The sequence below is a fragment of the Larimichthys crocea genome, chromosome VII (genome assembly GCF_000972845.2).
Source record: "Larimichthys crocea isolate SSNF chromosome VII, L_crocea_2.0, whole genome shotgun sequence".
Lineage (NCBI taxonomy): Eukaryota > Metazoa > Chordata > Actinopteri > Sciaenidae > Larimichthys > Larimichthys crocea.
Window position 1 is genome coordinate 17342045 of NC_040017.1, and position 288358 is coordinate 17630402.

Sequence of the window (288358 nt, forward strand, 5' to 3'; positions counted from 1 at the left end):
AACGCAGTGTTAAATAGCTGATGTTGTGGAATTTTAAATTTTGTTTGTGGTGCGAGCAGGATAGAAGAAGAACACGACAACTGACTGACACGACAACGACTGACACGACAACGAGTTTTGCCTTGCTTTGTAAATGACATCGTCCCACAGAGGTTTTCTCCAGGTGCTCTGGTTTGTCCTCCAAATGTCCAATAGACTTAAAAAAAAAAAAACATCAGCTTTGCAGCCAAACATCCAGCAAAGTCAAAATCATAAGACCCAACCCACAGAGGTTTTCTCCAGGTGCTCTGGTTTCTCCTCCAAATGTCCAAAAGACATAAAAAAAATAACATTTAGATTTACAGATTACCTGATTGAATAAATAAACAAAAAGAAAAACTGCATGTTTGTATACTATGTTTTATTGTAATACTGTTCAAAAATACCCAACTGTTCTTTATATTCCTCTTCAAATTCATGAAGTTATAGATTTATCTTAAGAAGTAATAGAATTTTCTCAACACTTGAAGGAACACTTCATGTGTAATCTGAAAATGAACTTGAGCTGTCAAATAAATGTAGTAGAGTATTAAATTGCACAAAATGGAAATTCAAGGTACTTGTACTTTACTTGGGTATTTTCAGTTAGTACTTGTTGACGTTGTGCTGCTGAATTTGAATACTTCTTCCAGTGCTGCAGCTCCTCGCAGTGTGAACATTTCCAGGAACAGCTGAAGGAATGATTCCTAAATGTAACTCATTTATTTTATGGTTGCCCGTGTAGTAGTACATTTTTACATTTTAGAAAGAACTTGAGAACTGTGAGCAGTGAGGGAAAAAACATTATTACTAATTTTGAATACAAAAAAAAAACATGTATTATTGTCAACCTAAATATTTTATTAGGGAAATTTCACATCCATAAATGTAAATTTCAAGATTCTTCACCATTATTCAAGCTATTTTTGATTGAAGTTGATTATTATTTTAAGTCTCTTAAGTTAATTACTAATAAGAAATGTCTATCTATAATGAATATTCATGCTGATATTTTTAACCAATAACCTGTCACAGCAGTTATAACTAAAGTTTTATATTTTTGCTTTTCTGTTTTCATGCTCTTTCCTTTTGATCCTTATTATACTATCATGTAACTATGCTGGTGCTATGTTACTATTGTACAATGTGAACTAGTATGACTGAATTCTTTTATCTGTTTGTTTGTTCTTTCAATAAAGTTTGGAAGAAAAAAAACATGATGGATGCCGTGCAGCGCTGCTGTCTGTGACAAGGCTGATGAAACAGCATGAAAACACTGCTTTGTCACACACCTGTTACTTTATTTTAAAAAAGAAAGCTTTCTCAAAACCATATAGCGGTTATTAAATAGCTGTAGGATTTCCACTATATGCTGCTGGGAATAAAAAAAGATTTTATCATTGCACAAAGTACACACATAAAGCAGTTTAGCATCTAACCAGAAGTGCAAAAAGCAGCAGAGTGCAGAGTAACGTATAGTATAGGGATATATAAACAACAGCGCACATGGATAAAAATAAAACACAGAATGGGACAAGGACACTTAAAAAATACAAGATAATAGGTAGATAAGGTGGTACCCTCTTTTAAACAATAGGGATGTGGACAGAGCTTTCCCAAACCTGATGTTAATTTATTAATAATACGGATTAAATTGACGAAACGTTTGCTTGTTTGTAATTGTAAAAGTTACTGTATTGTATTTGCAAGTCTAAGTTTTCAAGTGTTGCTGTGAATTTATCTTATCGTAGAGTACATAATGTGATACTTTAAAAAGCAAAAAATAGGATAAAACAATAAGCGATTATTATTTTTATAATGAGAAGGAAATAATAAGAAAAAGAAACAATGAGAAACTAGCTAGTTCATACATCTCAATTTTATTATTTACTTATGTATATTGGGGAAAAACATGATTTCTCATAGCATAGATCAAATATAAATAAATCAGTTCACAAACATATCAAAAAGACTATCCAGGAGTCTTGCTATTCGTTGTCCTATCTTGTTCTCCAATAAGGAGTGGACGGCAGTGAGCTCATCAAGGCATGGCATGTTGTCTTTTCTGTGTACAGACAGATCACAAAACAAACAAACTCTGTATGGCATGATGAAAAATGGCTCTTCTCTTCTCCAAGGAAGGAAGGAAGGAAAAAAATGATGAAAGGAAGGACCTGAGACAACTGGAGCAGTTTGCGCAGGAGGAGTGGGCCAAAATACCTACTGAGAGGTGTAAAAGTCTCATTGACAGTTACAGAAATCGTTTGATTGCAGCGATTGCCTCAAAAGGTCAAAAGGTTGTGCAACAAAATATTAAGTTTATGGGGTACTATCATTTTTGTCCAGACCTGTTTCATGAGTTTATGTTTTTAAATAATTCTGTTGAAGCATGGTTGAAAAGCAATGTCTGACTTTCATTGGTTAAATTTCATAGAATTTTTACTTTTTACTGACTGAAGTTATTTCTGTGACCATTGTGAGTTTTTCTTTCATTAAACGAAGGGTACCAACAATTTTGTCCACGTGTGTAAACTTGGCTGGTAACGGTGTGCTGAAGAGCATCAGCGTCCGCGTGGTCCATTGTGGCTAGATCTTTCTGTGACGCCAGGTGGTAAATTGGACCAAACAGACGGACGCTGAGTTCACAAGTGGTGATGTGTTTATTCAGGGAGACACAAAAAAGGGGGGAGAGGACGACGGTGGGGTAAGATCTGAGCCTCAGGTGTGTGCTGCATCAGCTGCCTGTGTCAGGGACCCCCCCTAGGAGGGAGGGAGAAACACAAGGAGAGGAGGAGACAACTGGGCAGCACAGACATGAATGTAACAATGATACCCAAACCAAGGACTGACACACTTGCACGGTGCACAACCCAGGTAATGAGGAGGAAGAAAAGGACCTGGAAGAGACAATGAAGATGGTCGTGTCCATTGTCCAGAACTACAAAGAGAAGGCAGGAGTGGGCTAGGATGAAGAAAGAACAGCAAAGAATGAGGAATGAAGAGAACATGATGAAGACTTACCGGTCTGTTGTACAGGAGTGGACCAGCAGAAAGTAGCAATTCTTTTTGCTACTTTCTACTGGTCCACCCCTGTACGATAGACTGGTAAGGGAAGGTGGATGATCAGGAGGAGAAACAGTCTGCTGTCCAGGCGTAAAACAAGAGTCAAGTGGAGAGAGGAAAAAGGCAGAAAAGAGACGCAAGGGGCAAACGAGTCAGAAAACTAGCAGAGGGAGGAGAAGAATGAACGAGAGAAACAGAAGACTTAAAAGAAAAAGGGGAATGGGGAGAGGAAAGACAGAGCAAACCAGGAAAAAGAAGCTCCAAATGTCGACTGGCTTTCAAAGCTCAACACATGGTGGAGCAGGAGTTTCTGTAAGTGAAGCCATTCAGCGAGGATGAGGTCAGAGGTACAGAGGTAGGCTGCAACTTATCTAATGTCCTCGTGTAAAATGACCGAACTGATGAAAAACAAAATTGAGTGATATGCCTCATGTTACTGCACGGTGACAGAGTTGTTGCACACTGTGCCTGCTCACAATGTCGACAAGGTCAAGTAATCGTGACTGTCCCTGCCTTAGGTTGTCCCAAAGTTTTCAGGGGGATCTTACCCGTCATTGGTGAATCAGCCTTCCATACTTGACCCTTTTCTGAGAGTGATTGAGAAGTTTAGTGATATGACTCGATTTTGCCTCAGTTAAACGATTGTCTGTGTGTACTGGTAGCATGACAGAGTTGTTGGCAACACTGTGCCTGCTCACAGTGTCAACAAGGCCAAGTAATCGTGACGTGCCCTGCCTTAGGTTGTCCAAAGTTTTCGAAAGGTGGGGATTTACGTCATTGGTGAATCACCTTATACTTGACCTTTTCATTTAGAGTAATATACACACTGTTTTTGTTGTTTTTCAGTTAACATCTATGTGTTTCTCTGTCTTTGTATCTCCCGTCCTAACTGTGGCTTTGTTACTGCAACGGTGACAGAGTTATGTCCGTCACTGTTCCTACTCACAGTGGGTCGACAAGGTCAAGTAATCGTGACGGTCCCTGCTAGGTTGTCCTCAAATGTATTTCCAGGGGGATCTTACATCGTCTTGGTTAATCAGCCTTCCATACTTGCCTTTTCTATTTGAAGTCGATAGGTTTTATATGACTTTTTGCTTTTCGAGTTAAACCATGTTTGTCTTGTCTTGTGTACTCCGTCACATACAGTGTGTGTATCGCACGTCAGCCTGTGCCATGCCTGCTCAATGTCGACAAGGTACGAAAGAATCAGTACTGTGTCCAAGCCTTAGGTTGTTCCCGAAAGTTTTCAGGGGACGTGTACCGTCATTGGTGTAATCCCCGCTTCCATACTTGACCTTTATTTATTTTTAGAGTCAGTATCACTGTTTTTGTTCTTTTTTTGTTTTTTCTTTATCATCTATTTGTTTCCCTGTCTTTGTATCTTCCCCCTCACAACATGTGCGTGTGTTATCGGCACATTTGACGAAGTGGTCGCGCACTTGCCTGCTCACAGTGTCCTGAGCAAGGATCAAGTAATCGTAACTGTCCGCCTACGCTTATTGTCCCAAAGTTTTCAGGGGGGATCATTAACCCGTCATTGTGTGATCAGCCTTCCATAACTTACCTTTTAATTTTAGAGTCCCATATCACTTTTTAGGTGTTTGTATTTCTTTTCAGTGTACATCTTTTGTTTTCGTCTGTCTGTAACATCCATCACGATCTACCCAGGGCTTGCGGTGACTGAACAGTGACAGGTGCGCACTGCCTGCTCAAGTGTCGACAAGTCAAGTATCCGTGACTTTCCCTGGCCTTAGATGTCCCAAAGTTTTCAGGGGATACTTACCCAGTCATTGGTGAATCGCATCGCTCCATACTAGACCTTTTAATTTTATGAGTCATATCACTGTGGTTTTGCTTTTGGTTTTTTCAGTTAACATCTAATGTGTTTTCTCTGTCGCTTGTGTATCTCCCGTCACAACATAGTGGCTGTTTACTGCACGGTGACGAGGTTTGTTCGCACACTGTGCTGCCTCACACAGTGTCGACAAGGTCAAGTAATCGTTGACTGGCTATCCCTGCCTTAGGTTGTCCCAAAGGTTTCAGGGGATCCTTACCCCTACATGTGGTTGAACAGCCTTCCATACTTGACCTTGTATCTTGATGAGTGATGATGTTATTTTTTTAGTGATTGTTATTCCTAGTTAACATTCGTACTGTTCGTGCAGGTTCACGTCCTGTCCAGTTCGGATCAAGTATCGTCCTCGTCCCACCTAGGTTTCCTCAATGTAGGGGTATCTGTACCGTTCATTGTTTCCCTTCCATGCTGACCTTTCATTTTTAAGATGTATAAGTCATGTTTCTGTTTTTACCAGTATAACATCCATAGTGATTGTCCGGTCTGTACTTACAAATTGCTTAGTAATTCATAACTGCACTAGCGTGACAGAGTTGTCGCACACTGGCCTGACTCACATGTGCCGACAGGGCAAGTAATCGTAACTGTCCCTGCCTTAGGTTGTCCCAAAGTGTTTCAGGGGGGATCTTACCCGTCATTGGTGAATCAGCCTTCCATATCTTGACCTTTAAAGTTTATTAGAGTCATATCACTGCTGTTTTTTTTTTGTTTTTTTTCAGTTACATCTAGTTGTTCTCTGTCTTTGTATCTCCGTCACAACATGTGCTGTGTTGACGTGCACGGGACTGAGTTGTGTCGCACACTTGTGCCCTGCTCACAGTGGTCAACAAGGTCAGTAATCGTGACTGGTCCCGGCCTTAGGTTGTCCCAAAGGTTTTTTCAGGGGTCTTATCCCGTCATGGTGAATCACCTTCCATACCTGAACCGTTTGACGATCGATTGTAAGTTTAGAGATATATCACATGTTTTGCTCTGTTAGGTCTGTCGTTTAACTTGTGTTTTCTTTACCCTCCACCCGTAAAGCGGTGTTAAACGGAGAGTTGTGCAGTCGTGTAACTGTACATGCGAGTTGTCGCACCTGTGCCTGCTCACAGTGTCGACAAGGTCAAGTAATCGTGACGGTCCCTGCCTTAGGTTGTCCCAAAGTTTTCAGGGGATCTTACCGTCATTGGTGAATCATCCTTCCATACTTGACCTTTAATTTAGAGTCATATACTGTTTTTGTTTTTTGCAGTAACATCTATTAGTTTCACTGTCTTTGTGATCCTCCCCGTCACAAACATGTGCTGTAGACTGACACCGGTGCAGAGTTTTGTCGCAGCACGTTGCCTGCTCACAGTGTCGACAAGGTCAAGTAACGTGACTGTCCCCGCCTTAGGTTGTCCCAATTTTTCAGGGGGACTTACCCGGCATTGGTGAATCAGACTTCCAACTTGACCTTTTTAATTTAGAGTCATATTCACTTGTTTTTGTTTTTTTCAGTTAACATCTATTTGTTCTTCTCTGTCTTGTATTCCCGTCAACAACATGTGCTGTGTTACTGGCACTGTGTGACAGAGTTGTCGCGCACTGTGCCTGCTCACAGTGTCGACAAGGTCAAGTAATCGTGACTGTCCTGCCTTAGGTTGTCCACAAGTTTTCACAGGGGGATCTTACCCGTCATTGGTGAATCAGCCTTCCATACTTGACCTTTTTATTTTAGAGTCAATCACTGTTTGTTTTGTTTTTTTTTCAGTTAACCTATTTGTTTCTCTGTCTTGTTATCTCCCAGTCACAACAGGTGCTGTGTTCTGCACGTGACGGAGTTGTCGCACACTGTGCCTGCCTCTACAGTGTCGACAGAGTCAAGTATCGGTGACTGTCCCTGCCTTAGGTTGTCCCAAAGTTTTCAGGTGATCTAACCCGTCATTGGTGAACAGCCCTTCCATACTTACCCTTTTAATTAGAGTGAATATAACGTTTTTTTTTTTTTTGTTCAGTTAACATATGTGTTTGTCTCTGTCTTTGATCCCGTCACAAATGTGCGGTGTACTGCAGGTGACAGAGTTGTGCACATGTGCACTGCTCACAGTGTCAACAAGTAGGTAATCGGGACTGTCCTGCCGTAGGTTGTCCCAAAGTTTTCAGGGGGATCTTTACCCGTCATTGGTGATCAGCCTTCCATACTTGACCTTTTAATTTTAGAGTCATATCACTGTTTTTTTTTTTTTTTTTTTTCAGTTAACATCTATTTGTTTCTCTGTCGTGATCTCCGTCACAACATGTGCTGGTGTTCTGCACGGTGACAGAGTTGTCGCGACAAGTGCCTGCTCACAGTGTCAGACAAGGTCAGTAATCGTGACTCCCTGCCTTAGGTTGTCCCAAAGTTTTCAGGGGATCTTACCCGTCATTGGTGAATCAGCCTTCCATACTTGACCTTTTATTTTGAGTCAGTATCACTGTTTTTTTTTTTTTTTCAGTTAACATCTATTTGTTTCTCTGTCTTTGTATCTCACCGTCACAACATGTGCTGTGTCACTGCACGGTGACGTTGTTTCTCCTTTTTCTTTTAAATGATTAAGTCAGTTTACTGTGTTCCAGGAAATAGTGATAGTCTCGTACTTTTGCTTATAAATTCTTCACTTACAGTGAAGGTTGTCGCACACTGGCCGCTCACAGTGTGCAACAGGTCAAGTAATCGTGACTGTCCGCCTTAGGTTGTCCCAAAGTTTTCAGGGGGATCTTACCGTCATTGGATCAGCCTTCCATACTGACCTTTTAATTTTAGAGTTCATACACTGTTTTTTTTGTTTTTTTCAGTTAACATCTATTTGTTTCTCTGTTCTTTGTATCTCCGTCACACAAGTGCTGTGTACTGCACGGTGACAGAGTTTGTCGCACACTGTGCCTGCTCACAGTGTCGACAAGGTCAAGTAATCGTGACTGTCCCGCCTTAGGTTGTCCAAAGTTTTCAGGGGGATCTTACCCGTCATTGGTGAATACCTTCAATTCTTGACCTTTTATATTTAGAGTCTATCACTGTCTTTTTTTTTTTTTTTTTTCAGTTCAACACTCTATTTGTTTTTTCTGTCTTTTGTATCGCCGCTCCCCTCTCCCGTCACAACATGTGCTGTGTTAACTGCACACGTGTGGGACGTGGTTCTCCTCGGTTTTCTTTTAATGATTTAAGTCATTTTAACTGTTTTACTCACAGGAGTAGTGGGTATGCTACGAAAAAGTTGACTTACATTGTTAGAATAATATTCGCACATCTAGCTTAAAGCTGAAGGCTTGTCCGCACACTGTGCCTGCTCACGTGTGCAACCAGGTCAGTATCGTGACTGTCCCTGCCTTAGGTTTGCCCAAGTTTTCGGGGGATCTTACGCCTCATTGTTAAGCATCCTTCCATAACTATGACCCTTTCTTATTAACATAAACGCTATTTTGGTTTTTTCATCAGTTGTGGGCTTTTACATGAGGACATTAGATAATGCAGCCTACCTTGTAATCGTGATCTCTACCTCGTCCTCCCGCTGAATGCTTCACTCAGTAACTCCCTTCTCACCATGGGTTTTGAACTTTGAAGCCCACTGACATTGGAGCTTCTTTTTCCTGGGTTTGCTCTGTCTGCCCTCCCCATTCCCCCTTTTTCTTTTAAGTCTTCTTTTTCTCCTCGTTCATTTAGTATCCTCCCTCTGCTATCTTTCTGCGGCATCGTTGCGCCCTTGCGTCTCTTCTTCTGTCTCTGGCACTTTTTCCTCCCTCTCTCCAATTAACTCTTGTTTTATACCCTGGACAGCAGACGTTCTCCTCACTGATCATCCACCTCCCTTCCTAAGTCTTCGTACACGGGGTAGGACGAGCAGAAAGTAGCAAGAGATTGCTACTTTCCTGCTGGTCCAGCTCCTGTATCAACGACCGGTAGATTCTTCATCGTCATCACTGTTCTCTTCTTCCTCATTCTTTGCTTTCTTCTTCTTCATTCTCGCTGCCACTCCGCCTTCTTCTGTTGTAGTTCTGGACAAATGGACACGACCATCTTCATTGTACTCTTCCCAGGTCCTTTTCTCCCTCATCATTACCTGGGTTGTGCACCGTGCAAGGGTGTCCAGTCCGTTGGTTTGGGTATCATTGTGTGGGCGCAGTTGCAACGCAAAAGACTACCACCTCCGCTTAATTGGAAATGTAACCGCTAAAGTATATTTAGCTAGAGAGCAGGTGTGCTCTTCCTCCTCCAACACGATACACAATAACAATAACACATACAGTACAGGAATAAGTGCTAAGGCTTCAGTCATATTCCAGCAAGTTAACATTTGAAATAATCTTTTCCTTCTCACTGTTCTTTGAAAGAGCTGAGAACCAAAGAGCAAATGACTCGCAAATGCTTTTTACCTCACATGAAAGCACCTGTCTTTGTAAAAGAAGATGTTGAATACGTACAGTTTAGCACATGTGGAGTGAGTGGGCAAAGTCTTAAACATAGGCAATCACTTTTTGCAGTTGCAACCTAACTTCTTATTTAAAAATGTAAACCTGTGAAAGTTACTTAGCTTTAAAACCGATGCAGGAAAAACAAACGCGTGCTCCTTCTCCAAGACGATGGCATTGTTCAAAAAGTAGACTGAAGAAACGACTTGTTTAAAAACCAGCTACAGGGCATCCTTCCTCTCAAATCAAAAGTCATCCGGGAATGAGTGCTGATCTCTCTCTTTCTCCTCTCTTATTGCAAATATCTTCAGACACCGAAACATTTTCATTCTGAAAAGAACTGGACCTGGAACTCTCATTTGCATACATTAATATTCAAGCAAATCAAATGTACATAACCCTGCTGAACAGATCTGATCTTTAAAATCCCCCCAATAAATGTAAGGGGGAGTAGTTACCCTAATTATTATTTTCCATAACAGCCATCAGGCCCTCCCATCACACTTAACCGATATAAACACAGCTAACAGCTATTTATTAGATAGCAAACTGCGTTAGAAACAACGTTATTATTTGTCTGCAGACAAATCATTTTAATGACATTTCTTCACGGTACCTCCGTCTTTCTATGTTGTTTTTCTCTCTCTTCTCTTTTCCCATCTCCGGACACTGACCGCAGAGTTTTGGTCATTTTTCTATTATTATACTATACACATCATCTAATAATTATTATTAAATAATATTTATAATCATTATAAATTAACTAGAGCCTCTGTGCCTTCACTATCATTTAGGACATAATGTTCCTTCCTTGTCAATGTGAAGTCATTATTAATATAGTTGTAGGTCAAAATCAAACACAAATTTGCTCAGAGGGTTTTACATCCTCAACAATTAGACCCTTTAAAAAGATGGAAACCTCCCAAAAGGAGAGATAAATCAACACAATCGGATACATTTGGTACTGGCAAATCGTTTTTATTATTATTATGCATTACCCTTTGGCACATAGTAACACCAGCACCTTAGAGACTAACAGTTGTGTTTTTTAAAAGAAAGAAAAGAAAACAGAACACTACATTTCTGTATGTGTGTAATGACATTTCAAGAAAACCACAAAAATAATGAATTACATTTCTTTTGTAAACTTAAAGGATGACAGAACATGTTCTGAACCGGTAACATAAATCAAAGTATAATAAGGCATTACGTTCACTGTAAAAACGCTGAGTGTTGATTATAAGGGAGAGAGAGAGAGGCAGTTAACTGGAGTAGAAACTGATGTAGCTGTTCACTGTCATGATGATTCAGAGTCTGTACCTGTAGCGACGGGAGTGGCAAAACATAAAAACATAACGTTGCAGTTTTTGCTGTTCCTTTTGTTTTGAAATATTTAATTATCAACCAGGTATCAATTGTAATTAAAAATATACATCTAGTGGTACACGTAAATCTTATAGATACATTTTGTGCTTACCTACAATGGGATGAGACAGAGTTTAACACTCCACTAAATGACCCATTACTTAAAACACCCAGCTACTACAGGATGATTGAAGGACATGTATATTAGGGTAAAATATAACATATGTACAACTGTATGAAATTCAATGTGTATCATGCTTATATAGAACAGCTGGAATTAATAAAAATACTTATTTAATAATTTTTCTATTTTATAACATTTGGTTTTTGAATTCTTCGAGATACACCCAAAGACTTGAATGAATGAATCTGCATCCAGCTCAACAATTTTGTTGGGTCTACCAGAGCTACAAATCTTCACCATTTCATCATTTTCCAGTTTATACACTCTATAAATATCTGATTTATGGATGGATTTTGTCATATTTGTACACAGGAGAGCTCAGTTTAAACTAAGCAGATGAATTACATTTGATCAATCCCATTTCAATTAAAAATAAGATGATAATTTCAAGTTTTAAACTTGAAACATGCTGTTTTTTATTTCAGTGTTTCAATATAAGCAGGACAGAATCAAATGCAGACAATTAAATGTTTAACATGAGGAATTCAGTCACAGAAAAATAAAAAGGGGAATTACATCTTAGATTCACATGGAAACCAAAAATGGGACGTTTACGTACAAACATACGAACAAAATGAAATTTAAGGAATTTAAAGTTGTTTAGAAAGGAAATATCTACCCTCACCTACTTTCACACTCTTATCTCAGGCATTGTTCACCCCTACATAGACAGCAATAAAGAGGAAAAGGTGAGGGTGGTGCCCGTGACTTGAAATACCACTAACAGAAGTGCTGCACTAGTGTTTGTGAGGATTTAGTTTTTTTTTACTCTGAATTTCGTGTTTGTCAATAGTGGGAGTTTGACCATTATGCACAGATTTAAGTTTATGGCTTGACCAATTTAACTTAATTGTATATGTATATGTATATGTATGCAATGTCCTGTTAGCCGGGAATAGAAGGTACAATTACACCTTTCTATTTTAGTGTCAAAGTAATTTAGGGGGGATTTTTCCTTCAACAGACAGCTGTCCAATCTTTGGACCACCAATCAGCAACTTACAGTCTTATAAAAATGCTAAGACTGCTGTTAACTATTAACAGTTATATACAATCATACAAACCTAACGAGGAGAGATGTAATTATCTGAACTGTCATCAGACTTTTCGATCCCATCTTGAAAAAGCGTGGGAGCAACGAATACAAGTAAATCGGCTAAATTAAACTCAACAGAAGTGCATGAGGTGAAGGACTACACATTAACCTTCATTATGCTTCCTTAGGTGCAACAAATCGCTCTCCTTTATCAAACTATGTTGGTGTGAGCTCCTCTTGTGATTATAATCATGTCCAGCACACCCAACAGATGTACTCCCTCTGACATTCACCTCTATCAGGTTGCTCTGGTGTTACTGAGAGAGAACTTAAACCTAGAAGAACTTTAAACGCCGCTCTTTGGATCATGCCTTCCAGAAAAGCAAAACAAAACATTTTATTTGTTACAATAACAATGACTCTCCGTCATCTCTGGTTGGTGAATGGATGAACAGCTTGAGGTTGGCGCTCAAATTTCAGGGCAGAAAACGTTTCCTTTGTTACAGTTGTAACAGTCCTACATCTCGTCTAAACCGTAATCCTCCTCTGGAAAGTCTCCCACAATCACACTCAGGGGCTTCACAAATCCACCATATTTGTTCTCACATTCAAAGTATTGCTTCCCTTCAACACTGTGGAGACACAATTTATGAAAAAAAAAAGACAGTCAAATGCAAAAACAGGATAAACAAAATTGTGCATCACTAAAAGAAAAGAGAAGACAGTGCTCTTACGTTCCATTGTGCTTTCCCAGGGGCTCGTCATACTTCACACCAACCCAATGGCCCGTCTTGAAATCTGTTGTACCTGCAATGAACGTAACAACAATGTTCCTTACACCAAATGGTCATAAGTTCTCAGCTTACAATAACAGAGTTTATTGATTAGTTCTGAGTATTCTCCATATTAACACGTGAGATCACAGATTACTATGCCATAAATCTGGGCATATACACAGACATGCAAGAAGTAAATAGACACTTTTAATTGGAATTTGAATGAAGGTGTCTATTTACTTCTTGCATGTCTGTGTACAAGCCACCTTATTGGTCTTAGAGCAAGCAACAACAAAATGTTAAGATGCTTAAGTGTACCACATGACACAATGAATTACTTACAGTGAGACATTGTTTGGGGTCAGCACTCAAGCTAATCTGATTTAGACTGATTTTAAAATCACATTAAATGAAATGTGAAAGATCTCCAAATGAAACAGACAAATCAAAACACACCAGTACAGGAAAAACTTCAGCAGCCAAACCAGCAGTTACGTTTGGTCTCCTAAAACTAGCAGAGCAACGTATAAAAAGTGCTACGACTACTCCTAAATTTCTTGATTGTGTACTAGGCTGCCACTATTTATAACAAAGTCTGCTCTGTTGGAGAGAAAATCCTCAGTCTCACAGGATTCATTAGTTCAGTGTCTTAAAGAAAGTAAGTTTTATCCACACTTACCAACATACATAACTGTGCCAAGCTTTGAGGGTTGCCCTGGAACCTGAACTTTGCATCTGTTGCCAACAGATATCGCATTAGCAGCAGCCTTCTGTTCCTCCTCCCGAGCAGCAACTTCAGCTTTCTTCTTGGCCACTTCCTCCTCGTTGTAGTGACATAAACGATTTTTCTTCATGAATGACCTCACTGTATCTGAAGGAAAGAAAGGTGGATTGTACTAAACAAAACAGGCAGAATAGCATGTCTTGTATCGAATAATATAATTCCACTACCACATTTACAAAATAAATCATAACCAGCTCAGACTTTGTGTGGTGCTGGGATTGTAATTTTTTTTGTCTGTAACTGCAACTAACAATTGATATTTAATAGCCAGATTTGGATTAGCTTATTTATTTAATACCAAAAGCACAAAGAAAAATCAGGTTATGAGAATTACAAATTGGAGAGAAGTACAAGAAGTATCGAGTATGTCAGGCTGTACCTGTTCTCTTATTATATTCTTCATCTGGGAGTTCAAACTTCTCCACTTTGGAAACATCTGTGAACTCGCCCAGCTGACCTCCACTTCTGTCAATAACCTGTAATTCAGGATGAGACACAGAAACTGAATAAATCTCCGGGGTCCATTTACAGAATATGGCAGAAATACAGTATGTATCATTATGTTCTCATGAGTATAACCAGAAAACAAGAATCGCTGTGTTTTTGTTACTTTAGAATGAGTGTTTTATATCTACAAGCGCCACAGGTTCTCTTCCACCAAGTAAAATGGATAATTATGTTATAAGCCTTTAACCACTACATAGCTGCATTCTCATTTTTAAAACAGTTTGCAAATGTTTTACTGCATAGTAAGGACAAAAAACAGATATGTCTTGAAGAAACGTATCGAAAACTGATCTGAAAACCTGTATTTTGCTATAATATGACAGTGATCTGAGCCATATATATTAAAAGTGTCCAATCTGAGCGGCTACATACATGTATTCTGCAGTTGTCATCCACGGGATAGGAACCCAACAAAGCTTCGTTGTCATCCATTTTCTGCATGAACTTGTCAGAGACACTGTACAGCTCCAGGTCCATGCAGGATGGAGATACGCCCACAACCATCTCCAACCTTCCCTAATAAGAAAAAACAAAGTAAAGATATTGTTGGATCTCTGAAAGCACTAAATACATCTCAATATGAGGTGGAGGTCAGGTGTTGTATAATAAATGACGTGTGGTAGGATGAGTCTTACCTTCAGGTTTGCTAAAGTGATCCCTCTGTTTAACTTCTGCTGCACCTCAAAGGAGGAGATGGTGCTCGTGAGGCGCACATTCACAGTGGGATTGGTCACTACTGTCAGTCCACTGTCCATTATGGCCACACAGCTGATACAGGCGAAATACTGAAAAAAAAAAACCACACAAACAAAAAGGGGACACAATGGCCAAATTAATACACAATCTCACAGCTGTAAACAACTCATTTCACTGCGTCCTGACAATAAGTTTCCTTTCAGATGAAATAGTCTATGAAGACTCACTAAGTCATCTGTCCCCCTAACCTCACTGATAACAAACTCTGACGTTGTTGCTACGCACCTCTAAGCATTCAAACGAATGTTTACCCTTCTTTAGGTAAACAACAACCCTCCTCTCTCGTGTTTACACACACTATAAACTCTGATAGTTTAAGTTTCACGTGACATTTTCTCATTTCATCCAGCCAGTTTAGATTAGCTCCTTACAGCTAGCCACACTGTGTCTGGGCGGCTAGCAGCAGAGTCATGCTGTTGGATACAGCCTCGCTTTAGACAGCCAGGTTGCCATAGTTACTTACGAGCACGTTTGTTTCCTAGCGTTGTTACAGTCGAAGCAGACCACGCACAGATCACGCACAGACCACCGACACAGCAGCTTTCTAGTACAAGTACCGCAGCGAGATGTTTCGATGCGTTGCTGCGCCACGCCAAAAAACACGTGACTACGGCCCCACCCCGATACGTCACGGTCGTATAAGGGAGCTAGCTGTCGCGCGAGTTTTGAACAAGAGGGGGGGACGTAGTCTACGCACATTACGTAGTTTGTTACGTAAGGTTTGTGTAACAAAATAACAACAAAAGAAGGAGTAAACCCACTTCAGTGCGTCAGATTAAACACAGAAAATACAGTGTTGTAACCAGCGCCATTTTGGCTCCGGTTGTGCCACATTATAACGTTAAATCCGGCTACTACTAGTGGTGTGTCGTTCACTTTATACGAATCTCTTAAATGACTCGGGACTAATGAGTGATTCGTTCATTTTTATGCAGTACGTTCGCTCGCCACATGACAGCTGCATAAGCTCAGTCAGGACAGGAAACAGAAATGATAAGTTCACGATTCAACAACCTGTCCTCAAGTTTGATTCTCTCTCGTTCATTTGTCACATGACAGGCAGCTCAGCCACAGGCATGTGTGACGAGCAGTGTTCGTTCATACAGATCGTCTTTCATTCATTTGTCCATACTGCCATATAGCCATACATATACATATATTTATATTTATACTGATAATTCTGTTACCCACGGACACCTTACAATAAATAAAAGTAGACAGCAAATAACAAAAACAAACAAAATAACCATAAAAGTATACCAAATTACAAGAACACAACATTACAAACAGGTTAAAATATGACAATGCAATTAAATCAAATGGAAAAGACTAATTTAAACAGGTGGGTTAGGGTTAGTACAGACTTAAATTGTGAAAGTGACAAAAAGTTTACATCTTTTACTTATATTTTATATGTCATGTTTATGCTGTTTGCACAGGATAAGAGGGAAACGAAATTCCAATACTCTGTATGTCCTGTACATCAGCAGCATTGGCAATAAAGTTGACTTGACTTAATTTGTCACGTTTACATCACCCACAAGAGGGCTACAGCACTGCACTAGTGAATGAACGAAATTGAAGAAAACGACTAAAAAAAAAGATTCTTTCAATTTACCATCCGAGATTAAGTGATCCGATTCCGTAAAACGACTCCTAACTTCCCACCACTAGCTGCTACACCCACGCCCAGCTCTGGAACTTTCTACCCGCCCCCACAGTTTAACCACCAATCACACAGAGGAGAAAATACTTTCAACCAATAGCGTTACGATGGCTTTGGCACCGCCTACTTATAAGCAGATTGACACGACCGAGAACCAATCAGGGCACAGGAGTGTATCAGACCGTTGAAATGACCACACAGCGGCGCCATCGTCTAGTATGAACTGTCTGAAGTTTCTTTGTGTGGGGACAAATTTAACCAAACATTGAGCCTATTGTTTGTAAGTTAAGTAATAAGAACACACGGGCCAGTATTGTATGTTACAACTAATACTGAAGAATCAATCATGTTTGGGATCCATCTCTAACAAAGCTCCATTATAACTTTGGAGTAAATCTGCATTACAATAACTGATTTTGCACATGACATTAACGTAATAAATATACTGTGTTTTCTAGATATGAACTCATACTGCTGTCACAAGAAGGAAACAGTGTCCCTGCCAGAAAGACAAGCCTTTTTAAAAAAACAAACAAAAAAAACATGTTAACAGTGAACCAGAGTAGCCCTCCAACACAGATAACAAACTAGAGCATGTATGGGCAGAAAAAAAGTAGATCAAAGAAAACAGAGTCTCAGCCTAACCCCAGGCAGGCACAGGGGAGTATAGGGGGGCTGAGACAAGCCCACAGTCCCACAGAGAAGATTTACATTCCTATGGTTGTTGATAGAGATAGAGGTCTGCAAACCTGCCTGGCCTCATTCACCCCTCATCTGCAGGTCACTGATATGTGGCAGATAGATCGTATCATAAAGAATATACTCTTTTCTGTCTTATATCGTTATCTATTAGAGTCTGGGGTCTGTACATGAATATAAGCTTTCAGTTTTCCAAAAAAGAAAAAGTGTCATAAATGTCTATTATGCCTGCTGTGTTTGTGTACACTTAATTGAGTGTGTTTGCACTGACAGTATTTACACTGGGAAACCACCAGACACACGAAAGGATCATAGGATCCGGTTGGAGAACTGAGAGGAGACTGGAAACAAGTCTGTCCAAACCAAATGCTGTTATGCATAACAAATGTTATTCTTCTTGGGATTTTCTTCTCTTGGAAGTTCTCAATTTATTCAGTGATTTAATGTTAACACATGCATGATATAAAGTCTGAATTAACTGTCCATGACACACTTACTATGCTACTGAAGAGTACACTTTTTGTACAGTGGTATGTATTTTACAGTATCAAGATGATCATGAAGGACCAGTCTGTCTGGCTACACATAAAATCTGTTAGGGATGCTATTAAAAATATATAAAAGTCATATACATTTTTCCACCAATCTAGATTTGCTCAGATATGAGCACTGTAGTAGAAATGAGACAATTAGGCAATAAGTTAAATTCATTCATATTGAACTGACAGAAAAAAAATAATTAAATAAATAAATAAGAATTATTAAATGCCACCGTTTACCGATTTTCTTAGTATTGCATGGTAATTAGCTAAACATCTTCTGAACATCAATAATAATCAGCAGATCAATCAATGTTAAAGAATAGTTGGCTACATTAATTAGTAGTTATTACTCGCCCACTGAACAGTGACCCAGACATGGTCTGCAGTGAAGGAAATAAATAATTTTCTTTTTTTCCCCTGTTCTAATGTATTTTGAGTGTAATTTATTTGCCAAGAAAAACACAATAAAAACGAATTTGAATTACTCATTTCAGGCCTATTTTATTTGTAGTATATACTTTATATGCTATATTTATATGCTTTACACTCTACTGTATTTCACTGTACATTTTTATAGCTTCCACTCCACCAGACATTCTGCATCAGTAATAAACGAATAATATAACAACCTGACAGGGGCCACGCTGATATGTAATTAGTACTTATATATTATAATAATCTTAATTAATTCACATTTATTTGAAATGATTATAAATGCTGATGAAAAAATAAAAAATTGCTTCTTGATTGTGTATTTTAATTCAGTCATGAATGCATAACTTTTAATATTGATGCTTTAAACTCAAGTGAAATGCATGGACCACATTAGTCAGACATTAATATGTTAATGCATGAATAATATCCCGGCACATGAAGGCTGGCCTCGCAGTAAGTTTGAACAAAGGCACCACATTAGGTTATAAAAAGGGGCGTGACTGCTGCTTGTCTGCAGGCACATTCATGATTTGGAGTTGGAGAGAGCCGCGCTGCAGAGGGAGGGAGGGAGGGAGAGAGGAGGAGGAACTACTGGAGGAAAAAAAAGTTAAAGTAAAAATGGCTTCCTTGTCTTTGGAGTCTACAGAACAATCTGAGAACAGCCCAGAGGAGCCAACGGGAACGGATCCCAAAGAAGAGGACGATCCGATCCAAGTTTCGGAACAATTGCTCCAAAGTTTCCAAAAGTCGGCTCTGAGTTTTTCCACTGACCAAGTATCATGTCTGTGCGAGGCCCTTCTGCAGGCGGGCAATGTGGATCGCCTGTGGAGATTTCTATCCACCATACCTCCTTCGTCCGAGCTGCTACGTGGCAACGAGACCCTGTTGAAGGCCCAGGCACTGGTGGCTTTCCACAGGGAAGAATTCAAGGAGCTGTACGCAATCCTGGAGAGCTACGTCTTCCACCCGTCTAACCATGGGTTCCTGCAGGACCTGTACCTGAAAGCCCGCTACAAGGAGGCGGAGAGGTCCCGGGGCCGCAGCCTGGGCGCAGTGGACAAGTACCGGCTCAGGAAGAAGTTCCCTTTGCCCAAAACTATTTGGGACGGAGAGGAGACCGTGTACTGCTTCAAGGAGAAGTCAAGAAATGCGTTGAAAGAGTGCTATAAGAGCAACAGGTACCCCACTCCGGATGAGAAGAAAAACCTGGCTAAAGTCACCGGACTGTCCCTCACACAGGTCAGCAACTGGTTCAAGAACCGCAGGCAGAGGGACAGGACCCCGTCCGGGACCCACAGCAAAAGGCAAGACAACAGCTCTACACACACACATGTGCTGCATTTATCTTTATGGACTGAGCTTGGTGATATAAAAAGGGTCATTAAATAAGCCACAGCTGTCCTGAACTGATCTGACAGAGGCTTGTTACTTTATGTTTTGTGACAGCAGTTATCAGAGTAGTGCATGAAACTACAAGACCAGACCTTAATGGTAAACAAAGACCTGCAGGCCTACACAGAGGGACATAAAGAGTATGTGCAAAAAATAAAAATAAAACTAAACTAAAACATTCAATCAAGTTAAGAAGATTGACAGAGGAGCTGACTTTTGACAGCAGTAAGGACACACAGGTCTGAGACCAGGAGCATGTTGCTTTGTTATGAAATGTGAGATCCAGGCGCCCACAATGGCTCAAGTTTCCTGAAACCCTGCACCAGCTGCCTAGGGCCTGCAGGGTGACTGAGGTTAGCGTAAACTAGAGGAGGTGGGGGGGTGGTAAACAAGAAAGAAAGTTGATTTGACACAGGTTGAAATCTCAGAGTTTTACAGCAGAGGGGAAAAGGAGATAAGAGCGAATACTGCAGACTTATCTTATCAGACGTGAGGGTTTGTGGTGGTCTGGCAGACACGTAATCTGTATGGTTGACCAGGCTGCTATGATTTGTAACCAAGTACAGGCCCTAGAAGAGTTTCTAGGAATGTGAGTGCACTGATCCACTGCAGGAGAGGGTCGGTTTGTAGATAAGAAGGTGAAAGTGATTAATAATAATAATAATAATAGTACTGAATGGTAGATATCTTTGCCAGCATATTTAATTTTATATAAACATACAAAAACATCTTTATTTCTAAACCAAAATAGATTAAATAAAATGGTTCCAGCTCATTAAATGTCAGCTTTTACTAATCACTAAATTACAACATGAAAATATCTTAATTCTTAGTGCACTTTCCCCAGATTTTGCACTTGAAAATATCTTAATTCTTAGTGCACTTTCCCCAGATTTTGCACTTGAAACATCCTAAATAGCTGACTTTAATAATAACCTCATAAAATGCATTTATTTAATTACCACAGACAGCTCATAATTGTAAACAATGCACACGTGTCTGAGCAGGTTAAACAACTTTTGACAAATATTCACCCTGAAGTAGTATTTAAAAAATCGTATAATAGTAATCGTAATAGTAGAATTAGAGTGAAGGAGCACCTACAGTATCATTACTCCTTATTTCTCTTATATTGTTGTTGTTATTACTGCTGGTATTATTATTATTACTTGTTAAGTGTGTAGAATTTAGTGGATCTAAAGAATCTAAGTTCAGATTGCAACCAACTGAACACTGCACGCCTCACTCTCTCGTCTCAAGCATGGAGAAACTACAGTGGCCTGAAAAACTCACGAAAAACTCAAAAGTCCTATATAGAGCCAGTGTTCGCGCCTTCTGCAGATATAAAAGTCTAATTTTAAGATAGCAAGAACATAGCAGTTCTTTTTAAAGGTGATTACAACATAATCATAATTTACATAAGTATCATTATGATATTATCTTGTACTCACACTACTTCCATAATAACAATTATTGTTATGTTTACCATTCTTATCACTTTCCTATTTTAAACTTTTTTTGATCGAACAAATTGTAGGGGTTTATAAAAACACATTATTTGTTTAATTATGTTTGACATCTGATTTGTTTCTGGACTTTTTTTGTCCCCCAGATGACACGATAATGTTAAATGTTAATAAGTGTCCGACTGACGGCGGGTGTGTGAATTTGAACCCTCCTACAAATTACAGCAATCAAAGTCTGCTACTGTGACTGTAAATACAATCTCAGACGACAGTTAAAATTATTGTTGAACAACCAAAACACCATCATGCAAGATGAAGCCTTTTTTTTCTGGTTGTTCTTCAGATTCTATCAGCACTGGTGGGTAAGATTTAGCAGCTTCTGTTTACAGAAAATGGCAGAAATGGAATATAATATTCATAATATAGTATAGTATTTTTGATTCTGATAACTATGTGTGTGTAATCACCTGAAAATAGGAATCATTATGTTTTTGTAACCCTCAAACAAGCCTTTCATATCTACAGACACTGTGGGTCCTCTTCCTCCATGTTGAACCTCCAGTGTTTGGTTTGTAACAAATGAACCAAAGACTGTCGGTAGATGGGACTTTCAGCATTTTTAGCACCCCCTCTATAGTTTCTCCTACATGCTTGGAAGGAGAGGCAGAAGCAAAGGGTTGCAACCAGTAGCGACACAGATAGATGCCACTAGATCCTACACAATGATGCTTTTAATCCTGTCCGTTAATGACATTAAAAAAATCAATATAATATCTAACAATGCATATTCCATTAAGACAGAAATCACAGGAAGTTTTGAGACATGCTGTGATGGTCTATTTGTGCAAGGATAAGCTCAAAACATTTGTTTTAGCAGAGCGCTGCAAAACATTAAGCAACAATAAAACTGGCTCCACCAGTTGTCATAAACTCAAAGCATTTAAAGGATTAGAAAGTTATGAAGGGAATCATTAGCTTGTGTTTCTAAGCTGAGCTCTGATAAAGCCACACACATTTCCCTTTTTGACCCGTTTATTTTGCCTCTGTTGCAGTGAGTCTGATGGAAACCACAGCACGGAGGACGAGGCGAGCCCCATGGACGACACCCCTGACAAACCGGAGGATGCTGCTGGCTCCACGGAGTCCATCATCTCCCTGTCTGCTGTCCCCTGTAGCACAGGAGGCCAGCTCATCCTCAACGGGTCTGGTGGCTTCCTCACAGCCTCCCAGTCTTTACTTCTTAATGGAAACTCCCTGATCTCCGGTACTGGTGCTGGTGTCATAATTAACGGGCTAAGCTTGGGCGATTGCCAGACAGTCACACTGAGTCCTGTACCAACCAACTCTCCTTTGATACTGAACGGGGCTCAGGTAATAACCAAACCTAGTATCAGCGTGCAGCAGCAGGCAGTTTCTGTGGCAGAGCCGGTGGTTTCAGCCATGGAGGCCAAGCAAAGCAGCATCCCAGCAGTTGTTCTGAGCACTAACACCACACCGGTCTCAAACCCTCCATCCATCATCTCTGTTCCTCTGCAAATCAAGACAGAAACAAGCAATACAATGGATTTCATCAATGTCCAAGATTCAGAGGGAAACAGCCAGACAGTATCTTCCTCTTCTTCATCTTTATCACCATCCTCACCAACTCTGTCTTCCCCTACCAGTATCCCCTCACTAGTCTTAACACAAAACACCCAACACCAGGAGTCCCTCACCCTCCCGGCCTCTTTGTCGTCTGCAGGCATGGTCATCTCCAGTTCTGCCGTGTCTCTCTCCAATCAGCAAGCGGAGTATGTTGTCTTTGCCACTGCCGGCTCCCAGTTAAACCCATGTAGCTCTGTGGTTTCCACCAGCAACTCCACCCCTCAGGTCTTCTCTCTGCCCCAGGTTGTGCCTTCCATCCAGGGTATACCAGTATCCCAGCTAGTCCAGCAGTCCTCAGGAGCCCATGTGTCCCAGTGCCCTCAGTTGGTCCCAGTATCCCCACTCACCTCACAAGCTCCTCACTTCCAAAGCCAGACAATGAACACAGGCAACAGACTGTTGCACCAGCAGCACGATGCTTCAACTAGTTTGCCTGAAGGTGCCACGACCATCGTCTCCATCTCACAGCTGAACAACAGTCAGCTCCCTCAGCGAACGGCACACCACCAACTGGGGGACCAAAACACAAACTCCACACCCAGCAAAATCCAGGTCCCACAGGTTATCTCCATCTCTTCCCCAACACAAGTAGTCCCAGTCCCCCAAGCTAAAGGCACCACACCAGCACAGTTAGTCCCCCTCTCCATGCCTCAGCTGGTCCCAGTCTCCCCCATCCAAACTTCGTCCACCATCTCTTTCCCCCAGGTGGTACCGGCCAGTCCTTCTCTCTCCATCCCCTCAGCTGGCGTGCCTTTACAGATCCTGACATCAGCTCCTGCACCTGCAGGGGTCGCACAGGGTGCTCTCAGGATAAACCAGCTGAGGCCCATTCAGAGTGTGGGTCCCCCAACCAGCGTGGCGCCTGGTGTGCAGCTCCTCAACTCTGGGATCATTCAGCTGCCTTCTGCTGCTCCAGGTACACTGAAATCATTATACATATAGTAAGCGGCTAGGCAACTGTTTTGATAATTGATAAAGCAGTTTTTATTGTCATATATGATATTAAACTCATTATCTCTGGGCATTTTGACTATTGGTCAGACTAAAATGTGAAGGCCTGAACTGAAATTACTGTATAATGGGCATTTTTTAATACAATACAAGAATAATCAGTTGGGTAACGACAATAGAAATAATAGTTGCATGCAGCCATAATAGTGAATTTATGTATTCCAATTATTTATTTGGAAAAGAACAAGATTTTCACTTGTTATATGAAAATGTTTCATTGTTTGACTTCATGTTTTACACTACATTGTTCAGAACCAATCAAAGTACTTAATTACATGGATTAACTGATGCAGAGTTACTTGATACAAGTGATTATTTAATTACCGGTAGTTATAGAAATGGTACACAATGAGATTAAATATTTCATGACTGAAACTAACAATAGAAGGTGTTTCATTCAAATTTAATGTGGTGATTATTTTGTTGCTAGTAAAGAGTTGTATTGGTGCTGATAATGATGCTATATCTCACTTACTGATCTTGTGTTTTATCACCGCTGTAGGTAACCTCCTCCTCGGTGGAAGCCCTTACCTGAGCGTCCAGCAAGGCAAGCTGATTCTGACCATCCCAGCAGGCATTCAACTCACCAGTCTGCCCATGAAACCAGTCCCAGAGGCATCACCCATCTCTGCTAATGGGTTGAGTCCCGTTCTCGCTCCTTCCACCCCTCCTGTAGCATCCCAACCTTCAACCACCTCAGGCCCGACCCCCATCGGCCTCACATCGTCTCCCCTAAACTTCATCAACTCGTCTCCACTGTACTGTGCTCCAGAGATTGGCACACCCGCCATCTCCTCGCCTCATACTCTGGACCATTCAGTCACTGCCACGACGCCAAACACTCTTACTCCAGAAAGTATGCTTACCCTCAGCCCCATGTACAGCGGAGTGACACCCAACACCCACTTGTCTCAACCAGCCTGGAGCCCTGTGCCCCTCTCCACTTCAGCTAGTCTAACTTTGTTTGATGTCCGCGGCAAGGACCTGCCCGTAGACCCGGCTTTGTTGGGCCTACCTGGAGGAGAGTCGCTGCTTCTGGGAAGCCCTTCGCCAGAGCAGGATGTGGAAACCAACTCAGCACTGGGTAATCCAGAGGAGATGGACGGGGACTCCAAGATTCTTACTCAGCTCCAGTCTGTCCCTGTGGATGACGAGCTGGGTTTGTAGTCTGTTTACGTTGCCGGTTGGCAACCTCATGTCTCTAAAAACAAAAAAACGCTGAAACATACAGTAGGTTACAGACTCAATCCTCTAAGACCCAAATGTCTTTTACAATATGTTTATGTACAACAACGATGATGCTCTCTTATTAGGGCCTGATAACATCATGGTCTTAGCTGGCACTTTTTAGATGACCCCTCTGCAGCTCTGTTTCACGTGGACGGGCAGGGTTACATGTGATCACAATATTCCTTTGGGTTTTGAATCTGACAGTTTCTTTTTTTTTTTACTAAAATCCGTACGTGCCTTTTCTGGTTTATCAGATCCAGACAGAAGAACTAACACAGATTAGTCTGCTTGGCCCGGTTACACAAGGCATTGTGGCTTTTCCTATTCTTGCCGATCTTCTTTGTAGTTTTGTGGACTGCAGACCGAGTTCAGCTGTACTTGGAAAAGATGTCTGTGGTTTTTCCTGGCAGTAGAAGTAGTCTGTTGTGGATCCATCGCAGTAACTATAAACAGGAATATCTGGCAAAGACATAAGAGTACTGCCTGCCTGTCCAGAACTCATTCACAGCCTGAATATATTATTCTACCAACACTCCAGGAATATAGTGAAGATTATATTCTTCACAAACAGAACTGAGTTTTATGTGAAATGTGTTTTTCTTCAGCCATAATTACATCATTGCTCCAAGGGGGGGTTAAAACAGTATTTTATTACTACAAGTTACTGAAGTCTGGGTTGAAACATGCAGCCGAACGTGAGAACGCTGTCCTCGATTCGTACAAACGTAACACAGGAAACAAAAAAGGGTCTAATACTCTATGCAATGCATGTTTAGTTCTTTATAGGACACTATGTGGCACAATGGCTGAGTTGAAAAGCCAGTACACTTGGGAGATGGGAGAAAATGAAGCATGACGGTGCATTACACTAAAACATTTGCTGTGATCCCACGTAGTGATATTTTTGTTTGTCATCTAAAATCATGTTTGTTGATGTCGATAAGTGCCTTATTTTAAAGCTTACAGATCCAACCCTTTTATTGCTATATACCCAACCAAATTTTGGTTTTCACATTTCCTTGTCTTGTTTGTTTTCCATTAAAAAAATAATGTGACAGTTTTGGTTGCATAGTCACAGCTCCTCTCTCCTCTATTTGTATATTTTGCACCTTTCATTCACACAATGTTTACGCTGTGCTGCCGTGTTGTCATGACAGTGTTTGGACTCTCTTAATTAGACTTTCTTAATTGGACCTGACAGGATAGCTAAAGCGGTAAATCAGAAAACAGGAGACGGGTTTCCTGACGAAATCTGTTGTAAATCGATAGAAAGGTTCCTTTCCACTGTCATAACACAGGTAGTGGTCGAATTTTGGCCAATCATGGTACACAAAAACACACTTCAGTGTCACATCTAGTTACACTTATGGCCTTTGTGTTTTTTTTTTATAATATGTTTGTTCTTTGTCTTTTATTTTTGTACATTTAATCTATTTAAAGCATGTATCAGTCGGTTTCTAGTTTTAACTGAAAGACAAATGAGTCCTTGTGGAAAAACGCAGATAGGAAACGATAGTCGTTTTCCCTCGGACGGTCACATTCTTGTTTTACAATCTTAGACTACAGATATGAAATCAGATTTGAGGTCATTTTAAAATACAGTAGGTCACCCCCTGTTAATTAATTTTAAGGTAGTCTTTAGATAGATTATTAAATTGCTTGGACAAATCAATTTTAGTTGAAATTTAGCCGAACATTCAAAATGATTAGGGGTTAAAGGGAATTGTGTCCTGTATGTAATATATGGTAGCCTGCATTTGTTTATATGAGCCATTTCTTACCAAAGTATGTAGACATTAAAGCCTCTTTGGGCTTGTGCACATTTGTAGCCGTGTTTGTTTGTTTGTAGCCTGGGATTTGTTTTTACTCTCTCCTACCTGACACATAATGCATACGAGTCCAGATGTAACCAAAGATAATGTATTTTGATCGACTTTTTTTGACAGTTTTGAAAGGGATCATTTGTGTGTCTGTCATTCAAGGTCCTTGTTTTATCTTTTTTTTTTGTATTCAAATGTATTCTATTTTTTATATTACATAATATTGTAATAAACTACATTTACAAAAAAAAAAGGTGTGGCTTATGCGTTGCATTATAGTTAGCACTTACACCATTAGTCAGATTTTGCTTCTGATTTGGCAAGAAAATTTTATTCAAATGTACTTTCTGCACAGCGGAAGCATCCATCCCTCTCTCTCTCTCTGTCTGTGTGTGTGTGTGTGAATGCCAATACAATAGCAAAGGTCCAAAATGTGTGTGAGAGTGAGCATGCATGTGTTTGTACAAGAGGAGGAGGGATGCATGGTGTGTTGTTATAACCCTGATGCTATCAGATTACCTGCGATTCGATTCCTCCAGGCATGATGAGTCATGATAAACACTCATGCATCGTTCACAATGCTCCGCAGAAGCTTCAGCTCTTTCCTGTTCAAACTTAAGAGAGGTTGTTAGATGGTATTTTAACAAAGGCTTTGGTTAAGCTTACATCTCAGGACTTTGCGGATCACCATCCTGCCTCCACAGCGATGATCTTCACAGCAGAGCAGGTGGCTTGCGTGTGCGAGGTCCTCCTGCAGAGCGGTTGCATGGATCGTCTTGCTGGCTTCCTCCGCACTCTTCCTCCTCCTTCCCTCTCCTCCTCCTCCTCCTCCTCCTCCTCTTCTTCTCCTTGCCCTGGGGAGCTGGAGAGTGTGCTGAAGGCTAAAGCCGCAGTGGCCTTTCACCAGGGTCGCTTCACCGACCTCTACACCCTGCTGGAGGGCTTCCACTTCTCACCACGCAGCCAACCACTCCTGCAGCAGCTCTGGCTCAGAGCCCACTACACAGAGGCCGAGAGGCAGAAGGGCCGACCCCTGGGAGCTGTGGGGAAGTATCGTGTAAGGAGAAAGTTTCCTCTACCACACACTATCTGGGACGGAGAGGAGACCAGCTATTGTTTCAAGGTAAACAAAATCTTATGTTATCTTATCCGGATGGATTTTTGAATAGATATCAGTGACCAGTGGTATAAAGTAAAGTTTTACAGTACTTTAGTATACTTCTAGCACACGTCAGGGGGAAATATTACTTTTACACCACACAATCTGACATCTATAATTAAGACTACATGGAGAATCATACTTTACACTAAAGATAATTTGATCCTCCTCTGAAATATGACTATTTATTACAAATGAACACACTCTAAAGCAGGCCTATATAAAGTATTTCAACTTTGCTCCACATTGAGCAGCTACAACTGTAAAATGCTGGTGTTATTATCAATAATAATAATTAAAAAGGAGTTGTTTACCTTACTTTTGATACTCAAGTATATTTTCTTAATGATACCTGTTGACTTTTACCTGTATTTTCACCTTTTTACATCTGATTTGAACACTTTTACTTGAAGGGCTTGATTAAGTAATTATTAATTAATTATGAATAAATGTTACATTTAAGAAGATGCTTCCAAAGTGTACTAGTTTTTTTAATGATAGCATGACACACACCCCTCTAGATACACCTAAGCTGCGGACTAGTATTGAAAGAGCAGTTTTAAATGTTTGTATATCTCTGTTTTAACAACGTTAAGTCAAGTTTAACTTCTTTAAATTAAACTAAACAGGAAAAATCAAGGAGTATACTCCGGCAGTGGTACCACCAGAAACCTTATCCCTGTACCCGGGAGAAGCGGGAGCTCGCTGCAGCCACCGGCCTGACACCGACTCAGGTCAGCAACTGGTTCAAGAACCGCAGGCAGAGGGACCGAACCACGGACGGTACCGGGTCAGTAGGTCTCCTTTAAAAAATAAATAAATAACTAATAAGAAAGAATAATTTAATGACTCTTATGTGCAAACAACAAGTTTAATTTGCTTTTTAATTTAACAAGATAAGTAATTAAAAGTACTTGCCCCACACTACAGAGAGGCGGAATGTACGGTGCCAACTAACCGTTAGCGGCATAACAAACACACTTAATTCATTTAAATAATTAACTCATATATGCTTTCACTAATACTTTTTAAAAGAGTATCGCCTTTTTTTTCACACAAAAAGGCACAAAGTTTACATTTGACTGATTACATTTTTGATAAAATCTCAAAGGATCGTTGACCGCGGACTGATACGTTGAGCGGTTCAGATCTCATTATCAGACGTTACAATCGAAGGAGTAGTGATGGGAATTTCGGCTCTTTTTGGAGAGCCGGTTCTTTTGGCTCTGCATACTATAAGGAGCCGGCTCTTTCGGCTCCCAAACGGCTCCTCACGTTTTGTTAATTGGTTTTATTAATTATTTTTCATTATTATTGCTGTTATTATTATTTTATTTTTTTAAATGTTATTATATTTTATTTTTGACATTGTAAAGCACTTTGGTCAGTGCATTCGGTGTAAAAACGTGCTATATAAATAAAACTTACTAACTATTTAATTAATTTATCAACCAAAATAATGGAATAAACGGCTCCTTAAATCGGCTCACAACGAGGATCCGGCTCCCGTCGTTCACTTCAAAGAGCCGGCTCTTAGAACCGGATCGTTCGCGACCGACACATCACTACGAAGGAGAGCGACCGTTTGTTCTTCCAACCGCCGGGAGAGATAACGTCTTTCATTTTAAACTCATTTAAATATTAATAATAATACAACAATGATTGTTTTTATTAGAGTATAATAATTAAATATAAAGTGTCAAGCTGTCAACTGTTATTTTGCCATGGTTTTATTGTTGTTTTAAAGTAATCCAGACGGTGATAGATGCCTGTTTGTCTGATTGTAATAGAACAACAGCGTCCTCTTGTGGTTAAATATAATAAATAAATTTAACAGAGTAATGTCTCCTCATCTCCTCATCCAGTTTCCAGACACCTCGCTCTGGAGGAACCTCAGGAGAAGTCTACCCTTCCTCCGACAACGACTGTTCACCTCCAGGCAGCCCACATCTCCTCCACCACCACCACCGCCGCTGCTGCTCACCTCCACCTCTCTCTCACCCTCCTCCACCTCCACCTCCTCCTCTAGGTCACATCATTTGAGAGCGTGCCCTTTCAAAAAAATGTTTCATTTGTGACAATTTTTCGTTTTGTTTTGGTTCAACGGGGATGATAAGATGCGGGAACTGTGCTGGTTAAAATGTATCTGAGCAAAATCAGAATAAAACCATTTTAACTTTATTGCAGACATTTCACTACACCGTTTACATGGTGTAACATAAACATCATTTCACTGACACAAAAAAATAGTAGGTAGCAGTTAATAACAGCAGGTTGTAAGGCCAAGAGGATCCTCATTCAAAAGTGCCAGTTATTCACAGATATGACCTGGCTGTCGTTCGCCGTGTGTCGCTGTATGAACAGCGTTCACAGCAGCTTCGGGGAGCCTGTCTCAAATTCTGTCTTTCAAGAAGACATTAGTGCATCTCGATCGTATGAACGGAGTAAATAAAATGCTACAGCTACAAATTCACAGACTTCCCCTCCAGTACCACGATCCCAGTATTATAATCACTCCAATTAAGACTCGCTTGTCCACATCACATGTGCAGACTTTTAGATATGCGTCTCCAGCATGTTATTCAAATGAAACCAGGGAGACTGGTCCATCCAGCAGGGCCGAGTCTTTGGTAAAGTTTTAGCTGGTATCCCCGTAAACTTCTTTTCTGCATTTTAGGTTCAAGTCATGCTGGTCGTTTAAGCAATTCTCTGTCATTAGTGTGACAAACAGCACTAGTGCTTCAGTGAAACGTCTTTGGCTGTGTTTTCAGAAGCCCAGATACTCTGCCAGAAACACAGCCATGATCTTGGTCAGGTTCACCACGGTGGGACGATGCATGTTCTCCTCCGTGTCATCCAGCGTGTGCCAGAACTGTGGGAAGGGAGTGGCGATGACGTGTAGCACGGGGACGCCTGTGTGTGTGGAGAGAGGGGAAGATGGTGACGATGACGCCGTTGACACGAACTCTGTGGTGCGGTTTCACTCACCTTTATGAAGGAAGGGGATGTGGTCATCCTGTACAGGACCAAGGTACACATCCTTCCTAAAATATGTCTGCTCTGAGGGGTGGGATGTCAACAGACCCTGTCGGTGGAGTCTCTTCTCTGCAGCAATAAGCCGGTCGAACCAGCGTGCCGTGTTGTCAAAGTGATTCGCAATCAGTGGATCGGGGCTGCCAAGCAGGTCTAGTAGCACAAAGAGGTCCTAAAAGAGAGAAAACGTCAAAGACACGACAGACCTGCTGCTATTGTTGAGATTAAAATAGACCCGTTTCTGCTAAATTCAGTCTGGTTGTACATAATTTAGAGTGTGTGTCTGGATCAGGATGTGTTTCCTCACCACCGCCTGAAGCATGGTGTGTGCTGAGCCCGCGGGGTGAGGCGTGTTGGCCATGCGCTCGGCCAGGTGACGTGAGCCGTACAGCGAATCTGTGGCGGTCCACTCTTCAAATGACTCCTCTCCGTCGAAAAACACCAGCTGAAGAGACACTGGAAGTTTCTGTGAGGAAATCAAATTAAGTTTAAATTAAAATTCACATCACAGCCTCCCTTCCTGCAGTGTGTGTACTACAGTAACTACATAAATCACAGCCTCTGGGGAGATACTGCTATATACGGAGGACTGCTGCAAAGAAAGTAAGGGGCTGATGTCAGCATTTCTATCCTACACTGCAGGCGCAGGGAAAAAAAAGAGAGAAACTACTCTTGTCAGCATCTCGGGCCTTTTTGTCATAGGAAGCAACACAGGAAAGTCTAAAACAAATAGGAAACTAATCCATCACCATCTGCTCCGTTTATATCTCAAGTGCCAGAGCCAAAGATGTCAAACAACAACTGAGCACATACCTGCTGTTTGAATGATCTAAGCTGGGCGTCCAGAGACGTGGCGAGCTCCAGGATCATAGCACAGGGCACGGCCGAGTCACTCGCCCCCAGAAATACCTTCTCTGGGGCACGGGGGTCCGGAGGCAAAGCCTTGGAGTCGTAGTGGCAGGCCAGGAGCAGCCTGCGAGGGGCAGAAGGGTCCAGAGTGGCAACAATGTTGGTGAACGTGACCTGGCCTCGGGGAGTTGAAGACTGGAAGGAGTCTAAATCGATGGCCCAGCCGGCAGACAGCAAAGACAGAGTGGAGGTGATGTGCTGGAGCAGAGCAGAGAGAGAGAGAAAGAGAGAGAGGGGATTAAAGGTGAAATTTAGATAGGAGGAGGAGGAGGAGGAGGAGGAGAGGTGGAAACTATAAATATTTAAACACACCTGCTGTACAGCCAGGTTGCCTTGTGTCCCTGGGAGCCTCTCTATTAGGATGGGCCTCAGGTGAGTCTCCCACAGGCGAGTGCCATCCACCTGAGAGGCCAGGCGGCGGATTTGAGCAGGAGAGCACTTACTGGGTTTGTGGGACAACTGGATGGACAGGAGTTAGGATTAATGATTAAAAAAGGAGGGAGGAGGAAAAACTATGAACAAAGAGTTAGCACCAAACACGAAACTCTTTCCAGGTCGCTGTAGTACGGAGGTTTAGTGGTCCTTGTGTTTGCACTTTATTTACTCCCCACTGTTATTCTGTTTCTCCATATTAAGACACACATATATATATAGTATCTTCTGCATTCTGGTGGAGGGATTGCTCCTGGATTTTAGTCATAATCTTTCCTTTAAAGTTTATTTTTTGTGCATCATGTGTCTGAATTAAGGATCTAAAGTTATAGAAGGTGGCATATGTTGAGCCCTTTGAGGCAAATTTGTGATTTGGGACTGCTATATATGAATAAAAATGACTCGGCTTGAGTGAAAAGTATTGGTTAACTGTGAAGAGGAAGATGAACTACATCGAAATCAAACAATTACTTTTATTGTTGATTAATCTGCTGATCCTCACAACGTCTAAGATGCTTGTTTTGTCTGACTAAACACTTCATTCTCCAACCAAAGATATATTTTGTGTTGAACACAGTTCGGCACGAGAAAGCGGTTTTCACATTCAGCTGCTGAAGGGTGAAAGTTTAGTGAGAGTTTAATAGTTATAAGTAGGATTTTGTGACTTCACAACCTGTTTTGAAGGCGAAACTTGAAACTGGGAGTTTATTTTTTTAGTAACGTAGGAAACGTCTTGTGTCCAGTAGTCAAACATTTGAAAAATGTTATTTATTATTATTATTGTTGTTGTTGTTGTTGTTGTTGTTGTTGTTGTTATTAATAATTATTATTTATAGGTGATGGATTCTTCTATGTGGGAAGATGCTAAAATTATTGATTTAATTATTTTTAATGCAGAAATATATCAGAAAGAAATGATCATTCAAAGCAGGTCAGTGTTCAAACGTGTGCCGAGGTGATCTTTAAACACATTCACACATGAGACAACAAACAGCTGCAAAACATCTCAGCTGGAAGCAGATAATAATTAGAAAAATAACTTATTTTCTGATGACTGACATATAAACTGTGAGGTTCAAGTTTTTAAATACACATTGTCAGTGATCTACCCTGGCCCTTTATTGTCCCCAACACAAAACAAAGGGTAAAAACATAGTGCTGTTGGGGAGGAAATGTTGATATAGTGAGACAAACATGAGACCAAACCTCAGTTCAGCTCAGTGCAGACAATGCAACACCATCTGCTGTGCATATTATATTTCAGTGACAATTAACACTTGGAGCACCGAGCTAGTCCCACAGCACATACAAGTTACACAGAGTCATGCATCTGTCATTACTCTTACCCTGTCTTTGGTCAGATCTACGGCCGGCATGCGGTTCACATGTCCAGCGGTGGTGTCGTTTGACAGGTAGACTCCCAGCACCACCGCCAGCACCAGGAACCCGAGCAGACAGATGAGCAGTACCCGGGCCCGGGGCATCCGCACCCGGTCACAGCCGGGGAAAGAGCCGCTGCCGTTGCTCTGCTGCAGAGGCTTGTACCTCCGACTAGACCTGGACATGACTGTGTGAGAAAGAGACAAGGGTGTGTGTGTGTGTGTGTGTGTGTGAGGACGTAAGAGCTACGTGTCCAAACAGACTTGTGGAGCGAGTAGGAGGGAAATCCACACAGGAAGTCGAGGCTGGCTCTTAGAAAGCTGTCTGCACAGTCTGTGGTTCAACATAATGATGCATCCTCTGCTCCATAAAGTCTGTAATCCGTGCTCCCGAGCTCCGATCCGACTCCTGCAGCACAGCTCTGCAAAGGCATGCTTGACTTCATAGCCACTTTAATCCAAGTTAATCCAGAAATCATGATAATTTGCACAAAAAACACAGTGAGTGTTTCTCATCTGATTGCAGCTTAGCGAGCAACAACTGCTGCTGGACTCATTTTTATCCGCTAACAGAGACCAGCGACAGATCGAGCAAGTAAAGCCCTGACTTGTTGTCATGTGTCGGAGTGATAAATATAAATATAAACACAGTTTACGCCTCCTCCGTGCGGGACGTCTCGGTGGTCTGCAGGGTAAATGGCCTGACTTCTTCGAGGTGTTTATGGCGGCTGGCAAACAGCAGTGTGGTGCGCTACCGACACCCACCGGACGGATGACAACCAGAGACACTATTATCAATTATTGGCAGCATGACACAGCAAAAAAATCTTTAAGTTTTACACATACAAAGAATTTGTTCTGGTGTCGTTAGTGCATAAGAAAGATAAAGAAAATCATCAAATATGCCACCTTCTAACTTTAGATCCTTAATTTAGACACATGATGCACAAAAAAGAAACTTTAAAGGAAAGATTATGACTAAAATCCAGGAGTGATCCCTCCACCAGCATGCAGATGTTGTAATATTACTAGTTTTACTAGTTAGTAATATTACAAAACAATGAAGTCCAAGCTAAGTTGTGGATGTATGTAGAGACAGAGGTGGAGTGTGAAAGATGAAGAAACTCCAGTTAACATATCTTTACAAATATAATATAAATAAATAGTAAAAATAGAATAATTGTGCATGTAGTTAGATTTTATGTTATTTTATAGTTATACTGCACTCTTTATTTGACAATTACTTTGCAGATTTAGATTACTGTCTACATGTATCCACTATACTGAATCATGATATATTATGTTACACAGTAGTGTATAAGGTAACTCTTGCAAAACAGTGTTTAACAGGCCCTCAGTCATTTTATTAAACTAATAAGCTTCAGGCTAATACTCATATAAATCTTGTTAGATGAGTACATTTACTTTTTACATTACATTACATTACATTTAGCAGACGCTTTTATCCAAAGCGACTTACAGAGGAGGACATAAGCTGAGAAAGGTGTAAAGGAGCACAGAGTAGTTGTTAGTTTTGTTAGTTATTCAGGACTTTTACTCCGTAGTATTGCTGTTGTTACTCATCATCTCTGACTTCTACCACCATGATTAATGGTTAAATACACAGAGGTCACTGTGTTTTTTAAATAGAAATAAGAAATAGAACTACAAATACTTCTACTCTACCAATATACTTTTAGTACTTGCTAAAATTTTGAATGCACGACCTTTAGAGTATTCATGCACAGTGGTATGATACTTTTACATGTCACATTATAGCACAAAATGCCTATATTCTCTCAGTGTAAATCAAATGTAATCTGTATTTTTCACAGTCATGCACTAACTTATGGAGCTCAGAAAGACAAGAGAGGCTTCGCTGGGTATTTTTTGTATCTAAATCTTTAATCTATACATACCAATTTTCTTAAATCACTTCCATGGTGGCAAATATTAGAGAACAAATCACTTCAGTACATGAAACAGTGCATATCAAAACACAAAGAGGTCTCAGATAAACTAATACAAAGCAAACGGCAGCATCTTTACTTGTGTAACCTGTGTGTGATAAACATCCAGTGCAGTAGTAGTACACTATATTTTACATAAACTTCCTTTTCTCCTACACACTCATTCAAATAACTGCATCATTCTCCTGTTTTTATACCTTTACTTGCTTTATTTTGAAGGAATATTTGATTTTAACGCGGTTATTTGTAGGAAAAGATGGACACAGTGTGTAAGAACACAGTCTGAACACATTCTTGTGTCTTATATGAAGCATAATTTGTAACCTTGCGTCAGGTCTGAACCAAACAAAGCATGTTATGACACACTGAAAGTCCCGCCAGATTTTCGCTCGGGAAACCAAACGTTCTAAACGGCTGTGATTGGCCAACAGGCGTTAAGCCCCGCGTTCTCTCGCTGCTGATTGGTCGACACGCCTGTCCGTCTCCTCCTGCGGCGGTCACGCCTTCCGTACAAATACGACGTACGCGGGAGTTTGAGGAGTTATTCGCGCGTTTCTCCTCCTCGAGTCTGGTCTGGACTTCAAACTCGACTCAATCCCAGCCGAACATTTGGACACCGAGGAGAAGATCAGACTTGTAGCTGCTGCTGCTGTTTTCTCTCTGGGGGACGAGCGACATCACACTCCGCCGGCATGCATGTGATCAAGCGAGGTGAGCTGTCTGTCTGTTGTTGTGGCTCAGTGTAAAGCAGGCCTCTAGCTTCAGTGCTAACACTGTCAACAACGTGGATCTGCCAGTTTATCATGAAATAAAACGCTCAGGTCACATCACACAACTGAAACTTTGACCATGAAGCTGCTTCATCGCTTAATTTGACACATCAGCCTTTTTATTAAGATAATCAGCTGATGGTTTAGGTCAGGCAGTCTGTACACCAGCTGATCATACACGTGAATATTTAACAGGTAAAATAAAATAAAAAAATTGAGCTCTTAAGTTTGTGTTTATGGTCCCTAAATCCATAAAAGCCTTTGTCATAAGTTGGCGCCAAAAGGTGATGTAAGTTTTAATTGTCCAAGCTAACTTCCTGAGTAAAACATGCACCAACAAACAGATCAGACAATGTTTCTACAGTGTTAGGGAAATAACAATGCTATCTTTATAAATATTCATTGGCATAAAGCCTGGCTTGTTCCTTTTTAAATTCTGTGTCACAAATAAAATCAGAGAATTACATTAAAAAATGCTACATAACATATACCCATCTAAAGCATATATATCACAATTCTTCGACATTGATAACAAGTGTACCTTTTGTAAAACCGAACCTGAAAATGTAACTCATTTATTTGGAAAGAGCTTGAGAACTATATACTGTGTAAAACAAAACATAAAATCAGCATTGAGGGAAAAACATTATTACTTATTTTGAATACAAAGAAAATAAACTGTATTATTGTCAACCTCAATATTTTATTAGGGAATAAATATAAATCATCCATAAATGTAAATTTTCAAGTTTCATCACCATTATTTAAGCTATTTTTAATTGAAGTTAATTATTATTTTAAGTCTCTTAAGTTAATTACTAATAAAAAAAAATGTCTGTCTATAATGAATATTCATGCAGATATTTTCAACCAACCATTTTTCATGGTTTTCCCTTTTGATCCTTATTATACAATCATGTAATTATACTGGTGCTGTGTTACTATTGAACTAGTATGACTGAATTCTTTATTTGTTCTTTCAATAAAGTTTGAAAAAAAAAAATCCTGAGAGTGTTGGTGATTCAGACTGGATAGTAGTTAGTAGTATTATAGTTATACTGCACTCTTTATTTGACAATTACTTTGCAGATTTAGATTACTGTCTACATGTATCCACTATACTAAATTATGATAGTATGTTACACAGTAGTGTATAAGGCAACTCTTGCAAAACAGTGTTTAACAGGCCCTCAGTCATTTTTTTTTTTTTTTTTAAATCAACTAATAAGCTTCAGGCTGACGACATAACTCTTGTTAGATGAGTACATTTACTTACTTATTCAGGACTCTTACTTATTTTTACTCCGTAGTATTGCTGCTTTTACTTATCATCTTTGAGTTCTACCACCACAGACTAACAGTTAAATACAGAGATCACTTTGTTTAAAAAAACAAAACTGATGTTAATATTTGATTTTTAATTATTTATAATTATTTGATAAAATTTCTAAGCATTAATATATAATTTAGTTAAGATTGATGATAAGATACAAAAAACAGAGTGAACGAACAATGTTTATTTATATGAAGGGATGCGTTTCAGTTTTTACTATTGATACTAATTGATGCATGTAGTTTCATCTTTACTGTTAATAGATTGTATAATTTCGCTGACTGACAACTTTAGAAAGTGATGATTGAGTTAACTGACGTGTATTTATTTATTTTTTTTCAGATGGACGCCAGGAGCGCGTCATGTTCGATAAAATCACCTCCCGCATCCAGAAGCTGTGCTACGGGCTGAACTCTGACTTTGTGGATCCGGCCCAGATTACGATGAAGGTGATTCAGGGTTTGTACAGCGGCGTCACCACCGTGGAGCTCGACACGCTGGCGGCTGAGATCGCCGCCACTCTCACAACCAAACACCCCGACTATGCAATCCTTGCCGCTCGGATCGCCGTCTCAAACCTGCACAAAGAGACCAAGAAGGTGTTCAGCGAAGTGATGGAGGACCTGTACAACTACGTCAACCCCTTGAACAAACGCCACTCTCCCATGATCTCCAAGGAGACGCTCGACATTGTCCAGGAGAACAAAGACCGCCTCAACTCCGCCATCATTTTCGACCGCGACTTCTCCTACAACTTCTTTGGCTTCAAGACTCTGGAGCGGTCCTACCTGCTGAAGATCAACGGCAAAGTGGCCGAACGTCCCCAGCACATGCTCATGAGGGTTTCCGTTGGCATCCACAGAACGGACATCGACGCAGCCATTGAGACCTACAACCTGCTGTCGGAGAAGTGGTTCACCCACGCCTCGCCTACTCTCTTCAATGCCGGTACCAACAGGCCTCAGCTGTCCAGCTGCTTCCTGCTCGCCATGAAGGACGACAGCATCGAAGGCATCTACGACACTCTGAAGCAGTGTGCCCTCATCTCAAAGTCGGCTGGAGGAATCGGCGTGGCGGTCAGCTGCATCAGATCAACGGGGAGCTACATTGCCGGCACAAACGGCAACTCAAACGGGTTAGTCCCCATGCTGAGAGTTTACAACAACACGGCACGTTATGTCGACCAGGGCGGCAACAAAAGACCCGGAGCCTTCGCCATGTACCTGGAGCCGTGGCACTTTGACGTGTTTGACTTCCTGGAGCTGAAGAAGAACACAGGAAAGGAGGAGCAGAGGGCCAGAGACCTTTTCTACGCCCTGTGGATCCCCGACTTGTTCATGAAGAGAGTGGAAAGCAACCAAGACTGGTCTCTGATGTGTCCCAATGAGTGTCCCGGGCTGGACGAGTGTTGGGGTGAGGAGTTTGAGAAGCTCTACACTTCATATGAGAAGGAGGGGAGGGTGAAGCGTGTGGTGAAGGCTCAGCAGGTGTGGCACGCCATTATCGAGTCCCAGACAGAAACCGGCACGCCGTACATGCTGTACAAAGACGCCTGCAACCGAAAGAGCAACCAGCAGAATCTGGGCACAATCAAAAGCAGCAACCTCTGCACAGAAATCGTTGAATACACCAGCGACGACGAGGTAGCGGTCTGTAATCTGGCCTCCATCGCCCTCAACATGTACGTCACCCCTGAGCGGACTTTTGACTTTAAAAAACTAGCATCCGTGACCAAAGTCATCGTCAAAAACTTGAACAAGATCATCGAGATTAACTTCTATCCAGTGCCCGAAGCGGAGAAGTCCAACAAGCGCCACAGGCCGATAGGAATTGGCGTTCAAGGTTTGGCGGATGCCTTCATCCTGATGCGTTACCCGTTTGAAAGCCCCGAGGCGCAGCTGCTGAACATCCAAATCTTTGAGACCATCTACTACGCCGCCCTGGAGGCGAGCTGCGAGCTGGCCGCTGAGCTCGGCCCCTACGAGACGTACGAAGGCTCTCCGGTCAGCAAGGGCATCCTCCAGTACGACATGTGGGAGAAGACGCCCACAGATCTGTTGGACTGGAAGCTGCTGAAGGAGAAGATCGCCAAACACGGCGTGAGGAACAGCCTGCTGCTGGCCCCGATGCCCACGGCCTCCACCGCGCAGATCCTGGGCAACAACGAGTCTATCGAAGCCTACACCAGCAACATCTACACCCGCAGAGTCCTCTCTGGAGAGTTTCAGATCGTGAATCCTCATCTGCTCAAAGACCTGACGGAGCAGGGGCTGTGGAGCGAAGAGATGAAGAACAAGCTCATCGGCAACAACGGATCCATTCAGGTAACTTACAGTCCGTCAGGTTAATTATTATTTTATCAGCGTTGGCCGTGTCTGAACTTCTTTTGTTTGTTTTCAAAAGGACATTGAAGGAATCCCAGACGATCTGAAGCAGCTGTATAAAACCGTGTGGGAGATCTCCCAGAAGACCGTGCTCAAGATGGCAGCCGACCGCGGCGCCTTCATCGACCAGAGCCAGTCCCTGAACATCCACATCGCGGAGCCGAACTACGGCAAACTGACCAGCATGCACTTCTACGGCTGGAAACAAGTAAGTGAGACGTGAAGAACAAATCGGAGAGCAGACCGCTATAGAAACAACACGCTTAACTCGCTCCGTTCTCTCACCAGGGTCTGAAGACGGGTATGTACTATCTGAGGACGAAGCCCGCCGCTAACCCCATCCAGTTCACCCTGAACAAGGAGAAGCTGAAGGAGCAGGAGCCGGTTCAAGCCACAAAGGAGGAGATCAAAGAGCGTAACCTGGCCGCCATGGTGTGTTCGCTGGAGAACCGAGACGAGTGCCTCATGTGTGGATCTTAAACACGACCTCCTCCGTAACACTGACACCTGGGATGGCTTGATGTTATGAAAGTGTCCGTAGCAACTAAAAACACTTTTTCACTGATCACACTTGGGATGTATAGAATAATTTTTTAAGTGTTCTGTCAACTCTCTTATGTCAATGCAAGTACTTACTACAAAATGTATTTTATGTTTAAAGCTATGTAACAGAATAAAAAAGATTTTTACATGCAAGTTGTTTCATCATGTTTGTGTGAGCTGTGGAGATGTTATGAGACAAAGACAAGTGCTGCAGAGCTGCAGCTAATATTTAATATCAGTTAATCGTTTAATAGATGAAACTGAGATGTGTTTACACCAAAGTGTAAAATCCTGATCATAATATCCTAGAGCCTGAGCAGTCAGGAGGTTTGTTTTTTTTAGATGTTCATGACTCCAGATATTGAATTAACTGACTGGCCACTTCATTAGGTATGCTCATAATATTTCGTTTACTATGGAGGTTGTAGTCTGCAGTAGTGTTCCACTGTTCACATGAGGGTCACAGTATTAGAAACCCCTTTAAATATAATCAAAACAAACATGAAGTTGAATTATTACCTTTCCACAGTTACCTGAATCAGTCATGCAATTCATTTCCTTCGTTTTTCACAAGGTTATTTGTCATTACCTCAAAATAAAAAGATAACAGGTAATTTTCTCAAGATCTTGAAATAAGATTTCCCTGTGATAACGATCGAGATAATTATCCAAATGTGATAGGCCTGACCTAGAACAACTTAGTTAAATAAAATAAACTTAATATTCTGAGTTTGAGTTACTTCACTATCACACTTAACTCAAGGGATGAGGGGGAAAAGACAGTTTAACAGTACAAAAACAATCAACACATAAAGTTCTGATAGTTGTTTTTAATATATTTTTTATAAAATAATGAAAACATAATTTACACTTTTAAATGTACAAGTTATTACAACCCAAAGGAAACATCATTTTTATATCTGTGCGTCACGTTCCCCTGCCACATGCAGAAAGCACCGACACACAAAGAGGAAAAGACGACGCCAGAAAATAGAAAAACAATGAGGAATCAGTTTTGTACAGAGATCAGAGAAAAAACAGAATACACAAATAAAAACACAGTACCCTCTTATCTTCACTATTGTCTGCAACAGTGGGAATGTGTTAAAAAATAAATTATCAAAATATTTAAACATCTAAAAAAAACAAACCTAATTATACAATATTACCATTAACCATAATGCAGTATTGATTTGTTCAACAGGGATCGTTGTGTAATGCTATAAATAGCTTACAATTATACATAACATGAACAAAATTTATATAAAAAGAAAGAAACCTTGCCCCCTTTTACACAAGCAAACTAATGACACTAAAATCACAGCTACACCTGCGAAGCTGCATGAAGGATTTCCCTAAAAGGAGGAATAACTGGAGTGTGTCATGTGAAGTAAAAACGTCCGAACGTGGAATAAAAGTCGGAGAATATGAACTCCATCATAACCTAGACTTTGTTTATGACAGTTCTAGTAAAAGTAGTACATCTGAACCCGGACAAACAGGTCCATATAGGCTTAGGTATAAATGTGAATGACGACAGCCTGACTTGAAACTGTATAAATGCTGACTGAAATGGCAGTTTTCTGTCCAGCTCAGAGTCTACAACACTTGTTCCCGCTTGCGTCAGTGAAAGAAAAGTATATTTAACAGTAGGAGTGGGCGATACGGACCAACTTTATGGAAAATGTATTGAGAAACTGTATTGTCTGTTTTAGGCTAATACAGCTTATAAATCACGGTATTAAACCATATAAATTCAGTATTAGCTGACCTCTAAACACCCATGAGTATTAAAGGGATAACTAAAATGGTTATAGACAGTATTGTGTCAGGCTACAGTGCATCAAATCGCCCACCCCATCTGGTGGTTCAGGGTTTTTTTTAACAGCACCTTGAGGAACCTGAGTGAGTCGGGATTGAAAACAGCTCCAGTCAGACCAGGGAAGAAGTATTTGTAGTGGCTCCACAGGGCAGAGCAGATGATAATTTACCACAATTTTATCAGCGATATCTCTACTGACAGGAAGATTAAGACTGTATTGTCTGTTCAGTACCAGCATCCAAAACAAAAAAACAACAACCCACAAACGGACACATTATTTCGGTATGAAAAATAGATATAGTAGACAATATCGTTAAGCAAGCTAGCAGTATAAATAGTGTCTTTTGTGTTCATTTGGGTTATCACAGAAGACGGGAACAGATCCTCTCACGCACACAGACAGACTGGTTTCTGATATAAAGGAGCTTCAGTGTTGTTGAGTTTCATGTACAGTAAATGTTTTCCATAAGCACATATTACTGATGACAGCTTCGCCTCGATTAGTACGCAGAGATTAGAGGAACAGGTTGACGTTTTGTGTGAGTTGTGATCACTCACTTTAGAGTTTTGTCTGTTAAATATGAAGCTACAGCCAACAGACGGTTAAGCTTAGCATGATGACTGGAAACAAGTGGCCACTGGCTTGGTGTCTGTCTCATCAGCACCTTAATATCACTAACCTACACGTTATACTATGAGGAAACCATGTTAGGTACCAGCTGTCAAAGCCAAGTATGTGATAAAGTGTGTTTGTTTTGAAAACAAACAAAACCCGTTAATAGCGGTTAGCTTAAATTACTAATCAGGTCACACAATTTACCGTAACACCAGTTGCTAGGTAACCACCAGAGACTCCCGGAAAGATCACACATTTACACGTTAAATGTTGTTTGTTTTAATCTATCTAACCGCTAGATACTATGAGAGCACCATGTTTTGTACCAGCTATCAAATCCAAGTATTGCGATGAGGAATTTTGTTTGTTTCTAAAACACAATTTTAATCGCGGTTAGCTTAAATTACTAATCAGTTCACACAATTTATCGTAACACCAGTTGCTAGGTAACCAGCGAAGACTCCCGAAAGTTCCTGCTGTTAGCCAGACCACTAATATACATGTTTAAATTACATTACGTCATATATCGTTTGTTTGTATATATCTTATAGCTAAATGCTACAAGGGCAACAGGTTAGTTACCAGCTATCAAAGTAGTGAGAAAGTGTGTGATAAAACAAAATTTAAAAAACAAACAAACAAAACCTGTTAATAGCGGTTAGCTGAAACTGCTAATCAGGTCACAGAATTTATCGTAACACCAGTTGAGAGGCAACCAAGCAGAGACTCCCGGAAAAATCAGAAATTTACACGTTAAATGTCGTTTTAATATCTAACAGCTAGATACTATGAGAGCACCATTTGTTTGTACCAGTTATCAAATCAAAGTATGCGATAACGGTTTTTGTTTTGTTTCTAAACACAATTTTAATCGCGGTTAGCTGAAACTGCTGAATCAGGTCACAGAATTGAGTGTAACACCAGTTGCTAGGTAACCAGCGGACAAATTTCTCCTCCGTTAGCCAAAAAAGAAATGCCCGTAAATTGGCAAAATTGTCCTTTTTCCCCAATTAGGTTCTGTTTATGATTAGACAAATGAGCTATAACGTGTTAATTAGTGCGCTTTAGCGGTGCTGGGAGGTGGATTTTGTCGCATCCAGTCTGACTTTCCTCTTGTTTTCAGTCTCTATGCTAAGCTAATGACGGTTTTCTGGCTGTAGCTTGCAGAGAGTGTGAAGCAGATATTTCCCCAACATGTCAAACTGTTGCTTTAAATATTAGATAACAACATGTACTGTGATAACAAGGTTAAAATAATTATCCAGTACATTTAGATCTGAGATGATACGGCACTGCTGAAAACAATTCAAAAATTAAATTCAAAACAATGCACTACATTAGAGATATGATACTTATTATTATTATTATTATTATTATTATAATCACTGAGCTTCATGACATCAACCATTTACACTTGCTCAACACGCCGATGGCTTGTTTCACATCTAAAAAGGGCCACGCTTCATCCATGTAAACGGAGGAAAGAAAAAGAGTATCGTGGCCTGCAAGTTTCATTATTACAGTAAACTAGTTTGTTCATCACTCAAACGTCCTATAACAGACATTCAACCTCACACACACACACACACACAATAAAATGCATCCTGCCTCGAGCACAAACACTGTTGTGCCATAATCTGAGTATTCACTGTACCATCAGTCACCCACACACACACACACACACACACACACACACACCTCTTTAGTACAACCGTTATACAATATCAGTACAATATAGATAATATTGATACATGAGAATTGTACCACACAGGCATCTATCTACAGTACTATGTCTGTAGAGCCTCAATTACTTCTAGTGCATTCTGGGAGATGCAGTCTGTAATGAGTCAATTATTTTTTGTTTTTGTTTTGGCTGATTCGCTGCAGGAACAGTATTAGGCCTCTCCAGGTGATGTAGTGTTCACTTAAAACAGTCATGTTCTTCTCTCCTACTCGCTCCTCTGGCATAGTAGCATTTGTGTTTCTATATAAGACAAAGTATATAAGACTTCAGTTTATAAAAATAAACTCGGGCTCAGAGAATAGAGAGGGAGCCGCTCTGCTCTGGGAGTGTTGAAGTCCTTTTTTTTTTTTTCTTGCTCTCTCTACGGTTTAAGGCAGTTCAGTGGCAGCTGAGTGTGGTGAGACCTCTGCCGCCCCTGTGTGTGCAAGGATTTCTCTCAGTCGCCGTCCCTCTGTGGCCTAAATCTCACCCTCTTCTTCTGCTGCTGCTGCTGATATCACTCCCTCTTTGAGTCAGTTTCGTGTGTTAAGGAGTTACCCTCGTGGTCACTCTCCGTCTTGTCGAGGTTGGTAAAAAGCCGGCTAAACTTGCGCAGCTGCTCGCTCGCTGTTAGGCTCTCCTCCTGCAGGCGCTGGTTGTTCTGTCTCAGGTTGGCCATCTCTGCGAGCAGAACGACTTTATCCTTCTTCTCCTGGTGGTGGAGAGACGGAGAGGAAGACAAATGATGAGTCAACCACTCTCATATCTGTCCACTACAACATGATGCTTAGTTTAGCTGGGCATCCTAATGGATGCATGCAACATTACCATCACGTTCTGGGTTCAAATCTGTTTAATGAGGTCAAAAATGTGAAAAACAAAAGCGTCTCACCCTCTCCAGATCATTGTTTAGCTGTTTTAACATTACTTCCAGGTGGTAGAGCCGACCAGACAGATCATTGGGCACCTCGTCACTGTAAACAAATGCAGTACACATTACGTGAGACAAATACACCCCCACTGCTATTCAGGTTACTAGGTGGTTAAGGAGGACAGGTTTTACTGGTGTGTGCACATTCATTCCTGTGTGGGAGTGTTTGAACTGAAGCTTCAATAACACTGTACTCTCGCTGCTCACTGGTAGAAAAAAAATAATAGAAACTGGTACTATAGCTACGACTGTTTATTGTTTACTACAGTGAGAATACACAGAGGAGTGAGCAACGTGGGGGTTTAGTGCAAGTCATGTAAACAACCACAAGGTGGCAGTAGTGACACAGGCCTGAAGACACAAACATGAACATTCAGAGGAGTTTAGTGCACTACTTTACGACAAATACTGTTTGTTTTGAGTGTAACCGCAAGGTTGACCTACCCGCTGAAGGTCGGTGTGGTCCGAGGTGTCTGAGGAGTGTTAAACTGGACAGGGCTGGCGACTGGTCTCAGGTCCAGACCTCCAACCTGTGGCTCCGTCAGTGAGAAGAGGGAAACGGCTCTTTGTGCTGCAACAGAGACACATAATCGTTCTAACAGCTCCACAGAATGAGTCTTTTTTTTTTTTTACCTCAAGTGTCCCTTGAGATGTGTGACACAATCACACCTCAGCGTAGGACGCCCTGGCTGCAGGTAAGGTTATGGATCAAGTGTTGACTTGAGTCTAAAGTGTTTGATTGTCTTTTGTGGTCAAAGTGGACACAAGGGACGGCAGAGAGACCCAGAAAAGAAACTGTGGCTGGGAAGCTCGAATGAGAGGTGAGAGATGAACACACAGATCTCCTGTTTCTTTCCCAGGAGTGTTGAGTGACAGCAGACAAGGTGAAACCGTTCAACTGCAAACCTCCAGACAATGTCTCACATCCACCAGGGATTTGAGACTTTACACTGGTTAATTACATTTAATGACATAACAAAAAGATTTACAGCACCCCACGCCAGAGTTGAACAAACCTAATCTTGAAGTGTCTCCATCCTCACCTTCGTAGGCTTTAGCGGCGTTGACCAGGCTGGACCACTCCAGTCCACAGGCTGTGTCAGGAAGAGGCATCAGCCCCGGGTCGAGCCTCCTCAGAGGGGGGACTTTGTCTCTAACTTCGGTGAGAGACAACTCAGAGGCTGACAGAGGCACTGAAGGACGACAGGTGCAATAAGTAAACAAAGTGTTTTGTCCACCTGCTTGAAAACAAAATAAAAACAGATGCTGCAGTTTAAACTCACCCTTCTTGCCCTGAATGTGGTTGGAGGAGGCGGCGTGTCTGCGCGTGGGCAGCGTGCAGGTGAACAGTACGTCAGTGGGGGTCGACTGGTTCTCAGAGTTGGCGAAGCTGGCCTCTCTGCGCCCGCTGCACAGCGACTCATCTGAGAAGGTGCGCTGCAAAGTTCGTCTGGGAGACTACGGGGACAAACAGTGACAGTGATTAGATGAAGGAACACTAAAACCTGGTATAGAGGTCGGCGAGTGATGGTGTGTCCCTCACTGGATCTCTTGGTGGAGTCTCTCCCGGGTTGTCCATGATGATCAGTTTCTTCAGGTCGTCTTCGATGGTGCTTTTGTACGTCCGCCGCGGAGAGCGCAGGTCTCTCAGTGACGCTCGGAGCCGAGGTTGTCCAAACACGTTCTTTGAATTTGTATCCACCTGCCTGGAGACACAAGACATGAGCACCATGAACACAAAGGATGTTGACCCAAAATATTTACACCTCTAGCACATTCACAGGTCAGGCCCAGAGTCTTCTCAGACACTCATGAGTTTTATATTAATGTCTTGACCTGAGCTGAGCGAGATGAGTTTCCTCTCAATTCTGCTGCAAATCTTTGTTTTCTGTCTGTTCTGTCCTTGACTGTCTCCTTCGAGGCAGACATTGCTTTGTTTTAAGCGGTAACAAGCCAAAAATAGTTGAGAATCTCTAATTTATACTAATATTTAATAGATAATATTAGCTCATATTTTACATAAGAAGGAGATGGATTTTTCCTTGTGTGCAAATGTGTGCTTATCGTGCTCAGTAAACTTAATTATACTTAAACGTGTTCCAGGAACAAAATGTTCTGCTGGGATCATTTCGAGCTCTCAGCCACTCAACGTACTTCTTGCTGCTGTTGCTGTCGGAGCTGGATGTCGTGGTGGCGTTTGAAGGTGACGGGCTGGTTTCTTCAGTCTGCCATCCGGTTTGTCTGCTCTTCCCGTATAAGGCCTTTGGGGCAGAGCTGGACAGAGGGATGGAGCTCAGCTGAGATGAAGTCGGTGTCGTCGTGGCGGCTCGGACAGGACGTGCTTTCTCAGCTGTCGGAGTCTTGTAACCCTGCGGCGTGTAGGCCCTGAGAGGACGGACGAAACACACAGACATACACGTGATTAATGCTTCAAAAGCAACAGCGATGTAGTAAAACATGGAAAACTGTCTTGAACGCACATCTGGCCACAAGTACCAAGTGTAATACAAAAGAAAAAAGGTTGTTAGAGGCTCAACTATGAGTTCACTGAATATTTGTTAGAGGATGGGTAACATCGGCTTATCTGCCCTTATTTTCATGGGACAACATTAGTACTTTCTGTACTCAAAAACTGCATTTTACATTTTGTGTTATTTTAATATTTTATGTCACAATGAGCAGCCAGTTATAGCATACTGACACAGGACAATGCACAGCCTACCTAGGTGCTGGTAGGTGATTTTTTTTAGATTTGGACAGAGCCAGGCTTGCTGTTTCCCCTTGTTTCTAAGCTTAGCTGTAGTCTTAACAGACAGATGAGTGGTATTGAGCTCTCGACAAAACGTCAAACTTTCCTTTAAGAATCATCTTGTTCACATGACTGAATGACAATCACGTTGTTTAGCTCTCAGTGGGTAAACAGGGTTTCTTTTACTGCTCTTTCTATGTGTGTTGTCTGTCCACTTTCCACATCAGCATAATATATTCTCGCAGCGTTTCCTCCTCGTCATTGAGTGGAGAATGAAGACAGAGTGTGCAATTAAAGTCCAGGTAGTGCTGTTTGTTAGCAACAGTGTCACATTGCAGATACTATGCTACTGACTGCTAATACAACACTGACAGCAGAAGACTTATGAACTACAACTACCATCATCTATCAGGCGACCTGAATGTCCTTAAACCACCAAATCAAGTCGTCAACACTGCAAAACGAGGTAGCTAACGGCACGTTTTAAACCGAATAAACAGACATTTTAATTTAAACGATACCTGTGATGAATCATCTGACAGCCTTCTGTTTTAATCTCATATCTATATTATGTTCACGGTCCAACACATCCCAGGCACAGACAGCGACTGTTTTAATCCAACACAGAGTGGTCGAACACTGTGTATGTTCAGTGTTTTATGCCTGTATGTGTGTGTGATGTGGGGGTGGAAGTGATGAGTCCAGCAGCAGAAGAGATCACATGATGATCTGCATGTTTCGGGAGGATTAGTCTGCTTTAATCCTTAATGTAGAGACAGTTTGATGTCATACTTTAGTTAAAACAGGATCTGGTGGTTGCTGCTTGGTGCATCATTCCCCAAAGATTCCTCTAAACTTGTTAAAAGTCTCACGTTATTATCGAGTACATACATTGGTCCATTAAGCTGAGCAGCATTAAACTGAGAGATTTATGAATGTAACTCTCTCCGTACGATAAAAGCCGGCACATATCTGATCTAAATCTGCCAGTTACTTAATATCAGCTTCATAAAATGTGCCATAAAAGATGCATCTCATCAGCGAGCTGCTCTCTTACCTGGGTTTGAAAGCATCCATTTTATCAGCGCTGGAGCCAGGAGGCGGGAATGTCCTCGTCCGGTATCCTTTGTTCTGATTGGCTGTGGCCGGTATGATTGGCGAAGATTCTCGTCTCCTCGCCTCCCTCTCACCGCTGCTCCTTCCCACGGACAGCTCCTGGATGCCGCCGTAAGTGGCGAAGCAGTGCATGGGCTTGTGGGGCTGGTTGTTGGTCATATTTCCGTGGCGAGCGTTGTTGTAGTGGGTCGAGGCGTCGATGCCGCTGTCATTGGACCCCCCCTTGTTGAGAAGGTCGGGGTCAGGGTCGGCTGGGTCGCCAAGGCAAACCCCACCTCCTCGCTCTCCTCCAGGTCCTCCGTCGAACCAGCGCTCGTCGCTGTGGCTGCTGGAGGCGTTACTGGAGAGGGTGTTACTGCTGGAGTGGCTGGAGTACTGAGTCTCACCCTGCGGAGGACAAGAGAGCAACATTCAGACAGGCTCGGCGGAGAGAGGTGAACAAACGAGACGGGGTGATGACGAGTCTGACCTTCGAGTGTCTGTTTGGAGAGTCTTTCCCCGGGACATCCTGTCTGGGTATTCTCCTCTGGCCCCCTCCTCCACCCGGTCCCCGAGACACTGGGACATGCCAGAGGGGCTCTAGACAGAAAACACACATAGACACTCGCAGGATTAAAGCAAATTACACTGAACCTCCATGGTTGGCAAAGAGGATTAAATACTTATAGCACATTTAAACACTAACCTCCACCCACCAACGCACAAAATCAAACTATCATCTTTACTCCACCATGCAGCACACACTCTGAAGACAACATCGCTAAAGACAAGTCTGATTTATGATATTTTGGTGAAGAACCATTCATTTTTAAGTTGATATGGTGAACGTCTTTGCTAAGAGTTGACAATTTACACACTCAACAACATCATCATCATCATTCAGTTGGTGTGACCCACTGATTAAAGCAGATTCAAACTTGCAGGGTGATGTACCTGTTTTGCAGCGCTCCATGGTGCTCTCCTGACTGGTGAAGCCCGAGGAAGACTCTCCACTGGAGTTGATGTCCACGCTGAGGTGGGGCTCGTAGGGCAGCAGGGGGCGCTGTCCTGTTCCATATCTACACAGACAGATAGTTGCGGGGAGGGTGATTAACAAACACATTCACGCCACTGACAGTAACATATCACACCAGACGGGCACTAAGAGAGTTCAGACCTCCTCCAAGTCTGCAAGCAACCACTTACGATTATGACCGACTTATCTTGAACTGTTTATGAAAATAAACAGTTTCTTCTTTGGCCTGTCCAGAGGCTTTTACCATGTCGGGCTGTCACAGTATCAGATTTTCATGATTTATCGCAGCCAAGAGAATTCAAGATAACAATGTTATTGCAATATTTATAGAAAATCTTTAACTTTTAAATCTGTTTTCTCTTTTTTTGGGGGGGCAAATTAATTTGAGTATATATGACAAATTCTTCAGAACAAAGCACTTCATATATGTAGCATGCTTAACTGAGTCTGGTACCTTTGTTTATGTGCAAACTATTGCTCTGCCTGTGTTACAGGCAGTGATTTAAGAGGTGCTGGAATATTTACACAATATCATCATATGCATATTATTTATTTCAATAAAAGTATATCGTGATGCCTCAACTATCGAGTTACATGAAAATCAGGCTGGCTGTTTTCCCTGTAATTCTGTTGACAAAAAAAAACAAACACTCCTTGGTGAAGCTAATAACAGAAGATTAAGCCGACTTAAACAAACAAATAAACGAGCTGAGGAGAATTTCAGTTTCTGTTTTGCATCCCGATGGCGGTTGAATAAAACACATTTTTCTGGTTGGGCGAGATGTTATCAACCTCCACACTGTGAGGAAGAGCCACCCACACAACAGATCCTTCCTCGAGGAGACATTGTGTTCGTACACGTCTAACTGCAAGCCTGAGTGAGACACATTATGCAGCCTCGTCTTAGGAGCAGATATAATCCGACTCTAACACGCTAAACAGTTATGATTAACATTGGACATGATTAATATTGAGATCAAAGGAGTGACGACAAAACATCACACACCTGTCAGGTGAGGGTTTGTAGCGTACAAAGGGGCCCGGTGTGATTCCAGGCGGCCCCATAGCGGAGAGGCCGACCAGGCCTGAGGAGGGCGAGGAGAAGCTGGCTGAGGGGTTCCTGTAGGGCAGCACTCTGTCGCCTCCTGCAGGAGAAAGGGTGTAGTGGTTCTCTGGGTAGCTCACTGGCCTGGAGGACACACAAAAGAGAATGATGGTTAACCGAGGGACAAACAAACAGGCCGACCACAGAGGCGTGAGGAGTATGAGTAAGGCTGCTACAGGAAAGAAACCATTTATCTAAATTAGCGAGAAACGCTGCAAAACAAAGAATCAGTTCGAAGCTGCCAGGATGTGATTGTGGTTGTTAACTTTGGGAGTCAGCAGCGTGACACCAGCACCAAGTAACGTCTGTGTGGTTAGCAACGGAGAACAGAAAGGAGTAAATAAAAAGTAAATAAAGATATACACACTTATCCCTTCAGAAGACTACCCTAAAGTACTGTAAGGTCATTTAAACGTATGTAGCCTTGATGAACTGAAATGTTTAGTTTAGCAGAGGAGGATTCAAGCAGAATAAAAAGCAAATGCAATCGAGGGTTGGAAGGCTTATAAAGAGTACAATAAGGAACGTGAATTTGCCTCAAGTAAGGTCACCATTACAGGCATGAAGGCTGCCTCTACTAAAGAGTTTAAGACCTTCAAAAGAAACCAGTTGATGGATTCAAGCAACACTTAAACAATTTTATTGTTATGATGTCTCCACATGAACCGTTACAGGAGCCCGACTGAACTGCTGTTTCATCTGACATGTCCGGGATTTGTTTTGTTTTGATAAACACAATCACTGGTGACTGTGTATATCAAAATAAACTGAGTATCTATCTGACGTCACTTTTAGTCAATATTTATTCATTTTATTTTTCAAGTGTTTTGAAAGGAGACCTGGTCAAGACATTATATAACATGGTACAACTAAAAACAACAGTCTCACAAACTAAACAAAATAAGATGAAATGACATCGATGTTGGCGGTGATTCAGAAGTCCATTAATATGTAAAGAATCAATTATTTGTTTATTGTCTAATTTTTTGTGAATCAAACATCATCTGTCACAGCAAGGTCGAGTTACAGGGAGTTACCGTATCATTGCTAATATTGATGCTATAAATAACCCTATCTTGTCTTGCCTGTACGCTAATGGGACTATGAGTGAATCCAGCTCACCTCTTAGAGTTGAGGTGCTGAGGCTCCCTGTAGGGAACGGGCATCAGGGTCTTGTGTGAGCGAGGCAGTGGAGGAGGTGGGGGACCCATGGGGGCCCAGCGCTGTGGGGTGGGTGCACTGTGGAGTCCTGGAGGAATGGGCGGACTGTCCCATCGCCACGTCGGGCGAGGGGAGGGTCGGTAGCCTGCCGCCAGAGGCTCAGGTTCTGGCTTCTGCTCCATGGTCTTCATCTCGTACTCCTCTGTGCAGCCCCTGAAGAGACAGAGAGACAAAGTTAGTTATCTTCAATCAACTCAGGATATAAACACCACACTCAGCCTGAAGCTCGACATCCAGCACATATCTTTATCATCATTATTTCATTCACACAGCTTATTACAGGAGGACAGGAGGCATCAAATATGCAGATGACAGACTATCTATTCAAGACGAGACAAATGCCGAGAGGAAGAGATGAGAGCGGGGTGACAATGGCGGTGGGAAAATGGTGTCAAAGCGAAGAGTTAAATTCACAGGGAGGTGAAACAAAGGGAGGAGTGGGACAAAAAAAGAATTTAAAGAGAAACAAACACAATGCAGCAAAGACTGAAACAAGAGAGACAAGGACACACACAGTGTGATGTGTCCCCTGAAAGGGCTGGTTCGTTTTGAATTAGGGCAGCAACAATTATTTTTATTATAAAATCAATCTGCAGAATGTTATGTCCCAGTCTGAGGTGACATCTTTAAAAGTATTGTTTGTCAACAGTTTGAAACCCAAATATACTGATTTACTGTCATAGAAGATGAGCAAATAGTTCATATTTAGGCTGAAACCTGCTGGTTTTCTGGCATCTTTGCTTACACTAAACTCATTAACAATTAATTTGGTTTATTTAAAGCCTTTGTTTAATGCTTGATTCTGACTGGTCAATTACAGTCTGTTATTTCTGTTTAGGAGACTGTTACTATGGACACAGTTCTGGTCGTAGACTCTGGAGGACCACAGAGGACGCAATAAAGTCAATTTCAAATCAATATTTTGTGTTTTGATTTCTTTAGAAAGCTGCCGTGTAATAAGCAGAATAATGCATCACCCTGTCAGGGTTTATTTCCCAATAATGACCAGCTCACTGTACATTATACCTAACAGTTTGACTTGTAAATGGTAAACACTTGTATTGTGGTGGACAGTGACAAATAAAACCTACAACCTGTAAATAAATAAATAAATATAGAATAAATAAATATAAATACAACCAAACTACTTGCAGTAGATACCAGTACTTATATGTAGTTTCATTTAATAATTGTTGAACCAGGATTCACACTAGAGCCTGGTCACACAAGAGGATAAAAAACATTAAAAGAAACAATGATAGACAAGTATATATATATAGAAAATATGAATGCTAAAAGAAAATGCATTTAACAATAGCAGAAAATCACACATTTAGAAACACTATCAATCGCTGAACATGAACACGTGGTCAGATCAATCAAAGAATAACTCGATCAATATCCACACAGTTACATAACAGTAGCACAAACCTTAGAGCGAGCAGAGCCTACATATGTTGGTATGCAGTGCTTTTTCCATCACACCGGCCGAGGTGACACAGCTGGAGCGCCCCGACACACACACACACACACACACACCGTCAAACACACTACAGCATCACACCTTTCCTCCGCTGTATCCGTCCATCATGCATGTGTACGACGGAGTCAGAGCAGCAAAAAAAAAAAAGAAACACTTCCAGCTCTCGTCTCTCTCTCTCTCCTCCACCCACTTCTCTCACTCTCGGTGGTGTTGAAACACGTCCTCCTTACCGAGCATGTCTCTCCAACTCAATGCACTCAACCCTGCCTCTCTCTCTCTCTTTCTCTCTCTCTGTGTCCCTCCCTCTTTTCCGTCCTTTTCATTCGCACAGGGCATGCATTTTTAATTAATCACTTCCACTCATTTATTTATTTATTTTATGTTCTCTCTCTCTCTTTTTTTACCCCCCTGCAGATTCCAGGCCTTAATCTCATGCAATCTGCTTGCCTGGCACACAAACGAGTCAGAGAGAGAGAGAGAGAAAAGGGGGGAGAGTGAAATACAAGACTCTAATTATCAGCTGCTACTTGAGTGTGTGTGTGTGTTTGTGCATGTGTGTGCATGTCAAAGGGATTTAACTTGGTGTAATTAAACTGCCTCCAACGTTAAAGAAATCTAACCGCCGTGCGATCACACAACCAGCCACAATTACTGTATTTAGGAGCCTCAGTCAGAAACACACACACTCTCCGTAACCGTTCTGTAACACCACATCAGCGTCTCACAAGGCCTCGTTATTCTGCTCTTTGTCAAGGCCGTATGTGTAGATAAAAGGCTGGGAAAAGAAATAGATTGTGGGGGTGTTGTTTAGCTCAGACGGTAGAGCAGCCGCCCCATGTACAAAGACTCAGTCCTTTCCGCAGCAGCCCAGGGTTTGAATCCGACCTGTGGCTCTTTCCCGCATGTCATTCCCCATCTCTCTCTCTCCCCACATTTCCTGTCGCTCTTCTGCTGTCTCTATACAATAAAGCTAAAAAAAAAAAAAGATTGTAGGAGGAGGGGGAACAAGACAACGTTACGCTGAGCGAGATGACTAGATACGAAGGATGGAGAGACAAAGAACGGCAAAGAATGGTTGTTAATCCACATTGAAACGCTTCTTTCTTTATGTCTCTGTACCTCATTTCAAGTGTTTCCTCTCGAACCACACATCGTTCTTTCTCTCTTTTTGCTCGCTTCCTCTTTTCACACACTCCCACACAAAATCCTCTCAGAACATTGGAGTCTAGCCACTATCTCACCCATGCTTTGTGTGTTTGGGTGAAGCTCACTCTTTTCCTTCCACTACTGCCTGCTAACACTTGGCACCCTCCTGTGCAGTCACCTAACATCTGATTAAAAATGAATCACTCTCATTAGTTCAGCTTCAAAGTTTAAACACACCTGCGAGGCCCGCCCTCTTCGTATGGGGGAATGATGACCACTTTGACCGTGACCGACGTCCTCAGCAGGTCGATCATCTGTTCGTGAGTCAGCGTCACCGCGGCCACCTTGCAGATCTCCACCAGTCGACTTCCCTGTCTCAGTCCTGCCTGCCAGGCAAAGCCGTACTCCTCCACCTGCACAACAACACCACAGAAAAAGTCTTCAAACAAGCCGGTTACGTGCAGCCAACAATCTTCATAGATGAGTATTTCAGCAGATCTGGTGTGGCAGATGGTCGTCTGATGGTACCTCAGCCACAGTGCCGTCCAGGCGAACATGGAAGCCCAGTTGTCCCAGTCCGTTTCTTCTCAGAGTCATATCCACAGTCTCACATCCCACCGTCAGCGACTGGCAAGGAGAGGACATGATGTGAATACAAAGAGATTTACAGTATTTAGAAAAACAGTCTCCAGGTGTCCAGCACAGGAGGAAACATAATGAAACAGCCAGAAAGAGGCTGATCCTGATTCTGGAAAATGCATCACTCCCTAATATGCATTTATTTTGTATTTTTAGAAAGATTAACTAATTTTCTAAAACATTTAGTTTTCTCTTGGATTAACACAAAGCTCACTGGAGACCAGGAAATCTCCTTTTCACAGCATTTAATTCATCAGATTTTCCACAGATCATCACCGTATGAAATGCCTCTTATCAGCCAGGGCATGTTGCACAACAGTGAGTTATAGGGTCTCATAGAGTACCTGTATGCTGTATTATGTGTGCTCATATATTAATATGAATCTTATAGATTTGTATTATAGTTCTTTCCAGGTCTTCCAAGATACTTGGGAAAAATTTCATACATCTCCTCGTTTGGAAATCTACTCATCTTAATGCTTCAATGACAGAACAAGAGGTGTAACACTGAATGTAAATATAACTTTGTTTATCTCCACAGGGAACCCTTTAAGCCCTGATCATCCTACTACACGCTATGTAAGGTGCCTCAAAGGCCACAGAGATTTATTTTCTGCTCTGCTGATCACTCTCACCTTTAATCTCTGCACCACCTCCCTGATGTCCTGCGCGCAGCCCTCTGGTACCCTCACCGCGATGTAGTCTCCTCTGCCGTAGAAGATCTTCAGCGCCAGACGCTCTGGCGTCCAGCCGATCACGTCCGCACAGAAACAGTTAAACACCACCTCTTTGGTGGAGCAGTCTGTCAGAAGGACGTATTCAGCCGACAAACCCAAGGCACAGGGGAGCTCCATCCCTCCTCCGCTGAAGTCCTGGGCTAGGACCCTCCAGGCGACAGCCCCCGCTGCACCCAGCTCCGCTCCCTCTCTCGCCTTGGAGCGCTCGCGTTTCTTGGATGCGAGGGAGATGAGGTTGTTGAGCTTGCCGGCTGAGTCGAGCGGCGTGCTGCTGACGTAGTTCTCAGCCAGGTCGCGCAGGTACTCCTGCCGCGTTCGCGTCGCCATCGTGTGGAACTTCTCAGACTTGTGCGCTGCATTTTCTGCATTGATAACTTTGGCTAGCAGGAAGTTACGAAAGGTTTCCGGGTCACGGAAGGTGACACCGCTGGGGATGGGAGGGCCGAAGGGAGGCACATCCTTCATCCTTGTCACAGCAACACTGAAAGAAAAGGCGAGATGGGCAGGGTGTGAGTGTGAGACACTATTTTCACATGTGCACATGAACATGTGCTTGTTGTGTTTTAAACATTTACCTGTAGCAGGTGCTTTCAGAGCAGGGGTTGTGCACACGGACGATTACAAAGACATGCTGGAAGTGTGAGCGAATATTCTGAGGGGTGAAAGGCAACGCTCCCGGCTCCTGAAAGATTATGGTGACAATGTCGTTCCCTATGTGCCTCTTTCTCAAGAGCTGAAAGAGAGGAGACAAGAGAGGAGATGAAAAATGACAAATTAATAAAATGAGCTAACATAACTGGCACTGACACAATTGACTCAGTCAACGATAGAGAAAGTCTGACAGGGGAAATGAGACGCTCGCCACCAGACACCAAACAACAGCTCTTTATGTAATTTGTTTTTCAAAAATCCGTGTGGGCTATTTGTGTCTGTGTATGTGCCGGTTTGTCTGTCTATCTGTGCTTGTGTAGGAGAGACGTGGCACAGTCCAGGCTGTGTCTGCAGCACAGTGCTTGCCAATCCTCTCTTCATCTGCAGAGGGAAGTGTGAAAGTACCGATTATGTAATCCAGCCCACTGTTTGGGCACACGTACCCTCCAGCATCGTTCACTCACACTGCAGACTGCAGTTTTAAATACTGTGCTAACGTAGTGGTTACAAACATCAGTTATAATTGCTGGAATTGATCGTTTGGAGAAGATAAGTGAGTTTTATTTTAGATTTGGGATCTTTTTATTAACATTTTGACTGTTTTCTATTAACTGCTGGAAGGGTGTGCAGGGCTAGTAGTGCTTTCCTCTCCCTCTCCCTCTCTCTTAAATACGAGCCTTCACACACTCTCCTTCTTCCTCTCCATCCACTGCAGCTTATTTTTAATGTTGGATGCTGCCATCTAGAGGTTAATCTGATTAAGCACACCTCCTTGCTGCTGCAGTCTTTAAACCTCTGGATGGAGTTATTGCCCCATTTATAAAAAAATACACTTTTGGATTTCAAGAGTTGATAATAAGAACTGTTTAAATATCACACTTAAAAAGGTGCGATCATCACATTTATTGTTTACAAGATGACGTAACTGTGAAAAAAAAAACTTGTTTACATTAAATAAACTATTGGTATGGTAATAAAAGTTCTCCATTTAACAAGGTTAATTCATGTTTGTGGGAAAACAGATGGCTTCTCTGTCGCCTGCACTGTTCTGCAGCGATGCGCTGACACATTACAAAATGTGTACACAAATCCTGAGCAGCCACAGGGCCTGTCTGAGCACACGTGTTCACCTGGGGCGAGCCTGTCACGCAAACACTTATGCAAACTATTAAAAATACCCACCCGCACAAAACGCTATCTTACACACAGGTCACTAACACAAAGCCCACGCTGCAAACACACACAGTGCCCGGGAGGACGTGTAGGAAGGCAGTTTTATTTAAAGAAGTGGAAAAAAAAGGAGGGAGAAAGTCTCACGACTGAACCCCACCCAGCTCGGATCCAGTGAAAGAATGAGAGGCAGAGAGAGGGCAAAAGAGCCAAGACACAGAGAACAAAGACTATAAAAACACGACAGGCTGAATAAAAGAGGAAAGAGACTCCAAATGAAGAGGGCGACACAAGTCATGAGTTTCCACTTGATGAATTCTTGCTGTGGTTTACGACCCGGAAAAAACAGCAGAGGCTTTAACTAACAACCACAGGCAGACTTTGAAAGGCTTTGGGTGACAAGAAAGGATAGACATGGATGTCTTTCTCAGCTGTGCACACCAAAACCTGGCCTGAGAAAACAGGCCCATGTGTAGGGTTTAGGTCGGGGTGCTCATAAGGTCTTACCTGCTGGGGGTTGTTGGGCATGTATGGCAGCATGGTGGACACGTGGAACATGACTTCGTAGCCTTGGTAGGTGGTGTACAGGGAGTGTGTGCCCGTAGAGTCCGCTGGAGAAAGATATTCAGAAGTTATTAACTATCGACGGCACTGTGATGCTGAAACTTTCTGGTTCAAGCTGCAGCTGGAGTTATGACACTTGAAGTGTTTATTAATTCACACTTTTCAGACAGAGAAAACATTTCTGTTAAAGTAATATATATTTGTCATTCAGTCATACTGTAAGTGTCTTTTCCTTCAGCTTGAGGCCTCATTCAGACAGGATCAGGTGTGTGTGTGGAGGTGAGGTGCTGTATCTATTTGTGCTGAATGTTGGTTGACCACATAGATGTGCTCATTCACATTGTTTCGTAACATAGTGCTGCTGCAGCCATCTGCACGTGTGCCAAGAATTCATTCCTAGGTTTGACCAATGTTGACTTTTATGTCGAGTATCCAACACATTTATGGAGCGTGGTGCAGTGAAAGGGGCTCTTGTGAAGACTCACTCTTTGTGTCGAGCTGCGCAGCGTATTTGGTGAATCCTTTGAGGAGCACCTGCTCCCCCAGCAGCTCCAGGAAGGCAGAGAAGGCGGGTGATGCCTCCTCGTTGTTGTACATCTCCTCCTCTGTGCTCTGGCCCGCACGGCACAGCAGAACACCCACCTTGTGCTTCTGACTTAACTACGAGGCAACGGAGAGATAACATAAACGTTACACAAACAGTCTAAAAACGTGTGCTCCTGATGCAATTTAATGTCAGAGTTGATGTTACAGATAAGAGTATTTCAGCGTTGAATAAACCACCTACACAAACAAATACAAGCCTACGGCTGGCACAACTCTTCTGCCTTACATTTCACCCTCCATTAAACAAAAAGGCAAGATAATATGGCTAAACATTAAAGCTTTTATGGGTACACACTCATGTACCACACCCTTCTTCACCCAGCATTCAGCTCAGGTCAGTCTAATTCTGTACTTTGCACCGACACTAAATCAGTTATACGTTTATACACACTATCTGAGCACACCACATGTCACCGTGTTTCTTTATCAGTTCATATTTTAGCCAGCCTGACTTCACAGTGTGTTTATTTTGCATCTTTGCGGCCGGGATCAACTATCAGATTTCAGCTTTTATTACGCAGATGCAAATACAGACAGACATGTAACTCACCCCCTGTTCATCCAGTTTGAGGAGCTGCTCAGTGACTTTGGACGTGCTGAGCGCCAGTCGCAAACAGGACACGTTGAGCTCGGGAACGACCTGTTCCAGGACCTCCTTGAGCGGCAGACCACGCACCGTGCCGTGCCTCCCCGTGGACGCCACGGCATCCTCTAAAATGGAGCCTCGCAGGGTCACAAGCTAAACATGGAGAAACAAGAGAAAGCGATGCATTATCGGATTTTAAGACTACACATTTAAAAATGTCAAGAAATTTATCTTTTATCGATCACTTTTATCAGACTTATTATTGCTATCACCTTAATATTTATCTCTTTACCTCTTGGCTATCTTGGGAACAGAATACATGCTGATATTTTAAGACCAACTTATTGAATAGTGTTTACTGGTTTCTTGTATGAACCTCGGCTGAGGTCTTTCTGTGTGGAGTTTGCATGTTCTCCCCGTGTCTGTGTGGGTTCTCTCCGGGTACTCCGGCTTCCTCCCACAGTCCAAAGACATGCGCTTAACAGGTGAACTGGTGACTCTAAATTGTCCGTAGATGTGAATGTGAGTGTGAACGGTTTTGTCTCTATGTGGCCCGTGATGAACTGCCGACTTGTCAGGGTGATGGACACTCCTCTATGACAGTAAGCTGAATATCTTTAAGTTGTGGACATTTGAGGACGTCACCTTCAGCCCCGGGAAACATTCACCATTTTATGAACCAAACAACTCATCAATTATTCCAGAAAATGGTTGGTGGATTAAACAATAATGAAAATATCGTTAGTTGCAGCCCTGTATAACTGTCTTGTATATTCTTATTACGGTAGAGCTTTTTCTGTATTCTACTTGTGAAGAACACAATAAAAATACAGGTACAGCTGACTGGGATCGAGCCTGGACTGACACACTACGTAGTAATCCTGTTGAAACTGGGATAAATGTATTGAAAGAGGTCAGAGGTCAGGCTCAGCTATGGTGCAGTACAGTCTGGAAATGGAGAGATGGATGATTGGTAGCCCTGGAGCTTTGACGTGGGTCCATCAGATGAGGGATGGATTTCACTACTCATAATGCCCTGCTGCCCTGAAGGCACGCACACGTCACAAACACACACACACACACACACACACACACACACACACACACACACACTCTACTCTGTGTGGAAGATTTTAAGTCGAGCTGTATTGTGAATTAATATTCTGCTCAGTGTTGCTCCCTGGTGAGGGGAAATTGACCTGCTTCAAAACAGTGAGACTATAATAACCTCAGATACAGTTGGGAAGAGTGGGCTGCTCCTTCTAGCTGCGCACGCACACACACACATACATACTCATAGACACACTCACACACAAAAAGGCGGCTTCATTAAAAATGCATGGCAGACTCTGGCAGGCGCTGGCTGGGGCCGGAGAGACAGTTGAACCTCAGAGACTCGGGTGTGTGCTGCAGAGAAATGAAACCTGATTGACACACAGCTAAAGTTACGGAGCTGTCGTCTCAACTCGTGCGACGGCGTGAGTGAGTGACTGCGACGCGCTGCGTAGGAATGTCAGAGGGAGGTGTGTGCGTGGAGGTGCGATGGAGGGAGGAAGAAGGAGGAAGTCTCTCCACCTTGCTGTGTCAGCAGCACTGCTGCACAGAATTAAATGACAGACTTTAGGGGGATGGATATTTGAGAGCAGCTGCGGCTTGAGTGGGAGAGAATAAAGTCTGCAATCAATCTCTTTCTGTGTGGGAACAGTAGGCCTGGGCGTGCTGGTTGTGTCTGTTAGCTGAGCTCTGTGTACTTAGATGGCGGAGAGGCTTCATTGTTCTACCAGAGCTAAGGTGATGAGGCCAGGCAGCCATGTAATCCAGCTAAAAACAACACAGCCGCACAGACACGAAGACACTACATGAGCACGATGATCAGGAGCAAACATTTCTGTTTGTTTGTCTAACCTGGATAATGTTACAAAGCTGTTAATAAAATATTATAATATAATAAACTATTCATGGAGACCTCAGACCTCTCTAACACAACCCATGAGAAGAAGAAAAACACTATATTTGTAAAACACCACAGATTAATGTGCCAGATTGATTTTCCGCACTTTGTCTGAAAAAATGCAGATGACAGCTTCGCAGAGAGGTGATATCTTGTTTTGCTCAACCATCAGTCCAAAGTCTGAATATATTCAGTTTAATATCACACAAAGGCAAGAAAAGCTTCACATGAGAAGCTGGAACAAGTGAATAACTAGAATATTTGCTTGAAAAGTAACTCAAATGAATAACTGTGCTCTAGAATACAATATAACTCCCATTTTAAAGTCTTTGCATTAGTTTTAGAATTGATTTAAATTTCTCTTATTAGTTTTTAAATCCCTGAATGGCACCAACCTATCTTTTAGATATGCTACATAGGTATGTACTGAGCAGATCCTCTGCAGCTGGATACCTCGTTATACCAAGAACCTCCACAAGAACACACAGGGGAGTCTGCCTCCTGTGGACGTGAGGGACTGGACCTCTGTAGACATCTTTAAAAAGCTTAAAGTCATCATGTCTTTTATTTAATGTGCCTCATCATTCACTGCCAAACTTTTAAGTCTTGATCATCCCCTCTTATACTTTTCATCCCTGAATAATAGGTTTTAATTTACATTTTAATTCGAATACTTTTAGTTTTTTGTTTTTAAAATTGACACGTGAAAAAAAAGAAGAAAAAAAGACACAGGTACAGGTCGTCGTTGAAGGGTTTTAGAAAGAGTCTACATGGTTATAACAATCCCATTTTCCCCAGTATTTATCCTCCTTCTCTATTTGTAGTCGAAGAGTGAAAGTCATTTTCTCCATAATGTGAATAGAGTTGATAGGATGGGTAATGGTAGGAGGGTTCTCTGGAGCATTTTGTATTTTGCATTTTAATCTTCATGAAGTATGAGTCACTCATACTGAGATATTTCTGAGCTACATTGAGGTAAAAGAGAAGCCAGCAATGGTCCAGCTTTTAATCTACTCTGAACTATTGTTGTAGTTTTTATGTCTAGCTGAATTTGTACTTGATTTCTATGCAACTGTTCTACTTTTTATTTGCTCTGTGGAGAACTTTGGGCTGCATGTTTGCATGAAAGGTGCTTTATAAATAAATAAAGTCTGAGTTTTAGAAGAAGAGTATCTGAAAGTAAACAACCTGTTTGATCAGATCTGAGGGATACCGCAGACGATTCAGGTCTCCATGATCAGCAGCCCATCATATAATACATTAAGAGTCTTTGATCTATCAAAGTGGAAAAGTGGTTGGGTGTGCTCCCTCTGAGAGGAGGCCAAACACTTTGGCCAGAGTAGTCAGTGTTTGGTTTGGCTTTGCTGTGCTGAGACAGAGCAGGTGGAATTTTCCACTGGCAGAGAGGAGTGAGGGGGTGAGGACAGGTTAAAATCAGGGCAGCGAGGATGAGGGGAATCACAGTTTGTAAAAAAGAAGGTAAGTAATTAACTTCAGCATGACTCATCACTGTGTCATCATTTAGAAATCCCCAAACAAACACACACAATCAGCAGATCTGTGCGTTACCTCGCTGGTTCTGACGATGAGGCGGTACTGGTACTGGTCTTTCAGGTCTTTGGTGTCGTCCAGTTTCTCCCTGCGGATGCTCACGGCCACAGCGCCCATCTTATCGTCTGTCCCGAAGTAGTTTGAGTGCTCTGGTGACAGACAAAGAGAGATCAGTGAGGTTTGTGCTAAAGTTCATTCATTATGTCTGAATACATCAACAAATGACGGGAGCAGGTTGATCCTGTTCATGATATGATACCAGAAAGGTTTAGTCGATCAACAGGAAAGTAATTAGCTATAATTCTAATCACTGATGAATGAGTTCAACTTTATTTAGCTACTTACTAAAATGTGAATATTCACTTGTTTTCTCAGTCTCCTGTGATAAATAATCTTAGTTGGTCGAACAAAACAAAACAGCTTATGCTCCGGTAAATTGTTTTAGAGAACAACATTTTATAGACGGTTATCAACCTTTTATAGACCAAACTAATTATCATGAAAATCATAATTACTGATAGCGAAGGTTATCAGTTGGTTGCAGTCATTTCTTTGAGCAAAAGGGCAAACACTCACAGCTTCCAGATTCTCAAGTGTGAAGATTTACTGAGTTTTTTTGTCTTCTATGGTAGTAAAGTTCTTTTTTTTTTTAAGGTTTTGTGCAGTTGATCATCATGTTTTGGACCAAAACATTTAATCCTGAAAGCACTATATGTGTAGCAAGCAGGAGCATCAAGTCAAGGACAGGACAACAACATGTCATCTAGTAATCAATGCTCACGTGATTACAAAATCAATTTAGCTAACGCAATGCATAACCTAGAGAAAATGATCGCCACTTAAGGAAGGTGAGGATTTAAGGATTAAATAGTTGTGTGGTCGCAGAGATGCTGAAAATGTTCCTGACGTTGTGTGTAGGAGCTGAAATACAATTAAGACTATAAAAGGATGTCCTCACTCTCGTAAATCCAGTAAATCAACAAAATGTGGTGTCATAAGTTGCCAATTAACATTCTTGCTAACAGCGTTGGCACACAACACAATCAACACACTTCACAGGCATCTTCCACGTCCTCTCCTAAAGCTCCTCGGCTGAGCCGTGGTAATGCCAACACCACAGGCAGCATGGGAGTCGAAACACAAATTCTCGAGACGCTCTGGGAGGAAACTGGCTTGACAAGTATTCCTCCTCCATCTCCTGTCCGACTGGAATGAACCGGGACGACGTTAGGAGACTCTGCGGTGTCCTGTGGTGAAAATGTCAGCTTTTTGATGAGGCTTTCCGACGTGCACACGGGGCACATCACAGCACACATACAGTTGCGTTGTGGGGGGACAGCTAAGCTGGAAACGAGTCAGCAGATGAACATATTTTTGGAATGATAACCTTTATCTGCAAGGCTGCAGGCCTGTCTCACACACACACACACACACACACACACACACACGCTTGCTTGCACACATGTGCTCCTAACAGCATCTGTCACTAATTAGGGTGCAGCCAGATGATGCTTGCCAGGGGCCAGTTTCATCCACAGTGTCTGAAGAGGTGATGTTGACAAGAAATGCCCACATGCACATGTAGAGACAGGCACACGTCACACACTCCTCTCTGAAGTTAGGCGTTACTTCTGACACTGAAAACCAGATGTAAGACGACGCTGCACTGACGGACTGTGTTAAGTGGTACTTGCGGTCGTGCATCAGCCCAGTTTGCCAACAGGCCAGTGGCAGGTACATGTGTAATAAAGACTCTGGGAGGGTTGCCAGCTCGGCCCACTCTGCTCCGCTCAGGACCAGCTGGATATTAACAGCCGCAGGATGAGATGTGGGGAAGGACACTGGACAAACTCCAGAAGATCTAACACTGCCTGATTCACATGGACGAATGACAGTGACGGGTCCACATCTGAATATAAAATGAGATCTGCATGCTATTTTCCATCTTCACACCTCTAGTCCAGAACTTGGCATATCGAGATATACCTGTACTGATGATTATATTATGTAAATAACACACACAACGCACTTCAGTTTCTTTTTCACACTAGGAAGGAGAGGGTGTAGTGAAAATCTGATTTTGTGACAGTCCTGTTCGGAACGCAAAGTTTAGAATTACATTTTACAATTAAATACTTAGAATGATATAAAAGCAGAGAAAAGCAGCCCGTCATCACATTTGAGAAGCTGGAAACATGAGTCACGTAAGACTATAGAAAATTATATTTTTCATAATCTTATGGTTTTTTATAGATACCTTTTTACATTTAATTGATTGATGATATAATCGACAGTTATTTTAAAAAGCATAAATACAGTTTAAGCATCTATAAATTAGATGAAATAAAATGTATATCTATTATCAGTTTTTCTTCACATTCGATCCATATTTGATGTTTAAAGTGTGATTATCTGTCTCACAGTGAATGTGTCTCACCTTTTCCATGGAAGTAGTCTCTGTAGTACCTGGCCCCGAGGTCTACGTGCTCTATGCTGTACAGTTTCAGTCGGTCCAGTCTCGTAACCTGCTGTTCAATGGGCACCTCCAGCACTGAGACGCTGGCGTTACTCCTCCTCAGCCAACCCCTCACTCCATCTCCTCTGTCTCCACCTTGCTCTGCTGACGAGCTGAGGAAGCTGATGTTGCGCTCCCCGTGGCCCCCGGTCTCATTGAGGAAGTGAGGGCAGCAGAGCAGCAGCTGGCTCGAGCTGTGGGCTCCGGGAGGCCCGTCCAGGGGATCCATGCCCAGCGTGGGTGTTGTGGAGCCCGGGTCGAGGCTCAAGGTCAGATCCTCAATGCTGGAGTAAACTGGGTCGTTCACAGCAGAGGATCTGGAGACGGACAGGGACACTGAAGCAGCTGATGCCCCTGTAGCGGTGTTCCTCCTCTGGGCGGCGTAGCCTCGCTGAGCTGCAGCCTCGTGGAGGTCAAACAGGATGCTCTGGGCATCGAAGTGGACAAAACTCTTTGGGCACACCCAGGGTTTGTAGTCTCCTGGACCCCGCCCTCCCCCGTCCTCGTTAGTCTCTCCTTTCCCTCCGTCCAGCTCGCCACGACTCGAGCTTCTAAGTTTCCTGAACAACGAGGAAGTGCCCAGTGACGACTCTGTACCTCCGCTTTTCTTCCTCACCCTCTCAGATCCGTCTTTTCTTCCTGTCCCTCTGTCATCCCCAGTTGCGGGACCAGGTGAGGGAGCAGAGGGGAGGGGTGCGCTTGGTGGTGAGTCTGGAGCACGCAGCAGCTCTCTGAGCCGTATGGGTGCTGAGCTGCGCTGGTCAGGCCTCTCCTGGTGGAACTGGCTGAGCATGTCAAAGAAGCTCTGCTCGGGAATGCCCTGGATGTCGATGGAGGAGGTACTGCCATATTCTCTGAACAGGGACCCCATCCCGCCACCTCCACGTACCTCCACCTTGAAGCAGAAAGGGGAGAGAATATTCAGATTGTGATGAAGTTTGAATGTTTTCTCGTCTAAACTTCATGTTTAATCCTCTTCAGGATCAGGTTTATATAATACACAAAGACTCACCTCATTTTCATCCTGTTCGCTCAGCGTCACCTCGCTGTTTGAGCGCTGTCTCAGTGGAGGGAACACTCTCAGGCTCAACGGTGAACCTCTTTCACGACAAAACCCTCCCCCCCTGAACTCTACATCCTTGGTCCGCCGCTGAGGCAACCTAGCGACTCCTCCCCGCACCAGCCCGATGTCAGATGACAAAACTGATGAGGAAATCGAAGCGGAGCAGTCGTCTCCGTGGCGATTGGTGCCAATTTGGCCATTTTCAAGCAGCGACTCTCTAGACTGCGCACGGCGTGGCGGCCATTCTGCAATCCGCGCCCGGACACCCATTTTGGGCACGGAGATGCGTGGTTGGCTGGCCGGGTCTGCGAGACCAGGAGCCGGGTGGCCATTTGGGGTGTGGCGAAACGGAGTGTGCTGGGGCAACCCTCCTCCTCCTCCATCCAGGAGGTCCGAGGAGGTGCAAGTGACCCCTCTGTCTCGGTAGCTGTTCATGGCACCCCGGATGAGCTCAGGGCAGGGAGGCAGGGGGCTGGCATCCCATGTTAGGAGGGGTGCTGGGAAAGAGGGACAGGAGGGGCCCCACACACACTCGGCTGACGGTGCTACGGCCTCCAGCTCCCAAAAACATCGCTTTTAACTGGCAGGTTGGGAGAGATTTCACTGGTCCATCGAGGACCAAGTCAGGACTGGTCTTCTTTCTCTCGGGTGATTTTCAGTCGAATGCAGATCTGAAGAAAGAAAGAAGAACAACAATCATTCCAACAATTCAGCACAAATTAGATCAAAAATACTTTGATGTTTTTGAAATCACACAGCTTGTATGACCCAAATTTTTCCCCACCGGCACAAAGTAAAGCTGAGCACTGAATTCAGAAAAGAGCCACTCACTCAACTGGACTGATAAGACAGAGAGAGAGAGAGAGAGAAAGGTGCGGGGAGATGACAGAGGATTTCTCCCGTTGAGGATAATCTTCAGGAGGCTGACAAGGGATATTATTATCTCACATTCGAGTGCATGTGCGTGCACATGTAAACATTCATATACCCACAGGGCATGAAGGCTGCAGCCGCTCTGCTGCAGATTAAAACCACTTCCGCTAATATCAGACTAGAACATAACACAGATCCAAACAGGCGATTTAAACACTTCAGCTCTGTAGCATATTCACTACTCACGCTGTGTCTCTCCTTTCAAAGCTTATGTGTGTGTTGGTGACTGATTTTGTCATCCTGTGGGCAGTGATCTGCCCATGGCTGACACGCAGACGCTGCTCTATTATACTCTGAGCGAAGCCAAACAACAAACAACTCCAACTTTGAGACGGAGACGTGAATAGGGACTTCAAGAGAGACAGAAAAGGGCACAAAGTGACTCAGTAGCTGGAGGGTTGTTGAGGCAGGGCAAATCCAGAAATAGAGTGATTGGATAAGGAGTCAAGAAAGAGCAATGAGGAGAGCGGGACATTGCTCAGTGAACCACAGCGGTGTGCTTTAATATGACAGTCACGCTGCATCAAGTCTTAAAAATCCACCGGCATTGTAAAGACTCTTGTTTACTCAGAAGCATCTGATGTCTTTCCTGTCATGATTTTACACAATGACGTGTACAGGAAAGGTCACACTCTATTGTGTACGTAATGTTTGCCACGCAAGTATACATTTAGGTTTTTAGATCTTCACTCATTGTGAAGTTCCCACCAGATTGAATCGTTTGGTCATCATCGGTCAAAAATCAGACAAAAACGCTCAGCTCATGGTCATACTTTCTGGGCTGTGAATGTTGTGGTTGTTCACAGTGACCGGTCTGGAATTCATATCCGACCATATTACGATGTGGTTATGACTCCCATGACTGGATGACCATCATAACACAGTGAGCGAAGACAATGTGCTGGCAGTGATATCTTAAACAACAAACTCACTGTATTCTCGTGAAATCTGCAGTACGTGTTTGTCTCTATCGGGAATTAAATTTAAGACTTTTAATGTGACAATTTAATATCTGACAATCACACTGACCAAAGTATGAAAGGATGATGAAAAACCAGCAGGGATGATTGGTCTGGAATTATTAATGATCATATCGTATTCTTTTAATCCTTGTGAGCAGCTTATATTAATTTATTATGATATAATTCATAAAATCAATGCGACCTGGATAAGTGGCAGAAAATGGATGAATGCATGGATGGATTAACCAATTAGGAAAGATTAATTTATCTGAATTCATTGAGGGGTTGTTTTTTTTTTACATTATAAGACAATAAGCAAAATCACTTCCAGATAGAGATAACCACTGACAGTACAAGGAATGAACATCGTATCCATGAAGTCATCCGTAGGTTTGTGAAGAGCTGTTTTGAAACTCAAAATCTCCGGCCGCCGCCAGATTGGTAGTCCTGGCTAACCTGACTGTCAATCAAAGCTCTTAATTATGCACAACTTTAAGCCTTAATATAATTTGAACTGGTGACTTAAATAAAAATTCACCCTCAGTACAGGTGTCATGATTGTGGAAATTAGCTATAGAGACCAAAACTGTTTTTTGTACCATGTGTAAACATGTTTATTTCTGCTGTGAAGTGACTCGTTCTGTAGCCAGCCTCAAGTGGACGTTTGAGGAACTGCAGTTTTTGGCATTTCTGGCTTCACCTCACAGTCACAAAGTTTGCCGCTTGATAATAACACATGACAATAACAATAATGCTCAATCCATCCATCTCTGGTGAAGTCAAACTGCTCTTGCTTCCACTTCACATTCAGGTGTAATCTCATTTTCTATTTCTGGTTTTAAGCTCCTTTAAGCTCCAGAAGATCTGCCTTCAAAGTTATTCAAATATCTACACTAAATTTGCTCAGATAGCAAACACACATCATCTGCATATCTACCTTTTAAAAAGGGCTCTTGTTCTTCATATTCCACACTGTGGATCTATGAAATTTTCCTGTCATTTTTTTCCCACACCGCAACATGTGATTCATCACACACTACTTATTAAAGCAGTTTCTACATCAGTATGTTCAGCTTTTACTCAGACAGCCATTGACCTCTTTTCCATGAATAATCAGACAGCAGCAGTCAAAGTTTCTCTCCTCGGACAAAAAGCTTTGAGGAATCGAATCAAATGATTCAACCACAAGCAGAAATCACACATACACAAAACTTGACTGTTTTACACGGTCTACAATCTAACCAAATTAAAATTTAAATACTTTCACTGATACTGCTGATCCACGTGGGTTTAAAAATCAGAGGAGTGAAGAGCAGTGAAACATTTGCTTGTTTAAGTTGAACAGCCTGCAGAAAACGTACATTAGGAACAATTCTGTTGCGAGAACAAATCTGTGCTTGTGTCTCTCCAGCTGCCTCGGTTTTTGTGAATCCTACAAATGTCGACTATCCTGTAACAAAGTCAGATTTGCATAACGTTGAGCTTTCATTGTGTCAAGGCAGCTCAGCGTGGTTTGTGTGCGTTTTATGACACACAACGCCTTTTATGAGTCCTCGCTGAATTCATTTTTGGCCCTTAGACTGCATTACTCACTGCATTCACTCATACACGCACACCATCAACAGGACTCATTCACAGCAAACAAATTCCCCCTATAGTCATACAGCCGTGCAAATGTATCATGTCTTTGTTTTAGGAGGACCACAGGCACTTCCGGGCCAAAGGCTCCCACTCTGATCATGCTTTCTGACAGTGTCTCTCCTCATCCGGAGGGCTGTCCTGTGATCCACTATCAGGCCCAATCCCAGATTATCCAAGGCCCAGCTGCAGGAGCTGCAGAATGGCTTCATTATGTGTCTAAGGTGCCTGGTGAGAGAGAGGCAGTGGAGAGAGAGAGAGTGGTTTGATCTTTACTAGTGACCTCTGTTAGAGTGTCTGCAGCCCACAGCTGTCAGCGAGAGGGATGGTGGCGTTTATATCTACATCAATTCAACAAGATGAAGAGTGTACGGCCACGCTACCAGCTCTGTGTGACAACACTATGCCAACATGCTTATGCTCATCTTAGTTAGTATGCTAACATTTGTTAAACACAGAGTACAGCTGAGGACGATGGGAATATCAAACCAAAGTATTCAACTAATTCACATTTTGACCTGATGATAGCGTTCGATGGAAAGTCAGGGGATCACCAAACTTCATCCTCCCACATACGCCTGTACAAAATGTGGAGCGAATCCACCCAACAGTTGCTAGAGCATATTTCAGTCTGCACCTCTTCCTTTTACTAAGTTTACTGTTTACAATCTGTCTCTCAGACACCAAGATAAGAACTGGTTGTGTCATTCATAACTTGTGACCCAGTAATAAATCAAATACTTTATACTCCCCTTAGGTGTCTGTTTTAAATACCAGAGTTACACCCATGGCTTATAGTACAAGGGAGAGAGAGAGCATATTTACTATGATCACACGTTTACAAAATGAATTTTAACATGAGCCCATGTGTGAAAACTGAAGGTCCAAGTCTGACCTTTCAACAACATCACAAGGAAACATCTGCACCTCTAATCTTCTTTAATCAGTACCTGTGAGGCAGGGCACAAAATTAGAAACATGCCCCAGCCAAATGCTGATAAAAAAAAATGAGTGTGGGTGGTAGATTTGCTTAACTCAGGAGCCATAAAAACAACAGTAATCTACTGGCAACATTTAAACATTCATTAGCCATTTTACCAACATGTGCACCGTGCTGCGAGGTACAAATAGTCATACTGTAAGTGTACAAATATTATCAGAAATAAAAGAGCCAGAGCTGCACTCACCCTGCACAGAAGAGGGGAAAGAGGTCGGTAAAGTGTACACATGAAAACCACATATTAACCGAAAAGTGTACTCTACTGGTGAGGTGGAAGAGCGAGGAGTTAGGCGTTTCTTTTAAAAAATCAAATCAAATCAACAGTAACACCATCTACAAGTCTCATGTCTGCCTCATGAAATAGATGTGCACTACAAAAGATGAACTACAAAGATAAAGAAAGAATAAATCCCTGTCAAATGCGGTAAGAATTGAGCAGACACATGTAGCCTTGGCCAAGACTTCAGAAGATAAAGTGCAGACGTTTAATGCCTTATAATTACTCACATATAGTAATTAGTTAGCTCTGGGATATACCTCCCCTGTTTTGACTCTCCCCATTCATGCCCTTTCCCTCCACACCCGCTCCGACTTGCTCTGCAGCCTTGGCTCGTGCACCACAAACACACACCGAGGCTGGTAATTACACTGGTTAGATGGTAGTAATGACAGAGTTAGCAGAGGAGTACAGCTTCCAGAGGAGTGAGTGTACCCTCTGTGGAGGAGGTGCCGCTGAAGCTGCCGCTTGCTGGTATGTCATACTCGTATGGGCTGACCTGAGATCAGCGGGGAGAGCTTGTCACAAATGTAAAAGGATCGGAGATGAGGAGAGATAGACCTGCCATGTGTTTCTGTCTGTCGTTGCCAAAACAGAGAGCAGTGTAATTATATCTGAGACTGAAACAGGGCTGTGAAACACCAAGCAAAAGACCAAAGCCTTCTCAAAATTGACAATAACCATCTAAATGATAAAAGAAACATGAACTGGCACGGCAGATCAGGGAGGTTTTAAAACAGGTTTTTCAAAATCCCGTAGAAAAAAAACAAACTCCAGAGACATAAAACATCAACGGCAGTTACTGTAAGTGTTTAAATTAAGCAAACGATGCCAGAGTGCACGCTAGATTATGGGCTGGTTTGAAGAACAGATGGTGGTACATATGACTGGCAGATGGCAGACAGGAGCAGGAATAGAGCACGACACTGTAATACAACACAATACAGTGCTGGCAGTGACAGCACATCCAGCATTCGTGCCACCACGGCCTCTGGAGGAGCGGACAGGCCAGGAGGTGCCATCAGATCCGCACTGACCCTGAACTCAACCTGAACGCCCTCGAATCAACGAGAAGGAAAAAGTTGTCGAGTGAATATAAAATTAACCTCAGGGCTTGTTTGAAAGTTGTGTACTATTGGCAAGACAGAAACTAATTTCTGTTTAATCAGCCAAAGAAAATAAAAAGTAAAACTGCAGAGTTGAGATTTAGACTGCCTCCCAACATACAAGTTAAAGGTCCAGTGTGTCAGATTTAGGACTCCCTATTTACAGAATATGGCAGAAATTGAATATAATATGCAGAACTATGTTTTCGTGGAAATAATCACCTGGAAAATAAGAATCATTATGTTTTTGTTAAAGCAGCCAGGGTGAGGAGGGTGTTCGGTTTGGGAATCTCAGGATTGCATCCCTCAAGGCCTTCAGCATGAACTGGGGTGATATTTGCAGCCAAGTGTGAAGTCTGAGGCCCAAGCAAAGGAGTGCAAGTATCTTGGGGTCTTGTTCACGAGTGATGGGAAAATAGAGCGTGAGATGGTCATGAGGCTTTGGGTAGTGACCGAAAGAATGAGATTGCGGATACAAGCGGCCGAAATGAGCTTCCACCATCAGGTGGCTTAGCCTTAGAGATAGGCTGCTCCTTCGCGTCGGAAAGGCCCAGCTGTGTGTGCCTCTCTTTCGAGGTGTTCCAGGGGTGTCCAACTGGGAGGAGACCCCGGGACAAACCCAGAACCTGCTGGAGGGACTACATAGCCCATCTCCTCCCAGGAGGAGCTGGAATGCCTTGCTAAACCTGCTGCTCCCACGACCAGACCCGGATAGGAAAACGGATGGATGTTTTTGTTATTTTAGAATAAGACCTTCATATCTACAGATGCCACAGGTCCTTTTCCACAGTCTGCCATGTTGCTAAACACTAGCTCTAGAGACGGCCACTGTAGTGGGTGAAGGGGTTGCACACACTGGTCCTTTAAATATGATGGGTATGGTCTTCACTAAAGAAAGCAAAATACTATTATACCTAATAAAAGCTTTTGGCACAAAGGGATTTTTCAATGTACATGTGATGTTAAAGTATGGTATCCAAACATATCCTTTGATGGTCACCTTTCAGACACCTGAAAGATTTCATGACTAAGTAAAAGTAAAGTAGCAGGTCTATGTCAAAGTCTAAAACTAAAACCCTTCAGTGCTGAAAGGTTTGTGTCTTTAAAAGGAAGTGGTAGACATGAAGAGTCTGGGACCTCGAGTAATGTTCATCTGCCCCAGATGTCATTCATTGTGCTGTGGAGTGGAGCAGCATGATGAGAGGTCACAGGATGACCACCGGTGTCTGCATCTGTGTTTTCCTGATGTGATTTTAGAGGAAACCTGTTTGCCTGCCGACGATAACAGATTTGATAAACAAATTTGAGCTTCTGTACGTGCCAAATGCAGCTACAGGGCTCTGCTTCGGTCCAGAGGACGGCATTTTCACCTGACCTAAAATACTAAAAGTACTAGCACAAATTCTGGCAATCCTGGAAGTCTGACACTCGAGTCTCAGGCACAAAATATGTCCAGTTGCATCCATCAGAAACAAAACTCTACAGGAAACACTGGAAACAACACTGACATTCAGAACATTGGGCCGGAAGGAAATAAACAGCCGAAGCCTCTGATTCTGGTCTATATCGGGCTTGTAAGTCTGTTTCACTTATCTGTAGGAGACATCTCTCCCTCTCAGACCGGAGCTTTGGTACGCTACAGCTCTTTGATTTCCTTTCCACTCACTTTCCTCAAGTCTCTCGCGACCCTGCTGTCATTGTCTCCACTGATTTCCGTCTACATTGTTATGCTGAATCCCGCTCATGTCGCTAGTGTCACTTCCATCTGCCTGTCTGTCCATCAGGCTGTTGTCCCATGACACTGAGACAGCTCGTGAGGTTGAGGAAGACAAGGGTTGGGGGTGATACACACTCACACTCACACTCACACTCAGACATCCACATAACAAGTTGAATCATTTGGATCCAGTTGGGGGATCTCGAATCACAGCCCACAGTCACCATTCATCCATCATAGTTCACTGGAACAGATGGATGGTGGTGAGAAAGCAAGGAGGAGTAGTAGAGGTGGAGAGGAGTATGTAAATATTCAGATAGCGCTTGTCTAAGACTCTTTAATCTGTCTAAGGAGTTTCCAAAATAATCAAACTCATCCCAGGTTAGAGGTCAGCATCATCAAGGAAGAGACATCAAGAGTTTATGTACCTCAGGTGCAGGATGCCGTTTCTAACTGAACTGTACTGAATATTATGAACATAATCTCCAAATGTTCACTTTTCTATGTCGTTTCATGATGAAGTAATTTTTTCTATATGTTTGACACTTATCAATCGAGTGGTTGGCTATAGTCGAGGCAGCAGTCCGTTTTCTGGGAAATGCTTTGAGAAAAGAGAAAAAGATACAATAACAGGACAGAGACAAGTGGTTTCAGTAATCCAGTGACAAATTAAGATACTTCATCAAACTGATTAAAAAGTCAAATCCAGTACAGTTATAAATCGGTCCTTGATTTGCAGCACTGCCCACAGTAAACTAATACACCCACAGATATTAATGAAGTTGCTGCCACAGTATAAGATTTATATTACATTATACATACTCCACATCATTTTCCTCTTATTTATATATTTTCTCAGCTAAACCGACTGCAGTTTTCTAAATATTTAATACATTACTTCCTGATGCTGTGTAAGAGCAGTGCAAGTTATTCAGCTTTTGTAGTGAACACCTTAGAGTGACAGACAGACAGTTCAGAGGCAGACAGACAGCTCTCCTTCATAGCAGACAGACATATATATCAGGTACTCTGTTTTTAATTATCCGTACTAAATGCAGATGATGAAGATGTTTGAGCAGACAGCTCATCCCACTGCAGAAAAACTCCTCGGTCATCAAGTCATCAGCCTTTAAAGTCTTTGAGTGTCACAAACACTCTGCACGTGAAGTGAATTAATCTATAAGTATCACGATGGTGACAAAATAAGTTTGTTAGAAGATTAAATACTTGAACACACAGCATGTTCATACCACATACACACAAATCAGAACCAGAAAGCCTGGCAACGACAAACAAACACAATAACGTGCAGATTACAATGATTAGAAGAGAAATAAATGCTTGCATTTAAAGTTTCATACACATGCCCCCAAAAACAAATGTTTGGTTTTAAGTCAGCTAAATGCTACAGCCTGCCAAGTGCAGATATCTAAACCTCAGATTAAAACAAACAAAATACACATTTCTGCTCGATGATTACACACATATGTGCAGCATCAGATGTACTGTATGTTTTCTGACCTTGTTCTGCCTTCAGCTGTGCAGTATGCAGGTGAAGCAGGTGTGCTGAGGTTTGACGTCACAGTGCGGGAGGGGGAAGGCTCGGTATCTTACTCTGCAGGAAGAAATGACATCTTGTTAAACAACAGTTCACCTCTAAAAGCTAATTTTTGTTTATAATGCAGAAAAGGTGAACACAATTTATGGAGTCAATATCATTTATAAATAACGTTAACCTGCACACATTTGCCACATTGTGATGTGATGTTTTTAACCTTCACATCGTCTGTAGTAGAGGGTGTGTGTTCGTGTTCTTGCAGAGCAGCTGTAATCAGTTCCACGCTCATCAGGTCACCCACACAGCATGCCTATTGTTTATGAGGAGTCTGAACAAAGATGCCCGAGGTGGTCTATCTGTACTGTAAACACGTTTGCATAGGCGCAAACTGGCTTGCACACAAACAAGAGTTTAAAAATACCATGTAGTGTAGGAACTGATGTTTGATATTAGCTCAAATACTAAGACAACAATTAATGTGGAGTGCCTCAGTGTTCCAGCAGTGAAGGAGGCTGTGCATTTTTAGATTAGAGGTCGAGGGGGCTCAGAAAAGACGGGGGGGCAGGGCTCTTCAAATACAAGTGGGACATAAAGAGCAGGGTGAAGTGGGGCCAGAGGAGGGGGCGGAATCAGCAAACATAACGTCCTGAGGCCCATTACTGTCTGACAAATACATTCCTAATCAATACTGATCAATCAGCGCCCACTTATCCTGCCACAGCAAGCATAATAACACTGTTCTTAGCAGAGAGGGAGGGCGGGGGTCAGCGATTGTGTGTGTCTGTTTCCATACAGCAAAACATCTCTTCCTAAAGTCCGTAGCGTCAGCATGGATTTAAAGCTCAGGCTTCACTCGGGCTGACCCGAAAATGAAATTAAACTGCGAGTGAAAACTTGTGAACCCTGGCGGACTTTGCGCAGCCTCAAAGTGATTATACTACAGCGTGTGTAAGGTGCTGCATGCAGCCATTATCACACACACTCAAGGACTAAACATTGCATTAGTGAAATAAAAGAAAAAGCTCATACTAAAACAGACAGACATTCGGAGCAAACTAATAAAAACACCTGATGGAAACTGAATCAACTGCATTTATATTAAAATATTAATAGCAGGGTTTAGTATACAGAAGAGTTCATGCGTCCAGTTACAAGTGAAGCTATAAATAGTTTTCCTTGAAGCTCTGAGGAAATGTCAGCTCCTGTAATAAAATCTACTTTGCATAGCCGTCGTTCTGAAGTGCTTCTGCTTTTTTTTTTTTTTTTTTGCAAGTTATTACACTTGTTTTCTGCCTAAAGTCAAGTTTTCTACACATCAAGATGCATCCATTGTGTGGCACAGGTAATTTTGTAAGCTTATTTTGGTATTGACAGTTTACCACAGAGGCCAACCGACACCTGACTCACAAGTCACAGCGATAAACGTCATTAGGAAAGTGGTCAGAAGCTCAATAACAGGAGTTAAAAGGACTCATACAGCATATAGCTGGTAACCCACAAACACAAACAAGACTACAACCTCACAAACAGCCACAGGGTTGAATCAGCACCTCTGTGTCACGGGCTCAGCTTAAATTTGTTTGGAGTGAGGATCGGGAAGGTGGCATCCGTGGCATTGCTGCTATTCCCGTAGTACACGCAGCGGTTCATTCAGCCGTTTTCTTTCATGTCAGCAAAACATGTATGTGACAGGTGATTGATGTGTAACAGCGTGAGGTCCGCTCGGTGTAATGTTTGCCTGGTATCACAGTAAAAGGTCCCAAGACACACTACAGAACCTCCTGGAAATGAACACTGTCTTCATGAACACTGGGATGAAGACGGATGACCTCTGTGGTCACTGAAACATCACTGAACCTTCGCGAGGAGCAGTCGAGTGCAGAGAGCAGAGCTGAATTCAAAAGCACACGTGTCTGGTGGAAAGTCGATTTGTGTGTCTGAGACTCTGGTAAAGTCTCAAGTCTGCTGTATATTTAGTCGTGGAGTCACCCTCTGTGGCTCTGAATCCTGCCAGACAGAATAACTGTCACACATCCAGAACACAGTTGGCGTACTCCTTGGGCATCTGTGTACATACAGTATGTTTTCAGGGTATTAGTACTATGAGCATAAATAATTCAATAAATAAATACATTCGTCTGATGGGGGGAGTTTCAGAAAAGACGTGCAAATCAAAAACAACAAACCACTGATGGGATAAAAAGAGAGTCGGTATACATGTCTGCAGGCGTGTCTGTGCCTTCGCCATCGTTGGCTTTATTTTCTGATTAAGATAGGATTACTGTCACAACTGTGATGCATGAATATTTCAGCGCATTTGCTGTGTCAGTACTCCTCCACAGTTCAGCCTACTCAAGTTTTTACTCATACTGCGAGCTGGAAAAGAGCAAGCCGAAAGGCTGTCACAGTATCTGCGCAACACATAATAAATGTTTGTTTGTCTTCAGCTCTGGGATTAATGCATGTTGTGATACGGTATAGTGGATTAAAAACAGCTCAAGTTAACTTATTTTACAAGCTTTATTAGTACTGCTAGCTTGTCAGTGAATTTCTAGATGAGAGAGGACGATGTCTGCAGAAATAAATCAGACTAGAGCTCAAATAAGCAGTAATAGACCTTTTTCACAGCAGCCATTTTGACATGAAGTAGCAGAGTCAGTGCAGTTGTTTGTGTTTATTTGTGATTATTTTGAGTCATTTTATGAGTTAAAGTGAGGATTTTCAGACTGTTGGTGAGACATAAGTCATTGAAAGATGTTGCTTTGGACATATTTTATTCATCAACAATGGTTTGTTGCAGCCTTATTTTAAATATTCACGTGATAGTAAGCTGCATAGGTAATGCTCCAAGATGAAGTCATTGTTGGTGGTGTCACCTTATTAAAAAATACAAAACGTTTAACTTTTCTGTAACTTTCTTATCTTAAATAAACCAGCTGCATTGTCCCCTGTGTATTATGTCAGGGTTTGCATGTTCTTTATGTATTATGCTATAGTCTGGAGTGGGTAATGAGTGTGTATACGCTGCAGGAGAGGGAGGGAGCCCCCTGCAGAGAGGGGTGGGCAGCCCCATTCACAATCCAACACTGGGGAGGTGGGGACTGCCACACTTTCATCCCTTTCACATCTCCGCTCCTCTGCACGCCCCTCTCTAGTCTTCCCCCGTGATTGTCGCCACATCATCTTATTCGAATTGAAATGGAGCAGTGGGGATGTTTTAAAAGGGGAAAAAAACCTTGCTTTGCTGCTTCCTTCCTCTGTGAGTCACACAAGTGACACGTGGCTCTGTCCCGCTGTGAAGATCTTCATTAAGATGAAATCAGGATAGAGTGGGAGTGTCGCATGAGAGCAAACCAGACTGTGTGCACTTAAAGTATCCCTGTGGACACTGTAGATGAATCAAAGCGAGGGTTGCTCTGATCGATCAAAAGCTGATCAATAAGACTAAAGATTTACTCTAAATATGAGATTAATGACAGGCCTTTCTATCGCATAGTAAGCATGCTCAGTTTATGTTGTCTGATACACATCAGCTGCATATTATTTTTCTCTTGTAGCCAACACCATGTTTACTGCCATCCATCAAACTGTTTTAGGCTGTAATTATCGACTCAGAGAGCATTTTTGGAAACGGCTCCTAAACTGGCTGTGAGTGTGTGGGTGTTTGTTCCTATGATAATTTATTACGACTCATATTTTTAATTATTACTTGCTCAGAAATTGATGATTACACCATGTTAATAATCCGAGCTTCAGCGAAACAAACAAAAAAAATAACACAGGATTAGACATTTATGTTTCATAGAGTGATTTTCACTGGCTGTGTGCTTTAACTCTGGGCAACGTATGAGGAAAATACAGTGATGAAGTCATATGCACATATTACACAGACCTCCTTTCACCCCAAAAAAAAAAAGAACACACACACACTTGGAAATGCTGCTGTAGCTGTTTGATCGCTATGCTGGTGCTGGTTGCCATAGGAACGGGAAGGTGCACCAGCAAAAAAAAAAAAAAAAGACGTATGATGTAGGCGGCAGACCACAGGCAATCAGGACACGCAAACCTGCGAGAGAGCGAAGCGGTGAATAATAAAGACACAACGCGGGTATCCACATAACACGACCATCACCAGTTGGTCACTTTGCAGTCTGCTGTGTGCATGTCGTTGTAGCAGACTGCAGCAAAGCGCTCACACACACACACATAAACACACACACCGCATGTGCTTTACTGTAAAACTGAACAAACTTTACTCGCTCAAGGTGCTGCAGTGGATCTTCCTTTAATTTTACCTCTCAGATCTGTTTCCCCCTTTTGTGGTTTAATCAGCCTGTCCGTGTCCCCTCACTGACCACGCGAGCATCAAAGCGTGTTCGAATGGCCTCTTCAAAACACATGAGAAAGCTTAGGGCTGTAAAAGTGCACTCATCAGCAGGCAACCAGCATCTGTTACTTGTTTTTGTTTCCATAGCATAATCCAGTCAGTCAGATTCCTTGCATTTTTTATAGATTGTTGTTAATGCTATCTATGGTGAATTAACCAGCCGTATGCTGAGCTCCAGAGCCAGCTGTATGGACAGGCTTTTCAATTACATCTGCAAAGCTTGAACCTGGTGACAGAGTAAGTAAGGAGGGTTAGCCGAGGAGTTGAAAGGGGAAACTTTACTGTATGGCTGGAAGTTTACAGGTTAAGCAACCACAAACTGCCCTCTGCCCCTCCTAAATACAGGCTGAGTATCTAATAAAAGGCTTTAACTCAGACAAGAGTGCAAACAATGCATACATTTGCGTTTTTGTGACTTCTTAGAGAGCTCCAGTCTGCATATTTGGTATATAACGCATACATTTTCTCAACACACAGCCATTCTCCTGTCTCAGCAAAGCATATCACCTGGCGTCAGATGGCTGTCGGCACAGAGCGACGATTACCATCTAGATTTCGCAGGAGGCCGGGCCTGCATTTTATCTGTCTGTCTTACAAAGTGCCAGACACATTCCTGTGTGGTGATGTGCAGGTTAGACAGAAGACCAGCTGACTTCTTTCACAGATTCTTTGAGCCAAACTCAGGCCAAACAGGTCAGATCCAAACAAACCATACAGACATAAAGACACTTGGCTGACTGCTCACAATGCAGAAGCATATGGACGAGAGAGAATAAGGAAGCCGAGCTACAAACCCTCAGCGCTGCTCTTGGCCTCGACCTCTATCCCCACGGGTGTGCGGTGAGACTGGGTGTGTGTGTGTGTGTGTGTGTGTGTGTGTGTGTGTGTGTGGCTGTAAAGACGGGTCCTCGGGGTGACTACACCGTCACAGCTGTTGCAGCTCCCACAGAGATGTCTCAGGGGAGGACAGCGGGCTACTGCTGCTCCACACTGATTAACCCGATGGCGTGCACACGAACCATTGAGGAAAACACACACACACACACTTTACTACTGCACTTAAGATATTACAGTACAGCTGACATTAACGTTAAATAATTCAGTAATATTCATCTTTTACAACAAGAGACAATGGTCTTAGGATTTCTTTTTATGTGTTTTTACGCTTGCATTTTATGTTTGAATAATTTATTACCAATATAAATAATTTATTAGCTTTGTCTTATTACTTTATCTTAATTACTGAACTAAAGTTTAATCCAGTTACCAGTCGTAACACAATAGAAGATTTACCTGAGGGAAACTTATGCTGTGTTTAACAATGTCCTTCAGTTCTCCTGTGTGTTTTTCAAATGAATGTGTGTCTGCTGCCTTTATGTTTGTGTATCAGCGGGAGCTAACAGACTATAGGGCAGAGATAAAAGATTTTATCTCACTATTGTGGTTCACAACAATCCAGTGACTGTTTGTTTGTGTTTGAGTCACTGAACTGTTTTGTTTTTACAATATTTGCTGTCATAGCCAAACTACTATAAAATGTAATACTGAAGTTGTTAGGGATATATCACTGATGTAATGCAGTGTATGTAAAACTAATACATGCAAATGACCTACATTACACCTCATACATCATCATGAATATGAAGAATTCAATTGAATGTGTTAAAAACAATTATTATATAATTGAATTACTCTATTATATGCGTATTTCTAACTCAGTTAAAGAACAATAAAGCCTTTTAATTATGGCTATTCACCGCATTCTTGGAGAACACAGACGTCACCTCTGTGATTAATCATTACAAACAGAACTATGTAAAAATTATTATGCTTTGTCAAGACACAGCTGGGTAACAACGCCTGCCAGAGCTCTGTATCAGTAACACATGCTTTTATAATTGGGAATAATGTTAAATTCATGTTTGCTCACCTGTCAAGAAGCTGACAGCTCTGAAGGAAGATCGTGAGAGCAATTCAGCTACAGTAAATACATCTGTCATCTCCAATCTGTCGAGCACAATGGTGATTAGCTTGCGTTTCTCCCCCTCGTACCCAATAAGTGCAGCTTGGCGGAGCAGGAACAGCCAGAGAGCTGCTGCTGTGGCGGCAACAACAGATTAGCAATTTGTGCTCCCGTTTCCAAAGACTCTCGCCGCTAAGTAAGAGAACTGGACGGCTCTGAGATTCTCTCAAATTAACCAGAGATCTTGACCGTTTATAAAGCTGTGCACTGTAATTTGATTGCGCTCCGAGGTCAAGCTACAATACTTCCACGAAAATCAGACAGATGATTGTGATTATGGGGAGGTTAATCATTCGTCTATTACCATAATCTCACACAAATCCTATAAACACACACACACACACACACACACACACACACACACACATACACACACACACACATGAAAAGTGATCAGAGCAGCAAAGAGCTCTGCTTAGGATTTTCATTTTAGTGCCTGCAGGTAACAAACCATGGACTCTTTTCAACTCAAGATCAAGACGTTGACATGGCGGACTAGCAGACATGTTAGCAGCTGCTGTGTTTTGCACATTACTTTGTCGATCTTTACTCTGACTTTGGGGTTTAGTTTGAAATCCACCATGAACATTTAGAGTTGGTTCAGAACCCAAAAAACAAAATGTATCTGTAGACCAAAGCTTGAGCTTAAGAGGATTCCGCCTTTGGAAAGAGTCAGGCTAGCTGTTTCCCGCTCTTTCCCACCTAGGCTGGCTGCTCGCTGTAGCTTCATGTAGCTCAGACATGAGTATGAAAAGCAAATAAGCATATTGCCCAAAATGTTGAACTATTCCTTTAAACACAGAGAGCTGGCATCAAATATCTGTTCTCCTTTTATCTTGTTTACCTTCTCTTTGATTGGATTCATCTAAATTTAGTCTCTAAACACGCTTCATTTAAGAGGCTCATCTTATCTTGTTAAATATAAAAAGAGGATATTGTATTAAAGAATGTTTATACTTTATACTTAACGCAAGATATCAAACGATTCTCAGATATGTTCCTACAATAGCGCTCACGTGGAGGAAGCAGAGGCAGTAGTGTGTCGACATACGAGTGTGTGAGCCTGTACGGCGGGTTATTTCAAGGTTCTTCCTGTAACCGAATCAGAGCAGTGACAGACTAATGAGGCTAAATGATGATGAGGCTTCAAGAAGAGAAGGCCTCCAGCAGGGAGAGGAGAAGATGTGTCAAACAGCTGGGAGAGAGAGAGTCTGGGCTTTTTCTCCGGAAGCTTTACTTTTATAGAAACACTATATCTGGCGGAGTAGAGCCGCTCTTGTCGTTTACAGTATGCGCCACGTGAGAGCCACTGTCAGTGCTGTGCAGATAGAAACTATCTGTAAGTCAAGTAATGATTATCATTTGATGTATTATTGATCCTTCAAAGGGAGGTCAGAGGTCAGTGTTAACAGCTTGGTTTCAGGTCCTTGAAGTGTACTACCCTGCAGCTCTCTTCTCTAATACCGACCTGCTGCAGCATACTGACGTAAACACATGTAGGCTCTCATTCAACAGGCCGCCGATCAGACTGGAGGCCTAGCGACAGGCTTAAGAGTCCATCCTACTACTTCCAGTGACCGGATCAGGGAGGTTCAAGCATGGGGTAAGCCTCAATCAAAAAATTCCTAAAGCCCATTCCTCCATGCACCTCACTAAAAACAGATTATTTAATCAGCGTAGGCACAGAAATGAGCCAAAAAGAGTATTTAAGGCTAAGAACGAGATCTGGCAACATTCAAGATGTACTAAAGAAAACACACAGACCACTGCAGGCGATTCATGACTTCAGACAAGAATAAACAGAGATAACTGATCTTGCTGCATTGATCTTTGACATTCAGATATCACAGCACAGGGTCAACTGCAGTTCCTTGTTCAATGACACTGTCAATTAATTGATTTATTGATTAAAAAGTAGTGATGCTCCCCATCTCTATCTCCTTATTTTTTGCTGATAAAATCTGTCAACAATTCTGTGAATCCATCACAAATGTGCAGATTTGCTGCTGTTCTCTGTTTTATATCATTCTAAACTGACTTTTTTTTACTTTTGGTTGGATAAAACAAGCATTATGAAGACATCACCCTGGGGTCTGATTAACATCTGTTATTATTCAACAGAGAAAATGGTTGTTAAGAATATAATCAGTAGATTACTACAACAGCGCCACTCCCTTTTTGACAGATATATTCACACTCAGTTGCAAAGTTACCATAAGTCATGATTCAGTTTGCACAAACACAGTCACAACGCTGTGACTTTCATTCATTTCCTACAGTCTTATTTAATTCTATATAGTTTTTATCTCTATTTCTAGCTCTTTGCACAGGTCTTTAAATTCAGATTTATCTAATAAGGTTCATTTTAATGTCTGCTGTGTCTCATGCTGCTTACTGGATGCTTGAATTTCCCTCGGGATCAATAAAGTATCTATCTATCCATCTAGTGTTTAGCAACTGTTTCATGCCAGCTAATAAAAGAAATAGGCTAGATGCCGTACAGGAATTCAGAATGCTGCTAATAAAATACATAAAGATGTTTCATGTTCATCATTGTGGTCAATGAAAAAAATTGCTGCTAATCGTGATGCGAGAGTATAATCTCATCGAGCACTAACATAAAGCAGACGAGTGTAAGCGGAGTGATAGTTTCCATCAGTTGTGTTTTTAACACGGTTGATTAATGGGAAGTGACACTCTTGTCCTCTTTTCTGCAACCTTGTCTGTGTGATGCATCCACAATAGCGAAAGAGCACAGGGTCAGGGGATATGTAGGTTTGTGTGTGTCAGTGTGTGTGTGTGTGTGTGTGTGTGTGTGTGTGTGTGTGTGTGTGTGTGTGTGTGTGTGTGCTGGGGTTACAGTGTAGTCAAACAAAGAGGGCCTCTGACACAAATCCAGGCAGTCTTTCTCTCTCTCTCTCCCTCTCTTTTTTCACTCTGCCTCTCACTGTTTGATTTTTTTTTTCTTCCTGAATGGTGCCATTGAAAGAAGAGGCAGTTGTGGACCTAATTGTATGAAGACTTTGTGAACTCCCAAAGGAATAAATGAGCTCTCAGAGACAAACCTGACTGTTGCAGATTATTTTTCAACTTAGAAACTGTTTCTACAGAATGAATGTATCACACAGACTGAGTCTGTACTTTAAAATCACGATAGTTATAGAAACGTGATTTATGATGGACGTCTTGGATGTCTTTTGCTTGATTTTGGCTTTGCAAACTACCGCTGCAGCTGCTTTCACCCAGGATTTGTCTTGCTGTATGGCCTAGATGAGCTCAGCTGGTGGAGAGAGAGCGTGGCAGGGCTGAGAGATAGCGGTCAAAGATACAGATAATAGTGCCTGGCGGTTCCTCTGATGAAATGATGGACTCCTTTGGGGTTTTATACACAGACAGTTTGGTCTGTAACTGGCTTTGTACCACAGTGAGTGGTGAGGCCAAGACAAAGCGTGGGAAAGGCTCAGCATATTGTGGGTGTAATACTGTAAGGTCAAATTAATCTCAGAGTAGGGTTTAACCGCTGGTGAACGTGGAGATTATTCAGGGCAACTTTTCCTCCATGAAATGAGGCACGGTGAGAGAGGAAGCACTTTTAATTTGCCTCTTATTAAGAATACCTGACATTGACTGATGCTGAGCTTTCTAAATAAAGAAAGTCAAATACACTATACTGACCTGGCTAATACAGTGAGAAGCTTTAAATGCATCTCACGCATCAGGTTCAACAGACGTCCGGAAGCTGCACTCAGCCCAAGTTCACCTCGATTGCAGCAATGACATAGTAAGATGTAACAAGATATGCAGGCAGCAGAGTCACCGTCGTGTTTCTCACAGCGCAGGAGCAGCAAAGTAAGACTGCACACAGGAATGCAACATGATGGTACAATTATAGTCTGAGTTCTATGATTTATCATTTATTCATCAGTGTTTTTCATTTGTTTGTTTTGAAGTTTAATGCATTACATTTATAAACAGCACAATGTTTCCTTTTCCTGCTTTGTTACCACTGGTTTACATTGAAACATTGAAAGATGAGCTCTTACATCACTACTAAGATTGTTTGTTGTTGTAAGGGACAGAAACACGTTGTGTAGCTGTAGTTTTAAACAGCAGTTAATAGTGAAATTGGTTAATCAGTGCATCCCCAAGGGTGCATTCAGATAGAATACAGAGATCCACAGCACCACCAGATTTAGTCTGAATGTGCCCTAACTGCACACAGGGAAACCAAGATGTACTTTCACAATAAGGCGTCCACAAGACCCCAAACATACCTCTCCATATTTTCACTTTAATCTTTCCTATCAGGACATGAGCTGGATTGCCACAGAGCCATGTTACAGCCTTTAAATCACTTAATTTCAACTGCAGATTGGGTTATTCATATATAAATGTTTGGAATAAAAAAGCCATTATTTCTTTAACAGCCTGAAGTGCAGAGAGCAGAACCTGAGCATTTTTATCATGTAGTAAACAACTGGCAAAAAGCTGAAGTACCAGAAAGCAGAACAGTTTAAAGAAAAGGAAGAAAACAACTTGATGTGAACAACAGAAATCGTACAGTGGATAGACTCTGGTAGGTCCAGACAGTCGCTGTAATATGAGATTAACTTTCAGAGGAGGAAAAGAGGAAAGATTTATGGACATTTCTGCAGTCTTTTAATTGTCACTCTTTGGTCCTCTCCCAACCCTCTCTGTTTGTTTACATCTTAGTTGATGGCACCCCTCCACCGCACCCTGTCCCGAGGTGATACTGGCCCAGACCTCTTCAATCCACCACAGGGAGTCTACACAGAGGCAGCAGAAGCAGGCTAAGCGCTGCTAGCGGAAATTAAAAACACAGCTACCACTCCCTCGTTCCTCCTTTTTTCCTCCTTCTCCCCTTGAGTGAGGCCAAATACTAGTACCTCCTGGTAAAGTCCATATTAAGTTCCAAACCTTTAATATTTATTGCTGCAGCCTCAGCCTGAGTCACTTTTCTCGCTGTAGACTCTTCTGTGGTTAGGTTAGTGAGAAATGTCTGGGATCAGCAGTGCTCTTAGCCAAAGGAAAACGTTCGCAGAAGGTTGGAGGCTGATCATGATATACAGGCGAGGAACATGGAAAATACAACAGGGAGGAATGCATGGGGGAACCCCAAAAATATGATCCTCTATGTTTTAACAGCCACTCAGGCAAATTCTGACATTTCTCACAGTCTGAAGATTTACAACTGCTTCATCTCAACACAGAAAACCTTTTGATAACCACGAGCATTGCATTTAATCTCTAAGTACTGTAACATAAACATTTTTTGTATTTATTCCCCAGTCACACGTCAGTCATCGTTCTCATTCTCATTCAGCCCAACACTGTGTTCACGTTAGCTGATTTCTTATTGGATTTTCTTATTTTCAGTTGACGTGGAAGTTTCTGTAGCAGTTGCTAGGACTCAAAGCAGTTAACATCACATTTCACATTTATCAAAGAAATGCATCGATTTAAGTTTCTTATTTCTGTATGTGGACTTATGACAACTTGTTTCAATCTTCTACATCCCCCATGCCATTTTTCTGTAGAAAGATGTCAGCAGAAACCAGACTGACTGTGTCTAAAAGGTCAAACAAATCAGAGGAATGTTTGACGATTCAGGGGTCAAAACTGCAACAGGTAAAAATCCTATATGGTCACATGGACTGCCGCACTTCCTCTTCTAATGTTTACATCCTCTAAAATTAAATGATAAATCTGGCTAGTTCCCTCTTTACAAACATCCATTTTTATAAACAGGTTTATAAACAAGCTGCATGACACCAGTTCGATTAACAGGTGCTGCTGGTCGGACATTCTTTCAAGACTACTGAGCCTTTGGATGGGCATGTTTCAGACAGATTTAATTTCAGCTGTCATTTTGACAAACAGCTTTTTGTCCAGTGTGTTTGTTGCACTTGCAGCATTAAACCAGACATGTCTCTGCATTAGGGTGCTGCTGGAGCTCTGTAGATCTGCTATGAGTTGACGTATGCTTAAAAAAAATATATAACATATCAAAGCTACTGCAGCTATGGAGATACCACATGGAGACCACAAGAAATATGCTTGAGCCCCTTTCCATTTTATTCTTTACTAAGGCCATACTGAATATTATAAGTCTTAACGGTTTATAGCAGGGACATAGTTATGGGGGAGTAGACGGGTCCTTCAGATTTTACAAAGATGATCTCAGTGCTGCGTTCGTCATTCAGAACAAAAGACAAGCTGTTTTTGTCTCTCCATGCTTGTCACTCTTGTGGAAAGGTTTCATGTAAACACGTTCAAACAGCCCAAACCCACAACCCCCAAACAAAGCCGCCGGTTGCTGGAACTCCGGGCAAAACAGGAAATACAACTTCATCGCAGGGAGCACACACGGCGCAGCGAGGATGACTTTGAGCAAACCAGGCAATCAAGTTTCACTCCGCCATGAGTCACTGCACACCTCCATGAACAAGGAGTAACAATTTGTGTCTTTGGCAGCCGTACAGACAGCATGTTGGCCCACATACACGCACAATAACCTCCTGACATAACACAAACAGAAACTGTAGGAGAGCTTGGCTTTTAGAAATGTCAGGTGATGTTTCGACGTTGATAACAAACAGCAAAAGCAGAATCAAAAACTGGGAACAAAACCAAAACTCCAGAGAAACGATCACGACTTCCTGTACGCTCCCACACTGTAACTCTAGTCAGAGGGGGTGGGAAATGTTAAGTGACTGGGGTGGTGCGGCTCCCTTCAAAGCCTCTGTTGAAGGTCTGGTTAATGAGATCTTTATGTGCCACATGTGTTGTCGAATAACACACATTTTTACCCTTAGTACCACACCTTTCTGCTCATTAGTATCTCTGTACTTCCTCTCGTTTCCCTTGGCATCCTCCTCGTCTTCTACCGTCTTTTCTCACATTACCATTGTGTCATCACGGCAGCTCTTTCCACCTGTGTGTTGCTGTTCATGTTTTTCGCTCTTTCCCTGCCAGATGGATGGAGCAGAGGGACAAGGAGAGAGAGAGTGGGTGACAAACAGCAGAGCGTCCAGTTCTCGCTGGGTGGCCTGCATCCAAGCTGTTTGCCAATGGCGAGTCACAACAGCAGCTCACAATGCAAACGTTAAACTAAAGCAGCACACTAAAACGCTGTACATTTAAGCATCTAATGAAGCTTCTGCTGCTGCTGCAGCCGCCCACTAACCACTTAGTGCTGTGGTTTTTGCTCTGATGCTTTTTATAAACACAGACCTGGAGAACATGGAGAACAGGTGTCACACATACTCAGTGGCAGCTGCAGGAGGCTTAACATTAGAGCTGAGACCTCTACGAGAAACCCTGTACCCTTGTCTAAGATATTTGCCAGACCATTTTAGTTTGTTCTCTTGCCAGTGGCTAGGCACTCACCGAGGCAAATATTGACTGAGGGCTGGCTCGGGCCCTGCCTCTGTGCTCCACCACATCACCTTGGACTGCTGCAGTACATGTCTAAAGCCACGCCACTTACTTCAATCGGTTACTCACTCTGTTAACCAGTAAAAGAAAGAAATAAAGAGAACTGCTCCTTGTTGTTCGTGATGAAACTGTCAGTTACACATTTCTTTCAAATGAGGCTCGTTGTCATTGCATATGAGGAAGGTCAAAGCAGTGATTCAAGCGGTGACTAGTCAAAACAGGATCATAATTTCTGATAAGCCTGAACTGACTCATTCAGGATAAAAATCCGGGACCTTCCAATAGGCAGATGTATGCTTTACCAACGAGGCTGAACTCAAACTGATGCCCCAGGCAAACTTTAGCTGTCACTGTATCCTGCAACCATCCACGCTTTTTCGTTTTCCTTTGGGGACAAATGGACCAACTGACAGTGAAACTTTTGTCAACTGTGCAAACATAAGATGATTAGTTCAATATTTTGTGAAATATCCTTTTTTACGTTCTCACTCCTTGCCACATTTACAGTTAGCTGAGTTTACCAAAGACTATAAACTGAAGCATAAAAATGACGATGTCAATCGTTCAAATCCATGATGCAGTTTCATTTGTTTTTCAGCACTATGCCAATATTAGACTATCAACTCTTGATTTGTAAAAATTTACACTTCACTGCTTTTAGGCCCTCTTCACGGTCATTTACATTTTCAAATCGTTAAAAACTTACCATGGGGGCAAACTGTCAAAAACAAAAAGAAGAATGAAAGCTGACCTGCAAAAACTGGGAGAATCATCAATCCTGATTTTGATACTCATAACTGAAAGCTCATATAGATTATTTTTCAATATAAAATTTAAGTTGTGACACCGATTTATATCGTAAATATTTACACATACAGCTTTTGTGGGAAATAAATTAGGTATGACATGTTAATTAGTGAGTTTTAGAGGTGATTGCAGATCACTGATCATTTTCTTAAGGCAGCAGTACGATCATCTTATCCACATCGGGGTGTCAACAAGCATCATTTCCACTGAGGATCAGTTGAGTATCCCCTTAAGTATCATCAGGAGGCAGGTATCTGTGTGTGTCTGTACAGAGAAGCAGCCCTAGTGTCACTTATAGCCCAGATGGTTAAGAGACTATCTGCATGGTTCCTCCCTCCACCACACTGGCCTGCGCAGAGCCATCTGTTTAACCAACTAGACCGTGCCAGGCCAGGCCAGGCCAGACTAGGCCATGCCCTGCTTTATAGCCTCAGAGTAGGCCTGCCTCTATAGACATGCAGAGAGTTAGTTTTGGATATCATTTGCATTCCCCTTTCTTGGGTAAACAAGTAACCTGGCATGGATGAAGTACCGTGATAATATCTGACTGTCTTTTAAGCCAAGGAGAGTCAGCTTTATGAGATGTGAAGTTATAAACTGTGCCAGGAAATAAAAAGGTATTTTTTTGCTCATGCAAACGTTTATATAACATTTGTTAAATCTGCACCCAAGTCATAAACTCTGACCTTTACAAACAGATTCACAAGTTCTACCAAGTGTACTTGCACTGCGGATGTGCAACAACATGGAGCACTGGTGGTAATTTAACCACAGATAATGTAGTCTTGAGAGGACAAAGATCTTTTATGAGATGGTAATGAGTCTTCATGGCTGCCCAAGCTTATCAGAGCATTGATGCAGTGCTGCACTACATACCACCGTACTGTAGTGGAGTTGTGCCATGGCTAAGCAGCTTAGACTTGGCCAAAACTTGCATACAAAAACAGCGCAACCTCTTTTAGATCACATCGCTCTTTGTGTCCCATCAGTTTTTAGTCTTCAGCATCTATTTCATACTCATCCATGTTCACCCATCCCCGCCCTGTGGTCGCCTCCACACAGACTCTCCCTTTCAGCGCTAGAATCAGCCTTTGTTAATTATAAATCTCACCCTGTCGTCCTCTTCCCCTAACAGACACAGGATAGGGAGATATCCAGAGCAAATGGACGAGATGTGGAGGGAGAAATTAGTGATTTGAAGGAGGTGGTCAGATATAAGAGGGTACACAGAGCGGAGATGGTTTGTTTTGGGGGAAAGAAGGATAAAATAAGGACTGGGTGGGAGCTGAGGAAGCGTGGCTGACCCCGATTCTGCCATGACTCCACTATGCTAGAAGGAGGGGGGAGTCCAGACATAAACCTACAGTGACAGGGTTGCTGCTGCTCCAACAACGCACCCCCACCGCTGAATCAGCCTTCACTTGTTCCTCCTCCTCCTCCTCCTCCTCCTCCATCTCTGCTCTTCACTTTGCTCATCCACTTCTTCAAATCTTGTGTGGAGATCTGCTATGTTGCATTGGAAAATAACCAGATTTAAACACTCGACAACATTTATCCACGCTAAACTCTTTGTGCACAATTTCATTAATGGCGTGGTCTACATTTCTCAGTGCTACCCGTCCATGCATGTTAAAAAAAAAAAAAGCAGAGCAGAGCAGCCTGCACACAAAGAATGTGAGGAACGTGGTGTTATGAGCCCGTTTTATTAAGAGAGGGAGCCCAGCATAGTGTGGGGGTAACAGGCATGCGATGCTGGCAGTAATCTAGGAGAGGATGGACTCAAAACTGGACTGCAGTCAGACCCCTGGGGCAGAGGCCAGCCCAGCACAAACCAGTCTGAAAAGGTGGGGTGGGGTGGGGGGGGCAAATAAACATCCCTGGCTGGCTGGCTGGCTGTGAGCGCTGAAAGGGCCAACAGGGAGGCTCTCACTTCAAACCACAGCAGGGCTACTTCACTTGTGTGTTTATGACCGGGAAGCCGCTCAACAGCTCTCGCAGAATCACACTCATATGCATCCACTTGTAAGAAAATAAAAACCATGTTGGTGGGGCAAATAATAGTGAGGAGAGGATACAAAACAAAAAACTCACGCAGATAACATTTCTAGGCGGTAAGACAAGAGAGCAGCAAACTATCAGCTCACTCTGGGAAGAGGATTAAAAGCACTAAGCTCACCGTTTTGGCAGGAGACCCTGAGATGGTGTGGTAAGTGGGTTAAAGCACACCCCAAGTCTCATAATCGCTCTGGTCTCCCTCCTCCTCCTCCCGCCGTCTGCCAACACCAGCCGAGGGGAGCAATTTCAAGTCCCACAGAATACTTGGAGATGGCAAGGTAGAGGGAGTGAGATTAAATCGAAAAGACGTGCACTGAGATGTGACAATGCACACTCGCCTGGACACAAACGTGCATCAGGATCACGTGGAGGACAATGGTTGAGTCTTCCTTGCCCTTGGGGGGGATGCTTTTTTTTCTTCTTTTTTTACAAGAGTCTGCTGCTCTTCCTCTCACACCTACTGTAATGTGTGATCTAGTGTTTCCACCTCCTTTCCCCTTCCTCTGTCTCCTTGCGTGAGGGCAGAGCTCAAACATTACATGTGCGTGTGCCCTATTGATCTACGTGCACAAAAAAATGCAGCACTTGTAGGCGCACGCACAAACACATACACCCCCCCACTTCTTCACACAACGTCACTAGACAGACACAGTGGTAACATGAGTCTACGGTGAAACTGTAGTACTGTAGCTTGGCTCCACTCTAGCACAGTCCCAGGCCCCTAAGAGACCAGGCTCTGTTTGCCTGCAGGACTTTGACTAGTGAGAGCAAACAGAATACAGTAGGTCCATTGAGACTGAGCTGAAACACAGAGCTGCAGAAAAGTACTGTACAAACTGACGCTGTGAGAAAAGAAGAAAAAAAAGAAAAAAGCCAGAGAGTTTAAAACAGAGTAAATAGTACTGAGCATAAATCTCCAAAGGTAACTAAAATGTACACTCATGTATGGAAGGTGCAAAAACTAATGAGGGTTATCCAAACCTCTGCTTCTACCGCTCTACTCAAAAAGTTTGAGATTCCTTTAAACCCGTCACGATTACCCGTTTTCACGATTAATTGCGGTATTAAACTTTACGATTAGTAAACTTTCCTTAATACCGTCAATTTTCAGAAAAGATTATGCTGGAACCATATTGGTACATCAAGCGCAACTTGCCCAGAACAAAAACAAAGTTGGCTACCAAGACAATGACCGAGTGTAATTATGGAAGACGGCCTGCTTAAGTGCCACAAAAAAGTTGCCGTGCCAGCAATACGTCAAATATGTTTGACCACCTGAGAGATAACCACCCGGCGCTGTACGCCAAAGTAAAGGAAAATAGTAACTGGGTTAAGTCATGTCAATGTTTACCTAACATAACAATGAATTGGTAGAAAATACACAGATTCGACATACAGTGCAATGAGACAGGTTAAGCTGCATTCATGTAACGTTATGCAAAGCTGAACATGTCACAGTAGTAAGTCGTCAAACAGTTTCAGTGTCACTGTGGAATGGTCTGGATAAGAAAAAGTAAAGTAATCTTTTAAAGGTCCTCGGTCAGTGAACATTTATCATGGCCTTCTTTTGCTTTCTGTATTGAGCAAAAAGCAGTAAAAGCACTATAGGATGTCTCTTTCATTTATTACCAATTTATCTGTGGCAATGTAATTTAAAAATAAAATTAAAGGACCAAAATAACAGATACATATTTTTATCTGGTCACATAAGATTAGACAAACAAATTATTTTCATGTATTTATGATGATTAGTGTTTTATCGTTGGGTGTTCCCTGTCACATGTGACTGCTATAAATGAATTGTTTCTTTGTCATTGTTTGTTTTAAGTGACCTAGAATGCATGTACGCACACGTAAATCCTTCACACACACACACACTTATGCACTGAAATGAGAGGCAGGTGGTGAGCACAGGTGAACACAGCCTATTCAGAAGATATTATAAAGAGGGGTTTGTCTCGACTGAAAGAGGATTACAGGAGAAAGGTGTGGCTCCTTTTAACTCACGGTAGCTGTGTGTGTGTGTGTGTGTGTGTGTGTGTGTGTGTGTCCCTCGCTAGCCCATATGAACACCCCATTATGAAAAGTTAAATGGAGACACTGGATCCGACTTAAGTCCTGTCAACGCCTTCCCTTCAGAGTCCAGAGGTCTACATCGACTCACAAAAACGTCTCTCTGAACCAGCATAACCTTCTAATGCAAGTAACAGTGATGATTTATGTATGCTTGTTGGTTTCAGGTCACAATATCATTCACACAGGGGAGGTGAGGGGAAGTTTTACACTCCGATAAAGATCTCAGACCTCAAAACTATCTCAGGCATCTGGACCGATGGCAGCATCTCAGAAGTGGAATTTGGCCAATAATAACAGCAACAATAATAACAGCTGACTGGAAGGTGTGTCTGCTCCAACCAGCTTCAAATGAAACTCCAACAGAGGGACTGTAACACCGTATCACCATCAACACTTTGTTACTCAAACTTGCCCGCAACAGCGATGTGGCTCGAAGGCCCACGCGGCTGTCACTTCGCTCGTTCTTCACCCTGCGATCCGCAGTCATCACCGTCCCGGCCTACACTAGAGCAGAGTGCTGTCACAACAAGCTAAATCCCTCCAGAAGTCGCCTCTCTTTCTTCTCTGTGTTTGGTTTAAAGCGTGGCGTGAGTCCAGGGTGTGGTTCTACAGCCATGCATGCACTCAGGCATGTGCGCGTGCACCCACACCGAGCTGCACATGTGCTCACAAAAGCATACACTGGCCTATTTGTTTTCCAGACTCAGACAAGTATGGTGTGTGGAGTGAAAACATTTGAGTAATGACAAAAAGTCATTAGAAAGAATTAGAGAGGGGAAGAGCAGAATTTTAAAAAGGAGTGAGGGATTCTTCTAGATTATCCAGCCACATTATGGAGGTTACACAGGGTCAAGCATATGTATTTAGGTCACTGTATGGATAGTGTTAAATCTTAGGTTGTTAGAGACACTGACACAAGAAAAAACAATGTCAGACTTCTAAAAGTGTAGACTAATGCTGCGTTGTGTATCAGTTGTGTCACTGCCCTGAGGGAACATAGACGAGTGTTTTAATTCATCCATCTGCTGGGTCAATAAGCTTTTCAGCATAAGACATGTTGGAATCCTATGGCAGAAATAATAAAATAATATCCATAATTAATTTTTTATTTGCGTTTTTAATCCTAGAATGACCGTTATAGATCTACAGATGCTGCTTGTCCTCTTCCACGGCATCCATGCACCCCAGAACAGACAAACTTTACACTTTTGCACTTTTCACGGCCACGCTAGCTTCTCCTTCACACTAGGAAAGATAGGGTAAAATGAGAGGGTTGCAATCTGCAACCACACCACTAGATGCTAATAAATCCGACAGTCTAGTCCTTTAACTTTGGCGCTAGAGTCGAGAGTGGGCTAGCTCTAGGCATAAAGACTGGAGTCACAAAACAGCTAGCCTAGCCCAGCAGGTGAATACTCCGGCACATAACCTGTAAAACCACAACTTGTTGATTAAGCAACAAAACACCATGTTCATTTTTGAGCTTTAGAGCTGATGGTAACATTGGACAGTCCGATGCTAACTGTTTCCCTCTGCTACCAGTCTTTATGCTAAGCTAAGCTAAATCTAGCTGGCTCCAGAGTATAAAGAGTGTGGTATCGATCTTATACTGTTGGCAAGACAATGAATAGGCACATTTGCCCAAATGTTAAGATACTCCTTTATAAACTGTGAAGGGAGGAAAAAAAAACCCACAGCCTGGAGGCTCCCCACTGGGCTGCCAACATTCCTGTCAAATTCAGACGTGGGAACCACTGGAAAAACACGGCCCGCTGTAGACAACTGTGCATGTGAGTGTGTACATGGACATCAGGAGAGGGAGGGAGGTGAGGGGGGGCGTCTGCAGTAGTTGTATGTGCTTAATGGACGCAGCCATGTGTGTGCTGAAGGTGTTTGGGCTGAGAGCGGTGACATGAGTTCATGTCTTGGAGAGGTTGCCTAAGTGCATGTCTGCAGCGGAGGAAGCAGGGAGGAGGCGTTGTGGGTGTTTGAGTGCCTTTGGGCAACAAAGTGGGTCAAACAAGTTTCATCCAGGGGTGGGGTGATAGCAGCGACCTTCAGCACACTCATAGGCAAGTCACCTGGTAGCTGCAGCAGCACCGAGACAAAATGTCTACTGTCTTCTACCTCTCTCTCTCTTGTTCTCAGCCTTTTTTTGTGTTGCATCTCTTAATTAAGAGGAGATCCGCTCCACATACACGCCCTCTCCAGAGACAGCCACACAACAGACTGCGTTTTCTCTGCAGATTCACACACTCGCTCCCACTCTCTAGGGGGGATTGTATCACATTCACGCTGGGTGTTTTTTTTAAATCGTCACTCACTTCCAACCGTGTTTTGTTCTCCGACTTTGTCTTCTGGTTATTATTTGTCAGGTAGAGCCTCGCCTGACATGCTGATCCAGACAGTTATCTAATCGGAGCTCGGCTGCAGAGGTCATGGGGAAAACAGAGAAAGAAAAGAGAGGACGAATCAAGGAGGTGAAAGCGGAGAAGGAAGCACATGGGCTGGCTTTCTTCTTGCAACAGGCCTCCCTTTTTGCCTCTCCCACTGTCTGTCCTCCTATCCCTCCTCCCATGTCAAGCCAAATCCCCTCTCTCCGAGTTATCAGCTCATCCGTCCCCTTCTCTCCCACGATGATAACAGGCTCTACTGTTGTGTGCAGAAACACCCAAACTTCTGTCACTTCCTTCTCCCCTCCACAGCTCTCTCAACTACTCCTATGGGACAGTTAACAAGGCTGTCGCTGCTGTGCACACTCTTGACATGAAAAACACACAACATCCTGGTTGGGAAGACAGCGGTTTGTTTCACTGTCTCAGGCTACAACAAATAATTACAGTGATAACGCATCCCTTGCAGCAGTGCGGTGCGTGATCTGAAAGCTAGTGTGCAGAGACTTTCTTCAAGCAAAAGACTAAAAAAACAATCAAAGCAATACTTATAATGCCCGTGTTTCAGAAGGTGGCATCAGCAGAGCTAATTGCAATACTACTAATTTAATCAAGCACTTAGATAAACGGCACTGGAAGGCATACAAGTACTAGGGCAGTAAACGGCTGTGCCCAGGCTCAGCAAAAACGTGTATTGTGCTCATGAACAAAACCTTTATTTGGAAGGAAATGGAGCCCCACTATAGTTTCCCTCTCAACACGACCTCTCAGACATTATCTGTACAAAGTATATGAAAGGCTTTGGGCTGTTTGAAAGATGTTACCGCTGCAGATGACTCCACCTTTAACTGCTTACGGCTAAATTCCACCTGCACGTCTTCGTCCAGTTATTGCCATGACTTTTGGTCCACAAGACTTCAAACTCTACCAGGAGCATTTCAGAGGCAGCATTTTGACCGCCACAGTTTGTTAACTTGCTGTGCTACTTCCATTAATAAGTAGGCTACATAGTTGAACTGTGCGGCATCTGTCTAAAACCAGAACAACCGCATATTCTCACACAGACCCACTTTTGGGATGCTTCTGAAATGGACCGCAGCGCTTCTGGTGTTGTTACAATCATTGACTAGAATGACCGTGATTAGCTCCGGCAGCTGTGGCTCACACATAACACGTCACAGCCATACCCACTGGAATTTAGGCGTTTATGTGATTAAAATCTTGATTGATATGAGATGAACTTGATAAAAAAATACAGTCCTACACTACACTCAGGGTTCTTAATATAAGGACATATATCTTAGATGAAGGAGACCAATGACTGACCAGGATATCGCTTATCTGTAGATTTAATGTGACAATTTACATTTAGTCATTTAGCTGATGCTTTTATCCAAAGCCACTTAAAAAGGGGGGAAACTATCAAGGTACAGTGCGACAAGGACATGTTAGTGCAGCAATAAGTAGTACTCACACAGTAGTTTTTGGGTTACCTAACACGTTATTATTGCTTTTCTTGAGATGTTCCCACAATGCACTAAACTTAAGTCTTTGTGGGAACATGTCCATCTGAACTGCTGTTTGCATCAGCCATATTTTAAGGTTATGCCTTATTTTAGCACTGCGGAAAGAACGCAGCCCGTTCATTAATTTCTATGAGTCCGCTGCGTTGACACAGCAGGGTGCTGTGGAAAAGACTCAGTCATCTGGCAAAAAAAAAACGCTGAAATTAAGTCAAATTTTGTCAACCAGCACTGCACTGCAATGGCTATTCAAAAAAGTGCAGGCATAGATTGCGGCTGTATTACTCTGTATAACATGAATGATGTAATTCCACTCTTTACCTTGTGACCGGCGGTTGCCATGATACCTTCCCGGAGTTGTAAAATACTTCTTCACAGTGTCATAAATCACTGTGCAGCGTTTTGGCGTTAAGCCTTTAAATTCATAGATCTATAACTCAAACCAGCCCTGCTGGATCATATTTCATCCTCTCACCTTACTTGAAGCAACACACCCCCATCCAATCTGTTTTTTGTTTTTGTTTTTTGGCCTGAACGTCCACTAACATAAGCAGTGAACTTGGTTATCTGAAGACAAATTGACCACACATTGGATTACAAACTCAGCGAGATATTTAAAAGCCTGAAAACAAAACAGCTGTATATTGTATGTTTCTCAGAAATGCCCCAGACTTAGCACATTATCTGCACTGCCCTGCCTCGGCGACAGCATAAACACATTAGCATACCAAGCCCTCCTCTGTGCGGGCCAAATTAACATGCGAGGAAATAGCCTGCTAAATAGCCTCAATCCCGACGTATCAAATCTGATTTGGAAATGAGGAGGCGGATGAAAAAAAAAAATGCATATTTTGATACAGTACCATAAAAACTGGGTCAAGAGGCATTCATGGAATGACCACAAGCTATACTCAATTAGCATTAAAACAATGGCTCCACAGTCAGCAGTTATAGCCAGAGATCTGAGCTATGAGGAGGAGGAAGAGGGTGGGACGGACCATATGCATGTATGCATGGTTCTCTGTGCACATACCACAGATTCAAAGAAAAGAAAGAGTCCAAACAACACCCGTTCTCCCTGTGTTTTTAAAAAGGGACATGCAGGTCACTAAAAGCAAAACATCCTGAGTGACAGAGGAAGGGAAAACATGTAAATCTATCTCCATGTTTCCTGATGGTATTTGTTGTTACGCCCTTCTCTCCATTTCTTTTGGCAGTCGGGGGCGGCGTGGTTCCTCTTTTCTAAGAGGAGTGAATACTAAACTATCCCAACAATGACTGGGCAGTGAAACAGTCCAGGATATCAGCTGCACGCCAGAGACAAATCGCGTTAACATTTTTCTGGGCTTTAAAGGGGAATGTTTTTACTCATGTCCTGTGAACTGGTCATTCATCATAGTGACTGATCTTTGCGAGCGCAAGGCCACTTCGCTCCCTGATGCCTATTGTCTGATTCACAGCAACACTCATCTGCACCACGCACACTCGCATCCTCCTCAGTACATACTCACTTCCTGTCTGACAGTTTGACCTCCAACAGGCAGCACACAGAGAGCCAGGAGGAGCAAAGAGGACAGCAAACGCCTCCAGATAAAATGCAGAAGGAATTTCATATGAGGTTTCTTCAAAGATGCTTTTAGTGCTCAACAGAAGGAAACAAAGAAGTGGTCATACAGACATGTTGCATTATCAAGAAGTGACTCACTGTTCACACATAATGGGCTGGGTCATTACGACCTATTGTTGACTAAGATTCAGGTCATTTAACTGAGATGAAGGGCTTTTAAACTTCTCAACTAACAGTGTTGATCACAGACTTCAAGCACTGAGACGTGAAGCAAAATAAAAGATGATGTTCTTACATGTCTCTGCTGGCTGTTTCTCACTTCAGTAAATGTCTCTATCCCTCTGCAGGTCCAGATACAGACAGTACGTGTGATTTTATGTTCACTAAAGTGATTATTGGGTCAGTTGGTTTGCAGAAAATTGTGAAGACATAATTTAAAAGACTCTGTGAATAATCACACTAATTGAAAATAAAATAATCATTAGTTGTAGTAGCTCTAGTCTGGGCTCCAACTAACAATAATCACAATTAAACTACCAATTAACGATGAGATGGCAGAGCACAAACTATATCGGTCAGTCGATATTGGCTGATATTGCAGACATGTCGGTGATATGTGCCAATATGGAAACAGTTTTTATATATAATGCAGAAAATAATATATAGTAATAATAATATATTTAATTAAGTTTATCCAGCAGAGTGAAATCAGAGCATTGTAGCATTAGGCATGTGGCATGACCACCATGAATTTTTTCCCTTTTAAAATGAATCAAGTCAAAAAGTAGTGAAAAAATGTTTAGCATAGTTTCTACAGAGCCCAAGGTCTTCCTTTGTCCAACCAACGGTCCAAAACCTCAAAGACATCCAATTATGATGATAATTCCCACAATCAAGAAGCTTTGGAGGTATTTTTCGTGATTAAACAATATCATTAAAATAATTAAATCAACTATAACTGTTAGGATTATTTGCTGCAGCTCAGACAAACATGCATAGTGAAGTGAGCTTATGTCTTGACAGGTGTGTGATGGTCAAGCTCATGTGCATGTGGAGGCCACACGAGGTTAATTTACTCCTCGTCCCTCCGTAAAAACAGATGGCGGACAGAATCAGCTGTTTCTCTAGCCCGTCATGCAGGATTTCCTCTTTCCAGAACATTTCTGCTGCGTTAGTGAATGACAGAGCTCTTTGTGCACAGACACAGACACACACACACCACCTGTCAAATGTGTGTGTGAAGCCTCAGTTAGACAGAAATGAAGCAGGTGTAACAACATGCTCTTCCCCTTAAAGCAGCAGACAAACTTAACTCCCAAGACACAAGAAACAAGATGCAGGAAGAGTAAAGGAAATGAAGACATTACAAAGTGAAAGGTGGGTGCTGCCCCTCTCAGCTGCATGACAATTCATATTAATGGATGTGTCTGTGAAGTCTCTAGAACAAAGAACGTTCCCCAGAGATCGAATGCATGATTTGTACTTCTATCATCAATGGTCTCTTACAGCACAGCACTGGAACACCATTTAACATCATCAGCGCCTTTTGAAGGAGGGATATAGCCTAGAGAGGAGCATTATAAAAGAGGAGAGAGTAACAGATAAGAGCCCTTAATGCTATGGAAATGAGCACATTCAGTGCTGCTCAGAGACTGCGCAGGCCTATAGCCAGTTATCGCAGCAATCCTTATCCCTCACGGCCTCAAGAGTGAGATTTGAGAAATAACCCAAACAGTCAGGTCTGGCTTTCTTTCAGTCCTGTCTGTGAAAACGTTCCAGGTTCGCCTCTATTTCAATAAACACAGATTTAAGTATTCAAGCTAAGTACAGGCTCTTTCTCAAGTGGACATTCATTTGTAAATGTGTGGAGTGGCCTCTACTTCAAATTGCTAAATGGACTTCATAAATCACTCTTTATGTACAGCACTTTTTCAGCCTGTCTGAATGCTTTGTAGCGAATACATCTCCTATAACACTGTCAAAAGCTTAGTGTTAAGTCCGATAGTCCTGTTTAAGTGTGTTGCGGTCGGATGGCAAGGCATTGCATCTCACTCTCTCCCTCTGCTACCAGCGCTGACCAGGGGGAGGACGCAGGCCGACCTGTGGCAAAAAAGGCCTCCTCAACATCTGTGTTTATCCTCGAGCTAAAACCAACAGGCTATATTTACCCCAGTCAAACATATCCAGCATAGAGAGGAGTCGAGAGAAGAAGATGTAGCCTGGGACCGAGCCTGTGCTATGCCTGGGAGATCTCCTCTGTCTTATTTCCAAACTGAGAAGACCCTAACCTCTGTAAAAGACAGAAAGCGCACGTTGTCAAGCGCTATCAGCCGAACGCAGGCACATTTTAGACATTTACACGCTGGACTGTGATTCTCTGATTCATCCTCGTCCCTGAGAAGAAGACACAGATTGGTAAACAACACCTTGAGGGAATCTGACCTCTGAGTGAGTGAGAAGATGAAGAAGAAGAAGAAGAAGAAGAAGAGGAGGAGGAGGCAGGCTTGACAGATCAACTGCCTACCTAGCAAATGTTTTATGGCAGCACAGTAGGCCATAAAACAGAGACTCATTTCAAGAAACATGGTGTGCTCCTCTTTCTGTAAATCTCTGACCCCCTGACACCGTCATGCATGCTGATTAATGGATAAGACCCTCGAGGGAGGCAAATACATCAAAGAGAGTGGACAGGGGGAGCTTGCAATACTGTTGGTGGTCTAATGCGATTTCATCTTAAACTGTACACCTGCACTCTGACTAATAAACGCATGACGCACGTCTAGCGAACACATTCAACCTCAGCGTGCCCAATTTACATGAGACAGCTGCTATAGGTTAGTCTCCTGAATAGATACTTGACAGTTCAACAGTCCCTTAATGTATATATTCAACAATACTGAGGAGATTATTTACCCAGTACCTATATGTATGGAAGAATAGATTAGGATCTGTTGTAATGCTTGTACACAGACTGAAATAAAACCACCAAGTCTGGCTGCACTCAGTCAGATTTGACTCATCTACCACTGAAGTGCATGTTGCAGCTAAAAAACAGGATTATGTAGAAGTACACTACGTTACATAATTATTAAATAAAATTTCATTTTCTGTTTCCCTCTGCATCCATGCGGACTCGCCTACACAAAGCGCTCTCAGTTTCAGTGCTGCTTATTAAGAAAAGCCGATACGTAAAAGTTTGTTTAAATATCGACAAAACTGTCTTCAGGGAATATTTGTATATAGTTTTTTGTAACTGTATCTTAATGGAGAATGTAATGCTAGTTTGCTGAGTTTTAAATGTTGCTTCTTTACCTAAAACACTTTAAATTGCCTCTGAAATTAAAAGGTGCAATATAAATAAACATGCCCTGCCTTGCCTATATTTATTTATTTATTTTTCCAATCTTAGATCATGTGTCAAAAAGGTGCTGTGTGAACTAAGTCACTCTGTCTCAGCGTTGACTATTTTGTGGTCACCTCCGGGGTAAGTAGATGATAGTATAGTTTAAAAAAAAGACCAGAAAAGCAATTTTAAAATAACTGTTAACCTATTTAAAAACACCTGTTCACCACAGTCCATTAATGTGCCAGCTCCATTTAGTGGGAGGAGGCTGTAAATCCAGGTGTGGTGACCCACTGAGATTAACCACTGATATGGGCTGAACCTGTGTCAAAGTGTTGGTTTAAAGGAGCATAAAACAACAGCATGAGGCAGCAATAAACATAGAGAGATATGCTTCAATAAGAAATGAATGTCAGCAGCTTGTAGCAGACTATAAAGTTTAAAGTTCAAGACTGTGCTACATGTTTAGACCCCCACACTTATGCCTTCACCGTGCACCCCGACGTAGACCAGGTAGCCTCAGGTATCGTCCACCCTCTGTGTGACCCACCAGGGTACGGCACAATGATTGTGATGGATGTGTGTGTTCTTCTGCACCCTGTGAGAACACACAACTTCATTTCTATTAACCTTTATTTAACTAAGACGCCTCTAACGATTAAACAGAAACCTGGCAAAGGGCTATTCGTTCTAAAATTACAAACAGCAGGAAGGCTGCCAAGGTGTCGTGGTTGGGAAAGGAGAACTAAAACCAGAGCTGGTACCAAAACAAAATATTGGCTGCCTTAAAAACTTGACAAATTTCCTCTTAAAGAAATGACCATTACTTTGAGTATGAGTGAGTACTTTAAAATTATCATCAAGAATAAAGAAACAGGGAGAAATCAACAGCTGATGAGTCACCTCTGCCAAGATAGGACATGGTGATTCAACGCAATGTTTACAGGCGAAATAACTCAGGTGGCCCACATTCAGCTCCCTTTGAAGACAGGACCCTTTGTTCCCGCAGCTGCTTGCAATGAAACACCAGAATAAGTAGCACAAAATATGAGATGTTCCTCAGGACTGTAAGTAATTGTTATCTGGTACCCAGTGAAGTCAAGACTGCTGGAGGTGCTTTACAACTATGTGTGACATGGGCCCAAAGTTATGAAATGAGCGTAGATTAACACAGATAATGTGATATTGTTATAAAAATACCAACGCAAACATGCTTGTACATTACGGACCTGGCTGGACTTTCACAGAATCGTATAGTATTGGCAGCATGTTCTGGACAATATCCAGAAGGTATGAACCGTATATATGGGAGCATCTGCAGCTCCAAGTTTTGAGTTTCAGAAAGACAAAAAAACAAAACTATGAGTTCATACTTACTGTATAGATTGTGTCATTTGGCCCAGGGGTTTAGCAGAGATATTTTAAAGGCTTGTGACTTGAGTATGCTACAGAAATGCAGCACTGTTTGGCCAAATACTATACTAGACTCTGCTCATTTTAATACAATGTGTGTAGGAGAACTTTAAGAATAAGAGATTTAAGAAGAATTACATTCATGTAATGTCAACAATAATTTTTAGGTTGTAATTTTAAGAGCTTTGTTATTGTTGGCCTGGCATGAAGTGACAAGGGACTATTACAGCATAAGTAAAGCAGCATTATACCCCACTGTATAAAAACCCACACAATAATGACTTTAGGGACTTAAACTATAACATTTAATAATAATTACATGTGAAGAATCAAACTGCACCCTTTGCATTTACATCACACTGCTACTACTTTCCACGGGTTTGCTTCATCTCTTTTAAGTCCCAAAGTAGCGTCGTTTTCAATATATCCACCAAAAACAGCTTGCAGGGGCATGCAAGCTCATGCGGAACTACATGTCCATATATTAGCTGCTTTCCGACAGGTAGAGAGTTACAAGAGAAGACGGGAAACTCACAAAAGGGCAGTGTGTGTGATCCAAGTGTCATCTAAGACACTGCTTACTCAATGAGTGTAACGTGCTTTGGATTTCCAGCTAAAATTATACAACACTGGAGTGGCACAGGCTGATAAGCTCACAGTAAGTCTGCATAGTTTTGCAAACATCCATTTAAAAAGATGGAAATTTCTTCATGGAAACTACAAACAGAGCATTTTATGAGTGACTTCTCCAGTCTGGTGCACAGCCTTTGATCAAAAGGGGATTCATTATCATTCAGCCTTAACTTCACAGCAGCAAACACTTGTGCAGAAACATACTTGTAAGCATTAGGGTAACCAGGGTAAGACACTTGAACATCATCCTCAGATTTTCCCTAGTAATAATTATTCCATTAGTTCCAGATGGGAGGAAACCAGAGTAAATAATAATTCCTAGAATATGTGCAGTGCTGCCATGCTCTGCTGCTCTTGCACGACAGATCCATCATCCTGATACTCGACGTGTCATTTCCTGAGGGCTGGGGGAATACAGCAGCAACACGGGGAGATATCTATGAAAGGGAGACGACACACGGAGCAATCATCCTCACTCAGCACACACACACACACACACACACATATGCGCATATAGACACATGTCTGCAGCACAGGGGTTTGACAGATGAACACAGTCTGCATGTCCCAAACTACACACAAGCACAATTAATTATCATATTTGAAACATGTTGCACAACCTATCAAGCCAGAGCTGCTACTACAACACTCCTGTGAAACAATACCTGTGCAGCCAAAATATTTCCCTCACACAGCTCCTACTGAAACAAATCTCCAGCCAGGGCAACTTCCGATTTGCAGCTACAACTACTCGAAATTCAAAGCTCGTCCGGGGGGCTAACTAGCTGGCTAGCTCCGCTCCCAAACAAAGCTCCCATTGTCTGGAACTTGTAGTCTTAACGTTTTCTCTTTGGCCCTCACAACTGTGATTAACTCAGGTACGAAAAACTACAAATCCGAAGTCCACACATCCACTACGAGCATGCGCGCTGAGAGACGTTAACGACCAGGACGGTTGTAGAATATTTTGTAGTTGATACATTTTTTTTTTGTTTGTAGTTTAGCCGCACATTTGCGTGTGTGTATCTACTCTGTTGAAGGGCGAAGTAAAGCAGCGAGCCGGTGTGAACGGTTTTAGTCCGGCTCACACTAACAGGCTGAGCCGTAGTAAGGAGCCTGCTCCCCGCATTGACTGAAGTTGGTCGGCTCGGCTCTCGGTGTTTGCCTTTGCTCGCTAACGTTTCGGCAGTTGACTCGTTACTTTTGAATAGCCCGCACTGTTCCACTAAAAAAAACTGTTGAGAGAGAAAGAGAGAGAGAGAGGAAAAACCCAACGGACCTTACCTTTTAAACGCTGCTCTGGTTTGTTCCAGCTCCGCTCCTATTCCGTTAAAATTATTCTCCAGACATTGTGGAAACACTCGTTGGCCGACGGTCGACTGCCTGTTCACCGAGCGAGACGTTGCCAAGAATGCTCAACCGAAACCACGGCGAAGCTGCGCCCGCACACTCTGTTTGCGCATGCGCAGCTCCTGTATTGGCGCAACCTACTGATAGTAACACACAGGGGGCAGCAAACTACTACTACTGAGACTGTGGATACACTATGGGACACACACACACACACATCATCTGGTAAATGTGACACAGTTGAACTTATTTCGAATATGAAAAAAATAAATAAGACAAAACATTTAAACATAGAAATACATATTCAAAAAAGAGTGAGAAGAAGAATAACTTATAAACTCCCACCTCTTCTCTTTAAATACTGAGTCACAATACCAAGCTTCTTTGCAACTTGTTTAAATATTCCCGATACTTATAGATAAATGTAATATATCCCTGACTTTGTATTACAAAAACAAAACAAAATAAAACCTGCATATACACTTATATAATACACACATACTCACACAAATACACACACGCACAAAGAGAAACAAAAAACAAAACAAAACCCAAAATGAAACAAAAACAAAACAAAGGAGACAATAACCTCATAACCCTTAAATATTAAAAGCAGTGGACATCTGAGTGTAAACCCTTATTCAGTTCATTCATTTATTTAATAATAATAATAATAATAATAATAATAATAATAATAATAATAATAATACATTTTATTTCATAGGCACCTTTCTGTCACCCAAAGACACCTTACAATAAATGAGAGTAGACAGCATATAACAGAAACAAACAAGAAGAACCATAAAAGTATATCAAATTACAGGAATACAACATTACAAACAGGTTAAAATAGGACAATGCACTTGAATCAGATGGAAAAGGCTATTTTAAGTGGAGTGCAGACTTGAATTGTGAGAGTGAGTTGATGTTCCTTATGACGGGGGGTAAAGAGTTCCAGAGCTGGGGAGCAGAGCTCTGCTCTCCATAGTGGTGAGACGGGCAGAGTGGACAGTCAGGTGAATGGAGGAGGGTGTGTATGGTGCTGCAGGCAGATGTTGGGTTTGCAGAGGGAGGAATGTACAGGACAATGATGCTGACATGCACGATCTCTCTCAGCAGATAGTATGGGATCATTATATTAATGGGACCATGTACAGTATTAAACATAAACGATTACATTTGATGTACCCCACCAGAGACTTTTCATCTGCAGTCCCTTCGGCAAACACAATTAAAACATATGACAGCACAATAACAAATAGTAAAAAGCAAAACACACACAGGACACATAACACAAAATACAAAGTTACACACAAAAGCACATAACATACACCCACAATTTGGTAATGTACTGATAGAACTGCAGATCTTTATATCGTCAGGTAGGGCATTCCACTGAGTTGTGGCTTTCACAGAGAAGGCTGATTGCCCAAATGCAGAAATAACACAACAGAAGCATGCTCTATGTTTAATAATGCTGCATGGTCAATGTTTGAGTATACATCATCACACACAAATTAGACAATAGCACAACCTTGTGGTTGCTAAGTGTGATCAGTCCTCCAGTTGATATTTCACAAATGAATTCAGATAAGTTTGAAAAAAAAGAGAAAAAGTTTAACTTAATTGTTAGATATCACCAAGATGCATGTATTTTGTTTGTTCTGTTTTCAGTCAGTCAATATCACTTTTTTTTTTACTTATTAGGCTACATCTAATCTAGTAATGTTTTAACTTCAACTTCAACTTTATTTATTTATATAGCACCTTTCATACAGAATTGTAGCCCAAAGTGCTTCACAGAGCAGAGTAAAAACAGAAATAGACAACAACTAACAGTTCTTAAGGTAAAAGAGCAGTTGCATGAAAAACTAGAGATTAGAAGAAAAGTAAAAAGCATAAAACTGCAACAACAAAAACAAATAAGATGAAAAATTAAGACCTATAGGGTAAAAAGCGTAATTTAAGAACAGTTGCAGTAAAAGTAGATAAGACCTGTACAGTGCATAAGCACCAGGGATAAAAGTGACAGGGAGTGATCAGGACATAAAAACTCAGCAGTGAATGGCCATCAGACAAAACATCAGAGACAAAAGAAAACAACACAATGCATTAAATAATTAATCAACGAGGAGTTATTAAAGTGCAGCTACATTTAAGTTCCATTTAAATCTCACTTAAATTATCTTACAACATTGGAACACAGTCTGATAGATGATTTCTAATCATGCAAAAAAAAACCCAATAAATTAAATGATAAATCAAAGATGAGTTAAAGATGAGTACAGGTAAATTCCTCGTAAATCTCACTCAAATTATTTTATATCTTACTTAAATTGCACTACAGTGTGCAATTATTTCTGCATTTTTTTCTGATACAATGACCTCCTGCTGTATTCTGTAAGATCTCTACCATCTTCCTGTTATAAAGATACACCAACCGGTCACTTCATAGGTGCTCTTGTAAAACCCAATGTGATTCAATACAACAACTCTGCCATAGATTTTCATAGTTTTTGTTGTTGACACTGTCAGAGAGCAATTCATTTAACTATTATGTTCATCACTAAGTTTTTAGTGTGTGCTATTATACAGAAGTGCATTATATTTTGGCACTCTCATGTATGTAAATGGTATCACCAAAATATTAGGAACATCTCTCAATATGATGCAGTCTAGTTTAACACTACTGTAAACTAAAACCTCAATAATAAACATGTTAATTAAATTAATGCAACCTCTGCCTATAATGTAAAGTATTTGAGCACAGTATTTGAGTAAATGTACTTAGTTACTTCCCAGGACACTGAACCACCAATAAATACTTTGTATCTCATTCATTAGACACTAGAGGTCAGTGTAGCTTAAAAAATGGTGGGCGTCAATACTCCTACTATATATTGTCTGAGTAATCCATTAATTGATTGTATTCTGAAATGCAATGAAATTATGACACATTTATAATTTTTAGATAGATTCAGGTACTCTTTAATTAACTGTGATCCAACAACATCTGTGTCTGTGCTCATTGTGCATAAGACTCTCATGGTTGGTTCTTGAATGTCAGCTCCAGCTCCTGTCAGAATAATTATTTCATTAATGGATTAGATAAATTACTTCAATGTTCTTCAATGGGCTTCAGTTGTCCTTTTGCAACATACTCAATCATATAACTTGTTCTCTTGCTGACCTTTGACCCCTGAGAAAGTAGGGTAAGAAAAAGAAGCTGCATTTTCCAGTAAGAATAAACCGTTTCTTTTATGGTTTAAAAAAAAGGCAGCTGTGGTTACCAGAATTTTACTATAATAAATATTTTCTGCTATGACAGTAAAAGGATATTAATATTAAAGTTGGCATTTTATTCCATATTATTTACTGTATAAATACTTTTTTTTCTCATTAAAAGCAACACTGTTTTGCCAAATAATTAACATGAAAATGTCATATGAATGTTGTATAAAATAAATGTTTTATCTTTAATTATACAGTATTTTACTGTACAAATAACACTCTCTTATATGAAATACTGTATTCTGTATGAATTCCCTCAAATTGCAGTAATAAATAAAGGTTTTGAAATATAACAGTTTTACCGTATACAGTTATATTTCATATATGTTTTACGGTCTTTTACCGTAAAATCTACAGATTTTTTTCTTCATACTCTGCAGTGGAGACAGTAAATTAACTATATCTTTGATAATCCCTTTACTTATTGTACATTGCTAATCATTTCAGTTATATGAGCTGCCAGAATGATGTAGGTCAGCGGGAGATCCTTCAGAAACTACATTACCCACAGTGCAACAGCACAGTCTGTACCGTCCTCCTCTCCGCCCTGCACGGTGAGCTGTGCCCTGATCCTCACACATGCGATGGGAGCGAGTGCGCAGACAGCGTCCAAGCTCCATCTATCCCTGTGTTTTGTAGATCAGCGACAGAGGAGGCACTTGCCCGCACATATGTGAACGGCACCCCGGTGTATTTGGATGCAAAGTCAGCCCACAGACTGACAGCTCGGTGCTCGAAATGTCACGTCTTTTTTTCCTGGAGATAAAGCCTGTTTGAGAACGATGGAGCACCGGACAGCTGGCTGAGCAGCACGGACAGAGAGCTGTTTTATTTTATTATTATTTGGGTTGCCGACCTGGATGATTACCACTCTTACTCGGATGCAACCACACGCCCATGCGACGATGTCGGTGGATGTTGCTGCCCTCAGTGTCCAGGTTAGGTTACAGTAAATGCTAATTGTTTACGTATTAAAATTAAGCTGTTTGGGGCGGAAGACGCACGCAAGGACTGGATACCTACAACATTTTACGCGCGTAATAACCCATGTTATTATAAGCATTATTACTAAGGGTGTCGATCTGCTGGTTTAGATAAATATGGAGCGTTATTCCACCTCGTCCACTCGGATCAGACATACTGTAATACTGCAATGCCTCCATGCAAACCTTCGTTGATAATATTTTCCACTTTGTTGATGGTCTTTGATGGACATTTTTCACGCGTCCTCTTGAGGCATCAGGATAATGAGAAATGCTGGCATCTCTGTACTGTCTCCACTGAAGAAGAGTTTCCTTTCTAACCGAGGACTCGTCATCATCACAAATGTAGCCCAGCAGAGGCGACTGAACCAGGCCGCTGCTCAGAGACGGAGGCGGGTTTGTTGTGCTCAGACTTGGCTGGATGCTGAACATGGTGCCACTTTACAGCTCTGTATTGAATACCTGCCGCCCAGCCGTCGGTTTGTTTCTCTAATTCCCCAGCAGCTGTCTTAAAATGGACGAGGCCCTTTTGATAAAGGCCATTCAGGAACGTTGAACCGGCTCATGCATGTAGGATTTAAGTAAGCCTGGACCGGCTTGTCGGGATGTAGGGCGAATATATCCGCGGATATTTCCACACACACAGTATAGACGCGAAAACAGCCCGTGTTCATGGAGATGGCTGGCGGGGGAGGTGCATCTAAACCGGGCTGGATGAGACATAATGAGGACCACTACTCAGAGGATTTTAGTCAGCACCAAAACAAACAGCGGTTTTTATTATCTGCAGCCTAAATACTCGTATTCATTATAATACATCAATAAGTTGTGGTTTTATTATTACCTCTGAGTGTCTCTGTAGCTCCCAGAGTCAAGACACTGGTTCTCAATGGGCTGATATTAACTACAGAGGAGGTTATGTAGCCTGTTATTAGGGCAGAAGATAGATATAAATCATGATCTTAGATAAACAGCAATGTAGGTAACTGTTATTAATACGTTTTTAATCTCTGGATTTAATTTCACAACTCACTCACTGGTGAGGAAGTCTCTCTAAAGGATTTCATTAGACCTAGATAAACAAACACTCACGTCTCCTTGTGTAGTCGGTGGCAGCTTTCTAAGAGACATAATTGTGGAAACAGTCAGTCAGTTTTGTGGTGACCTGATGTACATTGTCCCTGAATGAACTTGCCTTTGGGAATACATGTTACTTACACACTGCATAGCAACAGCACAGCAGCAACCGGTGACAGGATTTGGCACAGTTTCAACAGCGAGATGTGGTGGTGGTGATGGGGGAGAGAAGTTGCAGCTCTCTGATCCTCTGATCCCCTCTCCCTCCCGCTGGTGGTTGAGGACCCCTCGTCTCTGTCAATGGGCCCTGTATGGATTTTGTGCCTGAGTTGACAGAGGGCAGACCTACAGTGTCAAGAAGGAGTCAGGCTGCCATGAACCCATACGGCAGAGCGAGCAGCACAGCAGCCCCCCTGTCCTGCACCAGCTGTGGGGGCTGCTGCTCCCCACCTCCCCCTTGTCTAATCCCACTCGGGCCTCCCTCTTCTACTACCTCCTCCTCTTCTTCCATGCCCCCAAATATGACCCCCCCACCGCCAATGTTTCCGGCCCCAGTCGTGCAGGTGGAGAATGGTAGCAGCTGGAACTCCTCCACCATCTCCTCCTCCGGCTCGCCAGACTCCCACCCTGGTCACTGCTGTGGGGCCAATAACCCCAACCCCTACTGGACAGCGGTGTTTGACTATGAGGCCACAGCAGATGAGGAGTTAACCCTGCGGCGCGGGGACCTTCTTGAGGTTCTTTCCAAAGACTCCAAAGTGTCTGGGGACGAGGGTTGGTGGACAGGCAAGATCCAGGACAAGGTGGGTATCTTCCCTAGCAACTACGTCACAAAGGGGGATGCTGCCAGCTACCAGCAGCTGACCGCAGGAGGGCTTGTGGCAGGCGGTGTGGGTGATTGCCCCTTGGAGATAGACTTCTCAGAACTAGTCCTGGAGGAGGTGATTGGAGCTGGTGGGTTTGGGAAGGTGTACAAAGGAATATGGCGGAGAGAAGAAGTAGCAGTAAAGGCTGCTAGGCAAGACCCTGATGAGGATATTAGTGCCACAGCAGAGAGCGTGCGACAGGAGGCCAGGCTGTTCTGGATGCTCAGGCACCCCAACATAATCTCCCTCCGTGGGGTCTGCCTTCGGGAGCCCAACTTGTGCTTGGTGATGGAGTACGCCAGAGGCGGAGCTTTGAATCGAGCTCTTGCTGGAAAGAAGGTTCCTCCAAGGGTTCTGGTGAACTGGGCAGTGCAGATAGCTACAGGGATGGACTACCTGCACAACCAAGCATTTGTACCTATCATCCACAGAGACCTCAAGTCCAGCAATAGTAAGTAAAACAAGTGTGACTTTTCCTCTGTGTAAAAAAAAAAAGCCTAATTATATAATATCGGATTTATTTTTGTAAGACTGGTGATAACATTTGGAGAAAGAGGAGAGTTGTTTTGGTCCAGAACGTCTCTCTCATCAAACCTGAAACCATTTTGTACGTAATCACAGCAACAAGGACAAAACACAGAAAGAACACACACATTCTTAACTCCAGACAAAACACCTTCTAATAAACATTTTAACCTGAGCAGTCGTGAACACACCTCTACGTTTGACAAAACTATTAACTTAGCTCATGTGATGGACATTTTCCAGAACTTTCAGCCACATCGTGTAGTCTTCATAAGTAGATAGAGTTTTCTCAGTTGTCATGAAGATGTTTCAGCTGAATATTTACATTAAGTCAACCTTGTGCTATGATATTCTTTGTCAAAGTATACATTTCAAGGTCAGTAATGAATCTTAAAGTTCACTCGTCTGTATGTATCACCGAATGAGGATAGGTGAGGTCTAATATAGGATATAGAAATATAATATAGACCCTAATACAATAAAAAAAAGTGGCACAGTAACAGTTCTACTCCTTTCTATTGAGACGTACACTCAGTTTATTAGGTACACCTAAAACTAGTGCGGTCTAAAACAACAAGCCTGCAATAAATCTTCCCCTTTGTGAAGGTTATAATGTTCAGTTCAGTTTTGCTGAAACTACTTTAGAGGGCTGTTGAATCAACTTTATGGTCAGTTCAGAGACTGCAGTTTGTGCTGTTGTTAAATTATATTACGTTACACTAAAAGCTGAGTCTAATATGAAATTTAAACTTTCAAAATTGATATTATGGGGTAGACAAAATAAAACAATAGAAATATTACAACGTTTGTACCATGATATGTGGTTGAAAACTTAAAAACTGATCAAAACCTTCATGAAGGTAGGATTTATTACAGGGCTGTTATATTGGACTTTAGGTGTTTGGTCCTCAGCGTTTCTGCCAGAAAGCCACTTTTGTAGGAGACAAAATGTATATGTGGCTTGTGTCGTTTATTTGTTTTGATCACACACGTCCTCTGGACCACCATAATTTCCAGTAATTGGCACAGGGGGTGTGGTTGTGTGGTTTCACCTTATTTTACCTGTTCATTGCTGGCAGGATTCAGACAAAGAGAGCGAGTACGGCTTGGATATTTTCTGTTGACCGTCTAGTTTTGTCTCGTTGCGTCACATTATTTTAAGTTTGCTGTCACTCGTATGTTTGATAAACACTATAGCATGCATCTGATGTGACTATGGCCTGCTTAGCCTCTTAGAGGTTGGTACAACTTTAGTTAGATACTGGCACCAAAACTACTATTAACCTTTCTGCCAGAAAGCTTGGCGTGACTCGTAAAGTGGCTACTGAGTGTTGAGATTTTTTGCAGATTCATCTATTTCTGAACAAATTACCATAACATTACTTTCATAACAGTACTCTGTTGGTTTGATTTCATAAACATCAGACAGATTAAATGTGCTCATATGAACCTTGTGACAGTGATATTGACACAAGGTGGGAATAATAGAATAATGCTATCACAACCTGTTGCCCATAGTAACAATGGTATCGTGTTACATCTCATTTGTTTAATTTGTTTAAAACTTAAGTGTAAAAACAACATGTTGTGATTTATAGATGTTTATGTGCTGCACTATTTCTTGACCAGGAGCAGTAAATATTTGGAGTTTAATGTGTTAGTTAGTGGTATCAATCTAATCCAACTCTAACTAAAAAAAGATGAATAAGAATATTTCCTGAAAATGTCAGAGTATTCATTTAAAATGGTGAAATCACTTATTTCACAGTGCTTAAAATAGACCTGTCATGCTTTCCTCATATAGACCTCTATAATGTTACAGTGTCAGGAAGAGGAGAACAGAAACTTAATGTTGCTGTATTGATTCATGTTTGTGATTTAGATGTATGTGGTCACATTTATTAGTTCCAGTGATTGGTATATACGAAGTATATGCAGTCAAGATCACTAAATGGAGACCAAGTTATGACCAAGACCAGAGTGTATTGAGACTGAGACAAGACCAATGCTTTGAGGGTTCGGACTAAGTCAAGTCCAAGATAAAGGCTGGGGCAAAGACGAATCAAGACCAGGACCAATCAGTCATTACTTAGGTAGCTAATATTTGTAAAATCCCTTTACACATTAACTAACTTTGCTAGTGTCACATTTTTGCAATTGCACTATTTGCACACTGCTGTGTTTTAGTTTTTTCTTATTATTATATTGTTTTGCAAATAAATCTCTTTTATGACAGAAGATTTGACTGACTTCTAGAAGACAACCACAGCTCTTCTTCTCATGTCATTCATCTTCATGTAGTGCGTGTGAACGAGGGTGGGGAGAGTTGACAGTTGTAAACAGTAACAAAAATTAGGAATAAGTCAAGTTATTGTTCAGTCACAGTAATGATGTTAACAAATCAATTAGGCAGTTTATTAATATCCCTGCAGTTGTGATCTTGATCTCGAGTACTACAACACCTGCCCACTGGGACAAACATTCAACTTCCTCCTAATTATTTCATGACATTGCATAAACGTGATTATCAAGTGTCATTATTGAACAGTAACATACAGAGCTTTTCCAGGAGCTGTCACTGGATTAGGAACTTAAATTGAACCCAGCAGGGAGGCCTAAGACCTGGAGAGCTGGTCTCCTTCTGTCATCTTTCCTGTGTCATCTCTTTCTGCACCTCATCCTGCTCCTCCTCCTCTTTTTTTCCTCCCCTTCCTCAAGGAGAGCAGTTCTGCTCTGCAACTCACTGTGCTATTTTTGGTCCTTTGTGCTACTTGCTGTTTAAAGACGCAGTTGCAGTTGTTGGTGCATCAAAGAAATAACACACAGCGACCATCTCGCCTCATTTGTGTGTTTTTGTGCGTGTGAATGTGCAGATCAGACTGTGTGTGTTCATCCCATGTGAGATGAGTGATGAGGTAGGGAGTGTACAAATATGGGTGGAGTGCACAGGATGCTGACTAAAGGCCTTTTAAACAAATGTATCTCCGACGCACTTGCTGCTGATCTGCTGAAATGTCTGCTAATCTTCTTCTTCTTCTTGAGTCTCTAATTTTTTTTTTCTACCACATCTCACCCTTTTCCCATCTCTCCCTCCTCCCTGTGCGGCTCTAACAGTAATGATGGCGGATCAGATGTGTATTGGACAGCAGTGCCTTGGCAACAACGCCATAATACTGCCTTTTCCGTGGTGACATGGCCACTGCTTCTGTGTCACTGAGTCATACAGTTGCCGCTAGCCGCTGTCAGCTGCTGCAAAAAATGTCACTCTCCCAATTTAGAGTTATTGTCTATGTGAAAATAGCCCACTGAAGAAATGCAGGAATGTTTCAGGAAGGGCTCAGGCCCTGTTTCCCCCCTTTGAACAATGTTGAAATGTTGAATCTTGCTGAAAATGTGTGGGTGCTAATCGTTAAGTATGTGATTACGCTGTGACTCACACTCATGCTTGAAAACGAATGTTTGAATTAGCCTGCCGATGCCCAGAAGGGAAAAAACAAGTGGAAAGACAGTGAGAGAGAGGCAGTGGGTAAAAACCACTCAAAGTATAAAGAATGGACGGCGTATGTGTGACGTCACCCACAGGTTTCTGAACAGGTTTCGAGGAATTGTATTTCTTGATACTTCCACATTGGCTTCATTTCACAGCCACAGAGGTTGCTGCTTGGTCAAAACATTGGTACAGTGCTGGAAGAAGTATTCAGATCATTCACTACAATATTACAATGTAAAAAATACTCACAAGTATTAGCATCAAAATATACCAAAAGTAAAATTGTTTCAAGATCACTTTAATGTTGCATCTGGTGAAGGAGAAGCTCATTTTAAAACTATAGCTTAAACTATAACAACACATCATCATTACATCATTATTTATGAGTTGATTTATGTTTTGTATTCATAATCTCAATCTGCAAAGTATTAGGAATAAATGTCGTGCATTAAAAAGTAAAATATTCCCTCTGATATAAAGCTGAGTAGAGGTATATAAAGTGGCATAAAATAGAAATACTCAAGTAAAAGTACCTCAAAACTGTGTACAGTGCTTGAGTAAAAGAGTCCTAGATAACAGGCTGTGGAGATCGGGAAGAGCGGAGATGTATGAGGCAAGAGACTGATGGGAAAGAGCGAGAGAAGGAGAGCGCGGGGGATAAACAGCGGTTCATCTCAGTTTAGGGTTACACCTCAGCTCATTGTCCAGGTGCGCTGGTCTCAGGTGTCCTCTTCAAACCGCCGACCACTTGGCATCACTGCGGTTACAGAGCAGCTCAGGCCCCCGAGCCTCTCCTGTGTCTTCGACTTCTTCACTCAGTAAACAATCTTTTATTCTCCAGCAGAAGAAGACTTCGTCAAGGCAAAATGTGACACTGCTCGTGGAGTCAATATGCGTTTGAAGCTTTACAACACAGAGATTTTATTCTTGGCTTACTCGCATGCTTTCATCTAATTATATCCTGGACAAGTTATCTTTTTTTAAGGCATGTCCTTGTGAGTGTATTCTGTGTCTTAACCTGCTGAGTGTTGCTGTCAGTCAAGCCCACAGTGGTGTGTGAGCGATTGAGTGAGTGAGTGTAACGGATATAATCTTATTACCATAACCTCCTTAGAGTGATGTCACAGCATGTTTGTGGGTTGGCAGGTCATTGCCACACGTGGTCATGCCTTATCTGTCACTCTGGTCCTGGATCAGCCTCTAGTTTCTAAAAAACGTAGGGCAGCAGTTCTCCTTGATTGGCTCGATTGACATGTGAAATTATGATAGAAACAACAGAAACACTCAGACATTAGTTTGTTGATATAATATCAGTATTGTTGTATGAGACAAGGGCTGCAACTTTCATCACTGATTAATCTGGTGATTATTTTTTAAAGATATTCAGTTTACTATCACAGAAGACAAAGAAAGACAATAAATATTCACATTTTAGTGAATTTATGTTTATAAAATGACTTAAATGAGTCATTAATTATCAAAGTTGGCTAGTTTAAATTGGCAGGTTTGTCTATTGTACTATCCTTATATAACGTAAACATCATTTTCAGTCTTTTGAGGCTGTATAACAATGAATTAATTCACTTTTATGAACCAAAAGTATGTAATAGTTGAGCAAAATGAATGAATGTCACCAACTTTTAGCACTTATTATCCATATAACTAATAAACTGTTTAAAAAGTCCTCTGAAAGCCAGGTCATCTGACGTAGCAGCACTCTATCAGTTTCCTTTCACAGCCTTGAGGTGTATTTAAAAACAAAGGATGATCCCACTAAACTCAAACCGGATGAGTAGTGCAGACTGCTATGTGTCGCCAGGTTGGTTAAGTGTGTCTTGAACAGTGTCACCAGCAAAGCAATCCCACACCATCACGCCTCCTACTCTGTGCTTCTTGGTGGGAACCACACATGTAGACCAGTGATCGTAATACACCAATAATCATTGGTATTGTAACAAGAGGTAGGTTTTCAGGTGTTTTATGGTAATCCATAGCCACAGTAGTGGTGCTTTAAGCATGATAACATTGCATGTTCATGTTCACAGTGACTATGCAAACATGCATTGAGTTTGGAGTGACAACATCCGAATATTTGCTAATTAGCACGTGACCCAAAAAGTACACCTGAGGCTGATGGGAATGCCACATTTGTTTTGCAGATATTTTGGCCAGGTATTCCCACCGCTAGCATGGCTAACTCATTTCTCTGAGTCACCAGAACTAATTTAAATTAAAATGTATCATTTCTATATTCCATACTAACAGTAATACCCATAAATCTACTTCACGCTCTGCACAAGTTGATTCAGATGAAAAGCTATGTACGCTACATCTACTGCAGAAAGAAGGTTTGACCTCCTCTCTAACCGGTCTTCCACTTCTCCTTACTCCTGTCTTTATCTCTCCCTCCCCCCATCCATCTCTCCAATCCCTTTCCCAACCGAGCCTCCAGGGTTTTTCTACAGCCACTGCATTCCTACTCTGCTCCTCTACCCATCCTGCCTTCGCCTCCATCCATCTCTCCACTCTGTCATTCACAGCCTACAGTCGGCCCTCGCTGCCTGTATCTCCCATCCTTCGCCCACCTCCCTCCCCATCCCCCCTGCACTGACTCCTGCCATTGTGAGGCCTGCTCTCGCTCTGTCTTGGGCTGCTGTGTGAGAATGGGGTCATTGTTGCAGTGTGTACATGAGCGAGTGTGTACATGTGTGTGATAGTAGGAGGTCGAGTTCTCTGTCCTAGCGCCAGCGTGTCCTGCTGTTCAACCTCCATGCACACAACGGGCCCACATACTGTAGTGCACGCGCATCAAGCTTGCAAATGTGCACAAAGAAATTAAAACAGCCTGTCATGTAATCATTTGGCCAAAGAGCCTTATTTCCACTGGGCATGTGGTGAATATGTTCCCTTGTCAAAATCCTTGTTTTTCTGTAAATATGAAACTGTCTAAGTATCAAGATTCAATCGATGAAACACAACACAACTTCCAAAAATTATAGTTTTAAGGGGAGGAACAATATAAAAGCCAATAATTTGTCATTTATTTTGTTTAATTTTGGCCTACATGGAGACATATGCATGTTTCTGAACAGTTACAGCTAGCCTAACCGATACTTTCATATTATTTTTATGGAATAATACACATAAAACATTACATTATTAATAAACAGCATTAAAGTGCCAGGTTCAGGTAGCTGCACCTGGCAGTTACTCGGTGTAAATGCTTATTTGTTTTAGTTTCTTACTCAGTTTCTGTTTGTATGTAAATATTTTCCAACTAACAACTAATCCTTTGTAAACACTGATGTATGATTTAGTCTTATTCATATGCCTGCATGTGTGTTTCAGACTTAGAAGCATTAATACAGTTTAGAATGAGTGGGAAACATTGAATTATGCTAATGTAACAGATGTTATTTAGGCCATTTAAGATATTTAGACTAAAGTTAGCGTGATGACATTTTATAATTTGCTGTTTGTTGTGTTATTTTTGTGAAATGTGATTTAAAATCAAGTCAGATGTGTCGAACGCACCTCAAAACAGGTCCTATGTTAGCAAGCTTATGTTAGCTTTGTCAGCAGGTTCAGGTAGTTACATAACAGTTACGCCCACATACGCTATGACTCGGCTTTGAACATATATACCGTAAATAGTCTGAAGTTCTAATAAAGAGTTAGTGCAAGTAATGAAAGGTGAGACTTACTATACACCCTTAATCAATAGGGGACATATTTATAGATATACAAATATATCATACACCCATGAAATACTTCAACAGTTCAGGCTAAAGGACGTGTAAAACATCAGTCTCTTCCTCTGTATTTTATGTGGCATCATATTGCTTGTTCACAGTCCAGTTAGTCACAGTCTCGGCCTCCACCGCTCTGTCTCTCTGAGGGATTAGCAGCCGGCATTGGCCACCACGCTAATCCTTTCCTCAACAGACTCGCTCTTATATTCCCACACACACACACACACACACACACACACACACACACACACACACACACACAAACCAGATGCAGGATTTTCAATGACAGCGACTATTATCCCATATCTCGCCTTGATAATCTGTTAACTAGCTATTACAGCCCCTCATGTGCTCTGCTGTTGTTGATGTCACGGTAGCCAGTTTAAAAGCCCATAGAAAGTAGCACTCGTATTTAATCAATTCTTCTTTTCTTGCTTTATAATCTAAATACTCTATGAGCCAACAGCATACTTGACAAGCCTGCTTTGAGACACTATTCAGATGATTGTTTGCTGTGTAAACACAGCGTCCATTTGAAGCTACAGCAGTCAAAAGAGCAGGTAATGTGCTGCATTCACTGTTAAACATCACAGAAGCTTAATATGAGATTATAAAACTACCACTTATATTCATTTAAGTGTTGAATTAAGGTGGAGACGTCGTATCTAACAGGTGTTCAAAGGGAAATTAGGAACATATGCTGTATGTATATACATTTGAGTCAAACTATATGACATTTAGTGTAAGTTCAGATATGACCTGATCTGTGTCTTGCTGCTCGTAACGACAGGTGATCAGCTCACCTGTATTGTCTTACCTGCAGCTGACTGGCAGTCTCTATAGAGCTCCACTGTATATAAAGTGTCAGTGACTCTCAGTGACACTCCCTTATAAAGGAACCATGAGTCAGTGTCGTATCCTGGCAGTGCTAAACACAACAAAACAACCTCAAGATCCGATCGTCAAGTATCACAGAATACTAGTTTGTCCCGTGTTGAATTAAAAGTAAACTAACAGACTTAAATGTGATATGTTGGGAGATCCAGGGCAAGTTCAGCTCAATTTAACATTTGTTTAATTTTCATGATATTATTACATTTAGTGATTTAGCTAAAGACAGCAAAACATGTTTATTTCTGCCATGAAGTTGGACATTTCAATATTTGAGCTCATGGAGATTGACTCGTTCTGATGCAGTGGTTAGCACTGTCATCTCACAGCAAGAAGGTTCCTGGTTTGAATTTCAGCTGGGGCCTTTCTGTGAGGAGTTTGCATGTTCTCCCGTGTCTGCGTGGGTTCTTTCCAGGTACTCTGGCTTCAACTGGAATAGGCTCCAGTGACCCTAGTGAGGATAAGCGGTTATAGATAATGGATGGATGGATGGATGTAGCCAGCCTCAAGTTGACATTCGTTTTTGGCACTCTACTTCAGGGCGACTGTGGCTCAGGAGATAAAGCGGGTCACCCACTAATAAGATGATCGGTGGTTCGATCCTGGCAGTTACTGAATATACTTTCCTGTCTGCATTGAAGAGTCCTTGAACAAGATACTGAACCCTAAATTGCTCCTGAAGGCAGTGTATGAATGTGTATGAATGATTCGCTCCCAAAAACTGATGAGCAGTTGGCACCTTGCATGGCAGCAGATATGTAGTGGAAAAACACTGTTTGTAGTGGTCGGCAGACTAGAAAGGCACTCTATATGAGAACAGCCCATTTACCATTTTCTTCAAAGCCACAAAGGTTGCCGCTTGTCATAAACTCAGTCTGTATGTTTACATAGTCACTGTGAACATGTTAGCAAGCTGACTTTGTCATCTCACAATCAATGAGGACTTAACTTTACACCCACAATGTTATTCTGCAGCAGCAGCAGGTAGAAAAGCAAAGAGTTGCTGAGTTATCCAACAGTCGCCACAAGACATGATACACATTGTATAAGGGTTGATTTAACGTTGTTTCTATCATTAAATGCAGTTGTAGTGGTCTGAAGATGAAAGTCTAGTGCTTAATTACAAACTACAAGTCAGGCTGTTGACATAAAACAGTGAAGCGTATGAGAGTGTGGCTTGTTAGTCAGACTTTGGACTGATTTCAGCTCTCTGGCACCATGTGAACTCGGCCACGCTGCTAACAGATGTTTGTATCGTCTCGCTGTCAGATGGGAACACTGCTGAGTTTCAGTCCGTCTCTGTGAGTGAGAGACAGCGACAGGGACACCAGTCAATGGCTGCAAACGAATACACATGACAATTATTTTTCTCCACTGGTCAATAAAAAGTTGATTTGAAGCCAGTTAACAGTGATCACTCTCTGGTGCTCTCTTTTACTGCATTGCAGCTCAGGCTCTCTGCGGACCTGCCAAGCATACTGACACACATTTACACATCCATCCATTTTTTTCCTGCTTATCTGGGGTCGGGTCGCAGTGGCAGCAAGTTTAGCAGGGTGCTCCAGACGTCCTTCTCCTCACCATTCCAGCTTCTCCTGTGGGATACTGAGGCACTTCCAGGCTAGATGGGCTATATAGTCCAACCTCCAGTAGGTCTCTAGATCTGCCCCGGTCTCCTCACAGTTGTACAGTTGGATGCGCCCAGGAAGCATCCTAATCAGATGCCCCAACCAACAAGAGCTTTGCCTTCTGGCTCAGCTCCTTCTGAACCACAGCGGTCCGAAGATACTTGAACTCCTTCGCTTGGGGCAGCAACTTGCTCCCACCCCAGAGGGAGTTCTTGTGGAGGATGTCAACAACTTGTTAGACGCTGATTTGGTTATTTAACCAGGAAGAGTCAAATTAAGATTAAAAACCTCTTTTTCAAGGGAGTCCTGGCCAAGCGAGACAGCAGCACACACTAAGAACAAGTCAAATTAAAACAGATACAAGACACGCAGACAATAATACAACACATAACAATCTAGAAAAATAATAAAAAGTACAGTACAAGCTAGGAAATCATCAGCATCAGTTAAAACAATGACTTCCCAATGATTCAGTCTCCTGATGAAACGGAGTCAGTTCCTGCTGGTGAACAGACAGATCCTGGTTGCCTGTGGTCTACACATCCTCCTGCTGTATGTTGATGTACATTACATTGTAAAATACAGCTGAGTAACAGTTGTAGTTACAAACACACCACATATGGTTCTTGTAAACACATACTGTACAGCAGTGGATTATATACATAGTTTATTTTCATAAACAGACCGGCTCTTATAGCTTCTAGTGTTTCACAGTATCTGTTTGCAAAACAAGCTCAAAGAGGACTTTATTTTTTCTCTGAGCCGGGGGACAGACACACAGGAGTGCAGTAAACACCACAGGCTCTTTAGATAAGATAAGAAAAAAAAGTATACACAAGGCTGAGTCATTCCTGCAGTGACCGTGCAGGAACCGTGCAGTTACTGTGCGTCCTTCCCCCTCTCTCTCCCTGCTTCCCTGTCTGTCTTCAGCTGTCCACTCTCACAAGTTGAAATCCGTCCAGTTTCATTCATGCACGTCTCTGTGATGCTACACTCTCCATCCTCCCTCTGTAGCCTGGTTAGCTCCTCCATCTTATGGAGAGACATCGAACGTTCCCCATGACACCAGACGGTACGCTTGGTCTGTCTTAGATTCATCTCTGCGTCCCTGTCGTCTTCTCCTCACTTTAGCATGGATCTCCGGGCTTTCCACAGAGCATGCTTGCACGGCTTAGCACTCGAGTGTAAACAAGAGAGCATTGGCTTTTTTTTGGATTAGGTCACCCAGTGTATCATATAGTGAAGAGGAGAGGCAACGACATGGGAGGTCGTCTGAAATTAAAGTCAAGATGTGTAACTGAAGAAAAAACACTCAGCTAGAGAAGCAGAACATTTGTGTTTCTCTTGTTTTACTTTAGCTATCTACTGAGTTTCAATGTCATTGTCATGACTGTGTGTGTCACAGAGGCATCGCCATACATTTCAGTACACAATGTGACACTCATACTTACATTGGCACCTCCTGGCCTGCTGTATGGTCACTGGCTGTTAGAGGGTCATTGTTGTTGGCCAGTAGCCTGGCACGGAAAGCGAGGAGTCAGGCCAAGCAGAGAAGGCGCTGGGTGTCCCCCGCCGGAGCCCAAAGTCCTTCACCGACTTTCAGAGTGGAGTCAAGCTGATGACATATAGATGACAGGCAGTAGACAGCATGTTTGCATGGAGAGTCAATACGAGGGTGTAATGTTTTATTCAACATTTATGTTCGTCACTGGAGAGATTTGACATGTAAACATGGAGGCATACTGTTTGACAACCAACAGAGAGCTCAGGAGAAGTCCATCCATAACTCGTGGATGTTAAATTAATTTAAATGATCTTTGAATTAGGGCTGCACGATATGGCCTATAACCAATATCTCGATATTTTTAGGCTATATCGCAATACACGATATATATCTTGATATTTTTATTTCTCCTGTAAATCACTATGAATGTTAAATTCAACCCTTTGATACACCTGGGTCCTCTGCCCTGCGTCAACTCACAACTGGCGCATCTTGGCAGCGTAGCGAGCCGGCATGAGAATCCTGGACATACACAAGACCCCGCGATAAACCAGGAGTGAGTGACACAGGCAAAACTCCGGAGAATTAAATGCCGACGGCTTAAAACATTTACGTGACAAGTACTCGATAGTCGCGATATAGTCATTTCATACATCTCACGTAGAACAAGCCACGATATATCGAGTATATTCGATATATCGCCCACCCCTACTTTGAATGTCTTAAAACAAGTGAAAAACTGTCAACCAGCTGAGATTAGTCACTGGAATATCAAGGTCAGCTGGGTTTTTGTTTATGGGTGGATGTTTTGCATTATAATTAATAAGAAGAATCAAAACACACTTGTTTGTTTCTCCAAAATAGACAGAGGAAACAGGCGACACTCGGGGTAAAAAAGTGACAAAAATCATCTCAAACTTTGATTATGTGGTAATTTTTATTGACATGTTGCTTTCTCATCAGTATCATGCTCCGATGACTTGACAAAACCCATATTCACTTTGGTCAATCTGTTTGTTTTGAATAAAACTCACCAGTGATCGAGACACGACAGGATTATTTTGCTTTGATTTTGCCAACTTTGTCCTGAGTGTTCTTCAGAAAAATGAGAGAAGATCAACTTTATGATCCCACACCGGGGAAATTCAGCTGTCATGGCAGCTTGTATACACAAGGTGGATAAAAAATTGCTCAAAAATAAGAAATATATAGAAGAAAGCATGAAGTCATGCTGGTGTTAAAGAGTCTTGACAGCTGTTGGAGTAGCAGTCTGTTGCTGAAGGAGTTGTTTAAGGCCTCCACAGTCTCATGCAGGGGGTGAGGGGAGTTGTTCATGATGGATGTCAGCTTTGCTAACATCCCCCTCTCGCCCACCTCCTCTAAGGAGTCTAGGGAGCAGTCAGGACACACACTCCAAAGGACCTCAGTCTCCTCAGGTGGAGACAACTTTGACCTTTTCTGTGTTGTCCGACCAGTCCAGTTTGTTGTTGATGTGAACCCCCAGGTAAAAGTATGCTTCCGCCATCTGGATGACGTCTGTGATGACCCCCCCTGTACTTCTGCTCTTTTCCTTCTGATACACGTCCAACAATAGCTGTGTCATTGGAGAACATCTATAGATGAGAGTTGTCTGTGTTGTGTCTCAGGTCTGATGTGTACAGGGTGTATAGAAAGGTAAAGACCACCGTATCTTGTAGGGCAAATTACCACATCAGACGCACAGTCTAGTCAAGTAGTTGACTGTCCACGCAGCCAGGTGGTGGTCAACTGTAACTCCTTTTAGCTTCCCCTTTACCAATGATGGTTGTATTGTGTTGAAAGCACCTGAAAAATCAACACCATGATACGCGGATACACATTCTGTGTACGCCACAGCTTCCAGAGCTAATCAAGGCTGTTCTAGTCAATGTTTCAAACCTCAACAGAAGCACCACAGTCCAGTTCAGAAGTAGAGTATACACGGCTGTCCTATTTTTGAGGAATGCCCACGTCAAACTGCACAGAGCAGCTCACACTGGCTGAAAGTCCGATACACAAACTGCATGGAGTGTCTGGTTGATTTTCAAAATAAAACACCCTGTGCAAACAGCCAAAACTACGCAGCATGTTTACAAATTAAGAAAACACATAAACCAAGGAAAAATTACCAAATCTGAGCAAATTAACAAAGTCTGCTAGGTAAAATGCTTCTTAAATAATCCTGGTGGGGTTTGAAGTTGCGTGGAGACTGGACCAAAACAGCATAACAGCCCAAGATAACAGAGACGTGCCCGGTGGGGGTTCCCATTTACTTTATTTATTAGTACAGGAGCACCTCTGTCCTCTTTTGCCTGTTGGAAATGGATAGATTGAGCATTGAATTTGAGTATTTTTATGTATATTGCAACATGTAGCCCCACAGTTTTGCTTTCTGCAATTTGTCAAACTTAAAGCAGCCGTAAAAGTTACAACCTGTTATCAGTCAAAAAGCTCATACCTCTCTGTGAATTCCCACACTGTACAGTAAGTACTCTCTTTTTTCAAACCACACAATCATACACACACACACACACACACACACACACACACACACACTCCATGCATCATTTAATACCTCAATCTCTTCTGAGAGAGAGGCTGCCTGGTCACACGAATCTGGCAGCTGCATTTGTGTGGAGACAAAGTGAATGGCTGCAGGGTGAAACTGTGCCACTGTGCGGCTCAGGATTAGAGTCCATGATGGCCTGTGGTGGTACAAGAGAAGCCAAGCCAGGGTATCAATGACATGGGATCATACTCACTACAACCTCCATATCAAAGCACGGGGGACCGGGGGAAGACATCGAGTGACTCGCTGCACGTCTTGCTTTGGCGTGCGTCAGTTTTTAACCTAATTGATTTGTTTTTTTTATTCAGTGAGATTCTTTACATGCAGCAGATGCGAAAGGTTAAAGTCTTATCTGCAGTGTGCTAGTGAAGCTGCTATGTTTGCAACTAAACAGGATGGTTGTGATGGAGAAACAACATTTTTTTAAAGCGTTTTCAAGCTGTACGTCTACCATACAAGTCTGCATTTTCACACTGTATTTGAGCTTCTTGTATTTTAATTACAGGCTGGATTTGAAGGTTTCTTTCGTGCGTTTTATGTCTTCCTGTGCTTGAATTCTCATGAGAGACAAGATGTGTGAGAGCCAAAAGAAAATGGAGAGACCTATTGAGATACAAAGACATCTGGTATGTGCTGCCAGAAAAATGACAAAAGCTCTCCCTCCAGTCATCTCTCTTTACCTCTAGCAGCTCGCATCTTTTCATCCGCTTAATATTCCCCTCTTTTCTTGTAGTGCTTCTTCCTTTACTCCCCCATCTCGCTCGCATCTTGTTTCTGCCCTTGTCTCCAGCACTGACTCCTTTTCCCGTCCCCTTTCAGCTGTTTCATCCCAGTATTCCATTCCTCCTTCTCTCTTGCCCTCATTTCTGCAGCTCTTCCTCTCTTGTAGTTTTTTTTGTCTCTTTCTTCTCCTTCTTCCTCCCCTCCCCCACTCCTCATCTTCAAACCTCCACCCTGCTTTGCCTGCTCATCTTCTTACCCCTCTCACATTATGTACACACAATCCACCTCTCAGTTACTGTGTTTTTTTTATGACTCCCTCCAACCTTTTGCTTTCCTTGGGTCTCTTCTCCCCGGTGTGTTGTGATTATAGCCTGGCTGGCGACAGCTGCAACAGCAGACAGTCAAGCAGTGGGCACCGACACAGGGAGGGAGGGAAAGAGGGGATGATGATGATGGGAGGGGAAGCTGGGGATGCAAAGATGAAGAGACAGTCATACGGTGGTAGGGTTGGAGGGGGTGGGTTTTTTTTTGTTGACAAGGTTTTGATCTTTGCCGAGGCAGAAACAGAGGCGAAGACGTCGGGCCAGCGGGGCGGGGGACTGTCTGCTCAGCATCCCACAGGCCCGTATCTCATCTGTGTTGATGCACCGTGGGCTTGCTGCTATGTCAGTCAAGTTGCTGTAGTTGTCTCACTGGGACCAGCACAGAGGTGGTGGTGGTGGTGGTGGTGGTGTTGTTAAACAACCAGCAGCTCTGGCCATACAGGGGCGATGAGTAGGTGGAAGGAGGCGTGGATGTGTTGTGAGCTATGGAGGGAGGTATCAGAGGCACTGTTGGGGGTTTGTTGCAGCTGATTCGCTGAGTTGGCGCCACGGCAACAGCTGTTCCACCCTGCAAGGCTACACCTGTTTCTGCCTGAGGGAGGTGGAGGAGGAGGACTGGGAAAAGAGAGCGATGATGGGAAAGAGAAGAAGAAGAACGGGGTTAGAAAGAGAAAAAAGAAAATATCTGCTGCTCTTAAACTTTAAGAGAAACAAACTTCAGTCAGGGTGTCCTCAAATAATGAGCATCAAAGACATACAATACAAGCAAATATTTAACTTGGTTAAGTTTTCCAAAAGAACATAAATCAACATTTACCTATATAATTTATACGATAAAAACAACGGCCATGCTAGCGGCTCTATGAGGCTGCAGTGCAGTGCTTAGAGCTAAATGTTAACATGCAGATGTTTAACTTGTTCTAGTTTAGCAAGTTAACACTTTCTAATTAGCACTAAATCTATAGCACAGATGAGGATGACTTTAGTTTTGCAGGTTTTTGCTAATAAACCAAAGTATTGAACAAATTCAGTAGGATTCATCCTCTGAGCACACTGCTGTAATTGATTACATTACTTATAATAAACAACTAACAAGTTGACCACTATGCTGACAGTTAAGCAAGATCAACAACATAAGACAGAGCAGCCAGCTAATACTATTCCAACAGCAAGAAGCCCAGCTCGGTGTCTGTCTTTCAGGCTTTTATTTCTCACATCAGTCCCAGATTTACTCGCTCAGTCACTTTAACTCTCATTTTCTCTTATTAGCTTCCTCTGTCAACGTCCCCTTCTGTATTTTCACCTTATTATGTCCATAGAGGCTGCTGAGCCTGGTTACATTGCTTGTCTGTCGAGCTCCAGTTCTGGCATGACACTGACTCCGTTCCCTATCAGCATCCTCCAAGCTTGTACCTGTGGTACAAACACTAACACTCACCTGGGTGGAGCTATCGTTTACTGCCCATCAGGAAACTCACAGAGAGTTGATGTACAGCAGTCAGCGGACATCAGAGGGAAAAAACAGAAATTATTTCCTCCATTTCACTCAAATCAGTGAAGTAGTTGGTGGTGTGTCGTGTCATAAAGCGTGCTTCTCACAGGTAGTACCTGGGGAACAAAGTTACATAGTGGGAATGACAGAGACACTATTGACCTGAAGCTAGTGTAGCTTCAAAATGATTAATAATCTGTTATTTGATGGTAGAAAGTGTCAGGATTTACTGGCTATGATTGGATGTTACAAGCCCCATAGCTGTGTATGAACCAGTACATGTGAGACTGCCTGAACTAATGCCTCACTAATATTTTGAATATAGATGCTCTCACCTCAGTATAAAATCTGCTGAATATAAAGTGGCATTTTAATATTTAATGTTTAAAGAAGAAGTGGTCAAAAATCAGTGGATTAGAAGAGGGAGAGAGAGAAAAGAAAACAAATCATCCTCATACGGGCATGACGGATCTCTTCTTTCCCAGCGACACAGTCTCGGCCTGTGACCTCTGCCCTTGTTACCATAACAACAAGTTAATGACACAGCAGACTGAGCTGATCCTTAGCCAAAATAACACAGAACAATAAGAGTTAAACCGGTCGAGCTTTGTGTGCCCTTCGCCGTTTATGTAACTCAACAGACTGAATTCATGACTGACATTTTGTGATGCACGCTTCACGTCTTTATTGTGCTACTTATGTTGCATATCAAGAGCAGAAATACAGAACGCGCTGCTTTTTATATGTGATGGGGCGAGTGTTTCCAAAATGTGAAGCGCGGTTTTCTCAGTTAGACTGAATTTAGTTTTTTTTTAGATTCATTTATCCTTTTTTTATGTGACTCAACCAGAATATTCAGTAATAAAGTACAACAAATGTTACTTAAACAAAAGTCGATTTCACCTGTAACTTTTGTTACACGCTTAGAAAGTGAAACCACAACACACCAACAGCTGGATCGCCTCAGTAAAAGACAAACTAAAATAATAAGATAGCCAAAATAATCAGTAGAAATCAGGGAAGGCAAGTTTCACTATTTTATCTCAACCTTAAATACACGTCTTAGGGTTTATTCCTATAAATACGTGTGGATCCTGATCAATGATGCCTTTTAACTTTTAAGCCACATGTTCAGTGAAAGAACTTAGCTTAGAGCTTAAATTAAATTTCTTTTAATGCTTTTAATTATTACATATATTGGATCATGGAGATCTTTTGTACATGCATGCTTGTGCTCAGGCATTGCATATGATCGACACAGCTTACCATGCTTCCCTCAGCTTTGTCACTAACTGTAAAGCCCCGACTCACTGCTGCGAGCTGTACGCTCGGGTAGGATGGTCTGTTTTAGCAACCTGCAGGCACACACTGGTATATTTTCATATACAAGGCGATTCGTGGGTTGTTCTCCGAAGCGTGATGGGCAATACTTCAAGGGATCGAGGGACTTTACATGTACAGTAGTTTGTACCAAATGTTCATACAGAACTTGGGAAGAGGGCGTTTAAATACTGTGCAGCCTCAAACTATTTTACAGAACGTTTTAAAACTTAAAGATCTGACTTCTTTGAGTGCTTTTAAATCCACATTGAAAGACCTGAAGACAGAATAATGGAGATGTTGTTGCTTAAACTTATATTGTTGAATTCACGGCTTGTACCACACTTTTATTATTCTTTTTTAGATTGCTATATGTTCTTATACTGTCTGTTTTATTTAATTTAGATATTTAGGTTAAAGAAAGGTTTAGAAAAACATCCATGGAGTATATTTGGGCTTCAAAAATAGCAAAAACCTGCATCAAACCCCCTTAGACCTTTAGTATATCTTAGCAGTAGATTTTTGTCAAGTCATTTAGTTTCCCTTCCCCTGAAGGTAACTTTAACCAGGCCCTGAAGTCACATGTTGAGGAAGCATCAGATCTGACAGGTTGCACCACTTTGCAACGCCCTAATCAGCTGATCAGACAGATCTCACAGCTGACTGCTCAGATGACCACGCCCAAAACTCGAGCAGATGATTGGTCGCTCTCACATCACATTAGTTTATTTAAGGTGAGGCAGCACGGAGAGACAATAACAGTTTGACTACACTGGACAGTGATCAGAGAAAGTCTTTTTGTAGCTTCATAAAGAACTCCAGATGAGCACGGAGAGCAGCTACAAATAGTTTGTGGTCTTTTGTGGCAACATAGTAAATAAAATAACAACGTTAGCAGCTATTTTATCAAAACAGAGTGATTTACAGAAGGTTTTTAAACTATTTTTTATTTGTTAAAGTAACTAAAAAAGGTTTTCAACTAATACAACAGCATGTTTTAAAGGAGATGCATGCTTGCAATAATATATTAAATGTCATAAAAAGTTTTGTTTTGAGTGTTTCCTCCTCCTCTCACCACCCAGCTCACCCTCAAAGTTCGTTATCATGTCAGGCTTTTACTATTTCCAAATATTTTTGTTTAATCTTTACTGCTGACTTCATGTTGTTATTGATGTAGGTTATCTCTTGTTGACCTGCAGGGAGTTTCCACATTACAGCCACCATCACCACCGCTTGCCAAACATGTTGCTCTGCTTGTTTAATGCGTCCTAAGCTTTGCTGGAAGTGGCTCTGGTGGCAAATACCATCACTCATAAGACGTTTGATCACATCGCTCTGTGCTGAGATATTTGAGTGGGCTGTCAGCTAATGTGTCACCTGTTCTTACTGCACTGACTAACAGGTCTGGAGATCATTAGTCGAGCTAAAAGCCTGGCTAGTTACTCCACCATTGGTGTTTGAACAGTGACTCAGTGGCATTTCTCAACACTTAGCCAGGGGTCAAGGTCCAAGGATGGAGGTGTGCAGTGTAAAGGTTAAATCAACACTTAAAGTGATAATTCGGGTGTTTTGAAGTCAGGTTGTGTATGAGGTGTATAAGCACAGTCAGTGTAAAAAAAAAAGACTGACCGCAAAAATATCAGCATCTGTTTACGTGTACACGATATATTAAGAACATCTACAGCTTTACGCACCGACAGACAGAGTAGCATTTGTCTTTGGTACTCACTGTACGACTTCTAACTGTGCTGTGTGTGTTACACCACAGATCAGCTGTTTGGGGCAGAGCGTGTCTCTGTAGTTGTTGTGTAGTAGTGTAGTTGTTGTGTAGTTGTACATAGTAGTACTTGTGTATAGTGTAGCTGTACAGTTGTGTTGTTGTGTAGAAGTGTAGCAGTAGATCAAACTGAAGTCAAACTTCAGGTTTCCAAAGGTTTCAAAGATGTTGTGTGTTTTGTGTTTCTCTGTGGTGTCATAGAAAAAGGTGATCTGACTGCGAGGTAAAGAGGTGAGGATGGTGACTAAAATACAAATTTTCTGCTGACTCAGTTCACAGCAGCGCCTGGCTCCGCTTCTGTGCTGGGACCGACAGCTTCTCCAAAAGTGCGAGCATGCAGTAACACACTGACGAAGCATAAATACATCATACAATCCAAACCGCACCTTTGATCACACCGCTGCACTGCTCCTCAGCAATAATCCTGATCAATCAATCCTGAGTTACGCCATTCACCTGATTACAATGTGAGCATATTAGCGTTAACTGACTGGTTTGGTTTTCATGAAGTTAAGAGCCTCGCAGAGCTGCTGGCATGGCGTTAGCTGATGTTAATCAGCTTGGTTACATTTATTTAGTGGCTCTCTGTAGATTATAAACAGATTATTTATCAGATTAACTCTGATTGGTTTCAGCTTTGCCCAGAAAAGATTCCAGGATGAAAGAAGAAACGAATCATCTCTTTATTTTCACTGAAACATTTAATCATTTGATCGTGGCGTTAAAAAGCAATGCAGCAGCGATTGTCACATTGTGCCAGGCCCATTTTTTCTTCCCACACGTTGCTATGGGAGCCTTTTTAGTGACCAGGGAGTTTGTCATACGTATGCTGTACTCTATTTTAAGATAACATTTCCAACGGAGCTGGCATTGCATTGTGTAAAAGCCACGCTATCCTTGAGGACTTCACTGTGATAAAAATGTGCTGTGATGCCTCTGATGCCCCCGTAGGCGTTATTTGTTGATCTTTGTGTGTGACGTATGGATGAAAATCTGTGGCAGGATTGAATGAACATGCGCAGGTGGTGCACAGAAGACGTTCTTGAGGTGTGAAAGTAACATGGTGATGGTATAATGACATGAGGAAGGAAAGTGTGAGCAGGAGGAAGCACTCAGTTTCTGTCTTTCCTCCTCGTCCTGTCGCCACCACCTTACATCCCTCCCCTGTATGGATGTGCTCCATATTTATACAAACCAGAGAAGGTAAACTGTGAGGAGGACACACCCATCTAAGCATGCAAACGCATGCTGTCGTCTGTCTGTCTGGACTATGTTTCGCTTTTCTGAGACAAACAGCCCTGAGGAAACAGCTGTCCCTCACAGAGACGACAGCATCAGAATAGAAAAGACGCCTGCAGTAGCTCCTCACTTTAGTATTTGCATTTTATACTTCACTACACTTTGAAGAAAAACATACTTTTTATCCTTCTACCTGCATCTGACAACTGTAGTTTTGCTGTATAGAAATGTGATCAGTTAATGAGATTTTATGCATTTTTATAGATTAAACATCTCAAAAGTTTAGAAATGCGAATGATTTCTTTCTAGGTTAATCTGCTGATTACGTTCACTATTAATCTATTAAATGTTTGGTGTATAATCTGTCAGAAAATAGTAAAAAAAAAAAACAGGCTGACAAAATTAGATATTCAGATCAGATTAAATAAGATTGTTTTTTTTTAAATAGAAGAAATAATAAAAATTATCACATTTAATAATAATCAATTAATAATTCACAGATTTTGGGCCTCATCATCAGTGCTGATTAAGTTTTTGTTGCTCTGTTAAAGTATGTTAAAGTATGAAAATGATAAGATATAACCAAAGTAACGTGTTTAATATATTTTAAGATAATATATTATAAGATAAAAGTACCAGTGCAACAATGTCAAAATACTCCATAACAAGTAAAACTCCTCATTCAAAATCCCGTTTAAAGTATCAAAAGTACTCGTTCTACAGTAAAATTATCATGATATGATGTTCTCAGATGATGATGCACCGACACGTAAGCAGCATTTTACTTTTGTACTGTTGAGGTCAAACTAGTTTTAACTACTTATATTTTATTTTTTTTTATTTTTTATTCTTATTTTGTATTTTATAAGATGATCAGATGTTTTTAAATGTAAAATCTGCAAAGTTAACATACACAAAGTTACATCTTTTTTCCGTGTGTCTGCGTGGCTTCCCTGCAGGGACTAACTAACCAGTAACTACAGCTGTTATGTAAAAGTACAATATTTACAAGTTACTTAAGTACAGTACTTGAGTAATCGTACTTTCTTTTTGTTTTGCTCATCTAGCAGTGTAAAGATTGAAAGCTTTCAGTTTATTATCATTGATGACAAAAATTAGTCACATCTGAGAAGCTTCAAATTTGGTCAGTTCTTCTTGAAAAAGTGACTAGAACTAGTAATTGATTATCAGAATACTTCCTAATGAATTATTGATTAATCAACTGATTGTTTCAGCTGTCATATAAAGTAGTTAAACCTCCATCTTGACCAGCTACAACATTCAGGTACTGCTCGTACGCTGATGCATCAGTAATAATATCCTCTATAATCTATTATTAAACACTCTGAGTTACACCTCACTTAGTGTAGTTATACTGGTAATGGAGTATTTTTTACAGTGTGGTTTTGCTAAAGTATAAAATGTGGATACTTTCTGACTGTGTAAATGTCTACAGACCAGCGAGAGATCAATTCTTTATCACTGAAACTGGTCTCCTAGCGAGCTTGTGGACAGAGCAGAGCTCAGGGAGGCACACCTTTATCACGTGAAAGCCTGTGTGTGTGTATGTGTGTGTAAACAAAGACGCCGCTGTGTGTGTGTAGCCTCTCTCCACCACCCTTTGCATACGCCTGTAGATAAGTGAGAGAGGGAGAAAGCAACCCCCACCTGGCTCCCGGTGCCTGTGAACTGTGTACACTCCAAATATTTCCATAGCCAGCCCTCACACGGAAATGAAGGAGGAAGTCATACACAGAGAGAGAGAGAGAGAGAGACGGAGAGATGAAGTTAAATTCTGACATTAACGAAGATACTGTGTGAAATAAAACGTCTGTCACTGTGTGAAACATGCAGACACATCACAGGCAGCTGGACCAGAGGGGATAGTTTTGCCTCATATAGCAGATACCTGAATAGCACGCAGGTCCGACCACACCTGTACTGTAAACACGACTGTGTTATTGAACGTGTACCTTTACATTTTTGTAGCAAAGGTTTATTTAAGAGTGTTTGCAGTTTTAGGCTGTAGCAGAAACACCAATAAACAAACAACTTAAATTTTCTTAAATCAACAAAACTACAAGTCTACAATAGCCACTATACATGTTTGTTTAACAATTTAAGGATTGTCTCCGCTGTTGATAAATCTGTTGATTAATTTTATTATTATTTGGGAAGCTGTGATGGATCATTTTTAATATTTTCACTATTATACATACATGTTCATATGTGTATGTATAGGAAGGTATTAAAGGCAATAGTTCTTGTGTAACTCTTCTATCTTCACTTGTAGATGTATATATTCACATATACCTGTCAGTCTGCCTGTCTATGTGTCTATGTGTGTGTCTACTTAAAAAGTAAGTCTATACAGTAGAACCAGAGAGGAGATTCAATTTCTATTATTCCCATCAGGTAGAGGAAGGGAGCTTACAAAGTCTGCTCATGTTAAGGTTATAAATTCAACCTATTTATTCCAATAACCTCAAAGCATAAGTCAACTTTTCCATTTTAAATATGTCTAAAACTGTTCCATCCCAACCATAACTAACCCTCTTTGAATGTAGGTAATACTGGACTTAGCCACTCTCCAATGTTTGCCGCTGGAAGGGCCTGCAGCGGCTTTGTATCCTTCCTCTCGTCCAAAAACAAAACATGTCCCAGATAAATACAAGTTCAAGTCCAAGTTCTCCAACACATCAAACTCATATCTCATTAATTTTCATATTTTAGTAGAAAAAACACTTGATAGTCACAACACTACATTTTTGTTTTATAAAACTAAACATATATTCTCTTTACAGACTCATCACAGGACTCTTTGAGTTTGTTTATATGTTGCTGTATCAAATAAACAGTGTACAAACTGTTCTTTATCTCTGTCGTCTTCATTAATCATTCCTCCATCCTCCTCCTCTTCCTCAGTCCTCATCCTGGAGCCGGTGGAGCGGGACGACTTGATCGGGAAAACCCTGAAGATCACAGACTTTGGTCTGGCCAGAGAATGGCACCAGACCACCAAGATGAGTGCAGCGGGGACGTACGCCTGGATGGCCCCAGAGGTCATCAAGCTCTCCCTCTTCTCCAAGAGCAGCGACGTTTGGAGGTACTGCACTCGCATTTCTCTTCACTCCACCTGATTTACACAAACTGCTTTAGACAGGCTGTTGAAACATAGAAATAAGAGACAAAGTTTCTGTTTCTGCTCCTGTTCCATCATCATATTTTATTAATCTATCAGTTTTGTTTTGTTTAGAAAATCTTAATAATAAATATCTACTAACTACAACTGTCAGATAAATATAGAAAAGTACAATATTTCCCCTCTGAAATGTCATGAAACAGAAGTATAAATCACCTTGAAGTTTAAATATTCAAGTAAACTTAAACTTAAACTTAATGTTCCACACATTTGTACTTTCAGGTTTCAGGTTTATTTTTTAAATGTAGGTTAACACCGGGTCAACAGTACAATGAAATGAAAAACAGGTCAGCTCGGCATTAAGCAGAGCACTAGTTGTGGTAACAACAGAAGACATAGAAGAAAGAAATAAAATAGGAAGGAAACTAAGGAAGGAAAAATGACCTCCTAGGTCCTTTCCTAAACACTTTTCCTTGACTTTAATGGTACACGTCATGAGGTCAAGGAAATATATTAATAATATTTTTGCAGTCCTGTTAGAATAAAGATGTTCTCACATCTTTTCATTTATTTTGACTTAAATAATTCTCAGTACAAGGTTCATTTACTGGAAATTTCTCTTTCAGTAGCATCTCGCGGCCTTAATTAGCGGGTGGCAGGTTGTCATGGAGATGCTTAATTTTCCTCATCTTGTCTTCTCTGTGTGTCTCTTGTCACAGTTTTGGCGTGTTGCTGTGGGAGCTGCTGACCGGCGAGGTTCCCTACAGGGAGATAGACGCTCTGGCTGTAGCGTACGGCGTTGCCATGAACAAGCTTACACTCCCCATCCCGTCAACGTGCCCTGAACCTTTTGCTCAGCTGCTGGGAGGTAAGCAGCCTGACCACCCGGACACTATGAGTGATTATTAAATCCAAGAATACAAAGAAGTAGTCAGTACTTCTGCTTGTTTTTTTGATTGAAGCTTCCTCCGACTCATCTCACTCGTCTTATTCTTTCATGTCTGTCATCGAATATGACCTTAAACGTGTCACTGATGATAAAGAAACTCACGTGGGCGTTCACATCCACTGAATTTAAGATAACCGTACTTCAGTTTTTGAGGTCACAGTTGATTATTTCAAAACCTTTCCGTCCTCTGTCTGAGAGCTGAGATGAACACTAAGAGTTAACATGGATGAAGACCGTCTGATTAGTTTCATTAAGTTGCTTTTTATACATCCTCGTGCAGTCCTGCGCCAGAGCTCCCCTGGGCCGGATTTCTCCTTTTCACCTTGCAAATAATCCAGGCAGTGCTTTGTTAGTGGTGGAGTATTAACCGGCTCTTGTTTCACAGCTCAGGTCATCTCTGTTTAAACACACACCTGCGTTATATCCAAATTACCTTAATGTGCTAATTCCCAAGCTCCTTTCTTTATCGATGGGTGAGCGGCAGGCCTGGTTTTACAAGTTGTTTCTCAAACTGTCAGCCCAGCAGCGAGCTTCAGTCACCTCCCTCCACTCCTCTCTGTTCCTTAAGCTCTTTTCCTCTTCATCCCTCCTCTCACTTTCCCTTCATCTTATCCGTATTCGTCTGTTAATCTCTCCTTTTTCATCCCTCGCTGCTCCACAAACTGTTTACTCACTTTCATCTCCTCTCCCTCCAACTTTATCCACATGCTCTCTATGCTAATTTAGGTTACCTAATAATTCAATCGAAACAGCTCTCAGATAACGCTCTTAGTTCTTTAGCATGAATTGCATCTCTTAGTAGACAGTTGTAGAGACAGTACTGATGAGATCACTGTAGGTGTGCACCATGTTTCTGCCACACTGTCAGTCAGGGTTTGGCTCATGACGGCTGCCATATGTTGTCCCATCTTGCTCGCTTCCACTTCTCATGTTGCCGTCTCTACTGCCAGAAATGGAAAAATGCTTCAATCCTCTTCAAATTATATCGATAACCTGACTCTGGTAATGCTGGTTATGAGGAGATAATTTAATGTAAAAGGTGGTTAAAACCCCTTATTTCATTTTCAGTGTATTGACGTACACAACACGCTTCTCACGGACAGGTGGACTTAAATTTTCATGAATGTAAATTATTGTGGACTACATTTAGTTGTTTTGGAAAGTAGTCTGAGTTTTATGGTCAATAAATGACGTCACAGTTGTTTAGAAGCCGGTTTGCTTATTGAGAAATGCGTCGGTATCTCCCCACCTAACCTCAGCTGGCTAAAAGGACGATGTTGAACAATAAAATTAGCCACTACTATATTAAAAAACACATTTGTGAGATGATCCATCATTACCAAGATGAGGTGATTCCACATGCACCATCCTGCTGCTGTAAATACACACTAGAGAAACAAATGTGTATTAGTCCACTGCTAAAAAATAGTTTAGAACAAATGTCCCTTTTTGCTAAAAACTATAGTGCCCAGTCTTGAGGTCAATTATTTAGGTAAATACATGTTATAGAAAACAGCACAATACATTAAACATTGTTGCCAGGCAACATTTTAACATCCATAAACCAAAAAAATGGGTCCCACATTCATGATTATTGTTGGTTTACACAGAATCAAGCAGTGTATACAGTGGAGGGAAAGCAAGTGACATGTAAACATTTAAACTGTCACAGTTGAGTTGAAGGAGTCGACCCAAATCAAATGCAGACACGAAGGTGAACAAAAGTAACTTTCATGGAGTTGCAGACACAAAAGCAGCGGGTGAGTCCAAGAATAAATAAATAAATAAACTCCAGCAAAAGTCCAATAAACAAATTCCAGCACGGAGAACACGAAGGAACAGAATACAGTACAATCAGATGACGACGTCCACGAATCATATGATCGTGATCCCCAGCTCCTCCAGTCTGCATGTCAAAGTGTCCTTGAGAAAGATACTGAACCCCATTTTGCTCCCAAAGGCCAATGACCAATGTCATGATGATGATGTGATGATGTCTTTCCATCTCATGGATCTCCTTACTGATTTCAATCCAATTATTTGCTGTAGTTTGTAGCTGAAGTTATTATTCTTTAGAAGATATTTGTCATTTCCTTTTATTGTTCCCAAATTAAGTGTCACACATTCAAATATTTATGTGTTTAGTATAGGACGAATGTGCTTAAGCACCACAGACAAGATGGACTTTTTTTATGGGATTTATAACAATAAGAAAAACATAGATATTACCATAGAGTCTGTAGGTCGGTGTGAGGTGTAAAACATTCTGGAGTAATGTAATGACACTAACAACATTAATAACTTGTGACCTCTTGTCTCGCTCAGAGTGCTGGAGCCCAAACCCTCGCAGCAGACCTTCCTTCACCAGCATCCTGAGGCGACTGCTGGCCATCGAGCAGTCGGCCATGTTTCAGATGCCTCTGGAGTCCTTTCACTCGCTACAAGAAGACTGGCGGCTGGAGATCCAGCAGATGTTCGACGAGCTCAGGGCCAAAGAGAAGGTGAGGAATCAGGTTGAAAGTTTCATTTCTTAGAAACGTTTCATTTAGCAGGAAAAAGTTAAATTTCATCTTCATCTTGAGTGTCAACATTTCACTATCGGAGGTGTCTCTGCAAGTTGGAATCACCTTAGCAACAAGCCTGTTGTCAGCGGAGGTGTGAGAAGAGGCGCTGCTATGCTAATAACATCTTCTCTCCTCTGTTCCCCTTTTTTCACTACTCTTCCTCCTCTTTTTCTCTCCTCTCCTCTCCTTTTCCTCTTGTCATCTCTTTATTCATTTCTTTTCTTCTTCCTCTCCTTCTTTCCTCACCTTTTTATATTCTCCTCTTCTCCTTCTTCATCCTCTTCGTCCTCATCCTTTCCTTCTTACTCTGCTCATCCCGATTCTTTTCCTCTCCTCTCCTCTTCTTGTCCCTGCCCTCACCTCTCCTTTCCTCCTCATCTTCTTCCTCAATTTTACTCATCACCCTCTTCAACTCCTGACCTCACCTCATCTCCTCCTTCTCACTACTCCTCTAATCTTCTCCTTCTTCATCGTCTCACATCTTCTTCCTCTCTTTTACTCCTCATCACCCTCTTCCTCAACCCTTTCCTCCTCTCCTCTCCTCTCCTCTCCTCTCCTCTCCAGGAGCTGAGATCTTGGGAGGAGGCTCTGGCTCGAGCAGCTGAGGAGCAGAGGGAGCAGGAGGAGCAGCTGAGAAGGAGAGAACAGGAGCTGGCGGAGAGGGAGATCGACATCGTGGAGCGAGAGCTGAACATCATCATCCACCAGGTGTACCAGGAGAAACCCAGCGTGAAGAAGAGGAAAGGCCACTTCAAGAAGAGCCGACTGCTGAAGCTCGGCAGGGACAGTAACTGCATCAGTCTGCCCTCTGGTGGGTGGAAGGAGAAACTGCAGCCACACAGTTTGTTTAAATGTGATCAACCTGGCAGAGCTCCCAGTGTGATGCCATTTCCTGGTACCTGGTGTTTTTGTCTCCAGGCTGGAAATTTAGGACATAGTCTGCATGAAGTGAATCTTTACTGCTACACTGCAAAGTCAATGTCACTTCAATCTCCTTTACGTTGAAGAGAGGATAAACACACGCTACGCTTCAGAGATTTCACTGTATCATCCTCGTTTCACACTCAAAATCTTTGTGATGGAGTAAAAAGATTGTAGCATTGTGTGCGGTCATCCTCTCTTCAAAACATGACACTGCCACGACTGCAGTGGAGATTTTATTCGAACATCTTGCAAATTCAGTAGTCGAGTATTTGTAAAGCTCCAACCAGCAAGAAGTCTGTGAAGGTTCTCAGTCGTCCAAGTCATCTTTGAAGACATCTAACAAGCAAATGTTTGGTAGTTTTACCTGACGAATGAAGGATGACAAAGCTTGAATTGTTTCAGCATTTTTTTGTATGTAATCCACAGCTAACTTTATGACAGCTGTCGGATGAAGTGAATACACATGGCACCTGTCATCGGGTAGCAAGTGAACATTTTGTCCTCAAAGTTGATGTAGAAGATGGAAAAATCAGGATTTGAGCTGTGATGGCTCCAAACCTGCAGCTCTTGTGGGGTGTTTCCAGTCACTGCCGATCAAAAGTGGCACCCAAGGAAGGAAAAGTGGTGAACCAGTGACAGGATCATGGGTGAACAAGGCTCGTTGATGCATGTGAGGAGTGAAGGCTGACTACTGTAGCTCAAGTAGGGAGGTGCAGAACTGGAGACTACTTTGTAGGCATTAGTGATTTGAATGCGGGTAGCTGCAGGTGGAGCCAGTGGAGCTCGATGAGCATCGGGGTGATAGGTGCCCTTTTGGATTGATTGAAGAGGTGGATGGCCGTCTTGGTGTCAGATACCACAACACACATTTAGAAGTCTAGTTGAGTCCATGCCTCGATGGGTTAGGACTGTTTTGGCAGCATAAAGGTGACCTGCACAATATCAGTCAGTCTGATCGATGTTATGATAGTTTATTGTTCTCTGTTAAGTGGAAGAAGACGTGCATTTCGTCTTTTTTGGGATATTTTTGGGGGAGTTGTGCCTTTATTAGAGGGACACAGCAAAGAGCTGACAGGAAATCAGTGAAGAGAGAGATGGGAAGTGGAAGTAGTTCATCTGTGTGACTTTTTATTCATCTTGTACTGAAGCTCTTTCCTGTCTGCAGCTCGCTGTGTGTGTGCAAATGAAAATTGATTTCTGTCAACAACGTTTTTCTCTTCTTGCCTCCCTGTAGGCTTTGAGCATAAGATCACAGTCCAGGCCTCACCCAGCGTGGACAAGAGGAAGGGCAGCGAGAGCACCACCCCCCCTGCCAGCCCGGGAGTCATACCCCGACTGAGAGCCATAAGATGTGAGCGCAAACACCTGTAATAAACACAAAGCATCCTGTGTGAGAGGAGGTGAATGTAACGTGGGTTTTCTTACTGTCGCTCAGTGACACCGAGCGACGGCAGTAAAACGTGGGGCCGCAGCGCTGTGTGTAAGAAGGAGGACCTGTCGACCAGCAAGAAGAAAGGACGAACCTGGGGACCAAGCTCCACCCACCAGAAAGAGAGGGTCGGCGGGGAGGAAAAGTATGTTCACAATGTGTTATGAATGAAAAACAAGTCAAAAGTATTTGTAGTGGTGGAAGAAGTATTGAGATTGTCTTTTGAAGTAAAACCTGAAAATGTTATTTCAACAAAAGGATATAAGCCACCAAAAAAAGTATTTAATGCAAAAAAATATACATGATATATTTAGATTATTTGTCATGCTTTAATATAAAAGTTGGATTTTATTGTAGTTGGTTGAGGTGGAGTTAATTTGAAGTTTTATACATTTTGTACTGCAATGAATGATTATTTCACTTTAAATTAATCCTCATGTTTTTATTTTATTTTATTTATTTATTTATTTATATTTAAATATATCTGTATATATTTTCTACATTAATCTATTGATTGTTTGGATAAAATGTAAAAAAAAAAACGCCATGATGACACCTTCACAGTGCCTGTTTTGTCCAATCAAAGCACCACAGTTATTTAAGACGTTTAAAATATCTCCTCGTCCTTCTTCCACCGCTCCTCCTCATGCTCGTCCGTTCAAAAGTCAAAACATCGGAATTATTTAAAAGAAATTCTAAATATTAAAATAATTTAAAGGAAGAGCAGCAAATCTTCACATATGTGAAGCTACTTTTATCAGCTTCAGCTATCCATGTACAAACATCACAAAAGATAACATACCTGATAAACCCGCAGCGACAAAAATTGGATCGTGAGGCTCGTTTTTGTGAGATAACAGTTATCACAGGTGAGATGAAACTGGGCAGATTATTGCTCATAACACAGAGAAACAAACCCTTCCAATCAATATCTCATCACGGTCTGTGCACCGGCCAGAAGCAGAGCAATTATCTCTGGAAATGGGGTGGAAGAAATCTATGTTGTGTGTGATCTGTCTGTCTTTTTTGATTCTTCCTATCTGAAAATAATATTTTTTTGTTGTGTGTTGTCTTGACATCGTTTTGTCTGCCTGCAGACTGAAATCCCTGGGCGAAGGCTGCAAAGTTTGGTCATCCAGTGCACCAAATCTGGGCAAGTCCCCTAAACATGCACCGATGACTGCTGGCTTCTCCAGCCTCAACGAAATGGGTGAGTCTTGACGTCTCATCAGCAGTTCATCAGTAACAAGAATGAACCTCATCTTAACCCTTTTTTCTCCCTCAAACAGAGGAGTGCTGTGAGTTTGAGGAGTCACCAGGGTCCTTACTGCCCTCAGAGACCAGCAGTAACGGGGCTGTGGAGGACTCGGGGTCCCTGTGGGGGAGCTTGGGGCCCAACACGTTATCGGCTGTTGGTAGCTCCTGTCAGGGGTTGGGGGCGAGCTACCAGGACTCGCTCCGTCGCTGCAGCCAGAGGAAGAAGAGTGACATGTTGTTGCTGGGTTGTGCCTCTCTGCTCGCGTCTGTCGCCCTCGGACAAGACCTGCTGCAGCTCGGAAAACTACAGGTAAGAACAGAGTGACTGCTTCAGCTTAGGTTCACAGTCAACAGACATTCACAGACAGATCACAGTACTCAGTACACCCTCCAGTGTTTTAAAACTACAGTTTTATTCTCATAATTGGTAGAAATTACATAATATAGCGCCAAATCATAACAGAAGTTATCTCATCACATTTTCCATATAAATGGTAAAAGGACTGTACATATATCGAGCTTTTCTAGTCTGCTGAAAACTCTCAAGATGCTTTTAGCATTATTATCTTGCCCAAAGAGCCTGGGATCGAAACACCGATCATCTGATTAGTGACAACTGGCCACAGCCGCCCCCAAAGAGCCAATCTAGACTGTAAACTTTATAATAATATTTACAGAGACACAACAATTCCCACTATGAACAAGCACTTCGAAACCTCGAGCAGGACCCAGATCATGGTGGGCGGCCATCTGCGTGAAGAGAGAGAGACAGATGCACTGCAGCAGTAATAACAATGATCCAAAAGTTTGCATTACTACATAGTATGTAGTAAGTTTTCTGGGAGGTTAATAGGCTCCATATTGAAATAAATTCTGTAAAATTTAAAGTTTATCTGGAAAGCTTGAGGAGGCTCGTGCTGCCTGATATTGGTTGTTTTGCTGGAGTCAAAAAGTTGATACAAATACCAGAACTTTGCTTTGACGTTTACGATTTAAGTTCAACAACAACAAAAAGCATTGTAGACTATAAATATTACTGTTATAATTAAGATCTACTATTGCTAATAATAAAAGTATATTACTAGAATAAATAAGCCCACAAAACAATCCACTACTAAACAAACCAAACCTCAGATCACTGACATACAAGTTAAGACCTATTTGTATTTATTTTTTATCTATTTTTTTACAATATTGAAGTGATTTATTTGATATTTAAGGTTGGGAGCGATTGTTATTTACTCTCAACTCTCTGTTTCTGCTTGAGAGCTTTCCAATCTGTGAGATTTTATTGTTTTTCATTTGTTTTTATTGGGTCTTTTTTATTTTACAAGCCGTGTCTGCAAACAAAATATCACTTACAGGATAATAAAGGTTTAAGTTGTGGCTATATATTCTTTCACACACATTCCTTATTCCTTTAAAACAAACAATACAATAAATATACCTTGTCACAAAGGGAAGAGAAACGTACAGTAATGGGGATATGACTCACATGCAGTCTAATCTCAGACTAACACATCACCTTTGGGATGAGATGAAACAGGATGAACGATCTGCCAAATTATCAGCAGGAAATGTGTGATGCTGTCGAGTCAGCATGGACCGAGGTCTGCGTGGACGCCGTCCAGCACCTTGTTGATTCTGTGTTATAAAGATTTCTGTTTGCTGTCGAGGCAAATGAGCGTCTTAAAGAGTGCAGAGAGGATCAATGAAGTCTTTTGGAAGAGGAAGTGATTATCAAAGAAATAATGTTTAAAATAAGCACAACACAGCAGTTGTTCAGTGTGTTTCAGCTGATCTTATGATGCTTCTTCTCGTTGCTGTCAGGTGCTACAAGATGAGCATGACCTCAGAGAGGAGCAGCGTAAGAAGAAGGAGGGTCTCTTCCAGCGGACGGGACGTTTCCGTCGCAGCACCTCTCCGCCCAGCCGAAACCTCTCCCTCTCCCTCTCCAGACATCACGACACAGCACTCCCCTGCATGGACCCTTCTCCTTCTGTTACACTCCTCTCTTTGTCTTCACTGTCTGACTGCAACTCCACTAAATCCCTTCTTCCCTCCGATCCGGACGAGTACCCCCTGACACCGGGGATCAAAACGCCGCTGGCACCACCGGCTCCTGCCCTCAACCCGCTCTTGGACCTGCGGGCAGAGAGCTTCAAGAAGGAGCCCAATCAGTCGCTCACACCCACCCACGTGTCTGCAGCCATGGCCCTGAACAGAGGACACAGGCGGACCCCTTCGGACGGGGCGATTCGACCTCGAGCTCAAACTCTGGGACACCACAGGACACCGTCGGACGGAAGCATGCCCATGCCTCCTCCACCGGGAGTACCTCAGAAAACTGTAAACAAAGGTGAGCTTTTAGTGACATATGATTTTTGTTCATTTATTAACAAGAGTAAGAGCGGTGCTAGGTGCCTGAACAGAGACATTTCACTGTCTTTATGTTTTATTTAAGCAGGAAGTCTCTTTATCTCTTTTACAGGAGCAAGCCAGACAAAATATCAGCATTAAATAGTTAATATGAGAACGATCACATACAGGCACATGAAAGTATCCTGTCTAAAACAACAAACACGATTCACAACTGATGGGACACATGCAAAAACACTGATGTAGGCACTGATGCTTCATTATCTGATCAGTTTTATCATCAGTTAGTCTGCATATTTTTCTCCAGTCCATAAAAAAATCTAATAAAATATATTAAGGAAAAACTGTCTAGAAAAAGCATCTAATTATCATATCTGATAAACGATAATCAGTATTTTTCTTCTCTGTCTTTATTCAGGTACACAGGAAACCCTGGAGATCCCCCGCCTCCCTGAGCCCTCCGCCATCTTCCCAGTTCCCCATCGGCGTAAAGCCCCCGCTCCGCCGATCCCTGACATGGATCCTCTCTGCCTCATCAGCCCTTTGGAGAGACCCAAGACACTGGAATTCGCCCCCCGGCCACGGCCCACCCCGGCCAGGATGAGAGCCGACCCTTGGAAGCTGGGCTCTCTCTCCCGGACCCTCAGCTCGTCGCCGGGCAGCAGCTGTGACAGCCCGCTCGGTTCGGGCGACAGCAGCGCCAGCACCACACGGCCCAACCTGATGGACATGGACGTGGAGGGCCAGAGTTTGGACCACACTGTTCCTCTGTGTGGACAGCGGAAGCCTGCCACTCTTTGTGGACAACAATACTCGTAGTGAACATTTCCAAGTCTGCTTTTTAGCATTCGGACCTGATCCAGGACGTTAGAGCTTGGGCTGAATAAAGAATGCCTACTGATGTCTGAGCCGAGGAAAGTGCACTCACTGAAAGTTTGCAGAAACATCTCGTCATGTTTTAGGCACTTAGTGGAAGCTATTCCTCTCATGTGTCCTTTTAGTGTCCTAATAAGGTGTGAAATCCCAAACAGCAAGCCTTCCCCTGATAGTGCTCTCTAGCTTGCACGACTCTGAGGGTCCGAGAGGCCTTTTTAAAAGCCTTGTAGTGTGCTCACCCACCTACCTTATCCAACACTTCTTCCCCTCCTTGGAAGCCATCTCTACCTGCTTCTTAGTTCCCCATGAACAGGTTCCCTCAAGATCTTCGAAAGCCATTCAAGTACTTTAAAAAAAAAAAGCCACTTTTTGACGTTGCTATCTGTTCATTTCAGCTCACCTGCCTGTGCTTTCGCCTGTCTGTGTAGCTGCTTGCATCTCTCACTCCAAAGATTCACGTTTCACCAAAACATTCATCGTTTCACGGACAAAACGAAGAGCTGGACTGTTTAAAAAAAAATCCTCACTAGAAGAGTGTCTTTGTTCTTATTTTGCACGCTGTTTGTTTGTTTGTTTGTTCTGCCGGTGCACAAACATCTCCCCATAAAACCTTCGTCTTCAGCTCTGCCTTCATCCTCACACGTGTCATCATCTCACTGCACGGGGGTCATCGTCGCCTCTCCCCTCCAAGACTGAGACAGGAAAAAGCCTTTTTCTCACTGCACTGGTGGACTGGGTATATCCTCAGCCTTGTACAGTTAACAAAAAAAAAAACAGAGTTTATTTTCTCAGTGCATCCCGACCTGTTAGCAAAAATGTTTTTCTATTGGTTTGGCAGACCAGGTGTGTTTCTCTTTGTGTGAATGTGTATATATTACCGTACATGTGTGGAAGAACAAAATGTTTTTTTGTTTTTTTTGTGTGTGCTGGTGCTTTTTTCAGTGCATGTTCTTTTACGTGCAGCACTTCTTCAAAATAAGACCACTGGTTGCAAAACTCACTTTTTTTTTGTTGTTGTCATTGCTGTTGTTGACACAAACATTCCTCACTAGCAGTCAGTAGCACTCTGTACGGACCCCATTCATGCCACTCAAATGGACACGAAAGGTCTTCTCTGATCTGTGGTACGTTTAGGAGCCATGTTGTGCAACTAGTCGGTCTCTGCGTGGACTCTATTCAATGGCTGACAAATCAACTTTTATCTGCAGAGTTGAATCTCGCACAGCGGACGTTTCCTCTTGGCTGCAGGTGGTATTTACTTGACAGTGCAAATTTCTCTAAGTGAGTGTGTGTGTGTGTGTGTGTGTGTGTGAGAGGCGCGAGTGTGAATATGCGTGTGCGTGCGTGTGTGTTATTATTTGTATGGGATAACGACAATCCCATCGGTAGAAGAGTGAGCCTATACTCATTCTCCTCGTGTGGTTAAGAACACTGAGTATTTATTAAATTTATTGTTATTATTGGAAAGGTTTAATTATTATTATTATTATTACGATGCTCTTCCTGGGATATCTGTATATATTTGTTAATATAACAGGAAAAAAACAGAGGAGAAACCCCCTTCTAGGAAACTGCTTACTGAAACGTCCATGTTGTCTCCAGCCTCAACCTGTGACATTTCTGGGTTCAGTGAGGAAAAAGTGTGAAATGTGATGAATGAGAGACAAATAAAAAAAAACAAAGAAAGATGCTTCAGTGTCAGTGCTACATGTATTTATTTATTTTTTATTCCATCCTTTATATCCCTTAGGTTATCACCTCAACTGGTCGTACAATATCTGATCTCACACTCTTTACTATTAAGTAAAAGTACCAACACAAGAACGAAATCCTGCATTTAAATCCTGCCCAAAGTACAAAAGTACTGCATGTACTCAAAGTGTACTTTGTTCTGCAGTGAAATGCCCTCATGTGACATATATATTAATCCATCCATCCATTTTCTGTAACCACTTATCCTCATCAGGGTCATGGGGGGCTGGAGCTGATCCCAGCTGACTTAGGGCGAGAGGCAAGGTACACCCTGGACAAGTCGCCAGTTTTTTTATATATTAATATATAATGTAATGTATAATTTAATATAATATAACATACAATCTAATATATAATCTACTGTTGTAGATGGTTGAGGTGGAGCTAGTTTAACTACTTGATTTTAGCCCAGTGGTTCCAAACCTAAAGGCCCTTCCAAAGGGTAAAAAAAATTGACATCTTTTAAACTTTTCTCTGTTTCATGATGTTTCTCTGTCTTTGAGCCTCGAACATTTATTTGAATTAAACTATCTGAAGAGTTTAAAGGAGAAATCGATGTGACACATAGCACACATTTTATAAACTCAATGAAGTGGCGCCTGAACAGATATGCTCCAACCCCCCATGACCCTGATAAGAATAAGCAGTTACAAGAAAATGGATGGATGGATTAATTAATATAAATGAGCTAGTTTAACTGGTTTAGTCCAGTGATTTCCAACATAGGGGAGACAAGATAAATCCGAGGTAAGAAAAAAGAAGTTTTGTTGTCATCTTTTTAACTTTTTTATATCTAATGAGCCTCAAACATTTATTTGAATGAAACCATCTGAAGAGTCAAAAGGGGAACAAATTAATGACACCTAGGATGTGACAGGTGGACATAACTAGTCACTGCTTTATTGTAAATGTCTTGCATGAGCTCATTGAATGTTTTTCTTTTCTAATGTGAAATCTTAATCCGAAAAGTAATCAGTAACTATCACTGCTATAGTGCAGTAGAAGTACAATAGTACTTACAAACTGCACAGTACTTGAGTAGCTGTAGTAGTGTGAGTACTGTCATGTTGCTGTTTGTTGGTTGCATGCATGGTACCAGCAGAGACAAAGGCGGCTGCAGTGACACACAAACTCCTCTAGGTGTCACCACTGTTACCTATGATGTCATATCATTTCCAAGTCTGTTGTTTTTCTCCATGTAATGAATTCCTGTAGTCGCTCTCTGACTCTGCAGTTACCATAAAAGGAAGGTGAAGGTGCATTCAAACGCAGCTGATGAAGGTTTTAAGATTAAATCTGAGATGTAAAATCGGATTGAAGAAACGAGATGTTTCACACTGATGACAACATTTGAGTGTAAACGCACATGCAGTGTACACAAATGATACAAACACACATACAGAAAATCCTCACACACTCCACTGTTGTGTCTGTCAGCGTGACCGCCAATCAAACACCCTTCCAGACGCCAGCCAGTTACCTAGCAACCTCTCTTCACTTCCATGGTGATGCTATTAAAAGCAACAACAAAGGAAAAGAGGGAAAAAAGGGATGATGGGCCTGAAAATTAAGTGAGGAAGCGAGAGAGAGGGTGAGGTGTGAGGAGGGTGAGGAGGATCGGCAGGCTGCTTCACAGCTCGCAAACACAAGACTGGTAGAGAGACAGTGTGTGCTTCTTGTCCTCAAGAGACTCTCTCACATGGTTATTATCGTCTCTGTCTTCCCCTTTTATGATTTCCTGCAGTCTATCAGTAATATTTTGTCTGATATATATGGGAAGATTCAAGTGGTGATGGTGTTTGTGAGGCAGAAAGAAGACGAGAGGGAAAGACACAAATGTTGAAGTGAACTACAAACCAGATTGCATGCCAGTTGGTGTGTCCTCAGCTCTGCGGAGAGTCTCTCTCCTAAACTAAATCTTTATCAGCTCATTAAACCAGACAGAAAGTTTTATTCTCCAGGGATCTGTGTTTTAAAGATAGAATCATTTGAGTCCATGTCAGATAAAATGGTGACAAAGACACGGGTATTGTGTAATGAATGTCCAGAAGTGATTTTGTGAGCGCAGTTATGATCAATCAGATCCCAGAATAAACCACTTAGAAACTGAAGAGGAAAGTGTAGGATGTCGTAGTCAGCTGACCCGTCAGAGATAGTACTACTCAAACTGGGGATGTCTAACAAAACAAGATGTTATTGGTTGCATTATGGGAAATGTAAAAGTAGTATTTTAGGAGCTAAATGTCTGGATATCTCAGCCTCTGCTGCTGTTAAACATTTAATGTGACAGCCGCAGACTTCATTGTGGTTCATCTTCTGTCTGCTCTGCTCTTCTCTTTTGCTGCAGGAAGTCAGAAAATGGATCATAATGGACTCAGGTGCCTGAAAAATGATCTAAATCATCTGCTCTCATTTGTTTGTCTTTTTGTTTCACATCACTTGTTGATAAACTCGGGTGTGCCAGGCTGGGACATGCAGACTAATGAGTCAACATGGACATCTTCAGTTGCATGGCAGAGCAAATTAAAGGTTCAGTGTGTCATCAACAGTGTAGTTGATGATTGTAAACCCCCCTCTCCTGTCCTTGTTCTTCTAGCACAAAGGAGAAACTACGTGGGCCTGTAACACATGAAAAACAAACAGCATCATCTGAAGCAAATGCTAAAAACTGCAGTTCCTCAAACGTCCACTTGAGGCTGGCTACTCACCCATTTAAAGTTATGCATTGATTGACAGATGGGTGCCATTACAGATGGCTTGTTTGAGCACTCAGCCATCATTCAGCCCACCTCAGGTCTGCTGATGATCCATGTCTTTGCCCATTTTTGGCGATCCACCACACTCTGATACAAGTCCTCCGAGCATTGCACTCTGAGAATATTCAGATCAGACTGATGTCCAGCAGAATAAGAAATATTGCTGTTTTTTTAAAATTCCATGAATTGTTCTTCCTTGTTAAAACTTGGTGCCTACATTACCCACAATGCAACTTAACTTGATTGCACAGTTTTCGGTGTGTTATGCTAGTCTGGAGCTGTTGGCCTCAAACAGAGATGAAGAGCAGGCTAAAGAGACACCAGCCGACTCAAGCGACATCACTTCCCCCACAAAAAGGCTTTTACATACACCACTGGTTCTCGAACCATGGTAGGAGTAACCCTGGTGGTACACTGCCTTCCTGTAGTGGTACTTGTTTGTTTTTTTGACAATGAAATTAAACTAAGATATTTGAATTTCTTGAAATATCTTGTTTCTATATCAGCCTGATACGTCGTCACGTTCATTCACATAGTGCACGCATACACCCATGATGAGCTTATTAGCTAACGCCAAAATGTGACATAAGATAGAAAGTGGAGGTAAAATAAATTCTTCAAACGTGGCTCCAAACAGGAAATATTAGGAAGCAAATTGCAGATCAGGTGTACCACTTTACTACCAAATGAGCGTTCATTCTTGAACTGGTTCAGCCAACATTGAATAATTTTACAAATCCCCTCCTGTGTGAACTGTCCATAGTTGAACAGGGTTGGCCTACGCTGCAATAGTGGTACTTGAGACACAAATATTTCCTGAGGTGGTATGTGCTGTAAAAAGTTTGAGAAACACTGAAACAAACAACAACAACATTCCTCTTTGTTTGAAACTTTATTCATAGTCTTCATTTACCAATCAATAGTGCATTCCCGGGCTAGCAGTTCAGTAAAACCAGTGATGGAGGCCTGTGATGTTTGGATGTTTGAATGGAGAAAAAAAAAGGAAAAGGCCTCTTGGGAGCGAGGCGAGAGACAAAAACGCAGTCATAGCCTTGACGTCCCCACCTTCATGTCTCTATTTTTTAAATTCTTCTCTTCTCCATCACCACAGAAACAAACATGGATGGAGATCTGCAGCTGTGAGGAGCAGCTCTGTGCTCTGGTACGAGTTCCTCAGAGTTCTCCTCCTCCTCCACTCCTGCGTTACTGGTCGTCTTACTGTGCAGAAACAGACGAGTCAGGTGAAAGGTCACCCGGACAAGGCGGAGGGGGAGGGAGGAAAGGGCGGGGTCAAAGGGCGTTGTGCACACTCTGAGCCGGTTCTGGATCCCTTGACGAAAAGGGACGTCAACAGAAAGACCAATGAATACAGACACAGTCACGAAGCAGCTCTGTGGAGGAGCTATATTAAAATTCTCTTTTCTATCTCTTGCTTTTCTTTTCTGTTCGCAAAGTAATTCAGTAAAGTAAAGCTTTTCACAACCATAAAACTTTCCATTTTTGTTATTTTTTTTTGTACATTTGTATCATATATTCACAAAAACTACTCTGACATCTGACAAACATTTACCTCAAATGACATCAAAGCAAAAGAGCAAAAAAACAAAACAAAACAAAAAAACACAGGCAGTAGTTTGACTTTTTCCGTCTCTTTTTTTTTTGTTGTGCTTCTTGTTTGTTTTCAAAGCTACACTGATGTCGAGATCGAGTATCTCGTTTTGCACAGACAGCATGTCGTCAGCTCACAATAACAGCCTTGGAGTCATTAATCAAGAACCGATCAGCCTGTAATGAACCTGCTTTACGTGCATCTACTTATCCCCAAGACGGTCGTAGCGCACGTTGAGCTAGAATGACTTAGCACAATGAGACAAAAACAAGATGGTGGACTGGTGCCATGGAGAGAGCGGGACCACGGGAGGAGACCTATCCCCGAGGGGCCCGTGGGTGAGTAGACTCAGCCCAGGCAGCCATGGAGACCCAGCCTGCAGGTGCCATTCCTCACTGTTGTTTTGTTTGATTTATTTCCTCTGGGACACCAAAGAAAAAAGAGAGGCACGTCGAGAGTGAGGAAGGTTTGCTGAGCTAAGAGATGCTGACAAAATCATTAGTTTGTGTGCGTGATATTTGGTGCTTTACACCAGTGATTTTTTGTTTTTTATAAATAATGGAGTTAGGTCAGCAAGAACAAGGAAGATAACTTAAAGGAATAGTTCAGCATTTTGGGAGATTATTTGCTTTCTTGCAGAGAGTTAGATGAGCAGTAACTTCAACCGGTTGCCTGGCAAGAAATAGTAAAAAAGTTGAATATTGTTTTTGTTTACAAGTATATTAATGAGCTTTAAAGGTGATGATAGATGGATTTTAGTTCCTTTGGACAGAGCTAGGCCAGCTGTTTCCAGTCTTTGTGCTAAACTAACCTGCTGCTGGTTGTACAGATTTAAGAGTAAAGAAAGCGAATCCCAAAATGTTGAATCTTGCCTTTAAGAAATCATATTCCTGCATTGAGACATCATGTATGACCAAAAACTATAAGTGAACTGCGTGGGAGCAAATCTCTGTGGCCAGGTTTATTAATCTTGTGCCAGAAGTTTAGCTCAGATGTCCACATATGACTGGTCATATGATGTAAGATGATAAATCTCCCGGCTCTAAACTTTTTGTTTGTAATCTCATCTCGCGCCTCTGCTGCCAGAGCGACTTGGAGCTGCAGCTGCTTTAGTTGGAGCTGATGATGGCCTACTTTCCCCCTCCACCGGAGCCTCTCTGTATCATGCCGGTCTCCTCAACGCATGGTGCTGTCTCTCCAGAGTCCCATTGACACACTTAGGTCCCTATTTACCTCTTAGCAGGTCACTGGAAAAATGAGGAGGGGAAATCTTTTACAGCATCGCTCGCTGATTTCCACTTTTCTTAAGCTCATATGTCTCACCTCATCTGAGGCAGAAGGTGACCCTAATTTATTAAAGACCTCTTTGTTCCTGGTTTATTCTACTGCTGTGATCACAGTCTGTCACCACCTTCTGTGTTTATTTATAAAGGGCAGAATGGATAAAATCGAGGTATGAGCAAACAGTGTGGCAGCATGCCATGACAGAAAGCAACAGAGCAGATATAATCCCTATCCCATACATCTGAAGTAACTCTGTGTCGCACGTTACATGCAGGAGGTGTGCTTGCACATGGGAAAGAGTTTCATGGCATCAGAGACAAAAGGGGGAATTCAGGTCATGCTTTCACAAATCGTCAATCCAACCTTCTTCAGCTAGATTTAAGCCTGAGGGCGAAGCTATCATAAAAGCAACATTTGCATTATCAATGATTCGGCTTCACGAGTCACGAGAGAAGCGGTGGCAAATTAGCTATGTATCTTTTGACAGCTAGCCGTGGATATCCATCTTGTAGTGTTGTCTAAAGTGAAAGAGGAAGAAATCTCAAATGGCACACTCTTTGTTGAAGTGCACTAACGCCGAGTGCTCCAGGACAGATGTGTGTGATTGTTTTCCCTGCACTAACGATGCCCAGAGTCTCCTCTGTGATCTGTGTTATCGATGTCTGGGAAGCTTCAGCATTACCGATAAAAGGTTGGACCTCCGTTTAGAAATTTTTAAAAGTGTTTCTCTCTCTCTCTCTGTCTCACTGTGACACTTTAAAGTGGATCTCCATCCTGTTAGCCAACAGTGGTTTGATGGTTTCCCACGATCTCATTGGCTATTTTCCGTTGTGACATCATTAACGGGAGAACAGGGAGAGGAAGGAAGGGAGGGAAGGGGAGAGGAGGGAGGGGTTTCGACAGTCTCAACATCAACAACAACACACGACCCAGGAGGGGCGTCAGACAACAGATTCAAGACACACCAGTTTACACAATAACAGCAAGAACCGTTGGAGAGCTTTGTCTGTTTGCTGCGCACAAAGATGCTATTAACAACCGATTAATTACTACTGAGTATGATGAACACCGAAAGCAAATGAAAAACCCTAGTAACAGATTACAAACGCTTGAATTAGCCCTTGAATTGAAAGAAAACAGTCCAGAAACGGAGATAAATGGCATCCAGGAAAGAAACAGAGGAGTCATAGATGAAGCTTTTTAAGATTTCCATAGTCTGGGTCTGTCTGAGTGAGCCCTGTTTGGAGGTGGGTAGGATGTACAATCAAATTGGGCTATGGTTTCGATATGCGTCCCACACACACTCTCACTATCCCCTCCTCTGAACACACACACTCACACTTCCCCACCCTCCCCTCGGTGTCGATCGAGCTTCCCAACAACTCCCTCGAAATTCTCCTCGAGAGTTTGAAATAAGACAGAGAGAAAGAAGGCAGAGAGAAGAAGAGAGAGCATAAACAAAATGCTTTGATGTTTTTTTTTTCTTTTTAAAACATTTACTAAATCACGCAAATGTCCATTATTCATATGTATGTTTAGAAGCTCCTGTTTCATTCCACCACATCGACGGTTTCATATGAGTATAATACAGCTTTTCCTTTGTTTTTTGTTGTTTTGTTTTTTTTTCACGTTTGCTCGACTGTCTGCGTCTAGGGAGAGGAACCACAGCACCTGAGGGACGAAAAGGGGGAGAAGAAGAGGAAGAGGAAGAAGAAGGAAAAGGAAAAGGGAGGTCGGGTTGCAGACAGCGTTTGATATGTGTCCCGGGTGATTGGGTCTGTCTCTTCTGTCTGTGGGCTGTGCTGCTGTCAGGAGTCGAGAGAGAGGAGGCGGAGAGAGGGAGGATCGATGTAGGGACTGCTCATAGGGTCAAAGGTTGAAGGGTCAGGAGGGTGAAAAGGTCGAGGGGTTAGCCCTAGGTCTCTTTGCCGCTCTCTCGTTCCCTCTGTCCACTCTTGCTCATCTTCATCTCTGTCAGCTGGATGTACCGCAGCACGTTGGTGTCTGCGACAGAGAGAGAATATATATCGTTTGTTAATGCAGTTAAATTTAGGCTTGTTTCAGCAACAGACTTTGGTTATGACAGAGCTAAAATGTGGTCCAGGTTTCCAGAATTAAACGTATGAGTGTGCCCAAAGCAGAAAGAAAAAAGGAAACGGCACAATACCATTTTTACCTGTGAATCAAGTACTAATCCTATGAAGGAAATGACCTGCATGTACACACATACTCTGATATTAAAAACAGAGCTTTCTCTGCTTTGTTTATCTAAAGCTTGTTGACTCTGGTGCACATCAGACAACAGATGAAATATTGGAGCAGCATGCTACCTGATAGCCACCACATTATGTTACTTTTCCACCATTGTGGCTGCAATCTCCGCAGCGTTTGTACTCAGCCCTGGCAGCAGTATCATGCTATATTGAAGACATGCAGCAGTGTACTAACAAAGCCAGAGAATTTTTATTTATTCCAAAAATCAGTTTTATCAATCAACATACATTTTCTTGTAACCACTTATCCTCATCAGGGTCATGGATTGCTGGAGCCTATCCCAGCTGGCACTGGGCAAGAGTCACCAGTCACATAAAGACAAATAACCATTCACGCTCAACACCTACGAGCAAATTAGGGTCACTAATAAATGTATAAATGTCTTTGGACTGTGGCCAGAGTACTCAGAGGAAGCCGGAAGCTGGAGTACCGAGTACCCGGACAAACCTGGACTACCTGGAGGAACACAGACTACCCAGATGAAGTCAGACTAACCAGAGGAAGCTGGATTAGCCGGAGGAAGTCAGAGTACCTGGAGGACGCCGGAGTACTCGGAGGAGTCCATAGTATCCAAAGGAAAGCAGTGTACCCGGAGGAAGCTAGACTGGCTGGAGGAAGCCGGAGTACCTGGAGGAATCTTGACTACCCAGAAGAAATCCCCAGTACCCAGAGAAAGCTGGAGTACCTGGAGGAGTCCGTACTTTCTGGAGGAAGCCGGTGTACACGAAAAATCTGGACTACCCGGACGAACCTGGACTACCCAGAGGAAGCCGGACTATGCAGAGACGACAGTGCTCACCACTGCACCACTGTGCCGCATTCAATCAATATAATATCAACCGAATCAAAAATATCTAGGACCTGGCCTAGACAAACAGAACAACTGTTTCACAGTCTTGTAGCTCAGGTATTGAACATTGTGGCTAAATGTGGCTAATTCCCAACAGACGTTATATAAACAGTGTTTTTTGTTCTAAACCTTTTGTTCTATAAATCCAGTTAAAACTATAATTCATACTATAGTAAATGACTATGACCTTGAAACTAAAGAGCTCTGCTTCTGTTGTTTGTTCATGCTCACCTGTGGGTTCGCGGTTCTTGGCGTCACGCAGGTAACGTAGGGCACATTCGTAGTCACCCAGGTGATAGAAGGCGATGCCGGCTCGGTACATGGCCTTGAAGTGGTCTCTCTGGTGGCTCAGCACCTTGAGACAGTACTCCTTCACTCTCTCGTAGTTTACCAGCTCTGACTGCAACAGACACGCTGTGGGAAGGAGGAGAGGATAGAAGTTAAAAATGCTAAAATAAAAAGATTCTGTTCACGCAAACACAGAGTCTCATTTAGATAAAGTTTAAATGACAAGTGTGTCCCATGAGTGTAAAACAAAGACGGGGATATTTTGCTGACATCTCACTCTGTGCCTTTTAATAGAGCCACAGTGAAATCTAGCCTCCACAGTACTTCCTCAGGATGGCAGTGAGCTGACTATAAATAGCTAATACTAATGTCTCAGGGTGGAGAAGATACAAAAAGTCGTGCAAGCAGTTTGAGCCCTGGGGCAGCACAGTAATGTCTCTCCGTGCTGCTTTTGAGCTCAACATGCAAAAACAGAAAAACGTCAGAAAACTTGAAGAATGATGGACTAAACACAGCGAGGGTGCTTAAGTCTAATTCTCCTGACTTGGCAGATGTGTTGTAAGTAGCAGGAGAGACGAGGAAAAGAAGGGCAGGATGCAGAGATCAAGTGAGCTACAGATACCGCAGAGGTCCTCCGGGATGAGATCTGAGTGGTGAAGCGCAGAACTGAGGTCAAGAGATCCAAACCTGAACCAGCTGGCACTTTACGATTGTGCCTTTGTGTTTCTATAGATCAGCAGCACTTCTCTCCCCCAGCAGCATCTCTGAGATCAGCTAAGGTCGTGATAACTTCATTAGTAAAGACACACACACACACACACACACACAAACACACACACAGCTTTTAGTCCACTAAAGCTTTTAAATGCCTGCTGATGGCTCAGATATCTGATCACTCAAACACTATTCCTCTGGTGATCACTTGAGGTTGTGCTTCACTTCTCCCCTCCACCCTTCCTTAGCTCTCTCTTAATATATCTGATGATATATCAGGAGTCATTTTCGTTCTGTACGTACACTTGTACCTGCGCTGACTCCCTCTTAACACTCCCTCCCTCTCCCCTCTGAGTCTGCCCTTGACACACAGACAGCTCTGTGAATAACGTGAGTCAGGCACTATTAGCTGGGAGGCAGGGTGAGTCAGGAGAGGCAGAGGGTGAGGGGCATGGCTGCAGTAGGAGGAAGAGGTTTATATATGTGGGGGTAAAGTAGAGGTGGAGTTGAATCCGGTGGGAGACTAAAGGGTGAAGAGGGGAGGGGGTGTGTTAAAAGCAGTTAGTGGCCCTCTACCTGTCATCCACCCCTGAGCCTCGGAGACAAACTGTCGAAAGACCGGCCTTGCTCGACAACAACGTGAAGTGAAAAACACTAAATAATTCATCATGGACATCAGAGGACGGACTAATTCAATAACAATCAATGTGTTTTGGTATTTAGTGGTTGAAGGTGCATATTTGTCTGGTAGATGCAGGCAGTATGATGTGTGTGTTTGCTGTTTGTAGACGTGAAGTTTGCTCTATCGCATGCAATTAGAAGGGAGAGGAGGTGTCATTTTATTAGGATCATAATTATATTATATATATTAATCATAATTAATTTATAGTCTTGTTCCCAAAATGATGGTAAATAAGCGAAGACATGGATTATTAGTGGGCCTGAGGTGGGCTGAATGTCAGCTGGGTGCTCAAACAAGTCAGTTAAAAACAAATTCACCCTCAGTACAGTTGTGATGAACAGCTATAGAGGCCAAAACTGTAAACATGTTTATTTCTGCTGTGACATTTTAACATGGGGATTGACTCGTTCTGTAGCCAGCCTCAGGTGGACGTTTGAGGAACTGCAGTTTTTGGCACTTTATGGCCACGGAGGTTACCGCTTGGTAAATACAGAATGAAAGTTAAATGATATGATGCTTTTCTTGATGTATAACTTCCCTGAGCACAGGCCTTTCTCACAGCAGTCTTTTTGACTTGTCATAGTAAGAAGAATACATGTGTTATCATTAACATGATCAGGTATTTGAAGTATTTGTGTCAACTTTAGTTGCTGCCATAGAAACCAGGAGGATGTAAACACCAGATACAGGTTTCTGAATATTCTCTACCCTGTTTGTAGGTGGATCATCAATTCAAGTTATGATGCTTAATAACGATATTGATCATGTTGTGCCTCTTATCTTTCAGCAACTTTGAGCCAAATCCAGCAAACCAACTTGTGCTCATTAATATCAACTGTAATAACTCAGAAAGAAGACACAGCTGCAGGCAAATGATCAGAAACCTGGAGAGTGTTATGATCATATGTTTCTTATGTTTCTCATGTAAAGGACATAACCTTGGCATGACCAAAGAACAAAACTATAATATAAAGTTAGAGGATGTTTTTTTTTACGGGACATAATACAGAAAAAGATCCGTAATGTTCTATTTGTGTTTTAATGTATAGTTTTTATGATTATTATTACATTCCCAGAAAGGTTTACTGTCACTGTTTGGACAAAAAAAGTTTGTTGTTGAACTGTAAATTATCCTGCCTCGATTACCTGTCTTTGTCACGAGGGTCTGAAATATACTTGTGTGACAGTGAGGCAGCATGCATAGCGTCAGGACCCTGAATCTGTTTTTATTATTTATGTGCTTCTTTTACTGTGTCAAAATGTCTCGCGTCTATTATTTCACAGTCTCACCCAGAGTATTTATCTCGCTGAACTAGTGCACAACAATAACACATCTGGATCTTTCCTGCTCATATTTAACTAACTTTAGTCTAACAAACTAAATATTAATGTTTTTGGTAGTTATTATAGGAACAAGAGTGAATCCTCTTATATTCTTATAAACTCATGACTCAGCCCAGAGCGGAGTAGCAAGGTCAACTCTGCGTCCCGTCTTCTGCGATCACAAGTCTGATTGACCCTCTACAGTGTGAATCGCCTCAGATGCCCTCCACCTCTCCTGCATGCACACTTCTCTACAGCCTCCACTCCTCTATTTGTTTTTACAACCGTCCAGCTACGACATGACTCCGCTCATCCCTCCACACGCCCATCCGTCATCACCCTGCAGCAGTGGACGAGAGCGCAGCTTTCAGAGGATTCAGTTACAGCCCATTATGGTCTAATGGCTGACGCAGTTAGAGAGTACACTGGCACTCACACACACACACAAACATACGTGGGACAGATAACACACACACCTACGTTACATGCAATTGTTACTAATGGCATGGGCAGCGGCACACACACACACACACAGTAACTCAGGTGACTAAATGAGTAAAGAAGAGTTGGACATGAATCACTTTAAACAAACTCTTCGATACAAAATGGTTAGATACGTGACTGTACAAATATGCACAAACACACAGACAAAAGTAGCATGCACAAGTGATGACTGGCCGGCCGCACCCTACTGGCCCATTAGGCAGATGGATGGCATGCCAGAGGAAATGTAGAGTGTGGTGAGATGTATTAAGGGTGTGATAATGACAGGATCATCGGAGAGCAGGCTGGGCAGAGGCACAGACAGACAGAGCACCCATAAAAACAGCAGAATAATAATATCACTGGAGCCAAGGTGTCCCTGTCACTGAGAGACAGAGACATGTGAGTCTGAGGGTTTGTGTCTTGTATTATCATTAAAAATAGAGCAATTATTAAGCAGCGGTTCCCCTCGAGGGACAGTGAGATAAATCAGAGAGGAATATTGCTTTCCTCTAATCTTTGCTTTCCTGTAAAGGCTAAATTATGCTCTCACGTCCATGTTAGATGATGCTTAACCTCATGATTTAGAGATATTTTTGGCATTTTCTGCTTTATTAGACAATGCCAGCTGGAGAGATGGGCAGAAAATGGTGCAAGGAAAGAGAGAGTGTAGTGGCTTTGGCTGCCGCCATGTTGGTAGTCCTGCCTCTTCCACCTCCCGGCTAATCTAAAAATCCACAAAGACGCGGATGATCGGCAGACCTGAGGCAGCCTGAATGATGCCTGGGTGCCCAAACAAGTCAATAAGCCTTAATATAATTTGAACGGGTGATCAAAGTGGCCATGCTGTAAATTATGCATTATTTCTTCATATGGGGGCTCATGGAGACTGACTCGTTCTGTAGCCAGCCTCAAGTGGACGTGAGGGGGACTGTGAGGATGTGGTGGTGGGAGAGGCTAGTGGGCATGTAACATCCATGCCACAAACCTGCAGTTAGCAGTCACATGATTATTATTACCCTGAACAAGTGTTTTCTGGTGCCTAACCATATATTATTTGCTGTATCTCTTCTAATCTAATGACATTTGTGTCTGGCGGTGCAGCAAGCCAACTGGCAGACATGCCTCTGGTGACAAGGGGTTGTAAGTACACATTGCTTTGTTTTAAGGAGTCACAAGAGGAGCAGGAGGGATTAGATTAGCTCATGAATTAATGAGTCAATCAACAGAAAAATTTGTCTACTAGGGACTCTAGCGACATAATAATCATTTAATCTTTCCAGTCTGTGATGTGATGTGAGGATTTCCTGTTTTTTTTTAAATACATGACAGTAAACTTTGAGTTTTGACGATCATTAACTTTAACTGATTTTAACTGAGGCTTTCCCCGGCTCTGGGAATGATTTGCAGACATGGTTGCAAGCCAGAAAGATTGGGAACCACTGTGATCAGCGTCACGGTCCATTACCCCTATACTGCTTGAGGGTCCACAATCCTGAAACCCTGACACATCGATGACCCCTGAACTTTGACCTCCCTTTCTGATGCCAACAGAATATCAGATATAGCTAGCTGACCCTTAAAAATGCAGCATCCCCACAGCTTTTTATTAGCACACATGAGATGAGAGAGGAGGAATTGTGCAGACAAGATACATTTGTTTTAATAAGGGATTTGATGTGAGGACAGGGAAAGAGAACGAGCTGAGAGACAGGCTTTGTGTGTAGCCGTTTAGTGTCGGCGCTCATGAGTGGCAAAAACAGACAAAACACAGGAAATCAATAATACATGTAACAGAAAAATGTATTTGAATGTCTAAAACCCAGAAAAAAAAAACAACAGATGCAAAGCAGCTGTCGATTGTGAGTGTGTGAACGTGTGAGTGTTGCTTAAATGTCGAATGAGAGGTGCGGCGAGTGGGAGTGGTTAACACATGCTCAGGAACCCCACTGGTTTGCCTGAAGCATCATGTCTGAAAAAACAGAGCCTGCACAGAGAATCGCTTTCATTTAGCTGACAGAGCGCCAACGCCTGAGAGGAATAAAAAAGAAAGAGAGATTTGAGAGAGAGGAGAGGCAGGAAATAAGACGAGAGAGACAGGAGGGCAGGGGAGGACAGAGATAGAGACAGCACTGACAAAACAAAATCCAGACACAGCCGAGGGAAAATAGAGTTTCTATATGAAAGGTGCAGAGGACAAGAGGAGAGCGATAAACGAAGGGGAGGAAGCAGACAGACTGAACGAGCAGTGGATGTTTTCTCTCCTACGATGCATGTTTTTTCTAACTCCTCTTTCTCTACGTCACCTCATTTTCCCTCTAGACTCGTGTCCTACCTCCCCCTCCTCTCCTGTCCCTCTCCATCACACCAGACGCGACACCACGATCCGGCTAATTTAAAGCCACTCATGGCCCTGGTGATTAGTCTGCTGTCCATCACCTTGTAATTAGTTCTGCGGGAAGATAATGGCAGATGGAGAGACCCATCACTCTCGCTCATGCTCCCACACAGTCCTCGTTTCCTCACACATCCCTTCCGTCTTTGACCCTCGTCCTTCACTCCTCCTCTCACCTTTAACTGTCTCTCCTTTATAAATGTCAGACTCCTGCAACAGATTTATTTACAGACGAGACGAATGAAGCGTGCATAGTCATTGTCATGAAATCGCCTCACACATAGATCCTCTGAGTAAAATCCGATCCAACATGCTGACGTCACGGCTCTCGGACAGTGTAGCCGGTCTCTCCAGGCCCACTAAGAATAGCTCCACCCAAAGCATTTTGTGTGAATGTCTTTCTCTGTTATTGAGAGGGACAGCTTGCTTTATCACAAAGGCCTTGTCTGCGCTGACATGACATAGCATTTACTCCACCTTCACCAGCATCCTCACCTTTCTTTTCTCAATTTATTGAGTTTCTGCTTTTCATCTGTTGTTTTTTTTTAAAGGCAGCAGCAGCTGAGTGTTTTAGTACCGTAAATGTAACATAAAGGATGTAAAAGCTTTTCCCTAGTGGAAATATACATAATGACTGCTGTGATTTATTATCATAAAAGCTTCATCTTCTCATCAAGTAGCATTTCACTTAAAACAAGTGCTGCAGATTATCTCTTTGATTGTGTTTCACTGTAGCGGAAGAGTAATGCAGCTCCATATGGTGTCAAAAAGCCCACTCGTAATTACTCCCTTTTATTGCTCTTGTTTGACTGTGTGCGTCTCACAGGTCTCCACAGGCTCCTCTGGGGTAGTCGGAAATGTGGAGTGCTGGATCGAGCCTCACAAATGAGTCAGTCACTATTTTCAATGAGCATAACTATTCTGAGGATTACAGACTGACGGTGTTTAGGGTGGGGTTGGACTGGAAATCTCCAGAATCAGCTCCATAAATGTAGTTTGCTAACCCTGAATACTGCATGACCAATATTTTATGTACACTACTGCTACTCAAATGTTTGGGCCTCCTGTTATACTGATGCTTTTCTTTAATAGTCATTTAAATATCTTAACAGATAAAAACAGTCTTTACACAACCAAAGTGAGAGTTGTGGGTGCTGGACTTCACCATGGTTGCCCCGGGATCTCAAGGCGCACCTCGGGTGTCCTTTTTGGGAATCTCAGGATTGCATCTCTGCTTTTTGCAGATGATGTGATTCTGTTGGCTTCATTAGACCGAGACCTTCAGCACAAACTGGGGTACGATTTGCAACCGAGTGTGACGCAACTGAGAGTGAGTCAGCAAATCCAAGTCTGAGGCCATGGATCTCTGTTGGAAAACGGTAAAATGGCGGTTGAGAGCAAGTTGCTGCCCCAAGCAAAGCCCCATGCCCCACTGAGATGGACCAACAAGTTGATGCAACGTCTGCAGAACTGCAAACATTGTATCAGACCATTGTCCGGAAGAGGGAGCTGAGTCAGAAGGCAAAGCTCAGCTATGGTCATGAGCTTTGGGAAGTGACCCAAAGAATGAGATCGGGGATACAAGCGGACAAAATTAGCTTCCTCCACCAGGTGACCGGGCTCAGCCTTAAAGATAGGGTAAGAAGCTCGGACTAGAGCTGCTGCTCCTTTGTGTCGAAAGGAGCCAGCTGAAATTGTTCGGGCATCTGCGACTAACTTTCTGTTTCTATTTTTAAGTTTTAAGAATGGGTTTGCTAAATCAACACTTCTGTTAATTCCAGCTTGTTACAGACATTATTGTGAAGCAGGAACTTGTTTCTATTTAAATCTATTAGTAAGCTTTTGATTTCTTTTACCGGTTTTGTTGATTCCTTATATTCTAATTTCACTGCTCCCCAGAGGTTCTTTGACTCTTCGTCCTTTCAGTTTGATTTCATTGCAGTGATAAAATTACTTCTTTTTTTTTGCAAACCTTCATACAAAATAACATCTATTTGTAAAGAGGACTTTCTCCAACCTAAAAGAATAAAATTCATTCATAAATACAGAGTAGTCCTCTCCAAATCGTCTCCCACTTAGACTGCAAGAGTCAACAAACCTCTGGAGAATATCTCTACACAGCCACCATCGCTGACTTACATCTAAACAACTTCCAATATTAACACTAATACAACAGATTAAACTGGAAAAACAGGGAATACACTGCATTATTAATACAATATGTATTCAGTTTCACTTCTCGAACTGCTTCAGATATGTGGCATAGCAATGGAGCTTTTTCGGGCTCATTAAATTATGTTACAGTAAGCTTGGGAATGCTCCCAGCTAACTAGCTGGCTTACAACATCTGTCTATATAAATGAACATATTAAATCTTGTTTAATTAATTCGTACAAAAACAGAGGATGTGTGTTAGTTAGTGAGCACTAGAGGTGCTGGTAGCCATATTCTGTTACCTTCGAACAGAGCCAAGATAGCTGTTTATGATAAAGCTAACTGGCTGCTAGCTGTGGCTCCATCTTTGCTGGACAAATATGTAACAATCTGCAAGAAAATGAATAAATGCATTTCCCAAAATGTCCTCAATCTGCATTTTATTTATTCTTAGATTTGCAATGCTAACCGCACAACATTTACTGTATCATGATTCATGTCCCCCCCATCCAAAAACCCCATGCTGGCATGTTGATTCCCTCATAACACGGTCACCGCCTGTCATGCTTGGAAACTGCTGCTACATCAAACATATTATTTGCATGGATCACCCACAGTGAAACACTGATCCTGGGAGTGAAAGGAAATAAAGTAGCCAGATTATTCTGTCAGATCTCACAGAGAGCAAAGAGGGCAGAGGGAGGCTTTTTGAAGATCAACGAGTCCACCTCCATTATTATTTTAAAGCAACATTGTGAAACTTTTTGACCATGAAATAACAGATTTGAAATCATTTTGATGCTACACTGACTTGCAGGTGAATAGTGTTGCTCCACGTACAATCACCCATGAGAAGTATTCACTATTTACAGCATGAAAGCTGGACACAACAAACTTTTTCACTGATGTTGGTGAAACTGGATAATTTTTTATGTGTTTAATGTTTCCTGGTTTTCCCTCCAGCTGCTTCGCATCAACTCTCTGTGATTTACAGAGTTTCCTGGTGGATAGTAAAGTAAACCGCTGCAAACTATAGCTGCTAATGTAACTGAATATTAGGTCAAGAGGAAGTTTTCAGGCCTGGGGCGTGTGTGACTGCAGATGGGGAGCAGAGCCAGTGTCGTGCCAGAACCAGAGATGAGCAAACAGACAATGTTACCAGGCTCAGCAGCCTCTATGGACATACTGTAATGGCAGATGTAAAGAGACCAAAGAGAAGAAACTAGGAAGAGAAAAGGAGAGCGTGACAAGCATAAGCTCCTGGACAAGAGTAAATGTGGCACTGACTTTTAGTCGTTGGTGAGAGCTTCGTGAAATAAAAGTCTGAAAGACAGACGCCGAGCTGGGCTTCTTGCTGTTGGACTAATAAACATGTACAGCTGTCCATATTTACCACAGTGGCATTACACTCAAAGTGGAGGCACTAAAATCGTAAAAATACCAATGTCTACGCAATTTCAATCATATCGTTTGCTGAGTGTTTCTGGTAACCACCCCTTACTTCAGTTGTCTACACCTTTAACACATCCTCATGCCCCAGCTTCACAAAGATCCTAGCTGGTGCTGATCTTCTGCTTTATCATTTGCACCCTCCAACATTGTTCTGCCCTCCTAAAATAGGTGCTGACTCTGGATTAATGCTCATCTACTTAAATATTTATACAAGTGAGGAAGCTATCTTCTCTATGACTTCACCAAACATGAAATCATTTAATGCTCTCCATTGCACATCGCAGTTTCCAGAACCTCGGCCGTCCTGTGAGCTAATGGTACTCACACAGGGTGGGTCATCTAAAGAAAATGAAGAGCAGTTCATGTAGTTATGCTTTTATTTAATACTTATTTTAAATCATTACATGCGAGGGCCCAAAGGAGGATCCAGGACTTTCCTCATGAGTAAAAACAGACTTGTAGATAATTGTAGATAAGTGCAGTTTAATAAAGCCTAAAAAAACTTTTATTGAGGTTATAGCTGGAGTTGAACTCTCTGACAGAAACATAATTTTGTTGTGGCCTTCAGCTAGGCCATTATCTGATCGGTGATGTCATCTGTGGACACTGGGCAGACTTTTGCCTTCAGATCTTCTTTCTCTGTCAAACACATTGCTTCTAACGACTCTCAAGCCAAACGCTGTAAAGTAAAATGAAGGCTGTGTTTGTGATTTTGATATACTTCCTGCATTTTTCTTTTTGTTTTTGTTTGGATAATCTATGTACAGTGGCTGTGAGAAGCGTGTTTGTGCATTATATACTGGCTACAAGATAGATGAGAGAGCCTTTGGAAGGATCAACAGAGAAAACTGCCAAATGGTTTGGCTCAGAATCTGATGGAGTCAGCCTTAATCTGCGAGGCAGTAAAGCTTTTTCACTAAGTACCTAAAGTAAATTAATGACTAAAGCATGAGCTTTCATAATTTACAAATGATACGGCCACATGTGGACAGCCTGCTGTGTTTAGAAAGCTTCATAGTATGGAGACCATCCAGTTATATGGAGAATATGGATCAGAGTTTACTCCCAACATTTACTCTGTAATACCCTGGAACAAGCAGCCAAGAAACATCAAACGAAACAGCACGCAGACTTTACAACCTCTCTCTAAGCAAGAAAACAAGCTGTAAACACCAACAATGACAATAATATAAAGTTGATATTTCAACCTTATTTATTGTAAACACACAAAATAATATTAAGATTCATTTGGAGTTGGTTTGTGTCCACCTGATGAATATAACTCCAATATTTACTCCTCTTGCAGCTGGTCTTCTTCAACTCCCGAGGGAAATATGTGGCTCCGTAGCTGATAAATGCTTGACTGTGTTCACCAGCTAGTCGTTAACTTTGTCTTTATGTTGTTGCAAGTAGTGTACAGTGGGTTTTTACAGCTTTTTGTGCCTGCCGATAAGAGTGGTTAGAGTGACCCAAAACAATAAAGCTAAAACTAGTTTCACCTTCTCACCTGTGCCTTGTCACCTCATCTTCACTTGTGTATTTAGTCTATGTGGTTCTTGGTTTCAGTTGTCAGGTTATCTGTCTCTGCTTCTCCCCATGTTCCTGTTCCTAGTGTTCCCTGTTCTGGATTGTTGGATTTTGTTTTTGCCCAGATTATTCAGCCGCCTTTTTTTTATTATTATTATTGCATTTCCATGCCTCTAGGGTTAATTAAAGTTACCTTTTGTTCATCTTTGTCTGCATTTGGGTTCACTTCAAAACACAAAACTGTTGTTAGTCATTATGGTAAAAAAAAAAGGTCAAAATATTGCAGCTTGACTGAAGTGGTAAGGTTGATGTATCTATAAAAACAAAGCACAACAATGTGTAATGGAAACAGACAGTGGATAAATGAAGCATGTGAGTTAAACATCCACTGAAGAGACAAAAAGCGATAATTGACTTCCTCAAATTAATACATTAAATAAACATAAATGCAATATTTACGTCATGTGATCCACATTGTTTTTTGTTGAGATTTGACTGGCGCTCTTGTTGGATCCTCTTCTTCTAAAAATGGTTTAATGGCACATGACTGAAGAATCCTCCAAATGTTTATCTTGATACACCCAATTATTTCTGTGAAATGATCCGACATGCATATCGGTATACTTGAAAGGTTTTTGCTATTTTATTTGATGTTTTCTATCTCTAGTATCGCTTCAATTTTTTCTGTTTTGTTCCCTGGTGTTGGATGAATAAAGTCTATCTTATCTTACCTTACCCAACACTTAATATCCAGATAACACTAGTGGATAAAAAAAACATGCATTAATCTACATTTTTTGAAAATTTAGTCACAATTTGCACTACATTGGAAAACTTAAAACTGAAACAGAAAGATGTTTTAGTAGTCTTTTCCACTGATAATAAAAAAAAAATTGATTGTTGCAGCTTTAAATTTCATAACTGACCCTTTCTTTGCTGGTAAACCTGGTCTACCGAGGATCACACTCTGTGCTGGATCAGCAAAAACAGGCTCAACACAACCTTTACATTTCACTGCCACTGACAGGATTTCAATGTCAACCCCCGGCAGAGCATGTAATGAAGCATTCAGTGTCAGGCCGGAGCAGAGCGAGTACGGAGAGCTCAGATAGCGACCAACATGGCTTTTTATCAGCGTGGCGCTCAGAGGATAAATATAAACAGCCAATTGGTTTATTCTGTAGTGTCCGCTGGAGCAGGGGGTGTTAGATATGCACAAATAGCTTCAGCAAATTCTCATTAATGACGGCTTACAGAGGATGAATATTCTGCATTTCTCTATCTATCTTCGTCTTGCACTTGCTCTCTCTCTCTCCCTCAGGGTGTCAGAAAAGGGCATCTGTTTCAGTTTCCTCAGCTGATATCATGACTTTGAACTACGGACTTTAAAAAAAAAAGCTTTGACAGACACTTCCAGTTTATTCATTACTTCACATAAACTGATCTAACAATCTAAATCACACGCATTAAAAACTGGACCACACATATACAAACACATGGGCACAACAAGAGCATTGTAATGAATCTCTGAGGTGAGAGGACGATGTGATAGAGATAAGATGTAAGTCTGCTAAAGGTGGATACAGGTAGATATCCACAGAGCCCAGATGATCAATACTAACGACTTTTGTGATCCCTGTTGGCTGGATCAGCATGAACTTTTGGTTATGGGCATTCATGTCCTAATCAGGATGAATTATGGTAACTCTGATGATTCCTTAACTTCTCATGTAGCCCCGTCATCAGGTCAATATTACATTTAGTTTTTTCTCCAAATATCTACAGAATTACAGATTTCCATAAACGTTAGCTGTACTGTTTGCTAATTAGCAAATGATAAGATGGTGAACATTGTAAATATTACTCCTGCTAAGCCTCTGCATGTTAAGCATTGTCATTGCGAGCATGTCAAAGCGCAGCCTCACAGAGGCGCTCGCATGGCGACTTATGCTGTGTCTCAATTCTCTTACTTCTGCACTTATACTTGAGTATACGTGTGTTCACACACTGTCGATTATGGCAAAAGCAGAGTACTGTGAGTACCAGGACGGTGCACTTATGACAGTCATAGTGTTGAGTGGGGAACGCTGAACACTTGCCATTTTGGCTATCAAAACCATCACCTTTGAGAAAATGGTGGCAGAGGAAGTTGCCAGAACTAAAGCCTTTAGTGTGAATACAGAAATATACTAATGTAAGTTGTACATGTGTTTTATATTTATATTTTAGCAGTCAAATGTTGCCACTAATGCTCCACACGATTGCAATTTGGCAAAGAAGAAGAAGAAGCTGTAAAATGTTGAGATCGTCATTTCCGAGTGCACAAAAGTCGTACTTGAATTGAGTACTCCTACACTACTCTGCAGGAACTCTGAAAGGAAATACACAGTGTAATACACTGTTGCCCATAAAGTTGGAATAAAATTGTTTTGCCTCTTCTCATGAAATGATTGCAACAATGTGCTTTATAAGTTATAAGTTTATCTTCTCAAAACTTGATTGATAAATCTCTTCCAAACAAATCACAGTGAAAATTAACCTGATGTGTATAAACAGGAATAAAAACAGGAATGAGCCTGAAAACAAAATCTATTTCAACTTAATTGGCAACAGTGTACATTGTGGTGTATCGTAATGAGGTGTATTGACTGAAGTATCCAAACTGAGGCGCTGCATTAGTCTTTTTAATTTATTTACTTCTCTTTTGATTCTCTTTGTTTGTTCTTCACTATGTTAACTTCATGCTCTCACTATGTTTTGTCGTAGTGTACTTTATGGACAATCGAAGCAGCCAACTGAACACTAACAGAGTCAAAACTGTTAAAAATAGATATGACAAAAAGTGTAATAAAAATATTGGCCTTTTGCCTTCATGTCTTTTTAATCTGCTTCCTCTTCATCTCTCCCTCTGAGTCCTTGCCTGTCCCTTCTCTTTCCTTTTCTTCCTGACAGATGACTGAATCTTATTTACTCTTTTGACAGGAGTCATCTGGGCCTGTCAGGACTCTGATATAAATCAGTTTGGTCTGGATTGGATTTCTCAACGTCCACGTCAAAATGAAAAAAAATAAATAAATGCAGCTCTAAAACCCTCCCTTCACTACTTAGAGGTCATAAAGGCATGCATTTTCCTCCTCTCCTTCCCTACTTGTCACTCTCCTTTACAGTCCTGCCCTCCCTGCTCTGTCGTATAATCCCATCATATTTAAGAGTTCAGTCCAGCTTCTCCCGCTCCCTTGGTTTTACTCCCTTCCCCATTTCAGCCTCTGCATCTTCTCTACTGACTCACCCCTTCCCCCATCCTCCAAATCTCTCTTCTCAGTGCGGGTTAGTATAGCATACAGTGCGAGTGGTACAGTAAAGGGAGTGCCAGTCGAACCCCCGACAGCAAGGCCACGCCATCTGCAGCCCTGGCACATGAACGCTCCCGTTGCTCTTGTTCTGCTCTGTCCACCCCACCAACGGCAGACGTACAGGCATAGAGGGAGGAAAAACACCAACCAAACCTCCCCCCATCCCCCTTCTCACCCTCACATGGCATCTCTTCTCCATCCTCCTACGAGCACATTGCATGGTTCTCTCCAAAGCACCGGGTCTGTCCTTTTTCCTCTCCCAACTGCTTATACAACCCTGCTTTCTCCACGTTTTAACCTTAATCTAACATTTTTTATTCCCATTTCCTTTCATCCTCATTCTCTTCTTCTGCCTTTATCTCATGCACCCCGCCACGTCCCCTGGTGACAGAGCTGGCAGGAGATGAAACGGAGGAGTTTTCTGTTCTCTTCTGCTTTTGTAAGCAAGCCTTGACTGTGCTCGCTAGCAGCGGTTTAGAGTGGACTGGAGAGATCAACCCATCTGTGGTGTTACACATCACACACATTATTTTAATACAGCCCCAACAGTCCCCATCTGAAACAAAGATTGGGCTTGGAGGCTGTGATGTGGTGAGTCCTCAAGGCCGCCGAAAGTGCAGCGATGGCACTACATCTCCACGTCTTGTGATTGATGATGACGGCAGCGCTTTTATGCTTGGACCAGTGAGGAACAGATGTTGATGCCACCAACAGGCTCATTAAATCTTCAGTATAAGGCCTGTAATTGCATGTCATGGTTCAAAAGTTCAGCGATGGCCTTGGTAAAATCCCTGAGGGTAGTGATGGGACACACCTGGTGTTATTGTTAGGTCAATTTTTCTTGTAAGATTGTGGTTGTGTTGGATGTTTTGCATTTACACTGTGCATTAACGCATATTTTTAAAATGAAGTGTTGTTGTTGTTTTTTTATCATTAAAGCTCCATATTACAATATACAATATGTGTAATGTAAAATAGGTAACAAACCCTTAAATATCATCTTCCCCTCAGCTTTAAGGAGCATTTTAGCATTTTTCAGCTCATTGTTTTGGTTTTACGACACCCCAACTAAATCGCTTTTAATCACTCTCACTGTTTTCATTGCATTTCTCTCCAAAAACCCACAGCACCAAATGACAGACTTTGTGCTTGTACATCTCTATCTCTATCTCTCTATATTTAACATATTTTATTTCCTTGTAAACAGAAAATTATAACTAAATGTAGAGTTTATTGTAACTAACATGGCATGTTATAAACTAAAACAGCACAGTGGGTCTCTGCAAAGACCAGTCTGTACCAAACCTTTCAGTAAATAAAAGGTTAAATGATCCAACCTCAAAGCTTCTTCTGCATGACACTATTATTAATAGGCAAGTCAAACTTTAGAGTCACATTTCTTGTTTCTTGTTCTGATTTCCATTCCCTTAACAATTTCTTTGAAATGTGACGAGTGGGTGGAATTTGCTGGATCATGATCATGGCGAGCGGTTTGAATAAAAAGGTGGCTGGTGTTATGAAACAAACTATTTCACTCATCTCCTCCTGCTGCATCTCTCCAAAGGCTGTGACTTATGACTCATTCACAGATTGAGCCAGTCAGGAGGAACAAAGGGAGATTTCAGTCACAGATCAGAGCGAGCAGGAGTTAAATGAAAAGTCAGATTGATCGCTCTCACAACAGGATCACACCTTCGTGCTCCTTGTTTTATCCTCCGTGCACTCCCTAATGCACATCTGGACTGATTAAAACTCACTATGGCTTCCATAACTGCTTGATACGTGTCAGTCTGTGTGCTGTTTATGTAAACTCAGACTAGCTGCTTCTTCGTGATCAATATCAGGAAAAAGAGCAAACAAACCACAGTCACATCTGTTATTTCTGTATGTGCCTCCCAGTGTGTTTATGGTGGGTGGATGACTGAGGCAGGCAGGCAGGCAGGCAATCCGCCTCTGGCCAACATGTTGCACCACTGTGAACTGCGACAGACACAGACGGTGGTGGTGTAACCCATTTAGATACTTCCCTACAGGGACACACAGACTTGGGGTGTCTCCTTAACAAGGCCAGCAAATAGGACATTCATCAGCCATCGTCTTTCTGTTTGACAGAATCAGGTGACGTTATTGTTGGTGCTGAGGCTTGTTTTTCAGTTTTCCTGTTCTCATTAATAACATTCACTTCCCTATATGAGGTTAAAAACTCTGATTTTCTCTGTTGCCGACATCTCTCCTTTTCACAAATTAATTATTTTAATTTTTTTTTAGTTTTGAGAACACATTTCGTCTCCGCTCTTCTCATTTGCTTTTTTTTGTATTTTTTTCTGCACTTACATCTTCCCACCTTGTGTTTTCTATCAGTGTGCTGAGTCACTCAACATTCAGTAAAAACTTGTCACTCACCAACATTTTAAAACGCTGAAAGAAACCAGCAGTAGAAGAAGTAAAAAATGTACATAAAGGTCAACTGTGTAACATATAAGGTGATCTATTGATATAAATGTAAATATAATATTCATAACCAGCCCCAGAAGGAAGAACCCAAACACTGACTCCACATAATAGAACCTTTCACGTTTTCCACAAGTTTCAAGGCAACTGTAGTTTCTCCTTCATGTTCGACATGAAAGGGTGAGATGAGGGGTAGTCAGTTGGTTGCAATCTGCAACTTTGCCACTAGATGTCACTAAATTATGCACACTGGACCTTTAAAAGTTTGTAGGGCTGCAAATAAGGAGTGTTTTGATTTTTGATTAATCTGCAGATTATTTTCTAGATTAGATTGTTGAACACTAACAGAGTTAAAATAGTTAAAAATAGATTTAGGCTCTTTCTAAGGTGACAAAAACAATTATTATTTTCAATTTCTGCCATATTCTATAAATAAAAAGAGCCCCCTAAATCTGACACACTGGACCTTTAGGTACAGCACTTGAATAATTGCACTGTAGTTTCTCACTGTGACAAGAAAACACACACACACATCAACTTACTCACAAATGCACACCGATACACTCCACTTAAACAAAATCAGCAATGTCAGCAGCAGACGATCAGCGCTGAAAGCGGCCATCCTTCACTCTTAACACACACACATAAAAAACACACACACACTCTTCGATGCTGCTGCTCCTCTGGTCTGTGAACGCAAACAAACACTGTTCTCACACACACACACACACACACACTGATACACACTGACACGTGTGACTGCTGCTCTCCTATCATACGCCAGAGCCAAAGACAGCTGACCAACCAAACAGCAGCACCTCTCACTCATAACCAAGGTGACCACCGTCTGCCCAGCAGGACTCTGGATAACCAGCTGGAGCCAACAACAAAGACCTGCAGCTGGATTACTACAGTATGAGTCAGTGCTGTTATAAACACAACCAGTCATCTTCATCTCACGTAATTAACTGCCATGATATTAATCACAAAAGAGCCATGTTCATCCCAGACAGTGAGTCAGGTAGTAGATCAGAAAATATATATGTTCTTGAGTATTTCATAATTATATGTGGGTACTCTAAACAAGTAAAGAATGAGTATTTAAATTCTCAAGCTGTGAGAGACTTTGGTGAAGTTATTTGTTATCATTTATTTGGACATGTGATGACATCTCATCCCACAATCCTGCAATAGGATCCCCAAACACAACCCCAATCGAGGATCCTCCCAGGTGGATCGCTGCTATATTCAGATCCACTCTATCTTATCTCAAGTAACCGGCAGCTTTTGGAGGTCACAACCGAAGCTTCACTCAACGCAGCAACAGACAAGAGTTCACACTTCACTCCCAATCTTTAGTTTGGTCAATAAATCACTTAAACGTTGTTGATGGTAGTGAAAGCTATAGAAAAACGATATTGATGAGATGATACTGAATTGTCATTGTGTGGTCATTTATTTAAAAAAGGCTGTAAGGTTCTATATTTCTCTTGTTGTCCACAAACCCGACAATAAATTCAACCTACCTGCATGTATTTCCTGTGTAGCTAAAGAACTAATTTATGTGCTCTTATTCTGTACAAAAACTATTAAATGCACCGTCCTGCTGCTGCAAATACGCAATATAGAGCACCAAAATCTGTGTTAATCCACGGCTTGAAATAGTACACGATGAATGCATTTCGTGAGCAGTTTTTCTTTCAACATTCACATCTTCAGCATAAACCAAAGAGCTTGGTTGTACGACAGATAGAGGAGGGAAGTAGGAAAGTACAACGAGACGGACTAACATGTTGGTTGTTGTTGATATTGAACTGTCATCGAATCCTGTGTATAGTATCTTAAGTGCATTATCAAGAACTAAGGCTGTAAAGTTCTATATTTCTCTCAATGTTGAGAAATCCAACAATGAATAAAATGATGAATGCACTGTCCTGCTGCTGTAAATACACATTATAGAGCACCAAATCTGTGTTAATCCTTAAAATGGTCCACACTTCTCTTTTGTTTATGTTTTCTAAAAATCAGCAAGCTGTGGTGTGTCACGGATAGTGGAGGGAAGTTGGAAAGTACTGTGAGACGAACTAATGCGTTGTTGGTTTTGGTCTTTTTATGGGATTTGTTGACAGTAGCTCATGTGGCATTTTGACTCAAGATAACCACATGGGTTAAACCACAACATGACAGAACCATGCTGAGGTTTAAGGGTTTCTGGTGACGTATTCAGTTATTAAAATGGCATGTAAAGATTCAAGAAGCCGCTCTTACTTAAAGCAGAGTGTCCATGTAAACATAGCAATGGTTGAAGCGAGGTTTCTGTGTGCGCATGTCTGAAGCAGCAGTGAGGGGAGGGTATGAGCTGCATTAATACAACAACAGGGAAAAGGCCCAGCGATGGTTGCCATGGTAAATATGGCCCCCTGTCGCGTGCTACCAGTCCCTTCCTCCCCCTCTTCAACCCTTTCTGTGCCACTGCTCTCTACTATCCATCTCCATGCCTGCTTCCTTCCCCTCCCTCCGTCACTTCCACCATATCTACACCCCAACTCTAAATTTATTCCTTCCTTCTATCACTCTCCCTACACCCTTTCCTCCTTCCCTTCCCCCCCGTCTTTCCTTCACGCCACAGTGGTCTCCCAGACAGGCCCTGAACGCTGCACAGAACAAGGCGACCTTCAACGCATCATGGCAGGCTGACTGGGCTGAGCTCGGGACAGCAACGAGACACAACACATCATACCACACTCATGACCCGAAATCACAACGTTTCACATGTGGTGTGATGTGATGTAACTGCTGGCTGTGGTGTGCACCATTCATCATCTCTTCCCGGGTGTCAACATGAGCACATATTGCAGTCATAATCACATTTTTACCGCAAAGATGGGCAATGTATCGATGAGCATGGCTTTTCTCACATCACTGTGGATATTTCTTGAACAATAATGAGACACGTTTCCTCCTGAACACACTCTGAAATACTGAAAATATGGCTTGATGTGGTAGATGATGATTCCCGTCAAACCCTTGACGTTTTAAGCTGAAGTGAAATATGGAAAATAATAACCAGAATCCTGTCTTTTGATAACTCTATTCTCTGTCAGTTTATAGGTTTATTTGTGGCATTTTTTCCAGAGTTTTTGACTGTAAACAAGGCTATGACATGTGGTCAAAACCTTGGAATATTTCATTTGTGATTAGTTTGTTTGATCTAACTTCTTCAATAAGTTATTGTTAAATGTTTTATTGGTGGTTCTGCAAGATTATACAATCAAAAACATGGAGTTTGTAAGATAACTTCTTTAGCTAATGTAACTAATCTGTTGGGTAAATTAAGTTTTGTTTGATAATCTTTTGGTCTGAATCACTTTCAAGCTAAAAATTACAAAATAACAATTCTCCAGTGAGAAGATTTGCAGCTTTTCTTACTTTTACGTCATTATAAGTTGAATATTTTTTAGATTTCTGGCCTTTTGGCTTTAGAAAACTGTGATAGACATTTTTCAGTATATTCTTATAGCTCAAACGATTAACAGACAAATGAATGATCATTAATAGAAACTCTAGTTCAATTTTTTGTTTTGTTTTTTGTTTTGGAGCAAGCCACATAAGCTCTATTAAAAGCGTGAATCGAGTAAGCGGTATAATTACTACAGTAATGAGTTCTTGTTTTTCTGGAGCTCTGTTGACCCTGTGGTGAAGTCACTGCATTAGACACAGCCTGACATCACCATCACTGGATGGTTCAGAGAATGTCTTCTCACCTCAGATCCACTTGTGAAATATTACAACACAACAGTATGGTGAAGATGTGTCATGCATTTTTATTTATTTATTTGATGTTGTAAGAGTCTGAAATGTGCACAGCAATGATAGGATGTGTTAATGTAATTGTGACACTAGATAAAAAAATACACTAACAGTGATTTCCTGCATTAAATCAGCATGAAATCTGCATTATTATTACACCAGTGTTACTCTTACCTGCCTCTGCACAAGACATGCCCAGCACCTTGCAGGAGTGACTACAGCCCACTACCTTGTGTAAACCCAATGAACCGGGACGAACAATGGAGTCAGCAGTCCTACTTGAAGCGGTGTTTTGTGGGGGTGTACCGGCGCTGGCTCACCTGTCAGGCTGTCGTAGCACTCGATCTCGGTGCTCTCCACGGCTCTCCGCTGCTCCTCGGTCAGCTTGGCGGCGGCTTGGCTCAGCAGGTTGACCTCGGAGCCCGTCGTCCCGTCGACAACATGAACCCCTTTGAGTTGCAGCAGCGCCCGGTGATACTTGCCGATCGCTTCCCGAAATTTCTTCTCCTTGTAGCAGCGGTGACCCTCCGCCTTGAAGTCGATGGCTTTCTGGATATTTGCCTCCATATCCATTTCAGCCGAGCCGGCTCGATACCCACCACCACCGCCGCCGCCGCCGCTGTCGACTCCAGCAGCCGCTGCCAGGCTCCGGCCGCCGGTCTCCGGGTAGCTCTTTAGGCTCTTTATCTGGTGTTGTTTGGCTTCCATGTCTCTCAATGAAAGCGGCTGGAGCGGGCCATGGTGCTCGGACACGAGTGTGTGTTTTGTCGGGGAGGACCGGAGCAGCGTGCTGTGCATAAAGGATGTGTGGGGATGGAGCGGCTGGCTTAGGCAGGCGATGAGGCGACGAGCCTCGGAGACACAGAGAGAGAGAGAGACAGCCTCAGAAAACGGCTTCAGAAACGTCTCCTGGGTGTAGCTTGTGCTTTAATAATTAATATCAAATAAATTTAAAGAGATTAATAAAGCTCAAAAAGCTGCTCGCTCAGGTCCTCTCGCGGAAGGAAGGATGCTCGGGTGGTAGCGACGTCCGAGGCACGCGCAGCTTCAGCACCACAAACAGCTCTCTCTCTCTCTCACACACACACACACACACACACACACACACACACACACACAGCCGTAAAGCATTGTGGGAGAGAAAAGGGAGAAGTCGTGAGGCGTTGCTGCAGTCCAGATTTCACATGATAATAACAAAAAATGTGCAAGAAACCATCGATTATTTATCAAAACGACCAAAAAAACAAACGTATTAATTAAATAATTGTACATACCTCTATAAATAAGTGCTCATTTGTATATGTATTGCACTATAAAGCAAAGGGTACGCCCTGTTTACATCATCCACAGTGGTAGACCTCTCATATTTACAATATTTAAATGATTAATTCATAGTTTTATGCAATATTACAGGTTATGTTGCTCCCTTTTTTTGTCTTGTCACCCACATATCCCCTCCATAAACATCAGATTATAGCCAAACTGATGACTTCAGCTGATAAGGTTTTCAAAGAGGAGGAGGAGGAGGAGGCTGCAGGGAACAGAGGAGGAGAAGGAGGAAGAGGAGGAGGAGAGCGACCTCAAGAGGACATAATGTCAGTTACACTTATTTTTAATGCACCCAAGCAGACAGTCATTGTCTACATGTGTCATCTGCGGGGTTACAACCTTATTTCCTCCATACTTATAAGCAATCTGGTCCATGCAGACCGAGACATGAAGGTTAGCTCAGTCCAGAAGCAGACTGACTCATACAAACAAACATCTGCAGTTGCACAGCTGTTAAGAGTAAAACTAACACTACTGAGAGGGGTCACGTGAACCTGATGGGGATAAGTGGTTACAGATAATGGACTGATGATACTAGCTCTAGGGTCAAATTTGATGTATTTTTACACTTAAATGTTGCAATTATGGATTTATGTGTCTATTTACATTACACATGTATTTGCATAGCGTATGAAGATGTAAACGTTCAGGATCTGGATGTTAAATATGTGCTTCCGTCTGCTGCTGTATGGAGTAATGATCCTCCCTCATTAACATACCTCTGACAGTTCAGTTAACATTATGCAGCAGCAGCAGCCTGCGGGGAGTTTAACAGGTTTATTGATAAATGATCAGCTAAAAGTTCCCGGGGGGAAATAAATATCGACTTTGCTGTCCTGTCCATACTTAAAAGAGTTGCAGAGTACAGTTTGTGTCAGTGACATGCATTGTAAAGATCTCCTTCACAGAAAGAAAAAAGAAAAGACGTGGACCCCTTTTCCTCTTTTAATTGTTTTCCAAGCACACTTTCTTTAAATTCATATTTTTTTCCCCCTCAATATCTTTAAAAAACATGACAGTTAACGGTGTAGTTTGCTCTCCTTTGCGCTTTAAAACAATAAAAATGTGATTTCAAACATTTCAAATATTTACAGTGTAACAAAGTTCTGATGGGAAGTCTTAAAGACGAGTGTTACTGATCCTACTGGGTGAAGGTGAACAACCTACTGAGACCTCCAGTGGTCCCCCCCTGACACCAGGTTTGATGGCATCTGAGTTTTTTTTTTGTTTTTTTAAACACGGATACACGATACAAGAATGTCCACATATAAAAATATGCAGCAGAACAGGTCGTCTGCCGTCTGAAAACAAGTCTAACAAATCTATACATTGCATTTTAAAATAAACAATATTCTACTGATCCGGCCTTCAAGTAGGTGGTCATAGAAAATGTTCAGTACTGTGGTAGAAAAGTTGACGTGGGCGTCTTTAGTTCAGAGGTGTGAACTTCAATCCACAAAGCACAGAAGAAGAAGACGAGGAGGAGGTGCGGTGCTTTTTCTTAATTCAAGTGTTCAAAGAGGTCGTTCTGTGTAACCATTTAAAACTTTACACTCACTGAAAATAAGAAGCCTTCAGTCAACACGTGTACACATTTTCCACTTTCAAAGCATGTCAGAGGAGGTAACTTTGAGACGGTAACATACAAATAAAAAGATTTAACCATCGCCTCATAGCTCGTCCTTTTTTTTTTTTAAAGAATTAAATAAAACTCAAATTGCCTGAGGTGTGAAACAAACTTCTATCTGTACATTTTCTATCAGATTTCTTTTAAAATAATCAGGGAAAATTGACGACGATCACTTTGGAGGAACATTTTCATCTCGAGAGGGAAGTTCAGACAGCAGCATCTTTGTATGTGGAGTTACATGATAAAATTAAAAAACACCATAAGGGAAGTCCGGTTGACGTCATGCTCATGCCTTAAGCTTACAAATATAGTTAAATATATATTTAAAAAAAAAAAAGATAAATGGCAGATATGTCTGAGACAGCTTTCTGGTTTGAGCAACATAATTACCAGAGAACTTTGAGTCCTCAACTTTAAAAGCTTTAACACTAAACAAAAGGTGATTCTTTCGATGGCAGCATGACTTAAGTGTTAAAAAAAAACAAAAAGAGATCTATTTTTATCTAAGAGTATCCCTAAAGCAACAACGCAGCATTAAAATCATCCATACACTCGGGCTGAACAAAAGAAAAACGCTTTAGTCTGCAGTCCTGCATGTTGCCAGGATAAATGCAAAAAGGTGGCGATACAAACTCTACGAAGGACGTACTGTGTAGAAAGAGTCTGAATAATAGTTTTAATTTTACAGTGTGTGTTAGGTTTTCTTACTGCCCAGTCTCTTAAAAACACTGATAGCCCTAACGTCCATCTGGGCACCCCCAGACTCTCCTCCTGCTCCTACTCCTACTCCTGCTCCTGCTCCTGCTCCTGCTCCTGCTCCTACTCCTGCTCCTGCTCCTCCAGCCCCAGTGCTGCTGCTGACTTTGGGGTTTGCTATAGTGAGTCTGTCCAGGGCTCTGGGCCTTGTGCTGGTGGTCACCCTGTTGTCCTGTGTGTCAGCAGGTGTGTTCGACACAGCCGTGCCCTGGTGTGTGGCAGGGAGCTTGCCCAGTCTCTTAAGTACACTAATCTTGGTAGGGGGGAGGCCATTTGAGGAAGAAGAGGATGATGAGGAGGAGGAGGTGGGAGTGTCAGGGGGAGGTAGTTTAAATTTGCCTCCCAGGCGCCGCAGCGTGGTCGGAGCTGGTTTTGTGGCTGGCTCTTTCTTCTGGGAGGGAGGAGGTTTCTTAAGGACGCCGGCATATTGGAGGACGGATCCTTCTCCATCACTGTCGTCCTCGTCGTCCACATCCATGTTTGCAGACATTTTGGCTGGCCTCGGCCTGTGTGCCTCTTCCATGCCTCTGTCCAGACGACTGAACACACCGGTCGGCTGCCAAACATGAGCATTGTGAGCACGTTACGAACTTATTTTTATGCCTACATCCAATACAAAGAGAGAGCGATTAGGATATATTGACAGGTCTCACCTTGTTATTGCTTGTTGTTGTGTCTGCCTTTGATTCAGCCCCGAGTCTTGCAAACACAGAGGTGCGTTTAAAACCTTTAAGAAATAGAGCAAATAGACAGTTTTACACTGAAAATATTGTGACAGCTTGACTGTGATAAGTTTGGTTTATGCTCTGATAACTCATTAGTGATGGACAAATAAGAAGCTACAAAATAATAAAAGAAATGTTCACACAAGACAGAAACTGAAGAAAACCTCCCTACTTTATTTTAAGACAACACTTCTGTGAGTGCTGCAGTCTAAATTTAACATTTAAGATTTTTTAAAAGGCGTCAATTAAGCAACCATACAATTAAATATTACGATTAAATTTGTTACCAGTTACCAGCTCTAGCGCTGTACAAGTTCACTTAGACAAAATAATTACTTCCATGAGCTAAAGTAGCAGCTTCGATTGATCAACTGGCCCAAATTTGACCAGAAAAAGTGTAAATCATTAAAATCTAAAATGTCTTATTTATGGCACCAAATCTACGGGAATGATTATGTAGTATTAATTTAATTTTTAACCCATTGCACTACAGCATACAAGATATTCTATTATTCTTGTTCATTATTCTGCTTCATAACTTTTGTTATTATCTATTTATAATTAATTATTCTAGAAGATTTTATCATGTAGTATTTTAGTATTATTACATTTTAGATTATTGACTTGTGCACATCGCTGGTCCTGAGTACTGTTTTTTTTTTTCATGTGTGAGCATGCAAATGACAATAAATAAACCTTGGATTGAATAAAATGAACTCTGAGGGTTGTTGAAAATGTAAGACATCTGTATCTATATTACTGTAAGTATTATATTGTATTGTGTCCATGCATGCACTGCTGTTCAGTTTCTGTTTAGAGAATCACTTTGAGGTTTAATGAGGGGAAATGCTGACAGAAGTCAAACTCAAACTGTGAACTCCTTTCAGAGACAGAACGCACTGGTGAATTTATGACATGGAAAGAGAGAGAGACTATAGCCAAAGATGGTTTTACAGTCAGGTAAAACCTTAAGTGGTGTGAGACAAAAGAAGAAGAAAGTTTTGATGGAGTGATTAATTGTTGGTGCAGAGGGAAGTATTAGTAAAGACAAGGAAAATGAATGACAGGCTCTGTTAATCAGCCTCGAATCCACTGATTAAGTTTTAGTATGAAATAAGTGAAAAGTATTGAGTATTTAGTATTAGCTGTGATGAGCGACAGCATCATTCGAGCGAGTTGCCGGCGAGGCCACTGGGTCAGGCCTACCTTTCTTGGCCTGCTGGGCCAGGATGCGGCGTGTACGAGGCGTGGTGCCTTTGGGCATGTTGATGATGTACTTGCCTTCCATCTCAGCTGTCACGCGTCGGCGCTTCACTGCTGGCAAACCGTTCCCCTCATCAGCTGGCTGACTTACAACTGATAAACAAAGTGGTGTGTACATGAGGATCACGGCTCCAGGGGGACAGGAAACATGCCACTGATGGGGTAAAAGAAATGAGTCATGATATCTACCTGCTTTGCCACTCTTGTTCGCCTGCACGTTGGACACTGTGACAGACAGGCGGTTGTCAGGTCGACGGGCTGGAGTGGTCGGCGGGGAGTCATGGCTCAAAGCGTTGGCAATCATACGAGTAGCAGCTGGGGAAAAAGGGAGAGAAAAGTAGTCGTGATTTAGCTTGTTTCCAACAGGAACTCTTCATGTTCTGGCCCCAAGACGAGATCAGAGGACAGCTGGGCTTCGCAGTTGTCTTCTGATATGTGTGAGGCCTTTCGAGACGCACCAAAATGAAAAGCGTGCATAGAGGAACGTGTTGTGAAGAACAGAAGATGGTCTTGTACAACCTGGCACCAGGGCACTTAGAGATACAGTCTGTTCTGTAGCATTAGATTAGGCTGATTTACTTTATCCTGTAACGGAAACAAACAACCTTTTATTGTGCCCTATTACCTGACATAACAATGACAAACACAGTTAGAAAAAACTCTTTTTGGCTATTCCTCAAAATAAGAACAGGAAAACCTCACTCCGCCCAGCCAGTTAGCTTGACACTCATCCTTACTGATAGATCCTGACAGACACCTTTTTAAGCTTTTGAGCAACAGGTCATGCATACTTGTCAAACAACCCAACAAAGCTGTGAATACTAAGATTTATATACAGTATCAAAGGTACAGATACACTGCAATGAAAAGACCATGCTATTATTGTGCATGTTTAAGCTGATGTTGACTCAACTACAAATACTGTAGACCAGTCGGTTCCAGTGCTGATGCAAGTTTTTCTGTTGCTGTGTGTACACACACACACACACACACACACACACACACACACACACGATGCTGACCCAGTAAGCACGGTACACAATACTCAGTCTGCAGCACTGCAGTGAAAAAAATGCATCGTCCCCAAAAAATAATTCCATGAATCAATACACATTATTCACAACTGCTCACACGACAGAAGATATTATTTGCAGTGTTACATTGTTAGATATTTTCAGATCATAATGATGCAGAACTGCATCCACAACTTGTATACTTAATATTTATAAAAGGGGATGGCGCCTGCTTGATTTGATTGATCCTGATTTAACTTTATAGTTTTTCTTCAGAGCATACTGGTTTCCTCTAGTCATTAATATGCACCACAAATGGTCAGTTTACATTGACCTTGTTAAGACAAACGTCAATAAATGGCACCAGTGTGATATCATCTTGCAATAAAAGGCAGATTTTGTTGCCAACATATTGATTTTTACCCACCGAAAACTTAAGCTTTGTATCTGCAGACACTAATCCTGTGACACATATTAAGCCTTTTTGATTTTTATTACTGCAGGTTTAATATTGTACAGCTGTTGAATCATGTTGCCTCTGGCTGGGCTGATATACAGGCCACATGATTGTCTCATTACAATAAAGCAATGTAGACATTTGGTGAAACAAACAAGCAACAGTTTAAACGAATGAAATTCACCATCATCCTTCTGTTGTAAGCCTGATGTGGACTCTGAAAAGTAAAACGCAGACACTCACGAGTATTGGCAGTTCGTCTGAGCTCAGCTTTAACACTGGTCTGTCCTGAGGAGATGGCCTCGGTGGCCATTTTGCACATGTCCTGAAGAGGGAATACATAATACAGAGGTTATATAAAGTCACAGGCTACCATGATTCACTGAGCAGACAGCAGTGACGCTGAAAGAAATCCATTCTCCATGACTGCATTCACGACAATATAACTCCAGTGGTATTTTGTGCGTTCATGTGTGCACGATACACCAGTCCACTGTGAACGTTTCATTACTTCAGAACATGAAACTCTGATCTCACCTGCCTGTAGACCTGCTTGGCATGTTTAAGAATGGCAATGATGTCGCCTATGACTGTAATGCCGAGGTCCATCATGATGTCTTTACTGAGGTCCATCAGCATGTTCTTGTGAATTCTGCAGTAACACACAAAACAGAAAAATAATGTGTTGGCACTTCTGTGTGATCCTAATGACAACAAGTAAGTAACATGGATTTTTCACTGGACTCTTGGATCTGCCATAATAACCAGATGAATGAAATCAATTTAGTTCATAAAATGTCACATTATGACAAAATACTGTGGAGACATTGCTCATCGGATGGTCTCTGTGTGGTTGTGGTTGACCGTGCACCAGCCACCACAATGTGGGATGTGAAACATTGAGATTAAGACGTTTTATTTCTCTGATTTACTGCTTTGTTTACTTTGCTATCGCTGCTCGATCACTTTATTCACTCTCTAGGTCGCTTAACCACTGATGCTCTCTCTCTGCACAGGGTCAACTTTGAATTGTGCGTTTACAACAACTGACAAATCCTTCTCACTCTGCCTTTAAATCTGAGATGAGCTGAATGTACTCTGGTTTGTGGTTTATTGGATAGATTTAATTTCCTCAGAGAGAAAGGATGAGAGCAAAATCTCACTTTCACATGTAGATCATGATTACATGATCATATATATATTAATCATATATTGAGTCTAAATGATTGAAAACAATCAGTAAAACCAACTGGCTTGTCATGATGACACAGCCTAGATGATGAAAGAGACTGTCATGGCTCTGCTCCTCGACATCTTCACATCATTCGGCAAAGAAAACTCCACCATGACCATCGCACAACAAAGACACAAAGCCTATGAGAAAGACGAGGTTACCTGTTGTCCACGAAGGAGACGGCATACGTGACAGCGAGGCCGGCTGGGATCCCAGCATCCTTAAAAAACTGAATCCACTCCGAGGTGGCTAAAAAAATAAAATAAAATAAAAGAGGATTAGCAGTCAGGCAACAGAAAGAAACACCCAACCACTGACGATGAATTGAATTAAATACTAACAAATACTTTATTTGTTGATCAATTTACTGCTTAACATACAACCCCCAAAACTCACAGGTAACATCTCCGAAGTGTTAAAATGTAAAACACTCATATAAACCAGAACTGGGCAACTTCTCTGATTAACCTGTGACATTAAGCAATGATTAAAATCCTTTCTCTCATTATCTACTCGTTAACGGATGCCTCAGTAACAGTAAACTGGCTTAATAAAATAAAGTTTGTCTTATTATTAAACCTTTATTTAAGCAGGAATGGTTTCCATTGAGATTAAAAATATATTTTCAAAGGGAGATAGCAGCACAAACAAACAGACACAAGACACACAGACAATATTACAAAACATAGTAGTCTTAAAAATGCTACAACACACATTTGGTACAGATAAAATATAAAAGTTGATGCTTGATCTCAGTAATCCTGTAGCCTACAGTGGGGAGAGGGCCCTGGCACAAAACCCCAGATATAAACCTGAGGAGACAGCAGCCTGCTGGGGTCAAACACATGCCCACCATGGCCAGCTGGAGGTTATTTATAACGCCAATTATGAGACGTGTTGTGGATGTATTAACAGATACGGGGTGAAGGATGCACAGCAGCTGTCCAACATGCACAGACTGTGACTGATGAAGTCAGACGGTGGCTAATAAATCTCTCTCATCAAGTGATTTCTATTTAAAAAAGGCGCTGTACCGACATAAAGCCACATTTTAGGGGTCAACCGGGGGTGAAACTGGATTTCAAATCTGATATACAGTCAACGCCGGGTTAGCTCATGTTAGCATTAGACGATGATCTAACCATACCAGTCGGACCCGCATGTTTTAAAATAGGTGAGACTTTGAGGCAGGGCTCGCTCCCGGAGTCTGTTTGAGTCAATAAAAGTGAAATCAAAGTGAAATCAAAGTGAAATCAAACATGTGAGGCAGCGACGAGAGCCCGTTTGTGTTAGCATCGTGTTAGCATCGCGTTAGCTGCGGCTCCAGTTGTGAATTAAAACGCGGTTATCTGTCCAACAGCGACGGCCACCGCAGACAAAACCACCCGTAAACACTCCAAACATTAACCTGAACCCACGCCCTGCTCGTGTCTAACATACAGCGACATACAGAGATGTTTTAATTGTTGCTAAGTTGGACCCGGCCGGGCCGCTCAGCGCTCACCTGTTGTCACGGACGCCATGTTTACAATGAATGTGCGGTGACGTCAGCTACATCCGGACAGGCAGCGGGTTTTTTTTTTTTCAAACTTTATTGAAACAACAAACAAACAAACAAGAAATTCAGTCATACTAGTTCACATTGTACAATATAATAGTGACATAGCATCGGCATAGTTACATGACAGTATAATTAAGATAGTTAAGGAAGAACCCTTGAATAAGGAGGACTGGATTCAAAGTATTAAAGTTTAAGTTGAATTTATTATTCTTGTATAAGAAGGAGCGTTTAACAGTGCAAAACACAAAAGAGTTACAGAGGAAAAGGCTCTAACAGTTCTTATACAATTTTCTCAAAATGGGCTTCCTTTTTTGGTTTTCGGCTTAGTAATGAACATTATGCGTCTTGTCCAAAATGGCACTTTCCTTAACCTGTCTCTCTTGTCCTTGAACTATTTTTTAATCATCTCTCCCTGCCAGCCTCAGTAAACCAGATAAGGGGCGAGATATGCAAAAGACAGAAAACACACACACTCTCTATAAGAGTTAAAACATCTGCACCCCAGTATACTCCTAATTTTTATAACAAGGATCAAAAAGAAAGAGCATGAAAACAAAAAAGCAGAAATAAAACTTAGATGTGACAGATTTGTAATCTTACATGTAAATAAAGTTCTAGTTATAACTGCTGTGACAGGTTATTGGTTGAAAATATCTGCATGAATATTCATTATAGATAGACATTTTTTTTAGTAATTAACTTAAGAGACTTAAAATAATAATCAACTTAAATGATGGTGATGAATCTTGAAATTTACATTTATGGATGTGAAATTTCCCTAATAAAATATAGGTTGACAATAATACATAGTTTCTTTTCTTTGTATTTAAAATAGGTTGACAATAATACATAGTTTCTTTTCTTTGTATTTAAAATAAGTAATAATGTTTTTTCCTCAATGCTGATTTCATGTTTTGTTTTACACAGTATATAGTTCTCAAGCTCTTTTTAAAATGTGCTACTATACGGGCAACCATAAAATAAATGAGTTACAGTTTCAGGTTCGGTTTTTACAAAAGATACATTTGTTATCAATATCAAGGAATTTTGATATATATGCTTCAGATGGGTATATGTTATGTAGTATTTTTAAATGTAATTCTCAGATTTTATTTGTGACACAGAATTTAAAAGGAACAAGTCAAGCTTTATGTCAATTAATATCCATAAAGATGGCATTGCTATTTTCTTAACACTGTAGAAACATTGTCTGATCTGTTTGTTTATTAGTGCATGTTTTACTCAGGATGTCCCGGACAGGCAGCTCGCGCTGCTGCTGCTCGCGTGACGCAACTTCCTCCGCGCGCAGCTCTAAATCCAATACCCTGCTGTGGACGCTAGAGAGCAACACAGACTGTGAGGTGACGCGAAGCAGCCTCAGCAGAAACCCATGACGACTTTTATCACCGCTTGTGTCGGTAGATGTGTTTTTATTTGAATGTATCCGCATTTAAACATGAACATATTTAAACATAAACACAGTCCTGGTCGCCTCGTGAACGTAGGTCCAATATTTAACTCACCTTTTAGCTCTGTTTTTGTCTTCATAAACTCCTGAGGGAAATATCTGGTTTGTTAGATCCACAAAGTTAACTGTTTCTCTGCACAAATTTAACTTCTCAGCACAGGTTTAATTTGGATTTATCTTATATTTATTAAACATATATATTATATGTGTTTATAAGTATGTTTAATGTGTCTCATGCTGCTACATTTCTTGAATTTTACAATTCCTCTGCACATATTTAAATCCTATGCAAGTTTAATTTCTCTGCAAATGTCTAATTTTGCTATAAATGTTTAATCTCTGTGTACATATTTAAATTTAGATTTTTTTCATATGTATACCGTACTGTGTTATAGGTTAATTCGAATGTATGTTCAATGTGTGTTTGCATGTTGTTACTGGATGCTTGAATTTTCCTTCTGGGATCTATCTATCTATCTATCTATCTATCTATCTATCTATCTATCTATCTATCTATCTATCTATCTATCTATCTACTGGATGCTTGAACTTCCCTCAGGATCAAGTATTTATCTAGTCTATCAGCCGAAAATGACATTATGGTGTGGTTAATAAAATATATATATATATATATAGAAAAAGTGCAGTCTTAAAATAAAAACAATTAATTAAAAAATCAGTGTGTAGCATTTAGTAGCATCCGGTGGTGGTGTTGCTGATTGAAAAATGTAAAAGGCCCTATCTAGAGCCAGTTTTTAGTTTAGCCACCCACAGTTTTCTAAGGAGTCGTTTTGAAGCTCAAAATCTGTAGCTTCCACCATCTTGGCACTCCTATCTCTTCCAACCTCCCGGCTAATCTAGATATGAACATTGGCAGACCTGAGGCGGGCTGAATGACACCTAGGTGTTCAAACAATAACAATACCAGTAACAATACCCACCTGTCAGTCAAAGTGGCCATGCTGTTAATTCTGCATAACTGTAAGCCTGAATATAATTTGAACTGGTGAGTTGTATAAAAACTCAGACTTAGACTTAGACTTGAAAATACTGTTTTTTGTACCAGGCTGTAAACATATTTATTTCTGCTGTGAAGTTGGACATTTTAACATGAAAGCCTATGGAGATTGACCCATTCTGTAGCCAGTCTCAAGTGGAAGTTTGAGGAACTGCAGTTTTTAGTACTTCATAGTCACAGAGGTTGCCACTTGGTTTGAACATGCGGACTCCGTGGAAGATGACATTTTTCTAATACAAGCAGTCACATGATCCTTTGTTAAAATTCAAAATATGTCAGTTTGGTCATATTTTGTGATGTCGCCCCCTGAAATTTGCATTAAAATAAGCTATCCTTTCTTTTGGTGTACAGGGCTTTTAATACTGAATAATCAAATAAAATACAAAATAATAATCAGATTGAAAGATAAAATTAATAATCATTAGTTGTGGTCCTTAAAAATATACATACAAAAACATGATTACTTTTCATTCGGGACTCTTAACTCAAGATGGTAACTGACTTTTTAGAAGAAAATACACAAGCAAAAAAATCATGCATATAAATTAAGGAGCACAGTGAAGATCAGACATTTAAAAGTCAGAGACATACTTTATAATAAGTTGTTTATTTATGTAATTTCTTCACAAATTGAAAATGAATGGCATTTGGTCATCATTAAAGGAGACAGCTCACCCAGCTTTTGCAGTCTAGAAACCAAGAAACAAAATTTGTCATGTAAACTTTTACAGAGGAACAAAAAAGGGCCAGAAGCTGAAATATGGACACAACAGGTCAGAGACAGGGACTGCAAAAGCGGCAAATTTGTCAAACATTTTGGTCCCTTTTACGCAAATGAAAATGAAGTAATAAAAATAAGTAAGCAATATTTTATAGCAATGTGCAGAAAAGAGTATGTTATGTTATATCATATTATGCACAGAAAAATAGACAATTTGACATCAGAGCACCTTCATGAGTTATGTAATTATCCAAGTCACTTCTGTCATCTGTCATTTAAGTCTATGTCACATCTAGAACAAAGGTTCTTTGGGCCTTTCACTGCTTTAACCTCCACATGTAAACTCATATATCAAGTCATATATCCTCCATATATTTCATATATTTCCAAATGTGACAAATTGAAATTGTAACTCCCATAAAAAGAGTAAATGATAAAAACTGACATTAATAAAAGGAATGTATTAGAAAATAAACTTTTTTAAAGTGGAACCTTCAGTAACTGAAAAAAAACAAACATTTTAAAGATATATCATTACACAATTTCTTCATTAAGATTGTCTCAAAATCAAATAATAAGATAATTATAAATGATAACTTTTAATATTGTAACAAAAACGGATAATTAAAGCAATACATCATCACACTTGACATATAGTAGCAGTCAGTATGAGCATGATTTGCTACATTATGTTTATCCAAGAGGATAATAAATATTGCATTATATACCAGGGAGAATATGAAATCAGAGTGTATATGGGACTCGTGGAAAAACAGAAATACATAGCACCATTCACCTCGTCATAGAAAAATAGGAAAGCTTCAGTTAACGCTAACAGAGCCGTTGTGCAGTACAGGTGGGTGCAGGCAGTTTCTTTATTTTATAGCTGGTAGCTAAATATTTCTCCTTTTCCTTCTAATGTCACCATTTTAATTCATTAGCAACTCATTTGTGATTGTAAACTTACAGAAAAGACAATTTCAATTAAATCCAAGGCAAAGAAATTTGATGAAAGTATGAGTCTATTATGTTGTGCGATGATCAGAGGCATAAGTGTGTAGTGCAGGTACAGTACAAGGGCCTCTGAGATCTGTTTATCACACTTAAAGATGTAGCAGGCAATTGATATTAAATCAAGACGTAATCACAGAATGATTACTGGGCTCTCAGAGCTTCAGCTGCTGGGAATTCACTGTGTTATTGGCTTCCATCGTGAATAAAACATCCTTATGAGGCAAGGAGTGTGTTCATTTGTCTGGAGCCTCAGCAACAGCAGTACGTAACCTTCCACCATACAATGTGAAACTGCCTCGTCATTAAAGTATACTATAAGTAGCACCACAAAAACCTATATACATGAGAACCATTGAATATGTTTTATGCTTATTCTCACACCAGAACATATTCTCATCACATTTGCATTTGGAGAGAAATCAAAAGGCATCTCCAACATCTGTACAAACACAGTCCTTATTCAACATTTCAACAAGTAAAAAAAGAATGAGGTCTGCCCATTTTCTGACCACCAGGAGCCACACTTGAACAAAACTTTATGTCATTAATCTCGCCGTTGTTTTTGAATAAACGTGTTTATTTATTGAAAATAAAGCTTCTTATGCAGCAAACACAATCACAAGACAGTTTTTGTCAGTCAGACAACATATTTGCTTGAGTACAAGAGTGGATAAACTGTAACATGATAACGTTAATATTGATGCTAAAACTGCGGTTATCCTTCAAACACACATTTCGGTTAGGAAATAACATTGTTATTGAGTGATATGTTTATACTGGACAGAAATGCATACTGCGTATGAAATACTTTGTCCTTAAATGAAACATTTTAATCATTATGTTGTAGTCTGAACACTTTTTAATATGTGTATTGACATTCAATCACGCTATATTTATTTTTTTCCCTCATTTTGCATGTGCTGAGGATCAAAGTGGCATTAAGGTGTCAGTAGCATTGGGACAGACCTCACAGAGAAAAAAACAAACAAACAAAAACAAAGGCGTTACCACAACCTTCTAACATCATATTTTATAAACATACATTTAATGTAACTTGGATAGTGCTTTATATTGTTTATAAAACATAAATACACATTGATAGAGGCAGTGACATCGTGCTTCATGTTTAGGGACAGGGCAGTACTTTAAATTTATTATAGTTTTTTTGTTCTTTTAGAAAAATATTCATTTTAAAACTAAACCTCAGTAACATTTTATCTTGTTCTTCATTGACAAAAATATCCCATTTAGATCTGCGACATTCATACTTTACAATCATGGTACATACACTTATATATACATGTTATCTGTATATATGTATATGCATATAGACTTATAATTAGATTTTTTTTCTTTTGTAGTGCACAACATGCCTCCAAAGTTGCCAAATGAAAATACAATAAAATAATGAAACAATCATTACAATGCAATAATAATAATAGTAACAGTTATAAGGAAAACTCCCGATAAAAAAAAACAGAACAAAAACAAGGAACGGCAACAGTACAAATGAAAGCAGAGGTCAATGCAAAACAATCAAACAAACATAGACATTAAAATATATAACAATTCGCACTCAAACATACAGGAAAAACAAATAGTACAAATTCACAGGCAAAGAAAGGACGCTCACTCCACAACATCAGCCCACATGTTCTCCCCTTTTGTTTCCAGGCTTTGTGCTCACGCACCACATCAACCTCAATAAAGAAAGAAATAAACGGGCCAGGTGCCTCAGAGTGGACGCACTCACAATAAACGCACCCCCCCCTCTCTCTCTCCATCTCGTCTCCACTGAGAGAACAGGGGAAGGTACAGAGACCACTGAGCCCAATGTTTTAGAGGTTGTCTGAATCACTACAAAAAACATCGTCTCTCCTCTAAAATAAAGGCATCGGTTCACATCTGATTGATTCTGAGCAAAAACACGGAGCTGGTGCGCTGCAACAAACGTCTGTATCTTCAGTTCAGAGACTTCAAAGCGATTGTTTGAATATGCGCATGTAGGTCCAGGGTGATGAGGCTCTGTGGTATGGAGGTGGGTTTACTGAGGTCACCCTTCCACACAGTTGGCAAGAGCAGGATTTTTTCCTTTCTTTGTTTCTTTTTTTTGTTTGTTTGTTTCTTTTTTTTGCTTTTAACATTTAGCTCTTTCTTTGTTTTTGACATTTGGTTCCATAAAATTGATGGTTAGGATGGGAGTCATCCTCTTTATCCATCGTCTCTCCATCTGAGTCTATCCAGCTGGATTACTCTTCCTTCCTCCCTTCCTGCTTAAACCTCTCTCCATTCTCACTTTTAACCGTTCTTACAACATAAGATTTCATCGTGTGAACATTGAAAAATGGCTCAGCAGAAGACAGTGGCATCCGTCTTGCATGTTGCGTTCATCAATTATGCGTCTATGTGTGTGTGTGAAAGTGTCTAGCTGCTGATCACTGTAAGGATCCGCTTAGAGCAATGCGCTCCAAGAAAATGGTTCTTCTCTATGGGGGGTAGGGGTTGCATCCATGTCCTTGTATGAGAGGGTGCAAAAGGGCGTGTTAGTTGGGCCGTCATTCACTCAAGGTCCCAAGGGCTGGAGGGGGTCTTCGGGCTCTCGGGGGTTGAAGACTTCAGAGAGAGGGAGAAACACAGAGACAGAAGAAGAGAAACAGAGATGGGCAGAGATGGGTCGCATGGCAGGTAGGCAGATGGCAGAAGACTTTTTTTGTTTTGTTTTTTAAAAACGAGAGAGAAAAGCACAAGACTTAGTGGAGGCTGTGACACTCAGATCCCCAACTTGCCAAGTCCAAGCAGCAAATGAAAAAGCAGAAGGAAGTCGAGCGGATGAGGGGTTAGAGGTGAGCGAGAAATCAGCTGTCTCCCACAAGAAGAAAAGACCCTGAACAAAGTCCTTCGTCCCTATTCCAGATTTGCACAAATACATTCAGCAAGAGGAAGGAAGGGAGAATAGGATGGAATAGGATGAGAGCAAGAGCACTGGAAAAGGGGCAACCGACAGAGGGAACGAGGTGGGGGCACTGGTGCTTGTTGGAGTGTGTGGTATCTCACTCAAATGTACATGTCAAAGATTGAGATTATTCATTGTTAAGATTGGCAACTTGGACGTGATGTCAGTTTTTATTCACTTATGTTGTCCAGTTGCAGATATTCCAATAACACAAAATAAGAAACAATGTATTTTTTAAGCTCAATGATAAAGGTTAGATCAATTCATGTGCAACTATTTGTATGGCTCTTAATTGGAATGCATTTCAAAATGTGTAAACTTGAAGCCAATCCGAAGCAAACGATTGGTTATCGTTGTTTTGTTTTTTTCTCAATCTGTGAGACTGATATGTACTGTGCATGTACTTGCCTCAGTCTCTACTTCCAGCGAGCATAATGTGTATGTGTGTTGATATGTGTACGCGTGTGTGTGTCGGTCAGTCAGAGTGCCAGCAGCGAAGGCGAGTTCAGGGAATCAGATGACTGCTCGCTACTGCTGTTCCGCTGGTTGGCACTGACCCCGCAGGCTCCCTCTGGGTAGGTGAACACAAATGAAGATGTGTATGAGGTGTTGTAGCTGCCAATAGCCGCATCGTCATGGTTAACACCACCACCACTGTTGCTGGCCATGAGGCACGGCCCGCCGGGTGCCGGCTCACTTGAGCCATAGAAAGAACTAGAAAACTCTACCTCCTGCATTATCCCTGGCTGAGGCTGCTGCTGGACTTGCTGCTGCTGAACTTGCTGCTGCTGAACCGGAGGCTGGGGCTGTGTGGAGACCGCATGGGCTGTGTAGGCAGGAGGGAGATAGAAAGAGTCCTCCTTCACAGCCAAGCCCACAATGGAGACAGGAGGTTGTAAGGTCTGGGGAGGGAGCTGGGACTGGACTGGAGGGAGCTGCGCTGATCCCTGCTGAGATTGGTCCTGGTATGGGATCTTACAGTTCGGCTGGTGAGCGACCAAGACAAACTCCAGGCGCTCCTTCTCCTTCTGCAGCTCAGAGATCTCAGCTTCCAGCTCTGCCTTCTCCTCCTCCAGTATGTCCGTCTCCTGTGGGGAGGTACAGAGAATGAAAGAAACAGGGGACCAAGACAAAGGTGGGTGAAATGGGTAGAGGAGGGAAGCAGAAAGAGATTGTTAGCAACACCAAACCTCTAATTCAAGGTTTGTAGATGTGGATGTACCCATTTCAGCAGAAATACTTGCTCATCTGTAGCTTGATATGTAAGATACCTCATACAAGAGCCCATTAATTAGGACATAAATACCAAAGGTATAATAGTCTGTCTTGAGGACTATAATTATCTTCACCACAGCTAAACACCCCATTACAATAATCTTCTCTTATACACATTTATTAACACACTCTTCAATGCTATGGGAGGTAACATAAGGTACATAATTATGATCATTACTCATTTTGGCAACTATAACGGGGCCACGCTCACCGACTGCAGTCTGTCTGTGAGTTCTCGTCTGCGGTTTCTGCATTTGGCGGCAGCCAGCTTGTTTCTCTCTCGCCGAACACGTCTCTTCTCCTCCTCCTCAGGTGTTAGCTAGGATAAAGTGCAAAAAAATAATTAGGAGAAAAGTTTTGTCTTAGGTCCTGGAAATGTGATCATGTTCAAGCGGCAGTGGTGGGCACATCAGCTATGATTGTCTAAACTCTGTTGGTATCTTTATTTTAGTGGTTAGCATAGACCTGATCTTCATTTCATACTTAGTATGTTTGTGTATATGAATAGACAGGAAGGTGCCCTTTTTATGTTTATTACCCGTGCCCCTGAATGTGTTTGTGCACACCACTGCTTATCAGCCCAGTACACTGTTGTTTGATCAGATTTTTTTGGTGCCCATGTAAATGATATGCCTGCACTGCGTATGAAACATGCAAAGGTCAACAAACAAACCGCTCAAGCACACACACTTACTAACACACCAACATCTCCATCTTCACTCACAGACTCTTCTCGGGTACGGCGGCTACGAGTTCTGGACTGGCGGATTGGGCCCGGTGCTGGGCCTGGAGTGTCTGAACTTGGAGGAGTGAATCCAGACCCTGAACAATAACTGGGGCCTGGCATGTCATATGGGTCAACCAGTGACACTGGTTGGGTCATGGTTGTGGTGCCAGTCGACCCACTCTGTCCAGAAGCCTGGGAGGAGATGAGGGTCGGCTGTACCATCCACTGCAGGTCCTGACTGGTGGTGATGGCGGTGACGGTTGGCACAAATGAACCTGGCATTTCCCCTCCGGCACTGGCCCCTGGCCCGCTGTCCCCAATGCTCAAGCCAGCTCCCGCTGACACACAATCCTGAGCAGGAGATATGAACAAATAAGAGTTTTACACATTATGTAAAGCCACCGTAGATCAGAGGCAGAAATACAGGCAGGAGCAAGCTTGGAGCAGCTTGTTTGCCATATTTAATAAGATTTATTTGCGCAATCTTGCCAGCTGTCAGACTCTTTAACACCAGCATGACTTTTTTTCTATATATTTCTTACCTGTGAGTAATTTCTTATCAACCTTGTCTGTATGAGCTACTGTGGATTTCCCCAGTGTGGGATCATAAAAGTCTTATCTGATCTGGTCTTATCGGAGGTTAAACTTTACCTTCAATTTATCCATTATTATAATCAGTTCTAGTCAAAATCATATTTTAAGTTGTAAATGACTTCAATTTTTAGCAAAGATACATGGCATGACATAACAGATATGTGCATTTCTTTTAAAAACCATAAACAAGACTTTAAAAATGTAGCAATTCACATAATGGTTCTGATATGTAAATAGCATTTTAATTAAAGATAAGCGCTGGAACAAGTAGTAATAGAGTATTATTTGGAAAAAGTGTGGAAAAAGTGGATAATCTAATCATGAAACTAGAGGGAAACATTATAATTAGAGGTGTAGGAGCAAGGGGAAAAAATGGCAGCAGGCTATAAATGGTCTATTTTAACTAGCTGTGTCACAACTTTGTCTACGTATCAGTGTCTATCTTTGAAATACACACACGGAAAGCTCAAATCTGTCGCTTGTCTTTTTTCTTTTTTTTCTTATTTTAGACCCGAGGAGGAACAATATCGACTTTCATTAATATTCATTTCAAAGCGTGTTAAGACATTGGTGACAGGCAGCCCTGTAAGCGGCCGCCTCGACCAATCACATCTCTCCGAGAACGTCTCCCCCCTCCTTCTTCCTCCTCCCCCGTCACACCCCCGGTGTTCCCCTTGGCAACGCGACGTAGCGCTCCAAAATAGAACGAGCATTTACGTCACGGCGAGGCCTGTGAGAGGAGAGCGGAGCGCGTGGAAGGAGGGAAGCGGGCGGCGGGGCGGGGCGGGGTTACGCCGCTTACGTAGGAGAGTTCCAGGACTCTGTCATCCGCTCTGCGGCGTGCTGTAAACCGAGCACGTTGTCAAAGCTAGACGGCCGCTACCGGGGCTACCGCAAACAACACATGGAGGTAAACCCATAGTGAAGTGTTGTGATATATAGCGAGACTATTTATATATGCGCGTATACATGCTCGGTTCCGTTACAAACAAAGAAGTGCTAGTGAATCATATTTATGCTATAAAATATATAGTTTACAGTCTAATTGCTTTGTTTATGTATGCTATTTTATTTAATGCGATTATAGCGACTACTACGTGCCCATTCATTTTATATATACTGCTATAATAGCACATGTGTATTACACGTAATGACATATGTCAAAATGAAACGTGCTAAACTGCCACATACATAACATAACGTTATAGAGTATACCATATATGTGCAATGATAGCTTATAAAACTGAACAAAAGCTTTAAAAAATCTATACATTGTAAATCTGACATGCAGCCCTGTCAGTAAAGTAAGCATATGTACATGTATGCCTGTAGGACCTGTTGCATTTCAAACAGCTGTAACATTTTTATTTTTTATTTTAAGCCAACATGCATTATTTTTTTTATTCATAACTTACCTGCGGAGCACTGGTGGTCGGCGGGCTCCCGAAGGAGTCCACGGAGGAAAGATACTGGGACTCTATAGATGGAGAGGAGCTTCCACGGGATCCGTTGTCTGGGTCGCCGGGGAACCCTTGGTACATTTCCCCGGAGGGACCGAAAGAGAATGTGACTCCTGCCGTTACCGGGGAGAGCGCGATGTCACCTGCAGTGACAGGAGGGAGGCAGCGGTGCACACACAAGAAGATTACTAAAGAAGAGGTACTGTAAGGAGAGAATGACTGATGTTATAGGCAATGGAGTTAAAACATAAAGTTGAAAGTTGGAGTCTGTTATACAAAGAGCTCATGTAAGCAGCGGTGGGCAGATGTTTCTGACCTACTCCAACACAGCGATTTTAAAGCAAACACTTAATCTGTATGATAAAAAAAAGTAAATATTGACTTACAGTTGCTGATCTTTTTGTTATTCCCTGGCGAGATGCTCTTGGTTTCTTTCCAAAAAAGTTGCATGAAGAAGCTTAATCCAGTTCCCCGCGATTAGGGGGGAGAGTGCTCTAATTCAATGTGTTAAGAAGGAAGTCCTCTCGTTTATCTTTGTTAAATCCTCGGAGCGTTTCTCTCCTTTTATCCGCTTGTCAAATGTGCGATTATAAATCCATAAAGTCCGCACGAGGAGGACGTTTGCTTGTATCACGGTGCACGGTAGCAGATCTCGTCTTATGAATGAATCCATCCATCCGAGTAAAAACCCAGCATTTCTATGTTTAAGTCCCGCCCCGGAGTTCCGCTCTGCTGACGTACATTGCCCATATATGTCCACAAGTCCACATGTTGTGTTTGGTATCCTTGGTGACGTTGAGGGATTCCCTCTCCCACTGAAATGGACCAGAAGCTCACCTCGCCGACGGATAATAATAGATGTTTTTTTTTATACTATCACAGGCACGAGATATTTCTCACCGTCTGACAATTTCTGAGAGGAAATTTTAAGAAACCTGACTGATAAATATGGAAAGTATCTATTTAAGTCTACCTATGTGTCTGATCTGGATTGGAACATTTCGTTTGGGTCATGGCTACGTCAAGTCATTGTAATATTCCTATAATGTCTACAATAGCCAGTCATAGGCACATGTATGGACTTCAACACATTTAGTTATAGATAAGCAGGAGAAGTTATGTGTAGTATATTACAATGGCTTATTTATGTAACACCCTGATGTCACTCTGGGACGGAATCCCGCCAGGCATGTGAAGGGATATCCTCCTGTAAAGTTTCTCAGGACACGCCCTCGGGACTCCACTGTACTTGAAAGCTTAAGTCCAGTGAGAGGAAAGCCTCCTTTTCAACACTCCCAGTTACAGTGTTTTAACTGCACGGTTGAGAAATACCCTTAGATTGTATTGTGGATTATAAAACGCACCCGTGTGTTTTTAAGTTTTGGTGTAGGTTGTGTGTTACAGCACAACAGCAGCTTCATTCAGCGCAATAATAATAAAAAAAAAGAAAAAAAAAGAAAAACTGCAATGTAATTCTGTCATGGACAGTGGGCAGCAGTGACGGAAATCGGCGCCTGTCATTGCAAACATCACCCGGCCGAGCTGAATGTGATTCATTATTATAGCCTACATGAGGACACCAGTGGGAATGTGACAGGTGGGAGGTTTGGCTTTGGTTGGAGGGGAGGTGGGGAGGAGGAGGAGGAGTGAGGAGGGGATGCTCCGCAGGGCTAAATGCGGGAAGACTGGGTGGCAAAAATCATGAATGAAAAAATCTAAAATACAAAGCCTACGTTTTTGGTGGTGATGTCAAACAATGTCACGAGGCGGGTATGCTGCTGTGTCAGGGGCCGGTGTGTGAAAAGGCGTGAGCAACAAAAAAAAAGGAAAAAAAAGGAAGAGTTGTGGGGATAACAAGTTATTAGTCAGCGCTACAACAACGTCAGAGACGAGGATCCACGGAGGACGTTGTGTCCCATCCAGGCTGCCGTTTGCCGTAGCTGTGCTGCTGAACCGGGATGACTAACTCCGTCGATGTAAGTTGTTCATGATGGGGAATAATTGAAGTGAATGGCTAATAACGCAGGCGAACAGCCCACATTCACGGGGAAATAAACGATAATAGCAGGACTTGACGGCGTGAGTGTAAGAAAACAGGGAGATGACTTATGACTAATGCTGCTTTTTTAGCTATGTATGAGGACAAGTCTACAAACAAAAACCTAACGGCGACGACTTAAAATGTGCTTAATGCGTTAATACACGAGAAAACACAACAAACAGTCACATAAAGAGGAGATATTTAGGCTAAAACAAGCCGCGTGGACCATGTGCTATCCACGGGTCTGCTGCATGTGTGTGTGTGTGTGTGTAGCGTCTTTTTGTTATGCCGCCTAGCAACCGGTTTCCGTGGCAACCGGCTGTGAGTGACAGACAGCAGCACAATATGGCTTCCGGATTCTTTCTGTAGCAGGGAGCAGAGCTCGGCTAACAGCGAGCTCCTTTGTTGTCTTAGCACGGTTTTATCCGTCACAGGCGGTTTGTTTTCCCCGTGTCGCGACGTCATGTCGTTACAGTGAAAGTGAAGGTGACGTTGTTTGTGTTGTTGACTTTTAAAATAAAACGCGTACGTTTCCTTAAGCCGTAAGCTTGTAACATGCGAATGTTACACACGCTTAGCAACGCGCAACACAGAAATATATATATACTGTATATATGTGTGTGTGTGTGAACACAAGACAACTGACTGCTGTATTTTCAGACACTACTCAGTTTAACGTAATAAACGACGAAACAACGCGAGTAAATGAGACATTTTTTAAATTTTATTTTATATATTGTGTAAAAAGTAGCCAGTAATTATCTTTAATTCAACTGATTTTCTTCAGCGTCCTATTTACCTCATATTATATTATAATATGACATTGTGATATAACCTTTTTAATCTTGTATTTCTTGCATGAACAGAGCTATATACCCCTTTTTTTCTCTTTATACCACTTGAACCTGTCTACCTCCTGCCTGTTTGTGTTGTAGCACATTTAACTTATAACACATTTAAATTTACCCTCAGGCATCAATAAAGCACTCCTCAGTACATTTACTACCAACAAAACAATGGTATCTTAAATGTATCAGAGTAGTTTGTTTAGGTTTCAGTTTAAAGTTTCAGTTTTGGATATTGCAACATCTTCATTGTTATGTCTGCTATGTCTCTTCTTAGTCTAGTTTATACCTAAATCGCTGTATCCATCATGGCTACATTCATAGTGTGGAGTAATTATGGAGTTTAACTGTGACTGCAGCTCTCTCTCCAAACTATTTTGTTCCTTGAGAGTTTGTTTGTTTACTACTTGTGGTGGTCTAGACTCCAGCCAGGCCAGGTAGAAAAAATAGATGCAGCGCTGTCTAATGCCCCTGATTTTGCTTTGTTTTGCTTGCCCTGTCTCTTAGCATATTTTCGGGAAGTCACTAACTTTGTGCTGTGCAGAGGCCAGCCCCTATTTCCTTTTGGAAGGCGGGCCGTGTTTGCCTGGTTATCCTGCCCAAAATATTGTTACTAGGCAACGGCTACCCTTCCCACTTGAGAGTGGTGTTGTTTACACCCCTTCTGGCTCCATATCCCAACAACATTACATAACTCTCACAGGCTTTCCCCACCTCACTGAGAGAAATATGATCAGTCTTTTCTCTCCAGCCAACCAAAATGTCTCATACCCTCGTAGCTTTTCTCTCAGCCACTCGACAGTTTCGTTCGGCCTTTGTCTGCTCTGTTCACAGAGGGCTGTTCTCACTCAGTCATTCGAAAGCAACAAAACTGAAACTGAGGCAAAGAGTGTTTATGAAAAGCTGTGCTTGACTTGACTTTCGGCTCAGCCTTTGGCTACAAAATCCCTGAAGCTTATTATTACATGATCTGTCAGGTGGGGGGTTTCAGGTCTGCCCCTGTAACCATTTAATAACACATCTCATCTAAATCCAGTAATTCTTTCTTGGCAAAGTCGAAGGCCTTCCTGCACGCCTATGTAAACATGGCTTATGTGTACTGTATTAACTGAAATACCTGAGTTGAAATTAAAGAAGAGGATTCATTGATATTTCAGTTCAGATTAAACCATAAACTTTTGAACTTGCGTCATCCAGTTTTTTAAAACTTAAACTTTATTAGATTTTTAGTCATTATTGCGATCCAGCTTGTCAAAGTCAAGCACAGATGTTTGATGTCTCAGAATGGACATCAGATATTCAGTTTTGTTTTAGCTGTCTTCATAATATAGCAGTTTGAGGTGACAGGTTGTGGTTGTTATTGGATTTTATCATGTTATTTTGTTCCTCCCTGTGTATTTGGCTCATGTTCTTGCCCGTCTTTGAGTGCTAGCATGAAAAGAAAAATACATGCTTCAGCTGCCCTCAGTCTCCCTGTTCTTATGAGCGATACATGAAAACCTTTCATTAGGGGCACAGAGGGAAGTTAATTCAATATTCTGTCTTAGAGCTGACTGTGTTTTGTAGTTGTGCTACAAAGCAGGAGGGGAGCTCTGCAAATAACAAGCAACCTTCCACCTTCTCCTGGTTCCCTGTTGTGTAATGCCAGTAGACAGAACAGTAATGTCTGAGTTGTGTTACTTACTTTTGTTTCACTACATAATTGAAAATTATGATATGATGTTACAGCCCAGGATACCTTTACATTTCGGTGTTTGTGAGGCATCCAGACATCCTCCTTGTCCTAAAGGATGAGCCGAGTCACCCTATGAAGCAAACTAATATTATTTATCTAATATTGTTTAATCAGGATTGAGATCTCTTTTCTCAAGAGAGACCTGAGAACCAGAAATAAGATAATCAACAATCAAGCAACAAGAAGAGATAATCAAAATAATCACAAGAGTCCTAAACAACATCAGAGAGTAAAAAAAATCCTCAAAGGAAATGAAAGACGTTATTTTTAGGACAGTTTGCATTTGCACTCTGCATTTTATTTGGAAAACGACGACCTCTGACACGTGTACATTGGTTAATCAAGTCAGGCGAGATCCATCTAACCTGAGTTCACACGCAGTGAACAGAACGATTTTCATCAAATACTGTATATATGTACGCATTTCCATTGTCATTTGTGCTTGATAGACATCTTTGTCAGTATGCAGTGCTATCCTACTCCTCTAGTCTGTAGTGTGCTTCAAAGATGCTTTTGCAGTTCAGAGACTTCCCATATAAACAATAGTTTGCTGTGGGCGTCCATGTTTTCCCAAGCAGATTTACTGGGGTCGGAATTTGGGAACACCAACGTGGTTTGTAGCAGAAGTACCTGGAATGTAATGTATAAAATGTACATGAAAAGATGTGGTTACAAGATTTAAATGAAAGAAAGATATGAAGTAGTGTGGAAGCCTTAACATGAGCTTTTAGCCGCTTGTTTCTATCTCTATCCAGACCCCATAAGTAAGGATTGTAACATCAAGACTTCACCTTTTAGCCCCAGCTTCCTTTTTACCACGATGGTTCAGTACATTTGCTACACTCTGGATGCACCATGGTGACTCGTTTACTTGGACAGCAACCTGAAAACGTGCTCAACTTTCTGCTGAGGATGTTTTTTACTTCAGTTACACAAGAATTAGATGCACTTGAGGAACAGCCCTAGTCATAGCCATACTCCCACAGACTCTACAGGGCCGCTCAATGCACAGTCGAGTCCACAAAGCCCATGTTGAATGAAAGGGAAAATTCCCATGACCCTCTGTGTGTGTCAGTCAGCTACATTATTTACACTTGTGACTTTCCAGTTTTTCTTGTTCCCTGCTTCAGCACACAGTTCGCTTGCAGCTCACTTCTGTCCTGTTTATGTTAATGTACTTTGTGTTTATACGGTTTAATCCTTGTGGCTCCCCAGTTAAATAACGAGCTTGTGTGTTTACAAGAACCCACACAGCACACACACGCACAGCAATCATTTACAGTGATGTAGAGAAGGTAAAACATTCGATTGTGCATGCGTCACAGCCTCCGTTGTGGGCTCTTCTGGTACAAAAATGTTCTCACGTCATCTTATTTCACCCAGCAGAGTACTACCAGGCCTCTTACACTAATTTCCCTGAGTGTTAAACAGGTGAGTGAGGCTACTGTGACATGCCTGACCTACTGTAAAAAGGCTCTTGACAGTACTTGATGATGAAGTGCAAATTAAAAAGATGCTTGACCACTTTGTGTGAGAGAAAGGTTGTTGTACCATGGCAGAAAATTAAAATGATGTGCTGCATGTTTTTTGGGGGGGGGGGGGTTTACGTGCTGCATTTTGCTTTTTATTATTCAACTTGTGTGGTATCATCCTAAACCCAATGGTGTGCAACCACGAATAGGATAATCAGATTTGAACACTGTGTGTGGCGAATGAGATCACTACTTTATCTGTCTCTAAATAACCATCTTTACAATTGTTCACAGTGTCAGAACAATTGCCTTTCCTTTTTTCTTTTTTTCTTGTTGCTGTAAGTGTGGCCATAAACGTCAGCATCGAGGTGCAAATAGCAGAGCGGATGGCTCTATTGTATCATACACTGCATGGGAGTCGGATGCCTAAAGTTAAATGCAATCAGTGGGTTTCAGTATTCTACAGCTCTCTGTGACTCAGACACAAGCAGCGCGTCAATCCTAGCCTACTTTCAACAGGCTCGCTGCCAGTCAGAGAGGCAAAGTGCCAGAGAGAGGGAGGGACAAGAGCAAGAGGGTGAGAGAGAAAGAGGATGAGATCAGAGGGGAAAGTAACTCAGTATATTTAGTCAAATACTGTCGTAAATACAGTGTTAAGGCTTAAAACTATTCACATTTCCTGCGTTTTAAACATATCAGTCCACTTTATTTTTCCCACCAGACATGTTAAAAAAAGTTCAGATGATACTAATAACATTAATAATGGATCTGATGTGTTCAAATGTCCCAGTAAGTCGTGACAGTGAGCCAGCATGCACAATACCACAACCGTGAAACTAAATGGAATTCAGCCATCATTGATTTATTATTTACACCTGTGGCAACTATCACCTGATGCAACGGGCAGATTGTGATCTTTCATGCAAATGTTATTATGACATTTGCATAACAGATTTGAAATGGAACAATGAGTATAAAGAGCCGACTGTCGACTTTACTTTGATATAGCAAAACAGAAATCGTGCTCCTTTTACATATAACCAGCCCAACGGTAAAAACACCACCGAATACAGACGGAATGGAAAATCTTGCATACTTGAAAGTGTTAATAGCATAATGTACTTCAAGTAACAAAAGAGGAACTGCATTTTACTGATGCCTTCATGTACATGCGTAGGTTTGGTAGTTTAATATATAAAAAGGCGTCATATGTATGTAAAATTCTTAATCTGCAAAGTAACTAGTAACTATAGCTGCCAGACAAATGTAGTGGAAAAAGTACAATATTTTTCTTTGAAATGCAGTGAAGTTGTAATATAAAATACTCAAGTGAACAACAAGTATCAGTCCAGCACATTGAATTGGAAACTTACCTGTGATGTTTAAGTGTCGACTCTTAGCTTTAATTTGAGTGTTTCTACAAATCCAACACAGAAGCCGTTGCCATATTTAAGGAATATCACACTCGAGATCCTAATGTTGTCCTGAATATCAGCCAAGTACTGAAGATAATCACAGCCATGCTGATATTCAGTACGACATCATGACCTCAAGTGTGACATTGCTTTTATACAACAGTGACACAAGATCGTGGTTTGTTTGTTTATTTAATCATTAATTTGACTCTGCCAACACAAATAGTTCCTCAATGGGCTGGGACTGCACTGTTGCCAGGCAACACATCAACATTTTCCTGATCAGTAGCTTGCTAGTTTTGATCTAGAAGTCTACATGTTAGCGCAGCCCAGTCAGCATTAATATTTTTAAGACCAGGTCGTTTGTTTTTCAGTGTCGATATTGCTCTTCTCTAATTTGTCTGATGTCATATTAGTACACCAGGATGTTTGCGCTGCAGGCTTCTTTCCTTTCCTATGTCCTCTTCTGATGATCATTCATAGTCCGATGTTCTCCGTGGGAAAATGTTAATCTTTGCAGTGCAAAGTTAGTGTTAGGGTTAGAATTGTCCAATCAAATTAATATCTGTGGAGCTATCTGTTGGATATTTGTACATAACCCCATGAGTAAAAGAGCAACAGTGTGCCCTTTTCACCCTATATAGATGCAAATATCTGAAATGCACTTAAAATCTGCATTTAAGCATAATTTGAATAATAAAAGATTATGACGTACCCCAATATGGTAAATAAATAATCACTAACACTTAAGGATTGGTATTTTTCTTTACCATGCCATTCTGGAAGCAGGACCTATTATTTTGAAGTGTTTTTCACTCACAATCACTGCATTATTTACTGAAGTAGATTTGAAGACTTCTTCCACCTGGATGAGGAGACTAGATACCAACTTCATTATTCCCCCTACTCATTCCCTCTCTCTCTCTCTCTGCTTGTTCTGTATCCAGAAGGCTTTGTTTCAACCTTTTTTTTTTTTCTTGGCTCACAGCCCCCCTCCCCACTTCTTCTCTCTTCCTTACATAAGCACTGCCCTATTTTTTCAGGGACCAGTAAGAGGTAGGAATAAAGGGAGTGAGTGGGTGAAGAAGAGGGACTGATAGAGGGTTGGATCCAATGAAGATGGAGAGAGAGAGAGAGAGAGAGAGAGAAGATATGGGGGTAGAAGAGACACTGTGTACACTGCACACGTCAGGAAGAAACAAACCTGCATGTGTCCCCGTCATCCCCCTCACCTCGCTGGCCTTTAGTGCCCACACAATGCTCCCTCACTCCTCACCCACTCCTCACCCTTTCCTTTTTCTCCTCATCTTATTTTCTCCTTGTCTCTTCACACTTCCTATCTATCTGTAACTCACCCACTCATCTATCTATCTATCTATCTATCTATCTATCTATCTATCTATAACTTCCCTGCTCCTGACAACTGTACTGAGTCTGAATTTCTCTTTAACTCACTCGTTCAAATTATTTGTTTTTTTAGATTAGCCGGGAGGCAGCAGAGGCAGGACTGCTGACATGGCTGTGGCCACAGCCACCACAATCTTCAAAACGGCTCTTCAGAAACATTCTTCATGTAAGTAAATAATAATTGTGTTTTTGTTACGAGCCTTTTTTTTCTATAGAGCAATCAGGTCCTCTTCTATAGAATCCACCATGGTGAACGCCATTTTTATGTAGTAGCCCACAACAGACAAACCAAACACCGACTCTACTCTCTGTAATTTCTCCTACATGCCTGGAAGGGGAAGGTGAGGCAAGGGGTATTCAGTTGGTTGCAATCTGCAGCTTCACACATGCCACTAAATCCCAAAGGACCTGATGCTAATTCTTTTGTTCTACGTAAGCGTTCCCACACTGTGGTATTGCTACTTTTACAAGATATTTGTGTATTTCTTCCACCACTGAAAGTACATGATCAACTTTTAAAATATGCTGCTTACGTCATAGTAGTAATGATCTATTATCTTAACAGTGTCAGGGATAAATTATCAGAATCATTCTTCCACCACTGCTGTAATATGCTTTACTTCTTTGTCAAACTGTTTTATCCTGATTTCCCAACCATGATTTTGACATTTGTGTTTACTTAAAAAAATAAATAAATAAAAACTTTCATAATCAGAAAATCCCACCAGGGACAAGATCATATTAATCGTCATCTCTTTTTATGTAAACTGTGTAAATGGTTATGAGGTACTTAAAACCACATGTGCGTGCAATAAGTATACAAACAAGTTGAGCACAACACAGTGATGACATGGTGTTTGAGTCATGAATGGAATTTCAAACATGACATTTGAGTAGGCATTTGACTAACGCCAGCATGAACGACTGACGGCAGCAGTTTGGTGTTTAGGTTTGCACATTCTTCCCTTCTGCACACACGTGGACGAGCATTCTTTATCACTTTTTAGTGTTTCCTTATTAGTACTAATTGTTGCCACATAATTGTATATTTCATTGAACAAAAACATGTAAGAGGATTTAAGAAGGTATTTGTTTATCATGTCAAATATAAGTACTCTATTGTTCAAAATAAATGAATACTGCTACAAAAAAAAGTGTGTGTTCTTGTTTATTCACCCCGTCAACTGAAGTCTTAACCAGCATTCCTGTTTGAGAGGTTTACTGTGGGAAAACTGTGTTTAATGTGACTGCTGTGATCAGTTCAGGGTGCCAGCTGTGATCTCTACTCTGTCGACTGGCAGAGCCTCTGAAAAGATAAAACACCGCTGAGAAAAATAGAAAACTCTAGAATATCCAAGTCGTGACATTTGATGTGTACATTTAAAGCAGTGCTTCTGACATGTTACTGACGTATAATGTGATGCCTATTCAACATACACCAATCAGGACTAGACTTACTGTAAAATCTTGACTGATCTGGATAATGCACTATGTGCGCAGAATGACGAAAGGTTCACATTTTAACATAATTTCATCTTTACTCCTACTCCTTCATCCACCCCTCCATCATTTTATCACTGCCCTCTCCCAATACCAATCCTGCACTGTCAAAATGAACACTATACACTTGTACAAAATGTAGGCAAGCACATATATGTCAGTACAGAAGCAGAAAGAAGATATGTATTGATGATGCAGTGCCTGCTAGGATGCCCTTCTAGTGGAGAAAAAATGAAACTCTGTCTGTCTTTGCTATCTAAGTTCTATCTAAGTGTCTAAGTTTACTCATGACATAAAGTTGGACGAGGAGAAAAAGTTGCAGCAAAAAGATGTCTCATGTGACATCACTTTTTCTGACTATGACACACCTGGTCACCACCATGTACAACAAGTTGACATTAGAAAATAAATAGCAACAACAGGATGAGGAAGAGATAGCAGAGTGTTGGACTGTAGATGCAAATGCTGCTTTTTGCATCTCAAATTATCTGCCATCACTCTTCACGACTTGTAAATAAACACGCATGATAAATACACCCTACGTCCCATGCCAACACACACTTACATCTTTAAATACCCCCGCTCTGACGACTGAGATAGCAGTGCTCATCAAATTTATGCGTGAGCGAGCCCAGGCTAAATTTGCAGCCAGGGAGCCGACTTACGCAATCCTCCCTGGTCTCCCTCCTGTCTATACAATGGCTTAAAATCTCACAGTTCTCAAACCATCCCAGCCCTCCCCAGATCTCCACTCCCACACTATACACTACAACTCCGGCACTATTCCTGTAACAGCCCCCGCCGCTGTGCCACAAAAATACCAGCACCTCCAAGAACAGACGCCAAGCCTGTCAGAGCATCATCACAGCCCACAGGACATCTGGGGGGAGGGGGGGAGAGAGGGAGGGACAGAGCGAGGGTGGGAGGGAGGACGGCACAAAGATAAGAGAGAAGAAGAAGAAGAAGAGCAGGTGGAAGGATGAGAGAAACAAATCAACAGAGAAAGAAAAGACAAAATAAATACTTCCTCTATGAAGGAGAGACACAGTTAGACACAGTTATATCCTTGTGGATCAGCCGCAGTCTGTTTCTGTTTCTTCTGATCTGACTGTGAAGTCTGTGTTATATTACAACATTTATGAGGACCAAACTATATGAAAGACTTAATAGCTTTTATATAACACTTTATTTTAGCTCCCCCATTTAGCATTTATAAGCAGTATAAACATTCAAACATGGTTTATAGTACACATTATACAATACATTATAGGTAGCTGTAAGCATATATAAGTATTAACTGTCCTGCTGGTGTATAAATAAAAAATGAATGACTATATTGTAAAACTCAGTTAACACAGTAATTGTTATTATAGTTATAAATGTTGACAGCTGCAACAATAAACAATTAAAATGTGCTTAGAAATACATTACAGTGTGTTATAAACAATTTAGTACATGTTCAAATAATGCTCATAAATGATAAATAAGGGGTTAAAAAATAGACGTTAACTAAACGGTTAATTCTCCAACACACGAGTAGCATCGTTCATATAAAAACTGAACTGAAAAATTAATTGTGGAAATATCACGACTCCCACGCAATTTTATTTAACTTAGTTGAATTATTTATTTTGTCTTTTATCTTGTTACTCCCCTGCATGCTTATGAATGATTACACAGTTCCTGCAAGGAGGTGAATTCTTATAAGAGCAAGTATTTTAATTGTATTATTATTTTTATTATTAATTTAGATTACTTTATGAACTTAAACATTAAAGGGTATTTTTTTCTGTTGATTAGTATTAAAAACCTCATATTAAATCCTCACTCAAAACATGACTGTGAATAATTTTTATAGGCCCTGTATCATTTTTGTACATGACCTTTGATTCATCATCGGGGATTTTTGTGCATGTATTGTGCTTTTTTTTCCTTTTTTAAATTGTTATCTGTACCTATTTAAAACATACCCAACATGTCAGTCGTTACCCATTATATGATTGGAAATGTAATATTTAATAGGTTGAGGTTAGTTGTGTAGGGGTGAGATTAGTGTAAGTATAGTATTAGTATAACTTTAGAGAGAATTAAGGGTTTAATGTTGTTTATTGATCTATGGCTCTAAGGATGACAACTTCGATCTGCTGGTTTGGTCCAGACTGTTAACAACATTTAGATGAACTGCCATGAAATCTTGTACAAACATTCATGGTCCCCAGATGATGAATCCTGCTAACTCTTGGTGATCCTCTTACTTTTCTTCTAGTGCCACCATGAGGTTCATATTTGTGTTTTTTCTAGTGAAATGTCTCAACAACTATTCAGGTGGATTGCTGTGAAATTTGCTGCACACGTTCATGTTCCCTTCAGGATAAATTGATGATCCTTTGATTTTTCATATAGCGCCATCATCAGGTCAAAGTTTTTCATTTGTCCAATCCTTACCTGCAACATCATCCATGTTAAGCTGTACTTTGTGTTTTAATGAAATGAACAAATGTCAAGATGCTGAACATGGTAAGCATTATCACTGTGCGCATGTTAGCATGCCAACATTAGCATTTATCTCAGAGCACCACTGTGCCACAATACAGCCTCACAGACTCACTGGCGTGGCTGTAGACTCTCAGTTTTGTTTCCTGGCTTTATTGAGACATAGACGGTGACAGCAAAAGAGCGAGCACATCTGGACCGAGTCCTCTGAGGCCTGGAAGATTCCTCATTTTACAAGCCTTGTTGAGTCAGATTGGCTGACCTCTTGTAGAGCTGAAACTCAGACACACAAACAAGAGCAAACACAGGAAAAAAAAAAAAATTCAAATAAAATGATAAAGCATGTAGAGCTGAAGGACAAGCCAGACACTGAGAGGAATCTATGGGCTCACTCTGCTCTCCTCTCCCTTCCTTTACTTTGTCTCCTCCTCTCTCCATCACAATGTAGATGGACGGTTGCCGAGGACAACCTGTGTATACTCACCTAACGATGAACAGGAAGAGGTGCTATTAATAGCAGCATGTGTAGAAAGGACATTTGCTCGCTCACGGATGTGTGTGTGTGTGTGTGTGTGTGTGTGTGTGTGTGTGTGTGTGTGTGTGTGTGCATGTGAGCACCTGTGTGCAGCCAGCGTGTAACAAGGAGGGGGAGGATGTAGATTTTTGAGACTCAGACAGTTACTAGAGAGAACAGGAGGGGGGGGGGAGAAAGAATGAGGGATGGATGGAGGGAGAGAGGGAACATAGTGGAGGAGGGGGCGAGTGTGTATTGACGCTGTACGTGGCGTCAGTGCGATAAGAATAGAGATGGTGCGTGTAGCGCTACTGAGACATCACCCTCACACCCTCAGTGGGGCAGGCAGTGCTCACTCTGATGTGTGTGTGTGTGTGTAGCTATTACCCAGGGTATGCTCATGTGTACTATGTGACTAAATTGTTGGGGTTGAAGTGATTTCTTTTCTTTCAGTCATGTTTAATTTAATTCAGTTACGCACTTTCGAAAGGTAAACGTGAGAATATGATAATTACTCTGAGATTAGACAAAGACAAATGGAATCGAGGACACCTTTAAACTCACTTATGAAATCAATTTTATTTAAATGTGGAGTAATATAACAGCGCTGCATAACAATTAAATGATGATGATGTATGTATATAGGTATTTTTTGTCTTTATTTCTTCTTTTAAGCGACTTGTTTTAGTCAGTTATATTGTTTTATTTTATTCTAATTTAAACATGATTATATTTTTTCTGCATGTGTAGTGTGGGGGAGGCTACAACAGCTGAACTTTGAGCTTTAGAATAATACGAACTGAAGTAAGAATAAAACAACGATATAACAAAACATAAATGACTTTGACACAGCTGTTGCTTTGGAATAAGGCACACATGGAAAAGCAGTTCTAAAATACAGTTTATGTAGGTTATGGTGTCTTTATAATCGACAGTATACTGTGTGGCTCAGCTGGATCTAACGTGGAGATCCTCTTCTTAAAGTGTCTTCACACTGTCAGGAACTGGAGCAGCCACTGTGGAGGGACATAAGGTGAACGTAGAGCAGAAATAGAAAGTGAAAAACCCGCTCAGGTCAGCATGAACACATAAGAGAGCACATTTGACGAGATACTCACAGAGTTGATCCCTCTGTCTTTCACCTCTTGACTGGTCTCTGATTCATACAGCGCTGAGAAGAAGAGTGTAGGAAATGACTACATGCCATATCTTAAAAAAAAAAAACCCTCAACACTTAGTAACTTCTGCATTAAGTTTAGTGTTTGTTTTCAAAACAGAGATCCTGACACAGTTACAGAGTTTACTTAGTGATAATCCAGGTATGCAAAGAACCTGTTGTATAAACAAACTGTGCGCACATATGATGTCACACACCACCATCATATCATGAAATATTTCGTGTCATAGCAATAACTTGTTGTTGAAAAGGTAACGTTAGAAGCAGTCTCCTGCATGCAGTGCTAGAAGAAGTACAACTCTATTACAAGTCAAGCCCTGCATTTTAATCCTATTTAAGTATCAGCAAATATATTTAAAGTATCAAATTCTGCTGCAAAATGTCCTCTGTGGTGACATTATTAGGTCATGAACACTGATGCAACACTGGGAAAGCAACATTTTACTGTTGTAGCTGGTTGAGGTGGAGCTACTTTTAACTACTTTATACAGCTTGGTAGTTTCTAACCAAGAGATCAGGCCTCTTCAAAGAGTGACGCTAAATGAGAGAGGAAGGAAGAAAAAACTAAGTTCTGTTGCACAAATATGAACTCATTTGTGTACTTTTCTCTGCAAAACATTTGACCGCTTTGGGCCTTTTCACAATAAATATCTATTATCTATCTATCTATTAATATGTATATGTAGACAGACTGTATGTAATGTATTTAATATTTTTTTGTTGATTCAGGGTGAGGTGTGTATGTGTGTGCCTGTACTAATATTAACTGAAATAAATAAATAAATAAATAAATACAAATTTAGGTACAGTTCTTGAGTAAATGTAAAAGTAAAAGTAACAGTAATCTAATAATGTGTTTTGACGACAGACATGTGGTGTAGCTGAATTGAGAGATGTGTTTGTGTGTGTGTGTGTGTGTGTGTGTGTGTGTGTGTGTGTGTGTGTGTGTGTGTGTGTGTGTGTGTGTGTGTGCGTGTTACCAAAGAGCTTGTGCAGCCTGGTGACACATGACACAAATCCATGGAAGGGCATGTGAAGCTCTCCAGATGCAAAGCGCTCAGACAGCAGCTGGACCACTTTGTTATCACACTGCATTCCTGGGACACACAGGATTAGACAAAGGTGTTAAACAGCAGCAAACATCTGTGTGTGTATAGAAGTGTGTATACATGTTTGTGTGCGTGTATGCATACCAACAGCCTGCAGGGCTGTACTGAGCTCAAAGGGGCTCATGGTCCCAGAGGAGTCCTCATCGTACTGGAAAAAGATGGACTGGAAACCAAAGCAGCATCAGAATAAGGCATAACAAGTCTCTTTACCTTTTCTGTCTTTGTCACACACACACACACTCACACACACACACTGAGCTGTACCTGCAGATTGCGTAAACTGGACAGCAGGGTTTCTGCTTGTTTACGGGTGAGACTGGAGCGCCCTTTAGTCTGCCGGAAGAGTTAAGGACATCTCAGCAGGACAAGAGGATAAAGTTATGAGAGCGAAAGTGAGCAGCGGGGTGGCATGATGACGCAACAACAGTGGACCGACCATAGGGTTTTAAACCCCTTTTGTCAGCAAGCATCTGCCCCGATGAAAGTCTGAAACTTGCAGAGGTCAAACAAGTTAAACAGCAGCAGTGCTAATGTACATACTGTAGAGTCAAAGTCATACAAGGATTGTCTTATTGGTCTCTGATGAGACTGTAATATTAAAGATTATAGTGAGGACAAAAGGATACATCCTCTCCAAAGATGAGCTGTCTGCACGTCTCCAGTGGTAGGTGGTAATCTTTGACAAGAGCTGTGAGAATGATGCAGAGGAAGAAAAAATATATTTAAATTGGATTAAGATGAGCAGAGGTGAATATGAGGACAAGTTGTCTTTTTTTATAACCTAACCCAGCTCAGTGTACTCTATCTGACTGCAGCTATGAGCCTCTGTCTAGACTGGTGACCTCTGTGGATTCACTGTTCAAACTTTTGAGGTCGCAGCTTTGCCTCTACCTAGTGGCCATTACAGGTAACATACAGGCAAAGATCACTTGAGGTGAAACTTTATGTTATTCTCAGACGAAGCTTGAAAAACTTGATATACTGAAACCTGAGTTGAACAGCATCATGAGCTCCTTGGCGTTCAGTTTGCCATCCTGCGGGGACACATAAACAAACTGATTTGTTTTGTCTGTTGTAACTAAAGGCTCAAGTTTACAATTTAATTAGGTAAAGGAATACAGCACAATGAGAGGAATTCTTACTGGGCCAGACACCTCATCAAAAGTCTTCTGAACTTTCAATTGATCCTCCGGGGAGACAGGAGTTGCCATAACCTGTTTGGCACAAACAAACATAAACATACAATAGTCTTCTGGATAACTGTTATTGGCTGCTGTTTTAATGGACTCACCGGGAGGAAGCTAGAGGCACAGGTAAAGTCCTGAGTCCTGGAAACACAAATACCACAACAGATTGTCAGTGTTGCTCTCTTAAATTATGTTTTTTTAACAGTTACACACTCAGAAATAATGTTTGATATTGGCTCAGATCCTTTTTCTCCACTACTGCTGGCCTCATCAATGAGGTCCAGGGTCCCTCTGACACTGATTTTTTTAACATCTTTAGGATTGCTACATCTTGCATCCTTAAATATTCCACATACTGTGAACATCTGCACACTACCTGGTCAATAGTTTGCATATTCCTGCACAAATTGTACAGCTCTTTTCATTTAAAAATCATCTTGTACTTATATTTGTATCTTCTAGTACTTGATTTTTGTCTTCTATCTTGGAACCTGTTTCTGATTTACTTAGCTTTTTTCTTAATCTTATGAGCACAACAACAGTTGACTGCATGTAAATCAAAGGTTTTATCAGCCACAGACTCCTAGGAGGTTTTACAGGAGCTTTAATCTGATAAACTGTCATATTTGATAAAAAACAGAGCATATGTTTGCATATAAAATCAAATAATTAAAATAACTAAAACTGTTAAATATGAGTAAAAATACAATATTTCTATCTGAAATGTATAATAAAAAGTATAAATGTATCTTTCCACCACTAGAAAATAAAGTTGATTAATATAGTCAGAGACAGTACTCGCACTGCACTGCTCTCAGCTGTATAATTGATTGTTGTTAACAGACGAGGTGATCTTAATAGCCTCCTGTTGTTGAGACTAATTGTAATTTTCTAAATTATACATTAGTACAATGTTGGGAACACAGTGTACGCTTGAATGGAGGTCCTGTGGAGTGTGGGTGACTATGACTCTGCTGCTGAGAGTGAGTGAGACAGGAGGTGATTCAGGGCTGCTGTGGAGCCCTTCGGGAAGTGTTGTGGGTTTATGATTTCACAAAATATCTGTGACGTGAGGCGATGCACACAGTCAACACATAACAATTACACCAGGTGGCTCGTAAACGGAGGTGGAAAATTATATTCAGCTTCAGTATGTCTCTTACGTTTTAGGCCCCTTAAAGCTAAATCCCTCCTATCTTACCCCAGAGTGTTTCCAGTCTTGGAGAAAATGCGGATAAAGAAGTCTCCAGGCTGGTTGGGTCGATAGGTAGACGCCACGATGATGTAGTTACCCGGGTCCAGATGTAGCTTCCTCCACACACCCCTGAAGGACAAAGTTAATGAGTTATTATCGACTTCCAACAAATTATCAGCTATAAAACTTTTAACTAAAAATGTTTGATCCAAATGTACAGCTGCCACACAGGGGGCACATGCAACAATAGTTACTATTAAATATTTTTATCTGTCTGAATTTGTGTCGTGTTTTATTTGTTTTTGGCACCTCTGGTGAAAAAAACAGTAAAATTTGATATGATTGCATATCTTATAAATATCTTATAAAAATAGTGACTTCAGATCGTTTGAATTATTACTTGGTTTTGTGTGGAAGCAAGTTTGAGGTACAAACATTCAGGAAAGAAACGCAGTTATCGTGGTATATAAAGGGTCACAGTCCCTGAAGGTATAAAGTTAAAGCTTCAGCACCGTAATTATTAAATAATTAGTGATAGGTAGTCATGTCTTCTCATGATGGTCATTTACCTCTGAGACTTGTATTTCCCAGAGCGACCCACAGGGCGATTTTTAATGAAGAAGTCTCTGCTCAGACACACACCCTGGAGCTGTATGAAGAAATTAAATCACTAATTACTAAGAATATTTAATAAAATAATAACAATGGATTTATCTATTGACCCTGAAGTACTCACCTCAGGAGGAACCTGTAACAAAGAAGAAACACAAGACAGGTGTGAATTAATTCATAAACAGAGTAAATATATCATGAATTGATAATTAAACTTAAATTAGAGATGTGGAGACGTGACCTTGTAGATGTGGAAAGCCATGTAGAGGAAGTGGATTTTATCCTTCTGCCTGCGGTTTTTCTGCAGCAACTCCACCAGCACTGTGCACTGTTTGGCCTTCTGCTTCTGTTTTTCTGTTAACTTCTCCTCTGGAGCGATCACCTCGTCGTCCTCATCATCCTCATCCTCCTCCTCATCATCATCATCATCGTCTTGCTGGTCCTGCTCTGTGAGGACCAATTGGAACTGAGGATTCCTCCAGAAAGACTCTGAGGAAAGACGAGTATGGTCACTTAAAGGATCTCCATGTAGGGTTTAATTACGTTATATAAAGTCATAAACATACTGCGGTATCTGCGGCTACCACCAGCAGTGCTCCCCGGTACCCAGAGTCCTTCATGTTCACTGATGGTCCAGGTAGATGGGGAGGCAGGTGAGGCAGGAGAGGCAGGTGTGTTTCCCTCCACCAAAGTGTCAGGATTTATACTGCAGAGCTCCACGATGTCAAACAGGCTGGAGAAATCCTCAGCACTGATCCTGAAAGAGACAATACTTTACATCAGAGACCTTTTTGTTTATGAGCTGCAGGTTCAAGATACCATTTTATGCTACTTTATAATTGTACTCCACCACATCTCAGAGGCAAATATTGTAGTTTTTACATCACTACATTTGCCTGACTGCATTAGGTGGCAATATTTGATATAGAAACGGAAGTGTTCCTTCATAGTTTGACACTTCTTAAAGGATTTAGTGACATCTAGAGTTGTAGTTGTGGATTGCAGCCCGCTCCACATGCCCTCCTGTTACAAGCTTGAAGGAGAAATGGAGTGACGCATGTGAGTTCAACTCGAGCTGCACTCCAAAAAAAAATCCAAATCCGAACACATCATCCCAATTTGGTGATCTATTTAAGCTGCCCTGCATCATCCCCACCACCGTCACAGCAGCCACCTGCAGGCTCCTGATTGTTTAAGATGTCTGCTATCACTCCTCAGTATTTCAAAGTATACATATCTGCATGGAGTGACGACTCTAACTGTATTCTGCTGCTGCAATAAAACATTACAAACGTGAGCTGTCAGCGTGGTGGACTAGGTGGAAGAGGATACTCGGCATCTGTAGATATAAAAGTCTCATTTTACGGTAACAAAAACATAAATATTCAAATGATTGTACAGTAATGAAAACATAGTTATGGATATTATATTATGTTTCTGTCATATTCTGACACAAAAAATGATGGATATTATATTATGTTTCTGTCATATTCTGACACAAAAAATGCAACAAAAAGTCGTTGTCGTTGGTGAGAGCTTCATGAAATAAAAGGCTGAAGGACAGACGCCGAGTTGGGCTTCTTGCTGTTGGACTAGTAAGTAATATTAGCTGGCTGATATATGTCTTGTGTTGTTGACCTTGACTGATGTTTGGCTGTTAGCAAAGCTGTCAACTTTTCAATCATAGGTAATGTAATCATAACAAATACACATTTACAGTGTATTGCAGACTGTGGGCACTAAATCACAAAAATACTGATTTCTATGAATTAAGATCTTCATTAAAATGCAATGTTAGACACTTACTTTTCTGCATAACGAGTGCTTCTATTCTGGATACTTAAAGTTTTTGACACTTTGCATGCATGACTTTGACTCGTCATGGTGTATTTTCACAGTGTGGTATTTATACTTTTACGTAAGGAGCTTAAAGAGGAAGGGTCTGAATACTTGCTCAGTCGTGTAAGTTTGTGTGTTTTTATATTTGCCACATACCAGAACTCTCCATCTTCTTTACTTTTCAGCTCAATCCTTTCTTTCTCTGCTTTGTCCACTGCATCCCACTCCTTACCCCTACGGTCACACATACAAAGAGAAACTCAGCGTCTGTGGATGTCCTGTAATCTGTCAGCGAGTCTCTCTCTTACAACATGCACAAACAGGAAGTTTGTCCTCACTTGTCACTCCAGGGTCCACGATATTCCACAAAACCCCAGGGGTTCCTCAACCTCAGCAACAAAATCTCATCTGATGCTTTCGTCACCTAAAACGTAAAGAGAGAAGAAGAGTAAAGACGTATTCACAAAAGTTTCTACGGTTGTTTTTATCTGCCCAGAGGGATTAGATGAGATAAAATTAGATCAGATTAAGATTTTAAGTGTATTGGTATTCATTAAAACAATCTCGCCATAAGGTCCATTAGTAGCTGTTCTGGAGCTTTCAACTTTCAGGCTCATCAAAGATGAAACAATGTCTACTGAAGAAGATCATGTGATATAACCAAAAGCTCCAAAACAGCTAATGGACCTTGTACCTTGAGTTAGATTAGACCATATTAGATTAGATTAGATTAGATTAGATTTAAACCAGATAAAACTAGACTAGATTGGATTTGACCATATTCGATTAGATTAAACTAGATTAGATTAGAGATCATATTAGGGCTGAGATGAGATGATATGACATTAAATTTAAGTGAGATTATATGAGATTAGATTAAATTAGAATAGATCAGATGAGACTATAAAGGATCACATGCAATGACATGGGATGCGAATGGGTAAAATCAATTTGATTCCATTCGATTTTACCTGACTATGCTGCGATGAGATGAAATAATTAAATGAGATTATATCACAAACCAGTCCTTGTAGAAATGAGAAGAGAAAAGGTACAGAGGACCTACAGAAACATGCAACAAGAGATAGTGACAGCAGTTCAGCGCTGCACAGCCTGCTGTGTCGTCTCTGTGTGATACTGGCCTTGTCAGTGTCAGTGATGGCGTAAGCGTGGCCCTTTATCAGCCCGTTTCCTGTCACTTTACCGATATCACGGTAGCTGCTGGCCTGTGGAGACAAAGATAGCAACTCAAGTGGGTTTAAATTAGCATCCACCTGTGTGGTGTGAACATTTCGAGGCGTGTACGTACCTCGATAAAGCAGCTGAGCAGGCTGCCTCGAGACAGGGCAGCTGTCAGGGACCTCCAGAGGACTCGAGGAGTACGAGATGAGACATCCATGGAGTATGCGATGCCACCTGTGAAATCCTCCATCCCTTCTGATATGTTGCCTCCCTTCAGACTGCCATAGGAGCCAACTAACCTACATATGAGAGGTGAGAAAGTCAACTCCGGATGCTGTATATTTTTGTCAAATCACTGTAACACACACAGGAAAAGAGTGGGTGATCTCAGACATTACAACCCAGAAACATATGCTGGTAGTGGCAACTGACTTGGCATAGGCCTTCTCCACCAGGGCGCTCCAATACTCGTTGCGGGTGTGAGAGTAGCTGAAGAGCAGACGGCCTTCACGTACTGGCAGCCTGTCATCCACAACCACCTCCACCCACTCACCATACTGCCAGAACTGCACAGGGACACACAGGGAGAGGAAGAGGACTGGTGAGAACAGAGCAGAAATGGATGTTATGAATCAGGAGGAATGTTAATGAGGTAGGAAGGAAGCGAAGAGCAAAGAGATAAACCACCTGAATGTCCCAGAATATTTCACTTTAATCTGCAACAACCAAATTTTTAGCCACATTTTATGACAAACAATTACATATTATCATCTTTTAATTGACATTTCAAATGGCCAGCAGATCCAGAGCAATATTATCAATCATATAAAGGACACCTGATGTACGTAAGTGTTCTATTTTAGCTTGTTTTTGCTGCTAAATGCTCCACTATGTTCACCAGCTAGTTACTAATTGGCATTGGTGCTGAGCAGGTAGGGTACGGTGAGTTTTTAGAGCTTTTTCACTGAAAACAGCTGCGTCGAGTGGCTGAAAATGAATGAGGGAAGTGAAAATGAATCGACCAATTAATAAATAAATAAATAATTAAAGTTGTGTGCCAGGAGAAAAACAAAACAATGAACTGAAACTTGTTGTAAAGATCTATAAAGCTGTGGGAAGATGATCACTATGAGCATAAAGGTAGTGATGTGATCCATTGTTATTGAATAAATATAGATTTAAGCCTCTTTAAAGCATGATTTTGTAACTTGTGTTCTTTTATGCCACTTTAGAAAGTTCCTCATGGGTTGTTGCTACATCCTTACTTGGTTTGGTATGACCAGCAGCTCACAGTGGCCTCGTATAAACCTATTGTGATGACAACCATTTTGAAATGTTGAGTTTGGCATTATGGATGTTGCCGTCTTGTATTTTTGGATTGTGAGTTGGGCTGTTGTTTATAGTTTTGACTCCATTTTAAAGCAGGAAAACCTGCTGGACAAGTAGACTAAAATCTGTTTCTGAAAACATTTGAGGAGAGAAAGAGACGATGCAGTAACAGAATCTTGATTCATATTTGATCAGCACTGCTTAATTTAACAGTTTGATCTAAGTTTGGTGACTCTGGTGTGTTGCGCTGGATCATGAGGTCCACGGCCTAAAGCATACTCAGCTTTATCATCTATTTTACTCTAAATGAACACCATGCTGTGTGGAAGAAGCCTTAAAAACTAGCAATTGAAACAATAAACTCATGAAGAAACTGTTTACTGAGATAATAAGAGGTCATTTCTCCATAAAGCTCAATACAATCTGACTTTTTTCTTGCAGCCAATGAAGCCGCCCCCTGCTGGCCATTAGAAAGAATGCAGGTTCAAGACACTCCAGTGTCACTTCATGTCACAGACACTGAAGCTCTGTGCACTAATTATACACTGCCAATGGGGTCGTGTCAGTTAATGTTAGCATACGTCAGACTGACGTGTTTGTTTCACCACACAAAGTCCTGTTTGTCAAAAGTGACACAGGCTCTGAGGAAATTTCCCCAAAGATAACTTTAAAGGTGTGTTTGACATTAAATAGATGACACAGGGGTTTGTCAGAATAACATAATCACTATTCAATAAACTTGTAATATTGTATCATCAGTGGTGGAATGTACTGAAGTACATTTATCAAGTAGTTGATATTTCCAACACATCTCAAGGAAATATTGTTTTAGTTACTTACCTGTCCTCCCCTGTAAAAACTATGAAAATCTCCAAATTTGGTGATTTTGAATGTTAATTTTTACTGATGAAGTGAAGGGTTGAGTTACTTTTTAACTAACTAAATAAATTTAAAAACTCTCTTATATTAGATAAAACCCATCACCACAAATATGAAAAGGCTTGTTTTTCTTACATCACTACTTTTATGGGAAAGCAATAGTTAGCCATAGTTTGAGTTGGTTTTAGTGGTATTACCCATGGATTTAGTAAATTTAGCCATAGTTTTATTGACTTAACAGTAGTAATATTATTTAAAAAACCTTGTACTAACCTTTTTACTGCAAAATATTCATATTCAATTAGTTCTGATTGCACAACTTTTACTTGAAACATAGTATTTCTACTTTTACTTTAGCAAAGTTACTTCCGTAAATTTGAGATGCAAACACAAAACACAAAAGATGTCAGTAGCCCAGACAGAATAAAACCTAGAAGCCTATAAAAGAGGCGAGTAGAGAGTAGAGTTAAATAAACGCTCCGTTCTCTTGTCTGACTAAATCTATTGAACCACCTCCCAAGGCGGTTACTGGTCGAGAGCAGGCCCGCACTGGTCTTTCATACCTACAGCTGTGTGTGTGTGTGTGTGTGCGTGTGTGCGTGTGTGAGTGTGTGTTGTTTGTCCCAGGGGTAGTCACTACCTGCATGTCTGGACTGCTCTCCCATCACCCTGACAGGGCAAAATTAGTTTCCAGTCCTTCTGTCCTGCTTGTTAAGTCATGTTAAAATCTCCCTGACACTGTCTGAAGGTCCAAACCTTCGGGGGGAAAAACAATTGCTCAGCAGTAAAAAGCATAAAAATGATCTATATCTGACGAGTGTGTTTGCTTTGATCAGACTGATGTGTCTAATTAAGGTGATACTTTATTGATCTGTGCAGGTCAGAGCGGGTGAATGATAATTTGTCTCGTTTACAGTCACCACTTCTAATGAGGTGATAAAGATGAGGTTTTTAGGAGTGAGACCACCATGCAGCGACGACTCCAGGATGAGCTCATACCCGTTTGATCTGTTAATTAAATGACAGAGTTGCGGTAAAAGAAGAAAATGTGTGTACTTTTTTATGGTTGTTTGCCAATAACTGTCATTTTTTATTAATAGGAGTGCCAGGTTTTGAAGAATGTGTGTAAATAAAACACTGAGCCTCTTTCTGTTTAAGCATTTAGATTAATTTGAATCTTGACTTTCAGTATGTATATCTCAGCCTCTGGTGATGGAAAAAAAAATATTGCTGTTGCAATAAACGGTTAAAACCTCAACATGATTTACGGCTTAGTATGAGTATTTGCTTTCCTAAGGAATATCAAGCAACATGTCCAGGCAAAAATGGGGCAAGACACGAGAAGCTTATGAAGAAGACTGTTTTTGTGTGTGTAGTTTCTTTTGGTTGGCAACAAACAAGGTGTGAGTCTCAGCTGGGCTGGCTGTGGCTCTAATTAGCAATTTTTATCATTAGTAAAAACGTTCTCTGCTGCACATCTCATCTAACTGCTTACCCTAAAATAGAAGATTCCTGCATAAGGCTTGGACAGACTTTGGTTGGGTGGCACCACCTTCACAAACTGCGTAGGGTGCATGGTCAGACAGGACAGGGCTGCCAGCAGCCAACAGTTACCTGATAAACAAAAGAAAAACACATGAGGCTGTTATGGACAAATGTAGTGAATGATTTGTTTTTTTACATATTCAATTATTTCACAGCCCAGAAGGCGCTGACTCAGCAGGAGCATGATTCCTGTTTTCATCAACGGAAATCACATCCTTGGATAACGATGTAAAACATGGAAGGAGAAGAGGAGGAAGAGGGAGGTTGTTATTGATCTGCACTGTTGACATATTTGCATGCAACTGGTGTCACAAACCATCAATCCAGAAATCCCAGAGAACGAAGGAGAGATTACTGTGATGAAGAAAACAATCGTAAAATTCACCACATATTAGGAAACTTAGTTACCCATGATTTTACACATGGTTAGTGTCATTGCGCATGGTTTTAGTGTTACTATCAATGGTTTTATTGTCATTGCACATGGATTTAGTGTCATTATCGATAGTTTTAGTGTCATTATTGATGGTTTTAGTGTCATTGCACATGGTTTTAGTGTTATTATTGATGGTTTTAGTGTCATTACGCAAGGTTTTAGTGTCATTATCGATGGTTTAAGTGTCATTATCGATGGTTTTAGTGTCATTGCACATGGATTTAGTGTCATTATTGATGGTTTTAGTGTCATTACCCATGGATTTAGTGTCATTACCCATGGATTTAGTGAATTTATCTATAGTTTCATTGACTTAACTCATTGTTTTACTTACTGAACCCATAGTTTTAATGACTTTACCCAAGGTTTTTACGATTTTACATGTTTTAGTGTCATACGTATGGATTTAGTCTCATTATCCATGGTTTTAGTGTCATTACCCAGGGATTTAGTGAAATGTTGACAAATATGGATGGATTTCTAGAATTTGGAAGCATCATGTTTATTCATGATTAATTGTAATAACTTTAGTGACTGCTTAACTTTTTATCAGCTGTATTCTGTTTAGTGCTAATTAGAGAAAAGGAACAAATTAGAGAAAAGAAACAAATGTAGTGAATAATTTTTTTTAAAATATCACATTTTTAAGCAGCCCAGAAGGCACTGGTCTCCCATGAAGCATGAGTCATGTTTTCATCAACGCTTCCCAGGCAGTTTGAGCACTGTCTTACACACAAACACATAATAAGTCACATTCCTCCCAAACAGCGAACATCTGTTCCCTGCTGTTTCTTTGGAGATTTTGGAGAAACTGCTGGTGCCTGCGTAAATCATGGAAATCACATCCTTGGGTACAGTTTGAATGTTACAACATTGAAGAAGAAAAAGCAGAGGAAAGGGTGAGACTCTTATTGATCTGAACTATTGACACATATGCACGCAACTGGTGACACAAACCATCAATTCAGAAATCTCAGAGGAGGAAGGAGTTTGCGGTGGTGCAGAAAACAATCATCAATCTTTAAGTTAACCACAAATAGGAAACAGACTGAACAACAAAGAGTGTAACTAAATCTGTGGGCTGTAAAGACAGGGCTATGGTGGAGTGTGGACCCCCTGCAGATTCTGGGTTTGGGGAACACAGTCACTCCTCTTTCCCCCTCGCTGTGTGTTTAAAGTTAGGTCCTTGTGGTGCAGACACAGTAAAGGTCTGAACTCATTGCATTTTTTTGTAATAAAAAAATAGGAACAAACTGAACTAAATGAAGCAGTGTTTCAGCTTTTTGTTATGTGGGTGTTGTGCAATACCAGTGCAAGACATGATATATTCTGTCCTCTTGAGCAGGGTACATGATCAGATTTGAATATTTTCCTGATGTACTCACCCAGTTGGCCCTGACAGATATCGGTGGTCCCAGTTGTGCCCTCAACAAACACGGCGTTCTCACTGATTTCCTTCAGAGATTGAGCAAGAGGAGGACAATGTGAACACAACATGATGAAACACCATAAACTGTTTTTTATGACACAGCATGGAGTGTCAACATCATGACTAAATCTGACAATAAAAGATAAAAACGTTGTAACAGAATGTTCGTCAATTCCAGTAAATGTTGAAATCCCTTTTTTATTTGCAGCTCTCAGGTCTAAATATTAACTGTTTTTATTTATTTATTATTATTTAGTCATTTTTTATATAGCACCAGATCATAACGTAAGTTATCTCATGACACATAACAATATTAAAATATTGGATATTAGACTTTGTAGACCAAACAAGAAAATCAACAGCTGAATCAACAATAATAGTAATTAGTTCCATAGTTAGCATAAGAATTCATAATATCTGATTTGTATGCAAAGTCTTCTTTTTTTCTTTTCTTTTTGCAGTTTACACATTTTTCCAGTGTATTATCATTTTATAATCTTTAATACATCACTGAACATTTGATTTATAATCTACCCTCTGAGCGAGTACTTTGTGTACTGTATTATTTGTGCTATTTCTTCAGGTATCCTCTTCCTCTTTTGAGGAAACTGCTCCAGTTTATGAGTTCCTCGAACCTGAGCCACACCTGGCTGAATCACCACCAGTTAAACATCTGTCTACAGCTGTGCAACACTGTTGATAGAGTTCCTGCAAAGAAGCAATGCCAAGAAAATACATTTCACATTGCTTTACTGTGCAGGCATCTGTAGATATCAAGCTGTGACAACTTCCCTTTATTTTAAATTTTGGGTGCCAAAAATGAAATGCTGGTGTGCAGAATATTTAAATAAATTGAGTGAAGACCAGTGATAGAAATAACGCCCAACAACATCTGGAACAACTGGCTCTTTTCACACATGCACAACAGATCAGTGGTCTACCTTTGGTCGCTGCCACTTGATCTCCTTTTTTGGATCCGGATCTTCCGGCATACCAATGGACTTCTGATCAGCTGGAAAGTCTGGATCAGCAAACAGCTCTCCGGACTTCAGACACTCTTCCAGGAGAGTCTTGAAGTCCTGATCTCCAAACTTGATCGGGTTCTCGATGGAGCCCAGAGGTGCCTCCTTGTCAGTCGCCATGCTGTCAGTGATTGTAGAGTAAAATCAATCTGCATGAACCCATGCCTTAAATACAGATAAAGGCGCACACCCACCTCAGCTCCTCCCCAGCTCAGCCTAGCCCGGAAAGGTATGCAGCGCGCCGGGGGCCGTGGAGAGCTGGAGTCGGAGTAATGACATGGTGCCAACAGCTTCTTTGATCTCAGCTAATTTATCGTCCATCATCACCATCATCCTGAGCGGGCAGAGGCAACAATTAGACAAAGGCAAGACAAACACAATAACAATAACTGGACAACTATGTTAAAAAAAACCATTAAAATTAAGAATATTTTACATTATTTATTATTATTAATATTTCAGACTGCTGTCCAGGACGCATCATAGAAATGTATCAGGAATCATAAAAATGCGTTTATTTCTAACGTAAAACAACAACAACAACAAAACAAATTCCCCGAAAAGAAAACGTGTTTCTGCGTGTTTGAAATATTTGTGAGTGAGTATGTGGTGTGTGTTTTTGTCTAAGAAGAGAGACAGAAGAAAAAAAACGACATTTGAACTTTGTTATGAGGTTATGAGAACAATATATCGAGCTTAGTCACAGACATATTGATCTTAATTAGAGGCTGATTACATCCCTGTGCAGCACAGACCTGTCAGTCCTGTCTATCTGACACTAGGTGTCAGTATACTCCACATAAAGACCGCAGACCACAAATCACCACAGATACTGTAAGTCAGTGTGTGTGTGTGTGTGTGTGTGTGTGTGTGTGTAGGGGGGGTTTACTGTAAATTGTGGCCGTGGTGATGATAAATAAGGCGCTGAACACAAAGACTAACATGCTGGGTAAACTCCATTTTTTTTTCCAACTGACAGTAAAAACATTGTAAAATCCCCCCCGCTGTGAAGACGTAAAAACAAGAAACGCGACAGAAAATTACTTTTACCTTGATCTGAGGTCTCAGTTACCAATGAGGTTCACGTCAGACTGAATTCTCAGCATTATTGGTCAGCTATAGAGGAGGCCTTTCTGCAACAAACCTGTAACATGTAAAATAATAAATCAGTTTTAGTTTAAAATCTCTCCTGACAATAATCTGCCCACTTTTTTAGATGAGAGAGGGAGGAGCAGATAAAAATGTAAATGCTCCTAAAAAAATATTAGGACTGAACATCATTCAAACTTAAACACAAGGCAGCAAAGGACACTGTTATATATAATATTTTGCTCTATTTCATGCTGATGATTTAACACCAGCATGATTTATTTTTTATGAGTAATTTCTTATCCACCTTGTGTATGTGATGCTGCTTTCACCAGTGTGGGATCATTAAAGTCTATCTTATCTTATTAAAAAGGAATACATGTGATTTTAATTGGCTTTAGTGTATTAATAGTACTGCAATAAATAGAGCATTTCTAAATTCTGGAAAATCTGATAACCAGCACCATAATGATGTTTATTTGGTAGATTAAGTATAAATGCAGGATATAGCATTCAGTTTTTTTTTTTGTTTGTTTGTTTTATTTTTTACCTTAAATAAATCTACCATGCACTGGCCACTTTACTAGGTACACCTGTACAATCAAACAATCAAACAATCACGAGGGAGATTTGTTATAATCTATAACAAACATAAAGTTAAATTTGTACATAGAGCTTCATGGAAGTAGAACTGAAGGCGGAGTTGTTGTATTGGATCACATCAGACTGTGCAGGTGTACCTAATGAAGTGGCCGATGAGTGTGTGTGATGGGGAACAAAAATCATGACAGTATGCCAAACACAAATTGCGGAAGAGTGGATGAGATTATTTTTCACACAGCAGAAATACACACTTGAAACTAAAGGCTGAAACCTGAAGTGGTTCTTCATGGTGACGCAATAGAGGAAAACTTTTATGGTTCCTTTAATAATATATATAATATTTTTTTTAAATAATTTGAATTGAAACATTACATTTTTAACACAACTTAAGAAAGTAATTCAGTAAAGGTATTTATTACTTTTTATATTGTAATCATATTAACAATAATTTAAACACACGGCCACATGTTAGACAATCAGTTAGGCATATAGCAGCCATTAGTTAAAGCCAGGTTAACAAACTGAAACTGAAACTCAAACCGTCCTTTTGTTGGTTTTTATCACAACCAGGACACATTGCTGTAAAGGGTCAACTTAATCAGTAATCATCACAAAGAACCTTTAGAAGTAAAGAAGAATACATATATATATATATATATATAATATATATATATATATATATATAATATAAAATATAGCACTTACCAAGAACCAGTTTTTGGTTGTTAGTGTATGTAACACTGATATCTGCACTTATTCCACTTATAGCTGAGTTTTCAAAGATTTTGTTCTCTTTCATTTTGTCTACAGGCTGCATGTCGTACCAAAGTTATAATTAGGGTTTTCTTTCATGTTAATAATCTTTTGGTTACCTTGCTTTAGTTCATCAGATCAGTCTGATGCCTTAGCATCGTATTAACAATTAATGAATCAATGGGTTATTGTGGAATTAATTTATTAATAACCTATTATAACATTTATTCCTGCGGAGTTGATGGATTATTAGAAAGTAAACTTTATTAATGACTCACCAGAACTTTTACAACTCACATGTTGTTCTATAAAGCATTAAAAATGATTTATTTACCGTCAATAAAGCCATTATAACTTATAAACATTTTATTATATAGTGGTAGTAAAGTGTGTTGAGTAAATAATAAAAATAAATACAAAGAAAGCAAGAATTTTTAAACAAATCAACATTATTTCAACACAATCATGTCTTTCTTGTGTAGTTTTCTTCTTACAATTACCTAAATAAAATAAAAATAATCTCACATAACTTTTTTAACTTGTTTCCACAGATTTGACTGTCAGGGCTACAATACAAGACTAAATGTCTTAGGAGGGACATCTTTTGCATAATACCGGTGTAATAGATTATTCATAGGACTTCTTGTTTTGCTGTGACCTACTTTGACCAAACAGGAAGGGGGTGCTTTGGCCTCCTCCTGTGTAGACCACTTGTGAACTCAGGTCGAGACTCAAATAATCTGAAGTGGACATCCAATTATCGTCCCCTTCCTCCCCCACCTCTTCATTAAATTTAGGTGGATATCCATCTCCACCAAACTGTTGTCCTGCAGCGCTCACTCTGGGCCTCTCTAGGCATCTCAAGCCGTTCCTCCATCACACGCCTGATTACACTGAAGACGTGAGACTGACCGGGACTAAACAAACAAGAAGAATAGCGACACAGATCCGCCTAATGGTCACCATTTAACTCCATTCATTGGCTCTCCATTATGTCCGTATGGTCTTTGAGGACAGGATTATAGGAAGCCTCAGTGACAAAGGTCAGAGGGCCGAGCAGACACTCCCACACCTCCATGACCTGCTCTGATCCCACGACCCCGGCACCAGCAGCCCCTGGGCCCCTCTCACTCTCCCCGCTGGTTAACCGGCTTTGTCCCGGCCCGTTTTCTGCCGCATCACTCACACACATCACACCAGGGTGAGCGGGCCAGAATATGAAGAGCTTAATTAGCCATCAGTAACACTGTGGAGAAATGCCTGAAATATGCCTTTAATATATGTGAAAATATTCCTTATATATGTATATATCTGTGAAAATTCCTTATATGGGAACATGTTGCTCCTAATTCCTTATTCCTTATTCCTATTCCTTATTATTATTCCTTGTTAATGTTGTTTATAGTTAAACTCATTTTAAATTGAATTGTTCAAAGACACATCATTCCTCGCTGCTGGTTTCCAAATGTAGGGCACTATACATTTTTCATATATCGCATACTAACTCCTATAATATCATATGATATCATATTCTTCCTGCTACAGCCCTCAGTATGGACTTTTTTGTCATTTTATGGCAGAACTTCTTTGATTAATCCTCTGTACAGTGCTGGAAAATACATTTATTTACCACTTGATTATTTCCATGTTATGGTACCTTAATTGGTACCGTACCTTAATTTTAGTGTAAAAAAGTGTGCTTTTTAATCAGTCATTTACTTTGCAGATTGAGCTTTCACAGGATCATTTCATAAAATATTATATATTGTTCTAGATAAAGCAACACAACATCCCCTCCTGAACCAAATATTGCATCTTGCTGCATAATGAGTACTTTTTTCTAATCTGAATTACATTGAGCTGATGATTTTGAGCATTTTTTACAGCTACATTTACGTGGGTAAACATCGATATGTGGGCTGTATGTTTAATATGTCATTCAGTTGCAGTTTTGATGTGATATTTGATATAATGCACACAAAAAGAAAGGACATTTGTGGTTTGATAGCTCTCTGCATTGAGATTGCCTCCAGTGATCACAAGCCTTGTTTTTCCAGTGTGGCAGATGCTGCCCCACACCATCACACTGCCTCCACCAAAAGATGGTCGGTTATATCAAGATGAAATTCTGTCACCATGGGCTGTCCCATATCTCCACTGTCCGGGACCAAACTCTATCTTTCAAGATGACAACTACCTCCAGAATTTGGGAGGATGAGAGGATGGTATGGCCTGACCTCAACCCCATTGAAGATGGGGATCAGCTTGGTAGTGCTGTTCGTGCCAGAGTGACGAACACAACCACGTTGGCTGACTTGCAACAAATGCTGGTTAAAGAATTGGATGCCATCCCACAGCAGTGTGTGACTGGGCTGATGAAGCAGCATGAGGAAATTCATGTTTGTTAAATGAATAAATTGTTAAATGGCCATCCAATCCACCAAACAACACCAAACAAGAGTCAGCAGCAAAGAAAAGCTGTTTGGCATTGTGAGAGGAGATCTGGCAAATTTTTCATGGGTGCAACCCACATACTGATCTCTGCTCATCCCACAAATGCATGTTTCTTACAAATGTAGCACCATTTAAAAGGGATAGTATAAGATTTATTGCTAAGATGCATTGTTACAAACAAAGAAATAATCTACCAAACGCAAATTTCCTTACTTTTTGTGCATAGTTTGTATCAAATATCACATCAAAACTGCGACTGAATGACATATTAAACACACAGCCTACATATTGATGTTTACTCGAGTAAAAATAACTGTAAAACATATTCTAAATCACCGGCTTAATGTAATTTAGGTTAGAAAAAAGTACTCATTATGCAGCAAAACGCAATATTTTGTTGCTTGATCATATTTTAGAATAATCTACCAGACACAAATGTCCTTACTTTTTGTGCGTTGTTTATTATCTATTTAAATCTTTTCATGAAAGCATATCCTCTGCTGTTAGAGGGTAACACCCACCCTGCTGTTGTATACATGTTGTGTGTGTTTCTATACATGCGTGGGGGCGGAGGGAGACACTAGTAGTGATGAAGCGCTCAGCTGCCTTTATTTCTAATGTGAGGTTTATGCATGTAGCTCATTATAAGACATCTCTCAGTGGACTTAATAGAGGACATGCATGCCTGCATCTTAGTAATTAATGCAGGATCATTTATACTGATGTAATGCAGAGGGCAAAGGGAGCTAGACAAGGTGTATGAAACATAAAGAGTTATAAGCGGGCTGACGGTAGAAATTTACTGCATGTGGAGACTCTGGTCGAGGCGGTTGGACGCTGCAGTTAACCTGCCCTCAGGCCTGCAGGGAGTAAACACATGAAAGCATTTTCACCTGTCACAGGACTGAACTCTACCTCGTAACCTTACTTTGCATGCAGCCAGGCAGCAACCTCTGACCCCAGCACTGTGTGTGTGTGTGTGTGTGTGTTAAGGGGTATATGGTCAAATCCAGTTTTTCCGGCATTTATGGATGTTTCGTGGCTGAACCTGAATATTTTGTTTGTGTGTGTAATTACCTGAGCAACTGAATAACTGTGTGTGTGTGTGTGTGTGTGTGCGTGTGTGTGTGTGTGTGTGTGTGTGTGTTAGGTTCATAAGGAGGGTCACCAGGTGCAGCAACAACAGAGTAAATGTGTGTTTGTGAAAGACAAAGAGAGTAACAGACGTTGAACAATTTGAGTGAAAGAGTGTTTGAGTGGGCAGGTGTTTGATAACCTCATGTCTTCCATTATTCATCACATTTAGGTTGTGATTTGGTTCATTCTTACTTCACTACACATGTGTAGGTGTAAAGAGACATTGGTCAGGAAACAGGATATGATGTAAAAGTCACCCTTTGCCTAAGAAAAATCAGCAAAACAATGATGTATTCAGCCTTTAAAATACACAAAACACCTGATACAAATGATCTCAACATTTGTGGTTCTACCTACAACATTTGTGTGCCACCCACAGCAATGTTGGTCATATTAATGTAAAGTAAATACACCTCCCAGGCAATTACATTTACTTTATTTTTATTCACTTTATTTCATAATATTTTACTTTATTCACTCATGCACTAGTATGTCCTTTCATATTAGCAGCTAGTTTTTAATCAGGTGAATTTGTGGTGTCACATGAACACTGTGGACAACACATAGGTCCTTTAAATGACACAGGAGGAACATGCATGGCTGCAGAAGATGTAAACAGTGTGCAGCATGTAGTCATGTCGTGCTAAAGTGCCTGTGTGCATGTGCAGAGAAACAAAGCCAAGTAAAAGTTTTTATTTTGAACTCATGCATGCCAGGGACTTCCTTTTTTTTTGGTGTCCAAGCATGCAACATTTGGCATTATTAAAGCTGAAAATATACATTCACAAGACAGACATGTGTTTGGTTTAAATCTGCTGAGACATCTTGTTGTACATTTGTACATATAGTTGGATATATTGTTGTATATTGTTGTGATCAGTAGATCACTGGGATGAAACTGTGCCTTCACTCAGGGAAGAGCGTTTATTTTGAGGTTATTTTGAAATTTATTTTCATCACCATTTCTGGCTGTTTGATGTAACACCCTGTATCATGGTGTGGAAAAAAAAGAGAAATCAATGAACTTCCTCTCTTTTGTTTTTAAATCAACCTGTCTCCAGCCTCATCAGGACTTCCTCGTACTCAAACCAAACTGAACTGACACTCCTCCCACAGGGCTCGTCTTCAGTGATCAGTGACATCACATAAGAATGAACCCTCCTTGTCTTTCTCTCCTCTCATTATCTGAAGGTGTTGAATGGCAAAAACATAGGCACTGGATTGACGGATGGCTGCCTGGGATGGTGTCCCCTCTCACTCCGTCCTCTCACACTCTCACTGTTAGACGTTAAGGGGAGGTGAGAGGAGGAGGAGAGGTGAAGCGGGTATAATACCAGGGTTCAGGTTTCACTTTGCGGTCATTGCGGGAGGAGGGAAGGGCGAGAGAAGGTGGGGATTGTGGGAACTGTGCAAGGATAAAGAGCAGAGAGGGAGCCCTGTGGTTTGTCTGATCACTCCCGAATGCATCTTTCTCTTTCTTGTTATCCCCGTCTCAGTCTGCCCTGCTGATGATTTAATCCGCTGCCTGCTCCTCAACTATTCTGGGGATGAAGAGGACAACAGGACAGGGACTGCAGCCATGATTGGAGGCTTGACACAGTATACCATGAGAAATGTAATTAAAAACTCCCAGTTAATTGGCTTTTTCCATGATAAAGCACAATCTTCTCATACATAACTGAAAGCCTTTCATGGCCACAGGCCTGCCCCACAGGAAAACAAACACAGCAGCTCATACATTCCCTTTGTTGTGAGCATTTAATCTGAATTTGAGATTGTGCCATTGCTGCCAGAAAACTACGCTTCTTGTCTGTAAAGACAACGCAGAGCTTGAGCTGTTTGCGCATAATTTTTAGATTTACAAATGAAGCAGGTGAATGCTCTGTTATACTGCTGCTGAATCTCTTTCATGTTATGACTTGAACAGTGGCTGGTTATCTCTGGGTGAACCCTGGTTCTCCTCCTGATAGTAGTTTCTCAGTTGATCTTGGTGGAGTCTGGATTGCGGTGTTCCTCAAGGCTCTGATCTGGGTCCCATCCTGTTTTCTTTATTTACGCTTAAACTCTTTAAAGAATTGAATGGCTGCAAATTTCTTACTCATTCTGGAGGTCATAATAGGGCTCTGTAAAAAGGCCTCTAAATGTTTGGCTCTTCTCAGATGGAATTAACTGCAGCAGGAAGTTGGATCACCTGTTTTCTTTGGCGGAAGACCACTGACTGTATAACTGTGGCTGCAACGATAATGACTGAAACAGAGAGAGAGATCTTTAAGGTTCATTTCGTGTTGTGCTCTATTGTTTGTTTAAAGTCCTTGTTTTCACTTCTCTTTTATGTTACGTTATGTTTTGTAAATCTAAGAATTGTCTGTATGTATATATTTTTTGCTTTTATTATCTGTGTAAACAGGGCATCAGTGAACTACTCTAAAATGTATGAGTAAAGGTTGAATGAATGAATGAAAAAACTCATTTTACAACTTTAAAGTTATGATATTTGTGGTGTTTTGCTGGCTGTAGATACCATTGAGGTCATTTGGGGGGAAATTTAATTGGGAGGTTTTATTAAACTTATTTTTTTTTTCTTTCTTTCTTATCCCTTGATGTCTGAAGATGGCTTTGAAAAACATCTCCATCTTCATATTGGGAAATAAAATGCATGGTCAATACATTTGCTGGCTTTGAGGACAAACTGATTGGTTTTACTTTTCAAGCATAAACAGCTGAATAAGTTCAGAAAACAGAATCACCTTGGAGCAACGAGGGGTTTTAAATGCTGAAAACACAACATTTAAAGTGTGCCACAGTGGTACAATAACCAAAATCCCAGATGCTTTTCCTTAAATCAATATATCTCCCTGTTGTAGAGGTAGAGAGTGTTTGGCAAAAGTTTATAAAGAGTGTGCAGCATATTAAAATCCTCTGTTGGTCTCTGTCCTGCAGCAACTACAAGACCAACAAAAGCTTTCTCTGTGGAGCTGACACACAACTATTAGATCTCAAAGTCCACATTACTACCGCCCAGGGGCAGTCACTGGTCAGAAAACACACACTCCAACACACACACAGCCTCCCACTCCTATTGGCAGACATTACAAACTCTTTGTGTTGTGATTGGCTGGTGCCGACACTGGTCTGTGCAAGGTTTGACAGCAGCATAGGTGTGGACTTCAGGAAGACAAAGGGCACTCGGGACGTGGAAAAGATATCTACTTGCTGTAGGGGCTACTGTGCTGTGTTCTGCCGTGTATCACCTTACCTTATATAATTGGGTCCATACGAGCACCAAATGGCGCTGGCTGTGGCGCCCAACAGAAGTCAGGGAGGGCAGAGTTTTCCAGAGGGAGAGACGGAGGATGTTACCTGTCACCTGTACTGTCCTCCCTCCTTGTGTTTTATTCCCGTCTCTGTGGACAGAAACGGACAAACTGACTCATCTGTGTCCGAGGGGCTTCTGTCTTCACTTCCTCCTTATTCTCTATAACACAATGGTAATTGGTAGAAGTGGGCGTGTGTGCATCTGGTGCAATAACCCCCCTTCTTCACCCTCTACCATCCAACCCTACTCCTCCTCTTCATCTACCCAGCCCCCACCCTGTTGAAAGCTCATTAAAAGACCTGCTGTTAATGAGCTAGAGGGATCATAGAACATCATTTTCATTGGGGGGTGGGGTTAAGGCCAGAGATGCTGGTGCAGAGGTTTTTATGCCCTTAAAATGGAGTCAGCAATTATCCCAACCCCTTGACACTCCCCAACCCACCCCACTCTGCCTCCGAACATGCCCACAAACAATAACCAAACTGCCCCCCCCTCTTCTTAATTTTGTATCCTGAGAAACCCCTGTCGCCTGTGTCCCATCACAGCTCGCTGCACTCATCTCACAACCTGCAGGATGATTGACACCAACTCAAATATATCTACATACACACAGACACACACACACACACAGACACACACACACACACACACACACACACACACCCCGCTGGAATTATATTAGAGTGTTTCTAGACAAAGCCAGTAACATCACAAGGATGTAAACAAGGAGAGAGGGTCCCTAATCCAAACACTTACATTAAAAATTAATAACTCAGGGCTGACTGTGGTCCTCAGAGAAACGACCCACACTAGTAAGACAACATCCTGGTGAGAAAAGATACTTAAAAATAGTTTCAAAAGCTTTGTTGTGGTACCAGAATGAGAACAAAAAGCAACCACAAGCAGGAAAAGACACATATGGGAGCGGAGAAAAGAAGAAAAGAAGAAGAAGAAAAAAAGACTTCAATACAAAATATTCCTCCTCAATTCTTTATTGAGGCTCCTCAATTACAAAATGGTGTCGAGTTTACAAAGACAGCAGAGTGGTATAGCTTCACAATAGCCAGTGTTCAGCGTAAAGGAGACGATGCTAGGAAAAGTGGAGGCAGTTAATAATAATAACAATAACAGTAATAATAATTATAAGTACAGCAATGGCAAGAATGTCAATCTATGTACATATTATCCCTGAACAGTTACACTGCACTCATTCATAATCATTCATTACACATAACACACACATTTGTTTTCCCTGCAAGTAGAAATCAGATATGGTAACACAAAGTCATCACAGTAGTCACGATAAAGATGGAGACACTCACACTTGAACCTTTTGTCCTAGCATTCGATTTTCCCTCATGTTTAACATGTTTTTGGACTCAAGAGCACGACACGTCTATTGGGACCAGTCCAGTCATGCTGCGGACACAAGATCACAGGACAGAGGGTTCAAGTAGAAGCGTCACCTAAGGATGTTTTCCCGGTATATGTACACACAAAAACATTCACACACACACACACACACACAAACTCGCTCATCAAGTGCTCGCTTCCCACAACAAAACTCCACGCTGATCGACTTGCTACTCCCTCACCTCCCAACCCTGTAGTTCAGCAGGGGAACAGCTTCTTTTTTTTTTTTTGTTACACAACCACCAACATGCAGCAACCATAAATTAGGAATAATTCAAACACAGGCAATAAAATAATAACAAAAAGTAAAAAAAAAAAAAGAGTTTCAAATGGCTGCAAAACATGCATGAGCTTCAAGCAGTCCGGCACTTTACAAATGTAAACAGTGAAAGAGAGAAATTACCATCACAATAATAGATAGAGGAAAATAATATACACCCGTTTCACATGTATGTAAGTAAAATTGCAGATATTTTTATATGCATAGGAACTAATGGAGAAAAAAAAACATCAGTAGATGGAACTTTAAAGTCCCCTTATTCACATTTATAACAACAACAAAAAAAACAAAAAAAACATCCATACATACTGTCACAAAGTCAGGAGCACAACCTCGCCAGGCCCCGTGAGCCCTGTAAACATTATGTTAAGTGACAAGTGTTGTGACAACCAAGCGCCTTTAAAAAGAGGAGTCTGAGAAACTGCAGGCAGACAGTGTTTGGATTCATTTCACTCCTGTGTCTGTTCAAACATCTTTAGTCTTTAAAAGGTCTTCTCAAAAAGAAAACCAGCAACAAGCTAGGTAGCACAATATGACCTCTCTCCATCTGCTGATGCTGAAAATATATTAACATCGTTCTATTGCTAGGCTTTTTTTTTCTCTCCCTCTTCTCATATTCAATATAATCACTTCTCTATATTATCTGACAGTTTATATCTGTCTCCACCTGTCCGGTGGGTCACCAGAGAGATAAATCACTCGTCTTTTGCATCCTGCGCTGCAACATGGTGATCAGTTTCCTGTGTCGGTGTGGACTGTGGTAGTTCACTTCCTGTTCAAGAGCTCTGGTAATCTCCCTGTTGAATGTCATGGCCTTGTTTTTGCTCTGTGGTCTAAAAGAACTGTAGGCACTTAGTTTCAACCAGCAGCTTTGCATACAATCATGAAAAACGTGGCTGCTGGGTGCCTCTGTGCTGGCAGAGAGGATGCGACTGCCTGCTGTTTTCTACAGCTTCCTCTTTAAACGAGATTCCAGTTTAACCTGACTGTTTGTATTTCTGATTGAATGGGCGGGTTAAATCCTATACAGTGCTGTTTTGATGTCAATTAGTGAATGAGAGCAGCTCTCATGGTGCAGAGGTCAAAGCTAAGCTCACGTCTGCGTTGCTCTCAGGTGGGAGATCGCCCACAATGGCCGGACTCCCAATGTTCTCCACGTACTGCGCTTGGCTTTGCCCCTCCTCCACCTCCATGCTTTTCACCACGTAGCTCTGCATTTTGCTCTCCATTTCTATCTGATCTAAACTGGCTTCGTCCTCCTCCATCTTCACCACCACTGCTTCTTCGGCTTTTATAGCAGCCAAAGTGTCTGCAGCGCTGGCCTGTGCATATGCTCCCACGCTGGCGTGGCTCAAGCCGTGGACTTTCTTCAGGTGTTTCTCCAGAGTGGCGTAAACAGTGAAAGGCACGGCGCACAGTTGACACAAAAAGGAAGCCTTAGCTCCTTGAGCGCCGTGGGTCTTCATGTGACGCGTTAACTTTGAACTCTGAGCGCAGGCATAGTTGCAGAGGCCGCAGCGGTAGGGTCTTTCACCTGTGTGGCTGCGGCGGTGCACAGTCAGGTTGCTGCTGTTTCTGAACTGTTTACCACAGTACTCACAGGCCTCGTCTTTCTTCTTCTTACCACCTGAACTGGTGGTATTATTATTGTTGTTGTTTCCACTACTGCTCACACCTCCTCCTACACTCCTCCGCTCGTTCTCCCTCTGCCACTCCTGCACAACCTCGCTGACTTTAGCTGAGCTCCACTCTTTCTCCATCATCTCCCCTCTCTCGTTCTCCCACTCTCCGACTCCTCGCGCTCTGTCACCCATCTCTGGCCGTTTGGGCGTGCAGTTGCCACTGGCGATGCCGCTCTCGCCGCTGCCCCCTGTCTCTCCGCTTTCCAGTGAGCCTTCAGAGGGGCTGGCGCAGGGTGAGGTGTGCCGAGGCTCTCCATGGCTCTCTGCCTCCTCCTCGCCTCCCTCTCCCCCTTCTCTCTGGGGCTGGTACAGCCTCAACAGCTCCCTGTCTGTTGGTCTAACCTGCGAGGGCAGCAGCGTCAGGCCTGAAGCTACAGAGGGGTGTTTGGGCAGGGTCAGGTCGAGCTCACAGGGGCCCTGGGCTCTCACATCTGCACCAACCATTCCCTTTCCCATGATTACAGCTGGCTGCATTTGAAACCTCCCTCTCATCCCCTGCCTCCCTACATCCTCCTCCATCACGACCATCTCCACCGACTCATACCCACTTCCTCCACCTCCAGCCACCCTGTGATGGCTCCTTATGTGACGGGCCAGCTGGCCGCTCTGGGCAAAGGCCTGCCCGCACACTCCACAGTGATAGGGCCTCTCGCAAGCGTGAGTCCGACGGTGGGCAGACAGGGCGCGCAGGGAATGGAAACTCTGGTCACATGGCTCGCAGTGGAAATCAGTCTGGAGGGTGCTAGTCTGAGGAAAGGGAGATGCTGCTGGTGGAGAAGAGGACGGAGACAGCACCAGGCCTCCAGGGGAGCTTCCGGTGGTGTTATTATTCCCCTCGGCGAGCTCCCTGAGCCGCACTGAAAAGTTCAGAGCCTGCATGTTACTGGAGGAGGAGGAGGTGGTGGTGGTGGTGTGTGTCTGACGGGAGCGACTTAGGCGCAGTGCGGAGGGCTGAAAGGCGGAGGCAAGAGCTTGGCTCAGGTGGCGAGGGTCCAGAGTGGCTGCAGCAGGTTTGTGCTCTTTAAGTCCTCCTCTTCCTCCTCGAATGTCATCCTCCTCGTCCTCCTGGTAGATGCTGAAGGAGTGTGTGTGTTGAGCGTGCTGTAAGAGCGCCCATGCAGATGGAAACACACCTTCACACTGCTGGCAGGCGAAATAGGAGGGCTCCTCGGACACTGGAAAAAGATAAAAAGGACAAAGCTGAGTTATTAGTGTTGATTAACAGAGATTAAACACACAGCAAACAACATTTGACACATTTCTAAAGTTTACATGAGGAACATTTTTGCACATCCAGCAGAGCAAAGCTACATTGATATCTGTTTGGAGTTGTGACCTTTCAGCTCGGTCGCTTTTGCCGCTAAATACTCAAACATGTAGTGTACGGTGGGATTTTTGCTGAAGCAGCTGCCTGCTACGACCGGAAACAATACACCAGAAGAGGTGAAAGTAAAGCTGTGGCTGAAAAATCAAAACGACGAGTTAAAAGACCTCCGTAAAGCTGAGGGAGACTTGAAGAGTTTGCCGATAGTTATCTGTGGTTTCATCACTCCGGGTGACCTCTTTCACATACATGCAGTCGTGATCGCTTGCTAACATACATATATTAAGGTTTTTAAACCGGCACAGGAACACGAGCATCAAGGTGATATTTAAGGTGAGAAGGATGTTCAGGTGAGAAGCAGAAGAAGCCGAAAGGCCGACAGAGATGCGAGTCGTGTCGCAACGTACATCTGGAGATATTTTTATATGTGGATAGCTTTGTCTCCTAACCGAGAGCCACTCTCCAATTAAGCTGCAAATTGCTAATTAGCAGAACGTAGAAAACGAACGCTTTATGCAAATCAGGCACTGACTCAGCCTGCTTGACAAATGAGGCCTTTCTGCATAAATCAAAATTGGAGAGAAGATCCCCAAATTGAGGGAGAAAACAGTTCTTTTTTTTTTTCTTTTTTGGAGAGGTTCAAAGCCGACTCTGGTATAAGCCTCTTTCATGTTTCCTCAAGTCAAATCCTTCTGTATTTTACTGGAGGGGGGGAGGAGGAGAAGGAGAGTGAAGATGAAAAAGAGAGCAACTGTTTCTTTCTCTTCTTCCCCTTCTCCCGCCTTTCTCCCTCTGTCTGGAGACGAGAGGAGCTGTGGTGTTCATGTCCTTTAACCTAGCCTGAGGAGAAACCCAGGAGAAGTTCAGATACTTCTTTTAAAAATAGGGTGAAAAGTGAGAGCAAGAAAAAAAAAAGGAGAAAGAGAGAGAAAGAGAGAGAGAGAGATAGGTAGGTCAGGGCTCAGGAGATAAAAAGAAAATGAGATAAAAAGATTATAATGTAGTACGGGGGGCCAAGAGACACCACGAAAATATGTCACCCCCTTTGGATTGTACTTGAGACCCATCCTCCAACCCCGACACCCCCCTCCCAAAATCTTCCAAATCTTTCCCTGAGGGGGGCGGAGGCTTTTGTCTCGGGGTCCTGGAGTGAAACACAATACCCAGCCGGTTTCTCTTTCCTCCTTCCCTCTCTCCCCTCGCCTTTTTTTTTTTTTTTGTAAGGATTCCCATTTGGCCCGGGGTAGCACTTGAATATTAAGCAGAAGCAATAACTACTAATTAAAAATGCAGATTGGCTGGGAGCACTAACGAGCAGCAGGCAGAATCTCTTTTCCCTTGGGAGGCAGAGGGAGGAGAAAAGAGAGGAGGAGAAGGAGGCGGCGGCGGCGGCGGCGGTGGTGGTGGGGGGGAGAAATTGAAAGAGGGCAAAGCTAGAGTGTGTTGAAGATGGGGGGGGGGGGGGGGGGGTGGGGGGGGGGGGGGGGGGGGGGCGATTACGGAGGATGAGATGAGGGAGGGAGGGGGGGATGTTGGAGATGAGGGGAAAAAAAAACAAACAAGGAGAATAAATAAAAAGGAATGAGACAGATGCACGAGGCTCTTCAGTAATCCATCCCACTCACTTTTCTCCCCCCTTTTCTCCCCTGTCCTCGCTGCTTTTCTCTCTCTCTTGAATACAGAAAATAGACGGAGGGCCTTTCTGTTGTGGGATAACTGCTCTTTCACTTTCAGTCATCTCAGAAGCTTCAGTTACCCTCCCACAAAGCAGCACGCCACTCAAGTAAAACAAGACTTCCTATTACTCACAAGACTGCAGGATGCCCAATCACCTTTTGCTACATGCGTCAAACATTACAAACAAACTACATCAGCTAGTAAAACTTTAATCCAGACTTATTTCTTTCCATTATTCACATGCCCAATCCTTCTTCCTTAGGTGTTAGGTTCAGTGTATAATCCTGCTGGCAGCAAATTACCAAACTTGTCTGCTCTCGTGAAAGAGATGAAAAAACAGACTTAGAAAAACAACAAGAGGTTGTGGACACACGGAAATGGTGCATGCACCCGTCCCCTGAGCGTTACACAGAGGAAGGAACTGCTAACGTGTGTGTACATGACAGCGAGAGAGCGTTTCAAAATATGCAAAGGGCCACTCGTGTCTACTATGAGTGTGCAGCGAGATGCTGCGTCCATCTGCAACATCCTACATACTCCTGTATTCACTTTTTTTTTTACATGACCTTCAAAAAAAAAGAAGACGCCTGACCTTTGCAGGAAAAACACGACTCAAAACAACACTGTTATGAAAGATTCTTCAAAAGGATGTTAATGAGGATTCATGAATTGCTGATTGACCCCCTACTTGGCACGATCATTGGGCTGTCCGCACATTCTTCTCTAAAAAAAGAAGGCGTGAAGAAGAAAGACCTTGGTGCTAATGTATGATGCACTTTAGAAAATATGAAAACGAGGAGGAAGAAGAAGAGGGAGGGGGAAGAAAAAAAAAAGATGCATAAGATGGAGGAAATTCCCCTGAGCTAAGGTGGCTCGGCCCAGGGCAGAACAGAGAGGAGATGGCAGAGGAGCTGCACATGATGCAACGTCCTCCATTACAGTGTCATGTCAGCCTCACATGCAACTCCTCTGACCACTTCACACTGTGGTGCACGACTACAACCACCCCATCACACCCCTCTTCTTCAAAAGAAACACCTCATCATGACTGAGACATGCTCCTTAGTGGAGGACGTGGCTTCAGTCTCTGTTGTCCAGGGCGTAGTGGATGACAGAGAGGGAGAAACATGTTTACCTGGCCATTCCACCTCAGAGACTGACAGTCAGGGAGATGGGAAAGAGCTCTGGAGCGCAGTTGCTCAGTGTGGGGCCCTCTGGGACCCTCGGTGCCCTCTGAACGCTCCTGACGCCTATCCTTTCCACACAATTAGCCTGTGCGTCACTAACTCACGCAGGTCTGCTAATGGCAACGGATAGCTAATGAGCTGGACTCGAGAGGGAGGGAGGGGGAGGACAGTTGTTAAATGAAGAGGAGGGCCGGTGGAAAAAAAAACCCCAAAACAAAACAAAAAAAACTTAGAAAACAAAATAAAAAACAGAGTCACTAATTAGCAACCTGCCTTCTTTTTTCTGCATCGTCTTCTCCATCACTCACCTGCTTTGCTGTGCTCCGCCTTCACGCCGGGCTCCTCCCCCCAGGCTCTGTCTCTGGCAGCCCCTCTCCTCAGCTCGATGAAGCCCGGCCCCGGCTCGGTGTTGGCGACTTGCTGCTGGGTTCGGTTGGCAGGTGAGGGGGGTGTGGCGTTGGTGTTAGGGACTTGATTTCGGGTGCGGCAGCCGCCCTGTTTGTGCTGAATGAACGCCAGGATGTGGGCGAGAGGGAAGGCCCGGCTGCACTGACCACAGGTTAGGAGGTCACGACACTCGTCGGGAGCCCCGACCTGTTGAGGAGGAGCAGGAAGAAGAGAAGGAGGAGGTGGAGGAGGAGGAGGCTGGTCGTCTGATGGACTGGTGCCATCCGCCATGTCGGTGACATCTGAGAAACATGACAAGGAAAGATGCATCATTTGATCACTTACTTTGAATATACAGATCAAAAACATGACAACTAGGACGGATATACAAGGGCAGGTCATTCAATGGGATTTAAACACTATAGAAACTACAGTAAAGTAAATTTTAGAGCATAAATTCAGGTGATTTTTTTGGTCTCCTATGACAGCAAAGTGAGTTTCTTTGGATTTGGACTGTTGGCCAAAAAAAAAGAAGAAGACATTATAGATGATATAGAGGCAATCCCATTTCAACCACCTCTGTCTTTCTGTGGGTATAAGCCATCTTTTCCATGATGGTTCACAGTGGTGGTTTCTCTGGAGCACTTTAACAGAGAGAAGCCTGGGTATCTTTGACCATCTCGTCCCACTTCATTTAGATTTCTACGCTCTGTTTGAGTTTCTCTACTGTGCAAATTAACAACACGCAAAGTGGCACGAATGCTGTTAGACCTCAGTGAAACAACAAACAGCCATGTTGATTGAGAGTGCTAGTTTCAGTTGTAAGCTCTATAGCAATGAGGCCAATCTGCTCAGCCAATACTGACCACTTCCTTTAACCGACCCAAAACTGCTCGCTCTGACTGAGGCGGCGGCAGCTGCTGTTGTTGCAGAGGTGACAGAGAGAGAGAGACAGAGAGATAGAGAGAGACAGAGACAGACAGAGAGACGATCCCAACTGTCCACCCACCTCAGCAGGACCACAGAGTCAACGTGACAGTCACTTTAATGTGCTGAAAATGCAACTTTGTGGAGCACGGCTTTCACCTTTCACTCACAGTTACTACTTGCCCTACCAGCCACAGGCTGCGGGAGTTTCTCAACAGGAAGTGGATTGCAATAAAAGAGAAGAAAAAAAATGACTGAAGGTGTATGAGATAAGAGCAGCCCGTGTGTGTGTGTGTGTGTGTGTGATCATCAGCTCATTTGATTGAACCTTAACAACCAGATAAATCTAGTGTGGTTTGAAATGTGTGCACGGAGCTGAAGCAGTGGACACTGACTTCAACCAAATCTCTTTTCTTAAGAAACTCTCAGGTAGAGAGGGAGGAGGAGGAGGTGGAGGAGTTGGAGGAGGGGGGTCAGTTAGTTGACTATTGCTCAACACCGGTCATGGGCACACCTTGATGCCTTTGACTGGATCCACCTGCCCGGGCTAGGCCGGCTAACATACAGGACAGGTACAGACAGTACAGTCTGAGGCCGGATCTCGCCAGTTGTTTCTGAAAAAATGTCACCTTTCCTGTTTCAGGCCTGCGCTGTTTGTGCAGACTTGCAAGGCGCGGTCACACACACACACACACACACACACACACACACACACACACACACACACACACACACATGATTGAGTCAGGGCCTGTGGTCACAACAGACACGCACCACTGGTCTCCAGTAGACAACAGTAAAAACTCTTATTTCCTTTCAAACATCATGTTTCTTTGTGAGCTGCTGCTGCTGCACTGTTGTCTTTATGTTTGAACAGTGTGCGTGGGATCAAATAGAGCAGCCTGAATGACATCTATGTACATTGTTTTTATTATTTAATTATTTAAAATGTTTAAAAAAAAAAAACTCTGTCTGATATGAAGAAGGGTGCACACAGGGGGAGGGGAAACGGTCCAATCGCAGAGTGTCAGGACCGAGAAACTTGATCATCGTCTTTACCTGGAAATATTAATCATCGTGTTCGGACCTGTAGCCTCTGAAAACAACGTGCCAATAAACCGGTCCTTCCTCTATGAACACAACTGCTGTACTAGTTCACATCAGGACAAACATGACAAGAAAATGATGATCTCTTATTTAAATATTTGCTTATAATTTAAAAAAAAGAAAAAAAAAAGAAAAAGTCCACAGAGGGATTAAGATACATGCATATTGGCATGATTGTGGTTATGGTACACACATACACACAAACACGCACACACAAAGATGATTTAAAATCCCCTTTGAAAGCTTGAAAATTAAAATAATAACACGTTCATCCATCATTAGGGAATTAGTGCCAGCGCGCATCCAAAATAAAACCACGCGCAGCAGCAGGCTGACAATGAAATAAAACTGTGGCTGGAATTTATTTTAGTTTCACCTATCTTTAAAAAACAAACAAACCCAACATCATCACATCCGTCCCCAAACTGTTTCAACGTGCCCACACGTCGCTGCTTCCTCCGGCTTACCTTGAATTGCACTCAGGTGCTGCGGTTTGCTTCCAAGTTTGCGCCTGGACATCGCGTCGAGCGTTCCGCGTTTGGCACCTTTTTCTGAACGCGCACTCTCAAAGTCCAGCTGCTCCTTCTCCGATAAGTTGACCGAAACCTGAGCGGCGGGGACCTACTGATAAGACTGACTGGCTGCCTCGCTGGCCTCTGCCTGGACTCGCACTGTGAGCAGTGAAGGCTGCGTTCAAGTTCACGCTTCTTCCCCCGCAGCGAGCGGAGGGCAAAAGGGGGCATGGGCGACTGTAGGCACCGCCCGCCCCACGCCGCGCCGCGCCGCTCCTACAACCCTGACCCCGCCCTCATCTGCTTACACACTCCGCAAACACTCTTTTAAGCTTTTTTTTCTGTCTTGTGTTTTTTTTTGTTTCAATCATGAATTTCACATCCGATATTGAAAATCAACATTTTAGTTCCTCTTCAGCAGCTCCAAAGAACAACTACCTCTTTGGTTTTCTACAGGTGTCTCCAAAACCAAAGTGGAACAAGCGGGAACATTCATTTCTCCTTTTTTCTGGTTGAGCAGTTGTGACTAATACACAGCTATTAAAAAGAAAATACAGCAAACACTCGGAAAAAATGCCTCAAAAGTTACAGACTCACGCTGAAGTGACAAGAAGCTGCAGTGAAGCATCTTCCTCTGCAGAACTGCAGGTTTTACCGCCACCTCCTGATTAAAACATCAAACTGCAGCCCTTTAAAAAGGTCCAGTGTGTCAGATTAAGGGGGCTTTATTCACAGAATATGGCAGAAATTAAATTTAATATTTATACCTATGTTTTCATTAGTGTATAATCATCTAAAAATAATGATAATTATGTTTTTGTTACCTCAGAATGAGGCTTTTATAGTAACAGATGCTGAAGGTCCTCTTACACAGAGTCTGCCATGTTGAACCGATGTGTTTCTACAGCAGCCTAGAACAGACAAACTGATACTGGCTCTAGATAGTGCGTGTGCATTTTGCAGCTACTGTAGTTTCTCCTTCATGCTTGGAACGGGAGGGCAATCGACAATTGATAGATGCCACTCATTTCTACACCCTTTAATTATAAGACTCAATTTTTACAGATATAGGCCACAAATACACACACAAAGAGTTTATAGACATGCAAATGTGTAGAGATGGTGGAGTGATGTTAGGGGTCACCTCAGCCGTGCCCAGGAGGTGACCTCCAAACTTTTATACTCATATTTTGTGGTCTGTACTGGAGTTCACCTGGACAAGTCCAGTCTCTCCGACTTCCCCTATCATTACGTGAAATAAGGTGTCTCCATAACATACGAGTATTCACACAGCTGTGTGGCATTTTAGTGAGGTCTGCAGCCCAAATGCCAAATTAAAATAACAGTACAATACTCGTGTTAATATGAAGACATCCATCCGTTATCTGTAACTGCTTATCCTCATCAGAGTCACAGTGGGGCTGGAGCCTTTCCCAGCTGACTTTGGGCGAGATGCGGAATACACCCTGGACAAGTCACCAGCTCATCACAGGGCACATAGAGACAAACAACCATTCACACTCACATTCACACCTACGGGCAATTTAGAGTCACCAATTAACCTGTTAAGTGCATGTCTTTGGACTGTGAGAGGAAGGCGGAGTACCCGGAAAGAACCCACACATGCAAACTCCACACAGAAAGGCCCCAGCTGAGGTTCGAACCAAACCGTGCTGCCCACATGACATAAATACATCTAAATGTGGAGAGATGGTGTTATGATGAGCAGCCATGGTGCAGAGCCCTGGGAGCAGCAGTGCTCAGGAGGTGAACTGGCACCTCTCCAGCTACCGTTCCACCCTCCATACTGTGGTCCATGCTGGACTTGAAGTGGCCACCCCCCTGTTCAAGACAAGACCCTAAAGACTGAGCAGCTACTGCTGCTCCAATACCTACATGATTAAGATGACAAAAAACGAAGACAGCTATGACCAATGACACAGATCCACATGTATGCAAGGTCGAGTTGAAGCTTCAGATCAGAAAGCTCAAAGTTAATGACAGGTAATGCATGTAAACATGGAAACTCACAGGTCCAGTGAACATAAAAACAACAGGGAATCAATTAATTTCAAAGTATTTTTATTTGTTGTTCTGTATTCAACATTCCATGTTACGGAGAACAAAAAGTTATTTGCTGCTGTTAACCGGCTGGCAGAAGACAGAGTATAAAAAAAGAAGTCGATTGATTGAATTCATATGTGAACTTTGTTTGCATCTGATTTAATAAAGACGTTTTCAAATGGATGTTTGTATAAATATGCTGTACATCAGTCCATGAAAGTCAAATGGTATTTAGTGTGAGAGCAAAGTACAAGTCTGACAGGGAGAGAGATGTGAGGTAAAATTTGAGATATTGCTTATTATCAAACACAAACCAACGTCTCCAGACGAGTCAACGCTTAGAAGAACTGTTCAGGCAGAGAAAGGAGCATGCAGAAGAAAGTCGTTTAATAAAACTACAGTCTCTTTACACGATGAAGCAGAAATGAAAAGGCCAGATCAAACTCTGCTCGGCTGAACCAATCGGCTGTGTGATTAGAGAAACCAAGTTATCACAGCCAAACTGTTAGATTGTGCCCAGAGAACATAGTGTTCAGGTTTAGGGTGTGTGAGTTGGTTTATTAGCCAACAGACAGTCAGTCCATCTCTTCATATTTCCATGTAATAGCCAGACAGTGTGTGTGCCGGTGACAAAGTACTGTGCTGAAGGATCTGTTTGATGCGTCCACATTTTCCACAGCTTAGTATCGGTAGTGTGGACTCCGTGATCTAGACCGTGACCTCCTGCAACGAGGAGAAATGAATCAGGATCAAACTGACAGACATTATAAATTAATTAATATAAAGACATGCTTTACTCCAGTTTCACACACATAACTGATGTAAACAAGCATGTTTATTGTTTTTGAATTGTTACTCTGTAGTTTCATATATCAGCTTACAGTCCTGCATGTCACTTTTGTTCTCTGTAAATAAGAGACTGTGCCTTTAAATGTACTTAACAGGGACTTTGATGCTTATTTTCTGTGTTATATAGTATGAAATGTGTCTGAGCTAAACTTATGTAAAAGTAATCCCCGTGAGCTAAAGGCTCCAACTGCTTCTTCTACTTCAGTGAGCTTATGCAAGATCGTCACAGATTTCTTCACATGGTCATCTGCTCCAGGCACAGCTGAGCTGAACACACCCACTAAGTACACGAACATCCCCAGCCACAGGCTCAGTCAGTTATTTGACCACTCTCCTCGAGGTCCTGCTGAAAGTCCTTTTTCAGTTGTGAGGGAAAGTTAAATATTTCCTGATGGTCAGATAGCTTTAATTGTTGTTACGTAGCCAAACACCAGCTTGGGCAGCTATTTCAGTTAGCTGACTCTACCCACGCTGGGAGCTTGAAGCATCGGGGGAGTGTTGGTGTCAGCAGAGACAGCCAAAGTAACCGCTAACAGCTGGGTAAAGCTGTCTGTCCATCAGGAAATATTTTCTCTATGATATATGGTCCAGTTTGAAGTAAATAAAGTTAAATGTTTGTGTCTGCTTTGGCATCGTTTATATTCTTCTTCCAAACTCATTCTTGTCTCATTTGTGGTCTGATTCATGAAGTGTCCATGTCACTTTTTTTCCAGGCTACTGTAGCCATCATATGCCACCAAGCACAATGGCTAGAGGATGAGGCAGTACTCAAAAGCACTAGCACTCCCTCAGTTTCCGTTCAGAAGTTCGAGTCAAGCAACTTTCGTGGCTGTGAAGTGAAGCCAACGCAGAAGTGCCAAAAACTGCATTTCTTCAAATGTCCACTTGAGGCTGGCTCCAGAACAAGTTAATTTCCATAAGTCCCCATGTTAAAATATCTAACTTCACAGCAGAAAAACATGTTTACAGCCTGGTACAAAAACAGTTCTGGTCTCTATAGCCAATTTCCCCGTTCACAACAACTGTACTGAGGCTGAATTTTATAGAACTCACCTCAAATTATATTAAGGCTTAAAGCTCTGCATAATTAACAGCATAGCTGCTTTGGCTGACAGGTAGGCTGTTACAGGTGATTTGTTTGAGCACCCAGGTGTCATTCAGCCCGCCTCAGGTCCACAAACAATCCACGTCTTTTGAGGCCAGGTTACCAACATATTTTGACCTTTTAAACGACTCTTCAGAAACTCTCATTCTTTATACTGTCAGCACAACCTGCAATGTCACTACTAATCTTGCTTTTATTTATATATATATATTATAGAGATATGTATAGATATATATATAGATAGATATAATATATATAATATATATATATATATATATATATAATATATATATATATATATATATAAAAAAAATAAATGACAGTTTTTATTTACAGGATTTTTTTGTGTTCTTGGCCCCGACTTATCTCTCACAACTTCACGCACTGATTTGATAGTTGACTGAAGAAAAACGAAGCTCGAGTTGTGCACATGAAAAAGATCGCGTTGGTGCAATAACGTGTACAAATCCCACAATTCACTGTGCCTTGTCAGAACTGTGCGAATTCTTGCGGCTTCTCACATACCTTCTGTATGAGCTGTGTTCTCGGCCTGAGGGACAGAGGACAGAGAACACACGATCAAAACAATAGCATGCCAGAACATCTTAGAGACTATTAAACTGTCAGAGCACAAACTGATGCCAGACATTAAGCTGGAGACTTAAATTTAATGTTACTTCCTTTTGAGCATGCACAATAATAACACACTAATTATTAGTGTATTAGATCCATATGGCTATTTGTGATCAAAGACTCACCATGTTTGGAAGGAGAAGGCGAAGGCGAGTGGCTCTGTCGGCCGTACTGTCTTTCCCATTCATCTCTCTCTTTCTCGCGTCTCTCACGCTCCCTAAACGCAGAGCCTCTGGGTCAGACCATTGCAAAATGCAAATACCAAACAGTCCACTTACGCACACAGATTCTTACTTCATTCGTATTTTGCGTGCCATGGCTCGCAGCTCTCCCTCTCGCTCCTGGAAAACAAACAGAGTAATGAGTGGAGATGCAGGATAACACGAGTTTGTTTCCACCTAAAGACAGATGCACACCTGTCGTTTGTGTTCCTGCTGCTGGATCTTCACCTGAGCTGCTTTTTTATCCGCCTTGGCTGCAGGATGGGGAAAAAACAAAAAACAAATAAGTTAAATGACCTTTTTAATTTGCACAATGTGGCATAGAGCTGGGCGATATATCGATATTTTCATCTATAGCCATATATTTTCAAATGCGATACAGCACGAGACCATATTGTTAATATCGATATAGTTTATTTCGTGTTAAATTAACTAGTATATATTTCTTCCCTTGAGCCACTAGTTCGATCGATATATAATCGAGTATCGTCATTCAGCTAAAGAAATATCGAGATATGACTTTTGGTCCGTATCGCCCAGCCCTAATGTGGTGACATCTTAACTGCAAACACTTGGATCAGTTGTACTCACACTGCTTGTTGAGGGCCTTCTGCATTCGTAGCTTCAGACGCTCCTGAGGGGTCATCTTGGGCTGCAGGTGACACAATCGTGTTAGCACATCCTTTCACAGCCTGACAAAATAAGTGTGTTTGTGTGTGCACGAGAGATCAAAGGCACCGTGCTGTTAAACAATTACGGCACTTGTCACCTTTATGTACAGTAGCTGGTGGAGATTAAAAAAAAAAGACTGCAGATAAATTAATTATGTGTGATATTTGTTGAGTCAACAAGCACCCAAGAATCTTACTGGCTGATCAGGCTATGTGTGTGTGTGAGAACAGAGGTAAGCTGCTGCTGCAGGATCCAGTCTCACGAACCTTTACACATTATACTTATATGTACGAACACTGTCAGAGAGATAAGAAAAGGGAGGAGGCCGGTAAAAGAAGAAGAAGAAGAAAAGGTCGAAATGTGATACAAGGGCAAGTTCAGGTCCGGTGAGTTGAGAAAGTTTAGAAAGAGCCAGTGGCGTTTTGTCAGCGACACGCCCATCGCTGGGCCGTTTAAACCTGGCCAGGCAAGAAAAACTGCAGGTCACACCACCGCAGGTGAGTCTAACAGAGAAGCAGATGAGAATTTCCACTCTGTTTGTCTGTTTCAATCTATACAAATCTTTTCTTCTGTGCCAAAAACTGCAGTGTGAAGAAGAGAAAGTAAAGTGTCCAGAAACAAATTAAATGGTTATTTAGTCTTTAAAAAAACAAACAAAAAAAAGGAATAGTTTGACATTTGACACTCCATTGCAGAGAGAAATGAGAAAACTGATACCGCTCTAATGTCTGTACACTAAATATAAAGCTTAGCGTAAAGAAACCCGACTCTGTCTGAAGGTAAGAGATTAAACAAACAAGATGTAACGTGTTAATATTGGTAGATGAGCTCTGGAGGTGCTGATAGGCTGAAGAACCTTTGGACAGAGCCCGTTTCTCTACGTTTCTTTAGGCTACGCTAAGCACCTGCCTTCAGCATTTTCATATTTCGCATACCGACATGAGCTGTATCAATCTTTTTGCCCTTAACTCAACGTCCAACTATTCCTTAATTCATCAGTCTGTACATGGGACCTAAAGGAAAGACCGTGCTCTGCTGCTTGTTACAACAAGCCCAGAATCGATTGTCCAGATCACGCCCATGTCATCTGTCACGATTCAATGTAACAAAAAAGAAGTCTTCCTCATCGATGCGTGACACAATGCTGAGACTACAAACAGATATATAAAAAGACGCCGCACTCTGTCACCCACATGTATATGTACACATGCATGCACAACCCAGACAGTAAGGACTTCACAGGGCGCCTAAATGTTCACTCCACACAGAGATGGCAGCATAAATTCAGTCTGTCATCAGAGTTGGCAAGTTCACATTCTTCTCAGCAAAACACTGAGCAGGTGGAGAATATTGTAATCATTGAAAAATAAGATGGAGGGCTTTGACTGCAGTGCATGTCCACTTTGTAAGGGGCAAAAAAGAAAAAAAAAAATTCACATCATTTTATTTTCTTTGGGCAACAACAGCTTCTACATCCCAGTCTGGTGGACAACCATGTCAGCCTGTCAGGGATGAGGGAGGCGTAGGCTTTAGCAAGAAACCCAGCTAGATCAAATTCTTACTGACTTTGGCAGCTCCCGTCTCTTTACCACCCGGAGTATCAGGCCTGCAGAGAGGAGGAGGAAAGACGGTTTCATTATGTCAATTTATAAACACCAAATCAGCCATAACGTTATGGCCGCCTGCCTAATATTCTGTAGGTGAAGCTAATGCAGAAGTGCCAAAATCTGCAGTTCCTCAAGCGTCTACTTGAGGCTGGCTACAGAACGAGTTTCCATAAGCCCCCATGTTAAAATGTCTAACTTCACAGCAGAAATAAACATGTTTACAGCCTGGTACAAAAAACTGTTTTGGTCTCTATAGCTAATTTTCCTGTTCATGACAACTGTACTGAGTCTGAGTATTTATAGAACTCGTCTGTTCACATTATATCAAGGCTTAAAGTTAATCAGCAGCATGGCCACTTTGATTGACAGGTAGGCTGTTACAGGTGATTTGTTTGAACACCCAGCTCGCCTCAGGTCCACAAACGATCAACGTTTTTTAGATTTAGAGGCAGCTGAGGCCGGACTACCAACATATTTTGACCTTTTTAACGGCTCTTCAGAAACCTCTGGGTGACATCACACAGGTGTTGTTATGGATGGCTTGTTTGAGGTTCACAGATGATCCACGTCTTTGACGATTTTTTTAGATTAACAGTGAGGCGGCCGGAAGAGGCAGGACTGCCAACATCCTGTCAGTGGTTTTGAAAACTTTCTATCAGAACAAGCATTAATTTTTTAAGCAATGTGAGCTACAGTCTGTTGATCCGAACCACATGAGCCAACCTTTTGCTCCCCACTTGCATTGGTGAGCCTTGGCTGACCATGACCCTATCGCTAGTTCATGTCTTTTCCTTGGGCCACATTTCATAGATACTGACCACTGCAGACTGGAAACGCCTCACAAAAGTCATCACAGTTTGTCAAAGTCAGGCAGATTCTTGCACTGCATTTTTCCTGCTTCCAACACATAAACATTGAGGACAGAACGTTCACTTTCTGCCTAATATATCCCATCCACTGACAGGTGCCATGATAACGAGATAGTTATGTGTTATTGTGCATAATTCACTTCATACGTCAGTGGTTGTAATGTTGTGGCTGATCATATAAGGCATTAAAAGACTTGACATGTCAAAAATTCATAGTATGGCTTAACAACACTGAGTTACAAGGATGACTTAAGTGTAATCCGCTACAACAGTTTTGTATAATACACCTATCTTTCACGTAATTATGATCAGTGCTATTGCCTCTCTTTAGAAGTTAAAAGTTTTGTCTCTCCTCCAGCGTTTACATTGTTTACTTACTTTCTTAGCTTGTCACAGATGGTGGTGGAAGAGGGCTGGACTCCTCTGTGAGCAGGGGAGGGACTGTGATTAGTGCGGCTGGGGGACCGAGAGGGACTGTGGCTGTGGCTGTCGCTGTCTCCCCGCCGGTGGCCTCCGCTACTGCGACCCCCTCGTCTCGAGCTGCCCCCCTGCCGTGAGCTGGAGCGGGACCTGACGGAAAACAAAAAGAGAGCTTGAGTTGCTGCTCTTTGCGATGTAAACCAACAACTGTCGAGAGACATCGGTCAGTCTTACCTTGTTCGTCGGCGTGCAGAGTATCGTCGCCTGTCCCGGTCTCTGTCCCTCTCTCGCTCCCTGTCTCGATCGTTAGAGCGTGATCGCGTCCGGTCTCGTCTCCTCCAGGATCCGGAGGATCCGTTCCCTCCTCTACCCCGAGAGTGAGATCTGGAACGCCGCCTCGACCGCGATCGGGTCCGGGATCGCCGCCCATCCCTCCCCCCTCGTCCACGTCGGGCACGGCGTGAACGTGAAGATGACCGTGAGGATGACCGAGATGAGGAGCGTGAGGAGGAGGAAGGGGAGCGACTGGAGGATGACTTTCGTCTCCTGGACAAAGAGAGATGCACCGATTTAGTAACAACACCAGCCCAGCGCCTAGCCTATCTTCAGAATACTTCTGTTTTCAAGAAACCTGACTGTCACACAGTCGACTCTGTATAATATAACAAACATCCAGTCAAACACATTTTGTCTATGCAGAGCGGATTTGTTACACAACAGCAACTCTTGACTAAACACCTCACCTACCACAAAAATCAGTATTTCATCGTCAGTATTCTTTCTGCCTCAACAGCTGCGGTCATTTCAACAGACACAAATTGACTGCAAGAGGAAAACAACCAATGAAAAGCCAGGAAGACGGAAAGTTACCGACCGGGAGCCCCTGCTATGACCTGCAGGGTGCTGCAAGGGGGGAGCGTGGCCAGAGTGAGGAGCGGCTGTTTGTGTCGCTGCTGCAGCTTCCTCGTCGCTGCCTCCGAAGCTCGTGATGAAGGTGATCTTCTCTGGGCCGGGGGAACGAGAGCGCGACCGCGACTCAGAGCTCGACTCTGATTCCGGCCTGAGATCAGAAAAAACGAGAAAATAAAAACACACAGACGCACAAATCGAGACTTTAAGAAGGAAAAAGACAAGGCGGTGAACTCACCGCTTGTAGGGATCGTATGTCGGGGAGTCTCTCCTGGCATAGCTGAAATACAGAAGGGTGAGGACGTATGTTGAACATGTTTTTAACGTAAACAGACCATCAAGAGAAAATCCCGATAAGGACACAAATTTACCTTGGTGGGCTGATCTGTCTACCTTTTAGCCTCTTCTCTCTGAACTCTCTCCTTTGTCTTCGAGAGCGCCGGCCCTGAGATGATCAAACATGTCACATGTCACACAGATGCTCATACCAAACAGGACATAAATACCTCAGTGGATGTTTTCTTACAGAGTACATGGCCTTCTCCGCCTCCAGAGCTTTGGCATGTTTGATGGCCTCCACTTCCTCCTTGTCTTTCCGTAACATCCTGATGAACAGGTATCACCATTAACATTTTTACAATCATTATGTCAACACTGTAGCTGTGCTTATTAAAATATAACACAACAGAGCATTGCTCAGTGACATCATGAGTCTTTAAACGCATTCACAGCTTTGTTTTTAAAAGGAGGCTGCAGCAGTGATCCACGGCTAAATTTGTCCAGCGGACAGGATTTTGGCTGAGCACAGTGTGGGAGTCGGACTTAAAAAAACAAAACTGTTTTCAGATCTCCACCAACGAGGCAGCTCACTGAGGAGTGACGGTTAAAATCTGTACTTCTGGAAATGTAACCGCAGAATGCAAAAATTAATTAACAATAAACAAATTTTGATGTTGTTGATGCAGTTGCACTAATAAGCGTGCAGGTTGATACCTGGTTAATACAACAGCAGAACTGTGAGTGCAGCAAAATGAAGTATTAAAGATGTCAGGCAATAATTGACCTTCCATCGTTGTGTGATCTGATTTTAAGCTGCAGACTGCACGAGTCTGAACAGTCAAAGTGAAAGAAGTTGTGTACCTCACTGAGAAGCTCTCTGCAATGTTTACACCTGATTTGCTGACAAAAATGTAGACACATTTTTGACGAGTTTTTTTTTTAACCGCAGATACTCAGTTTGTAATACTATAAATATATAAACATTAAAATACTTTCATCAGTGGGCATTCTGCAGGATGGATGGGAAGCTTTGGGCGGCCAGATGTGGCCTGAGGGCTATTAGGTAAGGATCTCTGGGCTCCGCTGTCCCTGTTTATCGCAATAAAGCAGGAGGCATGAGCTTAGTAAGGTTGTGGATAAACAGACCATGTTTCTTTGGTCTCTCTGGACTTCGGAAATATTAATAAAAAATATAAAATTATGCCAAAGTTTTGAGTTGTATAAGAACTTTTATAGTTCTTATTCTAGGACTTTTTAGACGGGGTCACTGACTCTCTATCTCTATATGACTCTCCATCATAGCTCATTAAAGAGCCAGCAGGGGTATTCTTTCAAACCGGGTCGATGTTTTTGCTTTGGATTACGCTGACGTAACCACAGAGATGTTACCTGACAAAGTCTCCTTCAGCCATTCCATACGGGGTTGCCATTTTGTTCAGGTCCAACACTTGTTCCTGGTTCAGCTCATCAACGTCGACCTCCACGTCTGAGCACAAAGGCAGAGATATAACGTGACACAAAGCTTTTTAAAACAACAACAGCTACAAAGCAAAGTTTACCGTCACACTTCTGCTCAACCAATATTTACAGAACAGATTAGTGCACAGCAGGTCAAGTGGGTGTAAGAACCAAGTGTGATTAAACTGAAAGTTGTTCTACCTCTGTGCACATTTCTGCTTTTATCGTCTCATTAGAGCCAAACCTCACCGATATCTGGGATGCCCTCGTCCTCCTCGGATTCACTGTTCTCTGAGTTGTCTTCATCTTTGTCTGACTGCGGGTCGGGCTCTGTCACAGTGCTGTCTTCATAGGTGTAACCAATGGTTGCCTTTTTTTCAGCCAGTCTGCACAACAGAAGGAAAGATTTATGACATACATACATACATAAGACATACCCTGCTTAAAAACTCCAACAACCACTTAAATAACATTTAAATAAAGACATACTTTTTCTTCTCATCCTCATTTGGTTTCTGCAGGCCACCGTAGAGCTCATCCAGGTAGATCTGGTATAAACACTGCTCCTCAGAGACTGTGGAAGGACAGCAGGGAGTTTAAGAGCACAACACAACTTCAAAATATACCCACTGAGGGCAGGTTAACCGACTATTATAGTCACATTAAGAGCAGACGTGCTGCGCTGTGTGGCTCGACTGTTAATGTAATGTATTACTCATTGCTGATGACAGCAAATGAAATTCAACTGTTGTGATACTCACTGTTGGCAAAGTCATTCTGGACGAGGCCTCTGTAGCGTTCATAATTGCACTTCCTCTCCTCCATCTCCTGCTCTGGGGTGCTGGACAAGACGAAGAGGAGAAGGTTGTTTGGCACATTTATCACTCCAGCGAAAATATAAAATTCAAATTGAACAATTTTGGCTTCTAAAATGAGGCTGAAACATCCGACTGAAGCGTTGTAAAAGAAGAAGATAAATCACTTAGTAAGAGTTATTTTAACAGGATGAGCAGTGTTTTTAACCACCAGAGGTAATTCACTAATGAAGAGTAGAGTAAGAAGACTGGGAGTGTAAGTGTGGCACAACACAGAATTAGAAAATAAAAAAGGTTTTGCAAATGATTCATGAGGTAGGGAATTTATTCTACAGTTTTGTTAGACTTCATACAGCCTTTGAAAGCTTAATGCAAGTAAACCCATGACTTTCATAATGAAAACATCACAGGACTTAATTTTTCCTACCAAATGCCCTGAATTATTGTTAACATACTATGCAACAAAGTTAGTTTACATTTCCTTAAACATCTGGTGCATTACAGATGTTAACAATGTTGATTACATTTATTTCCCAGCAGTAAGTCTACTATAAAAATCATCTGACTATAGCTTAAACACACACACACACACACACTTATTTGTTCTATATAAAAGCTAATCATGTTAATTTTGTTGATTGTGAAGGCTCACTAAAATCTAGTCTTCAGTTATTCATTCATACTGCTGGTTGGAATTTGTCATGACTATATAAACACATCGAGTGAGTACTGGTGATCTGTTAGTCCATGAACAAATTGTGCGATGAGAACTTTAGAACATTATCAAGCTTCTTCATCGCAAAAAGTGACTGAAACAAAAATGCATTGATCTCAAATGTCATTTTGTTGTCGCTGATTTCTCATTTATTTTATTTGTTTGGTGCCTTTGTGTTTCATGTGAGAGTCAATTTAATTTTATTTATATTTGCCTTATATTAAAGTTTCTTGTCTTGTCTGACACTGTCTGATTTGAAATTGTTGTTTATTATTATTATTATTACTGTTGTTGTTTATGTGTGGACCACAGGAAGACTAGCAACGACTTTTATGGAAGCAAATCAAATAAAGGATAAAGATTGCAGCAGGATGAAATCAACTGCATGAATGAACAAATGAATAAAAACAAATTTGGACAGATTCAGGTTAAATGACACATTTGGTCATCTTAAGACTTACGATGTGCTGAGCAGTGGAGGTGTGTATGTGGGGATGTAGTCCAGGTGAGCCCTCACATCAAACCGGTCAATCATGTTGTTGGCATCTCCCTGCCACGGCATCCTTTAGACAACAATGAGAGATAAGAGATACAATCTGATCAGCGAGATTCCCACACGTACTGCACATCTAGCATGTGTGTGTGTGTAAGTATGTGTGTGTTTCCTCACATGTTGATGGGGCTCTCTGCAGCCAAGGCCACAGCGGGATCCAGGTGGATCTTGTAGGCTCGGCCATGAACCTGAAGAAACTGAGCTGGATCTTTTTTCTGTCAAAACAAAACGTGAAAAAAAGAGGCGGTCAGAAGAAGATAAAATGACATCCTACAAGTAAATAAACAAAATAACTAACCAAACAGTTAAAGATATTACACTGGACAGTCTCAATGTCATTCAAACCAGAAGCACAATTTAGGCTACGTAAATAGTGCTACTTTACAGTGTCATGCAAAGTGAGGCCAAACTGAGCTCACAAATCAAGCCTGATACTGTATTCGACTGTCATCTCAGGTATATTTAGACAGCTACAACAAACATGGCAGAAATAGAAAGCCAACAGCAGGTCAGTACTTCAGCCAACTTAAAGTTCAAACAGGTGAACTTTGGTCTCTTACTATCTTCTCGTAGTACTCGCGCCGGCGCTCGCCTCGGCGTTTGTAATCCACCATCATGCCACGGAGCTTGCGCTCATGTTTGCGGGCCTCCTGCCACATGACGGCTCCGCTCGGGGTGGGGGCGCGGCGTGGCACGGCTGCTGTAGAGAGGAAAAGAGGGAAGACACATGGGAGAGAGTGTACAAGGATGCATTTAGGACAGAGATGGAAGAAGCATGTTTAAATAAATAATCGATGAGGAAAGGGACAAGCTGCGCAGACTCTTCTGAGATGTAACTCTACATACCTTCTGCCTCCTACATAATTTTATTAATATAAAAGATAACTGCTGCTATTTACAGCAGATAATTCTTACCAAAATTATAAACCATAAACCGCGATCAATACATCTGAGAGCACGGCGCCAACGCTCCGTTCTATATTTAGGTACATTAAGACAGGGTCAGGCGCTGCGGCGGGATGAGTGTCTATTTGTGCTGAACAAAACCGCTGTGAAACAAATCAGGAAAAATCTTTTTATTCAGCTGAATAACCGACCATCAATGCCAGCGCTGCCTCACTCTCATTCAAGCTCTCTCTCAAACCATCGGACACAAATCAAATTAAACTTCTTCGCGTCACTATTTTGCAGCGTAAATTGTGAGTCAGACTCACCAAATAAAACAAAGCAAAGAACACAACAGGTATCAGAGTTTAGTCCGTGAATTCACCTGGACAGCCTCAGTGTTTTAGTGACATTTCAGGTTGAGACTGTGAAGGAGTTTGACCTGTTAGATCTGCATTCCTCCAGAAAGTTGGACCCGACTCAACTTCTCCACTGCAGGTCATTGCATTTCTTTGACAAACAGCCCTGCAGCACAGAGCAACGCAGCCAAAACGGACGACCCCCCACTCAAATGAACGGGGAAATCTGTTTTCGCCGCAGTGCCGCATCGAGGACATAAATAGGGAATCCCAATCTTATTAAGTACACATGATATAAATTTAAAAAGGGACAAGTGTCCTTCTACCTTTCTGTGCTTTTATTTTTATTGTATTCAATCATACCGGACTGCTGTGACAACCTAATTTCCCTTCGAGGATAAATAAAGTCAGTCATCCATCCATCCAGGGCCACTGAGCACTGATGTAGACATTTATTTGCACTTATACTATATAAATTAATTTGATTTTGGCTTTTGTCTGTATATTTACTGACATACTAACATTTACATGAACATATTGGAGGCTCAGCACTAACTACAAACATTATTTTTGAACCTATTTACAGATAAAATCACAGTTTTAGTCGCTCCTGTGTAAGTACCATATGGAGACTTAACAAAATAAAAGCAGGCGCACATTTGCATGTGAAGCATGTTAAAACACTTTGAGGTTTTAGGTTTAGTGCATCCACCATGTGATGAATGGGTGTTTTAACACAAACTGCAGCTGCTGCATTGAATCAGACAGCAGCACCGTGTCGCTGTGAGATCTGCTCTGAGGTTAATCGCCTCTTGTTTGATGTTTTTAGGTAGATTCACGTTAAATTAGCAGCTACACCGCCTGTAGCCACAGAGCTAACGCGGCTAACTCTCTGATATTATTGCTCACTGTGACCTCCGTTTAAATCCACCACAAACACGTAAATCCCGCTGCTTTTAGGCTCGATATGACGTGAACCAGCGATGTTTTTTTAAAGTTACCGAGGAGTTTGTTGCCTACACGTCGGCCCGGGCCTGTGCTAGCTGTTAGCATGGTTAGCATGCTGTGCAGGAAGCAGCGCGTGCAGCGCAGCCTTTAAAATAAAAAACACCGCGTGCAGCTGCACATCACACCTGAAATGTCACCGTGTACCTGTTTTACTGAGCACCAACACACACTGGGGTTTGTTTCGAGGCAGCCGAGGACGGTGGTAGCGGAGCGCTGCGGGGCTGTCACACGCCTCCTTCTCACGGTTGTGGTCGGTGCAGTACCGAGGTCAACCTGCGGGGGGCGCTGCGGCGTTTATAGAGGGGTCCGTGAGGTACTGCAGGGGGCGGGGGGCAGCAATTATTGTCATAATAATTAACAGTTTAATAATGGTGAATGTGAGGGTGCAGATAACTGAGAGACTACGAACCGAGCGGGCATTTGTACTCCAATTGGATGAATCAGTGGACAAAGACACACACCTCTTAGCATTTAATTTTTATCAATTCTAAACACATACAAGGCAAGGCAAGTTTATTTGTATAGCACAATTCGTACACAAGGCAATTCATAGTGCTTCACAGAGGCAAGGAAAAACATTTGACATTAAGACAAGCAATAGCAATAGAAATAAAAAAATGAAAAAGAGAAGAAATTTTAATTAAAAATATCAGAATGTCATTTAAAATCATTAAAACAGCAAATTTGAAACAATTTAAACGAATCACTGGATTATGATTACAAATTCTTAAAAAGTTCTTTAAAAGAGCTCAGCCATAAGCACGTGAAAATAGAAATGTTTTTAACCTGGATTTAAAAGTGCTAAGAGTTGGGGCTGATTTCAGTCCTGCTGGTAGTTTGTTCCAGTTGTGAGCAGCATAACTGCTAAATACAGGCGATTAACCCAGTATATAAATAGGTTAATAAGTTGACATAAAAGTTGAATAAAGTAAATATGAAAGTTATTATAGGCCAGGCTTAAAATGTGACACTTTTTTTTTTAAATAGAAAAAATTACATGTGGGGGGTGCCTGTTCTGTTTGTCTCTTGTCCAAGGGGTTGAAGATCTCTGATTTATGGTATATGGACAGTGGTAAGGTAAGGTGATCTTGAGTTATAATTGTTAAGCTGCTTTTTCCAAGATCAGAATAGATTCAGTGGTGATGATTATCGGCGATTCATTGAAGTAGCTGATAAATGATTTTATTGGCTTACATTTATGGTTTATAACATTTGTCCTCATGTGAACTTTAATGGGTTTCACTTGTTTTCAAGTCACTTGCAAGTTGGTTTCCTAATGTTCATTTTATTAGATTTTTTGCTTCTAATACATGCATGTGTTCATAAATTTAGTAGCTCAGGATGATATTTTGATACATATGATATATATATAGATATAGCTATAGATATACACAGACATGCAAGAAGTAAATAGACACCTTTAATTTGAATTTGAATGAAGGTGTTTATTTACTTCTTGCATGTCTGTGTATATTGAGTGAGTGGTTTTAAAGTCTGTGTACCTGTGATGGCCACAAGATGTCCCCACAGGACAGCAGAGATGCTCGTAGTTTTGAAGAGTCATTTAAGATCCTGGTGGAATCAAGTTAATTGGATTCAATTAAAAAGATTAACTTCACGTTAATACTCTAATTTGTGAACAAAATACTATTGTTCAACTGAATTAACATACATGATCCTTGTCTTACAAAGAAAAGTTGATTTAATATGTAACTATATAAGATGTTTAAATTTTGGTACCCAGTGACAAGTCAGTCACACTTTAAACCCAAGATTATCCTTTATTTGTACTATTACTGTCAGGAGAGTCAAAGACAGAGAGCAGGAAGTTTCTTTTAAGCTTCGTCAGCCATCAAAGATGAATGCATCAAATGTACCTGCGTCACTGTCCACACCTGGGATATAACAGGGACTCGACTTTAACATAACGTCTTTGCACTGAGGGACAGCAAACTCTTAGCTGAATGAATGAAATGAATGAAAACTTTCTAATCTGCAGTCTGGAGGTCTGACATCCTGGGGCTGTTGAGCAGGTGTAGAGAGGGTCTTATACTCACAGCAGTGTGTGTGTTTGTATGTGTGCGTGTGTCTGTGTGTAAACTCTATTTCCTACATTTCCTCCTGACCAGGGTGGCGTCAGGAAGCTCATGTTCATTTCCAGCCTGCCGCTGTTTGCACAGGCCAGAGGTCACATTTGTCACATCCATTTTAACTGTCGCTGCGATGACCCTGCAGTCACTTTACAGTGCCCAGACACACAAAACCCTTCCTTTCACATACATCCATCATTTTACAGCAGATTAATCATTTAAACATCGGCATGACACACACGGATAAATTGGGCTGGAGCTTACATATCGTGCACCACCAGATAAATGTTGTTAGTTTTTGTAAGGTTGTTAGTATTTCATGCCAGTATTAGAAACTCAGCAGTGAGAAAGTTGTGAGTTTCCTCAAAAGCTTCAAAAACTTTGCCAACTTTCCAACAGCAGACGAGTTTCTCACAACCACGCTGTCGTTTTTTAGGAAGACCGAGGATTTTCCTGGCACAATTAGCATCATTGTTAGTGAATGTGTGTCAGACAGACAGAGAGAGAGAGAGAGAGAAACCCTGTGCATACAGTGACACACTGACCTAGTCATAGTAGCTGCAAGCCTCGTGCCCCATTAAAAAATATCCTCACATGGGCCTCTGACAATGATATGAACAAGAAAGTTTATCACAGCATCCTCACACAGACACAAAGGGTAAGAAGAACTTCATGTACTCTTGCAAAGAATATTGTAAATAGTCGTATCACTTCAAATCCATCCATTTCAGAACTGCTTATCCTTTAAGGGTCGCAATCCCAGCTGGCATTGAGCAAGAAGCCTGAGTGATTCGCCAGTTCAACACAGTGATGACACCGAAACAAACAACCATTTACGCTCACATTCACACCTCCAGCCAATTTAGAGTCACCAATTAAGTCGTATGTCTTTAGACTGTGGGAGGAAACTGAAGTACTCACCAAGACACAGGGAGAACATGCTAACTTGTGTAGTTTGCAGAAAGACCCCAGCTGGGGTTTGAACCAGTAACCTTCTTGCTGTGAGGAAACAGTGCTAACCACTATGTACTTCCTTCATTTGAAATCATTCATCAATTTATTTATGAATGTTATCGTTTCCCTTTTAACATATGATTCTGATTTTCTGTAAATCTGTGTACCACCCACCTTTTTCTTATTATGAAAAATGATCTCTGGTGACTCTAAATTGCCCATAGGATGTATGTAAGCGTCTCTATGTGCTATGTGATGAACTGGCAACTTGTCCAGACTGTACCCTCTCGGCTGGTGTTGGCCACCCGCGATCCTGATGAAGAAAAGCAGTTACAGAAGATAGATGGATGGATGTTTGACCATCTACAGTATATGGAAACTGTGGGAGGTCTTTGAGCACCGCTTGGTGCCTAGAATAAATTTGTCTGACAGTGAACAGCAAAGCTTTTCCCAGGATGCCAAAGGTTGTTATACACATACTGCATAAAAAGGGTGAGAAACACTTCAGTCTTTCTTTCCACAGTTAATAATTTCTGCATGGCAGCACTGACAAATCCGTCTAGCAGCAGCTCTGTAGTCCTAATGCTGTTGATTAATGATTGTAGGCAATAAAATGATTAAATAGAGTTGGTAAATGCACTTTTATTACAATCCACATGTGCTGGTTGCTCCAAATGAAAAGCGAAATGGGACAAACAGAGCAAAGGAATACAGTGATACTTTCAGACCAGACCACAGTACAAAAAGGGCATCAATATGTACAATATAACCATGTACAAAAAAGCTATTTTACATAGGTAGGTATGAAAAAATCATACATCTTTGACAAACTGTAGAATTACAGAGACAATACAGGCAACAGTGTATAGTTTTAAAAGAGTTGACACGTGTATCAACTTTGTTTTCTTTAAGTAAACTGTCTCTGTCCTATGTTTTCCCCCACATACACTCATAATATACATTCACTTTTTCACACACACACACACACACACACTTACATACAACCAGACACAGAAACACACTGAGTGTTAAATAAACATCCATTCATTAATCTCTCTGTCTGTCAGAGAGATGTATGAAACAAATATGGAGGTCTGAAAACCAATCAGATGGCATCGTGGACCAGGAAACAAGTCGAGAGCCTCCTATGGAGGATGATCCGTTATTTCCTCTTCAGGCACTCAAGTCTCCAGATTAAATCAAGAGTCTTTCAGTCGAACATCATGCACCTGCCGCTTCTCAAATTAAGGTCAAAGACGACAACACAGTCAGACTTTTCAGCCTTCTACTTGGCAGCCTTTGCCCCTTTAGGTGTCTGCTTGTGGCAATCTGAGCACATAAAGGTCATAGGGTTATCCCATTTTCATGACTGACACAGTGCAAAAAACTGGAAACAGGTCCCCGTGAGCGAGAGACTGCGAATAACGCAAAACAAAGTTTCAAAAAGAAGCACCTCTGTGGCCCAAAACCTCAAAGGTCAGGCCTCTACTTCTTGGTTGTCTGTGTAGTGGAAGCGGTTCAACTTCTCCCTCTCCCGGTTTGAAATGTCCAGTTTGGCTGCGTGTGCTGGCTTTAGTGCCGGAGATGGATGTGAAGGTGCAGGGGAGGGCGGCAGAGTCAGTTCAATCTCCTCGTAGCAACGTGTGACAGGGGTGGGAGGTGGAGGGTGAGCGAGCGGGGTGGCAGGGGGCAGGAGGGGCACGGGACGGTCCACGTTTCTGATGAGGTTGACAAACTCCCTCTGGTTGTTGATGCCCTCTTCCTGCGGGACGGCCTGTTGCTTTTTCCGCTTTCGGTGGAGGTGGGAGAGGATGAAGGCGCAAGCTGCACAACCGCAGACCATCACTAAAGCTAAGACGCCCACCAGGATGATGTAGAAGTTGACACTGCCGTGCGTCGTGTCAGACACGGCACCTGCAGACGTGGAGGCAGAGACGTTAGACAAGACTTTACATGGATATTGTACGTCTTAAGACAGACATAGAGTATTTTGATTACCTGGACAGTGTTGTCCAAGGCAGGGAAAATCAGTGGCTCTGCAGTCTCGACCATAGGTACCCTCAGGGCAGACACATGCGTACCTGCCCTCTATGATGAGACAGGGTGCCCCATTTAGACAAGGGTTGGAACTGCACAGATCCAAAATCTGAAAGAAATGAAAAAGATGGTTAAGAAACGGTTAAGATCCATTACCCTATAGAGTTTCCCAATACTATTTCCCCTAATTGTAATATTATTAGGCTAGATATGAGGCATCTGCTCCAATGTTTAGCAAACTTAGAAAAATATTAACTATGTACAGTACCTAATACTCTCCCTGTCATTCTCTGAATTTAAGATATTCTTGAGGTTTCATTCACATTCTGCTAAATCAAACCATCTGTTTTCTATAACCTCTTATCCTCATCCTGGTCACAGGGGGTTAGAGTCACCAATTAACCCATCAAGTGTATGTCTTCATGAGGAATCTAAAGTACCCAGACAAAACCCACGCAGACGCGGGGGGAACATGCTAACTATATTTATGTACATTACTGGCATACTTTTTGTTATTAATATACCATGAAATAAAGAGGTCCCTCTCTTATATATACAGATACATCAACTATTTTATCTTCAAATATCTCGTTCATGCTGACAGTTAACACAATTTTAAATCTATATTCTAAAAATCTAACGTTCATTTTATATTTTACTAATTGTAGGAGCCAAAATGTGTATATGGTGTGTGCTGTTTGTTTGTTTCGATCACACACATTCCCTGGATCATGATGATTTCCTGTATTTGGCAAAGTTTCACATTATTTTACCCGTTCACTTGGTGGTGGGATTCAGACAAAGAGAGGGCTTTCTGTTGACATCTAGTTTTGTTGCATCTCATTGTGTTATGACAAGTTTTTATTCTCTTGTTTAATAAACACTATAAAACGCATCCGGCCTGACTGTGGATTTGGTCACAGTAAAGAGCCTGCTTGGCCTCTTGGCAGCCTTTTTTTAATTGATAGTGGTCGCTACACTAATATTTTGTATAGTTGTATGTTACTGTTCCACCCTCTTTTCTTTTCATGATTACACTTGATGGAGATGACAGGTCTGTCAACCTAGTCTCGTCACAGTATGTTGGTATCAGTGAAGGTTGTCTGACCTCACAGAAGCTTCCCGAGTATCCCATGGGACAGCTGCAGGCGACGGTCTGTCCATCCTTCTCCACACACTGTCCTCCATGCAGACAGGGGGCACTGTCACATGGACTTGGACTATTTTGGCAAAGTTTTCCAGAGAAACCAGGTGGACACAAACATCTGGATCCTGACAGCTGGTCCTGTGTGTGACAGTATACAGTGTATGTTATTAACATGTATATAAAACAGAGAGAGCAGTGATTATATGGAGTGAGGGGGGAAATGGGAGGCCTATCATGGCTCAGCTGTCGGCAATGAAACCTTTACTCCTTTGAGAATAAACACTGCTTTTAACTTGAGGTAAAATAATGTCAAAAATAGGTTTTAATTCCCAGAAGAAGACCTAAAAAGGCATCAACAGAACTGCAATGACTCCCAGTGATTCACTTTAAAAACTTCTTGAGGTGTTTGTGAACTCTTAATTTTAAGGAACAGATAAAGGAATGAAATAAAGAAGATACTCTAATGTCACTCCAGTGAATATGAGCATGTGTGAGAAAGACAAGGAGGCAGGTCAGTGTTGTGACTGATATGCAGAGACGACAGGCAAATTAGACCGACAGAGAAGGGCAGCACAGCCAGGACTCTTACCTCGCAATGTCCGCCGTTCAAACACAAACCCTGACAGCTGCTGTTCCCTAGAAATCAGAGAGACCAGACACACTATATTATATCTGTCACATAGAAATAGGATATGTTAAGCTGTAAACAACAAATTACAAACAGAAAAGAAAGAGATAACAGTCGAAAACAGAAGCTGACACTAATTTGTGTTTAATTTCTCATGTATTTCTGTGACGGATTACTGATGTAATAGGAGTTTTTGTAAAATGATCTCCAGCCTACAGGGACTCTGTTTAAACACAGTCCACTGAGGCCCTTCATGTCTCACTACCTGCCACAGGACTATCAGTTTCCTTTATTCCTTTTCCTTTCATACTCACTGATGTCACAGTTAGGCCCCGTCCACCCAGGAAGGCAGTCACACAAGTATCCGCCGATCAGGTTGCGACAAGAGCGGGCGTGGACACAGATACTCGTTTCACACTCGTTGGTGTCTGAAGAGAGAAAGAAGTAGAAGAAAATTTAAAAAATATGAATCTGATGAAGAACATTTCATCTCTGCTGTCACTGATCTGAGCTAATCCAGGGATTAAGTGAGACTGTAGAGACATGAACAATAACAAGGTCTGAAGAGTGCGGCCAATAACAACATTTTTGGGCAGATAACAACACTTTATATCAGCATTCATTCCCCATTTTCTTTAATTATATGTTGATGTGCAACATTTTAAGTAATAACATTTTAAATAGTGCAAATTTCAACCAATTCAAAGATATTTTTTGGACATTTCTGGCTTTCTTTGATAGTCATAGCTTGAGAGATAAACAGGAAATTCTGGGGAGAGAGGGGATGACATGCACAAAGGATTGCTTGTAGGACTTGGAGGACCTTGATACATAGGGCACACATCTCTACCAGGTGATAACAGATTATTAATCATTTTGAAACTACACTGGCTTCAGGTCAATAATGTCTCTGTCATTCCCACTATGTAACTTTGTTCCCCAGGTACTACCTGTGAGAAGCACGCTTTATGACACGACACACCACCAACTACTTCACTGATTTGAGGGAAATGGAGGAAATAATTTCTGTTTTTTCCCTCTGATGTCCGCTGACTGCTGTATATCAACTCTCTGTGAGTTTCCTGATGGGCAGTAAACGATAGCTCCACCCAGGTGAGTGTTAGTGTTTGTACCACAGGTACAAGCGTGGAGGATGCTGATAGGGAACGGAGTCAGTGTCGTGCCAGAACTGGAGCTCAACAGACAAGCAATGTAACCAGGCTCAGCAGCCTCTATGGACATAATAAGGTGAAAATACAGAAGGGGACGTTGACAGAGGAAGCTAATAAGAGAAAATGAGAGTTAAAGTGACTGAGCGAATAAATCTGATTGATGTGAGAAATAAAAGCCTGAAAGACAGACACCGAGCTGGGCTTCTTGCTGTTGGACTAGTATTAGCTGGCTGCTCTGTCTTATGTTGTTTATTTTTGCTTAATTGGCTGTCAGCAAAGTGGTCAACTTGTTAGTTGTTTATCAGAAGTAATGTGATCAATTACAGCTGTCCATATTTATTTCAGCTGTATTACACTCTGAAACTGGGGGCTACATTCAGACACTGGTACAGACATTCATGGTGCTCAGAGGATGAATCCTACTGAATTTGTTCAATACTTTGGTTTATTAGCAAATACCTGCAAAACTAAAGTCATCCTCATCTGTGCTATAGATTTAGTGCTAATTAGAAAGTGTTAACTTGCTAAACTAGAACAAGTTAAACATCGGCATGTTAACATTTAGCTCTAAGCACTGCACTGCAGCCTCATAGAGCCGCTAGCATGGCTGTTGAGTTGTTTCATATATATTATAAAAATGATGTAGGTAAATGTTGATTGATGCTCATTATTTGAGGACATCCTGACTGAAGTTTGTTTCTCTTAAAGTTTAAGAGCAGCAGACATTTTCTTTTTTCTCTTTCTAACCCCGTTCTTCTTCTTCTGTTTCCCATCATCGCTCTCTTTTCCCAGTCATCCTCCTCCACCTCCCTCAGGCAGAAACAGGTGTAGCCTTTCTGTCTTATAGATTACTGTTTTGGCAGTTATTTATACAGGAAAATAAATGAAAGGACACAAGATTGAAGCTGAACATATTATAATGCTAGGTACTCTGAGCGTTCAATATAAACTTGACTTTTACTAAATTAAATATGTTTTGGGGGATGAGCTTCTTCTGTGAAACGTGGTCACTACAACTGCAGGACAAACTGTGATATATCAACACATCAATCCCCTAGGTAACAGGCAAGGTGTACCATAAAATATAGTTCCTATTCTGAATGATACGACCAAAATATACACAGTTATAACTAATTAAATTAAGCCAATTATCTCACTAAACCTGAGAAAAATAATTTATCAAATTTGATCTTACAATATATCAATAAGACAAAATGTCAGCCTAATCTTGTTTACTGAACGCTCGCACAGCACCGCAGTAATTAACTGCTGAATATAATCATGTACGTCTCCTCCCGGGCTGCAGATGATCTTGAAGTTAAATTTTAAACTTGAAGTGGATGCTTGAGCTGAAATGTGAAGTGGAGACGCCAGCAGCATGCACACCAACACTCGGCAACAGAGTGCTTGTCAGATATTATGCTTACAAATGCACAGCGGATTCAAAATAATGCCTCACAGCATCTTCTTACATCTTTTTGTTTATGCATAGATCTCCCCCCAGATGTGCCGCTGCTTCTGTTGAGTTTACATGTGCCTATTCCCACCCTCACACTGAGCGTAAAAGCCAGGAACCCCCCGAGGGCTTGGCTCTGATAGCAGAGAGGAAGAGGCTTAGAAAGAAACGCTGAATGAATAAAAAGGAAGTAGTCAGTCTGTTATAGGTAATCTAAACCTGTTACCGTCACTGAGAGGCCTATTAGGATTTAGGGCCGCATATGTGTGTGTGTGAAGGTGTTATCTATGGGAAAGGCCCCGGGAATCTGGAGAAAGAAAGTGCAGACAGAAGCCGGCTAATAAAAGAGTGAAACTGATAGAAAGTATAATTGCTTTTCACTATATGAGGAACTACTGATGCTCTGCCTCTCACTTCAGGCTATAAAGAGTTTTATCACATGTGTTTGAACAGTGTATATGTGTGTGTGTGTGTGATATACAGTGAGTCACTGACCTGTGAGGTGGAACTATGGGGGATTATCAAGTGTCAGAGTGACATATCACTGTAACACAGAGGAGCAGGAGAGGCTGTCAAACTGAAATATGTTTTTACTTCATAACCCCCGAGCCTCCGTATGTGTATATAATATGTCCTCTATGTGTGTGTGTGACCCGATCCTACACAATATTCCCTCTGCTGTACTATCTAACACAACAACCCTCTGGGAGTTTACTTGTCAATATGAGCGAATGCAGCACAAAGAGACGTTACAGTGCATTTAGAGAGAACTGATTCACAGTCAGGACGGGCTGATGGGAGAATTAATATGCCGTCGGCTCTTTTTGCCTCTTTAATTTGCGCTTTAAATGCATATTTCATTTCATATTATAAATCATAATCACTTATTGCTCGCTGAAACACTGGCTTTGAAACCAGCTGTGTTTTACAGCTGTGACCGATCAAGCTTGTTGGAGGATTAAAAAAATCACATGAATATATTGTTTTTTAAGACGATAAATATCAGATTTTCTCATGAATATAAAACTGTATAAACAACTGGAGCGATATATATTTTAACTATGAAAAACTATCATCAGCACAGAAGCCACAGTATGCTAAACATCAGAAGCATTTCACTCAGATAAAATCACTTTGCACCAAAGTTACTGTCTTTGCTTAGGCTTAGAACAAATTTTTATATTTTATTTATTAAGGTGTTCAGAACATATAGTAGTTGTGGCATTAAACTGTCTCTGTCTTCCATATTTAAAAACACCATTTGCATCTCTGTCTTGCTTTTAAGTTTCTTGTCTTTACTTATGACTAGGCAACATGGCTGAAACAAACATCACAATATTAATATTAATACGACATATTTGCAAATATCAATGTATGTATGGTGTGGCGGTCTCCTGGTTTGTTTACTTTTGTGTTTCAGTGCAGCAGCATGATTACCATATTGGAAACACAACTCTATAACTTCTTTCTCTCTCTCATGCCATGCATTATTTTGTTTCTTTCATCCATGCAGACACCTCATCCTATCCTTTGTTTAGTTCTGTTTAGGTTTTTCTGTTGTTTAATTTGTTAAAAAATAAATTACTTTAACTATTGCCTATAATCTGCATCTACCTTGTTTTTGTCATGGCCTCAAAACCGGGTCGTAACAATGGTATGTCACAATATGGCAAATATCTGTGAAGTGACTTTAACTAAACCATTCAAACTACATTAGGGGTGTTGTAATACACTGACATATTGATTGATTAAAAATTCAATATTTACAATGTGGTAATAATACACATATCACACAAATATCGTCTAAATAATCCAGTGCCGCTAAAATTATTTTAATTTCTTTGTGGTTCACACTCCACACTGTGTTACAGAACACATTCAAAGTTAAAGATGAATTTGACTGAGCATTGTTTTTTATTTATTTAAATTTTTCTATAAATATTGTGATAATTGTGTAGTATATTGTGCCAAGGCAACATGAAACAGAACCTTCAATAACTTGGTAGGATTGCCATTTATAAGCTTCTGAACAGCAGCTACATGAAATTGTCATTTACTAATACATCATCTTCACCTCCATCCAGAATATGCAAATAACCTTTCTTATTAAAACATTTATATTCATATCTTGGTATGGTCTTTGTTAGTGAATATAAATTTGTATTTGATAACATAAGATAGTATTATCACCATGATTTTGAAACGTTTGTCCATATTTTAATATAAAAAGCAGCATAACCAGCTATTTAGATGCAGTGACCTTTTTATGTAAATGTACAACATAACACAGGTTTAACTCTGACCCACTGACCCAGCTGGCAGGTCCTGCCGGTCCATCCAGGTGGGCAGAGACACCGGTAACCTCCAGGGGCCTCTTGACATGTCGCTCCACGTCCGCAAGGGCTCCGATCACACTGCCTCACCGCTGGGAGGAGAAAGAGAAAATATTGTACATGAACTACTGGTCTGTGTAATGGGAATGTGTGTGTGAATATCAAAGAGATGTGTGTGTGTGTGTGTGTGTGTGTGTAAATGTGTGTGATGCCACCATGTGGACATGTGTGATCTGGAGTGCAGCATTGGTATGCGGATGCTTTTGCAGCTCGTGTTTTCATTCTCTGTTCTGCTGCTGTGGTTTCTGTGCAAACAGTGATAAATATAATCATCTGCAGCACATACATGGCTGACACCTTAAACCTTTCCCAGAGGGAAAGGAGAGAATTTAAATAAAGGACGATGGCGGGAGAGACAGAGCTAAATAGAAATAGAAAAATGGAGCTGCCATGCTTGGTTCTGCTCCTCTGAAAAGGAATTAAAAACAGATAAAGAAATGGAGGGAATATGAGGAAAAAGAGCACAAACAGACAGAGAGAAGCCCTCGTTTTAGGGTCTTAACCATGCATAACTTCTCATTACACATGGCATATTTGAGCAGCAGTGGCATTATAACTTTTCCCATGCATGACTCTGTGGTATACATCACTCGCTCTGTCTCTCTCATAACCTTTTTTAATTTACCTAACCCTGCAGAACAACCATTTTCCATCCTCCTGACCCCAACTCCAACCCCGAGCAATAATAACCCGAGCCAAGCAGGGCACTTCTCCCAAAACTAGATGGAGAATTCACAACAAATAAAGAAGCCTTTAATTAATATCTGTTATATATATAAATCTTGTCTGAAAGCAGAGCTGTGTTGTGGTTATGGTCGTCATTCCCTGCAAGCCTGACAATCTTCTCACTGTGTATTCCCCAGAGAACCCCCCACAACACATACAAAGACAGAGATAGACTGCCTCTTTGACTGTTAATCAAGACAGCAACAAAATAAACTATCCCTTCATTCCTCTATTTGTCCGTCTCTTCTTATTCTCTCCCTCTCTTCTGTGGTTTTCTGTGTTTACATGCCGGTGACCGACCTGCAGCGCTGTTTATCCAGATGGAGGTGAAAACAGAGGATGTGGAACGCTGCTTGTTTACACACGCAGCTCTGACAGACCATAACCTGTATGATCCAATCTCACCTGTAGCCATTCACACATTCTCACACACAACATGAGCTCAAAACCTACTGTATACGCATGTTTCCACACATAAAGACTCGTGACAGCTCAGCCGTTACTCTGCAACCTAAAACACGTTTGACCTTTAGCCACGCTTCATAAACATGAAAGTGGGGGATCTTCTGAGGTGTGAGGGCTTGCTGTAAGCTGATGTACCAGGGGATCAAGATCCAGACACATCAAACAGTGTCAAATTGTGTCTTCATGTGCTTGGATTATGGGATTGGGATCATGGGAATCCAGCTTTCCAGAGCTTGACTTAAAAATCATCTCCACCACTATGTTTAATGATTTTTTTCTCTCATCCCTCCACACTGTTGTCACTGTTTCCCCCCGTGTTAAGCCTTTGCAACATGTACTTTTATAAAAACCTGTCAACAGAGGCCGACGTCTTCAGCAGAAATTTAGCTGCGATAACCACGTTTCTCAGATCTTTTACCACGATTACAGGAACCGTGTTTCTTGTTTACACGACGGTTATGAAATCAGGTTATTTCAGGACGCCAACAGTGCTCAAAGTTCATGCAAACACAAACTGAAAAATATTTTTTCGCTATGACAAAGATAAAAATCTTAACTGCCATCTGAAAATACATATCATAATCTCAGAGTTCCTTATGTGGTATAATAAAGTTTAGTGTGCTTACAGAGTCAGAGTAAACTCTCCATCTCTCTTGGAGCAGATTATCTCGATTATTACATCTAGTACTGCATAGTTTTAGGAGAAACATCCAAGTACTGTACAGTAAACTAATGTTATTGCAGATAAAAGCCAACAAAAACATGTCAATCCCGTTCTGAACAGTGTGTATTGGTTTATGTTTAACAGTGGTCTCAGTTTCCACGCAGACCAAACAAAGTCTGATAACATTACATATATTTGGCAGACGTTTTGGCCCAAAACAACTTTCTTTTTTTCCCATGCACACACACACACACACACACACACACACACACACAAACATGACGAAAGAACCGGATGTTGCTGCACAAATTCTCATAAATAGGATTAAAGTTTGTGCTGGTATTTGTGATAGTTTCACCCTCGGGAAGAAGACTCTATAGTCAACTTACAACTATTGTTCTTTGTTCTAAGTAAGCAGCATGACTTTTTGATTTTTCGGGGGATTTTTTAAATTTTATTTGTTAGTTATAAGGAACATCTGCTTTGTGTTTCATTGAATAGATACTTTGTTGTCCTTAGAAGGAAATTTGTTGCTGCAGTCTGCACAAAGCCTCACGTACGCACATAAATACACAGGTGCACAGAAACATAGAAACACCACAACATAGCCACAGATATAAACTTTGACACAACACATTTCTCCATGCTTATCCCATATCCATAGCTCCCACACATGGTGGTTACCGAACTGCTTTGTTGAGAGATACTATGGCAGAAGGGACAAAACTCCTCCATCATCTTCAGATCTTCAGAAGTAGGAATGCACTGTTTTTCACTGCTACAGGAGCAACTTCAGATTCAGTGTTTTCCTCATTTCGTTAACACGTGAAGCTACAGCTACACCGGTCTAATCACAAGTGGTCACTCCTCCAGAGATGCTCATGACACACTCTGCTGTGAACCTGTATCTGCCTCATCTGGATGGTGTAAGACTAATAAATGATTCACTGTATTAAAAAAAACACTGTGAATTCTGTTCCATTGATCAAAGATGCTCCACCTCGTCTTTTCTTGTGAATGTAATCATGTGTGGAAATGCACACGCACGAAGCCAGACAGAGGGCAAGACAGACCACTGATTGCTGCTGATACTGTTTGTGTTCAGGCTAATTTAACTTCCTCTGTTGGATTGATTAGAGTCACTCACTGGCTTTGATCCAATAACAACCCATCACAGACAATCTCACACTGCCCAGCCCCTCAGCTCAGAGTCATGTGTGACTGTGTGTGTGTCAGTGACAATCACCCTCAGAGCAAGTTTGTCCGGTCCAGCTGTTGGTACAGATGCAGCTGAAGCCCGTTGGGTCTTCCACACAGGTGGCTTCGTTCATACATGGAGACGACAAACATGCATGTTCCACTGATGAGAAGACGGAGAGAGAGGAGATGATGGAGTCATAACAAAAGAGAAAAAAAACAGACTGATGTGTAGACAAACAACCTGCATTTGATTTCATTTTATTTGTCAGTCCTCGGGGGCTCGTACGGTGTAGCCAAACTCACCAATGTCACAGTTGCGTCCTTTGAAACCTTCCTGGCACTCGCACTGGTACTCGTTTGGCTCTGTGTTCGTGCAAGTCCCACCGTTCATACAGGGCTGGTGCGTGCCACAGTAGTTCAGATCTGAAACATTAAAAAATATCATGGAAGTCTGATTTTATGTTTTAGTTTACAGCACAGAGCTGCAGAGAAATAAAGTATTAATGGAAGAAAAGAATGAGGATACATCATTTGTAGCTTAACTTCAGTTTGACTTTCAAGGTAAAGAGTGCACCACACACACACACACACACAGACACACACACACACACTGCACAGAGCCTGAAGTGTATCCAGGTTGGCTCAGTGTGCTGACTGTGCAGGCCAGTAGCTGCAGGGCCTGTTGTCTCCAGTGTTAAGGCTGATTAAAGCTTTGCTTTCTCTAATGATCTCCTCTGTGCCTACAGTCTCTTTGTCTCACCACAGCTCTTTACAGACTTTCTGAATACACAGAAACAGCTCAGGACCCCACCTAGCTAAGAGTGCCCAGCCCAGCCCCGCTCACATTCACCTTACCCAAGGCTATCGCCTTTCCTCTGCATAATACAAGCGTCCCGTGGGCACTCGTTTGGCTCCCGGATCCCAGCTTCCCACACCGGGGAAGAGGTGGGAGGTAGGCTGGGATAATGTTGGAGGAGCTACAGAGCGGTGGGAAAAGTTGAGGAAGGTGAAGCCCTGAGGGAGCTGTGTCTTATCTCATACAGAGGATCAGTACGCCTTGCCTGTGAAGGTGTGAACGACCACACCTGACAAACAAAATACACACAATGTCTCTGTCAAACACACAGACAGGCAGACACAGCAAACCTCTTTCATCTTTATGCAGATGACGCAGATGAGTTTAGCTGCTGTATAAAAAAAAAATTCCAAAATGAGAAAATGTGCTGTTATCCAAGACAAGAAGCAACAAATACACTGATGTGACGATCAGCATTCTCCACAGCGTCCTTGGTCAATGAAGTACCTGAGAGTTTGGCTCAGCGATAGATTCATGTCTCTGTTGTAATAAGTTTAAAGAGGAGTGTGCATGTTGAGTAAAAACTATAATTTATGACAAGAAAATAAACTTTTTACAATCAGTCAGATAATAAATTAGACATTTTGCACAACTGACCCACAGTACACTGGGTAGTTGGAGGTAATCAAGCTGCAATCTCCGTGGCTGTGAAGCGAAGCCAATGTGGAAGTGCCAAAAACTGCATGTCCACTTGAGGCTGGCTACAGAAAGAGTCAGTCTCCATAAACCTCCACGTTAAAATGTCCAACTTCACAGCAGAAATAAACATGTTTACAGCCTGGTACAAAAAACACTGTTTTAGTCTCTATAGCTAAACTCCCCGTTCATGACAACTGTACTGAGGGTGAACTTTTATATAACTGTTCATTTTCAAAGTTATGCATAATTAACAGTGTGGACACTTTGATTGACAGGTAGTTGCCGTTACAGGAGGCTTGTTTGAACACCCAGGTCCACAAACAATCCACGTCTTCGCTGATTGTTAGATTAGCCAAGAAGCAGTAGAGGCAGGACTGCCAACGTGACACTCTGAAAATACTCTAAAATACACTCTGAACTTTAAAATGGCTCTTCAGAAACCTGTGGGCCATTCTTTGTACTGTCAGTGGTGGTAAAGAGTGCAGCTGTCAAATAGCTTTTTCCAGATGTTTTCTGTTGTTTCTCATCATGTTGAATTATTAGATTTTTTTTCTAACAGTACTAAGTAAATCTGGTGGTTTTTGTGCCTGTGTTGTTTTGTAAAGTTATGCAGACTGCTGTGACAAAAATGTGATTGTCCGTGTTTTAAAATATGAAATGGGATGAATGAATTCAGTATGAGAAGTCAAAGCGAGGACAGTCTCAATACAACTGACTCCAGCCACATTGTTTGCAATATTAAATTAAATAGAAGTTGAAGAAGAGAAACAGATCAACACAAACACAAACTAAATCCCTGTGTTAGTATATCCAGGCGTTCCTTCATTCTTTCTTCCAAACTGACCTTTGTCGCACAGCAGTCCTCCCCAGTTGACGTCGCACACACACTGCCAAGGCTCGACGCAGCTGCCGTACACACAGCCGGGGAACGTCACACACTGATCACACAGAGGGCCTTTCCAGCCATAATGACACCTGAAGAGGAAGTCCAGTGAGTTCATGTCACGTTCATAGAGCTGATTGTGTTGAATCACTTCCGTTAGTCACTTTATGTGCACACTCTGGGTAATATGTAGGATTGGGACAGAATTATAGCAGAGATATCTACTGAAGTTAGTGTGATTTATTATTATTATTAGTGGCGGGACTCCCTGCCTAAAGGACCCCGGCGTCAGCAGCCAGCTTTAGGAAGAGACGACAGTGACACACAAATAAACAACCAAAGTCTCTTCAGATTCGAGAGGGGTCTGGCTGCCAGATCTTCTTGTAGTGTCAGATTCTGGTCTGATCTGGAGCCACTTACGGGTATGTGGAGGAATGAATTAATTTATTTAACTTTTGGGATTAAAAAGTGGATTTATCTTCATTGTCAGTGCATAAATAAATGATAAAGCTTCATATTTATACAGAGATCTGTATAAGAGCTCTACTTAACTATGAACTAAGTTAGTATAGCCCTGGACAAGTCTTCAAGAGTCTCATTGCATCGAGGGTAGGAAGAAATACAGTGCTGCCCCTTATTTTTTGGAGCATGTGGTCTGGAATCACAAATTGCCTCCTAAACCTGTGGTGAAGTTAGTTTATATTACTGTTACATGAATTGTAACTTGTGGGTTTCTGCTACAGCAGAACTAGACTGGGGGAAAAAGAAACACGTATACTTACAACAGATATACTAATTCACAGGTTATATTCAGCTTTTAAATTCAACAGTTATATTTGTGAAGCAATTTTAGTGAAACCCACAGACACCTGCCTGCTGCTGCAGAGATTTAAGACCCCTGAGATTTCAACCCCACCGTAGACATATAATCTGGGCTGAGGTTCAAAAACAACATCAGTATTGCATTTTGGCTTTACACTGTACTGTGCTGCTGGATTCTGCTGGATTCTGGTGCATCCTATGTAACCTTATTCATTGTGACGCTGATGTTGAAATGACATAATTTGGCTACAGTGAAAATGAGAAAAGTTTGTTAAATCGTTGGACTCACTTGCATTCTCCAGGTACAGTGCAGGAGCCGTGGACCTGATGACATCCCTGTTTACACACGGCTGTGAACAAAACATGCACACACACAAACAGAGTGCTATTAGAGATTATGAAATGTTAACTATGAAACACAAATGATGTTCAGTTAAGTTACTGGACATTAAAATCTGTTTAATAATCCCAGACATAACGTATTATAGTATAAGACTGAGAGAAAACCTTAAAAATGTTGTTTAATTATGAGATTATTTACTTGAACTAAGTTAAGGTATTCAAAAGTTTCCAGCTGGAGAGCCGTGAAGACTAAAAACTCCCTGAACTTCATCATGGTCATTAACCTGCAGGCGGTAACAGAGGGACCCCTGACTAATTTTTCAGACTTCCTGCTTCTCTGCAGTCCAATCAACGACCTGCTGAGGAGGAAGTCAGATGAAGTGAGGATGTCCGTAAACTAGCTGCGTGTCCTTCAGGGTTCCCATGGTTTCCACTCTGGTTTCCTCCATTCACTTTTTTACCATCGCAACACGATGGCAGCGCTCCGAGGTCAGGCAGTGAGGTCGTCCAGCTGATGAGTCACAGACAGGCGCAGATGCAGAATAACACACACCGTCCACCGAAGCTGAAGAACAGCTCATGTTCATGTTTGTACGTTGGACATTCATGAGGCTGATTCTCAGTTGTTCAAGGAGTTATTTGATGGCTACACCTTTCAGGTTGGTAAGTGATCTATTTATTGAAGCTAATGACAATAGTGCGTCAGTCAAGTTTATTTTAACAGCCCTCAAAGGGCTTCAGTGGCCGACATCAGAAAGGAAAACAAGAACACGCGCATGGAAAAAACCTTTTAAGAAACCTTGGAAATGATCGCTACAAAGGAAACCCCCATCAAAGATAGTGGAAAAATAAAAAAAAGTAAAAAACATGTTTCAATTTTTGTCATCAGTGACCTTTAAGTCATCCTGAGGAAAATATTAGCTGAATATTTTCAAACAACAAACATTTTCCTTCCTGAGGAAACATGAGGTGTCTCGTAAGGTGTTGGGTAACCACGCCTCTGGAACGTCATTCTTCCAAAAGATATTCTTCATTTGTGGGTTTGATGATGGTGGTGGAGAGCGATGTCTAACTGGGAAACACTACTGGGCACATCAAGGGCACAATGTTGTTTTGGTCCGTTCTCCACATGACTTCAAATCACAGAAGCTTAGTGGTTCGCCCGGCAGGCTTTTTTAACTTGCTCAGATTTGGTCTTTTATGTGCTTCAAAATCTGTAAATATGGTTCCAACAATATGGTCCTATCAATTTGTTTTGTCGGGTAATAAAATATGATTAACACCATTTTCATCAAACCACTCAGTGACCCCTCGTGCCCTATGGATAGGGAGTATAATGATCCTGGGAAGAGACCAATCCCATCAGGATATAAATGTTTCATCACAGGATGAATGTGATCACTGAGAATACCTTTGTATTAATTTGCAGTGACTCTTCCCTTTAAGGTGACCCAAACCACGACAGAGAAAAAGCCCCTACAGTATGAGCCACTAGATCCTCTCACTGCTGGGGTCAAACATTCAGGCCTCTTATCAAGAATATAGTGAGGGATGACTCATCTGACCATATCGCTTTTTTCCACATCTCTGTAGGCCAGTGCTGATGGTTTTTGGCACCACTGAACTCTCAAATGTGCATTAATCTTAATGAGGAGTTTATCCTACTATAATATCCTCTCTGTGTAATTGTCAACAAACTGTTCAGTCTGATCATGTCCTGCATCGACGTCCCTCAGTCACCTGAGGAAGAGTTGCTGTTTAGTTTTTTCTTACATATCACACTAATGCACAAGCATCACGGTCATCAAACACATGCTGTCGATTACAGTTTTGTAGAAACACGAGCCTGTTGGTCAGCCTTTGTGACAATGAACCCTCTTTCAAAGCCACTTAGATCTTTTTCTTGATACACATTTTTCTAATTTTACACAGGACATTTGGTGTGTTGTACTGCAGATTAAAGTTTCCTCTCTCACCTTCTTTGCACTCTGGTCCCGTCCAGCCCTCCATGCAGACCTTTGAGCCACTGGGGTCACAGTTGAAGTGACCAAAGAAGTCATCGCGGCCTCTGCAGAACTTGTTGCAGAAAGGTCCGTAGTAGGTTGAATCACAGCGAAAGCGAAGCCGGTACTCCAAGCTTAGATGCCGTCCATGGTGACGGTATGTTTGCCACTGTTCACCGGGGTTCAACATGGAGGAGAGGAGGACTCGCTCAATTAACTGACCTGAGAGAGGAGAGAAGAAGGAAAGACTTCTTCAGACTTTTAAGACTCAAAATATTAATCAGGACAGCTTCAAACTTCTCTTTTACATTAGGATTACCCTTTTTATCTACATATAGTGATATATGTCAAATTAAACAGCATCTATGATCTCGTGCAGACCGTGTTTCGCCACTATGTTGCAGACGTAACAGGAAAAGAGTAGAAGAAGAAGAAGAGCTAGTGGCAAAAATGGCAAAATGTTTTGTTTTTTCTTAGAAGTTTGAGAAGTTAAATGTAGACAAATGGAGGATCGCACAAATTATTTAGCACAAGAAAAGCCAAGGTAAGTCGAAGAAGTGAAAACAAGAATAAACAAGAGTGTGGCTTTTCTCAAATGGATACCGCTGATGTGGGACTAATGTTTTTAAAGTGATGCCAAAGTTTCATGATTTCTTTTCGTTCAGCCAAATGTTACAAATGTAAATGAAAACTGTTGTTTTGGCACCAATTCATTTTAGACATGCGGCTTAAGTTTGGCTCACATCACAATCATCATTGTCTCCAAAAAGGGTTTTCTTGTGAGCCTGGTATTTTGAGGACAGGTCAAAAAGAAAGGATGCATTTTCAATGACTACTATACTATAAAAGACTATCATCCTTTAATCTACCCAGAATTTCATCTGTTGGCATCAAATATCGTGAACACAGTACAATATGAATATTGACGGAGACAGAGGCCGACTATTGAACCAGAGAAAAGAGGTCTTGGGTCTGCAGTGAAGACAGAGAGCCCAGCCTGAACACCAGAGAGAACCAGACGAGGCCCCCGGGGGGCAGCGGCTGCTCCTGACCCCCGGAGGGGATTTCCCAGAGGCACTGTCAACCCCAACTCAGTTATAATCTCCTCTGACAGGGTATTAACACACACAAAGCACAGAGAATAATGTGTGTGTGTGGACATATTAGTGTGTCTCATTGTATGTATGTGTGTGTTTAAGAGATGGTGGTGAGGATAAGGGGAGAGATTGCGAGATAGTAATGCAGAAAAGGGAGGCCTTGTTGGATGTAAGTCAGCGATGCGGTGTGGCCGGGTGTACAGGGTGTGTGTATGAGTGTGTGTATGAGTGTGTGTGTGGGACGGACAGAGGCAAACAGAGCCAAAGAGGAAGGGAGGCAGCTATTAGGGCACACACATTGCAAACCACCTGATGGAGAGATGAGATCACTGTGGTTTGACACAAAGGAATGAAAACAGAGGCACATACTGGCCGATGTGTGTGTGTGTGTGTGTGTGTGTGTGTTTAAGAGAGTAAAAGAGGAGTGACCAGAGTGGTCGCTGAGCGCCCTGTTAGCTCAGCCGTTGCCCCCCATTCCTCCACTGCCGGCCTCCGCCTGTAATCAAATCTGAGGGCCAGGTTTTCCAAACGCTCATCACGCTACTGCAGTGCATTGTGGGTTTTTCATTATTTTATGACTCTAGCATGTCAAAGGGTTAATTTCACCATAATCATTTCTCTGCACAGACAAGAACAGCAGAAGCGAGAGGAGTGGAGAGAAAAAAAACCCTTATCAGGCGGCAGGGAAGGTGTATAACAGAGTCTGATTTCCTCTCTAACATGATTAGATGAGTAGACAAGTGAGCACAAATAGAGAGGAAGATGGAGAAGAGCAACAAGAAGCTGTGTGGAGAGGAGACAGATTTCTTTATTGGATACATCTTTGATGTCATATGATAAAAAGTCCACCACTGACAGCCTAGAGGCATGGAAACTGTATATTCAAGAAGACATACAAGAGGCTGTTGGTGCTCTGATGTCCCGCACACACAAGGAAAAGGGTACTCTGTATCATTGTGTATGGGACTGTCAACTGCTGGGGCCTCTTCTCTTCACTAATTACACCACCTCTCTGCGTCTGATTATCCACTCGTATGATTTCTCGTATCACTGCTATGCAGATGACACTCAGCTCTCTTTGTCACTTCCACCTGAATCCCTCTCAGACATATCCACATTGATGAAGGCACACCATCTCCAGCTAGACCTCTCAAAACACGAAACTGCTGCTCCTCCCAGCCAAACCTACTATACACCATGACATCAATGTCAGCTCGTATGATTTCTCATATCTCATATCGCGCTGCCACCAGGGTAGCAAGAAAATTAGCAGTCATGCTCGATGACCAACTAACCTTTTCTGATCACGTTGCCTCAGTTGCTTGGTTGTGCCACTTTGCACTTCACAAGAAGAAAAATCAGGCCTTACTTGCTGCTAAATTCCTCACACAGGCTGTGGTCATCTCACGATTAGATTGCTGTATCGCCCTCCTGATGGGCCTCCCAGCCATGCACAGTGAAAACCTTTCAGATGATCCATAACGCGGCAGCAGGCTCTGCCATCCATACACTCAAGGCAATCCAAACTTTTCTTGTTGTTGGAACGCTCTACCAATTCCTACCTTAAAAAAACTCCTGAAGACACTACCAAAACTGGACATGCTAAATCTATTCCTCTTCTCGAACTGTCACTTGATTCAATGCGGGCAGTACTTATTGCTGCACTAACATGTCCTTGTCGCCCTGTACCTTCATTGTCATTTTGGATAGAAATGAATGAATGAGAATGTAATGTGACCTTGGACATGCCAGGAGGATGAATGCTTTGTCTTGGAGAAAAATGGATGTACCCTCGATTCATGTATGGATAAAGGAGATGGCATCTTATATTGTATTGAAGAGACTCGCTCATATAATTAGAGGAGAGGCAAGAGAATGTGTGAAAACCTTTAATAGTTTCTTGGGTGTCAAAGTGCATGGACAACTTAAAATTGCTGTGTGTTGATGTATGCTGTTGAGTGTCTTATTTACTTGCTAAATGTGTGAGGTTTGTGAAGTGTTTTGTGGAAACCATGACTACATATTTTCTGGTTTAATATAATAATAAAAAAAGCAATGA

General features: G+C 41.7%; 14 protein-coding genes across 29 annotated transcripts in view; 4 read left to right on the top strand and 10 right to left on the bottom strand.

The window, feature by feature from the left end:
- Positions 1 to 11285: 11285 nt before the first annotated feature.
- tbcb (tubulin folding cofactor B) lies at positions 11286 to 15551 on the bottom strand. Of its 4 annotated transcripts, none has more exons than XM_010745988.3 (7): positions 15218 to 15551; positions 14634 to 14783; positions 14371 to 14514; positions 13871 to 13967; positions 13387 to 13578; positions 12666 to 12738; positions 11286 to 12563 (listed from the first exon to the last, which is right to left on the bottom strand). In XM_010745988.3, exons 2-7 carry the CDS (start codon positions 14751 to 14753, stop codon positions 12449 to 12451), a joined length of 741 nt encoding a protein of 246 aa, XP_010744290.1. In that variant the 5' UTR covers positions 14754 to 14783; positions 15218 to 15551; the 3' UTR covers positions 11286 to 12448. The 4 variants fall into 4 exon arrangements, with proteins under 4 accessions (XP_010744290.1, XP_027136328.1, XP_027136327.1 ...); XM_027280527.1 differs by lacking the exon at positions 15218 to 15551 and adding an exon at positions 15126 to 15203; XM_027280526.1 differs by lacking the exon at positions 15218 to 15551 and adding an exon at positions 14980 to 14997.
- A 3099-nt stretch (positions 15552 to 18650) lies between these two features.
- six5 (SIX homeobox 5) lies at positions 18651 to 26527 on the top strand. Its single transcript, XM_027280524.1, has 3 exons — positions 18651 to 19400; positions 22007 to 23514; positions 24112 to 26527. The coding sequence occupies exons 1-3, from the start codon at positions 18715 to 18717 to the stop codon at positions 24774 to 24776; spliced, it is 2859 nt and encodes a 952-aa protein (XP_027136325.1). The 5' UTR covers positions 18651 to 18714; the 3' UTR covers positions 24777 to 26527.
- A 724-nt stretch (positions 26528 to 27251) lies between these two features.
- six9 (SIX homeobox 9) lies at positions 27252 to 29883 on the top strand. Its single transcript, XM_027280818.1, has 3 exons — positions 27252 to 27782; positions 28448 to 28608; positions 29684 to 29883. Exons 1-3 carry the CDS (start codon positions 27366 to 27368, stop codon positions 29859 to 29861), a joined length of 756 nt encoding a protein of 251 aa, XP_027136619.1. The 5' UTR covers positions 27252 to 27365; the 3' UTR covers positions 29862 to 29883.
- A 91-nt stretch (positions 29884 to 29974) lies between these two features.
- qpctla (glutaminyl-peptide cyclotransferase-like a) lies at positions 29975 to 34334 on the bottom strand. Its single transcript, XM_027280817.1, has 6 exons — positions 33539 to 34334; positions 32073 to 32219; positions 31665 to 31958; positions 31159 to 31317; positions 30807 to 31023; positions 29975 to 30731 (listed from the first exon to the last, which is right to left on the bottom strand). Exons 1-6 carry the CDS (start codon positions 33755 to 33757, stop codon positions 30586 to 30588), a joined length of 1182 nt encoding a protein of 393 aa, XP_027136618.1. The 5' UTR covers positions 33758 to 34334; the 3' UTR covers positions 29975 to 30585.
- Positions 34335 to 36055: 1721 nt separating this feature from the next.
- LOC104931438 (ribonucleoside-diphosphate reductase large subunit) lies at positions 36056 to 40724 on the top strand. The gene is made up of 4 exons (XM_019257660.2): positions 36056 to 36252; positions 37987 to 39968; positions 40048 to 40236; positions 40317 to 40724. The coding sequence occupies exons 1-4, from the start codon at positions 36234 to 36236 to the stop codon at positions 40506 to 40508; spliced, it is 2382 nt and encodes a 793-aa protein (XP_019113205.1). The 5' UTR covers positions 36056 to 36233; the 3' UTR covers positions 40509 to 40724.
- Positions 40725 to 41386: 662 nt separating this feature from the next.
- On the bottom strand, positions 41387 to 108016 carry sipa1l3 (signal-induced proliferation-associated 1 like 3). Of its 3 annotated transcripts, XM_027280198.1 has the most exons (25): positions 107685 to 108016; positions 83040 to 83116; positions 76686 to 76779; positions 67481 to 68202; positions 66391 to 67363; positions 63972 to 64102; positions 60416 to 60604; positions 59745 to 59919; positions 59203 to 59306; positions 57450 to 57607; positions 56773 to 57355; positions 56027 to 56125; positions 55736 to 55911; positions 52771 to 53022; positions 51550 to 51732; positions 50462 to 50586; positions 49998 to 50107; positions 49470 to 49915; positions 47818 to 48048; positions 47207 to 47369; positions 46947 to 47121; positions 46680 to 46856; positions 46108 to 46234; positions 45625 to 45706; positions 41387 to 45444 (listed from the first exon to the last, which is right to left on the bottom strand). In XM_027280198.1, exons 4-25 carry the CDS (start codon positions 67964 to 67966, stop codon positions 45250 to 45252), a joined length of 5340 nt encoding a protein of 1779 aa, XP_027135999.1. In that variant the 5' UTR covers positions 67967 to 68202; positions 76686 to 76779; positions 83040 to 83116; positions 107685 to 108016; the 3' UTR covers positions 41387 to 45249. The 3 variants fall into 3 exon arrangements, with proteins under 3 accessions (XP_027135999.1, XP_019113224.2, XP_019113225.2); XM_019257679.2 differs by lacking the exon at positions 83040 to 83116; XM_019257680.2 differs by lacking the exon at positions 83040 to 83116 and having other exon boundaries at positions 46707 to 46856; positions 107685 to 108015.
- A 3592-nt stretch (positions 108017 to 111608) lies between these two features.
- On the top strand, positions 111609 to 150415 carry map3k10 (mitogen-activated protein kinase kinase kinase 10). The gene is made up of 11 exons (XM_019257689.2): positions 111609 to 114418; positions 138144 to 138324; positions 139080 to 139228; positions 141635 to 141810; positions 142438 to 142684; positions 144032 to 144148; positions 144233 to 144371; positions 145324 to 145436; positions 145516 to 145793; positions 147314 to 147842; positions 148281 to 150415. The coding sequence occupies exons 1-11, from the start codon at positions 113413 to 113415 to the stop codon at positions 148679 to 148681; spliced, it is 3336 nt and encodes a 1111-aa protein (XP_019113234.1). The 5' UTR covers positions 111609 to 113412; the 3' UTR covers positions 148682 to 150415.
- A 3708-nt stretch (positions 150416 to 154123) lies between these two features.
- ttc9b (tetratricopeptide repeat domain 9B) lies at positions 154124 to 180974 on the bottom strand. Its single transcript, XM_010746424.3, has 3 exons — positions 180216 to 180974; positions 159495 to 159677; positions 154124 to 158143 (listed from the first exon to the last, which is right to left on the bottom strand). Exons 1-3 carry the CDS (start codon positions 180691 to 180693, stop codon positions 158055 to 158057), a joined length of 750 nt encoding a protein of 249 aa, XP_010744726.3. The 5' UTR covers positions 180694 to 180974; the 3' UTR covers positions 154124 to 158054.
- Positions 180975 to 182156: 1182 nt separating this feature from the next.
- cviih19orf47 (chromosome VII C19orf47 homolog) lies at positions 182157 to 189859 on the bottom strand. 6 transcript variants are annotated; one of them, XM_027280721.1, is made up of 9 exons: positions 189711 to 189786; positions 188464 to 188551; positions 187606 to 187720; positions 187312 to 187393; positions 185788 to 185913; positions 185542 to 185691; positions 184264 to 184337; positions 183674 to 184166; positions 182157 to 183643 (listed from the first exon to the last, which is right to left on the bottom strand). In XM_027280721.1, exons 1-9 carry the CDS (start codon positions 189748 to 189750, stop codon positions 183549 to 183551), a joined length of 1263 nt encoding a protein of 420 aa, XP_027136522.1. In that variant the 5' UTR covers positions 189751 to 189786; the 3' UTR covers positions 182157 to 183548. The 6 variants fall into 6 exon arrangements, with proteins under 6 accessions (XP_027136522.1, XP_010744706.3, XP_027136524.1 ...); XM_010746404.3 differs by lacking the exon at positions 189711 to 189786 and adding an exon at positions 189807 to 189859 and having other exon boundaries at positions 182157 to 184166; XM_027280723.1 differs by having other exon boundaries at positions 182157 to 184166; positions 189753 to 189794.
- Positions 189860 to 194643: 4784 nt separating this feature from the next.
- fosb (FBJ murine osteosarcoma viral oncogene homolog B) lies at positions 194644 to 201755 on the bottom strand. 4 transcript variants are annotated; one of them, XM_010746393.3, is made up of 6 exons: positions 201480 to 201754; positions 201049 to 201236; positions 199007 to 199390; positions 198524 to 198631; positions 197766 to 198125; positions 194644 to 197608 (listed from the first exon to the last, which is right to left on the bottom strand). In XM_010746393.3, the coding sequence occupies exons 1-6, from the start codon at positions 201541 to 201543 to the stop codon at positions 197543 to 197545; spliced, it is 1170 nt and encodes a 389-aa protein (XP_010744695.1). In that variant the 5' UTR covers positions 201544 to 201754; the 3' UTR covers positions 194644 to 197542. The 4 variants fall into 4 exon arrangements, with proteins under 4 accessions (XP_010744695.1, XP_010744682.1, XP_010744674.1 ...); XM_010746380.3 differs by having other exon boundaries at positions 194644 to 198125; positions 199037 to 199390; positions 201480 to 201755; XM_010746372.3 differs by having other exon boundaries at positions 194644 to 198125; positions 201480 to 201753.
- A 13322-nt stretch (positions 201756 to 215077) lies between these two features.
- On the bottom strand, positions 215078 to 229609 carry capn12 (calpain 12). The gene is made up of 22 exons (XM_027280281.1): positions 229376 to 229609; positions 228391 to 228460; positions 226520 to 226638; positions 223249 to 223382; positions 222944 to 223115; positions 222777 to 222860; positions 221973 to 222058; positions 221791 to 221868; positions 220362 to 220552; positions 220037 to 220284; positions 219920 to 219931; positions 219753 to 219832; positions 219190 to 219312; positions 218093 to 218129; positions 217944 to 218015; positions 217790 to 217835; positions 217428 to 217489; positions 217066 to 217134; positions 216886 to 216964; positions 216673 to 216789; positions 215634 to 215686; positions 215078 to 215531 (listed from the first exon to the last, which is right to left on the bottom strand). Exons 1-22 carry the CDS (start codon positions 229574 to 229576, stop codon positions 215505 to 215507), a joined length of 2160 nt encoding a protein of 719 aa, XP_027136082.1. The 5' UTR covers positions 229577 to 229609; the 3' UTR covers positions 215078 to 215504.
- A 10175-nt stretch (positions 229610 to 239784) lies between these two features.
- Positions 239785 to 249566, bottom strand: znf296 (zinc finger protein 296). Its single transcript, XM_027280588.1, has 3 exons — positions 249260 to 249566; positions 246680 to 247060; positions 239785 to 243358 (listed from the first exon to the last, which is right to left on the bottom strand). Exons 1-3 carry the CDS (start codon positions 249309 to 249311, stop codon positions 241569 to 241571), a joined length of 2223 nt encoding a protein of 740 aa, XP_027136389.1. The 5' UTR covers positions 249312 to 249566; the 3' UTR covers positions 239785 to 241568.
- A 1806-nt stretch (positions 249567 to 251372) lies between these two features.
- On the bottom strand, positions 251373 to 265005 carry clasrp (CLK4-associating serine/arginine rich protein). Of its 3 annotated transcripts, none has more exons than XM_027280460.1 (21): positions 264870 to 265005; positions 263034 to 263173; positions 262591 to 262688; positions 262382 to 262483; positions 261152 to 261231; positions 260880 to 260964; positions 260640 to 260776; positions 260322 to 260418; positions 259180 to 259258; positions 259025 to 259098; positions 258892 to 258933; positions 258619 to 258804; positions 257979 to 258290; positions 257703 to 257894; positions 256415 to 256454; positions 254768 to 254828; positions 254372 to 254430; positions 254250 to 254296; positions 254081 to 254172; positions 253848 to 253872; positions 251373 to 252091 (listed from the first exon to the last, which is right to left on the bottom strand). In XM_027280460.1, exons 2-21 carry the CDS (start codon positions 263130 to 263132, stop codon positions 252049 to 252051), a joined length of 1950 nt encoding a protein of 649 aa, XP_027136261.1. In that variant the 5' UTR covers positions 263133 to 263173; positions 264870 to 265005; the 3' UTR covers positions 251373 to 252048. The 3 variants fall into 3 exon arrangements, 2 of the variants coding, with proteins under 2 accessions (XP_027136261.1, XP_027136262.1); XM_027280461.1 differs by having other exon boundaries at positions 264851 to 265001; XR_003462595.1 differs by lacking the exons at positions 251373 to 252091; positions 253848 to 253872 and having other exon boundaries at positions 256411 to 256454.
- Positions 265006 to 268391: 3386 nt separating this feature from the next.
- LOC104931582 (protein jagged-1b) overlaps positions 268392 to 288358 on the bottom strand; it is a 50319-nt gene continuing 30352 nt past the window's right edge. The window contains exons 4-14 of the mRNA XM_027280620.1: positions 285176 to 285424; positions 283147 to 283207; positions 281997 to 282127; positions 279961 to 280080; positions 279704 to 279817; positions 276521 to 276634; positions 271896 to 272009; positions 271543 to 271589; positions 270915 to 271091; positions 269768 to 269915; positions 268392 to 269683 (exon numbers count right to left, since the gene is read on the bottom strand). Of these exons, the coding sequence (XP_027136421.1) occupies positions 269247 to 269683; positions 269768 to 269915; positions 270915 to 271091; positions 271543 to 271589; positions 271896 to 272009; positions 276521 to 276634; positions 279704 to 279817; positions 279961 to 280080; positions 281997 to 282127; positions 283147 to 283207; positions 285176 to 285424 (1712 nt within the window). The 3' untranslated portion in view covers positions 268392 to 269246. The remainder of the gene's footprint in view (positions 269684 to 269767; positions 269916 to 270914; positions 271092 to 271542; positions 271590 to 271895; positions 272010 to 276520; positions 276635 to 279703; positions 279818 to 279960; positions 280081 to 281996; positions 282128 to 283146; positions 283208 to 285175; positions 285425 to 288358) is intronic.

Excerpts from the sequence above, each read along its gene's own strand:
- tbcb (XM_010745988.3), bottom strand. The coding sequence starts at position 14,753 with ATGGACAGTGGACTGACAGTAGTGACCAATCCCACTGTGAATGTGCGC. Across the intron at positions 14,515-14,633 it reads TCACTTTAGCAAACCTGAAG|GGAAGGTTGGAGATGGTTGT; the intron begins GTAAGACTCATC and ends TTTTCTTATTAG. Across the intron at positions 12,564-12,665 it reads CTGGGAAAGCACAATGGAAC|TGTTGAAGGGAAGCAATACT; the intron begins GTAAGAGCACTG and ends GTGTCTCCACAG.
- six5 (XM_027280524.1), top strand. The coding sequence starts at position 18,715 with ATGGCTTCCTTGTCTTTGGAGTCTACAGAACAATCTGAGAACAGCCCA. Across the intron at positions 19,401-22,006 it reads TCCGGGACCCACAGCAAAAG|TGAGTCTGATGGAAACCACA; the intron begins GCAAGACAACAG and ends CCTCTGTTGCAG. Across the intron at positions 23,515-24,111 it reads GCTGCCTTCTGCTGCTCCAG|GTAACCTCCTCCTCGGTGGA; the intron begins GTACACTGAAAT and ends TCACCGCTGTAG.
- six9 (XM_027280818.1), top strand. The coding sequence starts at position 27,366 with ATGATCTTCACAGCAGAGCAGGTGGCTTGCGTGTGCGAGGTCCTCCTG. Across the intron at positions 27,783-28,447 it reads AGACCAGCTATTGTTTCAAG|GAAAAATCAAGGAGTATACT; the intron begins GTAAACAAAATC and ends TAAACTAAACAG. Across the intron at positions 28,609-29,683 it reads CGAACCACGGACGGTACCGG|TTTCCAGACACCTCGCTCTG; the intron begins GTCAGTAGGTCT and ends CTCCTCATCCAG.
- qpctla (XM_027280817.1), bottom strand. The coding sequence starts at position 33,757 with ATGTCCAGGTCTAGTCGGAGGTACAAGCCTCTGCAGCAGAGCAACGGC. Across the intron at positions 32,220-33,538 it reads TAGATCTGACCAAAGACAGG|TTGTCCCACAAACCCAGTAA; the intron begins GTAAGAGTAATG and ends CTGTCCATCCAG. Across the intron at positions 31,024-31,158 it reads ACACCATGCTTCAGGCGGTG|GACCTCTTTGTGCTACTAGA; the intron begins GTGAGGAAACAC and ends TCTCTCTTTTAG.
- LOC104931438 (XM_019257660.2), top strand. Across the intron at positions 39,969-40,047 it reads GCAACAACGGATCCATTCAG|GACATTGAAGGAATCCCAGA; the intron begins GTAACTTACAGT and ends TGTTTTCAAAAG. Across the intron at positions 40,237-40,316 it reads ACTTCTACGGCTGGAAACAA|GGTCTGAAGACGGGTATGTA; the intron begins GTAAGTGAGACG and ends TTCTCTCACCAG.
- sipa1l3 (XM_019257679.2), bottom strand. The coding sequence starts at position 67,966 with ATGAACAGCTACCGAGACAGAGGGGTCACTTGCACCTCCTCGGACCTC. Across the intron at positions 51,733-52,770 it reads CAGCACCTCAACTCTAAGAG|GCCAGTGAGCTACCCAGAGA; the intron begins GTGAGCTGGATT and ends TGTGTCCTCCAG. Across the intron at positions 48,049-49,469 it reads ATGGATGCTTTCAAACCCAG|GGCCTACACGCCGCAGGGTT; the intron begins GTAAGAGAGCAG and ends CCGTCCTCTCAG.
- map3k10 (XM_019257689.2), top strand. The coding sequence starts at position 113,413 with ATGGATTTTGTGCCTGAGTTGACAGAGGGCAGACCTACAGTGTCAAGA. Across the intron at positions 141,811-142,437 it reads AGCTCAGGGCCAAAGAGAAG|GAGCTGAGATCTTGGGAGGA; the intron begins GTGAGGAATCAG and ends TCTCCTCTCCAG. Across the intron at positions 145,437-145,515 it reads CTCCAGCCTCAACGAAATGG|AGGAGTGCTGTGAGTTTGAG; the intron begins GTGAGTCTTGAC and ends TCCCTCAAACAG.
- ttc9b (XM_010746424.3), bottom strand. The coding sequence starts at position 180,693 with ATGCACAGCACGCTGCTCCGGTCCTCCCCGACAAAACACACACTCGTG. Across the intron at positions 159,678-180,215 it reads GTGCTACGACAGCCTGACAG|CGTGTCTGTTGCAGTCAGAG; the intron begins GTGAGCCAGCGC and ends TCCTTCCCACAG. Across the intron at positions 158,144-159,494 it reads CAAGAACCGCGAACCCACAG|ACACCAACGTGCTGCGGTAC; the intron begins GTGAGCATGAAC and ends TCTCTGTCGCAG.
- cviih19orf47 (XM_027280720.1), bottom strand. The coding sequence starts at position 189,750 with ATGTCGCTGTATGTTAGACACGAGCAGGGCGTGGGTTCAG. Across the intron at positions 185,914-187,311 it reads CAGACGAACTGCCAATACTC|CTGCTACTCGTATGATTGCC; the intron begins GTGAGTGTCTGC and ends CTTTTTCCCCAG. Across the intron at positions 184,167-184,263 it reads CAACAACAAGCAATAACAAG|CCGACCGGTGTGTTCAGTCG; the intron begins GTGAGACCTGTC and ends CATGTTTGGCAG.
- fosb (XM_010746372.3), bottom strand. The coding sequence starts at position 201,543 with ATGCAACTTTTTTGGAAAGAAACCAAGAGCATCTCGCCAGGGAATAAC. Across the intron at positions 201,237-201,479 it reads TAACAAAAAGATCAGCAACT|GTGACATCGCGCTCTCCCCG; the intron begins GTAAGTCAATAT and ends CTGTCACTGCAG. Across the intron at positions 198,126-198,523 it reads TCACAGACAGACTGCAGTCG|GAGACGGACATACTGGAGGA; the intron begins GTGAGCGTGGCC and ends ACCTCCCCACAG.
- capn12 (XM_027280281.1), bottom strand. The coding sequence starts at position 229,576 with ATGGCGACTGACAAGGAGGCACCTCTGGGCTCCATCGAGAACCCGATC. Across the intron at positions 223,383-226,519 it reads CAGGAATCTTCTATTTTAGG|TTCTGGCAGTATGGTGAGTG; the intron begins GTAAGCAGTTAG and ends GTCCCTGTGCAG. Across the intron at positions 219,313-219,752 it reads GGGAAATACAAGTCTCAGAG|GGGTGTGTGGAGGAAGCTAC; the intron begins GTAAATGACCAT and ends TTTGTCCTTCAG.
- znf296 (XM_027280588.1), bottom strand. The coding sequence starts at position 249,311 with ATGTCCAGGCGCAAACTTGGAAGCAAACCGCAGCACCTGAGTGCAATT. Across the intron at positions 247,061-249,259 it reads GCACCTGAGTGCAATTCAAG|ATGTCACCGACATGGCGGAT; the intron begins GTAAGCCGGAGG and ends CATGTTTCTCAG. Across the intron at positions 243,359-246,679 it reads GGCGGAGCACAGCAAAGCAG|TGTCCGAGGAGCCCTCCTAT; the intron begins GTGAGTGATGGA and ends ATCTTTTTCCAG.
- clasrp (XM_027280460.1), bottom strand. The coding sequence starts at position 263,132 with ATGTGGCAGGAGGCCCGCAAACATGAGCGCAAGCTCCGTGGCATGATG. Across the intron at positions 262,484-262,590 it reads GCAGAGAGCCCCATCAACAT|GATGCCGTGGCAGGGAGATG; the intron begins GTGAGGAAACAC and ends TGTTGTCTAAAG. Across the intron at positions 254,173-254,249 it reads GCACGCAAAATACGAATGAA|GGAGCGTGAGAGACGCGAGA; the intron begins GTAAGAATCTGT and ends CTCTGCGTTTAG.